The following is a 281500-nucleotide window of genomic DNA, read 5'->3' as shown; positions in this document are numbered from 1 at the left end:
AAATTTTTAAATTTTATCATGGTTTTTCTTCTTGGATGGATTAGCATGGTGGATACCACTGTTCTTGTTCTTTCATGGTCTGTGCTGGAGTCTCTTCCCTGGACTAAGGGTTCTGCTGAACAAACAGGATAAGAGGTGTGTGTGTGTGTGTGTGTGTGTGTGTGTGTGTGTGTGTGTGTCAGGGTGGGGGCTGCAGAAAGGGGTAGATTGAAAGTAAACAATAACAACATATTCCCAGGGGCACCTTCTACTCCACTACATTGCACAGCATTTAAGTGGGTCATGGAAGAATAATCACCTGTGGCCATCACTATCAGGGCCTGATGTATAGATCAACAGAACGCTGGAAAGAGTACAACATCTTTCAAAAGGAAAGCAGAAATGATATCCAGAATTTATCTGCAAAAACCTTCATGTCATTTTTGTTATTTCAAGACTGCAAAACATTAGCATAAAAAGTGATGTTCATTTCATTTAATATGAATACTTGCTTAACTAATTCCAAACACTAAATCATGCCAAAGACTTTATTACCAATATTGTAAAATTAGAAAAACCACTCAGTCGATTAAATTCAGTGAACTAAAAGTCTTTAGAAAAATCTAATCCCCTAATTAAACAGCTGAGGGGTGCCATGCTCCCACCAGAGCAGCCAGAATTGCCAGCCTTATAAATGAGCTGGTCTGACTAAGGCATAATTGTGGAGAACAGAGTTTAAAAATGCAGAAATATCATCATAAGCTTGGATCCCAAAAGGCAAGGCCATTTTCATCATATAGAGAAATTAAGCAATAAAGCTTTCACTGGTCTTCTGAGAAACAGCTTATGCAACCAGGTACTTATAAGTCAGAAATATTTAGAGTGACAACATTCTATTCGGTGGCTCTATCTTAGTCTGAACAGTCTAATGACCAGAATGTCAGCTATAGCAACCTGCCTTCCTAAAACATTAAAAGGTGGACAAGCTTGCTGCCCATGCCCCCATAAACACTTATCCCTTAACAGTAATGGTAATGCAAATAATAACATCCATGGGGGTGTGGCATCCTTCAGGATCCTGTGCATCCTTTGATCTCTAGGGCCATTGAAAAACACCTGAAACAAGATGAGGTCCTTGAACTAGTGGACGATCAGCCAACAACATTGGAGATCACTCTCCAGAATGGTTGGAGACAGAGGGCCTACATGAATAGCGATGGGAAAGAGCTTTACACTTGGGAAAGGAGAGGGGCCAAGCCGTGGGAAAGGGAGGTGGGGCTCTGTGGCTGGCCACTGGCACTCGCCATATGCCAAGTTTGACATGGGAGAACCAAGGACCAGAGACTGGAGGGAGGGTAGAGTCAAGATACAGGAAGGGAGGAGCCAGTAGAAGTTTCTCAGGAGGTCTCTCGAAGACTCGTGGAGTGCAGGACAGGAAAAGAGGCCCAGAGCCAAGGAATAGGAAAGGTCTGAGGTTTGGGGTGTTGGGAGGAGTTAGGCAGGGCCGGCTAGGCCAGCGCCTTGGAGCCAGGCGCAAGGTTGCGGTGCAAGGTAGAAAAGGAAACCAATTCTGGGTCTCCGCCAGAAGAGGAGGAGCTGCATCTCAGGACACCCTGGACTGGAGGCTTCTTACAGATAAACACTGGGCTGACTGGGGGTTAACTGGGAGGAAATCCATGGGCACTGGTTGCCTGAGAGGTGACCCAAGGGACATCTGCAGGAACACGTCTTCTGTTACTGGCCATTTTGTCTCTCTAGTTCAATGTATGGTGTGTTATCATGTTGGGTCAAGATATTCCTGGGGGTCGCTCACCCCAGAAAGTCAGGAAAACCAGAGTACAGTTCCCAGAGCAGACAGAAAGGTGTCCCGCTCTCAGCCTGGCCCCAGAGGCCTGGGCAACAAGTTGGTTTTGCCTGGCTGCGTGCGTCCTTGACCCCTGCAACAGCATCTAAGATTCGTTCACCTTATTCATCTGCAGAGAGGCTTTGGTCTGAGGGTTCAGAGTAAGACATGCATCCACACTCACACATACACACCGCCATCATGAAGTTTTAGGCCAAGAGAAATCCCAGCTTTATGTAACACGCTCTTTTCTTCACCCCACAAGTTTAAGGAAAAAGGCATGCCGTGGACTTAGACATGAATAATCCGGACTGAGACTGGGGAGTAAACCCGTGGCCTCTGCTCACAGCTCCAAACCACTAGAAGTTACGTAGAATGTTGATGATTCACCTGGAAATTCATCTCCAGCAAAAAAATTCCAGAAAATTCTCATGTATCAAAGAACTTCCCTAAGTGTCTGATGAACTGAAAATCTGAATCTCATTGTGTAACAGGCACGATCTTTTTTTTCAGATAAATTGAATGTATTATTTTTTTCATAATGATGGGATCTAGTACTATAATTACAGAAATTTTTTAAAAAGCAAGTGTAGACGTCTGTTGCTCTCATTTCTTTCAACATCTGACAATGAAATTTTTTACATGTAATTTGATTAGTCAATATTAAAAGTATTATTTCCAAGCAGTACAGTGACTTTTATGAAGCTAAACCTTTGAAGATAATTAAGCTGGAATACTTAAGCAGTGATGATCCAAATACAAGGAAAATAGATGCTCTTACTGCCCATGAAGAACCCATGAGATGAAAAGCATTCACAGGTAATAGTTACTTGATATGGAAAGCACCCATGTTCTTACTTAGAAATGTAGTTCAATTATAATACATTTCCATTTTATTAAAATTAGCTGCATGAAAAATAGATGATTATTAGATAAATTTCCAGACAAATTACAAAACCAATTTCAAAGAAGGATTTCAAGGGGAAAAAATGTTATTAACTTGGGAAACCAGGAAATTTTTCTATGGAAATTGTTTTAATTAATAACAGCTTCCAGTTTCACAGGTAATTTGCCTTTTTAATTATGGAAAATTGAACAATGAAAGCTCAGTTTTTCTATGCTAAAAATATTAACCTTCTGTGGAGTCAAGTCAAGGTTCATGTCATCACATTTGCGTGAAGTTGAACTTGACTTTCTAAAGAGGGACTCTGAAGCATGTCTCACCTTTCATTCACATTGTACCATGGATGCAAAGCTGGAGCAGGCAAAGTTCTCCTGCTTGGGCTTATTTGGGTTTCAAACAACGGTAATCGGTTCCAACTGGCTGAAGCCAAAGAGAAAGACTGATTGCAGGAAGCAGGCTGTCTCCTGGAACCCAAGGAGAGAGAGCAGGTGATCGACAAGGAAGGCTGGACTTGGGACCTGGAGAACCAAGAACCAATTGGTTTCCATTTTCTCTCTTTGCAAGATAGCCTTCCAAGGCTATTCAAGGAAGAGAAGGTGGAAGATAGCGACCCACAAGCTCAAGTTCATGTATATGCCTCCTACCACATGGGGTCTCTATGTGTACATATGGTCAAGGGTCCCAGAAGTTAGCCTGGCTTGGCTAGGTGCCTGCCCCTGGATGGATTGACTATGCCTGGGAAGTATGGTCACATATTAGATATGTGATATGGCCACCATAACAAATACGGTTCCAGAAGGCAGCCCTGAGCTTGGCAGGGCCAGCATGTCCTCAAAAGGGGAACTGGTCAGACAGTCTGTCAGCTCTCGAGAGAAAGAGACTCCCACCTGTGCAGGTTCAGATGCTATTGTCAAAAATATCCTGGGGTTCATCTGGGTCATATTGCCAGAGATAAAGGAATTGGCATTTGGAGCAGAATGACTCATTACCAGGCAGGACAGCCCACACAGAGCAGGGTACTTGGAAAGCCCCTGGTCCACCCAGGAAATGCCAAAAGCCATGTGCCACTGCAGCAGCCTGCTCTGTTTTAAGTGCCTCCTCAGAGAACAGCAATGCATGTGATTGAAAAGCAATGAATCTCAGGCTACGCTTTTCAAAACACACAGGTGTGGGTCTCCATCCCAGAGCAAGATCAAATAGCACCAGTTTTCAGCACAAGACCCACCTACCGACCATGCAGCCCTAAGCAAACACCTGAACCACCCTGAGCCATCCCAAAAAATGCATGAAATGAGACCTTCTCCCCTGTACCTATTGTGAAGAGTTAGGAAATCCAGCGTTAGTTTGGCCGGTAGGAAATGTCTGGTTTTGTAGGTAAAACAGTTGAATATTTGCAGTTTCTAAGGGTTCAAACCAACACTGAATGGCTTTAGCACATTGCCTGGCACAGAACAAAATAAAAACATGAATCCTATAAGGATGCCAATTAAACTTGGGTTGTGCAAAATACAATTTAAAACACAACTTGCAGGTAAGAACGTGGTGCCCCGCCCCCCAACCTTGGACTGACGGTAGCACAGGCCACTGACGTAGCCTTTGGGGAAATTTTAATTCAACGCCATCTGTGACAGCTCATGACCATTGGAAGGACAAAAAGAAGGTACCGTCCCAATGGAGCCTTGGAGCATGATGGCCATCTGTCCTCCGGTTCTGGAAGGGACCAGAGAAAACTATTATCGCCTCTCTAGCGAGCAGCCAGTGGGGTCGGGCTGGCAGCTGCAGGGTTTGTGGGCCTGGAGATGGCTTTCACTTCTGTTTCAGCCTCACCCACTACATAATTTTGCATTTTAGAAAAATAATTTTATTTCAATCTCCCCAAGTTCCTTCCCTGTCACTTGCATACAAACAGTGCCCTCTGGCCCTCCACCTGGCCGGTGGTGAGGAAGGCACAGAGAGGATTGACCGCCTGCGTCCAAAGCAGGAGAATTTTCCTCGCCACGTTCCACTGGCAGTCGTCGTCGTCGGCAGCCGTCCGTCTCGAGAGACGATGGTGTAGCTTCTTAAGAGTCTGTCTGCACCGCCGAGAATGGCTGTGCAGTCCGACTCGGGAGTGACACGGTATCTGTCTCCTCCCGTGTTGAATCGACATCTTGCAATGAAGCTACAGAGCCTGGGCAGGGTGATATGGAGGGTCTGCTGTTGCCCATGCAGCAGACCCCCCCTCTCTTCGCAGCTGAAGGGTCCAAGGGAAAGACGGAGTCAATACAGCTTGGCTTCAGGTGCGCCGCAGGAGTTGCCGGTGTTGACTACAACGTCACACCGCCTTAGGGACTCCGGCTCCGGATTTTCTGTCGGGGTTTACTCCCTTAGCCTTTCCCCTGAAGAGGTATGCCGCAAGGCAGCGGAGGTTTTTTGGAGTCAGAGTTTTCCTTCTCTGATGTGCCCTGACTGGAAGATCGAACCAGCGACACTTAGCTCGCAGGCCGACGCTCAATCCACTGAGCCAAACCAGCCAGGGGCACTCCACTGGCAGTAAACTTGTAATTAAAAGGTAAAAAAGACGTTAATTAGCAGTTAACAAGTTCCGGTCTCTGTTCCGACAAGGAAATTAATGGGTTCCAAAAAAGGGCTAGATAATCCTTTCTTGCAGAAAGGAGGCCTGATAACAGTATAGCTCTGTCCACTCTGGCTTCCGGAAACATGGATTTGCAGGTGGCCACACCCACGCCTGTTTGCCAGGCTCAAGCCTTAAGGGTCACATTATAAATAACCTTAGGAGGATGGGCACCTAACCCTGGTGCAAAGGGAAGCTGCTGGCATGCTGATGACAAGATGGATGTTCTCCACGCGCAAAAAGTGGCTAGAGCTTAAGACAGCTCTCCCCAGGTGGGAAGACACAGGGGTTTCTCCTCTCCCGTGACCTCACAGTGAGCGAGCTGGGAGAGCTGCCCAGCGGAGAAGGGTGCCTCTGGATTGCTCTTGTCACGCTATTTATACCTTGTCATCCCCTCCCAAAAAAAAAATCTTCCTTCTGAGATAGTTCCCCCTTTCATCCAGAAGAGGCATTTCCTTTCCCTCTTTTCTTTCCTTGGAAGGATAATTGAGCAGGTAACTCTTACTTGATAAAAGCAAGGCAACCACTGAGGATAGGAAGTGGGAGGGGTCAGAGGCATTCAGCTCCTCAGATGACACCTTGCTTCCACGTAGCCGTGCATGTCCGACCCCCACAAATACCTGAAAATGTGGGTGAAATCGAGCAAAAAAACTATTTTTTCATTTGCAAGACCCCAGTGTAGGCTGGGCTTTAGCTCTTTCCCTGGACCACAAGCGCATTTTGAGGTCACAGAACTGAGCAAAGGGGTGGGAAAGAAGCTTGGCAAAAAGTGAAGCCAGAGACAGCACAGCTGATCCAAGAGGCCAAAGAGCCCCTTCCCTCGAACGAGGCGAAACGCATTCCCAACTGGCCCGCGCCTCTGCCCACCTGAGCCCCCGGGGTAGAATCTGAGACTCAAATCAATCAAGATGAAAAAACAAAGAGTGGTAGGCAGGGTTTGCTGTGACGCTGAGCTCTTACGTTATCATATCCCTGCTACCTTACAAATGTGTAACTTTGAAACCATGGCCACTGGTCCAATCACGGGAGAAGACCTGCAGGTAAAACCGTCCCGTCGGAGCGGTGCCTTCCTCACTGTGGGCAGAGAGAGACCCATGCACGGCCAGCGAGGTGGCACCTGTAACGGAAGTTGGTCCTGGGAAGAAGCCAAAAGCTCCTGAGCACAACGATGCCAGGGTTTATTGTTTGGCAAGGGGCAATGACAAGGTAATGTAATAAGAAGGACATCCGTTTCACTGGGTGAGACCGACTGTGCTGTCTCCAAGAAGAGCACTCACCTCGGCCAGGTGTCCCTGCTCTTTGCAGGTGAGCCAGGAAGGTTGAGAGTGAGACCCAAGCAGAGGCGAGGGGCTGCTTCCCCGTGCACCCCTAGGAAGCATGTTGAACCTCCCACCGGGGGCCTCAGCAGTAGCAGGAGGTCCCAGCAGCCTCCAGCCCAGCCTGGAGGTGCTCAGGATTCTAGGCTCATGAAGGGACCACCGTGAGAAAACCCAGGCCTCCTAAGAGGAGAGGAGGAGTCTCCTGAAACCCACCAATCCTTCGGTGAAGAAACAATATGCCTCCCTCTCCATGCAGCAGGGACCAAATCAGCAAACTATGAAGTCCTCGAGATAAAGAGGGCAAGAGCCCCTGCACTTTGCTGGGATCTGACACCACACTTTAGGGCCCCCACCACCATCACTGTGACCAGGCCCTCTGTAAGGTGGACCAGTGCTTCCCACATCAAACAGAAATGACAAAAGTCCACGACATTTTTGAAGTTTGAATGTATATCATTCTGAAAAATGTGACTGCTCTAACTTAAATGTGCATTTTATTCCTATTGTACACGGCCTGTACCCTTAAAACAGAACTTTATACATATTCTATCAGCTGAAACTTTGGGCGCACCCTTGCTCTGTTATAAAGGCCTTACTCTTACGTTGCTCTCAACTTACTTGGGCAACTCTCTCACACAAGCCACCAAAAAAGAAAAAAAGAAAAACACATTCTCTTGTGTCGATGAAGTTCAGGCTTTCAAGGTCCAGAAGTCCAGTGTCCTTAGTGTGGGGCACACATACTGGGGACTCTCACAAGAGCTTTGTGACCCACAAAGGTTAAAATCCCTTGCCCTTTGCAGAAGAGAGTGACCCATTTTATTGCCCCAGAAAGGGTGGAGCAGAGGGCTCATTCATTCATGTTCAAGGCATGGGTACTCAGCACCCACGCAAGTGATGCCTTCTGAACACATGTAGAGTGAAAAGCCAGGAGTTAGCGAGCATCTTCAGGTGCTGGTAGAATATAGGAGAGAGGATCTCATCCTCAAAAAGCCAGCATCTCACTAGTGGCAGTAGAATACCCACAAACAACTGAAGTACAAGATTAAAATTGCCAAGCAAGACCTGTAGATAGTTATGTTGCTATATGGATATTTTTTCCTGCAAAAGTTTTAAAAACTTTGAACCTAAAAAAGGTCAAAGATTACAACAAACACTTATGCACCCTTGACCTCCATTCACCAATTGCTAAAACTTTCCCACATTTGCAGCTTCTTTTCTCTCTCTCTCTCTCTCTCTCTCTCTCTCTCTCTCTCTCTCTCTCTCTCTCTCTCTCTCTCTCTCCCTCCCTCCTTCTCTCTCTCTGTCATTTCAAAGTAAGTTGAAGTCATTATAACATGTCATTCCCAAATGTTTTACCCCCAAAAGTTTCTTCTAAGAAAAAGGATGTTTTCTATATAACTTGAATATCATTGTCATACCCCCCAAAATTAAAATTGATAAATAATATTATTGAGTATACAATGCATATCCATGTCTCAGGCAGCTAAGATCCTATCAAGAATCATACAATGTATTTAATCATGGTGTTCATCTTTTTACACCTATAGAACAAATTCCTTGCCTATGTTTTTGTATTTGTTTGTTTTCATTTGTAACATATTTTTTAAGAGTCCAGGCGGTGGTTTTGTTGAATGCCCTATAGCTTGAATTTGTCTGATTGTGTTCTCATTGTTAGATTCAGGTTAAACTCTGGGTCAGAATGCTAAATATTTGATGCCCTGCCCTTGCATCAGAGCCGGAACCCATGATGTCAACTTCTCCCCTGACCCTGATGACAGATGGCTGGGAAGGGAAGTTTCCCCTGGCAATTAAAAATAACCTAAGGAGTGTTACCCTGGGACTGTGTGACTACACTGTCCCCAACCACTTTTAATCTCATAATTTCACCTGACTCGTTGACAGTGATAATTGCAAAGGAATGATTTTTCTAATTCCATCATTTCCATCTAATGCTGTCTCCTCCTTTCATCTTGTTCCACTTTGCATCGGCCGTGTGGATGTGAAGGACGAGGAAGATCTCCAGCCGGGGTAATAAAAGAAACCTCAGAAGAAGATGGCATTGGAAATGTGGGAAAAATCTGAAAATTTTCCATTTGGTGCCTCATGTTAAGAAATAGATAATACAAATCCAGACAGGGTGGCCCAGCTGTGCGTGGTGACAGGGGCACTCCTTTCTCAGTCTTCTGCTGGTTTGTGTAGACACCTATGTGAGGAGTCACGTGGGGGAGGGGACTAGAACTGTGCCCACAGTTGAGGCACCAGGTTGCTGAGGTGAGAAAAAAAGGTCAGGCTCTGTCCCTGAGCTCCTTGGCTCATGGGGGCTGAGCACCCCCACATTCCTGAGACAGACTCACGGCTGCAGGGCATATGGGCTCAATAAAACATCCCAAAGCATCGACGCTGAGTGCCCAGGAGAAAGATATTTTTATATTGAAACAAGTAGGACTATGATAAGAATGTAATCATAAGCAAAATGTGAAACTAAAATATGAGATTTAGACAAATGTTTTGTGCTCTCAGGAAGCCGTTCCGGATCATCCCCCGGAAGCCCAGGGACACGCACCTTATCTTCCTGCCGCAATGACAACCCTGAGAGGAGCATCGGAGGGGCACTGTCCAAAGCCAGCGAAGCAATGAGTGGCCACAAATGTCAAGGATCAGGGAGGAAAAATAAATAATAGGAAGACTTGATTCAACAAAAACGAATGGAAATTGACTGAATATTGACTACTTTGAAATCAATATATGGTCACCCAGGGAGAGAATTACTTGACAATAACCTTTAAACATTTTGTTTCTTATAATACCGTTTTTGGTAAAGAGGATTCTAATGGGCTCCTTTGTCTTACCCCAGAGATAACTAGAATACGTCATGGATTGTGTTAGTAAAGAGAAAACCAGTTCTAACTTTTTTAGGATTTAATTTTAGGGTTCCCTTTTTAGGGTTCAAGTTCTATATTTTGCAGAGAGAGAGAAAACACTTTTTTTTTTTTTTTGAAGAAAAAACCCAATTGAACAGAAGAAGCATTCCAAAGTCTTCCCAGGATTTGGAATCTGGCCCATCATTTTATAAAACAGAGAAAATAAATCAATGCTTTAAATAGAAAAAAATGAAGTCATTCTTTTATGGAATTTTTGAAAAATCCAAACTCTGAGGACTCAAACTGAGTTCATAAGGTGAAAAACAAGGAAGGCCTGTTAAGAGTAGGTTTTTATAAAGTGGAAACTATGCTAATTTTTATAAATACAGAGGAGGAGACTTCTTGGTGTCCACCTGTCCGTTTTAACTCCGAGCGCTCTTAAATATTTAGTTTATTGCTTCTTTGGAACCGAAGTCTCTGCAGCTGAAATTTTAATGATGTTGGAAAGCACACTGTGCTCACACTGCCGGCCGTGCCCCTGGAGGGTGTTAGATAACAGACCTCGTGCCCACGCAGGACAGCAGATCACTCCAGGAACCCAGAGCCTGTAATGCACCAAGAGCAGCTGGTCACCACGCCCCTGGGTCCTTCCCACTGGGGACATGTCCAAGGTGAACAAAGGCATGTAAAACTCCACCCTGCCTCAAGACCAGCGAACCCCAAACCCAATCTCAACTGAGTCCTTCTCGCACTTTCTGTCCTAAGATTTATCACTTTATAGTTGTGTATTTATTTGTCTAAGGTGTGTCTCCTCGCCTAGACTGGAAGTTCTGTGGGGCTGGGGATCATGCTCCTTGCCTGCGCCTAAGTACCCAAGGTAAGTATATGCTAAATGAATGAACACAGGAGTGCATGAATGGCTCCCATGTAGCAGTCCTTCCTGAGAGTTTTCCTCCTTGCCTGGGCATTGGTTACTTGGTAACTGGTCGACAACCCAGCTGGACTTTTGTTTAACCAAAGGGGTAGACTCAAAACTCCGGCTTCCTGTAAATGCATTCATTCGCCCAGCTAAGTTCTCTGAGCCCCATGGTGTTGCAAGTACTACAGCAGGAGCTGGGGATATGAAAACCAACAGGACACAAACAAATGTGAATACATCAACCAAATCAAAGTCTGCCACCACCATTCCTTCTCAGGCACAAGCACATCAATGCTTTTACTCTTTAAGAAAATATGCAAGAGAGAGAGAGAGAAATTATAAACTTAAGAAGAAAAACAAAAAAGGTGACAACTTTGATACACCAACATTTGGGCCCAGAGGGGAGTGAGCCCTCTGATATCACCCCTTGAAGCTCTCAGTTTTCCTCGCTTCCAAGCAGCAGACATTAATAGTGACCCCTAAATTTCTTATACATAGGCACCCTCAGCAACCAAGTAACAAATGGCTTTAGTATCCAATGCCAACTCCTATTGACTGGTAGCTGTGGGTGGACGAGCCACTACTGGGCCAAGGGATGAAAGGCCACCATCAATTAGTGATGTCTACCATGGGAGCCATCTGCCATATTTTTTCAGTCCTGCCCTAGGCTATAGACATTGCACCAGGGCTGACATGAAGAAGATCAAAGGAGCATCTTCTGGCCCTGCCTTAGCATAATATCGGGCATGCAACGGGTGCTCAAGAAAAATTTGATTAGATTGATTAGTTTCTGTTCTAGTGGTGTTTGCTTGGTGAGTTCTCATCACACCTTCTGTACCATTTTGTAGCTGAGAAGTCTGTGGAGGGTGATGATTCTGAATGGAGACATTGCAAGTGGTCTTGGTTCTGGTTCTAATTTATGATATCCGGTAGAGTAATGTTCCTCTAAGTCATCCAGTGCAGGCGACAGAACCTAAGACATTCCTGATTTAAGTTATAACAAAAAGATTCTCTGTGTCACCCACTCCACGGCATACAGCCTTCCCAAGCTGTTATGATCATTCATGTCTCCATCTGCAAGTTCTGTAAGGACAGGGATCATTTCTAACTCATTTTTGTTTCATTAACCCCAGAAGAGTGCCTGCTACATAACAGGTTCTTATTAAATGTTAACTCAACAGAGAACTAAAAATCTTACACCAAGAAAATGGAAATGCTGGCTCAGCAGCAACATCTGGATACTTAAACCATGACTGACAGCTCATATTTCAGTGTGGGAGAAAAACTGAGGCAAGACATCTCTGAGCTGGAAAGGCAGGAAAATGGTTATAATTACTGCGTGTTATACATTTCTTATCAAAAATAGCAAAAAATACTGTGATGTTTAAATATATAAAAAGCAACTATGGGGATGTAAAAAAAAAAAACCTAATTTTTAAAATGAGGGAAGAACTTCAATATATATTTCTCCATAGAAGATATACAAATGGCTAATAAGTATATGAAAAGATCAACATCACTAATCTAAATCGCAATGAGAGACTTCTAGTCAAGATGGAGTCGTAGACAGACAGGCAGCGTCTCCCTCCACAACTAAGAAGGAACACAACTACCTCAAAACTAGAGACAACCAGAAGTTCCAGAAAATCGGGCCGCATGGAAGTCCAACAAACAAAGGTGTAAAGAAGAAATACTCATCCAGACAGGTAGGAGGGGCGGAGCCCGGGTGGAGAGAACGCGGTGTGGTGGTGGCAGCAGCGGGCTGGCAGAAAGCACAGTCATATGTTTTTAAAAGTAGGGAGGCACACCTGGGGAGCATTCCCAGCCCCAGACCACACCACAAAGCTCACAGTTCCAGCACCAGGGAAAATCAAGCCTCATTGCTTCTGACTGTGCAAACCAGTGGGGGGTGGGAGGAAGGAAGAAACTGCCGGTCTCTCAGCAGAGTCCACTTGTTTAAAAGGCCCCCATGGTCCTAGCATGTTCGCAGACTTACCCACTCTGGGAACGACAGCCAGGGGAACAGCTAGAGAGGCACCAGTCCCATACGGAAGTGGGAGAAGTGCCTGGAAAAGGGGCAAGTGCTGAGCAAGTGGCATTGTTTCCTCTCAGACCCCTCCCCCACATACGGCACCACAACGTGGTGAAACAGGTCACCCTGTACTGACAAATACCTAAGGCTCCACCCCTTACAACGTAACAGGTGTGACAGCTCTACCTAAGACACAGAGGCAAACAAACACAGGAGCCTGTCAAGATGAGGAGACAGAGAACTATGGCCCAAAAGAGGGTATGGATCAAGGTTTCAGTGGGAGAACTAAGCAACGAGGTGATAGCCAACCTAACAAACGAGGAGATAGTTAACCTAACAGATGCAGAGTTCAAAACACTGGTGATAAAGATGCTCACAGGCTTGACAGATATGCTTAAGTATGACAAACACATAAGGGAAGAAGTGAAGGCTATGATAAATGAAACAAAGGAAAATCCACACAAAACCAATAGTGAAGGGAAAGAAACCAGGGTTCAAATCAATGATTTGAAACATAAGGAAGAAAATAACGTCGACCAGTACAGAATGAGGAAAAAAGAATTGAAAAATTGAGGAGAAGATTAAGAACCTCTGGGACAACTTTAAACATACCAATATCCGAATCATAGGGTTGCCAGAAGGAGAAGGAGAAGAGCAAGAAATTGAAAGCTTAAGTGAAAAATAATGCAGAAAAACTTCCCAAATTTGGCAAAGGAAATAGACATACAAGTCCAGGAAGCACAGACAGTGTCAAACAAGGTAGACCCAAAGAGGACCACACCAAGGCATATCATCATTAAAATGCCAAAAGTTCAAGATAAAGAGAGAATCTTAAAAGCAGCAAGAGAAAAGAAGAGAGTTACCTACAAAGGGGTGCCTATAAGATTGTCAGCTGATTTCTCAAAAAAAACTTTGCAGGCAAGAAGGGACTGGGAAGAAGTATTCAGGGTGATGAAAAGCAAGTACATACAACCAAGACTACTCTATCCAGCAAAGCTATCATTTAGAATGGAAGGGCAGATGAAGTGCTTCCAAGACAAGGTGAAGCTAAAGGAGTTCATCATCACCAAGCCCTTATTATATGAAATGTCAAAGGGACTTACTTAAGAAAACGAAGATCAGAACTATAACACTAAAATGACAACAAACTCACAACTATCTACAACTGAATCTAAAAGATAAAAACAAAATCCAACTAAGCAAACCAGAATAGGAACAGAATCAGGTATGGGAATCATTTGGAGGGTTATCAGCTGGGAGGGGAACGGGGAGAAATGGGGAAATGGTGCAGGGATTAAGAAGCACGATCAGTTGGTACAAAATAAACAGGGGGGAAGTTAAGAATAATATAGGAAAGGGTGAAGCCAAAGAACTTATATGCATGACCCATGGACATGAACTAAGGGGAGGGGGGATTGCTGGAGGAAAGGGGGTACTAGGCAGAAGGGAGCAAAGGGAAAAATTTGGAACTACTGTAACAACATAATCAATAAATATACTTTAAAAATAAAATAAAACAAATCTCTGGCGCTGAAAAAATAATCAGAATGAGATACCACAGCACACCCATTAGGATGGCTATTATTTTAAATAAAAACAGAAAATAACAAGAAATAAAGTATTGCTGAGGATGTAGAGAAATTGGAACCCTTACAACTGTTGGTGGGAATGCAAAATGGTGCAGCTTTTGTGGAAACAGTATGAAAGTTCCTCAGAATATTAAACATAGAATTACAGTATGACCTAGCAATTTCACTTCTGAGTATATACACGAGAAACTGAAAGTAGGACTTGAACGCATATTGAACATGAGTGTTCACAAGAACCAACAGGTGACAAGAACCCAAAAGCCCTTTCACAGATGAATGAATAAACAAAACATTGTATATACATACAATGCAATATTTGTCAGCCTTAATAAATGAAGGAAATTCTGACTGATATTACAACATGAACAGCCTAGAGGACAGCATGCTAAGTGAATGTCAGAAACAAAAGGACAATGTTATATAATTCCACTTCTATGAGCTGCCTAGCGTGGTCACATTTATAGAGACAGAAAGCAGAATGGTGGGTGCCAGGAGCTAGGGCGAGGGAAAAATGGGGATTTAGCTTTAAGGAGGAGGGAGTTTCAGTTTGGGAAAATAGAAATGTTCTGAAGATGAACGGTGGTGATGATTAAAATGCATAACCATGTGAAGGTACTTCAGGCCACTTAAAAATTATTAGGATGTCAAATTTTATGTTATGTGTATATTGCCACAATAAATAAATATATTTTTTAAAAGAAAACCACATGCCCTTAGGGCGATGGTAATTTCAACTTTGTGGAATGTATCCTACATATTTCATCACAAACACATGAAGTTTCATGTGTATAATGTTCTCTGTGGCTGCATTGTTTATAATAGTGAAATATTGGAAGCCATCTAAATGGCATCATGAGAGCACTAGCTAAATAAATTATCATTCCAAGCACACGATGGAAAATTTGACTGCTGTAAAAATGAATCAAGCTGTTCTCTGTATACTCACATGGAAAATTTTCCAAGATAAATAATCGAGTGGAAAAGGTAACGTGGAAAGCAGAGAGCATAGTATGCTATGGTTTGTTTAAAAAGTGGGAGTAGACGATGACCTTGAAATGCTTTGCTTGTGCACAAACATTCCCTGGGAGAACACAGGAAGCTAATGAACAATGTCATCGGGGGGAGGGGGGTGGGAGTGGTTGAAAGGGGGGAATCTTATCACACATTCCCTGTTTAATTATTGAGTTGAGAACCATGTGAATGCACTGTCTGTTCATAGAGATTGCTAAAAACTACTTTTTAAAATAAAAATAAGCTGTTCCAACAAAAATAAAAAGTGAGTATGGGGAACTTTTACTTCTCTTGATAGACTGTATTCATTTCCCGGAGCTGCCGTAACAAATTACCACCACAAACTCGCTTAGCAAAGTCAGAGCTGTGCATCACGCAGTTCCAGAGGCCAGGCATCTAAAGCCAAAGCACCGGCAGGACCACACTTCCTCTGAAGCCTCTCAGGAGGCTCCTTCCTTTCCTTTCCCAGCTTCCAGGGGCCACCAGCACTCCTTGAGTTCCTTGGCTTGTGGCTGCATCACTCCAATCTCTGCCTCTCTTGTCACATGGCCTTCCCCCCGTGTGTCTGTGTCTCTGTGTCCAAAGTTCCCCTTTGGATTTAGAGCCCATCCTGATGGTCTCATCTTAACTTGGTCACATTTGCAAAGGCCCTGTTTCCAAATAAGGTCACATTCACAGGTTCTGGATGGACATGAGTGTGAGGGAACCCTAGTAAACTCAGCACAAGCTCTAGTAGGGGTCCCCAGCCTCTGGGCCACGGACCAGTACTGGTACAGGCCTGTTAGGACCTGGGCCGAACAACAGGAGGTGAACTTGAATGTCATGCACTTGAGTCATCCCAAGACCATCCCCCCCAACCCCAGTCCATGGAAAAATTGGCTTCCAGGAAACTGGTCCCTGGTGCCAAAAAGGTTGCGGACCGCTGCTCTAAAGATTGGGCTGGTATCTGAACATGTGTCTGTCCTTCCCATCTTTTTTGGCCCCATCAAAAGGATTTTTCTCTCTCTCAAAAAGATTGAGGTCGAGATTCACCTAAAGGGGACATCCAAGTGACCTAACATGAGAGCTGATACATCCCCTCTTCCTCCAATTGTTGCTGTGGCCTTTTCCAATTCCAGCCCCTGTGACACTGTTAGTCACCAGTTCCCAGTATTTCTATTTCAACCAATGTTGGGATTGTTTTAATAGTGACATTAAACTGAAGGACTCACATGAGAACAACTATCTTGCTGTGATCAATCTTTGAGGGTATTTGCTAAATTGTCAAATCAAGTACATTAGTCCCTCTCTATATCGCGGTTCACTTCTTGCGGCCTCACTGTATCACGGGATTTTTTTAAATATTATATTTAATTATTTATTGCGGATTTTTCGCTATATCGTGGGATTTTGCGGTACTGTATATGTACGTTAAAGTTATGTAGGTTTAAGAGTGTAGAATATGTTTAAGAACATAAGTAGTGTTTACAAAAGTGTGGAAAAGGTTAATAAGGGGGTGGGAAAGGCTAATAAGGAACTGGGAACGGTTTCTAAGTGTGTGGGAAGGGTTTATAAAGCCTTAAAACATATAGAAATACTAAAATAAATGTAAGGTTCCTACTTCACGGACTTTCACCTGTCGCGGGCGGGTCTAGAATGTAATACCCGTGATAAGTGAGGGAATACTGCATAAGGCAGAGAAGGAAAACTCTGATTCCAAAAAACCTCTGCTGCCTTGCGGCATACCTCTTCAGGGGAAAGGCTAAGGGAGTAAACCCCGACAGAAAATCCGGAGCCGGAGTCCCTAAGGCGGTTTGACGTTGTAGTCAACACCGGCAACTCCTGCGGCGCACCTGAAGCCAAGCTGTATTGACTCCGTCTTTCCCTTGGACCCTTCAGCTGCGAAGAGAGGGGGGGTCTGCTGCATGGGCAACAGCAGACCCTCCATATCACCCTGCCCAGGCTCTGTAGCTTCAGCTTCACTGGAGAGGACACTCCAGCGTCATCGCAAGATGTCGATTTAACACGGGAGGAGACAGATACCGTGTCACTCCCGAGTCGGACTGCACAGCCATTCTCGGCGGTGCAGATAGACTCTTAAGAAGCTACACCATCGTCTCTCGAGACGGACGGCTGCCGACGACGACGACTGCATAAGGCACTAATCAGAGTCACAAATACGAGTCAGGTCCTTATGCCTATTTTTCTTCCTTAGGAAATAAGTAATACTGCTCTGGCTGGGGAGAAAGTGGGTTAGTTTTGCAGCCCTCACCGTGTCATCTATGGATCAGGGTGTGATGTCTTATTCTTCCTTGTAATGAGCAGTTAACCTGCTCACTCCTCATTTTATTCAATGTCCACTTTTTGTTCCTGAGCTCTGCTGCTCTTGCCGAAAGTGCTCATGGGCTCGCTTGCTCCTTCCCTCCCTCCTTTGCTTCCCTTAATCCCTTCAGCCCCCAACAAGCCCTGCATCATACTGTGTTCTCCGACCCCTATTCTAAGGGAGGAAAGACAGAGAAAGTAATGGCAAAGGCGTGAGATGTGGAGTCAGGCCTCCGGGCTCAGGTCTCATGTGTTACCAGCCGAAGAAGCCTCACACCGGTCACTGAACCTCTCTGAGCCTCAGTTTCCCCACCAGGCAAGGAAGTCCTCTCTGAGGAGGTGATAACAAATCTGAGACCCAATGGCGTGAAGATGGATGGGAACAGTGCTCAACCCAGAGGATCAGCAAATACAAAGACCCCGAGATGGAAACAAGATTGACCCTGAGATGGAAACAAGATTGACTGCTGTGGGGAAGACAAAGGAGGCAGGGGGTCTGCAGCATGGCGTTCCAGGGCGTTGGGGAACCAATGGGTGGGCTGAGGTTGGAGGTGATGACTGAAATCAGAATAATGAGGAGGAGCCCAATTAGGGGAGCTTGGAGGATCTTTTTCCTTCAGTATGATAAGAAGCCATTAGGTAGTCTGAGCGAAGGAATAAATATCATCCGGTCTACATTGGGGAAGACTTCTTGCTGTTTGGACTAAAGCTAGAATGAAAGTAAGACCAGTAAAGAGGGCTGCTGCCTAGGTAAGAGGCGGTGGTGGCTTGTACCAAGGTGGGAGCCGTGGGGATGAGCCAGGGGCTGAGTTGGAAAAGTACATGGTGGTGGTAGAGCTGACAGGGCTTCCTGGTGCATTTAGACGTGCCAGTAAGGAAAGAGACAAACCAAGGACCACTGCTAATTGGTTTTTTGTTTGTTTGTTTTATAGAGGGGGACTTTATCTGTGTGGGAGTCTTTGGTTTGAGACGTCTAGTAGACCTTTAAGTAGAGATGTCAAGGGGGCAGTTACATACATGAAGTTGGAGCTCAGGGACAGAGTCAGGCATGGAGATAAACTTGGAAGTCATCATGCTATAGATACTATTTAAATTCATGGGACTGTAACAAATCACCTAAGGTGAAAATGTAAACAGAGAAGAAAAGAAGACCTTGGACAAGAGGTTTTTCCACGTGTGATCTGGTAAAAAGCAGTAACAAAAAGGCAATTTGAGGGAGGAGGAAAATCAGGAGAATGAATTGCATGGAAGCCAAAGTAGAAAGTTTTTCAGGAGAAGGAAGAGGTCCACTCATGCAAATGCTGCTAGGAGCACCAGGGAGAGGAGCCATGTGGCTCTCCTGGACCTTGGCAAGATGGCGGTCATTAGTGGTCTTTTTTTTTTTTCCTAATAATTTATTTATTTGTTTGTTTATTTATTTTTAGAGAGAGGGGAAAGGAGAAAGAGAGGGAGGGAGAGAAACATCACTGTGTGCTTGCCTCTCACTCGCGCCCCCAACTGGGGACCTGACATGAAACCTAGTCATGTGCCCTGACTGGGAATGGAACTCATTAGTGGTCTTGATGTGAGTCAGTTCCCCTCTGTGTTGGGGACAGAAGCTAGACTGAAGTGAAGGAGAATGTAAGAGGGACTCTACATGCAAAGGGTTGCTCTCAGTAGGGAGCCAGGCACACAGTGAGCTCCAGTACATGTTATGATGTATCATGATCCATCACAAGGCATGTCCCATGTGCAGCTCCACATGGTGCCTAAGTTGTAGATTGCTACAGATAGAAATACTGAAGTCAACATGCTCTCCGAAATGCTACGTCATCCAGGAAGAAGGTACCAGCAGAGGAACTTGACCAGGACGAATGAACCATTTTTAAATAGATAAATAAATGTAAATTTCTATTTTAAATCTCAGTAAAATATGTTTGGTGAAATCCTCAAAAGAACTCATGACGTAAACAAAGGAAGTTATAGCAGCTTGAGTGCTGCTGTGCCAGTTGGGTCTTGGGGCACGGGTGGTGAGATATGGGGGACCACCCTGCGTGGTTTCGGGAACTGTAGCCTGGCCACAAGCTAGGCTCCCCCAGGAGGCCTATAAGTCAACCGGAAGTCTGGGAAGGCTGGAGACACGGACATAACCCAAAAACCCATTCAGGGGGTTCCCATGGGGATTAGATTTCAAGAACGAATATTCTGCTTTGAAGCTTGCTCTGTTTTTCTTATCTATTAAGTTAGCTATAGACCCTGTGTAACATCAAGTACCCGGAAGGTGCATTCACTTGATGTCCATATAGTGCCAGGATGCCTAGTGGACTGTGACCCAGAATGCTCACTGTGTTCCTTACATTGTTATTAGTAACCAGTGATTGTTAACAGTAATCTAAGCATTTGAACTTGATTGATGATTTGTGTTCCTGACTCTGTATCCCCTGGATACCCTCCTCAATAAAAGGAGCCTATAAGGCTTGATCAGGGCTTTTCTCCCCTAGAGAGATCAGCCACCTTTCCTCCTCCCAGACAAAGTACAGTGTTTGGGTTACTTACTGTCTCTCATCTGAGATCCTGAGACCACTGCTGGGCAGTGAGTTTGCACCAAGCCGAGGGCATTGAGGGCAACCTGCCTCAGTGAGATGGAAGAGTTTTCCAGGATGTGTGGAAACACCAGCTGCAATTTCTCTCCTAGATGAAGGAGTCATTCTGTGAATAAGTGTCTTTTCAACAGCACATGCCCTGATGTCCCAGCACCTCAGCGATGTCATCAGAAATGAGAGATGTTAGATGCATGACTTGGTAGGAAGGTCATGCTCAGTGACCTAACCTGCAGGCTGTGACAGCATGATCCCGGCTCATTTTGTAAATGGGAAGAGGGAAAAATCTTCCTCTAGCCACCATGACATTCAAAAACTATGTGGGTTCAGCAGAAAACCACAGGAGCAAGCAAAATGCCATCACCTCTTGCACCTCTGAGCCCTGAGGCAGCAGCTGACCAGCCCCAGCAGATGCTCTCCCTGTTTGACTTGCCCATTGAACTCCGCTGTGTTGGGATATCTTCAAGGTCCTAGCCCAGTCCAGCATCACTGCCTCCCATAGCCCCACAGAGACCCTTCCCCCGTGAACCCACGGGTATGTTCATCAGTGTGATGAAGAATTAATCAAGGAGAAAATTGAGAGCATCTCTCTCCATTCCCTCTCCAAGCACCTGAGGTATCGAAGAGATGAATGCATCAACCCACAGACTCAGATCCTCTAGACACATTCAGTCCTTTACTCATTCACTAGATAAAAATATATCGAACTCCCATCGTATTCCAGGAGCTGTTACAGCCAGCAGCGCACAAAACAGCAACACACAAGACAGACTTCAGGGGTCCTGAAGCTTTCTTTAGTGGCAGAGACAGACAATAAACTAGCAAAGGGATGTGTCTATAATATTCATTTCAAATGCTCATAAACGCAGTCAAGGATAATATCATAGTGCAGGACAAGAGGTGGCATGAGTGGGAAATGGGACATTTAGAGATACTGCTGACATGGAGGTCCTGTCCTTGGAGGTGACCTGAACGAAATGAGGGAGCAAACCTGGTGAAGATGTGGAGGAATAGCAAGGATTCAAGGGAAAGGATACAGCAAGGATGTCACCCCACACCTACTGCGTTCTGCAAATGAAAATATGAATCCGGGTGGTTATATAGGATGGCTCTCGCCCTCCCTCCCTTTGAAAACAGGGAAATAAAACTTATCTCCAGAGTTGGACAGTAGTTGAAGGATTGCAATAGAGGAAGAGACTTCAGCATAAAAGCAGGCTTGATTCCAGCTTTAATGTGAACAAGTGAGAATCGTAGTCAAGGAGCGGGGGAGGGGGTTCAGTCGATGGAAGGTTTCTAAGAGGAAACATCAAGGGTCTGGGGATTCTGGCTAAACTGACCTAACAAGATCCTTGCTGAAGCCAGGCCAGAAATTGCTTGGGGGATAGTGGCAAGTGAGTAATATAATCAAATATTGAAGGTGATCAGATATCGAGGGTGTGGGGTTCTTGTTAAACTGACTTAGCAAGGTTCTTGCTAAAAATAGGCTTTTCAAGGAAGTACACATATGGGCCTGGGAGAAGGTTCGAGAGCCTGACTTCAGTTTGCTCAAGCAAAGAATCTCTGTCATTCACTAGTGCAAATAAATTCTTCTTGGAAAAGGTCCTGGGTTCTTCCCCTTTGGAATGTAAATAAATGACCTTAAGAGGAAGAGAAGATTAGCGTCTCCAGATTTAAACCCATGTGGCGATATGGGATGGTCCCGGGTCTTATCCCCATGTCTCACCCCCACCTTGGCATTCAAACACACACCTCCAGGAAGGTACACCTCTCTGGAAGGTCTCACACTGTCTAATCACCCTCTAACTTCCGAGGCTTGTTCTTTTAGCCCAGGTCCTCCATTTCAATACCATTTTCTCAGGAAGCTCTAACCGTGCAGAAACATGAAAATATTTTCTCCGCATTTCCCCAGAGAACAAGAATGAACTGAGGGTCCAAACTTCCAATGGACAAGAAGTGACCAGAAGACAAGGTGAGGACAGTGACAAGTCAGTGTGGTGTGATGGCTGATTGTATGTGTGGACCGGAGTGGACCACAGGGCTCCCAGATACTTATTAAATCTGATTCTGGGTGTGTCCGTGAGGATGTTTCTGGATAAGATTAACATCGGAATTGGTGGGCTGAGTAAAGCAGATTGTGCTCCACAGTGTGGGTGGGCTTTGTCTAATCTGTTGGTGGCCTCAGTAACATAAAAGTCTGAGTGAGAAAGAATTCTTTCTCTGCCTCCATGTCTCCGAGCTGGGAAACCCAGTGATGTCTCTCCCCCTGGGGCCTTCCCTCCCTCACACAGTGAGTCAGCACAAAACCACACTTCACTGTAGCTGCTCAACCTTCCCTGAGCTGCTCCCCTTCACGAACCATTTCTCTTCGTTCACTTATTCATTTATTTTAACATTTTTAAGAGCCAGCATTCTGACAACAGCTCTTCCTCAATTGCCTAAAATCGGTGCTCGTCCCTGGAACATGTATTTGGTATGTTGGTCACAGTTCCAACTCCACGTCATCACTGGGGGCCCTGTCTAGCCGTCCTCCATCCTCTCTTCTCGTTATCCCTTCCTAAACGTCAGCAGTCCTTGAACTCCATTTCTTCCAAAGGGCTCATGACATGAAAACAACAGCGGAATCTCTTCACCCTCCTTCCCCTACATGAACATGAAACCACATGACCACGTAATCATACTCTCTCCTGAAAGGGACAAAGAAGATCAAAGGGGGAGCTATTCATCACCAAACACCAGGAAATGGGAAATGTAGCTAGACAGCCCAGCAAACAAGTTAGGGAATCTTCAAGGGAGAGCTGGAGGCAGACCTATAACCAAACTACCCTTAGTTAATCACTACCCTTAGTTAATCACATTAAATTGTAACTCCAAAGTAACCAGCTAATGGAAAAACAGAGGGAGGGGGCTCTACTCGTGTTAGTATAAAACCAGTTTGCTTTGTCTGCTCGGGCACGAATGCCCTGGCTGGCTGTGCCCGGCTCTGCAGACCCGCGAATAAACAAACGTCTCGTTTGCTGCTAAGGTCCTGTGTCCTGGGGTTTTTATTGAGAGTGTTTCTCACGCTACCTTGCTCCTCGGTAATGAGGCTGAGAGCTTGCTTTTTAAAACATTCCTTCAAATGTTTTCACAATTGACTCTATACATTGTTTAGTCTCACCCCTCAGCAGTCTGTTCTATATTTTAAGCTTTCAGGAAATCACAGCTTTGTATTATGTAGTGTCACATGCAGACAGATGTTACCGTTTTTATCCTGATAATAAAGAGAGAAGTCGAGAGTACGTTGGTGCTTCCCTAAAGCATGGCCGTCTGTAGCAACGCTCTCCCACTACAATTTGCCATCGGTTTTTAAAGCTTAGACTAGTGCACTTTCCGGAGAAAAGATCTAAATTTTGCATTTTACAGGTCGCTATTGCCCTGAAAAATCAACGAGTTTAAAGCACATCACTCTCCTTAATTTCTAGGTCTAGTACCTGCTCTCATCCTTTTGGAGAACCACGGGCAGATCGGTGACAAGGAGAGAATGCTTGTCACTTCCCCCTCCCCACCCCGGGCTTCTTCGTCCTTTTGTTTCCTTATAATGACCGTAATCGAGGAGCAGCCGCTGGGGCTGCACCACTGCCCGGCAACTTGCCAATAAAGCAGAAGTTGTATTAACCACATCCGAGCGGTCACGTCCTTCCCTTCCACTCTTCCTTTGATCTTTCTTTGGGGTCAAATAGGAAAAAGAAATGGAAGATAAAGCCCCCTCTGGCAGGTGCCTCCCATGCCCCAGGTCCCATGTCCACGGCCCACCATGCACAGACGTGGTGAGAGGGTGGGGTGAGGGCAGACTCAGCCCCGGGCAGCACCCCAGCTCAGGCAGCCAGCGTGGGTCTTTGTCTGTACTCTGGGGTCTTCTCAGCAGATGGAAGGGAGGAAGGGAGCGGTCAGGTTAATGTCTCCGGTCAATGGGAAGGGGGCAGGCGAATAGCACTACCACCTCCTGTCCCTCAGATGGGCCTTTCTGGGGGCATCCTTCACTCCTCACAGGAGCCCTGACCTCAGTCATGGTTACAGTAACAAGCCCTATTGGCTCTATGTATCATAATGATAATGTCTACATCTTCATGTTGGCTATTATTCCTTCCCTGCCCCCTGGCCCCTACTCCCTAACTCCTGCTCCCTGGAATCACCATCTGGTAGGCAGGAGATGCCAGCTAACACGCCCCTCCCAACCCATTTTGCCATTTCTGTAGTCAGGAAGTTGGATGAGGAGGTAACTGAATTTATGTGCCAATTTTAATGTTTAATTTTGGATCATCTGAAAATTTCCCTAATTCCTCCAAAGCCCTGACCCATACATTGGTGGCAATGTGGTCGATCTTTGGAGAAATATAAAGCAGACCAACGTGAGAAGCAAAGATGTTTCTGTCTTTCAGATGGTATTAGCTCGCGTGAAAACCCAAACCCAAGTCCACTGGGATATTATCGTTGTGAGGAGCAGTCAGGCTGAAAACAACGCTCTGACAAAACCAGAGACCTGAGAACCCTATACAGACAATATCTGATTCTTTGTGTTCAGTGGAGCTTTGGAAAATCAACAAATACTGTTGACTGACCTGTAAGCTTCTATTAAAGAGAGCAAAATAAAAGTTCTGAAGAAACGTGACAGTCGTACATCCGTGGTCCTCTGTATCCCCGAGGAATCGTGAGTTTATCTGAGCAGTCGAATCATCTGACAACAATATATCTCTCCTTAGCTATTCATGTCAATTTTCATTTAGCGTTCACTCATGTATGTGCTGACTCACATAACAGAAAAATCTTTTATTGAAGTCTTCTGTTTTTCTAACTAACACCATTCAAGTCATAGCAACAAGAATTTAAATAATGCTCCTTGTGTATTGAGATACATAAAAAGAGACTTTGGAAAATGTCTGTGTTAAAATATTTCAGGGTTTAGGCATGAATTTCTATAATTCTAGGGTCATTTCCATTATGTGCATTTCCGGTACATGAGAGGAGACAGAAAGAGAGAGAGAGAAGTCAGAATTGGGAGACTACCTTATTATTGATAAACTGAAAGTTACAGAATCCATGATTTTGAATTATGGGATATCAGTGCTAAGATCTGACATATGTATCCTCATACATTGCTTAAAGGAGGGGGTGCATTTGAATGGCTTGCATTTAAAAATGACAGAAAAGTCCATTCAGAAGGGGTAGCCACCAAGAAGTTTAGGTAAACAGCCAGAAGGGCAGATGGCTTTGAACATGGACAAGAACATTTCTAGATAAACAATGCTGCTCGTCTTCCCTCAGCAACAGGGGGTCTGGACCTGCCCCAGGGGCGGGGTGGGACTGTGAATCTCACTGTCCCCAGTCCCAGCAGCTCAACGCTGTGGCTTTGAGTGTGGCCTCGGGCATTCAGGTGGGATTTTCTGCTTTTTTCCCTCCTACTCCCTGCCCACCCTGCCCCTGCAATGGAACCTGAGATGGCTGCAAGCCTACACCACCAAGGAGGCCCTCTCCGGCCCCACCCCACTTTTTTGGAGAGCCTGGGTAGAATCCGTGAGTGGGTGTGAATTCCCAGGGTCTCTCTGCTGCCACACTAGTCGCACCAGGCCTGTGGCAGGGAGTCCAAACTGTAGCTGATTTCTTTGAAACACTTTTATGGCAGAAGTGACTCTCTTCTCCTCCGCCACAGCGCTTGGTCCTGCCTTTCTGGGGGAGGGTCTCCCCTCATTGGCTTTCAGGCTGCTCGGTTGCCCATGATCTCAGCTCTCAGATTCTGATGGGTTCTGGAAAAGCTATTGATTTTTGTGTTTTCTCTGACTTTTGCTCATTCAAGGCCGAGGGAGGTTCATTCCAGCTTTCTACGTCCCTGGCAAGAGCGGAACCCATATCCAGTTGTAAGTGGCCAGTTTGCCTTTTGCAAACAAGACAATGTGGAGCTGTCACGAGCATATGTTCCATGGTATAGTCTTTCCTATAAGTCAGCGGGGCAACTGCTATGCTAGCTGCCTGCTGAGCAGCCGGCACCAAGGAATAGACAAGAGTCACACAGTAACTATGTTATTCACTCAGCTTTTATTGAATGCGGATTCATTCAGAGTAGAACATCAACATACATTAATATCCTACTCACACTCTGACAGTCTAAGAGAATCATAACGCACACACACAGCAATCAGCAGGGGATAGCGAACCTGAGTCCCAGAGTCTCAGTCTGCAGGTCCGGAACACAGCACGATGGACAGAGGAGTCATCAGCATCTTGCAAGAAAGGATTTCCAGAGCCAGGTGGGCAGCAGGGCAGATGAAGTCCTCAGTCCAGCAGGGCAGAGCCTCTGGAGACCAACGTCAAGGGAGGGCAGCCTGGCATGGAGCAGCGCTCTGTTCTGTTGAGCTCGGCTGTCTCAGCAGTGGTCTGGAACTTGCCTCCAGTTATACCTGGAAAGTGGGGTACTCTGCCCTTCTGGGTCTTTTGATAAGTGTCTTGGCACCCTTGATGGCAAATGTAGAGTCTGCCCAGGATCCTATCTGTGGGTGGTCCCACTCTGCAGAAAGGGCTATTCTGATCATCTGTGTAGATATCTTAGGTGTGTCTCCTCGCCAGATGTGTCTGCTCTGACTCAGGTAGTTTCCTTCTTGAACCAGAGTCATGGCTGACTGACGGCCATTTTGGTTGACATGAGTGACTTCCCTTTGTTTTATATACTTTATGCTACCTTGATCGGACCAATGCCATTTTATTGGTCCTACTCTCCACTCTCCACAGGAGCCCAGCACCATAATTGCCGTGACACTCTGACGTCACTGACCGTTCCCCACTGCTCAAACAATTTTCAAGAAATATGTAAACATCCAGTTAAGAGAACCAACAGAAGGAAAGAGAAGAAACTGATATCTGAATGTGCTTATTTGGGGCTTCCTCTCTTCCCTTTGCCAAACTTCCTTTAGAAGCCACATATGACTATGGAATGGGGGACACATGAGGATATTTGACAGCTCGAAGGACATTCTCAGGCAGATAGACTAAAGACTCTAACCCCTTCAAATGCAGCCCTGCTGTGAATCACAACTAGTCATACCTTGGTAACTCGTCGGCTTCAGAACTCATCAAACCCTGTCCTCGTCGCATTTTGACAAAAAAAAAAAAAAAAAAAAATGTGTCAGCACTCGATGCTTGCTTGGGACCCATCGCACTTGCTAGAACTCGTATGAGTCACAACTCCGCCCCGCAAGAGAAGATGCTTCATCCTTCAGTACTCTTCGATTTCAGCGCCTGTCATGAGTTCCGGAGCGAATTAACGACCAGTACGGAGGGACCCCTGTATCTCTCACCTCCCATTCTCCTTTTGTGAAATGAAATTCATAGATACTATGACTTACCTAGACACCTAAATTTCAAGGCAAAAACACTCCAACATGATGCTCTATAGACGATATAAAAGAGGTATAAAGGGGAAGTTGTTTATAAGAGAGCAGATGCAGTGCTCAGCAGGACTCCAGCAGAAGACACTGGAAAGATTGTAGTCAAAGCCAGTCACCTACATTTGTATCCACCAGGAATGCAACAGTTCTAAAGCCAGGGGGCTCCCGGGTGTCACCCGAGCGATTCCCACACAACACGTGGCAGGACTGCTGGGGGGGCCGTGCTCCAAGACGGCAAACAACGATGGGTGAAGCCTCTCACAAACCCGACCTTCCTCGTCCCTTGATTTTCAAGGGACTAGCAGTCAGGCTGCCCCTTGCATGCATGACAGATATATTTTATTTTGTATTCATTGTAAAATAGTTATAGTGAAAAGCAGGAGAAAATAACAGCTTTATTGCTTCCATCAATGTCTGATGGGACATTTGGAAGTTTTGCAGGCTTTTCCCCAATCTTATAGGACATCGAGGAGCCTGGCCTTCACTGAAAGTCACTAGCACCTGTCACTCGCTAAGAAATTCAAGCACCCACCCTCACCCCATGGAAGAAGAGCCACACCTTTCACCAATGAGGCTACTGCTCAGAGGAGTCGGGTGACATCCCCGAAGTCACACAGCAAGTTGGCAGCAAGCCCAGTGGCCTCCAGACTCTAAAAAGGAACATCCCAGCTCTACAATGACCAATACCCCGACACAAAAATCGTGGTGATTCCCTTAAAGGAGCATCTTCCAGCTGCAGGTGTGTGCCGTGTCCCTTTGGCTGGGGATGCCGCGACACCAGGTGAGCCGATGAGTGGAAAGTGGCCCCTGACACACATTAGTCCACAGGCCTGGACAGCCTGGTGTTTCTGAACAACAGTGTGACCTACCGCCTGAAAACAACATCAGTGTGCGTGTCCTCTCGCTGCCTTAGAGAGGACTAATTTGTTCTACAAGTGTTTCCTGACACGCGGGACCACAGGGGAATGAGGCATAGAAATTAATGGGAAAGTAGGCATCCCGTGACTCATTATGACGTATTACTACAGCTGAAGCATAAACCACAGGGGAGGGAGTTAGAGGCCCCTATGAAGCAGAATGCACTGAGTGAGAGGAATAAAGGGTTTCCTGGGGGAACGCAAAGTCACCTATTCCTGGGAAATGCTGGGGTTAATGGCCCAGAGGGGGAAGCTGAGAGGACAGAAAAGAGTCACCAGCCAGGGACTGGGAAGGGACTCTGATGAGTCCAGGCCGTATGGCTCCCTCTGCGTCTGGGGCGGACCTCCAGTCACCATGTCAGCAAGAAGAACTGCACATCAGCAGCGACAAACTCAGACCTGGGGAGAAAAACAGGACCCCTGCCTTTCTCTCAGCTGGCCTGACCCCCAAGGCATAGGGCACATGCAGAAGCTGGCTCCTCTGCCCACAGAGCTGCACGTGTACCTGCCCAGCGCCCAGCGAGGACAGGAGCGGGTGCTGGCTGAGCTGGAGTTGCTAAACTTCCAGCAGCAGCCCCCCAATGTGGTGGCCAGCAGATCAGCCTCAGCACCCGGGGGCCTGAGCATATTTCTCTGTGGCCAGACCAGAGACGGAGGCCTAGCTCATTGACCTAGTACCAAACAATCCAAATGACTTCACCAAGGAGAATCCAAAGGATTGGCTTGAGTTGAATGAAATGAAGAGAGAAGAGGTGACAGTTTGAAGCACGTGCAAAGGCCCTGTGGTGGGCAGGGCCTTGGGCTCCTGCGGGACTTTCTACACTTCAGCAGCTGGAGTGCCATTCGTGGAGAGTAGTCATGGCCAGAGAGAGTTGGGGCCGGGCCTCATGGGTCATGATATGATTTTAGATTTTATCCTAGGAGTGGTGGAGAGCCAGGGAGGTGTCACATAGCACCGAGCGTAGATGGAGCACCAGCTTTGCAGTCAGAAAGAGCTGGGGTCTAAAGACATGCATGTCACTCTGTGTCCGTCGGCTCAGGGTTTCACTTGGCTCACTGGCACCATGGAGACTAAAGGGCACCGCAGGGGTCAGTGAGGATTATGTGAAATCATCCTGGAAATAGCCCATGTGCGGGAGACTGCGGTTGGCACACATTTTCTAGAAAGGGCCAGAGTAAATATTTCAGGCTTTGTGCTTCACTCTGTCTTCACAACTGCTCGACCCTGTCATTATGGCGTGAAAGTCGTCCCAGGAAAAACACAACTCTTAGCTGAGTTTCAATAAAACTTCACTTGTGGACACTGAAATTTGAATTTCATATTATTTTCACATCATAAGTGGTTGATTTTTTTCCAACCACTTAAAAATGTAAAAACCATTCTTAGTCTGTCGGCCCTTATAAATATGCAACAAGATGGACATGGCTTAATGTTTGCTGACCCCGGCGATAGACACGCGACAAAGCTCTCTCCCTTCCCTTGTTCTTTACACACACACACATTGGCACACAGGCAAGGGCACACACACACATACACAAACATGACACACATACCATCACACACGCACACACACACACACCCCACAACTGAGAAGACACAGAGGCCCAGACACATCCCTCCATGGCCGGCCACCACCATGGTCCCAGCGATTGGGCTGACTGCATTTCACTAATCCTGTCCCATGTGCACTTTTTGAGGGAAAAAAAGCGAAATCAACTGTAATTTTTTAAATTAGTTTTTGATTTAGACGATGATTTGCTATTACTTGAGCTGCCTCAGACTTTATTAGCCATGAAATTGAAGCAGAATATTACCAACTGTTCCCAAATTGTTACCCTGTGAAATATCATACATTCTTCAGGTTTCTGAAAAGAAATATAATCAATACATTCTGTGCTACATTTCCCCCACAGACTTAACTGGAATCTTCTAAATGTTCTGCCTTGTTAGCCCCGTATGATTATGAGGCAGGGCATGGATCTCTCAGTTCTAAGCCAGTGGTTGGCCAATAATTCCCACAAACCTTCCACCAGTCCGCTGGGTCATAATCATGTTGTATTTTTAGAAATAACAGAATGCCCCCAACAAAAGAGGGAAGACAGCTGTAGGATTGCTCTCGGCTCAGGACCTAGCCTGCTGCCTCAAACTCTGCATGTCATCCAGGTCAGGCTGAGAGGCTGGAGCACACGCGTGGATTTTGGGCAGTGAGCCCCACCCCCACCCCTGAGGCCATAGCCTGTGGCCTGGGTCACAGGCTGTGCTGGGTGAGAATTAAATATTTACCATCTGCAGAAGAATGCATCTCCCTCCTGGTGCTGCCGCTGCCCCCTGTCAGATAAGGACAGGCAGTGTGTGTATGTGTGTGTGTGCGCCCGTGGGTGCACGTACTCAGCAGATCTCTACAAAGGTAAGTGCCCAAAGGGATCCTAGGGGTCCACCATCCAGTTCCTTTGTTCTCCTAATGTGTCATTGCACACATGACCTACTCACATTCAAGGCAGCCAAATTTCTCTTCTCCAACTAGCGTCCTCGGTAAATGGATCCATCCTCAGGAAAAGGAAAAAGGGGACCGCTACAAGGCACACCTTCTCTCCCAGGACTTCACGGACACACTCTCGGTTCCCTGATCTCTGTTTCCTGAGTTTTGCCAGATCCTCCTGACCGGGTACCTCCTTCCGGCCCATGGGCCACCCTCGTCCGTGCAGATGGACCATATCAGTGGGCAGCCTGACCCCCTGGCTCTGGTGGGCTTGGTGAACAGGAGGCATGAGCAGGAGAGTGAGACATAGACGGGGAGGCCAGAGTCTTTGTCACTCCGACTCCCTCCCTGCCAGGGTTTCATGGCTTGGTCATGTCCCTCCACCTAAGGCCCAGCAGCTATCTGGGACCCTCCCTCTGCAGGTCCATCCACCTCCCTCCCCTGCCTGTCGGCCCTGTGGATGGTAACAGCCCCCCAAGCCCACAGGTCCTGCCCCAGGCCTGCTGGACCACCCATCCACCCGATCCCATCTATCACCCCTGCCCCCGACCCCTTCCTCGCTGTCCTGCCTCTCACCGATGTCTCTGTCTCTGAAGTCTTCTTATTCATGGCTGTTCCACAAAGAGGACTATCCTCCCTCTTCATGCCGGATGCGGCGTTTCCCCCAGGACAGCGCAGCAAAAGCACTTCAGTGGCGGAGTCCATACACTGGCATCGTGTCTCCTGCACGCTCTGCAGCACCCATTCACCTTTCACATCATCCAACTCCTAGAAACTGGCAACCCAGCTTCAACACCCCTAGTGGGTTGTTCATGGTTGGGGCCACACAGCTCTCTAATTATCTTCGATGGGTTGACATTGCCGCACAAGTCCTCCCCTAGGTCATCTCCATCAATTCCTGGCTGCGTGAGGCAGGCTCGGAACCTGACAGAGTGACCGTGTCCCGGAGTCCCAGAAGCAGTCAGGTGTGGCCACCCTGGCTAGGATTTTATGACACGGGCTTCAAGGGATGTCTGTTGAAATTCTAACAGCCTTGTCGGCCATTCATTAGCAGAGGCCATAGCTATCTTTCTGAGAAGCACCCTTGCCCGTGACATTTGGCAGGATTGACTTCCATCACCCAGTCCCCCTGAGCCTGCGTCCCCTCCCTGCGTGGCAGAAGTGAGAGGTGAATTTTTCACATCAGCAGACGCCATTTCCGGTGACGAGCTGCTGCGGGGTGTGCAGGGTTCCTAAACAGAAACCAGCAAATGCCCTGACATTAGACCAAGGAAAACCACGAATGGAATGTCCGCATAAAAGAGCCCATCCGGGACGCATCAAGGTCATTTCCAAGCAGCTCGCTCCAGGACAACGGAACTGCCGGCAGCCATGACACCTGTAATCAGCACCGTCCAATACGGGCCAATACGGTAGCCAGTGTGGCTAGCGAACACTCGACGTGCGGCTTATGCAACTGAGGAAGTGACTCTTACATTTTATTTAATTTCAATTAAGTATAAAAAGCCACGTGCGTCTACAGTACTGGACACTGCATCTCCTGCCATTCGTGTCCAAATAACTTATCTACCTCGTGTGAAATAAAAACTGGCTGGGATCCTTTGAGAAACTTACTTCAGGTATAAGCTACTATACAACCTGTCCATCAGTAATACAGGAAAACGTCCTACAGTCAGATACACATAGAAATATTTTGAGAGTGATTCAATAAGCACATATTAAATTGGAGAAATTTCTATGAAAATCATTTGGCACTGTGCTCCTCAGTTCAGAACTTGAAGTTCAATTATAGTCTCCATGCAACCCTACTCCCCACTCCTAAAATAGCCACAGAAATACGATTCTTATAGCTGGCAGATGGCAAATATTTGTTATAATTTAATATACTGTCGTTCTCAGTATTGACCTATTTGACACCAACATTTCCTGCATGCCTACAGAATGTCAGATTCTGTAAAGGTTACCAAAGGCGTAAACGACACGATGTTTGCCTTGTCTCGGGATCTGAGTTCTGTGGTGACTGAAGGAGAGTAAATTATTCAGTGAAGGACGTGAAGGTCACTCACTGAGCAGCTCTGCCCAAGGGGTCTCCTGAACCCTCTTACGTTTCTCCTTGACAGAATCACACTGGCAGAGAGTAAATATTTATTATAATAAACAAGAGTCTCGTTTAAGCATGGCAATCTTTTCCATAAAATGGGCTCCTAGAAAAATGATATAGTAATAGATTTTTGAAATTTTGCATTTTAGTTCTACTCCAAAGAAAATGGACAGCCAGTGCCCTCGCTTCATGGGTACAGTCTTAGAAAAGATGACTTTTTTTTTTAATGATCCTCCAGACCATGGTGATATTCAAACTGCTGACAACCAGAAAGGCGGGAATACCAGGTGATCAGAAAAGATAGTGTATGGGACCCGACCAATCAGAATAGAGATTGTATGGGTGCTGACCAATCAGAATGGGTAGGGTACCTGCCACAACCCAATGTGCCAGCAAATACCCCACGAGTTAACTGCTGATTCATAGGAGGGTGTGCATGATAGGGGCCCCATGTAATTAAAATTCATAAAAGTATCTTACAAATCATGGTTGTATATAGACTTGCTACCATTTCATGGATCAGCAAGCAGGAGTATTGAGTAAACAGGAAACATTTTCATGATGAATTTGTGTCTTTGACGGAGGAACCTGAAGGAATTCACGAAAATCTTAACACATTTTAAAAGTCAAATTCTACTTTGGCCAAAGCACGGTAGGGCATGAGGGGTGCTCAGAGCCATTGCCAATCACCGACCACTCTGGAAATTTCTACAAACCAGCGTGGAGCTCCACCAAGTCACAGCCCCACTTCTAGGTGAGATATAAAGGGATGAGCAGACAGTGTAACACACCGAGCAGCTCTATGTGGAAGATAATATATACTTGGAAATGGCAGCAAAGTCATTCTTAATAACAACACTCATGTTAACTTTAAATGGGGAAAAGGCACACGAGTCGAAGACTAACATGAAGATGTGATTCTGTTTTTACAGACATGCCCTGTTTGCTTCTTGGAGAATGCTGGATTCCTGGGGATGGGAATAGGTGGAAGGGATTGAGAAGTACAAATTTCCAGTTATAAAAAGTCACAAGGATGTAAAATACATCACACTGTAATATTGTAATTACTAAGTGTGGGACCAGATGGGTACTAGACTTACCGGGGTGATCATTTGGTAAGGTATATAAATGTCTAACCACTGTGCTGTACACCTAGAAGTAATATAATATTGTATGTCAACTATTACTGAAAAATAATATAAAAGAAACGTAAGAGATACAGTAATTGAGTACAATGTATGAACCCAGCCTGGATCCTAAACCAAAAAAAAACTTTAAAAAATAACAATACAATGAGAAAAATTATTAGCAACAAATCATTATTTGATGATATTTTAATTTTTTTTCAAGTTAAAGGAAAAGCGCTTGATTCCTCAACACTCTGATCTTGTAAACTACCACCTAAAAAGTAGAGTTTAACTTCTGGCCAAGATGGAGGCCTAGACAGACACGCTGCATCTCCCTCCACAACTAGAAGAAATACAACTACCTCAAAACTAGAGACGACCATAAGTTCCAGAAAACTGAACTGCATGGAAGTCCAACAAACAAAGATATAAAGAAGAAATACTCATCCAGACAGGCAGGCCAACAGAAAGCGCAGTCACACATTTTAAAAAGTAGGGACAGACACCTGGGGAGCGCCCCCAGCACCAGACCAGACCTCGCAACTCATGGTCCCAGCGCCAGGGAAAATCAAGCCTCATTGCTTCTGCCTGTGCAAACCAGTGGGGGTTGGGAGGAAGGAAGAAACTGCCAGTCTCTCAGCAGAGTCCGCTTGTTTAAAGGGCCCCCATGGTCCTAGAATGTTCGAAGACTTACCCACTCTGAGGACGAAGCCAGGGGAACAGCTAGAGAGGCACCAGTCCCATACGGAAGTGGAAGAGGTGCCTGGAAAAGGGGCGAGTGCTGAGCAAGTGGCATTGTTTCCTCTCAGACTCTTCCCCCACATATAGCACCACAACATGGTGAAACTGGTCACCCTCTACTGACGAATACCTAAGGCTCCACCCCTTACAACGTAACAGGTGTGACAGCTCTACTTAAGACACAGAGGCAAAGACACGCAGGAGCCTGTCAAGATGAGGAGACAGAGAAGTATAGCCCAAAAGGGGGAATGGATCAAGGTTCCAGTGGACTAACTAAGCAATGAGGAGGTAGCCAGCCTAACAGATGAAGAGTTCAAAACACTGGTAATAAAGATGCTCACAGACTTGACAGATATGCTTGAGCATGGCAAATATATAAAGGAAGAAGTGAAGGCTAAGCTAAGTGAAATGAAGGAAAATCCACCCAAAACTAATGGTGAAGGAAAGAAAACCGGGGTTCAAATCAATTATTTGAAACATAAGGAAGAAATAAATAGTCAACCAGTACAGGATGAGGAAGCAAGAATTGAAAAAAATGAGGAGAGGCTGAGGAACCTCTGGGACAACTTTAAACATGTCAATATATGAATCATAGAGCTGCCAGAGGAGAAGAGGAAGAGCAAGAAATTGAAAGCTTAGATGAAAAAATAATAAAGGAAAACTTCCCAAAGTTGGTGACAGAAATAGACATACAAGTTCAGGAAGTACAGACAGTCCCAAACAAGATGGACACAAAGAGGACCACACACAGACACATCATCATTAAAATACCAAAGTTTCAAGATAAAGAGAGAATCTTAAACACAGCAAGAGAAAAGAGAACTGCCTACAAAGGGGTGCCTATGAGACTCTCAGCTGATTTCTCAAAAGAAACTTCGCAGGCAAGAAGGGACTGGCAAGAAGTATTCAATGTAATGAAAAGCAAGGACCTACAACCAAGATTACTCTATCCAGCAAAGCTATCATTTGGAATGGAAGGGCAGATGTAGTGCTTCCCAGACAAGGTAAAGCTAAAGGAGTTCATCATCACCACGCCATTATTATACAAAATGTTAAAGGGACTTATTTAAGAAAAGAAAAATCAAAACTATGAGCATTAAAATGACAACAAACTCACAACTATCAACAACAGAATCTAAAAAATAAAAACAAAAACAAACTAAGCAAACAAGCAGAACAGGAACAGAATCATAGGTGTGGGATCATTTGGAGGGTTATCAGCTGGGAGGGGAAGGGTGAGAAATGGGGAAATGGTGCAGGGACTAAGAAGCATAATTGGTAGGAACAAAATAGACAGGGGGAAGTTAAGAATAATATAGGAAAAGATGAAGCCAAAGAACTTATATGCACGACCCATGGACATGAACTAAGGGGGGGGGTACTGCTGGAGGGAAGGCGTGTACTGGGTGGAGGGAAGCAAAGGGAAAAGAAATTGGGACAACTAAAACAGCATAATCAATAACATATACTTAAAAAGAAAGAGAGAGGCAATACCAGCCTTTTATGTTTTTTATTCATTACAGAACACATTACTCATTTCCAGTTTCACCACAGCATTTGTGGTATGTGAACTGCACCCCTCACAGAGAATAATCCACATCCGAGTTATCTGAGAACACGAGACCAGCTGGGTGAGAGCTACATAAAAATGAACGTCTCCACGTAAATATCCAGTAGTGAGATATTGCACCAGGTGTGCATCAGCTGTAGAATTTAATCTCGTTGTTAACCTATGAGTTCTGATCTTCCAGGCAACTTTAGATGTCTGACATCTTAATTTTTTTCTTCTTTTTTCACTGACAATATGCAATAATGCCCACATATTTACATACATAAATATAATCTTCATATGATGCAGGATAATAAAAAACATTTTTTAAGTCAAGGTAGGATGTAGACTTATCTACCATTTATTCGATCAGCAAACAGGAGTGTGCAGTGATGAGAAACATGATCATGATCAATTCGCAGCTTTTACTTTAGTGGCTTTGTCGAATTAACTGAAATCTTGAAACACATGAAAAGCTGAATTCTACTTTGGAAGTTGGGAAAAGTAATTCCTTCTCTCATTGTGAACTATTCAGTTCGATGATTCCAACATCGCTTCTTCCAAGGAACGCCGGCGGAGCCGGGGCCTTAGGACAACAGAGAGCAGTGTGGACCTCGTGTGATGCAAGCCATCGGCCAAGTGCAATATCTTCGCTATACTAAAGTCACATTCCTGACCTGTCTAGGACCAGCCATGAACAAGGTAACCTGTGGGCGACTTGTTGGGGCCGGCTGATGGTGATCGGGTCCCTGGTAAGGAAGAGAAAAGGGCTTATTAAATCGGTTGAGATGACTGTACCAGGTGCACTTAACAGAAAAGCTTCACGGGTCAGACAAGACAAGGGTGCAGAAAGGAACACAAATGTTAACACATGCCCTTCCTTTACTTATTTCCAATATCACACACTCTGGAAGCCTTCCAAGTTCAGGCCCTACAGAGCGATCCAACTCCAAGAATCCGTACTTGTCTCTATGAAGGCCAATTACCCCAAGGATGCATCGTTTTGTCTTTCAGTTTTCCAATGGAAATTCTAGCTTTTGTGTGAAAATGTGAACTATTTCTGACTTTACTAACACACATCTTCTAAAGGAGAAGGGTAAAGTAGAAGGATTGGCTCCACGGAGATCACTCATCAGGCTCTTATCAGGAAGGCAAGGAATCTTGGCCATTCTCGTTCTGAAGTGTAATCTCACTCCACCAGAGGGGCCAAGGCCTGTCTAGGAGCATTGCCCCATTAAAGTACACACTACATGCTTTCCGGCCAGTCCTGAGAACGCCAGCTCACATTCCAGGGGCCTGTGGCTGCACTTAGCATCTTAAATTATGCACCTGGCCACCATAAATGATTTAGGTGGTGAAGGAATGGCAGAAAGTCTCAAGGTCTGGCTCCTGGTCTTTATTTATCCACTCCCAATCATACAGACCTCGAGAGCCTACGGGACATCCTTAGCCACATGCGGTGAGAATCTTGCTTCTGCTCTGATGCCTCAGGGCTCTGCCTGTCCTGCCCGCCCTTTGTTCTCACTGCCAGGTTGCGCAAGCACATTGCTGTTTTCTAAATGTATCAAGACTTTGTTCATGATGAATCCAATAAGGGAGTGACAAACAGGGAAGACCTCATCCAGCTTTCAAGTTGTTCCACATGCGCATCCCCTAAAACTGATAGACGCAGGAGAGAAAGACACAGAGTTGCCTAAATTAACCAGAAAATGGAACAACCATGAACAGAGGCCTGGAAAGAAGAGGAAGGGAGGATTGTTTGCTTTAAATTTTCATCAGATGCAAAACATTTCCAAGCCCTATGGCTTCCGATAAGAATAAAAGGTGCTTGCCTTTCTCATCAACTGTAATTTTTGGTAAGAATTTCTCATTGTTTTCACTGGTTCTGTCCTAATGGGCTTTACGGGAGGTTACCCCTGAGTTAACTGCCAACAGAGAAACTCTTATCTGGAAAATAACATCTGTGTTATGACCTCAGATTTGGTCAGAATAGAAAGGATCGGGGTAGAAAAGTGTCATATTTTGGTATGTGTCAGTTTTGAAAATTAGTCTCTTTTTTTCTCCCTTCTAAGCCTTACTACAATTTAATGCATGGCTGGAGTCCCTAGAGCCTAAAATTTGATTTCTTTCATTCACGCTGAATGCAGTGTGCCTTAGGACCCACCCCAAGCCAGGGAGTTTTAAAAAGGGTTCCCCAGCTCTGTGGACTATGTCAAGACTTTTCCATCTGAGACCCATCAAAGCACCCCACAAGCATTGCAAATTCTTCCCCGTGCTTGGCAGCAAGCTCAGGGCCGTGGGCTCGTGAAATCTAAGTCATTCCAAACGCACTATTATAAGAAAGCCCCCAGACCTACAGGACGGTTTTTCCCTAGAAACAGATCTGCAGTTATAACATCGTGGCTCTATGTATGTTATGTTTTCATACGGAGCCACAAAATATTTTCCTCCAAGAAAATCACCCACAGGGCAGGTGGTAAAAATATCTATTCTTTGGCCCAATTTCCTGGAGAGTCTGACCCAGAAAGTCTGGAAGAGGCTCAGGAGTTTGCATTTGAACAAACACCCACAGAGCCTCCCTGTACTGGGACCCACAGCCAAACCAGCAGGGCACCTGGGTGAACGTGTCCATGGGTGTCAGGTGCACTTCCAGGTGCAGGAACCATTCTTTGGGATCCAGGTACAGGAAGCACATCCCCATTCTTGCTGCTTGGCGGCAGGAGCAAGGACTGCTCCCTCTCTCAGCCTCTGATAAACAACACCACTAGGCCATGGGAGACCCCAGCCAGGGAGTGGGCCGAGACGTGGGGTGAGCGAGGGAGGGACCTCCACGGAGCCAGCAGGTGCCTCTTCCCATGGTACATGACCCAGCAACACCCAACAGACTTGACCTACGCCAGCCACTGACCCCTGTAGCTTTAGACCACAGTGGCTGCCTTCTGCAGTCAAACCTCCAGTGCTACAGACACTGTCCCAGAGACAAGCCCTCACCGCTTCTGAAGTTTTCTAAGGACTATCAGCACTGAAAGCATCAAGAGATAACTAGGAATCGAAAAAAAGAAAAAGAGGTTCCCCTCGAAATCCTTTCTTGATCTTCCCCATGGCAGCGTGGGCCTGTGGACCTTTAAGGAAAGGCTATTGAAGAAGTAAGAGCTACAGGAGGCTGGTGCAGTGACCAATGAGTTTCCTGCAGCCTTAAAATCCCAGCCTCCTGTTTCAGCAACTGTTCAGGGGAGGACGCAGTTAAAATCATGTTTGGTGACACGGGATGAGGACATGACTGCAGAGGCTCAGGTGTGTGGACACAGGTGTGTGGAACGCTGGGTAAGACAGGAAGGTGTGGTTTACAAGGCAAGGAGGGGAGTGACCCAGAAACTCTGCCTGCCCCTCAGAGCGGTGCGCCAGCCCCAAGCTGGCTGTGGTCACATCCTCCAGGACCCAGTGTCTGCGCCCTCCTCTACTTGTAGAGGAGTCCACATGATTCCCTCCAGAGCATGGGTACCGTCTACCCCAGGACGGGGTCTAGAACAACTCCTCCCCCGTGTAGTTAGTACAGGCATCGTGCATGCCTTGGGACTGAGCAAATGGTAATTACCGGGCGGTGCGAAATTATGAACTAGACGAGTTGATCTTTGGCAACATCCCACACTCCATCCCAGCAACCCCCAAACTCCCATCTTGCTATAACATAGCCAACAACCCTTAACCTAGCCACCTGTCAGAACCACCGCAGGCTGATCTAAGACACAGATGCTCAGGCTGCCTGCCCAACTCAGCCAAGCCAGGCGGTCCGTCGGTGGGAACCAAGCATCTGAGCCTCCTGAGGCCACAAAGATGTTTCCCTTTGGCAGCCCCCCACCCTTTAGGCTTCCCCTTCTTTGGATCATGTTGGAACAGGAGACCCTTAAAGAAAACCAGTCCTGGCTGGTGTGGCTCAGTGGATTGAGTGCCAGCCTGTGAACCAAACAGTCACTGGTTCAATCTCCTGTCAGGGCACATGCCTGGGTTGCGGGCATATCCATCTACACTGGTCCAATATTATTTGTGGTGACCGGGCTGTGATGATCAGTGACAGGACCATGGCTGTGTGCACACACACCCCCTGCCTCCCCTTGCTTCTGCTGATGGCGGGTCGCCAATGGCCACGGTTATTAAGGCCTCCTGACAATGCCACGGGCTAATAAGACCAGCAGGTCAAGCAGCCGGGAAAGCCAGAGTGAAGCAAGAACAAACACAGGTACACGGCAGCTGCTGTACCGTCCACAAAGCCAAGGTCGCCCTGCTCCGACGCCCACGACCACGAAGCAGGAGCTGTAGCTGCTGTCGCCACAGATGGGACGTGCATCTGACCCACCCAGCCACCCGGGGGTGAAGAAGGAAAAGCAGTTCCGCTGCAGCTGAGTCACAGCCCGAGGGCTCGTAGTTTAACCTGCAGGGTTTTCAGGCCCCGATCCTGCTGCAGAGTTTCCACAAAATCATGTCATCTCTGCTCAACAAGCCAGAACTCTAAGGAGCCAGCTCCGAGGGCAGGAGTCCCGCTGGCCGGCTCTCTGGGACCACGGGCCCGTGTGCATGGACACCCTCCCCGAGCAGCACAGGCAGCAAAGTGGCAAACTGTAGTCACACAGAGGCCTGCAGAGAGGGGGCCGGGAAGAAAGGACAAGGCCAGGGGCTTGGACAGGCTCTCAGCTGCGTCTCCCAGGCCCTGGAGGGAGCGAGGCTCACTGCAGAAGGGAGAGAGGTCAAGAGGAAAGAAAGCGCAGATGGCACTGTCCCGGCACTGTGGCCTCGGAAGTTCTGAAGAAGGTCCCCATCAGCCTGCAGGGCAAGAACAAGGCCACTTAGACCAGGGCTGCAGACCAGACCTCGGGAGTTCTAAAAGGAATATCTGTTCTAAGGGTCACCTTGGCCTGCTTCTCCAAGCTGTGACTTGGCCACTTGGAGGCTCTCATGTGGCCAGTTGACCACATGCAGGACTGTGTACTCTTGGGGCCGAGGGCACAGAAGGGAGCTGCCGTGCTCCTAGGCCTGGCCCTTTCCTTTAAGTGCTTCACAAAAAGCATAGCCCATGGTACCTCTCAAGTCCAAGTTCTCCAAAAGGGCACCTGCACACAGACAGCCTAGGCCTGTCCCTCAAAGGCACTCTTTGATTAGTGCCCAAAGGTGGGCTTCTTCAGAACTGTTTTTTCCAAGTCCCTCACACTGAGTAGAAAAATCCATCTAGTTAGAAATCCTTTGAAAGTCTCTAGCCCAGGCAAAATCAGTTCCCCTTCCATGAATCCAGTCTGTTCCTTAAGGACCCAGACCTCTGGGCCCAGATGCATGGCTCCCTGGGGACCTTGCAAACACTTCACCAAGCTCAGGTGTGTGTGTTCCCAGCCCTCTGGGCCCAGCAGGATGGCCACTGTTCTTTTTCCATCAATAGATTATTTAGCTGGTTCCATGTTTAAGTAGCAGAAACTTCTTAAATTTCTCTCTCTGTGTACCTTCAAAATAACACTTGAAGCTGAAGAAGCATCCACTCAAAGCCCCAAAACGTCATCCTCCATCCCTGTTCCCAAATGCATCTAGAGTTCCCCTTTTTCCTCATCTACACTTCAAAAGGAGTCAGCTGACAGGACCCTCTTCTGAATCTCCTCCCTGCCTGCCCCGTCCCCTTCCCCAGCACGTTGCCTTGTCTACTGGAAAGACATGTGACAGAGGAAGGAAACTACGGAAAAGCCATAAAATAACAGTTGGCTTAAATGTGTTCCTGGGTGCTTGGCGCTGGGTGGGAGGGAGCCCCTTCATAGCCTTGTGACCGCTCCCACTCAGGGTCAGTCCTGGAGCTGACAGACAGCATTCTTCACAGCCTGAATGGCAGTGAGTCCCTTTCCCTGGCCACCTCTTAGTCAAGAGACCGGCCCTTCAAAAGGGAACCTCCTGCGTCTCTCCAGCCATCTCTCCCAGCACCAGATTCAATGCAGCAAAACTCAGCAGCGTACGTGGGAAGGGCTTTAACCTCGCCATTTTCCTGATACCCAGCCTGAGAAAGTAGCTTGAACTCACAATCCATCACATCCGCCCATCTTCTTTGGTACCACAAAGCCCTGGTAGGCCTTCCCACCTGGCTACCTTGGCTGACACTAAGAGCATCCCTTAGGTCCTCCTGAAACATGACACACGGTTGAACATCTGTCAGAGCGCCCTTTCCCGTGAAGGCCGATGAGGCCCACATCACTGGCCAGATGTATGGGTTGAGCTGAATCCCAACTGCAGGGAAGAATATTACTGCCTGGAACTGCCTGGGAACTCCAGTGAGTGTCTGCACCCAGGAAGAGGGAGCGGCTGTAAGGGCAAAGGCCCTGCAGAAGGACAGCAGGCTCTGCAGACGGACCACAGGCTCTGCAGAAGGACCGCAGGCTCTGCAGACGGACCGCAGGCTCTGCAGACGGACCGCAGGCTCTGCAGACGGACCGCAGGCTCTGCAGAAGGACCGCAGGCTCTGCAGACGGACCGCAGGCCCTGCAGAAGGACCGCAGGCCCTGCAGACGGACCGCAGGCCCTGCAGAAGGACCGCAGGCTCTGCAGACGGACCGCAGGCTCTGCAGAAGGACCACAGGCTCTGCAGAAGGACAGCAGGCTCTGCAGACGGACCGCAGGCTACCAGCAACTCTTCCACAGAGCGGAGTCTGGACCCAGACCCTGACCCAGCGCGCTGGCAGAAACCCAATTCCAGGATGGCACAATCAAAATGTGCTTCTCAGCCCTGGCTGTTGTAGCTCAGTGGATTGAGTGTCGGCCTGCAAGCCAAGTGTTGCTGGTTCGATTCCCAGTCAGGGCACATGACTAGGTTGTACGTCAGGTCCCCAGTTGGGGGCACGAGTGAGAGGCAACCACACAGTGATGTTTCTCTCCCTCTCTTTCTCCTTCCCCCTCTCTCTAAAAATAAACAAACAAATAAATTATTTTTTTTTTAAATGTGCTTTTCAGTTAGCTGTATTTCTACAGGTCAGAAAATGGTGCTGGTGATACATACTTGCCTAATGTGACTTTGGATAAAAGGAATCATGTTCTCTGTGTATAAACTCTTAATTCCTTCATGTGTGACAACCACACTGGATCTGTGCCAGAAAATTAACATACTGTATACTCACGGGCCTGTTTTCTTTAAGGTGACTTCCTTTACAAGAATGACACCCATCAGAATTTGCCTAACAGCCAGCAGTATCTATCTATACATGGGCCTCTCCGGAGACCCCAGGCTTGTGCATCCCACTGCACACCCGACACCCCTATAGGGATGTCTAACAGACACCCCAAGATCTACAAACCCCAATTAAAACTTCTGGTCTTTCCCCCCAAACCCACTATAAAGGACAGAAGATGTCCTGGCCCCGTTCCTTCCAGGATGCTCTGTTGGCCTGAAGGTGAGCAAAGGCCACATTCTTCCATTATTCACTAAAACCATAAGGCGAGGGTTTTTAAATGGCATTTTTTTAAAAGCTCTAAAGGGAGGAAATGGTCTAAATTACCTGCTGAGGTTGCCCACTACTTCGTAGTTCAGGAGCACGGACCTCATAGGGCTTTGGAGGGAGAGAAGCAGTCTCTGTAACAAAAGAATGACTTTAGTTACATGTGCCAAAAACCAAGCTACATAGTCTAACAATTCTGATTTATAAAGAAGTATGTTTGTTTTTAATATTGCACCGCTGGCGTAAAACAATCCTTAACCATAAACAGACTGTTTATAAAGTTCCCTTGAGGTTACATACTTTAAGAATGGAGGTTTTCTAATGGAATTAAAATATAATAAACAGACTTGAAATCAATTCCTTTCTTGACATGTTCATCTCAATCAGAGACAAGATGAATCTTGTTTTCATTGCTGAGCAGGGAAAATAAATAAACACAGGGCAAACCGGCCAAAAAGGAAGCAGAGAGGTTTGGTTTGGACTGTGATCCTGGTCAGGGTACTTGGTTAATGGCTCAAAATATGAAGGAAGCAATATTCGCTCACAGGAAATTTTGCAAGAAGCTGAGATCAGATGATCAAAGGAAACAGTCAATGCTCTGTGGAAGTCTTTTAAATCTGAAGCTTGCAGTTTACACTGTCCAGGGGAGGCAGCCATGGCAAAGTGAATAGAATAGACTGCGGAGAATTGTTTGTGTTTAGTCAAAAAAAAAAAAAGAAAGAAAGAAAAAGAAAGAAAGGTTTTCAGGCCTCTCAGCAAGAATTGATTAACTAAAAATCCTTTTGTGGAATGTGTTTTGCCAGACAACTTACTAGGGCCAGGTCTTCCTCCTGACTTGCTAAGGAGTAATTTTTCTGCCTTAAACAAGGATCTCAGTTCAAATCCTACCCCTGCCTCTTTCTAGTGACAGAGCCTTCAGACAAGTGCCCCCATGAGAACTGTATCCCCTCAAGGCAGGACCCTGAGATGCCACAAAAAGGCTTTCAAAATTGGGTTGCATCTGTAAACGTTCCCCGGCGCCCCGTAAATGTGACTAGGAACAGATTTCTTGCTGAGCTTCAGTTTTAGGTGAACCCAGATGAAGTTCTGGGGGAGGTACCCTCAATGTATTAAAATGCCTCCTCACAAACTATAAGGTAGAAGGCTTTAAAGAGAGAGAAGCATGAAAAAATTTTATTTATAAAAACACTGAAGTGTCCACATCACTTTATTTTTACATTTTAGACGAATTGGGTGGATTTTTTACTGTTAGTCTGATCCTAGAACATTTCTAGTTCGGGAATTTCTCCTTCTTCTAAAAATCACCCCAAAAAGGAATGACCAGCCATGGCTAAGCCAACTGCCTTGTGCAGAAGCGGGGGTCCGGCCAGCCCGCCCTTCCCCCAGCGTGTCCCGGTCTTTCTCCTGCCCCGCCCACGCACTCACGTGTGCTCCTCTGTTCATCCAAACTGTATCCATAGTTTTCATTTCCGCTTTTTAACTTTGGCTCAAGACTTTCGTTGTTTGTCTTCACATTTTCAGATTTCCTAGAATGAGAGCATTTTAAAAACCAAGCGTTAAGGGTTTCATTTACACCACTCGGCACAGCGCATTCTCCCACACTGAACTTACCACGAGCCGCAGCTCGGTCGTGGGCTCTGGGGCATGGTGAGGCTCGGGAGGGACACTCCCAGCACCCACACACCTGGGCAGACGGCCTACGAGCTCCCACACTCCCGTGATGGGGGCAGACGGGGCTTGATCGTGAGAGGTCTGTGGACTCCACCCCCACGTCAGTACTCAACTCTCAAACACCAGTGACCAAATAAAGCAGCGCTGGCAAACTACAACCCTCAGGCCAAATCCAGCCCACCACCCACTTTTACAAAGTTTTATTGAAACACAGCCACACCTGTCTGCTTCAATGTTGTCTGTGGCTGTTCTCCTGTTACAACTGCAGAGCTGAGTAGCTATGAGAGAGCATGTGGCCCATACAACCAAAAATATTCACTACCTGACCCTTTATAGACAAAGTATGCAACCTCTAGAATAAAGCAAAAATCAGTGCAGCTTCCCAGGGACAGGAAGAGCGGCACCGGGTATCCAAAGATTTTTAAATATTCATGCTTGACCAAAATAATCTATTACAGGGAAATAATCTGAGATCTACGCCAAGATTTACTTGAAAGGGTGTTCATTCGTGAGCTGGTTACGGTAGCAAACACTGCAAACAACCTCGGTGCCCCGCCGGAAGGGACTAGCAAAATAAATGGCAATGCATCTCTGCAATGGAACCCCACGCCTCCTGGAAAAACGATCATAGGTGAGGACTCCCACGCGCCACTGCTGAAAGAGGACCTGCTCCATCTGCTTTGGAAAACTGCGGCAGGATGGGCTAAAGCTGAGCAATGCCCGCCCTGTGGCCCAGCTTCCACTCGCGACCACAAACCCAACAGAGCGCGCAGTGTGCACGTCACCAAAAGAACTTAGAAAGCTCCGTGCGGCAGAATTCATCATGGATGTGACCTGGAAACTATCCAGATTCCCCCTTCAAGATGACGAAAAACTAAACTGCATATCTGCCCAAAGCGTAGCATTATGTAATAATTAACTATCCACATCTACCATCAGCAGTATGGTTTCATCTCACAGTGGGAAGCCCAGGAAGACCCACGGGGTTGAGTGCAGATGGTATGATTTCATTTATATCAAGTTTGTAGGAGTCCAGTCACCGGAGATGTGGGGACAGATGTCAGAAGACCTTTGAGGAAGGGACGGCAATGGCTTGGTGGGGCCTGGGGGGTTTGGGGTGCTAGTTCTGCATGTGGCAGTCAAGGCCCAAGCACATGGGCTTTGTGAACATTAATCAAACCACACACCTATGATTCGTGTACTTTTCTGTCCTTACCGTATCTTTCAATAAGATACTTTATTAAGCAAAAGAAACACAAATGTCAGAGGGAGGCATTTGTTAGCAGAAATCATCCTCAGAATAATGTCAAGTGAGCACAGCAAGCTATAAAATACCATTTGTTATAACCCAAATTTCACAGAATGCTTTTGTGTGTGTCTCTGTGAACCTACCTGTGTGAGTGTATACACACTCAGATAACAATGATTTCTTCTGGACAATAGAATTATGGGTAACTTTAAAATCATTTCTCATACCTATCTTTGCTTTTTACTTTTTCTATAATAAACATGCATTGATTCTGTAGACAAACACGGGTTTTTTTCTGGGATGCCTGCTAGCAACTGGCATGAGCACCATGGACCAGTGGGAGGGAAAACAGGTAGGACACGGGGGTCCCAGTGAGCCACCCTGACTTTCCTGCCCTGGCCTGACACACTCGGGTCTAAGTGCAAGAGCCTCCCATGGACCAAGGCCCAGGACCCACGCAGCACGGCTTGGTTCACGTTCTGACCCGTCCGCTCTCCAGACGGGAGGTACCTGGCACAATACTTAACCTCTCTGTATCCCTCCGCTGCCTCATCTACAAAATGGAAAAACAGCCTCATAAAATCAGTGTGAAAATTAAGTGAGATGAAACCTCTACCTACCCAGCATAGAACAGGGGCTGGCACGTCTGTCAGGCACTCAGAACATACAAGCTGTTAGCATGGTTACCGTTGTCATGGTTGTCGCTGTCGCTATTATTATGACAGGGATTCTCCTCCCGTTGCCCTGCATAGCTGTCGCTCGCTGTACTAGGATGGAAGTCACCTAAGATCCCAGTGACCAGAAATGAGAGATGCCACACAATCAGGAATGGTGACCCGAAGAATTCCAGCTGCCATCCTCCTAGGGACAGCCATCTAGAGGAATGTCAGGTTAATAACCGGGGTCACTTTTCCTTCCTGTCCTCTTGCCCTAAGTCCTGCGTCAAAGGAGGCATTTCTCCAGATTGCCATTTGGGGGGGCCCTCAGAGACAGGGCAGCTGCCTCTCTCACAACACAGCCTCACCAACAAGTGAGCAGGGCCAGAGAGAGACCAGGTCAATTCCGTTACACTCATTACGCACATCTTCATTCACCACGTGTGACCCAAAGCTGTTTTACAATCAAGCATTTAAAAAAATATCTAATAAACTACTGACCACTAGATATGGTTTTGTTATAACACCCCCACAAATCCACTGCTGTCTAAAATTCCCTCCCGTAGTACATTCATAATTACGTAACTATTGCAGACACTTAAACTGGCTATTGCATTATTGTAAAGTCCTTGATGGTTACCTTAAAAGTACTTGCAGCTACTTCTACAGCTGTAGGAGTGGCGGGAAGTTTCGGTCCCCTCCCCTCTCCCACGTACAAGTGGTGAACACGGTCCCATTGGTCTGCCTGGTCAGTTTCCTGCGCCTCAGCCCATCCAGCTGGTCTCGCTGCTTTCAACCACGCTGGCCATCCCAGCAGGACCTCTGCCTGGTTCTCAAATAGCCTTGAAATGGTCCTGAAGTCCCCAGCCTTGACTCAAAGCAGGAGGGACAATAGTCACAATGCCTAGTGTTTTCTTGTGGAAAGAGCTGCAAATGCCAGACGCCAAGTAGACAATCTCAATTTTCCCATGTGAGCCAGGAAATGTCAAACGTAGACAGTAACAATGCACCTAGTGTATTCTACAGGTAATGGTCCCGTCTGCGTTTGTGACGGCACAGGTGTTTCTCAGAGTCGTCCACTTTCAGTACTTAGTTTTGAGTAACATACTCCTAAAGTCCTTCAGTTATGTGGGGTGTGTGTGTGTGTGTGTGTGTGTGTGTGTGTGTGTGTGCGTGGTGTTGGTGGTGTTGGGTTATTTATCATTTGTTTTTGTTTTCAGAAAATAAATGCAACTTTAACTTACGTTACTTCACTTTGATAACTGGATTCTGCAAAACAAAATTACATTAGCAAAATCAGGACATTTACTCTGAAAATAAAATCTCATCAAGCTGTATAGCCCTTCCCCCCCACACACAGATTTTAATACATTACTGGATATTGGTGACCCAGCAGGTATTAAGTTCCCCACACAGAATTAACAAATGACTTCTAGGCATAAGAAAAAGAGAATTCATTATTTACTATCATAAATATAAATAACCCCTGAGTACCTGAAATATGGTAGGTTCCTAATAAAGACTCCGTGAATACTGAATGTGACAAGTGAAATCATAAAGTCACCATTCACCCTGAAGGGATGCTCTGTGTCCTGCACCTGCTGTCACTCCTTCGGTACGTCCTTACTGTGCGCCAGCACCGTGCAAGGCATTATCTCATTTAATCGTCCCAACAACCCAAGAGGTAGCTGTTACTGTGATCGTATTTTTAACAGGCTAGACTAGACATCACTCTATCAGCATTACCATATTTTTAACAGATAAGGAATCATACGGGTTAAGCACCGTATTTCTGTAATTCTAAGATACCTTTTCAATGAATATGCACCAAAGGTAGGAATGCATACAGTTGTGTGCACCCTCCGTCCACCCAAAGCCTGGCATTGAATTGCTAGTGTTCCCACTCGGTGGGCTCTCGGACGGGAGGAAATACAGGACTTGGAAGCAGGAAGCAGCAGAGCCAACCACCAGCCCCTATCCACCTGGGTCCGAAGCTGGTGCTGTTCACAGTTCTGCTTCCCTGTCTAGGTCTCCGAGGCAGGAAAATTTATGAAATGTAAGAAGCGTTCATTTTCCTTTTTCTTTTTTTTTTTTTTTAAGATAATGTTCTCACCTATTTTCAGTTCTAATAACATCTGCTGATTCATACTCCAAACTGAACCTCAGAAGTGATCTTATCTGAAGGAGAGAGATTGTCTGGTCTCCCTCTGGTACGAAGGGAGCATCGCTGCTGGCCCCATCAGGACTGGGGTGCAGGCGATGGGCGCTCAGTCCCTGTGATCCCAAGGCCTGCAGACCAGCTGGGTAGGGTCCTCAGCCACCTTCACTCGGTCCCCAGATTACCAGTCAGAATACTAAGAAATCTCCAGGCACCACCAGCAAAGCAGAATGTCAGAAAATACTTTTGAAAAGAACTTGATGTGTGATATTTGTAAGCGTGGAAATAATTATCATGGGGAAATCCAGGACTTGATTGGCTGCTTTATATGATATCAAGGTGAAGTGTCACATCCACTGTGAGGCACACTCGGGAGGGGGTGGGGGCCTTGTAAGTAGGATGTCACAGGCCCTCACCTGTACCTGTTATGAAACAGCTCACACTTAATGTGGGTGTTTTATTTCAAAGTTAAATAAAAGATAAATTCTAGGGTGGATCACAGAGACATTTGATATAATAGTTTATTGAATTCTCACAAGCAACTTAGAGGATGTACTTATTCCTACTTTGTAAATGAAGAAGCTAAGGACCAGAGACTCATGCTTCTGCACAGCCTACGGGGGCCACCAGCATCACAGCCTTCTTACCAGGCTAGTGTGGAACAGACAAGAGCCTGTAAGAAGCAGAATCCAAACAACCAAAATGCTCTCCATCTCTGCCACAAAAGCCAGCGTGGAAAACATATCATCTGGCAGCAGTGAATAATCCTAGTCACTTCTGAATTAAAATATAAGTTATCCAATCATTTTTATTTAAATGCATTTGAATAATCCATCTGTGGCTTAGAGGGTAACTCCCAGGTAAAAGCAAAATCCTATCAAATCTGAGTCAACAGAAGTTCACAGCCTTTCGTTTTCCATTTTCTAGGGAATAAAGTTGTATCACAGAACCAACGCCCCAATCACAAACCAACTCTACGCAAGAGCTAAGGCTAGGCCATGAGCCTAGTCAGGGCCAGACCACGCTCTTTACATGGAATATCTCCCTAAGAGATATATTTCGTGTAAAAAGTTATTTAACATGGTGCCTGTCACTCACAGAAAAAGTGCTCATTAAACGACAGTGTTAACAAAATGAAAAATGCAAGTAGCCCTGGCCAGTGTGGCTCAGTGGATTGAGTGTCGGTCTGTGAACCAGAGGGTTGCAGGTTCGATTCCCACTCAGGGCACATGCCTGGGTTGTGGGCCAGGTTCCCAGTTGGGGGCATAAGAGAGGCAACCACACATTGATGTTTCTCTCCCTCTCTTTCTCCCTCCCTTCTCTCTCTCTAAAAATAAATAAATAAAATATTTTTTAAAAATGCAAGTAAACTAACATAAAAATTCCGATTTTTAGGATACCTAACTTAATTGTAGAAAATATTCAAATAAAAGTAGTTGAAGGTTTTACAAGACACAGATAAGGGTGGGTGTACCCTTCAGCACTTGGAAAGTCCTGAGCCAGCCACATGCCAAAGAATCGATGGTTTCTAACATCCTGAACTGCCAAGCTCTACAGCAAGCCCACCCCAGGATCGAGCATGACCCCCAAACAAGGCCACTGCTTTCATAGATTTTGAAGTATCTCAAAAGACCTCATTCAGAAGAAATGTGTAATTATTTTTATTAATTTTATTTGTATTATTTCTGTTAACAGGAGGCTTTTTTCTTTCTTTCTTTCTTTCTACCACTACGTCAACATTCACTTACAAAGGAAGATTTGGAATTCTGCAAAATAGAAAACAACCTTTTCATGTGCTCAGATAGGTAGGTATTATTCTAGAAAAAACATAACACCTCAATGACAGATCACAATAGCCTTATATCCTTGCAAATAAGCACAAAAAATCAAACAGTTAGTGTCTTTGGTGTTAAAGGTGCCACCTCATCACCTTCTCAAAAGTATGAAGACCTGTCCCCCTGGGGGTGAGGAGGTGCTGCCTCGGGCCCTAAAGAAATGGCTCCCTTCCTTAAGAAATTCTCCCCCCGCCTCACTGCGACTTTCACACATTTCCTTTCAAGGACCCCGAAAGCCAATGTACTTTGGGAAAGAGCCATGAGCTCATGAACGCCAACTGCTCGTACCAAAAGTTAAAAATATACATAAATCTATAGGAACCAAAAAAAATTACCTTCTTTCTCTTTTGTGGAGACACAACAGCAGAATATTATAATCAGAACAATTATCAGGATGAAAAGCAATGAAAATGATACTGCAAGTAGGACTATTGCCCAGGTAGGCAACGCAGAACCTGCTTTATCAACATCGCCTATGAGGTCGAAAGAGAAAAAAGAAACATTTAGTGATGTTGGCCACCGTCCAGGGCTTCTCATCCCTGGTTCGAACACACTGTAAGTTATATTATGTTTTTCATTAAGATTATGACCATCTGGTCTGCCACAGCTCGGTGTCATGGGCCGACTTCCCTTCATTATGCTTGAATATTCCATCCTTGGTAGTATCTTCCATGACAATACTTATTGCTGCCAGTCAACACCAGCTCAGTAACACAGCCCAAGCACCCATCAGTTAATGCCCCTCCCAAGCCCAAAGGAAATGAGGACAAATTGAGGGAGGGTCCCCTCCTGAAGAAATCTGGTGCCAAGCCTTCACTCAGGGCCACCCAGTCCCCACCCATGAATTCATTTTTCATGCCGCAATTGCTCTTCCTTGGCTCTCTGGGTGCCCCCTTAGCTCACTTCGCCCTCCTGTTTTGCCCAACCCTCGTGGAGCTGGGGGAGAGGGGCTGAGGCGGACAGGGGTGCAGAGAGTGGGAGGCGCAGGGAGGGCAGGAAGGAGGGAAGAAAAGCCCATTTGATTTGTGGCAGCCATGCCTTAGCCAGGGCTGCCCAACACGTGCCATGCGGCCATCTAAATTCAACGTTAAATTAATTAAGACTATATAGAATTGGAGGCTCAGAGCCTCAGACGCACTGGCCACATTTCAAGTGCTCCAATGCCATCGGTCCTGACCGTGGCCTTCACCACGGAAAGGGCTGTTGGACAGCGCCACCTAACCACGCACCGCGGGAACTGCACTGATGTTCCAAAGAGCCTTGAGCGCTCCTGGCTACCACACCAAACCACATTTAAATTCATCTGCTTAAATGTGAATTGCTGTTCAGTAAAGGCTGCCACTCAGCCCTGAGTGCCTGGGTGGTATCTTGGTGTAAATGCATGTATTTCATTAGATGCTCGTCATTAGAAACTATTAAACCAACAGACTTCCTAGGGAGGAAGACAAAGTTGGCTTCGATATGGTGGGCTTGGAGCTTTGTGTCAAAAGGCACCGGGGACATCCGATGGCCGCTGGTGACTTGTGCTCCCTCTAGCCTCTGCCTCACTCACCTGTGACAATCCTTGCCCTGCCCGGCTGTCCAGAGACTCAAGAGATGCGTGTGAATGTGCCGAGGACACTAAGGCCTGGCACACATGTCCGAGGTGGCTGTGGTCGTCCTAATTCAGTCTGACGGATGGTTTATAAACTGAAGTTTTAAAATATTAGGAGCTTTCATAATAAGCCAGCGGGGGTTAAACATTAAGGTCCGGCTCAAGATGCAAGAGTCAGGCTTCAAACTCATATTGGACAAAGTCAACACCCTTGTTGACTTTCTGAAATACTCCTCCCCTGCTGGAGCAAACTGTCAGCGTGCCAGCTTCTGTCAACCCAGCCTTGGCCCGACCACCTTTGTCTGGACACGATCGAGCACAGAGATAACCTCCTATCCTCAGGGAGGACCTGTTTAAAGAAAGGGAAGGGCCACCTCACTGGGGTTGGTGACCGAATCAAGGAAGAGAGCGAATGGGTGGCTTTATGACACTGCCCACTCCCTTGTCCCTTGATTCAACCACCAGGTTTAGCCAAGTGATGCCTGCACTCCCCTAAAAGCCCCAAACTCTCCCCAGAACAGCAGCTGGTACCCATGGCTCATTCTTTCATGTCCTATTTTGTGGCCACACTCCTTTGGGGTTCAAATCTCCCCCTGAACTTCACACCTAGGAGAGCCTTACTCTCTCCCTCCACGACAGAGGCACCCAAAGAAAAGCCAGGTGCATATACACCATGAGGAGGTATAATTCGGTACTGGAGCTGCATAGAAGAACTTTCCTCATTTTAATAAATTTTAATTTATCAGCTATGACAAATAAATGTATACACATATGCCTGGACATCATAGACTTTTTTAGTAGGAAGATAATTTGTATAATTTATGGTGGATTGAAAGAAAAATAAATCATAGTTATTTATTGATAAATCAAACACTGTGACAGTGGACAGGAAACACAGGATCCTGGAGTGATCCCATACTTAATCCCCCCGCTTCCTCTTGCAGATGAGACATTTGGGACAGACTCAGCAGACAGGTCAAGGGCACTCACGACAGGAAAGCCCAGGGGCTTGGTTTGTGCCCTCCCATTCTGCCACATATCGTGTCCACTGTGGGACGATCCTTCCGGGGAAGCTACAGCCGGGGTCTCCCAGGAAACGGGAGCCTCGGTGGACGCTGCCTTTAGCGGAGAGTGTGGATTTGATGGGTCAAGGTGCCTGGCCGCCTTGCAGCGGGGGAGGTGAGTTGACTCTGCCTGAGTCACCCACAAATAGTGACTAAGGCAGATTATCTCCCTGTTCAACACGGTGGCCTCCCTCCCTGCATCCCCTCACACAGCTGCACGCACATGAGGGCTGTGTTCCTGAATTTACCGTGTGGCTCTGCGGGGACACTGCGCTTTTCCCATCTGTGAAGAAAAGGAAAATAGTATTTCCCAGACGTGCTCACAGAAACACTCAGAGTTTTGAAAGGGCACATACAACTTCTTGAAACCAACTGGATTCATACAAAATGTCAGCACCAGCAGGTGCAAAGTGTGCTCCTGTCTGACTGGAAGGGACACAGATCTCTGAGCCCATCAAATCAATGATGACTGTCACTCACTCGGCTGTCCTGGGTGCTCTGAGGCAGGGACCGCTCTAAGTGCTTTAGATGTTGGACCCACTTACTTCTTACACCAACAACAGCCCGAGAAGGTAGGTAGTATTGTCTCCGTTGCACAGATGAGGTAACTGAAGCACAGAGAAGTTAAGTGACACACCCGAAGTCACAGAGCCGGGAAACAGGCAAGCTGGCGTGAGTGCAGACTGTCTGGGGTCCAAGCCTGGGTGGTTAGTAGCATCTGATGAGGCTGGGTAGGGAGGAGGGGCCTTTGAGATTTTCCAGTTCAGTGGTCCCCAATCCTGACTCCCCAGTAAAGTAATTTGGGAGCTTTTGTTTTTTTTTAAATACCAATTCCCAGGTTCCACACAGACCAGTTAAATCAGAACCTCTGGGATGGGTCCTTGTGTGTTAAAGCTTCCCGGAGACAGGCAGCCTCCAGGAGCGAGAACTTCTGCCCTTTTCTTCTCCCACTCGGTGTATAAGCAAGAAAATTGAGCCCAAAGGTGAGTGGCTTTCCCAAAATCGCACAGCTAGCACCAGGGCTACGACTTAGGACTGTCGCTCCAGCCATTTTTGTCTGTCCTTGAACTTGGCACTTCTCACAAAGCTGTTACAACCAGGAGTCACTACATTATACAAGGTGCTCACGTGTCCCACAAAGATTGCTTTGTTTTCCCATCTCTCAGCCCACACATCACAGTAAGAGAAAACCGTCCGGGTGGGCAGACAGGGGGCTCATGGGGCTTTCAACTGTATATGTGCCCACAGTGCTTGAAGCTCGTATTACTTCTGGAACAGAGAAAATCAATTTTTTAGACAACGTTGGCATTAGCCCTTTCCATATGCTTTCCTTTAAAAAAAATCAATAAGCGCTTCATACAAATTTTTGCTTGAAAGCATTGGACTTCCGCAGCTGCCACAGGCATTCTTCTTTCAGTGATTTAAAGGCACCCTTCGGGAAGTGAACACAAATCCTCGGCATTTGTAGGAAATGGGTGTCAGGGCTGACATTTATCCGATTCCGGAAGAAGCCGGAACAGGCGCCGCTGTGTCCGTTCTGGGCTCTCCGTGAACTTGGTGCGCTCCTGGGGGCCCTCTGGTCCACACCCCCAGCAGCAGGGGCCGTAATGAGGTCTTCAGCGACTGAAACTTACGTAAAACACCCAACACGCGGCCAGCCACCAGCTGCTCCGGATCTTGATGAATAATTTAGGAGCAAATCAGCCTTTTCCAAATGAGTCCAATAAAGTAAGACTCATTGCAGGACACCTGCGGCGCGCTCCTCGGTGAGGCAGTCGGGGCTCAGGGCGGCTCACTGCACTAGTCCTAGTCAAAGAAGGATTTGGCGGCATGAAGCCCGGTCCAGGGACACCCAGCGCCCCTTGCTTGCCCTTCCCCTACAAAAGAACTTCGCAGGCAAGCTCCTCTCCCAGATCCGTTTCCATGGGCTTCATCGTTTTCATCAATCAGATCAGAGCTCCTCGCTGCCTCATCACTTGTTAAGATCTGTGGTTTGAAAGGTTGATTTCATTCTGTTTGGTGTTCATGGAACTTTCTGAAATCTTCCTATTCCAAGCCTGAGCCACGCTCTATTATATTTAAATAACTTAAAGCAGGCTGGGTTGGCTCATTGAAGAAATGGCAGGTTACAGGCTGGAACCGGGGAAAGGCTATGGGAGTTTGGAACATCTTACTGGGCCAAGTGCTCAAAAACTAGTAGGTGCATGTCCAAAGGACACCAGAGCGAGCCGGAAGGAATTCCCACTGGATGAATCTGGAGCAATCTGAGCATCAGAATAAGTGATGACAGGAGTAAATTATAATGTATGGAGGGGCACCAGAGTCGGGTCAGAGATCTGGCAGCCCCGGGTCCCCTTTCCTGTGGGCAGCACCAGCTGGAGACGATGCAGCGGCCCCCTGTGCATGGGACATGCTATCTGGCTCCCTGCACTCCTTCTTCAGCCTGATGTGTATTCACTCATGTTTTTACTTCTGTTGTCCGCCTGGTCTCTGGGGCATCTGAGTTGGAGACCGAGACAAGGACGGTGGTGTGGCAGGTTTGTGTGGGCCTGCACTGGGGGTCTTCCCTGCAGAGCAAGCACAGAACCGCTCGGCTGACCACAGTCAGGCTCTGAATAGCTCTTTACGGGCTCACAGGGACATCAGCTCTTATAGGTTGAGTTGTATCCCCTCCCCCCAAATTCATGTGAGAGTACCAACTTCTAGTACTTCCGAATGTGGCCTCATTTGGGAAGGGAGTACTGAAGATGCCATTTAGTTAAGGTGAGTGAGGTCAGACTGGATACAGCATGGGCCCCAATCTCACACAGCTGGTGTTCTTGTCAAAAAGGAACATTTGGACACAGAGAAGCACACAGGGAAAACACCACTGGAAGATGAAGGCAGAGCTCAGGGTGATGCTTCTAAGAGCCAAGGAACCCGAAGACGGCCAGCAACCGTGAGATGCTGGGGGAGGGAAACGGAACGGATGCTCCCTCATGGACCTCAAAAGGAGCCGGCCCTGCTGATGCCCTGACTCCAGACGTCCAGGCTCTAAAGCTGTGAGACACCCCACTCTTGTGGCTCAAGCCCCCCATGTATACTTGGTCCCGTCAGCCCCTGGATACTCCTCCAACCTCCAAGTGGCTGCTCAAGTGGAGGGCAGAGTTGACAGGTGAGCAGATTCTGAAGACAGGTAGACAGGGCTGCCACCCCCCATTTACTAGCTCTAGGGACACGGGCAAATGCCAGACAACACTGTGTCCCTGTCACCTCGCCTTTACAAAAGGAATGGCAGCGTCCACTCCGAGAGCTGTTGTACAGGTTAATTGGGTTAATACTCGAGATATTTAAAACAGAGTCCTTTCTTGGTAAGTGCTATGTAGTGCTGATGATGATGATCATTATTGTTATGATCACCATCATCATTGTCACCTTGCTGGGGCTGCAGCTTTGTGCTGAACTTTGAAAGGCCTTAAGGGAAGGAGTTTTGATAGGAGGACAAGCTTTGGGCCAAGAGAGAAGCTCTTCCTGGCTTCCCAGCCCCTCAGCCCCAGGCTCTGTCTGACCTGACAAAGCAGAGCCCCTCCTCACCTCCCCTTCTCCTCTTTTGTAAATGGAGGCATTTGGGTCCTTCTCCAGCCCCCAAGCTCCGTGTTTTCTCGTTGGCTCAGGCTGACTCCAGGCTCAGGGTTGCTCTGTGATCCTCGCGACGATGTGTGGTTAGAGTTTCTCATATGCCCAAGACCCTACAGTAACTCTCTTCGGGATCTCAACTGTAAATTTATGTCATTTAGTCCCGTTAAAAATATACATAGACCTTGTACTTTTAAATACATTGTGGATTTATTGGGTAAAATATGAAACCTTATAATTTCACTGAGATTGGAAGGAATTTGAGAGGGCCCATGGATCCTCCTAAAAGATTAGGAGAGCTTGCTCCCTAATGGCCCAGAATGAGATCAAATGGGAACAATGAGTAAAAGCTAGAGAAAACATGTCGAATTCGAGTATTTATCTCTGAACTTGACGCTGTTTCATGCTGCTCATTGTCACGATTCTTAATGATTTTCACATATAAGTAGAAAAGGGAGAAATACTTGAAAATGGGATTTTAAAATCAAGTGACGCTGCAAGGTCATTCAGCTGACACTGTAAGTAATTTGTCCCCGTTACCATCGCTACCTGAAATCAAGATTGCCGTCCGATCTTCCCGGACATTGAGATCAGGCAGCACGACATACAAAATAGAAGCATGCAATAATAACAGACTTTATAGAAAGCAAAAAGTCTTCACTTACCCAAGGGAGGAGGAACCACAGTGAGATTGACAGTGACAGAGTGGTTGACTGGCAGCCCCTTCATGTTAGCCACGCAAGTCAAAGTCCCATTGCCCTGTGGCGTCAGAGCCAGGACGCTCAGCGCACTTTGAAGGTCGCCCGGCTCCGGAACAGAGTAATAGCTTGAGTGACTCACCGGAGCACCGACCTCCCAGGAAAGGTCGGGAAGCGGGGTCCAGCCCACCGCACGGCAAGTCACATTACAGGGTTCATCCTCAATGACTACAAGGCTGTCACTGGGAATGAGCAACTTCCCCACAACTAAAGAAGAAAAGAGAAACATTCTGAAGGCATGACCATGCATCTCCGTACCGGGTTGCCTTTCATTTTTCCTTCAAATCATATTGCATGAGCGCTACCTGCCCGGACCCAAATTGGCTGTGTCTGTAGCGGGAAACCTTAATCCACATCGTACCTGGGACTTTATTTATACTTTCCAGGTCCACAGAAAAAGGTGAGATTGCTCACCTGAAAACATGTAATTCCAGAGACATGAATAAAAATTAGGATCCAGGGGAGTATCAATTAGATGGGAAAGAGAGGACCGCTGTGCCTGCCATGGGGCTGCCTGGGAGGCCAAACAAAAAGGATGGTAAGTCCAAATCAAATCCAACTGAATTAAAGAAACAACTACCCTCCATCACGTATCAGAATATATTGCCCAGATAAACTATTGAAAAGTTTTCACTGAGGACTGTATCGCACGTGCCACTGTTCATACTTAATAATCGATCTGAAAATAACACTGGTGTGTGCCAATGTTACTAACATCACCTGAGCCTTGCCCCTATCCCCCACCCCCCACTCCTGCCCCGGTACAGACACAGCCTTCCCGAAACATAGATACATTGAAACATTCCAATTCAAATATTCAAAACTCCCAGCAGCATAATATAATGGAAAGAACACTGGACTAAGAATCAAAACCTCTGCCCACGAACTTGGCCTTCCCACAGAGGTGGCATCACCTTGGGCAAGTCCCTGAAAGTTTCAGGCTATTTTCTACCTGGGAATGAGGTAATGGGACAGAGATTAGTGGTTTTCAATCTTTAGGTTTCCATACCTCATACACTCTTACGCGTCACGGAGGACTCCAAAGACCTCTCAGTTATGTGGGTTATACAATACAGCGAGGCCGCAATAAGTGAACTGCGATGTAGAGAGGGACTCCTGTATCTATCAAGACTTACCATGTTTGAAATTAGAATTAATTTTTTTAAATATTCAAAAATAACATTAACCTATTACATGTTAATATAGATTAATATTTTCATGACAAATCCCTGTATCTGAAACCAAAATTATTTAGTATGAAGAGGGATATTGTCTTAGATTTATGCAAATCCCTTTCATCTCTGGCTGGATTCTCATATCTCCTTCTCTATTTAATCTGTTGTGATATGTCACTTCGTTTAAAGTTTATAAAGAGAATCTGACTTCACATGGATCTGAAGTTGGAATAGTGAGGAGCGTTTCATAGGTTTTTCAGATAGTCATGGGTATTCTTTGATACCCTACCAAAACTTGACAAGTCATGGCTTCTTAAAGGTAGTGGCCCTGTAAAATCTGAAACTATATAATAAAACATTCATTGTCTGGTAGGTTAAAATCCATTGCTCTGTCTGGCTCTTTGAATGGCTCTTTTTACTCTTACGCGTCAGACCTTTGCAAATCACTGGTTCACAGAGTTCTGCAGATCTCGCCAGCGTGTAGTGGAAAACTCCAGTTCACACGTGAGGGTTATGGCAACTAACATTTTACTATTATCCTGAAAAGAGTCACCACCTAACAGATCCTCTTGAAAGGGTCTGGGAGATGCCTGGGAATTCCTGGACCCGACAGAACTGGATCCGCTCTGAAAGCTCAGAAGTGTTACATTCCCAATTACCCCTTTCCTGAAGGGTCTCTCAGAGGGAGTAAAGCACCTTTGCTAACTTGAGGACTAAGGAGAGGGCACCGGATTTGTCCCTTAAGGCCAAAGGGTTTGGTCCTTCTTCTTTTTTGGTTTGTTCATTGTTTCATGTATTGGGCAGGTTTAAGAGGACAGAAACCCAGAGCAATGGTATTGGTTTAGTTAATAACAGAAGAAGTTGGCCCTCAAAGCCCAAGATGTCTAGAGTTTGGTATGTGGTTAATTGGTGGACTGGGCAAAATGCAGCAATCTGAATGGAGCATTTTCTTTCCTGTGTGTACTTGTGATTCCACTTTTCCTGGAAGGTCACCAGGAGCATGATACTTCATATAAGGTAACAACTAGAATGTCTGACATAGATTTTTGGATGGCTCACTATGGAGTTATGTAAGTTCTCTTTATTTTTCTTATTGCTCCTTGGAGAGAACAAAATGATCTTTGGATAATTCACTTTCAAGACAAATTGGATGTTTCTTCTTTTTTCAAGTTTCTTCTCCCTTGAAAGAGACCCTATTGCTCAGAAAACATTTGTTCCTCTAAGAGCAAAGTGACATTCAGACTAGTGGAACCAGGGTAAAAGGATCAAGTTCTGTCCTCCTCTACGGGGTCCTTCCTTGGGACCTCGGTTGGGGAAAACTTTAACTTTCCGAGGCACCTGTTCTTCTATCTCTTTAAAAACCAAAAGTGACAATAATCATTAACATATAAAAATGCATGTCTGAAGACACTTGACAGATTGTCAGCTTTGGGAGGAGATGCTATAAAACCACATGGGCTTGTGAATGTGATATGCCATAAACACAGCAATAAGAAGCCATGCCTTGGTCGCGTTTCCTGGTTCGAGGAGGGCCGTCCTCCGCCCTCGCTTCCTGGTGTTGCTCATCATCCGTACCTTCTCTTTGGGGTCAGTCTTGAAGACTTCTGACTCTCTTATTCTCCTCCCTGATTTGAACCTGAGCAGCCTTTCCGTCCAGGCACTGACCAGCATCTGAATCCACCACTCTTATCCCTGCCCTTGCATTAGCCGCTCTTGTTGTAAGGTTCTAGAGGATGGGACCATGTCCTGTTCTGTTGGTCTGAGTCCCTCTTGAATGCCTAATACAACGGCGTGCTCCTACTGAGGATGCAGGAAATAAGAGCAAATGACTGCCTATCTGGGGATTGCACTGAGCCAGGGGCTGTTCTCAAGACTCCCCATAGGTCTGCTCATCTGCTCTCCCCACAGTCCTATAAGAAGGAAGCTAGGTTGTTCAGTGACAGGTCCCCTATCATGGAGATAATCACAAAGCTAGAGTTGAACTCAGTTCTCAGGCTCCCGAGTCCGCCCTGTTAACCACCAGACCACTCCAGTTTGGGAGTCTTCAAACCATCCTCAGTCATTTCTTCCTCTGATCCTCACAGTAAACCTGTGAAGTGGGCAGAGGAGTCTTGTCCCAGTTTTAAAGATGAAGAAATTGAACCAAGTCAGGGGTCACCAAGGTAGGTAACCGATGGAAGCGAAACCAGAACTCATATCTTTGATTTGTTTTCCAGTGTTCTTTCCCTTATGCCACAAATTATCACAATAAGAATTGGGTCACGCAGACTAGGCCAGTAATCCAGGCAGCTTCACAAAATCGCTTAATGTCACAAAATATCATTGGGCCCCTAATTAAAACACATAAAGACACATACAGTAAAGACACAACAAATTGGCTAAATTTAAAAACGCAAGTAGAAATAGGTAGACATGTATCCGCACCACATGTTATCCACTTTGATATGATAGCAGCATGAATACAGACCAAAGCTTTGGAAATCTCTCTTAGACAAGCAAATAAATAAGTGTGAGAAAAACTTCGAAGACACGCTGTGGTCTGTTTTTAAAAATGCTACCATAGAAAGCTAGCTCCCTGCATCTGGAAATAGAACATGATTGTATTTTTAAGGAATGCAACGTGATTAAACTTTAATAACGGTGTTCTGAATCCTTGTAAATAATCCTCTTATTTTGTCACTGTGTGACATGACCTTCGGCACCTAAAAATTAGCTTTGAGGATGAAAACTAAGTTTTCCATGTTTATACATTTTGTTTACTCCTTTCTTTTCTCTAAAACACTTGACACACCTTCTTCTGTAAGAACTATTGGGGGCAGGGGAGAGTAATAAATTGGGGAAATTAAGCTGAAAAAAGGAAAAAGTTAAAGCATAATTCGAAGTTGATAAAGATGTGAAAATCCAAAATGGTGGAAGGCAAAGAAATAGAGTCAAGCACATGGAAACCTGGGCACAGGGCAGTGAGTTCAACTCTCAGTCATAGACAAGTGGCAAGTGGCCCCAGAAGTCTTCTGGGATGTATTTTCAGAAAAGCGACTAGGTACCAAAATGGATGACATGGAAAGTGACAAAACCTGTCCTTAAGAGTCTTAATCATAGAGACAGAGAGAAAAGGTGGAAGGAGAGAGGGAAGGAAGCAGAAAAGCAGTAGAAGGAGGATCCATGAGGAAGGCAGAAGAGAAACACACAAAGAACGAAACCACGAACACTGGTCAGTTCTGAATGATTCTAAGTGCAACGCCCACCGAAGGTGTCCCCGACGTCATCACATGTGACATGAGTTTCAGAAGGTGCCTTCCATTTCTCTGACACCTAACCCGATGGACTCCCAGCGCTCCCCTCTGCCGTTCCCACACACGCACCTTGGACCGAAAGGAAAGCGAATCCCTCGCGGTCACTGTTCTGGAGGCTGCATCGGATTTGTCCTGCGTCGCTGAATCGCACGTCGTGGATTATCATCTCGGAGATGAAATTATCACCCTCTTTATGGCTCTCAGAGGTGAAGCGGTCATTGGTGATGATGGGCTCCTTGGGGGTGACGCTCAGGACCACGGTGCCGTTCAGAGCCCACATGATGAGCCTCCAGCCCTGTGACACGGTGCAGTTGAAGTGGGCCTCCTCGCCCTCCAGCACCGTGGCGTTGCGGGGTCCTTCTATGATTTGGTAGCTGGATCCAGCAGCTAAAAGACAACCTGTTTTCCAAGTTAGTGAATGAATCTATATAGATCCACTGCAGCATTTAGCTCTTCTGCTTGCAAGTTGGGACCCCTGAGTGAATGCCCTGTGGTCTAGGCTCCATGTCTTACTGATCCCAACACCAGGTCTCCCCAGAAGATCAGGAGCTTCCTGGGGACAGAAAGCCCTTCCACATCCCTCCTTTCCATGTTCCTTCCCTCCCTCCACAGCACTTAGCACCTCAGCTAGATTGGCAGTGAGGGAATAATGCTCCTCCTCCCCCTCCTGCAGGATGTCACCTTAAGTATGTGACCCCAGCTTGGCTCAGAGAGCCACCCCTGGCCCAGCTCTGTCCCTTTAGGGGAGTTTTTCAGTCTCACTGTGAAATGAGCATTTTTGCTCCCGGCGAAATGAAGAGGACCTTCTCAAGACTCAGGGCGGTAATGGGGGACCACACCTTGTCTTTACAAAAAGGATGGGAACCCCAGTACACTGTGATCATGGCCCATGCATGACCCCTGCACCCTGAGAACCCCCACATGGGGTGCTTAAGACAGTGTCTGTGGCTGGAGGACGGAAGGAAGACAGCTGGAGAGAGAAGGAGGTTGGGTCCTGTGTGTATACCGTCATGGGCTCTGGAAAAGTCAGTCTTGAAGTAGCAAGAAAACAGGATGTCGTTGGGGCCACACCCCTCCTCCTAAGCTCTAGAGACAGAGAAAGGGATAAGGGATAGAGAGACGCAGAGTTACATCCCTTGGTGAGAACGCTCCCAGGATGCATTTGGCAGCCCCATAGAAAGTCTCACCACATCGGCGTTGGCTTTAAAACTCAACACTCTGAGCGTGAAGACCACGACTCCAGAGCCAGGGTCCTGGCTCACCAGACAAGTTATTGCCACCATGTCCTACTGTCCTTGGCTGCAAAACAGGGACACCAGACCCACAGGGACTTGTTTCGAGAACCAGATAGGATGATCCGTGTGAAGCCCTTCACGTGACCCTCGGGTTCTCAGTGAACACTCACTAGTAAACAGCCTGCAAAAAGGTATTGATTGCATTACCTACAAGATGAGCCAAAAAGATTATTAATTAAAGTAACATTGTTTCCATCCCACTTTTCACAACATTCTGCCCTTCGCTCACCAGATGCATCCTGACACTGGTTTCAACTGGGGTGACAGTTGTGACGGGTCTTCCCCATGGAGGGCCTCAGGGGCTCTCCAGCTCATGTGAACTCAGTCATGTCACACGACCTGGAACGTGTTCTGAACCCGAAGAACTCAATGAATCTTTGGGTCACTTAGCACCAATTTTCCTATCACCCCAGAAGAGCACACTGGCACCCAGAGTTTTCCTAGACGTGCCCACATTTGTAATAATAATTCAGAGCCATGGGTAGTCTCTGAGATCCCTGATTCCACCGTTCAGCGGCTCTGTCTTTGTGCCGAGAAAATGAAGACCAGCACTATCCCAGGACTGGCGATCAGAGTGGTGCTCTGACCTTCCTGCCTGGAATGACTCCTCCTTTCCACTCCCTCCCCCTGATCTCACTCGGGGTTGGCAGCAAAAAATGCCCTGGCAGACCACGTGGAGTTGTAGGCTCCCTCTGGGTGGACTGGGCAGCCTGCCACGTACATTGAGTGTCCCCAAATAACTGCAGCAGCCCCCTCTTCCTTCCAACCTTATAAGGTAAAGTTGTGAAGCAGGTTCTAAAAGAATGTTATCACAGCCCGGAAGATTTCTAGGGGAAAAGCACACAGCTGGACACACATTAACACGGTAACACTTCACCTGAGTACCCAGAATGCACTGTGGGAATGCACCACAGGAACAGGTAATGGCAGAGAATGAACCACTGCACAGACAGGGGCCAGAGTGCAGCAGCGCTGGGCGGAGAGGCGGTCAGGGGCCAGGAGGGGCCACTGAGGGAAGGGCAGGTGTAACTAAGGCTCCTCCCGTGTTTGGGTAAACAAGTTGACTGTTCTGTGGTCTTTGCTTTGCCTCTGGGCACAACAGAAAAAAGAAAGATGCGTGACTTAAATAGCAACTCTGGTGGTCCGAGGAAGTCACTGGGATCCGGGATTCCTTTGACTTGGGATTTTAGAAAAGGAAAACCCCTGAGGAAGGGAAGTCAGAAATGGTTCCCAGGGAAGCCAGGGTTGCCGAACCAACCCGCTCTTTCCCGAAGCCCTGAAGAGCACCTTCGGAATGACAAAAGAAAAGAAACAGCCAAGTCTACACCCAGGGGCAAGACAAGAGTGCTGTCTCACTCAACACAGTGATAACGACACTCTTCCCCACCCCAGGCTCAGGTCGGCGGGATTTCACTGGACGGAGCCAGGAGGCTGGTGCAGGCTGCAGAGATGGGCGAGCCGCAGGCTGGCCACTGCAGCAGAAAAAGCAGCGCATAAGCACCGCAGTCCACGGTCCTTTCCCTGCCTGGTACAAGGTAGATTGTACGGACTCTCTCCGTCCATCCTGCCTGTCTTCAAATGCCCTGCAGACTGCACGCTTGGCCAAGAAAACACAGAGGCTGCGTACTTTACTTCGCAGCTACAGCAGTGAGACAGAGGGAGGGAGGGAGGGAGGGACCTTTACCAAATGGAAACTCATTTGAGTTTGCACTTGACCTTTAAGTTAAACAGGAGGCACCAAATCCCAAGCAGGAAGGGCGCTAACAATGCAGCGGGCAGTCTTTGCTCCCTCCTCAACCCACGCCCCTTCCGGCCCCCCCTGCGGACTCAGAAGCCACCTTTCTGGAAATGTGCGCTCCTGGAGCTGCACTCCCCCCTCTCCCGCAGCCTATCAGCCGGGTCTGCGCGTGACCCTGCCCCACCCAGAACCAGGCTGAGGACACTGTAAATAAGACCTTTAATCAAAGTCACCTGTGTCAACACAAAGCCTCCCTTTCCCCTTTGCTCCTCCTTTCACTTTGTGGAGCACCGAGGCAAATGAGGGGCAGGGCCATGGGAAACACCAGTGTCCCCTTCACGGGAACCTCCCACGGCCACCAGCTCAATGGTCACCCAACACCAGGCACCTCCTGGGAGGGGTTTACTCACTTGCAAGACAGTTATTCATGCTGACACTCTTATTCCCCAGTGCACCCTACTGCCTGCCCTCCTGCTTCCTCCTCTCCTGCCCCCCCATCCTCTGCCTGGAGGACGGGTTGCCCCCCAGGGCTGGGAAGCTTCTCTCCTTCTCCTCCTGCATCCTTCCCTGGGCAAAACCAAAACCGCTCATACAGCGGCACGTGTGGGCTCCCTGGGCTCCCACCTGCCCTCTGTCAGTTGACCTTGAACCTCAGTCCCGTTCTCCTGCAACAGCTGTTCCTCAGCTCTCGGAATAGCAGCCAGTTGCCCCCTAGTGTGGGGGATGTGGACCCCTCTCTTTTTCCTCTCTCCTCTTCTCTGGCCCCTCTCGCTGCCCCCAAAGACCCTCCCCTTCTCCCATCTCTTCCTTAACATTGGAAATGAATAGAAAAGCAGACGATGAAAAGTCAGAGGCAAGAAAGGGAAGTAACGTGGAAGGAGAACGTGGGAGTCCCAATGCCTCCGGGGCCGGGACCAGCAGAAGGAAACTGGGAGGTGAGGCCCGGGTCCTGAGAGGGCCCTGAGCTTCCTGCTGAGTCCTGCTGATGATGGCTGGAGGTGCTGGCGTCATTACTGTGCCACCACCGCCACCTCAAATGGCTCTGCAGGTGGCCGTGAGAGGTACCTTCGCAGCACAGCAGCGTGCTGATTGGGAGTCCGCCCTTACGCCCCACCTCCCCATCCCAGGCCTTGGTTACATATTTCCGTCATTTGGGGTCAAGACCAGATGATCCTTAATATCACCAGAGACTAAGATCTTGCTTCATCTCACATCAACTTCATTTTACCCCAAGCTCCGCCCTCCTCCTCACCCACTGTTTCTGGCCCCAGGGCCTTGGCACAGACAGTGCGAAGAGCAGGACCAATGAAATGGCCTTGGTCCGATCAAGGTAGAATAAAGTATATAAAACCACGTGGAGGCACTGATGTCAACCAAAGTGGCTTTCAGTCAGCCGTGACACTTTAGTTCAAGAGGAAAACTGCTTACAGACACGTCTGGCAAGGGGACACAGCTGAGATACCTGCCCGTGTGATCAGAACAGCCATGTCTGCAGAGAGGATCCTGGGGAAATTCCACTCTTGCTCCAGGGGTGTCAAGCAGAATAGCCATGTACCCCACAGGTACTCGGACAAATTCAGCACTTGGCATCAGGTGTGCCAAGACATTTATTGAAAGAACCCAGAAGGGTGGAGTAACCCACTTTTCAGGTATAACTGAGGCAGGCTCCAGACCTCTGCTGAAACAACTGAGGTCCACACACAGGAGCGCTGCTCCATGCCATGCTGATCTCCCTTGGCATCAGCCACCAGAGGCTCTGCCCTGCTGGACTGAGGACTCCGTCTGCCCTGCTGCCCACCTGGCTCCGGAGATCCTTCCTTGCAAGATGCTGATGACTGCCTTGCCCACTGCGCTGTCTCCTGGGCCTGCAGACTGAGACTCTGGGACTCAGGTTCATTATCCCCCATTGATTGCTGTGTGTGTGTTATATTTCTCTTAGATTGTCAGAGTGTGAGTAGGATATTAATACATGTTGATGTTCTACTTTGAGTGAATCTGCATCAATAAAAGCTGAGTGAGTATCATAGTTACTGTGTGTGACTCTTGTCCTTTCCTGGGTGGCGAGCTGCTCAGCAGGCAGCTAGCCAGGCAGCTGCCCGGCTGGCTTATAGGAAAGACTAGGTCACAAACAGACGCTCGTGACAGGCAGTGACCAGCCTGGCATGCTAGCCTCACTCCTCAGCTCCCAGGGAGCCTTCCGAGACCACCTGATTTAGGTTCAATTATCCTATCACAGGATTTCAAGTGAGTGAAGCGATTATCACAGGGTAATTTTATATTGATTTTCCGTCAACAAATGCCTGTTTCCCCTGCGGCTCTGAACTCTGTGTCTGCAAGGACTCTGCCTACACCAGCTCGTCACTGCATCCCAGTAGGCGCTCAGGAAACAGTCCCTGAGTGGATAAATAAGGTGGTCGAGTTGCACGTAACCCATCACACCGAGCCTAGGGAGGATGGAGAGGGCCGGCAGAGCGCATTGGGGGCATGGGCGGGCAGCCCTCAGCTAGTCAAAGCCAAGTCTGCAAGTGAAGGTGTCTCTACGCCAAGAAGCATCCAAAGGGCTCAGTCTCTGCTATGGACTCCATTCCCCAGGGGCTCTGGAATTAGCCCATAATACTCTCCTCTCCTAGAACAACTATCTCCAGGCCTCAATCAAAGCCATCCCTGCCTTTGAAACAGAGCTTCAGGAAAAATGTCTGCAAAAAGCTATGGACGCAGAATTCATCGGTTTCCCACTGAGCTTCTGGCAGAGATTTTTTGCAACCGTGGCTGAAACAGTCTAGTTGAAGCCACGTCCCCAAACTTGTGCTGAGCCTGGTTTGCCAGCCACGCAAGTCCCCAAGCTCCACATAGCAGGGCCGGTGTTTTCCTCTCCACTCTATAAAAAATTTTTAACAAACTCCTCAGTGTTCATAAACACCGAGCTCCACGTACTATCAGGCAGGGGCTTTCAAACCTCTCTGCCCCCAAACACGTTAACACCATAGCCCGGTGCCCATAGATGTCACATGCAAATAATCCAAAATCAAAATGTGTAAAACAGTCCTCACTGCGTGTAACACACTCTGATGGACCCTGTTCTGGTTCATTCCATTTTATTTTTTTGATGCTATCACAGACAGAGTTTTAAAAAACATTATGTGGCCCTGGGAAATAGAGTTCTATGTGTATAAGGTACAAAACCAACAGAACACATTTCTGCAGTTAGAAGTCAGGATAATGGTCCCTTTGGGGAGGGGGAAGGGAGGGGCGGGAAGGAAGCAGCCATAGAGTGTTCTTGGTCTTGCTGTTGACCCACGAAGGTGTTCAGCTTGTGATAACTCATCAAGCTGTGCCCTGATGACAGTGCACTTGTCCGTAGGGAGCTTTTTCTTCACGGCAAGGCCTCAAAACCACAGCAGTAAGGAGCGCAGGACGACTACTCTGAGACACTTAAAATCCAGCCAGGAAGACAAGACAAACACACCTGAAGCCATGAAATGTAGACAAGACAGAGTCAAAACAGAGCTAGGGGCACACACTCCAGCTGCCCTGAGGACCCTGAGGTCCATACACTTCCTCTCTGCAAAGCAGTGTCTGGTCAGGGGACCCTGGCCTGGGACACCCTGGAGGCCATTCCGGCCAACACCCTGGGAGAGGTCCAGAATGGGGAGGGGCTGTTGACAGCCCCTCGCCCTGTCAGTATGGAAACTGAGATTATCACCCTGAAAACTGCAAGGTCAGGAAGGCTTCATGGAGGAGGTGACATCTGAGTCAGCCTTCCTTGGAGACCAGACAGAAACAGAAGAAAGACAGGAGCAATGACCTGTGGAGAGATACCGAAGGCCAATGCCCAGGAGATGAGAACCCCGATGAAGAACAGCAGCAGGGTCCCCTGCACCCCAAGAACCACTCCTGGAGTTGAGTCAATGCAGCAGGAAGTGGACCCCACTGAAGAGACCCCACTATGGGGAGGGGACACAGTGGGAAGTTCCTGAGGAACAACCTTCTTTCCGGCAGCCATGTGCATCATCGGCCTCCCCAGGCTGCCTCCCGCCCACTCCAAGTAAGAGCCCTGGACACGCCACCAAGCCCCCATGACCATACCTGGCAGGCCAGCCACGATGACCAGCGTGGCCAGGACGCCGCTCCAGCTGCCCTCCATCTGCGCATGCTCCTCCTCACCCTGGAAAAGCAAAGCAGGCGGGTAATGGTCTGTCACCGATGAACGTTCACCACGCGGAGCCCCGGCCAGCCCACATGTGTCCGAGGACGGATGAGCCAGCACTCCGAAGTGAGGTTGGTGGCACCGGCCTCTCCTGGGAACCTGCTAGAACACCAGATGCTCGGGCCCACCCCAGACCTGCCGGACCAGAGACTCTGGAGGTGAGCCCAGCCACGTGTCTCAACCAGGTTCAGTTCTGGCACGTGCTCAAGTTTGAGAATCACTGTATTACGTGGCCTTCCTCCCAGGCCCATGTATAAATTACGGGATGCCTATGGTACACCATTGCCTCTGAGCTGCTGACCACGACGGAGCCTCCTGGCCCACAGCTATTCTCCCCAATCCCGATGCTTTAATCGCTGAGGAAGGAAAACCCTGCGCCCAACTACACGTGATCAGAAGGGAAAACAGGCCACAAAATGAAGAAATAGACCCTAAGGTAACAAGAGGTGTGAGAAAAATAGACTGGGGGGAATTGTGCCAGGGGTGTGCACGCGGGGGCGGAGCTGGTCCATCACCCCAAATAAGGAGGCCAGAGGAAGGCTCCCCAAGAAGGGGTTCTCTGCACAGGGAAGGAGGGGAGGTGACACAGCGCGGATACCAGCAGAAGAGCTGCCCAGGCAGGGGAGCGACAGGTGCAAAGGCCCTGGGGTGGGATTGGGATGGCACATTTGAGGAACGGCAGCCAGGGCTCTGGGGCCAGGGCCAAAAGAGGGGTGAATGGAAAGGGGAGGAGTCAGAGGGAGAGGAGGTCCAGGGTCGGCAGAGTAAGGTCTTACCAGCCCCTGGCAACACCTGGGGGTCCTGTCAGCCCTCCCTTTTAACCCTTTTGCTCTTTGATAACCTGCTAGCTCATCCTCCGGCCTTGTGTTTTGTTTTATTTTTCTCTTTATTGTTCCCTTCTCCAAAGACAGACCCGTCCAAGGCCGTCACCAGCACTGCGTGGTCTCACCGAAGCATTTGGGGCTAAATCACCCACCAAACCTGTCATGAACTGTCTACAAAAAAAGAAAGAAAAAAAAACCAGCTTCTGAACCTCAGGAAAGGGTCTCTGTTTGAAGTGTTCTTCAACTGCCAATGTGTGATGCACAGTGACCAGGGTGGCTTCCCCTTTGTCGCTGGCATCACCCAGATTGCACAGCTGTGCTAGGGGAGCCACGTGTCCCTCCAGACATTGGGGTGCCGGCTTCCACCAAAGCCCTGTGGCAGGATTTTTGCAGTGTGCTGACACCCCCATCCAGGGCTCTGGTCCATTTCCTCTCCTACAGACCGTAGGGGACAGACCCCCAGGCAGAAATACAAGACCCCAAATGGGCACAGGGAAATACCTGCCACACCAAAGTCTACGGAACATGCCCCCCACAAGGTGCGGCATTAAACGGAGCAGCAGCAGGACGGATCGCCCCGAAGCTCAGCCCAACCACCCGTGCCATGCCAGTGAGTCAGTGGGGAGGAGGAGCCTGGGTTCCCACCCCTCGGTCTTCCAAAGTCTCTGGAAAGCAGAAGTCAGGGTGTGTTTGCTAAGCCGTAATAACTCGTGTCCATGGGTGGGGTTCAGCGTGTCTGCTCCGTTGTGGAACCCCGCCCCTCGCGCTGAGCTGGACGAGACTCGGCGAATCCCTCACCACACTGCTCCGCAGCAAGTGACACAGCAGCTGTATCAACCGGACTGAAGTCACGGCCTTCTGAGGCTGGCTCCAGACTCCCAATCAAACCACTCACCAATTTTCAAAGCTCAATGAACTCAACCCAGCAGGCCAGTCACTACCAATGGCCTAGAATGCTAGACCCCAACAGAGGATGAACAAGAAACTGGACTGCGGAGTCAGAACATAAGAGATGACGTACTTTACCAAAAGCAATAAATGTGCAGTATCACCCCGACGCTGGGGACACCTGGGCAACAGCTAAAGGTCGTGAGGAGATACTTGGAGTCCCTGATAAGCAGCTTGAGTCAGGACATAGACTAAGAACTGGTGACAACTTACGAAATGCTTCATTCTGCCACCACCACCCTCACAGACCATTCTTGCTACTTTGCAGGAGAGTCTGCTTCTAACGGGCCAACGGAACGCAGGACGGGTGGCATGGGGTCAGGCCGAGAGCTACAGACATGGATCTGCGAGGGGTTGGGACTGGAAGGGTGTGTGCAGGAAGGAACTGTCATAAAGCTGTTCCCAGGCTTGAACTGAGATCAGAGAAGTCGCTTTAATTACATGGGGACCTATGCCAAGTCATTTGCAAGTTACTGCCTCTATGGAATAGTTTGATAGGTCCCTGAATTTTAACTTCTCATTCATTCCCACGTGGCAGACTTGAATTACCTACTTTTAGTTGAAAAACCCCCATGTCTTCTCTTTTAAATCTTATTAAATTGTATTAAATAGACAATTTAACCCACAACCAATTCCTTAATGCCCCAAGAATGCCAAACACTTGGATGGTCTGGACCCACTAAGCTAGTTGTCTCGGGAAGAAAGCTGCTGACTGGATCATCTCACTCAATGACCCCACGTACAAATGCTTATTTCTGGGTTCTTAGAAAGAGCTGGGTCTCAGGACCTCCCAAGGAGCAAGGAGCCTGGGCCCTCAAACCCAAAGAGAAAGCAGTGCCCTGCAGGGTCCGTGAGAACCGAGTGGCTTGCCGCAAACCGCCATGCCTTCAGGAGTGTGCGAATGCCCTCCTCTCTCGGTGCCCCGGCTCCGTGCGCCCGACATGGGGAGGAGCCCTGGCACTGCCCGCAAGGCTCAGGGCAGCCTGAGAACTCCCAGAAAGCTCAGAGCCATTCTCCTCTCCTTCAGCCTTCAATCAAACGCCATCTGAAAGGTTGTCCGATGAACAGCGGGAGTCACAGTAATTTTCCAGCATTTGAATCCTGACCCCCCCAGGCTCGGCTTTCAACGCATCCCTGAGAAGGGCTCACTGTGAAAGAGACACTCGCCTGATTAGAAATCGTCTCAAATTCCTACTCTCTCACAACAGCCACTCTTTTAATTTTTAACTCGGGGCAAGTTGGGAACCAGAATCCGCTCTGGTCGTCCAACACTTTCCCTGGGAGGACAGCTGGAGCGTCCCGCTCCCGGGAGGAGACCCGGCAGCTGTGGGGAAATCCCCTGCACAAACACCTGTCACCAGAGCCGTCTTACCTCTGGCAGGTAGGTCTTCTCTTCGGGGCTTCCGTGAAGGCTCTCTGTTTCCAGAAGGCTTCTTGGCCTCCGTCCCCTCGCTGTACAAACACAGGAACAAATTCAATCCGGCCGCCGGAGAACGCCGACCAACCTCAGCAGTTAATAGGAAATTCCTCACGAAATGGTCTGTCGCGTCATGGGCCGGGCTCCGAGCTCAGGGATGGCCTCTGCCAGCCGCCGGCCCGCGCTCCCTGAAGGTGTGTGCCACCCCACATAGTTCCTGTTAATCATTAGCAGCCCCAAACAGCAGCCCCGGAAGTCTGGCCAGCCTGGGAATGCCAAGGCCGCAGGGCCAGGACCGAGCTCCAGCTAGGCCCCCAGCCGCTGCCCCTCCTCCGGGCCGGCCTCCAGGCCTGCAGAGACACAGGTGCCTGGCCCGGCCGGGCAATCCCGCCAGCTGAAAGCCCGCAGGCCTGGCCCGCCTTGCCCGCTTCGGCCTCTGGCACGGGCCCAGGGGCTGGTGAAGCCGGTTCCTTCTCCCTGCCAGGCACTTCCACATCCACAAGAACAGGTTCTTTGTGAAAGAAGAAGAAAGGCGTCCTTGGGGTGCAGTGCTCTGGAACGCGGCCACCTTGCGGAGTGAATCAGAGGTTCCCGGGGAGCGTTTGCACAGCACTGCTAAGAGGGTGTCTGCGGCCTCCTGTGCCCCACGCCCAGCCCCCCAGGCCCCCAGAAGTGAACAAAGGAACTTGGCTTTTCTGAGGGCTTTGGCCATTTCTGGAGGGAAAAAAGACCCCCCAAAATCCTGATGCACAGCACTGTACTGAAGTGTTCTCTCTTATATGGTTCTTTTCAGTATTTGGCTTGTCTCCCCATTACATTTCAGTCTTGTCAGGGTCTCAGGCCCCAGGGCGTCTATGGAGAACAGGCGTCAACAGAAAATGAGGATCATGTATTTAGAGAAAGACCCTAAAGTAAATAAAAGAGGAAATGCTGTTCCTTCCAGGTGAAGGACATCAGAATATGCCACTCCAGTCAGGGCACATGACTAGGTTGCACATCAGGTTCCCAGTTGGGGGCACAAGTGAGAGGCAACCACACAGTGAAAAAAAAAAAAAAAAAAAAAAAAAAAAGAATATGCCACTCCAAAGAGTCACTTTGGCTTGAAGATTAATTTAAGCTGAAGACATTCAAGATTCAACAGATGAAAAGATACAAAAAAAACCTCAGAGTTTTCCTCTTCTGATGTATAGCAGCAATTTTGGGAATTCAGACTGCCCCCAGAAGGAAAAATACAAATAAAGCCTACTCCAAATCCTTCCCCAGGGGAATTTATAATCCTGAAGGTGGAAAGACCACTCATATGTATAAACAAGAGGATACCCCCCAAAAAACAGGATTATCTTCTGGAGGGTGGGCCCCTTGCAGTACAGGCTTCCCCCGCTAGGTGAGTGTTCTAGTAACCCCTCTGTATCCGTGTACCAGCTGGCGTTGTGGTCAGAGGCTGCATTCGGCTTCAGTGAATATTTTTTGAAGACTCGCCATGTTTGCCCGTTGTATGATGGCAGATTTCCAAGCCTGCCCACACCACACTGAGTGTTCAGCAGTTTTGTTTATTTGTTTTATTTCTGAAACTTTTTATTTAATATTTTTGGACTGCAATTGACCACTTTTTGAAACCAGAAAAAGTGACTGAACAAGGGGGACTATTGCACATGTATTAAGCACTATTGTGAGAGTGAGTTAATACATATAAAATGCTTGGGCAAGTATCTAGGTCGCAGTAAAGGTTATCTGTAAGGAAATGTGAAGGGTCTGAGACTGACCTCACCAACTAACGAGTTTGCCTGTTAGTATTTCAGGAATGCTGTCGTAAGACACAAGACTCTTGGGTCAGAGACAGAGAACTTTAGTGCTCATGGCAGACTGGGAGGCCACTTCCTCTTCACCCCTCCTTCCGAGTCCCATGGGTATGATTTGGGGGGGCCCAGATGGATGTTACTCAGCTGTTACATTGCCACTGAAGAACCCCAAGCTTAGGGGATATGCTTCTTTTATAATGGGCTGCAAGCATATCTGCTCTTTGTTTCCAAGGGAAAAACTATCTTTATTATAATGGAAGTAAGAAAATCTGCCTTTTCCTCAGGAGCCAGACACCATCTCCCTCTTCTAAGGGTGCTTGCTGTATAGACACCTTTGAAAAGACAGTCCAAAACAAAAGTGCAATGCCTGTTCACAAGACGTGCAGAAACATGGGAGTCTCATGGGGAGCATTCTCCCAACACTATTGCTGTCAGTACATATTGAAAGAAGAACAAAATAGGAGGGATCACGATGCCTGATTTAAAACTATACTACAAGGCCACGGTAATCAAAACAGACTGGTACTGGCATAAGAACAGACACATAGATCAGTGGAACAGAACAGAGAGCCCAGAAATAAACCCAGGTCCCTATGGTCAGTTAATATGTGACAAAGGAGACAGGAGCGTAAAATGGAGCAGAAAGAGCCTCTTCAACAAATGGTGTGGGGAGATCTGGACAGGGACGCACACAAAAATGAAACTAGACCAGCCACTGACACTACACACCAGAATAAAACTCAAGACATTCAGCAGTTTTTGACTGAAAATGGCATGACCTACATGCCCCGCCCTCCTTGCTCACCTGACCTCACCCCAAGGGACAGTTTTGGTTTCCTTGGGCAAAAAAAAAAAAAAAAACGTCCTCAAAGAGACTTTGCTGATATGGAAAAGGTAAAGCAAAAAAAAAAAACCGTCCTCAAAGAGACTTTGCTGATATGGAAAAGGTAAAGCAAAAAAAAAAAAAAAAAAACAGAAGCATGAAAAGGCATCAAAATCAACGAGTTCAAAAACTGCTTTGAGCCGTGGAAAAGACATCTCAGTAGGTACATTGCATCACATGGAGAGTATTATACTTTGAAAGTGTCTGAAGTGTAAACATGTAAGAACAAATACACAATTTTTTATAAATAAATTCTGGTTTAGGGGGATACCCCCTCGTAGACAAACATTTCCACTAATTGCCTTATCTCCCATCCTTTCTTCTAAAAATATATTTATCTCCCTTAAAGAAACCTATTTGTTCATCCCATGAGAAGCCTGTTCTCCCCCTCCCTTTCCCCCACTAATTTAGGTATATAAGCCTTTAACCACTTAAGGAACCAGTTACTATTTTTGTTGGCTCCTACATGTATGCAAAATAAACCTTTTTCTCCTGTTAATCTGACCTTTGTCGGTTTAATTCACAAGCCCCAGCCACTGAACACCCGAGGATAGAGGAAAAGACCTTTTTTCCTTCCCTACAAAGCCCTATGCTAGGACTTGGTCAGAAAAACGGTGAACAAAACAGATACTTGGGGAGTCAATATATTAGGCTCATAATCTTACAAATCTACAAAGGTCATAGCATCTTATTCATCTGTTCCCGGAGGCCTAGCATAATTCAAAACTGAAATAATTTAGCAATAATGAGCTACGGGAATAAAAATCTAAGGCCAGTATAACTCATTTTTTTCCCCTATGTGTTTTTTTCTATTTTCTCAGCTTCGGTTCCAATATTTAGCCTATCAGTCAGACTGGGAGGCACAAGGACTGGCCTTTGGGGTACAGAATCACATCTGACCTGCTCTCGATATTTCCAGCCCCAGTCTTAGCCTCAGCACTACAGCCAAAGCATATTGTTAGAGCTCCCAGAAATTTTTGTTATAATAACAAGGAGTGCATTGGGGGGGGGGTGGAATAATTTTCCTCTCCACGCCTCAGTTTTGTGTCTTGGGCCTGAAAATTAAATTGACCAAAGACAGATCAACTGGACAGAAATCAAAGATTAACCAGAGTGTATTCACAGGGGCAGCACTCATTACCATGAGAGAAAATCTGTGAGGAGGAACTCAGAGGTGCAGTTAGAACTTGGGTTTCTATAGTCAGTATCTTAAGACACTAAATCTGTAGAGAAGTGACAAAGGAAAAGAAGCGTAGGCTTTGGGGGTTGGGGGTGGCCCACGGTGGGAAGAGGAATAGGTGAGGGGGAGAGTCATGGAAGGTAAGGGCTGTTCGGGAAAGCTGTGTTACGCGGATGCTGATCTGCGTCTCCAGGGATTGGGTTCCTTTGGCCCTTCCTGGTACAAAAGAGGGAAAGGCAGAGAATTTCCTTGGTGTCTCCCTTTTCTCAATTATCTTCAGTGTAAAATAATCCTTGTGCCAAAGTGGCACGCTCTGGGGTGGCATGTTCTGAACACCCCCCCCCCAAGTGCTCTAACACCAATATATAGAGAATGATAATAACCACTCTCAAATGTTCCGTAGCAAATGTAGGGTCTCCCCTCTGCCCACCCCCACCAGCGCCGGGCCTGGAGACTCCTGCCTGCCCAGCTCTTACTGCGATGCCACCCAGGGTAACAGCAGAAACACTATTTATAAGTCATTGGAAATGCAGCTTGAAACTGTGCCTTCCTAAGGGATTTTTCTTCTCTGGAATTTAGGAGATTTGCATTATTTCAAAGTTTGAGCATAAAGAGAGATTTGACTAATATTTTTAGCCTATGCTATTTTAAAATCACAAAGTTCACATTTAAATAAAACGTATTCACGCTGTAATTTGAGTCGCGGTAAAGGCTCTGAAGGAAGCTGTGAAGAAGGGGTGCAGTGGGGACAGATCCCCTGAGGAAGCTGGGTTTGAGCTCAGACGGGGGTGGGGGGCATGTTAGGAGTGAATGGGTAGGAGCATACAGCTGGGGAGGACCCCGTCCGGGGGCAGAGGGGACACTGGGCATCGAGGCAGCACCCCAGACCTTAGGCGGCAGGAGCCTGGGGTGCCTGCAGAGGCTAAAAGAGGCCCGTGGAACATGAATGCAGAGAGTCGGGGGACAAGGATGGCCTTAGATGAGCCCAGAGGGGAGGCAGGGTCCAGACCAGGGGCGCGGTCAAGAGTTGGGGTTTTGTCTTCAGATATAGAAACGAATGTGCAAGAAAAGTGGTTAAACACTTTGAAACAGGCAGAGAAGAGGATGGGGTGAGCTGACTTAACAGGCCCTGAGATATCTCGGGGCTACTGCAAACTCTAAGTCCGCGATGGTTGATTTCATGTGTCGACGTGACGCGGCCACAGGGTACCCAGCTGTCTGGTTAAACATTATTTCTGAGGGTGTCTGCGAGGGTGTTTCTGGAAGAGATTGGTGTCTGAGTCCGTAGACTGAGTTAAGCAGATTGCCCTACGCAGTGTGGGTGGGCCTCACCGAACCCGCTGGGGCTTGGGTAGGAGAAGGTAGCAGGAAGGGCAAATTCTCCCTCCACCATTGGGACGTCTGTCTTCTCCTGCCTTCATTCATCGATGCTCCTGGTTCTCCAGGCTTTGGACTCAGACTGGAACCTACACCATCGGCCCTTCAGCTCTCAGAGCTTTGGACTCGGGCTGGACCTGCATCAGCTCTCCTGGGTCTGCTCCTTGCGGGAGGCAGATCAAGGAGCTCGGGAGGCAGATCAAGGAACTGCTCAGCCCCCCTAATTGTGTGAGCCAATTTCTCACGAGAAATATGTGCCTCCTGTTGGTTTTGTTTCTCTGGATAACCCCAAGACTGTAAGAAAGTTACAATCATACCAATGATTCTAGTACCAAAAGAAATGCAGATGAACTTCATCTGGTGAACATGCCATCGATCTTTGCCCTGCGGAGCTTGGCCAGTAAATGTTTGTAAATGTTTCATTGTTTGTGGTGGCACATGCATGTGTGTTCTTAGGATTCTCCCCAGAATCTGTTGTAACATCCTGTCAGTCCCCTCGTTAACTAATGAGTTCAGTTAAATCTTGAACATGTGCTTCTTTTGGATCCGTCTGAGAGCCATGGTTTTAAATCTTTCAACAGAAGCCCTTTAAGAAATATAAGTGTACAAGTCACATGACCGCCACAACATATTTAAAAAACTACTAAAAACAATACATGGAATCATATAAAAGTATCCACATTTAACTGGTTCTCTTTGCGAACATAAACAGCAATGTTATATAAGGCCCAATCTAATATGAAGATGAAAATAAAACCTGTCTATAATTTCAATATCACCAGAGTTGAGCATTACGAGTTTTAATGAATCACTTCTATTACTCTCCTATTATAAAAGTGATGCAGATTCGCCATGGAAAAATTAGAGAATCCAGGTACCCCAAAAAGAGGACAATTTTAAACCGATGACCCCTAAGACCACTGCGCAGGGACAAGCACCGTGAACAGCATGGGGGGTGTCTCCTGAGAAACGCTTGTATTGGTGACCAGACTTTGTTCACTGAATATATTAACCTCTGCTCCCTGTCGGTAGAAGCATTATTTTCAACTGCTAAGCGTAATTCCCTGCCCTGAAGGTAGCAGCGCCTACCTGAGCAGGTGCCTACAGTTGGCCTTCATGCCACTTGCAATCCGTACCGTCATGCACGGCGCTGTGCCCCTCACATGCAGGTCCGGGAGGGCACACCCATTTCCTTAGGATCAGTTCTGAAAAACGCAGCTGCTCTTGTGGAGGCAAAAAATGATGAGGGATTTCTGGGGGAGGGGAGAGAGACGAAGGAGAGGATTTTCAGGGCCGTGGCAATACCCTGTGTGACACTATCCCATTGGATGCATGTCCCTCTGTATGTGTCAAAATCCAGAGAAATATACAACATCAAGGGTGAACCCTAGTGCAGACTGTGGACTCTGGGTATTATCAGTGTGTTAATGTAAGTTCATCAATAGTAACAAATGTAGTGCTCTGTTGGGGACATTGACAGTGGGGAGGGGGGGCTCGGCATGAGTGGGCACAGGGAGATAAGGACACTCCCTGTACCTTCTGCACAATTTTGCTGGGAACCCAACACAGCTCTTAAAAATTTTTTATTTTAATGCCACTGCTGTGTGAGAAGGCACGCACATTGTAAGAAGTCTGAAATATCCTGGATTAGCAAAAAGCTCTCTGAGATAATTATCCTGCCTCTAGTAGCTAAGGTGCAATGCAATCAACACCATCAGCTTTTTAATTTGTGACAATTTAAATGGCAAAAAGATTCAAAATTCATTGTCATTTTAATCACAAAAGGAATGTGTTGTCAATGTAAAAGATGCGGAAAATTCAGAAAAAACGACCCAGAGGTCATTGAGGAGAATCCAGAACCTTGCCACCCAGGGAGACCCATGGTAAAGTGTTAAGAAGTCTTTCAATCCTTTATGTGTGTACACACATCTATGTGTCTGTAAATGTGTATGTGTCATGCCTAATTTTTAACTTTCGTCGTCGTCGGCAGCCGTCCGTCTCGAGAGACGATGGTGTAGCTTCTTAAGAGTCTATCTGCACCGCCGAGAATGGTTGTGCAGTCCGACTCGGGAGTGACACGGTAACTGTCTCCTCCCGTGTTGAATCGACATCTTGCGATGACGCTGGAGTGTCCTCTCCAGTGAAGCTGAAGCTACAGAGCCTGGGCAGGGTGATATGGAGGGTCTGCTGTTGCCCATGCAGCAGACCCCCCCTCTCTTCGCAGCTGAAGGGTCCAAGGGAAAGACGGAGTCAATACAGCTTGGCTTCAGGTGCGCCGCAGGAGTTGCCGGTGTTGACTACAACGTCAAACCGCCTTAGGGACTCCGGCTCCGGATTTTCTGTCGGGGTTTACTCCCTTAGCCTTTCCCCTGAAGAGGTATGCCGCAAGGCAGCGGAGGTTTTTTGGAGTCAGAGTTTTCCTTCTCTAATTTTTAACTTTATATTGAAGTATTATATATAATTTTTTTTATTTCACTTAATCTACTATACTGGCTTAGACAGTTCCCCTTCAACCACCCCCCTCCAAGAATTTATGTCCACTCAGAACCTCAGAATGTTACCTCTTTGAAAATAAGGTCTTGGTACCAGTTAAATTAGGTGAGTTCATACTGGGATACAGAAAGTTCTATATGCAGTATGACTGGTGTCCTTATAAAAAGAGAAATTTGGACAGAGACACATATACAGAGGGAAGATGACATGAAGACAGAGAGAGAGAGGCCATGTGACATGGGAAGCAGAGATTGGAATGATGCGGCCACAATCCAAGGACACAGAAGGAGCGCCGGCACCTGCCGAAGCTGAAACAGACAAGGATGCGCCCCACAGCCGTCAGAGGCAGCAGGGCCCTGCCGACACCTCGATTTCAGACTTCGGGCCTCCAGAGTGGGGAGTGAAGAAACACGTATTTTTTAAGGCACCTAATTTGTGGTGTTTTGTAGCAATAGCCCTAGGAACCTAATACGCTCAATTAACCAAATGACTTAAATGTCTTTCCCTAAAGGTACGTATTCTTGGAAATAATTTTAAGTGGCTAAAAAAGTATTGTTTTATGAATATACCATTGGTTATTCAAAGAATTCTTTATTATTAAGTTGTATCCATATTTTTAGCTACTAGAAATCTTTTACTTGAACAACCACCTATGCTTTCATGAATTATATAATAAAATATAATGTCTATATGATTTTATATCCTTTTCAAGTTAACACTATGTTTTAAGCATTATTCCATATCATTAAAACCCACTCATAGCCCTGGCTGCTGTGGCTCAGTGGATTGAGCATCGGCCTGTGAGCCAAGTGTCGCTGGTTCGATTCCCAGTCAGGGCACATGACTAGGTTGCACGTCAGGTCCCCAGTTGGGGGCGCAAGTCAGAGGCAACCACACTGTGATGTTTCTCTCCCTCTATTTCTCCTTTCCCCTCTCTCTAAAAATAAATAAATAAACAAATAAATTATTTTTTTAAAAACCCACTCATAAACATTGTTTTAATGGCTTCATAATAATATACTACATTATGACACATAACATGATATCATTATAAGAGCAGCATAATGACCATAAGAATAGCCAGCCACACGGTTAAACATTATGTTGTTTCCAGCTTTTCAGTACTGTAATAACACTGCAATAAATGTGTTTCTGTACAGAGAGGGCTGGGGAGTCTTTATTTCGCACTTGGTACTATATCTTACATTAAGCTCTTTTAATTAGAATCGTATGTCATAACACTACTTACTTTGAAATTATTGGTAGAGTTAACTCAGTTTCCAGAGTTGTGCCAATTTACCATCCTGTGTACAGTGCCTGAGATGATTTTCACCCTCCCTCACCAGCACGAACATGTAGCCACTGGGGCCCCAAGTTAATAAATCCCTCTGCAAGTAGGAATTTGTAAAATGCTCTCTGTCCATGGCAGCCCTTAAATCACAAAATCCTAGCAGGAACGTTGACTTGAATATTGTGTCAACGTTGCAAGGGCCCTTTCTCCTTCTCATGTAGCAATGCCTTTAATGGCTCTACTTAAGCAACCTTTCACACCAGCCATGTCACTAGAGACATAATTAGTCATTCTGGCTCATAACAAACAGCAGAAAATTTACAGTCTATTTAAACCTCCCCAAAACTTAGTGCCTTCAAATAGGAACAATCAGGTCTTCTGCAGCCTGGGTGGGGCTCAGTGTAGATGGCCCGTCATGAGTTACACAGTGTCAGCTGGGACCGGTCAGCGGGAGCTGGAGGACCTAGCTTCAAGGTAGGTGGCTTATTCACGAGGATGGAGGGTTGGCCCTGAGCTGCGGCTGCTCTGAGGTCTTCGTGCCTCCTGACACGGGTCTTTCCCTGGGGCTGCAGGGGCTTCCTCACAGCATGGCCATTCGGTTCCCAGAGTAATCGCTCCATCAGACAGAAGATGGAAGCTGCTAGTCTTTTAAAGCCTGGGCTTAGAAACTGGCATAAGAAACTACCACAAAATGAATGGCTGAAAACAACACCCACTTACTACCTCGCGGTTCTGTGGGTCAGAAATCTGGGCAGGTTCGACCGGCTTCTCTGCCGAAAGGAAGGGGCCAGCTAGGCCTGGGTCCTTACCAGGAGGCTCTGGGAACAAATCCACGGCCAAGCTCATTCATTTGGTGAGCTTAGCTCGTTCACGGGCTGTAGGACTGAGGTCTCCGCTTCCTTGCTGGCGGCCAGCTGAGAGCCGCTCTCAGATTGGAAAGGTCGCCCCCATTCCTAGGCACAGGGCCGCCTCCACCTCCTACGCTAGCCACGGTGCATTGAATCCCCATTCTGCTTCCAGCCTCTGACTTTCCTTTGTGCTGCCAACTGGAGAGAACCCCCTCCTTTAAAAATCAAGAATCATATGATTTCACTCACGTGGAATATAAAATGGAAGGCACCAAATGAGCAAACAAGACAAATAAAAACAAACGCATAGACACAGACAACAGTGTGGTGGATACCAGAGGGGGGGCGTTGGAGGGGGCGTGAAGGGAGAAGGGGGTCAATTACAAGGTCACAGAAGGAGATTTGACCTTCGGTGGTAAACAGACAACACAATACACGAGTGATGTGTTATAGAATTGTACACTTGAAACCTACATGATTTTACTAACCAAAATCACCCCAATACCTTTAACTTAAAAAAATATTGAAAAATAAAGAAATAAAGGCTCACGGGATTCGATGGGGCCCACTTGGACAATCTCCCCTTTGCCCCATAATTTAACGTAATCACAGGTTCCACCCAAACTCAAAGTGGTGGGTGTCAATGAAGATGGGGGGGTCACCTGAGAATTCTTCCTACAGCCACTCCCACCGTATACTATTAGCCAAGCGGTCCCAGAGCCCCGGGTCAGAGGCAGGGGACTTAAGACCCCTCAACGGAGGAATACGTACGTACTCCAGAATTTGGAGGTGTGTTTTAAAACCAGCACCTCTGCCAATCATGTTGGCTGTGAGGTGAGGACAGGAGGGGCGGAAGGAGAGGACCTGAGCTTGCAAAGCAGCGCCCACCACCAGCAGGCTGCCAGCCCTGGGCCTCGGACTGCAGGGGCCAGCTGTGCTCCAGGTGACAGGAGGCCTTGGAAGGAGGACCCGGTTTTGTCACTGGGCCAAGAGTGGTGTTTGCTGGTAGGTGACAGGGCTTTAAAAATGCGCCCACATTTTTAAAAGCAGTCGTGAAAGGCGGAGGCTTTCGGTGGGTATCCTGGCCCTGAGCCAGGAGTGGCTCGCTTACTTCCTGTCCTGTTCACACACTCATTCGGGTCCCACACTAGTGGCTGCACTACACGTGCAGAATAAAAGGGGCCCTGGCAGGTGAGCAGAGATGTTAAAAGACAAATTTCTTAAGTGAATTCCAAAGCACGAGAAGATATAAATTGCCTTTGGAACATCTTCTAATTTCTTCTATTCTATTTTTACTGCCGAATCCTCGTTTCAGGCGTGTCAAGATGGCTTGACACAGCGCAGGTGCGCCTGGCTGAGAAGGGAGCGCATTGCCCTTTTTTGGTGGTGAGTGCTCGCCCGAGAGCTCCCGGCTGCTCAGCAAACGAAATGCCTCAGATGGTAACGTGGGCTCCCCAAGCGCGACCTCGCTTGCTTCTGAGATGAGAGCGTCCAATTTGCTTTGACTTCGGACAGGAACATCCATCAAGCAAACCATTGTGGGTTGATGGGTATCTCCCAAGAAAAGCTGTGTTGAAGTCCACACCTGCAGGACCTCGGAACGTGCCCTTATTAGGCGAGAGGGTCTTCCCAGAGAAGTCAAGGGGAAATAAGGTCCTCGGGGTGGTTGCTAATCCAATATGACTGGCGTCCTTACGAAAAGGAGAAATTCAGACACAGAGACAGACACAGAGGAAAGACACCACGTAAAGACAGAGGGGGCAGGCCACGTGAAGACGGGGGCAGAGACTGAAGTTACGCTACCCCGAACCAGGGCACGTCTGGGGCCGCCCGAAGCTGGAAGAGGTGGGAAGGATCCTCCCCTAGAGATTTCAGAGGGCGCAGGGCCCTGCCCACACCCAGATCTCTCACTTCTGGCCTCCAGAGCTGGGAGAGGGTGCATTTTCTAAGCCACCCAGTTTGTGGGTCTTGGTTCCACAGCCTTCAGGCACTGAGACCCCAGTGTTTGCTGGACTCCCTGCTTTTCCTACTTGCTTCACTCTGATACTAAAAATGCTGCTGTCCCGTTAACTTTCACTGACCCCATGTCTCTCGTGTCCCCGCTCTGCTGTATTCACCTGATGTGTCTCCTTCAAAACTGAAGTCAGATTTGGTAGGTTATTTGGGTTTGGTTATAATACACCTCAAAGATCTGTACTGCAAGTCCTGCACTGGCTTATTATTACTTTCACTCCTTGCCCCTTTATTTAAGTGTTTATTTTGTGTTCTTCTGGCCAGAAGCTCTTGGCTGATTATACTGGGATATCCACACTCCATTACTGTATCATCATTCCATGGGCCACATTGGCTATTTCTAAATGAAACTTTGCCTTTGGGGTCTCCTTCCTCTGAATTCAGAGATGACATGTGTTTGTCTTTCTATTCCCAGCAAGGGCTGACGCGGTGCCACACACAAAGGGTGCCCCATGAATAGCTGCTGGTGTGTGCCAATATCCACTTCCCCATATTCTGTGGCCACAGAATCCTACTCTTCAGCTGGGGGCAAATACAGACGGCATCTCCCAGCTGTCCTCCTTTGACGCTCAGCATGGCCGTGTGTCTACGTGGTGATCAGTGCAACATGAATGGATCCTGCCTTCCGAGAGAAGTCTGTTTTCTCTCCACCTTCCTACTGGCTGGAGAGGTGAGGTGGGAATGAGCCGCCGTAAACCATCACCAGAGAGGGCAGAGCGAGATGGCAGATAGAAGGAATCTGAGCTCCAGACACTTCTCTGTAGAGGACCGCCCCACATCCAGGCTCTTGTAGAGGCAAATTTCTACTTTGTTTAAGCCACTGCTGCTTTGGTCCCTATAGCAGCTGATCCGATGCACTAACATATTTGGAGACATAGATAAAGGCTAGATTCCGTTAGGGAAATTCAACATTTCATGGGCCAAGTGTTAGTCCTGGGGAGTTAGAAAGAATGTGGATTTGGGATCACAAATGCGGCAAGTTACTTCCCCTCTACTGACTTCGTGTCTCTTCGGTACAATAGTGATACTAATATCAACCCCGTGGGGTTGCATTAGGATTAAATTTGATATGTTTGTGAAAGTGCCAGCACATAATAGGGGCCAGTAAATGGTAAATATCCTTACAATGAAACATTTCACGGAAGAAGAGTTCATTTAGAAACCAAAGTCTCATTTAGACGCTAGGGTATCCCTCCCAACACAGCATAGTGGCTACTTAACCTGGGTGTTTAAAGAAGAAGACTCCCCCCAAAAAAGGGTTAGGGAGCAAGGAGTTCATTTGGAAGGTGATTCCAAGGAGAAGGAAAGAGAAACCAAAGACCTGCTGTGTGTCCTTGCCTTCTCCTCTCTGACCCCTCAGTCTCTGCTGCCTCCCAGTGGTATTCATGCTTCTGTATAACGGCCTCCTTTTGAAGGAAAGCGAGTCTTAGGAGGGGCGTCTAACCCACAGATTTCAGGAAAAGCGATGTCACTCCTGTAATTACATAAGATGCTAACTCCCACCTCGCTAGCAGGCACTATTGCCTTCTCAGCTGGTGCCTTTGATGCCGCAAGTGACATGCGGGCGAGGCCCGCAGGGCCAGGGACTGAGGCCTAGGCAGGCTCAGCTGCAGGGAACTGAATCCTGCCAGCAGCCGCGTGAGCTTGGAAGTGGAGCCTTCCCCCATCAAGCCTTCAGATGAGACCCCAGTCCTAACCGACACTCGATTGCCATCCTGTGGGGACCCTGAACAGAGGACCCAGCAAGTCGTGTCTGGACACCTGACCCACAGCAACTGGGAAATAATAAATGTGTGCTCTTTTAAGCCGCTTTGTGGTAATTTGTTACACAGCAACAGCAAATAAATATTATTTCTCGCGGGTAAAAGGAGAATTGCTTACCTGTAAGGAAAAGTAAAGATGACGATGCTGTCTACTCGCTCACACAGCTTTGTGAGGACCCAGTGGGATACTGAGTATAAATCCCCTACAGAATGCCAGGAACTTGGAAGTGCCTGCCTATATTGCTGGCCCCTTGGGTAATGTCAATTACTCACCTAAATACACACGGAGGCCTGGCAGCAATGAGCACAGCCGAAGTCTCTCTGCTGTGGGAAGGCTCCTGTTCTCAAGGGGACAACAGAGCATCCGTAAGTGAACAGGTACATGTATGCTGGGTGGGGAGACAGGTAAGGTGAGGCACAAAAGTCAGATGGTAATAAGGGAAGCTGTTTTAGTTCAGGGTTGTTTGTTAGGTGTATCAGCGAGGATGGGCTAGGTTCTGTCCTGGTAACAAACAAGCCCCAAATCTTGGTGGCTTAACGCAGCCCAAGTTTCCATCTCACTCACCTAACGTGGGCCGCGGGAGAGTTCTGCTTATCTTGTTCACAGAGTTGCCAGGCTGATGGGAGCTTCACCGTGAAACTGCTGCAGAGATACAGAAAGGTAACAAACCAACGTTGGCTCTTAGAATCCCCCCCCCCATGTACATAGGACACTCTTCAGCTGGGCACAGATACATTTCTGCTTAAATTCCACCACCCAATCAAACCACATAGCAACGCCTCGTGTCAAAGGGGCCAAGCAGTTCATGTGCTTAGAAGGAGGGAAACTACACATTCGGTGAAGGGCACTGTTGACACCACGGGGGGGGTCAGTGGTTGTCATGGTTTCCATACAGTTGTCTTCGCCGCCCTCTTGCCCTGGCTGTGAGCTCTAATGAGGTGCCCTCACCTCTCTTTCCCCTACACCTGCCCTTGGCAGGTTCTCTTGCCAGCTTCCTTTTCCATTTACAGAGTTCTGTAAACACATCCCTTTCGACTTAGTCTATTTCAGGGCAAAGCCCAGCCTGTCATTCGTTTTGTAAATAAAGCTTTATGGGGACATGTGTTCACATGTCTGCGGCTGCTCTTGCGCCACAACAACAGAGCTGAGGAGTTGTGACAGAGACCTCTGGACCGCAAAGCTGAGGATACGCACTCCCCAGTCCTTTGCAGAGAAAGTTTGCTTCTGGAACGTGGGTCTGGAGGCGCCTCCTGGTCCACAGACTCCTCTTATGAAGCCACCCATGCAGCCCACAGAGAGGGGCCCTGGAAGCCACTTTTATACCCGGTGACCCGTCCCTCTGTCCACAACAGCCGCTGGTAACAGGGACACCTGACCTACATGGGTAGTCAAAGTCCATCCCCTGGAGCTTAGTACTGAAACCCAAGATACCGTTAGTCCCCGGTGGCCACCTGAGGAGGGAATGGAACCTGGTAGCTGGGAGGATCCTCACAGGAGGGCGGAGGAGGATGACAGGAGGGAAGAAGGCAAGAGAGAGAGGCACACAGAATCGCAAAGAGAATCAGGGACCTGTCACCTCAGCAGGGCCCGGGAGTCCGGGCCTGGCTTCCTGCTGGCCTTCCAGCTCCAGCTCGGGATCCCTGCCGTCCGGGTAAGCATCATGCCCCAGGCCTGGAAGCCCCTGAGTTCTCCATGTGCTCCCGGCAGCTCCAGCAGTCCCCTCGGCCTCCTTGTCTATGTGACGCCATCAGCACTGTCATCCTGGATGACATTAGGTAAACAAGAATCAGGGCCCCCAGCCCTGGGTCCTCCCGCTCATACTCAACGAGGACAAAAACCATGTGATCATTAATTTACCCAGAAACTGGTTTCTTTGGAGACTATTTCCCCCAGGATGCCCCACCCCCACCCCACCCACACAAGTGAACTACTGGATCTTGGCCTCAGGACCCTGCTCAAAGCCTCCTGGGATGGCACAGCTCCCCAGAGGAGCTGCGGGGTTCCTGCTCTCACCTCAAGGCCCTCCAGTTGCTCCTGCGTGACCCCTGCCCTGCAGCCTTGAAGTGTCTGCTACATTCCCGCCTTGGCGACACACCTGATGTTCCAGTCTCTCCAGATGTCCCTTCTGTAGGACTCAGGTCTGAGAGCCCATCTACCCAAGTGACTGAGCCCATCCTCTGAGGTCTGTTGCCACCTAGTGGCCAAGTGGTGCCAGTGGAAAAAATTGTGTTCAGAATGAAGGTGGCCCTGTGGGCCTTCTCAGGGACCAGTCAGGTGAGGTAGCATCACCCACGAGCCCTCCGAGAGTCAGAGGACCCGTGGAGATAAGCGGAGTCAGAAGCCACCTAACTCAGAGAACAGGAGGCTTCCATCTGCCGACTGACAGGCCACGGTGAAAACCGCAAGGCTGACTGCAGGGGACACCCACGTTTGCGTGGCCCAGCGCCTCTTACCCCAGGGGAGCTGCCCTCCAGCACCCCGCTGTGGACGGCCGTGGACTGGCCACTCCTTCTCGTCACCTGGCCCACCAGGCCACAGCAGAGCGGCCTGGAGGTGGACACAGACTCAGACGCGTCCAGGAGAGTTTCCCTGGAGTTTTGTGCATAGGACTTAAAGGATATGGTCAGTCTTTTTCCAGGGCTGGAGGTAGGCGCTGCCAGTGGCCTGGTGGCCATGTCACTGAAGGCCAGCAGACACGAGGGTGGTACCCGGGAGGGATGCAGGTGTGGAGCCCGGCTGTGCCTGAAGCCCAAACTCTGTCTGGGAATCACCTTAGCGTCCTTACAATAAATTGCTCGTTTTTGTTAAAGTAATGTGCCCTGGATTTCTGACAGTGGCCAGCGACCACACCTGGTCTTAGAAGCGATGGCTCAACGCCGGGACTCAGCTGCCCGCAGACACTGGCCCCTCGCTGGAGGGCCTTAGTGGGTGCCCTCTCCCCCAGCACCCTGTTGGGAGGTGGGCATGGGCGTGCACGCTCAGATCGCCGAGCTCTGCATGTGCCGCTCCAGGCGCTACGCCCACGGCACAGCGCCCCAGGTTTCAGGCCGCCTTTTCTATTTCACCGTGTGACGATCTCCTGGAATCTTCCAGCACCTTCCAGTACCCAGGTTCAGTCCTTTCTCTGGCCCGACTGCACTTTCCGCCCTAAAATTCTGTGATGTTCACGAACTTGAAACAAATGTGCTCTCAGTGATTACAGTCCGTACTTGAGGACACTGCACATCCACTCTCCTGCCTCCCCTCGCAAATGGGTGCTTCCCAGTCAGGAGTGGATCATGGTCCCCAGACACGATCGGGGGTGAAGAGCCTGAGCTTCACTCTGGGCAAGAGTGGTTTCCAATGCCAGTCCTGTCCTTCCTGTCCATGTGACCTTAAGTTACTTAACTTCTCCAAGCTAGGGTTGCCAGATTTGGGGGGTGGGGGGACACAACCGCAGACCATCTAGTATAAATATGTCTCAAATATTGCATGGGTTATACTTACACAAAAAATTATCCATTGCTTATCTGAATACCTGGGACATACTACGCTTAAAAAGTTATTCGTTGATTGGCTGAAATTAACGGAACTCTCTATATTTGATCTGGACAACCATCAAGCCCCAGTTTCCATCAGTAAAATGAAGATAATATTCCACTTACTTTTCATGTCCCTGCTATGGTGACTTTATGAAATAATACATGAAAAACGTTGGGGCCTCATAAATGCTCAATATAATTATTGTTTTGTATCTAGTGTAGGATTGTACTTGACAGTCTTACTTTATTCCTGTTGCCCCTGGGAAATTAGTGATACTTTTTCTTTTTACATTCCAAACTATCCAAGCTTGGATAATACATGACATTTTCATCCCAGGTACACGGGCAAAATGTTTCAATTACATGCAATTATCTCGAGTGAAAACTGAAATTGTTTCCTTCTTTTTGACCACCAGATGGCACTGCAGGGCAAGAAATCAAATGAGAAAGGCTTGCCCGTTAAATTTTAGTTTAATAACGTCCCTAAGCAGGTTCCCTCTCCACCCGCAACACACATCCATACACAAACACGCACGTTTCATTTTGTTCAGTGAGAGTGAATGAATCAGTAATTCTATAAATGTTCACCCTAAAGCTGGGACACAAAAAAGACTACGTCATAGTAATTATAAAATCTATGAATGATTATTCTTCAGCCATATTTTCTTCTTGAATAAAATGAAATTGTTTTTCTACTTTCATAATCAGGCTAAAATTAGCCAGAACGTAGTTTGTACTCTTTAAGAGCAGGGACCTATTTTTTTTTATTTGCTAACAATGCATCTTCAGTATCTAGAACAATGCCAGGGATGGATAAGTGCTCCACAGAGAACAGATGAATCAATGAATGAATGAATGGGCTGACTTATTAAGAAGATAAACACATGGGCCTCCATAGCTCAGGCCGAAACTTTATGGAAGTTGGAATGTTGTGGCCCAATTAAAAACAAAAGCACATATTTACTTACATTTAGAAAGAGGACGTTATCAGGAATTGTCAACTCTACGTCTTAAAACAGAGAATCAAATGCTCTTCTTGGGGAAAGGGATCAACTAGAATAAAAAGCTAAACTTTTCACCAGCTCCTATTTTTCTTTTTTTCTTTTTTTTCTGAATCCACCCTCAGTATGAAAATAAAGGGTTTGCTCTTTCCCTTCTAGTAAAGAAGAAAAGTACATTCAAAGGAAATTTTAAGACCCAGTGCTCAGGAGAGAGCATGAACCAAGCAACAAACTGGTCAAAAACAAAAGTACTTTTCTAGGCCAGAGCGCCAAGAAAAACATTAAATAATTTATTTTTCAGTTCTATTAATAAGACACCAAAAAAGCACCTCAAAAAAATGTCCATCAGCAAAAGAAAAGAAGAAAAGAAGCATTTCAAGCACTGAGTCCTATTTGCTTTTCGAAATGTAACAAAACAGAAAATTTCACGTGATAACCAGAAGTGTGTATTGTTTAGTATAAAATAAAGTTGTGGTCACAGAAAAACTCCACCATCACAGGAGTGCCCAGGTCCCTTCCCAGGGGCAGCTGAGGAACAGGAGGGAGGTGGAAGACACACTTGAAATGTCAGTGGTCAGTCCCGATGCTATCTGGTATTGACTTTCGAAGTAGCCATGACAACAAAAATGAGAATCTAGATTTATCATCGAGACAGAAAATTCTTCATAAGAAAGGATTGTTTCTATATAACGACACCTTTGCCCCATCGGCATCTGTCCCTTTTAGAAAAATGTGCCTCACCCACCCTCCTGCCTCTCAGCAGGGAGTTTCCAACAACACCTCCGAAGTCTAAATGGACAAGAACACACAACGCAGGGGAAGCCGGGACAGCCAACCTGCAGAGGCAATGGGCGGGCTGACTCAGCCAACAGTCTGAGGGCCGTGGGGAGTGGCACACACCACGAGCCAGACTTGGGGCTGCATCGCTCCCGACCAATTCAGGTTTTTGAGCTTCAAACAGCATCTCAGCCTGGGTCACAACCAAAATGTGGGGGAAGGCCCAGCAGAACTTATGGAACTGAATTATGGCCAAGACAGTAAGTCAGAAATAGTATTTCCAAGGAGAAATGACAGGCCTTTAAAGACCACTGCGGGGGGTGGTAGATTCTCTCGTCGCCCCCATTTTCATTCAGTAATTGGGCCCCTTCCAAGTCACGCAGATTTCAGAACAGAGAAGTGAATTGCAAGTCAGCCGTGCAGGAGCCCCAAATACAGCTGTTGTGCCAGATGTGGTCTCCTTTCCAGAGCCAATTTGCATAGACACCGTATGCAGCCCTTGTTGTGATGGAGGCATTAGTTTCCATCTTTATCAGGAAGGAGGATTAGAAGCATTTTATACCACATGGGACGGATAACAGTATTTATTTATAGCTCTGCCCAGAGTTTTATTAACTCCCCTGACCCCTGTCCTAATGTAATCTGAGAAGACCTGGGCCATCTGGACTTTGCTCAGAACATCACAATAGTCCTCAAGTACGTTGGAGGTCTTTGCAAGACACATGTGCTCCAGAAGGCGGGAGAAAAAAATGCTATGGGAATCCAAGACATCAATCAATCTTTAAGGGCCCAATGGCCTGGGGCATGCCGGAACAGTGCCTCCAAAGTAAAGGCTGACTTACTGCATCTCATGCCTCCCGCCTCTAAGAAGGAAGCACAGGCCCAGAAGACCGCTCTGGGTTCTGGAGGTGGCATATTCCAAACTTGGGACCACTGCTCAACACATGGACTGCGTGACATGGCAGCTGTCATCCTTCAGTGCAGCCTGGAGAAGGAAAAGACCTGCAGTGGGTCCAGGCAAGTGTGCCTGTCGCCTGACCCATACTGGCGGGCAGACCTCCATGGATCTGTGGTGGGGAGGCACCAGGTGCCACTTGAGGCCAGCCTAGCAGGAGAACCACGAAGTAGAGAGCCCTAGGATTCTAGAGCAAGATCATGCCAACTGCAGAGGACAAATAAAGTGCTTGTTCTGTTCCTGGGTCCTGATGAAGACTGAGTCCCTGACCATGGACACCAAATGGCCACACAGCCACAGCTGCCCACCATGACCTGGGTCCTGTCAGGACCCGTAAGCTCAGAAGGTCAGGTAAGCAATCAGCAAATAATTCTTACAACGGAAGTGGAACCTACAGATGAGGCACCGCAGGGCCAGAATGCACAGGAAGTGGGTGGTCTGGACCCCTAGGTCATCGACCTCTGTGACATCAGCATTTCTCCCTCAGTTCACACCTGTGCCCACATGGATGAGAACTGTCCCTTATCTCCTGCTGAAGAGGAGGGAAAAGGCTAAGGTTAGGTCATAGATGAGTCACCTTCCTACGTGGCACTACCTGAAAATGGGCCGTTGCTGTGCTAGAGCCCAAGTCCTCGGCAGTGGCTCCAAAAGATACGGGAGGGAGTTCCACCCAATGGGAAGACCTTCAAATCCTGCATGGGGCAGCAGATAGAACATCTATGAACTCACGGGAGTCGTGAATGGCTTAGCTCACTGTTGAGTGGCCTGGAAGAGGAAAGATTTGAAGACCGTGGCCAAGGAGGTCTGTGGCTGGTCCCGTGGAAGTAGAAATTAAGTGTAAAGATCTTTGTGGTCTATGTCAGCATCCACGAAGCAGTAGTCACCATGAAGACATACCCGACAGCCAAGTAGATACAATGACTTGGCCAACTGAGGTCAGCCCTCTTCAGCCATTGACCGCACCAGAGCTGGCTCAACAGATGCACGGACAGAGCAGCAAGGTGGGAAGAAAGCTAGGCGCGGGCCCAACGGGGGCTCCAGCTCGCCAGGGCTGATGTAGCTCCTGCTTCTGCTGAATCAGCCTGCAAGCGGCAGAGCCCAGCCCCGAACCCTCAGCGTGGCACCATCATGCAGACACCCACCAGCCAGCCTGGAGGGGAGTGACTCACCTTAACTGGCCTAACTCAGATGCCGCTGTGACTTTGCCTGTCCTATCTGCAGGGCCTCGGGCAGCATCACAAGCTGAGGGCTCCCAGGGTATTAGACACACCAATATGGACCCTGCGTAACATCTCACTGGACCCAGGGACCCACTTTACAGCAAAGGAAGTTTGAGAGTGGGCAAAGGACCACCCTGAAACTTCTGACCCAATAGCACGATGCAAGAATCCTTCAAAAATGCCGGTAAAGCTTCAGCTTGAAGATGATACCCTACAAGGGTGGTGCTACCCTCCAAAGTGCAGAATTCCCTCTAAATCAACAACCAAGACCTGCTACTCTGTCCCCAGCAAGTATTACATATAACCTTGGGACTCGAGGGTGGAAGTCATATGCATACCATCACCCTCAGATGCCAGAGTGGTTCCTGCTAATGGCTCACAGCTGTGTTCTCTTCAAGTTTGCCCTTGACCAAAGGAAGCTACCTTATCCAAGGGTCATCCCTGTCTATCGGTGCCCTGCATCCAGCAGCTCAGGGATGCCAGGATGCAGAAACCCAGCTCTCTTACTTTTTATTGATGGCACCTCTGAAATGCCATCCAAGTTTCAGAGTTCTCCAGGAGGTCAGCCAAGGACTCGGGTGCATCCATATGGCCGTTTATCTTCTGCCCGGTCCTGTTCTCACTCCTTCACAGGTGTTGTTCCTGACAGCCCCTCCACACCCCCAATCCCCACCTGCACAGAAATCCCCGTCCCAGAGCCTCCTTCCTGGGGATCCTGGCAAGGTGGAAAGTCTAGACTTCGGAGAGGTGGTGGATGAATGAGCACGAAAATTAAAGTTCAGGCCCAGGCCCCAAACACATTCTCTCAACCATATTAGCCGGTGAAGAAACTAAAATATTTTTATGTCTGTCTGACTCTACTTTGTGTTTTTCTGTCATTCAAAATAAAGAAGAGAGATGCACTTCAGAAATCCCAGCACACCTGACCCTCCCATTGTTGAGTTCCTCTCTGACAATAATCGTCCACAACCCATTCGGCTGCGATTATTAAGTGGTATAATCAGCCTAAGTTACTCATCACAGGGCCTGGCAAACAGCTAGAGCTCTTGAAGTGCCAGTGTCTCTATCGACAAAACTCAGGCGAGCCGCAGATTTAACATTCCTTATTTTTGTTTATTATGTCTGGATTTAATTTCGATCTCATCCTCTCCCTTACCGCCTTCTTGCAGAATATTCATTGTTAATTTAGGGTCATCTCGGTCACGTCCGGGTAAATGACACCAACCAGAGGTGAATTCCCTCCTCCCTCATCCCAGGTGGCATTTAATCTCCATGGATCTCAGCCCCTTGAATGAGTAGGAGAGCCTGGTGCTCAGGTGCCGCCCACCAGGGCCGGCACCGGCTCGGACATACGATGCCTACCTGGTTCCCGGCCATCACCACCTTAACGTGGCTGCCTTCCCTCTGGTCTCTGATGGTCTGGGCTGTGCGCTTCTCCGAGGCAGATTTACCGCCTCAGAGACGAGGCTTTCCAGCCGGTCCTGCGTCTGCAGCTGAGCTCTGATGTTGACTCACTGGGAAACGCCGCCCGTGCTTCCTAACTTCCCTTTGTCGATTTCTCGCTGGGGAAGCAAGTTACCCCACCAAGTGCGTGTGAGTGAAAGAGACAACAAAGGAAGTCAGCCGGCCCCAAGCCCCGTCAGCCATGATGGCACCCTGAGCGTAAGTCCCAAGGCAGGTGCTTCACAATATTTATTTTTTGCTTGTGGAATGGACACGAATCTTTGGGAGCCTGAGGGCAGGCTGTGGTCAGCTGCCCAGTAGCCCCCCAAAGACGTCCATACTCTAGACCCTTGGCCGCCCGAGGCGACCCCTACTCTACTCTTGGTCACTGTAGGTGAGATTAATCTTTCCTAGGACTCATATCAGTGCAGTCATGCAGTATCAGTGCTTTTGTTTCTGGCTTCTTTTTCTCGGCTTGTGTTTTTGAGATTTATCATGTCGCGTGTATCAGTCACTGGTTTCTTCGTTATTGTTGAGTGGTGTTGCATTGTATGAGTACGTCAAAATGTATTTAATCATTTCCCTGTGCATAAACATTTGGGTTATTTCTAGTTTGGGATTCTATAAACATAAACTGCTACAAACATTCATAGCCACGTCTTTGTGTGAGCAGTTCGATGCTATTTTTATATTTGAGGAAACTAATCTACATAAGTAAATTTATTAACAAGTTACCCACACTTAAGTTGGATTCACATGGGCAGATTCAACATCTTGTTTAGGGATAAAAAATAATATAACCCTTGTAGACTACAATCACGGTTTCTGTGAATATTCTTCAAGTGCGGCCAAAGCTCTCATTCACACAATTTGGAGTGAAGTCACATCAACCTAAATTATAGAACAATGCAACCACCCAGTGGCCAAAAAGAATAATGTACTGTACTAGAAGAACTAACTAAACTATGAAGACTGAAGATACAATCACCAAATTAAAGCTTCATGGATGAATTGAAGAACATAGTCAATTATCAGAAGAGAGAATTGGTCATCTAGAAACTATATTAGAAGTAATTATTCAGAATTCCATAGAGACAAAAAGATAAAAAATACATTAAGGAAGAGGGCAGTGTGAAATATTATAGCAGCTGTTTAAGACGGAGAACAAAGCAGGAAAAGAGCAAATGATATTTTAAAAGATATTTGCTAATAATGATCCAAAAATTGATGAAAGACACCAATGCACAAACTCACAAAGTCCAACGATCCCCGAAGAGGATAGATGAAAATAAATTTGTATTTGTAATAAAACTGCACAATACCTGACAAAGGAAAAAACTTGAAGTGAAGCAATAGCAGACTGGTAGCTGCTTTCTCAGCAGCAGCCGTGGAAGACATACAGCGGTTGGAATGAAATAGTCAATATACTAAAAGAAAAAACACTGCATACTTTATATGCTATATCTAGTGAAATTTGAAGGCAGCAGGAAAGTGATCTCAGATTAAGGACCAGAAATGGGTAAATATAAGTAAACATGGACTATAAAATAGCAACAACTAGTGGGGTTAAAATAAGAGGATTAATATATGTGACAATAACATATGTCAGAAGAGGAATATAGATAATTAACATGTGTAAGCTTTGCATTATCTAAGAAGAGATTAAAATATTGATTAATTCTAGATTTTGATCAAGTAAGTGTCTGTATTGTGGTTTCTAGGGTTATCGCTAAAACAATAGAATCAGAAATCATAATTTCTAAGCTATTTGGAGGAAAAGTAATCAAACCCACTAGAAATCAAGCTAGGAGACAAAAAGAAACAAAAGAGGTGTAAAAAATAAAAAGCTGAAGATAATATGGAAATCCAAACATACCAGTAATTATACTAAAGATACACAAACTAAATGTTTCAATTAAAAGGCAAAAAAACTGTCTGATTAGGGGGAAAATATAACTCTATGCTATTCACAAAAGACACACCTAAAATCTAAAGATACACTAGAATTGAACATCAAAGGATGAGAAAATAAATCATGCAAAAAATTAGCAAAATAATGCTGATACAGCTATAGTAAAATCAACTAAAGACTCTAAGACAAAAAGCCTTACTATGTTAAAATTATGCAAAGCTCAATAGACCAGGATGATATAACAAGTTTTAATGTGTACATATCTAATAACTTGGCCTCAAGATATAGGTAGTGAAAGCCACAATCATGGTGGGAGAATTTTAACATTCCTTAGTAAGTGATAGAGCAAGCAGATTAAAATGGTAGAAAAGAATATCATCACTCATAAATACTAGCTAATGAATATATCTTGAAAACCTTCATATGTTAGGTGATAAACACATTTACATGTTAAATAATATCCTGAATTGAAAATTTATGAAGATACTGGATCTCAAAGCTGGAGGGCTGTAGCTCACGCTATGTCAGGAAGGAATGTAGAGCCTTACCTGCATATATTAGAAAGGAAGGAAGGCCAAAAATTAATGAGCTAAGAATCCATTGCAAGGAGTAAGAAAAGGAACAGCAGATAAAACCCCAAGAAAATAGAAGATGAGCCAAGATGTATAACACAATGCCCCAAAAACATTGGCTACACGTTTTTAGCCTCATTATAAACTGAGGAAATGCTAATGAAAATTACAAGGGAATACCCCTGTGCACTGACGTTATCACACTCTGATCAGCACTAAAAGAGCTCGGCAGGACTCAGTTCTACAGCGGACTTAAAGCAACGAGACCTCTCAGACTGCTCGCAGACCTAAATCAGCACAGCCAGCCTGGAAATCAATTTTATCTTTTCTATTACCGTTGAAGATAACGTATCCCAGAAGACCCAGCGAGTCCACATTAGGAATGCATTCTCTAGAGAAACGAGGGTATGGGGTCCCCAGGACACATAACAGGAGTGTTCACAGCACATTGTTCTTAACCCACAGAGGCCAACAACCCAATGTCCACCAACAAGAGGCACGCAGTTGGGTATATTCATGCAGTGGAATATACAGCCATGTGGCTAATTAGACCACAGCTATAGAACTAAAAAATAAACTCACTCACCTGTATTGTTTAGGGAAGTATACGTAAGCGGTAGAACTATAAAGACAGGCAAGAAATTGATGACCAAAAAAATTGAATTATTTCTTCAGACAAGGGCACACGAGACGCTTCTAGCATGCCAGTTGACCCAATGCGGTTTCAGGCATTCACCTGATAATTAGTCATTAAGTTGTCCATAAGTTTCATGGTTGCACATACTGCCTTTTTTAAAGTGAAAACATAAATAAAAGAAAAACAACATACACCAAAGACTGAACAATTAAGTTTGGGGAGCATTTAACATGTATTACTTTGGTAAGAAGAAATAAAATCCAACAAACACTTAATTTTAAAGAATCAATAAAAACCCTATATTGATAAATAATAAAATATCTGAAGATCACAGCATCTGAGGAGGTGAGTCAGATAACCATCAGAGAAAATCAAGAACCTTTTCCACTTTTTTGTGTCTAGAGGGCAGTAGCTGCCTATGCACTGATCCTCATGTCCTCGTCTTAGAACTACCTAGAAAGCTTTAAAACCCCAGAGCTCAGATGTAGTCAGACCAATTAATTCAGAATCTCTCAGGAGAGAGCCAAGCATCAGTATTTTTAGTTTCTTGGCTGATTACAGTGTCTAAGCTGGGCTGAGAACCACTGTCTAGATTAAGGTAATCACGGAAATTCACCTTTTTCCAACATCCTTTAAATTATTTTTGTGTATGGAGGCTCCTCATTGGCCATTTTCCCACAGTTATTGGGGAGAGCAGGAAAGATTAACAGTGAGTATCTGTATAATTAAAAGTGCTCTCATACCTAAGGACAAGGCTGAGAGCTTCATCTAATCAAAAACATCTCAGAAAAAAAAAAACCACAGGTCCAACTATTTCCTCCTCACATTCCTCTGAGGTCCGTCTAATAGGAGGTAGGTGTTGCAATATCGTCTTTATTGTTGTTCATTGTTCACTGAGAGGCCCCTGCATTGTTACTGTTTAGAACGACTGGGAAAATTTAAGAAGAGCCCTGTCGTTGTGGGAACGGTTTTGTGTGGCCGTGCCAACAACGGTGATGGTCAGCAGTAAGAATTTCAGCACGTGAGAAGACCGTTTGAAACCAACTTCATTCAACCTTTGATGGCCAAAACTTGGTTTAAATGTGTGTGTTTTCCCTACAATGTTCAAATCTTCATTAATTTTTTTCAAAAGCCCCGAGATAACACTGCAAGATTCCATTCTATCATGCAATTATGGTCACTATGTTTGGGTTTATGCAATGGCACAATCATTGTATCACACTGAATACACTGCTCAGATGGCCCAAACAATGTTAAATAGGATGGGATACATAATAAATTAAGGGATAATTTAAGTTCTTCATACTTGCTATTTTTTTGTTGTTTAATATCTTTTCCGAAGTTCTTCTTAATTTTTTCTTAAATATGCTGGGGTAACGTTGGTTAACAACATTACATAAATTTCAGGTGTACAACATTATAATCCAACACCTGTATCCTCTATTGTGTGTCCACCACCCAAAGTCCAGTCTCCTGTCACCATGTGTTTGACCCCATTTACCCTTTTCATCTTCCCCCCCATCCCCCTCCTCCTCTGGCAACCACCATTCTGTTGTCTGTATCTATGAGTTTGTTTTTTGTTTGTATATTTGTTTTATTTGTTCACATGTTGCTCTTTGTTTTATGTCTCACGTATTAGTTAAATCATACAGTTCTTGTTCTTTTCCATCTGACTTCTTTCACTTAGCATGATACCCCTAATACTCTCAAAATGCATCCATGTTGTCACAAATGGCAATGTTTCATTTTTCATGGCTGCGTAATATTCCATTGTGTGTATGTACCATACGTTCTCTATAAAATAGCGTCTACAATTAATTTCTAATAACCAAATAGTACAAGAAGTTACATGGTGAAAAAGAAGCCCTCGCCATCCCTAACCCCCAGCGTTCCTCAGCAAAGGCAAGCACTCCTCACAGTTGCCAGCATGTGCATCATGAGATAAACTGGGAAGGAGATTATCCTCATCTCCCAATCAAGCAAACCCAGTCAAGCTCTCGACACCAGCACGGGCCAACTGAGCAAGATATCAAAGCCACAATATCACATAAGCAAGAGATCAAAATTTCTACCATTCGTGCACCTTTATCTGTAAACTCAAAAATGTGTGCTCCACCAACACAAGAGGGTCAGCTAAGCAGAAGGAAGACATTGATCCCAGGTGTACACTGGGCTGGAAGACGACCCTCCCAGATCTGACCAGGGTGGGATCAAAAGAATGACCCACTATCTTTGGCCACACGCAAGAGAATTGACAGGCAGTCAAATGAGGAGGGAAGAATTATTGATGGCTACATATGTAAACTAAGCAAAGGAAAAATGGGCAGATGTTAATTCCAGTGGGGGAGGAGGAACTTACATGGAAAGAGGTCATTGTAACCACAGCAGACTGCGAGCAGTTAATGAGATGGACATGGTCGGTCATAAATAATAAATAGCAAATGAGTACTGAACCAAAAATTGTAATGTGATGAGAACATGAGGGAGGTAAGGTAGTGCCAGAAGGTGTGAGACAGCTAAACCCTCCTCTGCAGTAAGGGGAGGTCCACAGAAAATGGCTTGAATGACAAAACAAGCCATAGAAGTCTGAGCTTATTAATTAGAAAGATCAACATAAATGTTCAGAGAAATAGCAGAAGGGATCAGTCCCGGGCGGGGGGGTGGGGGGTAGAACTGCAGTTCTCAACACGCAGAGCCTTATAGCACCAGTGTGACCTTTTACACTGTGTACACGGATCATTTTGATAAAAACAATTGACTTAAGTCTGCCTATATGATGATTCACAAAAATGAGAAAGTAGAAAAGATACTGCTAGTCTTCCATTCCAATTCCAGAGCCACCGGTTTCTGCGGATTCCCCAGCACACAGCTCTTACGACACACTTAGAAGGGGTGGGAAGGAAGTGATTGTATGAATCGGGATAAGACGTGTGGTGATGAATTAATAAAATAAACTTTGAAATTTCAGTGACTTCACATGATAACGTTTCACCTCTCACTCATGGAAAGTGCAATGGAGGTCAGGGACGACTCTGTCAGCTGGAAGAATGACTTCCAAGGTCACTCCTGTGGGAAAGAGAAGAGAGAACAAGACATCCTGGCCCTTCACTGTCTTCCATCTTGGGTCCTTGGCCAGAAGGAGCTGGCCCCAAATCAATCGCAAGGAAGGCCGGGAAAGCCACAAGATTGCAGTGTCTGCAGGACAGGAAATGGAGCACTAGAAAACGTGAGGCGGGGACGGGTGCCCGAATCTTATCTGTCCTGCCAGGAAATGGGGATGGAACCCCTCTGCCCACCTCCCAGAGCCGTTGGCCAAAGGAGCCTGTGCCTCACACGTCATTAGCAGGACACAAACTCAAGATGCTTACTTGCCTGTAGGTCGCTCTGTGCCCTTTGCCAAACTCACGCTCTATAAACACATGTAGTCGGTACAGTATTGCATTATCACATTGCTGGGAGAAAAACATTCCTTCTTGTTTATTTTGTTTGCAAAGGTCTTAACTAAGGGTGGTAAGGTGCATGGCTGACTGAAAGGATTTCTTTGAGTGATACAAAGGGTTGTGGGTCACCTGCCTCTCCCTGTGTCCCCGATGGGGTCATTCAGCAATGCCTCCATCCTCCGTGACGTGGAGAGCACATTGTAATCCCACCGACTAGCACGCCTTCCTGTAAGTAAATCTGTCAGTCACATGGCTGGTGACCTCAATCTCTAACATACTTCCTTCTTTTCCTAATCCAGGTATTATATTTGGTCCCATCTTGATCATTTGCAAAAGCTACAAATATTGCTTAGCTTCTCTTCATGTGAGTCTGCCTGGCCATTTTATAATGGCAATACAGGTCTCTATGAAGCAAGTAAAATATACTGGTGTCAAGCTGTAGAGAAAAAGAAATATTCAATTGATTACACACCCCTGCTCACTGTGACCGTCCAGGATTTTGTGGAGGAAACACACACTATGTTTCATAATTAGCTCAATATCAAGTGCGCCCTCTGTTACTAATATCAAAGAGCGTTTCTGTGGTTCACTGAGACCTAAGCCAATTCCGACCTGGAGTTGCTCCTGCTTCATCAAGTGGCTAAAAACTCACTACCACGAGCAAAGAGAAAGCCTGGAGACCTCACACCTGTTCTTCTCTGTTTAAACCCAGAGGCCACGCCAACATTTCTGCTGACAGCCTACTGGTGAGAACTGGTCACATGACCTCAATCTAGCAGCGGGGGAGACCTAGCTCCTGTCTTCCCAGGAAGAGGCATCTTTACACGGAATTTGGTGACTCTGTGTCTCTCTTAATGGGGAACTGCCAAGGCCACTGAGAACTCACAGCTAGAGGTCATAGGATGACGTGGGAGCTCTCAGGGGAGGGCGCCAAGGAAGGAATCCCCAGGCAAAGGACCATAAAAAGATACCTTTAATTTTACCCCCAGTATCTTTAGTGTGTATTGAAATGGAGGGCATTTACACTTGTCTTTGCCTTAACAAACAGAGTATCCTGAGCACAATTTAGCTTTTATCTGGGGATGACAAAAGCAGCTTGGTGCCGTGGGATTAAAAAAAGCCGGTCCCATTCCCCGTCCTGCCAATCAGCTAAAAAAAAAAAAACTTGAAGCAAGTCATGAGCCTGCTGAGTTTCAATTAATTTCATCTGCAAAAGGGAAAAAAAGCCCCTGTTCTGCCCAAATCAAGGGTTGTTGTGAAGTCAGGTGAGACTGTGTGTGGAAAGGTTTCATTTTATCCTGGTACAGTGCTATTTTCAATTGATTGGGTTTGAAGTTTCATCATTTTTTTTTTACCAATTAGCTTCTTTTTCTATAACTCACCATGTTACAGTTTTGCTTTGAAAATAAGACAAAAAGTTAGGCAAACCAAATTTCACCCGGTAATGGTCCTCTTATTCATTCCTGTTGCTTCTATTAGGATCTTGTTTCCCAGGTTGAGGACTCCAGCCCAGGTGTTTCTCCTGGTCTCTCAGACCTGTGTGGTCAACTACCTCCCAGAATCCCCCCTGGGATGGCCCCTCCATCACAGACTCTCTCCGTCCAAACTTACACTCACTGTCTTCTCTCCCAAACTTCAGTCCCCCTTCTGTTTTCCGTCCCAGAAAATGGCACTACCGTCTACCAAGTGACCAAGCCTGAAACCCTTGGCATCATCCTGTTCCCCTCCTTCTCTCATTCCCCATATTTAATTCACCGCCAGGTCTGTGAATCTCACTCCTTAAGTAGCTCCATGCAAGTATCCCCATGGCTTCGGTCATTTCCTCTTGCATAGATTAACACCTTGGACCCCTTTGCTTCCGGTTTACCTGCCTCTAACCCAACCGGTGAAGAAAAGCCAGAGCAAGATTGTGTTTGTTTATAGCTCTTTAAAAATTAACAAACGGGCCCTGACCGGTGCAGCTCAGTTGGCTGGGCATCGTCATGCAAAGCGAAGGGTCACTGGTTCAGTTCCTGGTCAGGGCACATGCCTGGGTTGTGGGTTTGGTCCCCGTTGGGGTGCATGCAAGAGGCAATAGATTGTTGTTTCTCTCTCACATCATTCTTTCTCTCTTTCTCCCTTCCTCTCTCTTAAAAAAAAGTTAACAAACACCTATGTACATGCTACCCACAGTTTACATGTTTTCTTAGGCCTGTTACTAACAAGCCTCTCTGCCTGTCTTTCTTCCCGCCCTTTGCATCTCATGTCCTCTCCTCTCTGTCCAGAGGTCACTTCTATTTTTCAAAAGTTTCCTTGCATTCTTGGCCCTTTACCCTCCCATATTATTTTTAAGACCAGTTTTTCAGGTCCTATAAAAATATTTATTGGGGTTTTTGTTGGATTACATTGAATGTAGATGAATTTTAGAAGTGACATCTTACATCAGGTTTTTGCAAACATAACATGTCTCTCCACTGATGAGGTAGGACACAAAAAAACCCAGAATTATCTACTGGAGGGCAGGCCCCTTGTAGTACAGGCTTCTCTCACTCAGTGAGTGTTCTAGGAACCCATCTGTGTCAGCATGCCAGCTGGCGTTGTTGTGAGAGGCTGCATTCGGCTTCAGTGAATATTTTTGAAGACTCTTTCAACACATTTTCCCATTTCACGATGGGTGACTTACAAGCACACCTGCCCACACTGTGCTGAGTGTTCTGCAGTTTTTGACCAAAAACAGCATGACTGACCCACATGCCCCAACCTCCCTCTTCACCTGGTCTCCCCCAGAGTGACATTTTCTTTTGATTCCCTGGATAAAAGTGCTCAAAGGGAAACATTTTGCTGATGTAGAAGAGGTGAAACAAAAAACAGCAGAAGCACTGAAAGGCATCAAAATTGATGAGTTCAAAAACTGTTTTGAACAGGGGAAAAAAAAGAGTCTCAGTGGGTGTTTCACATCACATGGAGAGGACTTTGAAGGTGACTGACATTTAAACATGTGAGAATAAATACACAATTTTTTATAAATAAATTCCATGTTGTTTTGGGTCCCCCATCATGTTTAATTCTGATTGTTCTTTAAGATGTTCTTACATATTATTGTTAAATTATTCTTTTGCTGTTGTTGTTATGTGGGAAATTGTATTTAATATTTCACCTAAAAATAACTTTGCAGTATAAGTTTATTTTTTAACAATACATAATATTCTTCCTTGTATCATGGATCTTTTTCTTTCTTTTTCTTTCTTCTTTTTTAATTATTCTTAAATAGCTTATCGTTGCTGTTGCTAAAGAAATTTTTAAATAATTATCTTTTTAAAACTTATTTTGAAATTGTTATAGACTCACAAGAAGTTACAAAAACAATACAGAAGGTATTACTTTTTCAGTGGTTGTTGTTGGCATAGTATTGACTTTTATACACTGATCCAGCGACCTTGACAAGCTACTTCCGGTTTTACTAGTTTTTCTTACTATTACCTTCAAATATCTGGTTATATTATCTGCAAACAGGAAACATTTTATTTTTTTCCACTCCAGTCCTTATATCTCTGTTTTACTTGTTTTGTTGTGCTTTCTGGGTCTCCCAGTATAATGCTGAATAGAAACAATGGTAACAAGCCTCCGTGTCTCGTTTTTTACTTTAAAGCAGGATTTCTAAATCTCTGCATTATTGTCCTCATGCGGGAGGTGTAGCCTCCCACTAGCCTCTACCCACTAGATAGCAAGGCGCTCACCTTGGCAGGTGGTGACAATGAAAAATTTCTCCAGGCACTGCCAAATGTCCCCTGGAGAGTAATATTGCCTCTGATTCTGAAACATTTCTTTACAAGGCAGTGCGTCTCTAGGTTCCCTCTCGAGTTTGATTTCTGCTGTATGCTTTCTGTAGATACCGATTAGGGTTTATGGTTACAAACAGACACTGGCTGAAGCTAAACTTACCACAAAGGCAGCCACAGCAAAGAGACATCAGGTTTCTGACAGAATCCACGCCGAGACTGAAAAGGCGGGCTTTGAGAATGGACAGGAGTCAAAGAGGCTACGTGGGATCCCAGGGCCCAAGGAGTGGCTCAAGCCTGGTAAGGGTGCTGGCCAAATGCTTCTGCACCTGCCATGGGACAGAGCCCCAGACAAGGCCTGCTTCTGCGTAAAATCCATCCTTGATCAAGGTCCTTGGTAAAGCACGCAGTGGCCTCGGCTTAAATCAGAGTGGTTGGGGCCGGGAGGATTGGATTCAAACGGGATATGCCCTCTGGATTTCCAACGTGGGAGACAGGATTAGCCTCTCACCAAGACTCACAGAAAGGTCGATTTTGTAAATGTAGGAAGAAGATGTAGATGCGGAGCAGCCTAAAATATGCATAAATACGGAGCTACGGAAGATAACCAATGTGTGCGACAATGACCTTTACCAGGCTAAGGAAATGCCTTTCAGATGATAACTTGCTTGCTGTTATGTTGGTTTTGGCAGGCGGGTCAGTGTAATGTGCCAGCGTCACTAGACTAGAGTAGCCAGTCACCCAATCCAACGCTAATCAGGGCGTGGCTGCGGAGCTAGTTTGTACATGTGTTTAACATCCACAGTCCATTGACTCCAAGTAAATCGGATTATGCTCTCCAAGTGCCTGGGCCTTCTCCAATCAGCTGAAGGCATTAAGAGCAAATGGAGAGGTTTCCCAGGGAAAGAGAAACGCCCCCTAAAGACTGAAACACCCGCTCCTGCCTGAGAGTCACCAACCTGTCAGCTCTCAGACTTGCCGGTGTGAACAAATACATCTCCCAAGCTCAGGGACCAGAAGTACCCTCCTGGGGTGATCTGACCACAAATTCCTAATTGGGTGGGTCACAGTGGGGAGTCACACCTCAAGCCCATAACTTCCCTAGGGAAGGGTTTATCTTGGCCTGAAGCAAGCCCTGCCCACTGTTCTTTCGCATTTAGGTGAACACACCTTTCAAATGCCAGAGGAACCCCTGTTTTCCAGCCCCTTGAGGTGTGAGCACCCGCAGGGGAACGCACACTCTCTTCAGCCGTCCTGGAGTCCAGTCATGGGTTTCGCCTCCTTACCTTCTCCCACCTCCATGGAATCTTTCTTAGCTCCCTCCTCACTTTGAAATGTATAAAAAGAGCTGCGAAACTGCCACTCTTCAGAGCATTTTGAGATCTTGCTTCCTGACATTTCGTCAGCTGGCTCAGATGAACACTAATAAGCTCTCATAATTCTCTACAGGTTTGGGCCTTCTTACGTCAACACCAGCCCCTGCAAGCATGTAAGCTGATTACTTGAAATAAATGTGTGTGTGTGTGTGTGTGTGTGTGTGTGTATTAGTCTGTTTCTCTGGAGACCCTGACTGATACAAAAGGTTTAATTTTATTGCATAAATGCTTTATCTGCATTTAATGAGAAAATCTTTTTTTTTTTTTTTTTTTTTTGGTCTTCTTTGGGCCAGAGAACTAGTTTTCCCCCGCTATTTTTCTTTCATTGTGATAAAGTTTCAGGGGACACGTGGCCACGCAATAGTTCCCCTAACTCTGGCATCTAGAGGTGGCCACATGACCAAGGCCTGGCTAATGAGCTATGATCTGAAGAAGTGTATGTGATTTCCGCGTCGTGCCCTTCAAGGTGCAGGGAGCAGGTGCAGTGGAGAGGGAATGGGGGGCATGCCTCTCGCTGCACCAGTTCTTCCTTTTTGCCAGCGGGCATGGATCACAAAGGTGGGGGCTGCAGAAGCCTTGTGGATGGCAAGATAGAAGCCAGGTGTTGAAGGAGGCAAGGCAGGACTGAGTCGAGGTCACTTCCGACTGCTGAGTCAGCAGTACTAGCTTTGGACCGTCTGCCCAGGGTTTTCGGTGAGACACAACATTGTGTCTTATTAAAGTTGCTATTACATCATAACTCCGTTCCAGGAGCCAGGGCCAATTCTAACACACCCTATTACTGTAAATCACAGCACCACGTTCTCTGATACTGAACAATACTCTCATATTTTTTAATGTACTGCGACATCCATTTCAGTAGTGGGTTATTTATGATTTTTACATCTATTTTCATAGGTGAGATGGGTCTACAACTTTCCTTTCTTTTGCTGTGCCTGCCAAGTTTGTGTCAAGGTCACACTAGCCTCTTCATGGTCGTTGGCTTGAAAATTAATTTCCTGTTGCTGTGTAACACATGACAGGACTTTATCTCCTGGCTCTGCAGCGAGGAGTCTGAATGTGCTGCTACGGACCTCGCACGGACCGTCACGTGGTGTCTGCTGGACTGCACGCTTATCTGGAAGCGTTGGGAAAGAATTCACTTCCAATTTCATCCAATCTGTTGGCAGATTGGGTCTCTGGAAGCTGTAGGACTGAAGTCCCACTTCCAAGCTTCCTGTCAGCTGCCAAGGCCCACATTCCCTCCGTCTCTAAGCCAGTGACAGTATGCTGTGTCCTCCTCAAACTTGGAACCGCTCCGACTTCCCCTTCTTCCACCAGCCAGAAAAAAAATTTTCCCTTTAAAGGGCTCATGTGGTTAGACTGGGGTCCCCCACATGATCTCCCTTTTCATTAACTCAGAGATAACTGATTAGGAACCTGAATTACATCTGCAAAATCCGTTCGCCGGGTAACGTAAATCATCACGGCTGCGACATGTCGTCATCGTCACCATCTGGGGGACCTGGGCGGGGGACTTCCGGCCTACCCCGCCTGGGACAGTCACTCTTCACCTGTCTCGGTCAGCTCGGGTGCCACAGCAAATACAATAGGCTGGCTGTGTTTCTCACAGCTCTGGGGGCTGAGAGTCCCAGATCGAGATGCTGGCTGACTCAGTTCCTGGGGAGACCGCTCTTCCTGGTTTTCAGGCAGACAGGCGCCTTCTTGGCCTTCTTGCTGAATCCTCACACGGAAGAGAGGCCGCCTCCCTCACGTCTCTTCTCACGGAGCACCCACTCCACTCATGAGGGCTCCACCTCCCTGACCCACTCACCTCCCAAAGGCCCCACCTCCCAATCCCATCACCATGAGGACTGAGGCTGCAGCACAGGAACCCTGGGAGGTACACATTCTGTCCACGACAAACCTTGCCCCGTTGGGCTCTGCTTCTGCTGGATCGAACAATATTTCCTTCTCCAGCTCACAGTGCTCCTGCTCACATCCAGCCCTTGCACACCCTCCTGTCTCTCCCCGCGTGCTCCTCCCATGGGGCTCGGTCTCGCGCAGGATCCAGGGGAAGTTTCACGTGTTCTGCAGCGCTCTCCTGGCCCCAGGAATACATTAGGTACCTTCTCAAGCGCACCCGCCGCGCCCATCATGAGCCGAACCAAAGGCCCTTGTCCACTGCCCTGTGACTAACCATTTCCTGTGACAGAAAATAAGTTCCATGAGGACAGAAGCTCTGGCATGCGACAAGCATTCAACAAAAAGCTGATGGGTGAATGTGTAGCAATTGGCAGTCAGTAAACTACTGTAAATTTTTTAATTAAGTTTATTGGGGTGACCAATGTCATATAGGGTCATATAGGTAGGTTTCAAATGTGCGTTACTGTGATACACGAGCTATATATTGCATTGTGTGCCCACCACCCATAGCAGGGGGCAGAGGGCAAAGGGGGCCAAATGCATGATGATGGCAGATGAGTTAACTATCGGAAACGTAAGCGTATAATATCACCGTGCCTACCGTGAGAGGTGTGCCCTGGGCTCGGACTTGAGCTGGAGTTAGAACTCCAGGGTCAGCTTCTAGCTGTAGGATCTCACTACGGACACTTATGTCCCCGCCTTCCGAATGCTTATGCTGGTGCCTTAATTCCCAGTGGGGCTGGTATTAGAAGGTGGGCCCTTTAGCAGGTAATTTGGTTTAGAGAAGGTCATGCAGGTGGAGCTTTCACGATTCGATCAGTGCCCTTGTAAGACGAGACGCAAGAGGGATGAGCTCCCTCTCTCTCTCCACCGTGTAAGGAGGTCACCAGGAACTGGGGTCACCAGGAACCAAATCTGCTGGCACTTCCAGCCACCAGAACTGTGACAAATACCTTTGTCATTTATGTCACCCAGTCTCTAGTACTTTTTTTAGCAGCCCGAGCGGAAGAAGACAGACTCGGGCAAATTACTTAAGCTTTCTAAGTCTCTGGGTGGAATAGTTTTAAGTTTGAGTTCTACCCTTACGTATTACAGGGTCAGTAAATAATAAGGCTTTTTTTAAAAATGTGATATCATAAGTGCTATGGAAAAAAAATGTAGCATTAAAAATCCAAAATAGGTATACTTATACAGAAATGAGTAGAAAGGCCTTGTTCACGGTGTTGTCTTATTGCTAATGGAAATCGGATCCCTCCAAGGACTCATGAGTTCTTGTGAGGTCAAGAGAAAAGCATTTCAGGACCCACGCGTGGAAGGACGTGAGCACGTGTGGCAAGGTTTACTGGAGTGAAAACAAAGGGCTCTCCCAGGTGCCAATGTCTTATCCACAGCCAGGAGGCTCAGCTCCATCTTGCTGCAGAAGTCCAGCCTCTGGGGCCTCAGGTCTGCGCCCACACTTGTCGGACGCAGGAGGGCCAAGGCCCAGAGATGCAGAACTTCCGTGTGTCTCATTTCCCCACCTGCACGTCTCTGCTAAGGCCTGATGGCACCTGGGCCAAGACTGGCCCGTGCTTGGGCCCACGCTTCGGCCTGCACTTTGGCCTGTGCAGCTGTCTGGGCTGCAACGGCTGCTTTGGAGACAGAGCCCATGCAAATGAACAAGGGAACCTCCGACCTTTGTGAAACGTCGATTATATCTATTTGGGTTTGGAAGAGAGCAGACTTTCTTTCAAACTAACCAATCCCTTTCCTGGCTCTTCACCAGGGTTGTGCTGGGCCCTCCCCCTATCCAATCCCTTTCCAGCATCTTCTGGGGTTTTGTTTCCCTTCTCCTATCCAGTATTTTCCCCAGATTTTCCCAGGTTAGACTCCTCCTCTTTGTGTCACCATCTTGGCTCCTACAGCGCAAACATTTTAATAGAAGGACCTCCCTCTGCACCATCTTGGCTTCTACTGCTTGTGCTCCCAGCAAAGGAATTTCCCCTTTACTGCTTTTTCCTCTCACCAGTAATCTGGGAGAACAAGCCAGTCGTCCCCTGGGGAAACTGGAAAGCTGATGGTGCTTCCTGCCCGCTGGGGATTAGTATCCATTTGGTAGAGGATGAAGCTGTCCCCTGGGGCATCTGGAAGCTCCAGCTTCCTAGTTAATCTGGCTTAATTAGCTACCCAGCTCCCTCCATTAACAATTTCCTGTAGACAGGTCAGATCTAATTGGATTTCTTCATTTCTAGAATGAGGGAGTAATACCTGTTTATCTGCAAGGTCCCTCTGTCTGATAACATTAGCCTCCCAGCTGAGATGAGCAAGCATGGCTAAACTCATTGCTGTTAAAAGCACTAATCAAAATATTGTCTTAATTTAGGTGCAGCCAGTTCTCATCACTGGACAGAAATCTAATAGCTGAGTTCCAATCTTCATCTACACTGACAAAGGCCAGTGTCCCGAAAAAGCCTTCAGGGCCGCAGTCCTGTTCAAACCATGAGAGGAAAAAACATAAATATCTGTCACCTGAGAGCTGGGAGTGGCTGCAGAGGCCCGATGAGAAGACTGTTTGGTCATGGTTCATAGACACTGGCTGTAACTCTGAACACGTAAACTAGAACCTCCCAGAAATCTAAAGATAGTCATGGGAGTTAGTTACCACTGTGGATTTCTACCTAAGTGACTCTTTCACCACCTTATAGTCCTGCTTCATGGGATAGTACACCTGAATAAGGATTTCATCACGATAAAAGGACATTCCTTTGTTCACTCACAACTCTGTGTGGAGTGAGAAAATCACCCAGCCAAAGTGAGGAGAGCTATTGACGTCACAGTTCATTTCTCCTTTGGCTTCCTTGTTTTTGAAAGATGTTATTTATTTATTTTCAGAGAGAGGGGAAGGGAGGGAGAAAGGGAGGAAGAGACACATAGATGTTCGGGAGAAACATCGATTGGTTGCCTCTCACAAGCCCCCAACGGGGGACCTGGCCCACAAGCCAGGCATGTGCCCTGACTGGGAACCAAACTGGTGACCTTTCAGTTTGCAGGTTGGTGCTCAATCCACTGAAGGACACCAGTCAAGGCTCTCCTTTGACTTCTTAATCATCTAATGCAAGTCACTTTGTCTTGCATTAGTAAAGTGGGCATAATTCTAGTAGCTATTCAAATGGGAACTAAATGAAATAATGTACATAAACCAACTACTAAATGCTTATTATTGGCTGACCATTTAGGCTTTGCAGGACTAGTGGACTCGTGGGCAGAAAAAGTAGACAGCTTTTTGATTAAGAAGTGTATCTGAAGGCAGCGATACCTGACTATTTAGTCAGGGGCACTGACCTCTTTCCCCTTAGATTGTTAAATTAAAAAATGGCAACAAACAACATAACAATATAGCCATCTGGTGTGAATGAATCAAAACTATATCTATGTTTTGTCAGGTTGGCAAAAAAATATATGGTGTTTCGGTGTGCCGCAGAATTTTAGTACTCGGGTTACGTGTGCCGTGAGATGCAAAGGGGTTGACGACGGCTGTCGCCAGGTTCGCGTAAGAGGGGCTCTTCTCCCCAAGACACGCACACCTCTCTGTCACTTCACCATTGCAGCCTCATTCCTTTTGCCTTCGCGGCTTTGCCAGACAACCTCTTGGTGGACCGCTGTCATTTGGTCTGGGCAGCAGGCTTCCCATAGGGCAAAGTCTCCCCCTTTCTAATCCACGTGTTTCCGATGACCCTGTGTCAGTCACGGTCTACGACCCTCAGGGCCACAAGAACAGGCCATGGCTCAAGTGTGGCCAACCACAGCTCCTCTATCAGCAACACGACTGACCTAAGGCATGGGCCGTGACGCACGCCAACCAATCAGAGGGCTTTGTGGAGATTGACCCATACGAGCTGGTAAAGATTCTCTCCCCTCCTACAGGCTGTCACTGCAGAGACCTTGGCCTCTGTCACTGGCAGAGGACTTGATAGAGTGAGACACAACAAGGTTTTCTGCAAACAAAAGCAGGGGAGAAACCGCCTGCCAGGGAGCTCCTGGGGTCCCCTCCACTTACAGACCATCTCCCCCTTCGACCTCTCGGGAGTAGGGGCGGTCCCCCAGGAACCCAGGCAGCCAGGTGGGCTAACAAATGGCCCCTTGGACTAAAGCTCATTGAAGAAAGTTTCTCTCATTTATTATTAAAAACATCCCCACTCAGGCAATATTTTCTAAACTGTTATTTAAAATATGAAGAGCACTTTACATCTTCACGAAGCAGAAATATCTGAATAGAAACTGTCACGTAAAAGGGGCATCCAGATGGGACTGATACAAAGTGGTAAGAAAAGAGATTATATTTTTAATGGCTGTATTAGAAAAACTAATGGAGGGATAAAACAAAAAAAAAGAGAAAGAACTCACAGGCATGGACAACAGCGTGGTGAGTGGGGAGGTGGGGAAGGTGGAAGAAGCTATCGGGGGAAATATATGGTAATAGAAAAAGACACAATGAAAATAAACTACTAAAAAAGGACATAAAAGAAAAACTAGCCCTGGCTGCTGTGGCTCAGTGGCTTGAGTGTCGGCCTGCGAGCCAAGTGTGGCTGGTTCGATTCCCAGTCAGGACACATGACTCGGTTGAACGTCAGGTCCCCAGTTGGGGGCATGAGTGAGAGGCAACCACACAGTGATGTTTCTCTACCTCCCTTTCTCCTTTCCCCTCTCTCTAAAAATAAATAAATAAACCAATAAACAAATTAAAAAAAAAAAACTAGAAATCTTGTGACCCTATGTGAGTCCCCCAAAATTTCAGGGGTCCAACTAAGATAGCCCATATTCCCCTAAGATTTCCATCCGGTCCCATGAAAGAGGGATGAGTGGTCTTACTTTGTCCTTGAGACCACCACGTCTCCTCAGACTAAGGCGAAGAGAGGACGCCCGCTTGCTAAGCGCACGCCACGGCACCCGGGGGAGCACATTTGGCACTGGGACCCCCGCCCCCACATCCATCCTCAGACACGGGATGCGGGAGGCAGGTGTCACTGCTCTTTTCCCATCGCCCTCGCCCGTTTGGAGACCCCACCTGGCAGCCTCGCTGTTGTTCAGTCCTGGCATTGGAAACCCAGGCCCGCCCTCCGGCTCAAAAGATCCTGGCGTGGTCCTCACAAATCATACGCTCACTCGTTTGTTCAGAAAAATGGATCCCTGGGTGAGAGGCTTTGCTTTAAGTGCCAAGACTTTGGAGAAGAGAGACAGTAGAAGTAGAAATGGTAGCCATGAGCGGCACAAGGGAAACAGAGCCACAGAACAAGGGGCGGGTAACGGGGAAGAGGAGGGGCCTACTATGAGCTGAAGTGCATCTCTGCAATACTCGAAGTCCTCAGCATGTGACTGTATTTACAGGACAGAAGGCCTTGAAGGTCAAAAGAGGCCATATGGGTGGGTCCTGACCCAATCTGACTGGTGTCCTTGTAAGAGGAGGTGAGGACACAGGCACACACATGACCCCGTGAAGACACAGGACAACCATCTACGAGGGAGGCCTCAGAGGAACCGACCCGGCGGCCACCTTGACCTTGGACTTCCAGCTTCCTGAACTGAGGTCTGTTGTTTAAGTCCCCAGTGCGTGGTGTTCTGCTACAGCAGCCGGGCTGATTAGTGCACGTGGACACCAGTCCTTCGACTTAGAGCAAGTGTCAACCGAGAGGATCAGAGAGGTGGTCTGAGCCCTCAGCCCCAGGGTGTTCCAGAATGCTGGCTGGCAGGGTTCAGAAGGGAAAAACCAGCCAAGCAAACCAGCAGGGGACGGGAGGAACTACAGCAAGATGTGGTGTCTCGGAAGCCAGGGGAGGGGCCTGAGGAGGAAGGAGGTGGGCTCAGGGGTGTCAGGTGGCACTGAGGCCTCCAGCAAGACCCACTGAGCAGCCAGATGGAGAGCACCGGCGCCCGCAGCAGGATGACCCCGCACAGGGGCAAGGTGAGCAGAAATAGGGCCTGAGGAAGGTGGGAAGGCTGCTCTTTGGAGACGTTTTGGTATTAAGGGGAAAAGAAGAAAGGGGGCCGTACTGGCAAAGGATGCAGCACCCAGAAAGTTGTCTCTGAATGGGAAGTGAGAGCGTGTTTGTGTGCTGTGAGATTGTTCCAGAATGTTCTAGACTGGAGCTACAGAAGGGGTGGGTCGAGAGTGGTGGGGGGCGAGTCTGGGAGGGGAAGTGGGAAGGACAGGTGGAGCAGGACATGCCTTTGGGGGGGGCCAGGGACAGCCCCACACTGGAGGGCAAGGCCTGTCCACAGGGTAGGGAAGAGCAGGCCTTTTCTCCTTCCCCGCCCACCCCCGGCATGCATGCCCCCCCACATGCACCTGCCCCCCGCAGCCTGTCCCCCCAACTTGTTTTGTTCACACAAGGAGTGAGGATGAAGAGTGGTTTCCAGGTCTTCAGTATCGCAAGCATTGTGGCCAGTACACCTTAAAGTCAAAGAAAACACATAGGTTTCAGTCATTTTATTTTCATTTAAAGACACTTGGGAAAGATCAAGGATCCGATCTATACCTCAAGATTCAAAAGGGACGGTCATATCCATCCACAAGGCTTGCTTTCTTAAACTGAAATAACAGTGTTTTTAAAATATAAATATTCCTGAGAGAAAGGAAATGGTGAGGGATACCTGCTGAGTAACGCCCGGGGCATAATTCCCAACTGGGATACCTCGACCCTCTCCGCTCACCAGCCCCTGCGGCCCGCGAAGGACCCTCCAAGAGCTGGAGCCTCATTTCTTTGCTTAAAAATCCAAGTAACACAAGGAATCTCCATCTCTTACAAAGTATGTCAAGGTTGTTCCACATAGTTTTCTAAACATATATAAAATCAAAGTTGAATTTTAAAAATATTTTCCCAAACCCAAATAAATATAAAACATCATGTTAAAAAAAAACAAAAAACAAAAAAAAACGTCATCCATACATTGCTGAATTTTCAGGAAAAGCACATGTTTATCACATCTATCTATAAATTAAAACTAACCAATGTAAGTACATTGTTAGTTTAGTAATTTAACTTTTATTAAATGTCTACCATTACTAATAAACCATAAATAAATCATATGCCCACTCCCTAAATATGACAAAAGAGTCTAGTAGAACCCTCTAAAATACAGGAAGACAAGATTTTCAAGTATCGTTCAGTAACATATAAATTTACTTTAATTTCTTGTGTCTTAGGGAAAAAAAAATCTGACCACAAAGTCTCCTGGATTGGCATTAAGTGATTTCCAGTCATGCTGAATTTTTCTTGATTTCTTGTTTGCCAAGTGTAAACTAAGCCAATTCTCCCCAATCTGATGTTTTCCAAAGCAGAAGTTAACTAAGGGTGTCATTGCTTCTTTGACTCATCTCTTTGCAGACTAAAGGACGGGGCTCTGAGACCCCCGGCCTCGCACTGCCCTCCCCAGAGCATGCGCACAGCGGGATCTCTGGGCCAGGCTGCGTGAATGCCGCTCCGGCCATCAGAACTCTGCATGTATCAGGCACCCATGCCTTAAACCAGAGAAGGGAGGTAGCAGAACAGATGATGCAAACCAGTGTGACACCAAAATTACACTTGGTTATGGAATTAACTTTTCCACTTAGATTTAAGGTTGATTGTGTTAGACAACCTGCAGCTGTGCCCCTTAAGTCCTGGAGCACATGTTTGCATCCCCTGACTCTGGCCAGACACCTTTCCTTGTATGTGAGTGTGACAGAAATGACACACCGTGATGGCTTGGTAGGTAAAATATTAGAGTTTGACAGTGAACCGGGTCTGCAGGGAAACTCAAAGCCAGAAAGCAGGGAAGACTGATGGTCACCTGGCACATTAGTGGCAGAGGCGGTTCTTTGGGCAGCCCCACTTCTGGTAAGTGATAGGCACAAGAGCCTCAGAAATCTTAGAAGCAAATGTCTCCATGTAGCAGCCAGCATGACCCAGTGTCACCCATTCTAGGGCTCATTCATCTCTGAGCCAGGGTGGAGTGGCCACTTAAACCATCCCAGGCCACACTCCAGTAGGGGAACGGCCATCGGAAGTTCCGTTTGCGATGTGTCATTATGCAATGTCAAGTTCACGGTGGAATGTATGAGGTGTGAGCAAGAGCGAGTTCTGGGTTGAAGACGGGGGCGGGAGGGGGGGTCATCGACAAGGACAGACATTTAAAGTCCCAAGGCTGGATGAGGCCACCAGAGCAGAGCCAGGGAAGAAAGGCGGCTGGGCTCTGGGCACACCCATACTTGAAGTCAAAGAAAGGACACTGCAAGCAAAGGAGATGGAAGAGGAGTGACCAGCAAGGAGGAGAACCCAGAGCATCAGGTATCCCGGAAGCCGGTGACGAGAACTGCACCAGGAGCAGCGAGACCAGGTGTGTGGTCTGGCAAGGTGAGGACTGAGAACTGACCACGGACCCAGCATCGGTGACCTTGAAAAGTACCGTCTGATGGAGTGGGGGTCACCCAAGTCTGATGAAACAGGATTTCCGAAAGAAGTGGAGAGGAACTTCAGAAGACAAATATATAAAACTCCCCTGAGGGTTTGCAGTGCAAAGGGGACAGAAATGGGAAAGGGGTGTCAAGGGAAGGCTGTTGTGACTTTTTAGGTGGGAAATGAGAGCATGTTTGCGCGCTTGTGGAGCGGTCCAGCCCAGAGGGAGAAATGGATGCCAAGGGTGGGCGTGAGGCCCAGGCAGGAGTCTCCAGAGAAGGTAGGAAGAGCTGGAAACCAAATCCCAAAGTGGAGGGGCCAGTGCCTGGGGAGCCTGGTGGGTGGCAGGATCCCTGGATTCAGACACTGGCAGGCAGGAGACTGAGGAGACACCCAGAGGGGCAGCCTGAGCAGGGAGGGACCTCCCGTGTTCTGGACACCGACAGCCTGGGGCTACAGAACTGGGCGTCACCCACACACGGTGCCCCCAGCGGCTTGGGTTCACATCCTAGTTCTGCTACTTTAGGTTATGCAACCTCAAGCCAGTTATTCACCCTCTCGCTCTGTCTCAGTTTCCTCGTCTGTAAAGCGGGGACCCTGGTAGTAACCTCCCAGCAGCACGGTTAGGAGCATTTAAGGAGGTAGTACCTGCGCATTTTGGGTCACAGCTGATGCTGAGAAGGCCAGATCCTGAGCCAGCAGATGAGAGACAGCTGGCTTCCTGGCCTCGGCCGCATGGACACACACACCAAACAAGTGGACATCTAAACAGAGACCCAGCCTTCCTGCCCAACCAACACCAGTATCTTCGGGATCAGAGGCAGCCCATCCTACAGGACTGATGGACGTGGCCCTGGCAAAACCTGGGCTTCAAAAAACACACCCGGTCCCTGATTCTCCCACCTGAGAAGGAGGCTTTTCTGAACATGAGCCGGCAGCCAGGAGAAGGAAACATGTCTGCAAAGAAACGGCTCGATCCAGACACATGAAAAAAATGCTGTGCAAAATAGGATGCCAGACCTCATGCTGCCATTGGGCATGGCTGTGGCCAGCTTGCAGCAAATATCTCCTCCCGAATTCAGGTCAGAGCTTAGCCCAACACGTATAAGTTACGCGGCCATGTGAGTCCAATAAAGTAAACACTAAGAACCACCCACTCCCATGATCAGCAGTGAGATGACCTTGCATGTGATGTGACAGTGGCTGAACGGGCAAAGACTTGTAAAGAAGTACTTTGTTTTCACACAGCCCTGCAGAACAGGCTCGAACAATCCTTCTGGAACAAGAATGTGGAAGATTGAACTCCACACCATAAAACTCAGCTGTTTCTTGGCCACAAGAGAAATTCAAAGAAGATAAGCTTGGGTCAGGTTTGGGCAATACAGACACAGGAAGACCGCCTCCTTTCCCAGGGCTCAGTGCAGTGATCAGTGTCCAAGGGGGCCTTAAAACGTATCTTAAACTTAAATCCACCCGAATTCCCAGAAAAGCTCCCATAATACTTCGCAGACCAAGGCTTGCACCTGACAGCCCTCCAGTGTGAACTTAGGACCTAACATACAGACCAAGTGTACCTGGAGCAGATGAGAGTCCGCTCAGAGGAGATGCCATGCCCTCGGCTGGGGGAGCAGGGCGGGATGGTCAGCAGGGTGACCAAGAAGGCTGTACAACTGACCAGGCTTTACCATGATTTCGGAGCAAAGGATATAAAAACTGACTTGTCAGGGGCTGAGCTGTGGCCATGGCAGGATATCTCCTGGGAGGAGCTGAGTGCCACACTAACAGGGACTCGGGGTCCGTCCAGATCCATCACAGGCGTGGTGTTCACCCCAGTCTTAGCACGGAGGAGCACAGGACTGGGAACCAAGGAGGGACTCCTGACGTGGACTGAGTGGTGCCGGCGGCGAGGCTGTGCTCCGAGCCTCCCCACCCCGGCTCTCGCCCAAGGGAGGGGTGAACCGAGTCAAGGGGCACCGACTAGATTCTGACAGCCCTCGATTTTTCTCCCTGCTCCAACGCTGGTTGGCTGTGAGCCTGGGGACAAGTTCCTGACCCTCCGCAGGCTGCTCTTTCTTCCTGTGTAAGTAAACGGGAATGAAAACACCCCCCACCTGCATGGAGAAAACGCAGGTGTTCACCAAACACCTGGGCGACGGTACAGGTGTTCACGAGGTGGGGTCTCTTATTGCTTGGGGACCTAAGTTTAAATTAATCCGTGGTTTCCTTCAAGCGTCCATTCTAGTTGAGATTCGGAACTCTACAGGACGTGACCCTCCCTCCAGTCCCTCCCCTCCCTGCGCCTCCTCCCCGTCCCCTGACAATTTTCAGCAACGCCATCTCAAGATCCTTCAAAAGCCATCACCGCGGGTTGTCCGGAGCATGTCCAGATGAGCGACCGGGCTCCCCTCACTCAGCTGGACACTCTTCTCCCAGGGAACTTTCCAGAGCCTTCCAATAGGTCAGCATTGTCTGGGGCCTCACGAAATGGCAGGCCACGATCTTCTTAAAACGGCACGTGGAAAAGCTCAACCCACTCGGGAAGAAGGTCTGCTCGGAGTGAAGTTCCTCCAGGCTGATCTTCAGTTTTGCGAGGCAGAGCCCCACGAAGACGTCTTCCAGTTTAAGGAAGGGCACGCTTTCTGACACGTTATACACCTGGCTCGCGACGTCGCCAGAAAACACGTAGGCCGTGCCGGAGCAGAATGGTGGGTACGTGTCCCACGGGTACTCGTATCTACTGATAAACCACTTACTGTCCTTCTTCCGAATCGGATATTCGTTCATCTTCAAGAAGCCGGTGAAAAACCGAGTCGTCCTATTTTTCTTCAGCAGCAGTTCGATCAGATAGTGGACGTTGATAAACATGTCGGAGTCTGTTTTCATCACAAAAGCCACCTGGGGACAGAAGTGGTGGATCCACTCCATGCCCATCATGGTCTTCAGGGTCAAATTGACATAAACGTCCACAAAGTCCTTCTGGATGACATCACGATTTCGCCTGCTTTCCTGCGCCACCGCTTGCAGTATGTTCTCACTGGGAGTGGTTCCCAGGAGGAAGAACGTTCTTATCTGTTTTCCGTTCACCACCTTTTCTTTTCCCCACGTGTTCCGGATGACCAGGCGAGCAAACAGCTGCTCGGGGGAGGACGTCACCAGCAAGACAAGGAAGGGGGGGTCCTGCCGGCAATCTATATCTGGGAGCTGGAGGAACTTCCCGCTGTCTCTCTTGAAAACTAATTCTTCATTAAAAAGAGACAGGCCGTACATGCTGAAATACAAACAAAGGGCTCCCAGAACCACGAGGGAAATATACATCCATCTCATCATCACAGAAGCCATCTGAAAGGAACAAAATCAAACGGTTACACCTCAGCAGCAGGAGGCCATGTGAGCTTTAACCCAGGAGGCTGGGACAGATGAAGAGACCCGTGTTTTGTGGCTGGTGTTTCAGAAACTCTGGAATCTCACCGCACACAGAATGGATGCTGGGATTTAATACTGAGGCACGGGCGACTGCCAGGGTCATGCCCTCCACGCCTCACGCTATACGATCAGGACCACGGGGAAGAGACACTCGTCCTGGCTCCAGGACCAGCCAACCCTTCACTGGTGGGAGTCTCAGATTCCCCATCTAGAAGGCTATGCAACCACATCTCCCACGAGCTCCTTCCAGCTCTGCCCTTCTCTGCGTCTATCATGAGGTCTAGCCCGAGCACCTACAAGGCTGGACACCATGTGCTCCAGATCTAAATGTACGCACTAGTCGCATTCTTCTCTGACGGAATCAAGCACCATTTGATCACTCCCAGAAAGAAAAAGATCAGTTTCTTGATCTGTGCAACAACCTTGAAACTCCATCCCTGCTCAAGGTGGTTGTTATTGTTACTGTTTGAGGTTATTTTTTCAAATCACCTGTCTGATTCTGTCATCTTGGCCCAGCCATCTCTGTTCATTCTCGACAAATCCAGGACGATCCAGGTTAACATTAGAACTTTAAGAAAGCAAATAACTCACGTTCTCCTGCGTAGGATGAACCTCTGGTTTGCAAGCTAAGCCACAGGGTCGATTCCAAGAGGAAATGCGTCCCAAACTGTGTCAGCATAGGCCGTTCGGCACTGTCGGGTTCTGGCTTGGTTAGCTTACTGAAGAGGATGGTCCTCTTTCTCAGGAATCACTAGACAGAGAAAGAAAAGAAAAAAAAAAAAAAGCAGTGTCATTCAAATCCTGAGTGCTTCATAGGCAGCTCTCCACCATGCACTGGGCCCCACTGTCCACTAGGGCGGCACCCTACCTCCTGACTTCATAACCTTGAAGGGACGTTCCAGCCCCACCCACTTTGTCATCTGTAAAATGGGTACAATGGAGACAAATTCCACTCCATGGTTCACCTGGCGACAAACATCACATCTGGCCTAAGGTACAACATTAGAACAGCACCGGGAGTGTGTACAGAGACATAAGTTGGTTACGGTCCAATTTCTCCCGTCAATATCAACCTTCCCTACAACCGGAGTGTGGCTGATGCTCAAAGAACACAGCACAGGGAGGAAATCCATCTGTTTTCAACTTAGTATCCGTGCCTTCAAAAACGCCATCCTACCTGAGAGGACAGAGAGGCCTGGGAAAGAAACTGACCGCATGATGTGAGGAAAGGTTGCTACTTGTCACCTTAGCATGTACTCCGTTTTCCATTAGGAATCAGCTAAAGATGATGCAGAGTAGAAATAAGAAGTCCCTCTCTGAACTCCGGGCAGGCTGCTCGGATGGGAAGACAGGGGAATTGGGAAACAAGGGACTGTTCACAGGTGGCTGGGTCACAGCAGTGGTGTGATTTGGTACAAGGTACACAAATGCTCCAGCCTGTGTCCTCATCTCCAGCTGGTGTAATAATGCCTCCCTCACGGGGGAGTTGGAAGGCCCCGGAGGCTAGGCTCTAATTATTTCTGTCATGAATTCTTACCAGGGTGTGCCCTTTAAATTTAGTTTACTAATTTTAGAGAGAAAGGAAGGGGGAGAGAGAGAGAGAGAGAAACATGGATGTGAGGAACTTCAATAGGTTGGCTGGGGATCGAACCTGCAACCCAGGTATGTGCCCTGACCAGGGATCAAACCCACAGTCTTTTGGTGCACAGACAATGCTCCAACCAAATGCGCCACCCAGCCAGGGCAGAGTGTGCCCTTGAGTAGTATGGGTGGCACTCAGTAATGTCAACTCGGTTCTCCCCTTCAAGTCCCACCCTGCTAGAGCATTCTGCCCACACGGTCCCAGTCACAGACAAGCGGGGTGTAGTGTCTGTAGGATGACCCAAACCCCAAGGAGAGCAGGAAGGGCAGTCTTCAAGTTGCTCTAAGAGTCTCACTCCTGGCTGGTGGCCCACATCCCAGGCCCTGACTGCAGAGAGCTCGAGGGCACCTGGCACGAGGACACAGCCTGGAGGCCACCGAAAAGGACAGTGAGTGACTTGCTCTTGGAGAGGCAGCACAAGGAACAGAACGGGGCCTCCCACAGTTTGCTGGAGAAGTAGGTTCTTCCCAAGGTCAGTTAAGGAGCCACAAACCCTTCATAAATATTTTACGAGGTCTGTCCAAACAGTATTCAGCTGTGTAATAAAAAATATAAGTACTCATTGAAGAAGATCCAAGACACACTGTACATAGGACAATGACACCCCAGTCCCCATCAAAGTAGGCACCTTGGGACCTCACACCATTCTCCCAGTCGCCATCAGTTGCCCTGCTGTATTTTCCTGGTTCTCATCGATGGTCTGAAATCTCTTCCCTTTCAAAGGTGACTTTAGTTTTGGGAAAAGCCAGAAGTCACAGGGCACCAAATCTGGGCTGTAGGGGTACTGAGTCACCTGGGTGATTTGATGTTTCACTAAAAAAACTCTGCACCAGACATGATGCATGAGCAGGCATGTTGTCATTATGAAGCTGCCAATCACCACTTAGCCATAGCTGTGGCCTTCTGAATCATCTAAACAGTTTCCATGGAGAAATGTTCAAGCTTAACACATAATCTGATGCAGATTCATTGCTCTACTTGCTCAGTCATTTTGAATGCAACAGCCACACAGCACACCTGCTCACTTAACGGTGTCCGCTGCCTCCACTGACTAGTACAGTGAAGTCGTCATTGTTCACACATGCAGATTGCAGTCCACTCTCCTTGGCTGCCAGGCTACATCCATAACATGCAAACCATTCTTGTTATATTAACAGTAGCTGGACTTTTTCCAGGCAGACCTCATATATCATGTATCTTTTTAACACAGTTCATAGAACAAAATGCTTAGGATTACGAAGGAAATCAACTATGTTGAAATAAATTCATCACAATGTTTTAAAAGCATGCCAGAGTAATACTCTGTGCCACAGTCAGAGCACTTCCCCACTGCTGTCTCTACCAATGACTCCTAGCTCCGTGTCAAATCACTACTTCCATTTGGAAGGCAGCAAGAGCTTTGTCCACATTTGGAAGTGTTCCCAACTATATTATGATGTGAAAATACCAGTGACTTCTTTTGGAGACAAAGTCACAGACTCCACTGCTATGTGGGTCAGTGCCTGTCACAGGCTGAATTGTGCCCCCTCCCCCAAATCCATATGCCAGAGTCCTAACCCACAGGACCTCAAAATGCCCCCTTATTTGGAGATCAGAAATTGACCAAGTTACAATGAGGTCATTAGGGCGGGCCCTCAGCTGTTTATGACTGGTGACTTAATTAAAAGGGGAGATTTGGATACAGACGTACATGCAGGAAGAAGGTCATGTGACAATGATGTCACTGACTGGGGTGATGCTTCTACAAGCCAACGAACCCAAAGGTGGCCAGCAAGCACCAGAAGCTGGGGAGAGGATGGAACAGAGTCTCCCTCACAGCCTCAGAAGGAACCGGACCTGCCAGCACCTTGATTTTGGACCTCCGGCCTCCAAAACTGGGAGACAATGAATATCTGTTGTCCGAGCCCCCCAGGGTGTGGTACTTTGCAGCCCCAGGAAACTGCCACGGTGCCCATCATCGTGACGGAAGAAGTGTTGAATTTCAGTTAAACGTTCATAAAAATAAGAAAGTCATTTTTCCCCATCTAAGGTGCCAGACCCCAGATTATTACTCCTGATCGACTTCCAGGGTCTTCGACAGGCCCACAGACCTGATGGGCACCCGTCCAGAAATAACGATGGCAGCCATTGGGCGGCCCCGGGAGACAGCACTGTGGCCATCGAGGCACTGGGTGAGGTCTCCCCACACTTCGGGCCACTCTGAGGTTTGTGGTGGTGGTTGTTATTTTGATCTGACCTTCCCTTCTGACAGGGCCAGGGCTCAGCTTGGGCCTGAGAGTTAGGACTGGGGCCAAGCAGAGCAGGATACTGTGAACTGCACACTTTTACCACTCTTTGGGGTAAAATAGGTATTTTTTTTAATTTTATGAAAAATATGGTGATAGGGATGACAATTTTTTTTTTCATTTTCGTCCATAACAAAACAAACCATCAACTCTATTTCAACCCCTCTCTCTCCCTTTTAAGAAATGTCTTACCCTCTACTGGGGCAGCTCCACGGGGGCCCTGTGGGAGCTCCCCTTGGCTGTGGCTGGTCACCCCAGCTGCCCTGGACACTGTGGGTCGTCACCCAGCCAGGAGCTGGGGTCTGCAGACAGAGATGTTTGGAGAACGCCTGGCAAGAAGGGAATTCTAGCGTCCCAACCCAGTGAGCAATGGTTTTGTTTTTTTTCTCTGCCTTTCAGGTCACCTGATCAGCTCAGCCAAGAGCACTGCACCAAAATCACATTCATCATTCACCTTTCATGCTGGCAGTGGCCGCAGGAAATTTAATGAGCAAGGGCCCCCGCCAGCACGGCCTCGGGAGCATTCTGTGGCCGTCCTCTGAGGCTGACCAGCTAAGACAAGAACACATCCTGCTGGACGAGTTTCCGGTGTAGCCCAGGGCCCTCACGAGAGAACAGGATGCCCTCAGCCCAGTCTCTTTCGCTGCCACAGGACAACTCATCTGAGAAGGGATTACGGAAGAGGGGGGGACGGAAGAGGGGGGGGGGGGGGGGGAGAGAGAGAGAGAGAGAGAGAGAGAGAGAGAGAGAGAGAGAGAGAGAGCGCCCTGGACACAGGCAGTAGTATGGTGACTGCTAGAGGGAAGGGAATGGGGGAGCTAGAAGGTAACGGGGGATAAATGGAGATGGAAGGAGAACTGACTTGGGGCGGTGCCCACACAGTATAATATACAGATGATATATTGTAGAACTGTACACCTGAAACCTGCCTAGTTTTATTAACCCATGTCACCCCAATAAATTCAATTTAAAAAAAAAGAAAGAAAACTTCATCTGAGTGCAGCAGGCAGTGCCCGGAGGCCCACAGGTCAAAAATAAGAAGGCACCTGGGTTCCAGGACTCCCCCTGAACCCCCTTCTCAACAAGACCTCCACCTCCGGACTTCCAAGCCCATCTACACGTCGCCCGGTTTTAGCAAGATTCCTGCAAAGCGGACTGAGGCCAAAGCCCCCACATCTCAGCATCTGATCAAACTCTCCATCCTCCGGGCTTGGCGTGTGGTCCGCCTGGCCCGCCTTCGGCAAGAACCCTGTCAGGTCAGCTCAGTTGGGACCCCCCCCGAGTGAGTTCCCACCCACGGAGCCCCGCTGTCCATGCTGCCGCCAGAGTGCATCCCAGCTCTACACTGAGATCCTGCTTCCCGTATGCAATCGTTTCTGAAACAAAATCTGTTCTGCCACGTTCTCCGCTGTCCAAAGAATGGAGGTCCCACCCAAGGACGTTCGGGAGAGCTGCCCCACGGAGGCCCGCGGGCAGAGGTATCGGGCAAAGGGAAAGCTTGGAGAGGAGGCTGGAGGTCAGGCAGGGTGGGCTCAGCATGGCGCTGAAGAGCCCATGAGGAGCTGGACCTCCTCTGAGGACATCAGGGCTCCACCGGCCTTCTCTAGGCTTTAGAGACTGATGAGTCAGGGGTCCGACGGGGCCTCTCTCCCCATCCCTAAAGCAACAGAGAAGCACCCTGCTTACTTTGAAAATGGCATCTCCAGTCGATCCAAGCGACTGAGGAGATGGAGTCCAGGGATTCACACCAATGATCACTGGCCTCGGACTCGATCAGTTTAGAGCTTCAGGGAGGCATGTCAGGGACTGGCATTTTAGGCAGCTCGGGGCACCCAGAACGAAATGCCACAGAACCCCCAACACCTCTCTTCCCACAGCTGTGGACGCTGGAAGGCTCTCTCTCCCTCTCTCTAAAATCAATAATATATCCTCAAGTGAGGATTTTTTTAAAAAGATGGCAACTGACCCATCCACCGAGCTCCTCCCAAAGCAGCCTGCAGCGTGACCCCCATCTCCACCCTCAGGCCCCACTCGTTCCCTCTCAGCTCTCTGAAGAAACACGGTCTCCACCCCCCCACCCCCACTCCCTCCCCGTGCACAGGCCTCGCGCCTCCTGCCCCTCCGCCCCCCCCCACCTCTGCTCGGCTAGCTCTTGCTCACCCCTCCCTGGCAAGTCCTGTATTTACTACCCACGGCGTTTCATCCATTTCATTAACGGGGTCGGATTTTGTTACTTCTTTGTACAAACCTTGGACTGCGGTCCACCTTTCCCACTGGTCGATAACACCAAAAGGACGGGGCACTGCAGGGGCTTCCGAGGCCCAGCATTCGGCACAGAGAAGCCCAAAGCCAAGTCCCGAGTGGACCGCGAGAGATGCCCACGTCTGAATCGTGCTTCTGGGCAACCGGATGCATTTTCCTACCTGAAAACCAACGCTTGCTGGGTCCAGCCTCGCATTGGGATGAAACTGTTCTACAGAACTTTTTAGTGCATTTGGGATTTTTGCTTTATGTACACTGCATGAGACTCCGATTATTTCTCAGAAGAGAACCTGGCTCCTTTCAATGGAAGAGGAAGCACTATCATAACCACCCACTGCTCACGCCGAGGAGGCCGGTGGGTCATGAGAGGCAAAGTATGGGCCGTTATTGGGAGTTGTTCAGAAGCATAAGTCAGGCTGCTCTAGCATGACAGGGAATAAAAAACCGTGCAGAGAAGAAAGGCAGGGAAGTGCTGGGATACGCACAGTTATTAATTCCAGCACCACCCGTCGGCCTCAGGACGTAGGCATAGCAAGGGGGTGAAAGGTCACCTTCATTCAGAAAATAGTGCACACATAAAAACAAAGCACAGCTGTCCAGGCACACGCTTCCAATGCACAGGTTTGTCAACACAGCAGAAGTGATGCTCAGAAGCAGCTAGCCCTCTGCAGAACCTCCTGCCTCACATCCAGGGGACACAGAGGCTGTGCTCCACCTGCTACTACTCAGCGTGGGAGAAACTCCCTCTACACAGAGATCATCGCTCACAGCTGTATCCCAACCCTGAGAGAAGACACCCACAAAAATCCACACGCGCGCAAAGCTGAATCCGCACATCAGGGGCGTGGTCTGCACAGGCCGTTCCCCTCTTGAGGCCTTGAGACCGCCGCGGTTCACTGCAATCGTCATCCCGTGCCGTCTGCTGCAGTGGCCTTTGGACTGTGGGCTACTTTATGCCCTCGGGTTCACTGCAGGAAGTGAGGCCAAACGTTCTGGTTTCACAGCGGAGGCGACTTCTACCTCGAGGTGATGCACTACTTTCTCAACTCTGTCACTTTCTGTCCTTCTCCCTATGGGGTGATCATGTACCTTCCCTCTGGCCTGTCAGGACTTGCTCCTGTCTTCAGGAAAGGGGCAGATTCTACTGACAGCTCATGACGAGAGAAGGCACCGGAAGTTGTTTTCCTGGTAGAAGTAGAGCAAAACCTCGTGACGTCTGCCCACTGAGCCAATTGCTTCGGCCTGGCCTGAAAATGTGGAGGCCATGACACCTGGCCAAGAAACCTGCTGATGGCGGAGGGTTAAGGTCCCCTTTTTAAAACTTAAACACTGGCCTACACAGTTGTCAGGAGACTTCACTCAAGCTTCCAAGACTGCTCAACGTAAGACTTTCACGTACAAATACGAGCCAGGAAGAACAAAACACTATACACATCGGAGGAGCAATAGCAACTAGAAGGAAGGATTGGGTAAAAATCTTTACAGTCTTCTTAAGAAAGCAAATTTCTACACGACACTCTAGAAACAAATTTCAAAAAGCCATTTGTATATAAATATCATGCTGGTTATGAATATTCTTACCCAGGTTGTTCCCACATGGGAACTAGGCCCAGAGCGGGTCTGCCTTGGGCCAGCCTGCAGCGTGTGGGTTCCTGGCTTTGTGCAGGGAAGGTTTCACAACCTGAGTCCAGGCGATTTGGAGAGGACATTTATTAAAGCTGGGAACAATGAAACAAGGAAGGGCTCAGGGTTGAAAAGGCAACAGGACAGAGCTTAGGCAGGGCTGCTTTGGCTCACTGAGACGTAAAAGGCTTGGGGACAGGAGGGAGGCAAGGTGGGGCTGCTGTCAGCTCATCGAGAAGTCAGAGAAAAGGAGGCTTTGAGGACAGGTTCAGGGGGTTCGCCGAGCCAAGCTGCCGCTGCCCACTGCTCCGCTGGTTGCAAGTCGCGTGAGGACCCTTAGAACTTAGGGAGCAAAAGCACACCTGAGAAAGAAATGGGGGAGAAAGGTGTGGGCTTGCTCCAGAGGGAGCTCACGCTGGGTCCTTCGTCTTGGGGGCTTTTAAAGGCTGGGAGATCAGGGGAGCTCTCAGGTGATGATAACAGAATCTTCATCAGCTTTATGCTGATGCACCAAAATGAGATTTATTCCCAACTTCATCCATCCTTCGGTGTGGCTGGCCCAAAGGACACCTGTTGGATTTGATTTCTGCTCTCTCTCTCCCTGAGTAGGGTGACTTAAGCTATTTACCCTCTGGGTGGGGAGAAAAAGTGTAAACCATTTACTGTTGTGTCCTTGGTTAGAGAAGATAGGATTTTGAGATTAAACTGCCTGGTTGTTTAACTATCTGCCTCAGGTTCCCTATCCCACTTGTCCTGGCTTACTGGCCTATCTCAAGATCAGAGTGCAGGCCTCGTCAGGACACTTCCACAGCCATATTCTGCTAATCGTCTTGTACTTCCCAGGTGTTTCCCAGATGCGAAAGCAAGAAAAGTGAACTCCATGACACATGGTAACCATTTCACTCATGTAAACCGAACTTCCCCCAAATTATTGAACTTGGGAGCACCCCATTCCAGTGGCGACAAGTAATGCTGAGTCACAGCTATCTTTCAGAATTCTCTTATTACCCAGGGACCAAGGAGTAAGACAGCTAGTCAGCGGCAAGCCTCACGGCCCCCACACCACGGATGGGGCCCCCTGTCTATTTCAGCTTCTTCCCCTGTGAGATAAAACATTCCCCTGCTCCCAGACCTAAATTGCTCAGCCTTGTAACAGAGGCGTCCCATAGTCACTGCGCACTGGGAATCTTTGGGTCAGGAATAAATGAGCATAGGAAGGGTGAAATATTCTATCTGCCTGGCTACGTCCCCAGGAGCCCCGGGAACCACAAGGCCTAGCACTGTGGGAAGGAAGTCGTAGCAGATGCACAGATATTTGCTGAATAAATAATCTAAAATGAATCATCTGAGTAGAGTCTATGACCATAAAACAAAGGACACTCTTTCCCTACATCAGGAATCCCCAAAGTGTACCCTCATTCACAACTCCGCGCCCTGTCTGTATTTTGGGACCCAGGCCTTTGACCTGGTGGCTCTGTCAGCTGAAACAACAATACATAGTAACAAGGAGCAATGCAAATAGTATTGATTTTTCTCTTAAGATAGCAGCTGTTGCCTAGGTAGGTTCCTGCTTTTAGCACGATTGCGAAACAAAAATCCACTCCCAACAAATGTTTAAAGGACCTTACCTCAAGCACCAAACACCTGCTCAGTCCCTTGTTTTCTCTCCCTTCCAGATCAGCCTTCTGGAATAAAACAGCCTGTGCTCCCCGCGGTCCTGCCCTGTCCACCAGTTATTAGTCTTCACCCGCCCCGCTCTCTGCTGCCACTATGCTGCTTCTCTGAATTCCTCTGCCAAAATTAGCCCACAGCCTGCTTTGGGTCGATAAAGGACTGACATAGGCTCACTCCCAGCCTGTTCCCAGCCTACCCCAAATCCTGCCTTTACCAGCTTGTCCCTCGCACGAAATGAGGGTCGTGGATGAGGAAAGAATTGAGAAATTCCAGAAAAAGCAGAGTTACTGGTACAAGAGAATAAAACCAACAGAGAAGAGCGGAGATGCCAGGATGAGAGAAAGGGCCAGAAAGGGCTGAACTGGAGAGGCCTTCAGAGCATTTAGAGGAAGGGGCAGGGGAACTTGGAAGGTGGCAGACACAGAGGGAGTGTAGAGAGAATTTAAATTTTTGTTGGCCATCATGAATAAAACTGTCTTTGGTGCTCTTTGAAAATTTTTAGCAAAGATTCAAATTGCCTTTTGGGTATCAGACTGATGATACATACATATATATCAGCTAAGACTTTGAAAGATAGGGGCAGCCCTGACTGGTGTTGCTCAGTTGGTTGAGTGTCTCCCCATAAAGTGACAGGTCGCTGGTTTGATTCCCGGTCAGGGCACAGGCCTGGGTTGCATGTTTGGTCCTCAAACGGGGTGTGTATGGGAGGCAACCGATGGCTGTTTCTGTCCTTCTCTTTCTCCCTCCCTTCCCCTCTCTCAATAAATAAATATTTTTTTTTTTAAAGAAAAAGAATATAATGTCAACCCTGACCCACGGGCGCATTGGCTTTATTCAGGCTTGACCTTCCTCAACCGCCCGGGGTGGGTGGGGGTTCCTGCCCAAGCTTTCTTCTTGTACGATGTGCTCATCTGTTTCTTCCCCCATCTCCTGGATTTTTCGCTCTGATTCTCTTTTCCTGGCTCTTCTTGCTCATCCTGCCCCTAAAATTCAGGCGTGCCCCGACCTCTCTCCGCATTGACATCATCCTCCTCACCCACTTCCATGATTATACACAAAATAACCCACAAATCCATGTTGTCCTTCCACACTTTTTGCCTAACTCCAAATCCAAATGCCAGCTCCACGCCCCCGAGACACGTTCCCTTCCACCCCTCCTGTCAGGCCAAGGGGCTTCGCCATCCGCAACACGAGCACCAGACCACTGCCCACTGCCTCTGCTTCATCCCGCAGACGCAGAACTAACCGCTGCCCTCCAGCCCCCGTGCGTCACTCAGCAGGACTTTTCAAAAGCACAAGTCCAGCAGTGCCACTCCACAGATGAAACCGTCCCCGTGGCCACCCATCACGGCCTCAGTGCATCCTACACCCCCGCCACCAATGTCTGCGGCGCCGTGAGTGTGCCATTTTATTTCAGGTTTCCACACTGCTCCTCCTGTCCGAGAGGACCTTCGCTTGCCCAGGAACTCCTCTGAATCCCTTCAGATCCAGCTCGAACTCTGCCCCCTTGGCAAAGCTTCCCGACACACAGACTTAACCATCTCCCTTCTTGATACCACCATTTCTTGTATCTACCTTTACCATAACACCACCAAGATTAGTTATTTGGTTATACATCTCTCTCCTCCTTAAACGTAAGTGGCTTGGGACAGGAAATATTGGCTTAAATCTCAGTACCTCATATCATACTTTTCACATAATGGGTGCTCAGTAAACATGTACCGGGTACATAAATATTGACTGTTACGGGTTAAATTGTGTTCCCCTAAATTCATATGCTGAAGTCCTAACTGCCTGGACCTCAGAATGTGACCTCAATTCACAACAGGATTTTTGCAAATGTAATAGTTAAGATGAGGTCAGAAAAAGAAGAAATGTGGACAGACACAGGTACACAGAACACTATGAGAAGACAGAAGCAGAAATCGGGGGGCTGCTTCTACGAGCAAAGGGACCAAAGACTGACATCAAACCACAGACGCTGGGGGTGAGGCCAGGGCAGACTCTCAGCCTCAGCACCTTGACCTTGGACTTCCAGCTTCCAGAGCTGTGAGACAATCGATTTCTGTTTTCCAAGCCGCTCCGTCTGTGGCACTTTGTCATGACAGTCACACTTATACACTTACTAAATGAATCGCGAATAAAATCACTCAAAGTGGCCCTTGCCCAAATCACTGGCAGTGTGCCTTTTGTGTGCTTTGCTAAGTGACCAAGAGCAGCGCTAGCTGGGACGACACCCACAACAACACTGCCCTTGGTGCTGTCACCGCCTGCTTCCTCTTCTCACCACCAATCGTCCGAAAGGGAACATATTTCCCCACATAATTTTCCCACCCTGGATTTTTATTTCTGTTTGGAAGAAAGTCTACAGGCAGGAGACATTCTCAAAGAGCAGGAAAACGTTGCATTAAACCTTTGGAAGCAACTGGGGAGCTATTTCCATTCAGCTGCGTCCCCTCCTTGGGTTGGTATTTCTGCCAGTCTTACCTCCCAGGCACTGCGTCCCCTCCAGGCGACCACAGCTCTCCAGTGAATCTGCAGAAACCACCTTCCCTGAAACAGAAAAAGAAAATGCTAACATGCCAACACCATGTCCTCGTCCAAGGCCAGTCCCCTCCTGCGTCGTTCACTGGTTCTCCGTTGAAGACCCAGCACAGAGACCACGAATCCAGGCAGCAGGCCACAAACATGTGGGAGAGAAATTTCACCAACCTGGGTCCCCAGCACGCAGGGCGTCACTGAATGGGACCCTGTCGTGGGAATGTCAGGGAGTGTGACTAAGATCGCCACAGGGAGTGTTGACAGACCCAAACCACCGCGGCTCAGAAAAGTCCCTCTCCAGCATTTGGGTTTCCTGTGGAACCCGTTCCCAGTGCCCTCTCATTTACTTCAACCCGAATCTGACGAAAAGTACGCAGCTTTCACTAAAGGTGCCTCTGGCAGGAAAAACCACAGATTTTAATGTGAAATGACTCACGGTGAAAATATGACACTTCTTAAAAGCTCATTAAAAACATTAAACATGGGTGGGTTTGTTAAAAAGCCCCACTGCTCCACTTAGGACACCTCTTCATTTTTCCACTTGGAGCGCCGGTTGTCACAGAACAAGCTGGGGCCGTTTTTCTTTAAAAAAAAAAACAACCCAAAGCTGGCAATGTGCCCTAAGAATTTTATTGAGAATATATATTGTATTTTAACAAAAAGGACAAAACATATCAATGGAAGAAACAAGAGCTCAAAGCTGGAACTATAATAAGGGACTTCTAAGCACCATTTCCAGACCCTTATCATTTTCATTTTAAGCCAGCATTTCCATTGTTACGGCTGCCTGTGCTCCTGAAGAGCCATCGAACTGTCCACAGACCCAAGAGGAAGACAATAAGCCATCATCCCGGTCATAAAGCAATAAAACTAAGGATAAACATTAATTCTGATGAAGATCATCAAAAATCCCAGCCTCTTAGAAATGAAGAAAATGAACTATGGGGTCAAAGGAGAAATTGAATGTGCAATAACAGATTACTTAAGAAATAAAACAGATGGTAACTCTAGATATAATTTTTCACAATGTTTTCAAAGCTGCTTTTAAAGGTAAATGCCTAGCCTTAAGTATTTTCATTATTAAAGAAAAGAAATAAGCTCTCAAAGAATTTAGAAAACAAATAAAAAGTACAGAAAATAGCAAGAATAATAAAACTAAAAGCAGGATTAAGTTTATCCAAACAATAAAACAAAATATTACTGATAAATATGCATACTCTCTCTCTCTCTCTCTCTCTCTCTCTCTTCATTTCTTTTATTTTTTTAAAGATTTTAGTTATTTTTAGAGAGAGGGGAAGGGAGAAGGAGAGGGAGAGAAACATCGATGTGTGAGAGATACATCAATCCGTTGCCTCTCATACTCCCTCAACAGGGAACTTGGCCCACAACCCAGGCACGCGCCTTGACAGGGAATTGAACCGGTGACCTTTGGGGTCGCAGGCCAGCACTCAATCTACTGGGCTACACCAGCCAGAGCACATGCTCTCTCTTTATAATGGACTAAGCACTAACATATCCAATAAATACAGAAAGTGGGAAGAAAAAAGAAAATGAGAAATGGACGTGGGAATTGCTATTTTTACATATAGAAGATAATCGAGCTGTTGAGCGTTTGTGTGTGAAACTCAAGGGAGCTGGGTCAGATCTTAAGTCTCATGCTGATAAGTGAGGAGACTCTGGGCATCCTTAACTTCTTAAGATAGTTTCCCCTATAAATGAGAAATGGAAAACTTTTAAAATGAGAAAATAATGCTAACTACCTCCTAAAGTTTTTGTGAAATCAAACAAGTACTGCACAGTACCCAGGAACTAGTTAAGTTCTCAGGCAGGACTCTAGATCATTCCTAAAACGTCTGTGACGTTAAGTTTGCCTGATTTGTAAGGCCCTGAAATCCCTTCTGACAGGTGTTCAGGATATAATCCCTTGGCGTGGTCCCCTTAGGTCCACTGTGCAGGGCAACGCATGATTTCATCTTCAAACTAAGGCACTCCGTAGAAATTGCTGGAAGGGCAAATTCCTCCAGACCTAAGTGCCATTGGCATGGCAGGATCTGGTGCGGAAGCAGGTGACGTGGAGTAATTTGACAAGGGTTAAAATGTTCTCCAAAAAATACGTCCTAGCATCACAGCTATGTGCAGAAAAGGTGGCGGGGGGTAGGGGGGCACCTACTAAATAATCCAGAGGTGACCTGGTTAGAATCTGCCTGCACAAAGGGGGACCTGGAAGTGGCAACCGTGGGACAACATCTAGACACAGAACAATGAAGAGCAAAGAACAGAATTTAGAAAACGAGAGTCAGGAGGGGAAAAATGGAGGGAAAGGGATCAACTGGATATAAGAGGAAAAACACATTAACGTCCCAATAGGGACTGACACTAACACTTCCCGTGTTCCGGCTGCTGGGCTGAGCACTTTTTACGCAATTACTCATTTGTTTTCACCGCACACCTATGAGGGGGGGCGCTAATGTTCTCTGATTTTGAGGAGACCCCCCCCTGTACAGCCTGGGTCCTAGAGTAAGTTCAAGGTCAAAGCCAGCATCTCCTGCCTGGGGAAGGTACTCTAGGGGCCACAGTTCTAGACCCCACTGCTCACCACCCCCCATCCCTCAATGTCACAGAGAAGTGCTCCCGGGAGCAGAGGAGCGTAAAGAAGGAAGGGGTCATCATCGGTGTCAATCCTACAGAAAAGTGTGGAGCCAGGAGCTCTCAATATTTCCAAATTGTGGCTAAAAGCAGAGAGCAGATGACAACCCTTTAGAATGATAAGGAAGGCGATCGGGGCAGTCAGCTTATATTACACTTTCCGTACAAGGATCCAACAGTGAAAGCGATAAGGATCCCAAACATGGGATGTGGCTGCTGGAGAACTCCTATACACCCCTTGGAACCCCGCTCAGACACCACCACTTCTGTGTGGGCTTCTCCCATCTTGTCTCCCCCAGAGCCGGCCATTCCTCTCTTCCCTGGACTCCCACGGCTCAGTAAAACATCCACAGGAGCATTGAGCTTGCATTTTACTTCCTTCTGACTGATTCTCCCACTGGCCTTTGAGCTCTCTGCACTCAGGGACTGGTGTTCATTTCCATATCCTCAGGGTCTAGCCCAGTGTCCCCCTCGGAGCAAGTAGGCAGGTACTCCATAAAGATTCGCCGCATTGAAGAGAGTGGGGTGTGGGAACGGGTGGCCAGAAATAGGGCTGTTCATTCAAGCCTGAGGACAGGACAACCTGGCCTATTAATAAGTGATGAGTAATGGAGAACCATGATGGAAAGAAGAAAACCGCAAAGAAGTAAATGCCAGGCAACATCTTTCCCAGAACTGAAGTTCATGACAGTAAGTGTACCTTATCTGTTAAATAAAGAGGGGTTCATCAGCGACAGAAACCAAACAACCCGATTTTTTAAAATGGGCAAAGGACGTGAATAGAAATTTCTCCACAGAAGATATTCTGAGGGCCAATAAATTCATGTAAAGATGCTCAACATCCCTAATCATTAGGGAAACGCAAACCAAAATCACAATGAGATACTATTTCACACCCACTAGGATGGCTACTATAAAAAAATTTTTTTTTTAATTAATAAGTGTCGGCGAGTATGTAGAGAAATTGGAAGCCACCCAATGCGTTGCTGGTGGGAAGGTAAAACGGCGCAGTACTGTGGAAAATGGTACAGCAATTCCCCAAACAAAATAAAACAGAATTACTCTATCATCCAGTAACTCTACTTCTGAGGACAAACCCAAAAGACGTGAAAGCAGGGACTCGAATACTTGTACACCCGTGTTCACGGCAGTGCTATTCACAAGAGCCAAAAGGTCGGAGCAACGAGTGTCCATCAGCAGATGAATGGATAAACAAGGCGTGGTCTACACATACGACAGAGGGCTGTGCAGCCTGAGAAAGGGAGGACGAACCTAGAACGCGTGGCGCTAAGTGACACGCAGCAGACACAGAAGGACAAACGCTGGATGGTTCCACTTATAGGAGACACCCAGGGTCGCCAAGTCCACAGAAACGGGAAGTAGAGGGTGGGCTCCGGGGGCTGGTGGACAGCTGGGGGGTCGGGTCATGGGCGCGCGGATGCCTTCCGGAGTCATGAAAACACCCTGCAACCGGAGAAGGGTGGCCAGTATCACGGTCCACACGCCGAACGCCACAGAATCGTGGCTGACGCGGTCCGTTCCACGTAAGCATCGCAAGTGCTTCGCCGCAATAACAAAAAAGAACCTGGGTTCATTGTATTACAGAGTTTATAGGTAAAATGTATGATATTGATATTGTACTCCAATAAAACTATTTTTTAAAAAGGAAGGCAAGAACCAAGGGTTGAAGGGGAGCCGAGATCAGAGCCAAAGGGAGTGTGGACCGCTTGCCATCAGTGCAGGTCCAGTCTTCCAAAACTGCGCCCTGCCAGGTGTGTTTGGGGGCAGGGGTGGGGTTGCAAGCTGGGGAGTCACTGGATTACACAGAACAGAACATGCTTCATGACCGCAGGATTTTTTGGAAACTGGACCAAATTAACCCAGCACAGGGAATCTCAAAAAGAAGATGGGGAGGCAGGGTTACCCAGATTTCTTTGATTCTAGAACACTTTGTGAGAAATACATCCCACAGGCCAGTGAAATCAAACAGATAAAGAAAAGACTGACAGAGTGGGGGGACAGCTGAGTCACTCAGCTTTATGACTCTCAATGACCAGGAGCCAACCACATGAAAAATCCCCTTTTATTTATTTTTTAATTAATTTTACCTCTTTCTTTCAAAAAAATGTATGTATTTATTTTTTAGGGAGCAGGGAAGAGAAAGAGAAAGAGAGGGAATCCCTGACTGGGAATCGAACCAGTGACCCTTAGGTTCTCAGGCCAGCACTCAATCCATTGAGCCATGCCAGCCAGGGTTTAAAAATCCCCTTCTAACCTCGTAACTCTTCTCTAAACATTTTATCTCCCACGTGGCATTTAGCATGATCAGTTTTCATGAGCCTGAAAGAGAGCCTCCACTTTACCACATGGAATAACAAGTCCAAAATAACTAATATCTAATGTTTAAAAGTTAAATCCAAACACGAGGCGACAGCTACAAAATAAGGAGAGTAAATAGTTCAATTATTAAAGTATGCCAAGGTCCTTGTCATGAGAGAGAAAATGACAGAAATAATGAAAACCTTTATATTACGTATGGTTAACATACATCCTTCAAAATTAAGGATAATCATTAAAAGAATGAAAATAAAGTCTGTAGCTTACAAACCAGCAAAGGGAGAAAATGGGAACATAGAAAACTATCAATTCAACAAGAAACCAAAAAAAAAAAAAAAAAAAAAATTAAAAAAAAAAAAAAAAAAACGTTGATAAAAACACAGATAATAGAATTAAGTCCAAGTACCTCAGAAATCATACTTCTCATAAATGGATTAAATTCAGTTATTTAAAGGCAGAATTTGTCAGGTTGGCAAAAAATATCCATTTATATTCAGGCTCAAGCGACACACCCAAAGTAAAGGGACAAAAACAGGTGGGAAGGATCCCTGCAAGTAACAGGGAAGGGGAAGGGGGCAGATGACCAGTACAGTTATGGGAGACAAAAGAGAAGCCACGCCCTGGCTGGTGTGGCTCCATTGGTTGGACCATCATCCCATAAACCGAAAGGTGGCAGGTTCAGTTCCCAGTCAGGGCACGTGCCTAGGTTTCAGGTTCAACCAATCGACGTTTTTCTCTCACATCAATGTCTCTCCCTCTCTCCCTCCTTTCTCTTCTCTCTAAAAAATCAATAAGTATGTCCTTGGCTGAATAACTAATAAATAAATAAATATTTTTTTTAATTTTTTTTAGAAAGAAGAGAATTAATGCCAAAACCATTAATATGACACAACAATTCACCATATCATAATACAGAGCCTTAATAAGCATGGAAGCCTTTCACATCACCTCAAACATATAACACAAGACTGACAGTGTTACAAAGATAAAGTGTATTTTTACACATTTCTCTCAGAAAGTACAACACAAACCAAAAAATACAGTAACAACTGATTTGATAAAAGTTAATAAATTCCATTTAATAAATATGTAAAGAAATAGAGGGTAAATGCACATATACCATTTATAAAAATGAAAAATTAACATAAAAATATGTTTTGAAACTTTTAAATGTACATGAAATAATTATGGATTAAGGAGGAAATCACAATGGGTATTATAACCCAAATAATAATGAACTTACCAAATATGTGGAATGAAACAATTACTTAGTAATAAATCTGTGGATCAAGAAAGAAAAATTTATAATAAATTAAGCATGGACTTCAAGAAGAAAGAGAAAAGGACAATAAAGTAAACACTGAAAAGGTAGAAAGGAGGGAAATGAGGATGTGAGCAACAAAGGAATAAGAAAAAAGTAAAGTAGAGCCCTGGCTGGTGTGGCTCCATGGACTGAGCGCCGGCCTGCAAACCAAAGGGTCGCCGGTTCGAGTACCAGTCAGGGCACGTGCCTGGGTTGCAGGCCAGGTCCCCAGTGGGGATGCGTAAGAGACAACCACACATTGGTGTTTCTCTCCCTGTCTTTCTCCCTCCCTTCCCTTCTCCCTAAAAATAAATAAATACAATCTTTCGTTCGGCAGCCGTCCGTCTCGAGAGACGATGGTGTAGCTTCTTAAGAGTCTATCTGCACCGCCGAGAATGGCTGTGCAGTCCGACTCGGGAGTGACACGGTATCTGTCTCCTCCCGTGTTGAATCGACATCTTGCGATGACGCTGGAGTGTCCTCTCCAGTGAAGCTGAAGCTACAGAGCCTGGGCAGGGTGATATGGAATCTTTAAAATAAAATAAGAGTATAAAACACAGATAACATCTACATGTTCAAAAATTGTTTATTAGAAAAACTAATAAAGTTCTAGCAAAATTTAACCAAAAAAGGCAGCATAAATAAACCATATTAAAAATTTAAAGGGTTGACAACCACAGAGAATAAAAATTTAATCATAGTAGATTCTGAACAACTTTATGTCAATAAATTCCAAAACTTAGATAAAATTATTTTTTAAAAATCACAAATAACAACGTTCACTGAAGAACTAGAACCTGAAAAAACAAAGACATAGAGTCTATAATCATGATTCTTCCTGCCCTGACCCTAAAACACAATAACTCAAAAAGATAGAGGTAAACTTTACTAAATGTTAAAGGGACCAAAAAAAAAATTCTTTCTTTTGTACAAGCTGTTTTAAAAGAACAGAAAGAAATTCTCAACTTCAGACAGGGATAGTAAAAGAAAAGAAAATTATAAATGATACCTCTTGCACAAATGGAAAGTTCCTAAATAATATATCATCTTTTTATTAATATACTCTAGTAGTAAGTTAAAGGAGGGGGAAAAAGCACATGGTTATCTCAAAAGATACAACCAAAAAAAAAAAGGAATCAATAAAATTCAACACTAACTCATAATAGAGAAAACTTTCTAAATCTGACAAAGGGTATTCATCAGACACCTAATATAATCATACTTAATAGTAACACCTAACAGAATTCCCATTGAGATCAAGATCAAGACAAGGATGTCCATTATCATCGCTTTCATTAAACATTATACTAGAGACCCTAATCAATGCAATAATACCCACCACAAATGAGATATAAGAATTGGAAGAGACCAGTCAGGGCACATGACTAGGTTGCACGTCAGGTCCCCAGATGGGGGCGTGAGTGAAAGGCAACCACACAGGGATGTTTCTCTCCCTCTCTTTCTCCTTTCCCCTCGCTCTAAAAATAAATAAATAAACAAATAAACAAATAGTTTTTTTTAAAAAAAGAATTGGAAGAGAGAAAGCTAAGCTAGTCTTATTTACAAACAATATTGTATCAAATCAAATAGTCTAGATTATTAGATACTTGTATTAGATATTTTGGTTATTTGTGTCTTCCTAACAAGTGTGAGAGGTTTACTTCCCTAAACGTGATGTTAGGCATGGTCATGTGACTCTTCTGGCCAGTGAAATGGGAGCTGAAGCTATGGATGCGGAGAGATCTAATTGCAGGGGCTTCATTTTCTAGCTCTTTTTGCCGAGCTTGTGCATGCACATGTTGATATAAACATGTCATATGATCAAAATATCATGAAATGAATACTCAGCATTTGAAGGACAGCTGGTTCAAAAGCATCCTGGATCAGCCTTGGCCAGTGTAGCTCAGCTGGTTGGAGTAGCGTCCCCTAAGTAAAATGTTGTGGGTTCAATTCCAGGTCAGGGCACATACCTGGGTTTCGGGTTTGATCCCCCGTCCAGGCACATACGGGAGGCAGCCGATCGAAGCGTCTCTCTTGCATTGATGTTTCTCTCTCTCCCTAAAAATCAATGGAAAAATATCCCTCTGGTGAAGATTTTTTTTTTTAATGTATCCTGAATCAGCAATGGACTTTACCTACATGAAAATAAATGTTTACAATATCTGAAAAAATACATTTTAAGACATCTGGGACTCTGGGACTTGGCTCGGAGCCCAGGAAGGAGGTACAAAACCTGAAACCCGTCCAGGATTGGTCTGATCTGGCCTGAGCACCTGACTGAAGGAGGGCCGCATGTCCCCGATAAAAGGATCAAGGCTGTCGCCCGTGCGAGGAAGCTGGCTACACAGAATCTCACGAAAGCAGACATGAATGGTGGTCCTTGTTTATTCAAAGAACCCACTTAGGAAACCTACAAAAGAAAGGCTACCCGGTGTCTGCAGAACCCTATGCCAACAAAACACGGTCCTTGTCAATTGGCTGAGATGACAGCTTAGTGAAATACCTTTACACCCTGGACTACGTTTCTAGGCGCCAAATGCCAGCGGCCCTCACAATGAGATCCTCACTCTGCACATCACAGCGTAGTTATTTTTAACTTAACCTAACAGACGGCCTATATAAGATAAACGGACTTGAAACCGATTGTCTGACCACTACGCTGTACACCTGAAACTAATATTGAATGTAAACTGTAACTGAAAAAATATTTTTAATTTTAAAGAAAGGAAAAAACGAGAGGAGATGGAAAACCGGTCTTAACAGATATGCAGCCATTCCTGAAAAGAAAGAGAGACAGATATTTTTTTGCCATGCGGTGCATTACATCTCCAGGACTTGTTTATCTTATAACTGCAAGTGTGTGCCGTTCCACTCCCTGCATCATCCATTTTGCCCATCCCCCGCCCTCGTCTGTGGCAGCCACCAATCTGTTCTCTGCATCTGTGAGTTCAGTTCTGTTCCGCTCCGTTAGATCCCACATATAAGTGAGATCATTCAGTATTTGTCTGTCTCCGCCTGACTTATTTCACCAGAAGGAAGGTATCAAGTGTTCTCCCTTTAGAACAATCCACACATTACATGTACCAGTTTAAGAAACCGCAAAAGATGGCATATACACGACTATATAACTTCCCTGAAATGTTTTATTACGTCTCAGGATGGACAGAATCAACATGCATTTCCCCACCAGTGGGAGTCTAGGAATTTCCTGTCTATCAAACACTGTGCAGAGCAGCCCTTCCCCCGCCCCCCCGGCGCTCACGGGAATATAACCCTTCCCCAGATCTCTATCTTCATTACGGTCTCCTCCTCCCTCTCATGAAACAAGGGCAGAAACAGTAACTGAGGGAGATACAGATGGGAGGTGATGTCTATATTCACAAAGGTGATTTTTTTTTTTTAAGTTTGTCATGTTAATATAAAGAGTGAAAGACAACTTTGTAACACCTGACAACCGCAGGTTTGAAAAGGGTTTTCTGTTACTGGGAGCTATCTTTATCCCCAAGAAGTCAGAAACCTAAACAAAAATAGTGAAACAGAAACCCTGGCCGGGTAGCTCAGTGGGTTAGAGCATCGTCCTGATGCCGAGGTTGCAGGTTCGAGCTCTGGTCAGGGCACATACAAGAAGCAACCAATGAATGCATAACTGAAAACAACAAATCCGTTTTCCTCTTCTCTCTCTCGCTCTCTCTTCTCCCTCTTCTCTCCTTTTTCCTCTCCCTCTCCTTCTCTCTCTCCATCTTCCTCTCCTTTTCTAAATCAATAAATAAAAATTTTTTTAAAGTGGACTTCCAATCAAGATGGAGGCGTAGGCAGACAGGCTTCACCTCCTTGTGCGGCCATAAGAAGGATCACAACTAACCTCAAAACAAAAAACACCCAGAACTGCCAGAAAATTGAACTGTGTGGAAGTCTGACAAACACGGATTTAAAGAAGCCACATTCTTCCAGACAGGGAGCCAGGCGGAGAGGATGTCTTATGGTGGTGGCAAGATGGCACTGGCTGCGGCCGGCAGAGTGGGCAGTTCCACATTCACGCGCGGCAGATAAAGATCAGGAGGGAGAACTTGGGAGCAGGCAATCCCAGCCCCAGGCCAGGCCACGCAACCCAGGAAAATAAAGCCTCTTAACTCCTGGCTATAAAAGCCAGTGGGGGGGTTGGGGTGGCAGAATAAACTGCCAGTCTCTCAGGAGAGTCCATTTAAAGGGCCCACGTGGTCCTAGAGTATACACAAACCCACCCACTCTGGGAACCACCACCAGGGCAACAGCTAGAAGGATGCCAGTCACATATAGGAGGGGGTTGAAATGACAGAAAAGAGGGAGAGCCCTGAGCAGCAGCACTGTCTCCTCTCCAATCCCCCCTTCCACCTACAGAGCCACAAAGCAGTGAAGCAGGTGGCCCTGCCCTGGCAAATACCTAAGGCTCTGCCCCATACAACTTAACAGATACGCTAAGACAAGGAGTCAAAACAGCTCTACCTAACACACAGAAACAAACACAGGGAGGCTGCCAAACTGAGGAGACAAAGAAATATGGTCCAGATGAGAGAACGGAACAAAACCCCAGAAAAAGAACAAAACGAAATAAAGATAGCCAACCTATCAGATGCAGAGTTCAAAACAAGGGTGATAAGGATACTCAGAGAACTCACTGAGTATAGCAAAAGTATACAGGAAGAAATGAAGGCTACACTAGGTGAAATAAAGAAAAATTCACACGGAATCAACTGTGAAGGGAAGGAAGCCAGAGTTCAAATAAATGATTTGAAATGTAAGGAAGAAATAAGCATTTGACCAGAACAGAACGAAGAAACAAGAATTCAAAAAAATGATGAGAGAATTAGAAGACTCTGGGACATCTCCAAAAGTGCCAATATCTGAATCATGCAGACGCCAGAAGGAGAAGAGGAAGAGCAAGAAATTGAAAATATAATGAAAGAAAACTTCCCTAATTTGGTCAAGGAAATAGACATACAAGTCCAGGAAACACAGAGAGTCCCAAACAAGACGGACACAAAGAGGACCACACCAAAACACATCATAATTAAAATACCAAAGGTTAAAGATAAAATTTGAAAAGCAGCAAGAGAAAAGCAGAGTTACCTACAAATGAGTTCCCATAGGCTGTCAGCTGATTTCTCAAAAGAAACTTTGCAGGCAAGAAGGGACTGGCAAGAAGTATTCAAAGTGATGAAAAGTAAGGACCTACAACCTAAATTACTCGATCCAGCAAAGCTATCATTTAGAATGGAAGGGCAGATAAAATGCTTTCCAGACAAGGTAGAGCTAGAGGAGTTCATCATCACCAAGCCCTTATTACATGAAATGTTCAAGGGACTTATTTAAGAAAAAGAAGATCAAAACTATGAACATTAAATGACAACAAACAACTATCAACAACTGAATCTAAAAAATGAAAACAAAGTAAGCAAACAACTAGATCAGAAAAAGAATCAAATCATAGGTATGGGGATCATTTGGAGGGTTATCAGCTGGGAGGGGGAAGGGGGAGAAATGGGGAAATGGTGCAGGGATTAAGAAGCATAACTGGTTGGTACAAAATAGACAGGGGGGAGTTAAGAATAGTGTTAACAAATGGAGAAGCCAAAGAACTTATATGCATGACCCATGGACATGAACTAACGGGGGGATTGCTGGAAGGAGGGGATACCCAGCAAAGAGGGGCAAAGGGAGAAAAATTGGGACGACTGTAATAGCATAATCAAATATAATATACTTTTTAAAAAGTGACTATGGAAGAGGGGGGAGGTGGGTAGAGCAGGGGAGAGAAAAAGGGGGGAAATGGGACAACTGTAATAGAAAAACAATTTAAAATTTTTAAAAAAATCTAAGAAAGTTAGATGCAATATTTACCCAGCATATTTCACAGATACACACACTCAACACATACACACGTGTCTGGAACAGATACTGTCAAAAATGTTAGCAAAATCTGAAGGTGCTTCACTGCATTTAGGAATGCCCCAAAGAGACTCCCCTCTGGTCCTCTCCTTAATGTAGAGATGTCCCTTCCCCACACTTCCTGTCACCTCCCCACCACGCCTGCACTCTGCAGGTAACTGTCTGTGCAGAGTGCTGAGGAGGTGACTGCTTTTTTTCAGACGAGGTCATTCGTTTTAACTGTGAGATGTAATTTCCCTAATTTCATGTTTGCACTATGCCAACAAAGTAACAGCTTCCTCCTGTGTGGTGTGATTGGGTAACACTTCATCCACAAATACATCAGTAGTGAAAGATACATAAATAATCCAACTTAAAAGCGGGGGAAGGGCTTGAATAGACGTTCTTCCAGAAAACGCATACAAACGACCAACAAGTATGTGAAAAAGTGCTCAAAAGCACGAATCACCAGGGAAATGCACCTAGACCGTGAAGTATCGCCGCATACCTGTCAGTGTCTACTATCAAAAAGGCAAGAGGATGTGGAGAAAAGGGACGCCTCGTGCACTCAGTGGGAATGCACACTTGTGCAGCCACTATGGAAAACAGTATAAAGGTTCTTCAAGAAGTTAAAAATAGAACTACCTGATGATCTGACAACCCCACTTCCGCCTTCTAATTCAAAAAAAGAAAAGCATTACCCTGAAGAGATTTCTGTGCTTCCTGTTCACAGCAGCATTTCTTCAGACCAGCCAAGGCCCAGAAACAACCTAAGTGGCTGTGAACGAATGACCAGATCAAGAAAATGTTGTGTATCCTTACAATGGAATATTGTTCAGCCGTAAAAAGGAAGGAAACCTTGCCCACTACGACAACATGGATGAGCCCAGAGGGCATCACGCCAAGTGACATGAGAATACATACAAAGACAAGTAGTCCATGGTATCACTTATGAAGCCCTGGCCGGCATGGCTCAGCTGGTTGGAGCTTCATCCTGTAACCAAAAGATTTGGGTCTGATTCCAGGTCAGGGCACGTACCTAGGTTGTAGGTTCCATCCCATGTCCCGGTGCCAAGGAAAGGCCACCAACGGATCACATGATGTTTCTCTCTTCTCCCTTCCTCTCTCTCTAAAAGCAATGAAAAAAACGTTCTCGGGTGAGGACTTTTTAAATACGCCAAACTCAGAGAAACAGAGCAGAGAAGTGGGTGCTGGAGGCCGGGGCCGGGCACAGAAGGCGAGGTTCTGAGGACCTCAGGGGGAACATGGGACCGCACTCGACAGCACCGTGTAACTGAAATTCGGTGAGAGTACACCTGGAATGTTCACACCAAAAAAAATTTTTTTTTAATGAAAAAAATACATTGGTAAAACAAGTTTGAGGAAATTTGGTCTCTAACCATTTTATTTTCCTTAATATAAAAAGAAAAATAAAAGTACCACAAGCCTGCAGTACAGGCTGCTCGGAGGACCAATGCGCACCGGCCAGGGCCACCGCCAGCCCACCGCCGCAGCCTGAGACCGCGCGTCACCCCCTCCCGGGGTACCCCGGCACCGCTCAGCCACTCCATCCCTGCGCTCTCCCGCCCCCGACCCTGCGCCCCCTGCACCCCCTGAGGCCCCGAGTCCGCACCTCCTCTGGTGCCTGCGTTTGGGCCCCTGCTGCCCTGCGCCCTCTCCCTGGCCGGGCGCGCGCCCTACCTCGTGTGTCCCAGCGTCCCCGCGCGCCCGTGCCCGCTGAGGCTCCTGCGCCCACGCACGCTCACAGCCTTTGGTCCCCGCGTGCGCGCCCCCGCACCCCCCGGCGCTCACCATGCGCCCCGCACTGGCTCAGCGACCCAGCCAGGCTGCAGCTGCCGGGAGCTCAGAGCCGCAAGGGCGCCAGCAGAGCCCGGGCAGCGGGGTCCCGGGGAAGCCGGGTCCGGGCCGAGCGCCGGCACCTCCGCACAGCACTTCGGGGTGGGAGGATCTGGGCGATGCGCGCACTGAATCTGATAGGTGAGGAGGCTGGCGGCGGGGTGGGGGGGAGCGGGCACTGGAGGGCGACACGCAGTGCCCTGCGACTGTGCGGGGAGGGGTGAGAACCCCAAGAGTCCCCTTCACAGGTCAGCTCGGGCTCGGAGAAGCTGCGGAAGCCGCAGGACTCCGGCTGCTAACGCCCGTGGGAGGTGTCAGGAACCGTCTGGAAGTTCTGCCTCCGTGGCCTCAAGGGGAAGAGCATCTTTCTCTGAGCACCAGGCACTCCTGGTGGTGGAATTTGCTCATATCCCCTTAGGCCGATTCTTGGAGCGCACCTCCTGCCCTCCCAGGGGACAGTTCCGGAGGAAACTTTGAAACACGCTTGTGTACTCAGAAGGCAGCGCGGTCCTGTGATCCCCAAACCCCAGATGCCTCCAGAAGGAACATCCTCCCTCCTTCCAGGAAAGAGATGCGTTTTCATAGCCCAGGGTTCGGTTGTGAGCAATGAGTCAAGGGCAGATGAGGGAATGACGTGCCATGGGGCGGTTTCATCCTTAAAGACGACCGAATGAAGTAGTTAATATTCCAATTCCCATTTCAGAGATGAGGCAACCAAGGCGCAGAGAAGTTAAGAGCCACGATGAGGAGTGAGACAGAGGGGACAGTGCCAATGGGACCCCAGCTTTCTCTGGCAGGAGAAAATATCCGTATACTTGTGTACAAAAATAGACGGGTATATTTTTAAGAGTTGGGAACAGATCATTGATCATTTAATGCAGTCAACCCTGGCTGCTCAGTAAAATTGCCAGCAAATTTCTGAAAATCCCCAAAGCTCAGGCCCTACGCCAGGCCAGCTGAGCCAGACTTCTTTTCCTTAATCTCTCATGTCCTCAATAGCTTCAAAATAATGCCACGCCTTATTTCCCCACGGTTAGCATGTAATCCTCCTTGGACAAGATGAAGTGAGCTAATGGGGGGTGGGGGGGCGGGGGCCTTGAATGTTCAGGGAGATGGAGTACCCAAGCTTAAGAGATACAGAACCTGGGTGCTCACCCCAGCCCAGCGCTGCCCTTGCTAGTGGCCTGGCTACCCCAGGGCTGATGGACTAGCATACAGCTCCTACCTGTAAGAACGGAGTCACTCAGAAGGCCACTAGCACTCGATGAGCGGGAAAAAAGTTTATTGGGAGAATCAGCAAGCGGGGAGGTGGCTCCAACTCTGAACTCCTAGGGAAGAGGGGGTTGCTTTATAGGGGGAATAAAAAAGGAACTATTGGTTATCTCGCAGCTGCAAGTACAACAGGCCGATCAAGGCCAAGCGCAGTTCCGTTTGGGGCACCCTGCTATCGCGGGAAACTCCCGGCCCCAAACATCGTTATCTCCCAGGCACCTGCCGGTGGGCGGGTGAAGGTCCCGGAACCGAGGCTGTCCCTACCACCAGCTTCAGGATGGGCACAAGAATGGTATTCTCAAGTCTCAGGAAGCTGGCCCGTTTAAATGCCTGGGGCCCATGCTCTGGCCGGTGCGGCTCAGTGGATTGAGCGCCAACGTGAGAACCAAAGCGTTGATGGTTGAATTCCCAGTCAGGGCACATGCCTGGGTTGTGGGCCAGGTCCCCAGTTGGGGGCGCGTGAGAGGCAACCATATACTGACGTTTCTCTCCCTCTCTTCCGCCCTTCCCCTCTCTCTGAAAATGAATAAAACCTTTTAAAAATAAATAAATAGTTGTTCATGGCCCACGAGAAAAGCATGTAAGAAACCATGGCCCTCACTTTTTCAAAAAGAGTTGGAGAAATACAAGAATGTTGATGAAGATGAGCTTCTTGGCAAACTCTCCGAAGAGGAACTGAAGCACTTGGAAAATGTTCTTGATGACCTAGACCCCCAGAGTGCCCAGCTGGATTCCAACAGAAAGGTCAGACACAGGGAGCAGCCACCAGCCCCTCTGACCGCAAGCACCTCCGCCTGTATCTGGAGAAGGAGGCTTTGGAACAGAAAGGGCAGACCATGCCCTTCACTGGAAAAAAAGGAAGGGGGGAGTCTTTATCCCCAAAGAAAGCCCTTAGAAGCTCGTAAGGAAGAAGAAAAAGACCCTTGATCCAGATCTGGAAGAAGCTTTGGCCAGGGCCTCCAACACTGAGCTCTACAACATGATTGGCTCAATGAGCCAAAATGAGATGAAGAAACATCCCACAATAAAGGTGGCAAAGGGCCTGTGAGAAAAGTAGTCAAAGGCAGGGAGGTCAAGCCTGTATTTGGGCAGCCACCCAACCCCACAAATGGGGAAGGAAGGCTACAGCTGATGAAAGCCAACAAGCCCTTCCTCCAAGAAGTCAATCTCAACATGGAGAGCATTCCAGTTCCAACCCTGAACTCAGGTAAAGAAGTTCAGCCTGGCTGTGACAATGACCTTGGCAGGAATGCTGGACGTAAACAAGATCTTGAGAAGTCAAAACATTGGATCCAATTTTATAACTACAACTGGGGTCCTGGCCCTGGGAGAGGGGCTAAGAAAATGCCACCTTGACAGGAATCAAGATGACAACCAGAGACGGCAGTTGGGAACAGCCGTAGAGAGGGAGGCTGCCCAGATGCTGGAGGAGAAGTCAAGGAGCCTCAGATTTGCTTTGTTTGTTTGTTTAATTTTTTATTGTATTTTTTCCATTACCATTAGGCCCCTTATACTCCCGCCCCCCCATATCAGCACACTGTGGCCCTCACCCATGAGTCCTTTATCCCTTTTGCTCAGTCCCTCCACCCCCTAATCCTCCTCCCTCTCAGCTGCCACCTGCTCTCCATCTATGAGTCTGTCTGTTTTGCCTGTTAGTTCAGTTTGTTCCTATATATGAGTGAAACCATATGGTACTTGTCTTCCTCTGAGTGGCTTATTCACTCAGGATAATGTTCTCTAGGTAAGGATCCCCCCCAATTTGGACATCAGTTTACCAAGCAAAGGCCCCGAGCAGGGGTGGCAGCTGCCATCACAAATAATGACCTGGTTTGTAAAAAGTGAGTTGAAGGAGATCAAAAGTAAATTTCTACAAGACGCCAAGTGTCACCACAGTGGCCATTTAAAATCGAACAAAGCTCTGGGCCAGTAGCTCAGCTGGCTGCACCAAGGTTGCAGGTTCAATCCCCAGACAGGGCAGAAACAAGAACAACCAATGAATCCGTAGATTTCTCTCTCTCTCTTTTTCTCTCTCTCTCTCCCTTCTATCCTCTCTCTCTCTCTCTCTCTCTGTCTCTCTCTCCCCCTCTGTCTCTCCCTTCCTCTCTCTCTCGAATCAATAAATTTTTTAATTTAATTTTTTAAATAAATAAATAATAAACATGGACAAAAACTCTTCTCCCTCCCCATCAGGGCTATTTTATCAAAAGTTGTTCATTTCCATTAACCACACAACTAATAACTTAGTTGTTATTCTTGTTTAGCACTACTTATTTATCTTGGATTTTTAAAATATTTACAATTGTTTTATTTGCTCATGGGCACCTCTGGCAACTTGCGCCGGTGGGCATACGCAGATCTTAGTGAGTGACAACCACCGCAAATGATTTAACTGCTTCAAAAAAAAAAAAAAATGATGCAGGATCAGCTGAGAGTTTCAGGGTCAAAACGGGTCCTCTGAACTAGCAGGAGAGGCTGTGGGTTGGAGGGACAGAGCCAGGGAAGAAGCTAATGAGCAAGAACCGGGGAGCAGGGTAGCGCCGTCCGCAGCCTGGCCGGGTACGGCTCCCCAGCGTTTCTGCGTTGGTTTGTGTGCGGCAAGATTCCTGGGGGCACCGGACGGGCGTGGAGCTCGGGGCTGAGCACTGGGAGCCAGCACACCCCGGCAGGAGGCGGCCTCTCAGCCAGCTGCTGGATGGGGCTGGTGCCAGCGCAGAGGGTAAGGTCAGGTCTGCCCTCCCTCCGCACGCCTGCCCCCTCCCTCCCCGCCTGCCCTCCCCGCTGCCTCCACATGTCACACCTCTCTGTCAGCCACAGACACTGTAGCCCAAATGGCTCCCTGGACTAGCTTTGGGCATCCTGAGGGACTGGGATACCGGGCAGGCGCTTTTAAATCAAGGTAAAGGGGGCAAGGAGGGTAGAGGACCCAGAAAACAGTGTCTGAGAAGGAGAGAACTGAGATGAGGAGGGTGACCGTCCCAGCGGGGCTCTGCACAGAGATGGTCCAATGAGAAAGCCACACGAAAGTGACGAGAAAGCCTAGCAGGCAGAAAGGCGGCCCTGAGGGAGGGCGTGCCTGCCCGCAGCTCAGCACTACCACGTGGAAAGGGGGCTAATAGGACAGAGCACACAGGAGAGGTCGGTGTGCACAGGTCACACAGCCTTGGACACACCTGTCACATAAATGAAGGCCCGTTGCCTGGGCCACCTCTGTCTGCAACGCCGACAAAGAGAGACTCGGGCGTAGGGAGAGAAGGGTGGGGGGGCCTTTGCGAAGCTGTGAGAGGGCCCTGGCAGTAGCCTGCTCTGTCCCATCCACCGTGGACTGGGTCTCACCTGTGGACCCCGCGATTGCTGCGCTTGAGAGGCAGCTCCACCTCCGCCCCATGTGTCCCCGCCCCAACCCCACCCATCCTCCGCCTGGGGCCCGTGACTGCCCGTCAGGCTTTCCAGGCTGCTGAGACCCCAAAAGGGGCCTCCCTACCTCAGCACAACTGACTTTTCGGATCAGACAGTTCTTTGGTGAAGACTGTCCTGCGTGTTAAGATCCCTGGCCTCCTTAATGACCACGCACCCGGAGCACGCACACACAGCTGCCACGGGTCCTGATAGTGCAACATTGCCCCAGAGGGAGAACTGTCACTCTACAGGAAGGGATGGGCCCTGGTGCCCCACGGATAGCTGAGGAACGCCTGGGATTTGTGATGCCCCACGGAAGAGAGCAGTTTATCAGCCTGCGGTTCTATCGGGTTGGCCAAAAAAATCGTTTGGTCTTTTCCGTAAGATGGCTCCAGGAGCGCTTACTTGTCTCTAATTTCATTCGAAACAATTTTGTTAGGTTGTGCTGTGACAGGTGGGTGTCATATCAGCATGCATTTTTTAAAAACGTATCAAAATCGGTTTATTTGGGGGTAGCTATTTTAATATCGAAGGTGGTAGAAAATACACAACATTTTTGGCGTATTATGTCTTATTATTTCAAGAAAGGTAAAAATGCAACCGAAAGACACATTTGTGCCGTGTATGGAGGAGGTGCTGTGACTGGTCGCATGTGTCAGAGTGGTTTGCAAAGTTACGTGCTGGAGATTCTCACTGGATCATGCTTCATGGTCGGGTAGACCAGTTGAAGTTGACAGCAATCAAACGCAACATTAATTGAGAACAATCAATGTCCTACCACGCGGGAGACAGTGCGCATACTCAAAGTATCCAAATCAATAAACTTACTGGTGAAAATGAAAATTGTGTCTTTTATTTTACAAAAAAAAAACCTAAAAAACAGACTTCTTGGCCAACTCAATACTACATACCGGGGCCCCTGGCGAAAGGTCACCCCCTCCCGTCATGACAGCACATGGCATGTGCTGCTTGAATGGGCTGTGTACCCCCTCTTTCCTCTTTTGGAAGGTTCCTCTCCCAGATACTCACAGGAGTCTCCCTGGCTTCCCCCAGAACTCCGCTCAGAGACCACATGGCAGACAGGCCCTCCCTGGACACGGTTTAAGGCACACGGCCTCCTGCCCTTGTCACTCCCTCCCTAACCCTTACCCGCCTTGGTCCCACTGTGCTGCCCGACATCCATTTGCTCCTTCGTGAGTGACCTGTGGCCCCTTGCAGAAGCGGATGTCAGGGCGCACCGCCACGTCCCCAGCAGAAGGCTCGGCCTGGCACAGAGTTTGACTCAACAACATTTCTTGGGTAAATAAGTGGGCAAGCAAGTGGCAGAGATGTGCGCAGAGGCTGCAGGGCACAGAGAAAGCAGGGAGCCCCCTTATGCTTTGGGGTTGGGTCTCAGGGGCATTGAGGGAGGCAGGGAAAGACCCTCCCGTCTTATCCAGGCTGGTGCTCATGGAGGTGAGGGTGCAGGCGCCGCCCCCACCTCTGAGGCCAGAAGTCCATCCTAGCGGGAAGCCCTGCACTTCATAGGGAGGAACCTGTTCAGCCTCTGCGGCTGATACAGTCCCAGGCCCCCTTGTGCAGATTTGGAGGACGGATCAGAGCTATTCTGAGGCCTGAAAAATGGCGCTCCAGGGAAGCCGCTGTACTAACGAGAAGGAGTGTACTGAAAGCCTTTCCAGGCCCGCCGGAACTCTCTGGAACGTTAGACAAAGCTGCCGTGCAGCAACAAGGGCTGTGGGAGCAGCTGCGATGCTGCACCAGAGGACATGCGTGCCGCGCCAAGGTCGTGTGGCTAAACCGTCCTGGGGCCCCAGCGAAGCGCATCACTGACCCATTGGGGACACCCTGCCCACATGGCCCATAAAAGCCTGGTCCCCCTGGGCCTTTTCCCCAACTGGGTGGGGGCTGAATAACATAACTGTAATCCCCACCCCTCCAGCGGCAGAGAACTATCTGCCGGAGCCAAGAGTTTATAACAAGACAAGGCTGTGGCCAGTCACACCCTATAGGATGGGACAAGTGTGGGCCCTCATCCTTCTAAGTAGATGGGACCACACCTTCCCAGACGATTAAGGGATTCTCACTCTGAGTGGGGCAGGAAGGGCAGGCAGCAGCCTGCACTGGCATAAGGAGGGTTGGATGAGGGAGGAAGGCTGAGTTCAAACAACACAGCCACCTGTGGGGAAAAAATAGCGCCCTACAGCCCTGGCCGGGGGCTCAGTTGGCTGGAGTGTCATCCATACACCAAAAGGTTGTGGGTTCAATCCCCAGTCAGGGCACATGCCTGGGTTTCAGATTTCATCCCCAGTCAGGGCTCCTATGGAAGGCAACTGATCCAAGTCTCTCTCTCTCTCTCTCTCTCTCTCTCTCTCTCTCTCTCTCTCTCTCATATCAATAATCACATCCTACAGTGAGGATTTTTTAAAAAAGAGCCTTCCAGCCCTCAGGACACAGCCAACATGTAGTTAACAGGATAGGAATGTGCATCAGTACATTTTGCATTTTCACCTAAGTATTTCATTTTAGTATTGCTCCAGAATAATGCAATTTGGGGGCACGTGAAAAACCCGAGGACTCTTAGAAAATGACCACTGGCTCTCAGCTGTTGGGGTGGCTGTTTTACTGAATCTTCATCATTATGCTGTCATTCACCTGGGGGTATGCACCCCTTGACACCTCCAATGTGGGGGTCCTAACTCTAACCAGACTTTGAAGCCTAAAAATAGATGTTCAGCTCGAATATTTTTTTAAAGAACTTATTTATTTATTTTTAGGGAGAGGGGAAAGGAAGGAGAAAGAGAGGGAGAGAAACATCAGTGTGTTGTTGCCCCTTGCGCACCCTCAAATGGGGATTGCCTGCAACCCAGGCATGTGCCCTTTGGTTCACAGGCCGGTGCTCTCTGCACTGAGCCACACCAGCCAGGGCTCATCTGGAATCTCAAGGCTAGAAGTTCTGAGCCCTGGAGGCGATGGAGAAGTAATGACGGCTGGTTCTGCAACCTCCTGGCTCTCCTGTAAGTGGGCCCCACCATCAGCTTCCTCGGCTGCACCTGGGCATGGTCACAGAGTTGCCCTGAGGGCCGAGGTAGCACAATCAACGCCTGGGAACACTCCTGTGGCATCCCGTGTTTTCCCTTTTATACTGCTTAATTCTAAGGTACTGTCCTGTTCTAATTCCATGTTCCCCTGGAGTGTCAGGAACCTCATCCATGTCTCAACACTGCCTTCAGAAGCACTTGCCACCCCGACAAGAAATCCATTCTTGGAGGGACACGTCATTCTTGTCGGAGACATTTTCCACCTGGTTGCTAAGTGACGTGTTGAGGTGTTGACAACTTCACCCTCAGAAGATCTTTCTACGATTGCAGAGACTTTCACGTACCCTGTGCCCTGTCAACAGTTCCACACTGAAGAGAAGGTCGACTCCCGGGGCCATGAGCAAGAGAAGATGTTCATCTCACGGGCATAAATTCTGGAGCATCAGCTTACTACATTGCTTATCCTTTGAGGAGGGCACCAAAAAAATAAAATAAAATAAAAGACAAAAGTCATCATTATTCTCCATCAGGGACCCTCAGAGGCGGAAGAGAGACCAGCTAGTCAGTAACTGCCCATGTTAGGAGTTGGTCTGGACGTGAATGTTAACAGAGGTTTTACAAAACATGTGGGGAGTAAAGAGGAAGAGCCAGGTGATTCTGACTGAAGGTTGGGAGTAATTGATTGTTTTCCATCTTTTTTAGTGTTAGAAACCCCTTTTCCAAATGGATGGTGAGTGGGCCTCCACTATCCTAAAATGAATAGGTCAGAGCTGTTCAGTTGGGGGTGTGGAAAGGAGCCCCCAACCCACACCCTCATCCTCCCTTCACCCCAGAGATACCATCTTGCCCTGCTAGGACTATGCCCAATGCTATTTCAACTTCTCTAGATGGAGGATGGGAAAGTTAAAACTGGAAAGGTGCCAAGAAGTCTGCTTGGCACATAGGGAGCCCTGGGTCGATGCCAGCTCCTATCTATGGTTTGGTACCCAGGGGCACATCGCTAGCAAGTAGGGGCCACGCACCAGCACCCAAGCTCTGGTTCCCCCTTGGAGCCTTCCCAAGTTCTGCTGTTCCATGGTCTTCGGTGCCCACGGAAGTGCTTCTGATGTCCAAAATAAAGCCAAAGGGGCTAGCAATGCTTGGTGAAGAAATAAATAACACTGTGTTGGGAAGGCTCTATTTTCATGAAGGGGTCTGCTGAACAAAGCACGGGAAAAAGAATTAAGCATAATTATTGTAGGAAAACTCCCTTAAGTATCTTTCTTAGAAGTAAAATTATTATTGTTATTAAAACTCTTTGCTAATTATTTCTACAAGCATTAACTCGTCTCTCACTGCAGTTCTGTGGGGTGTTGTTCTGTTCCCGTTTTACAGATGGGAACCCTGAGCCACGAAGAGGTGAAGTGATTGGCCCACATAAAACAATTCCTTACCATCTAGAAATAACTTATTGTTATAACATATGCATATTACTTTGTTGGCCCACCTAATTCCTTCCCCCACTTTTTATTATAAATGTTATGAATCTAAAGTCTAAAGTGGGGGGAGAGAATAAAGGATGCCATGCTTCTTGCTTTAGCCTGGAGCAAATGAAGAACTGGCAGCAATTAGCAGAGATTTGTTTCAAAAAGGAAACCCATAAAGTTGTAACTAGCCCCTGGGCTGCAAGTGATTTCTTTTAAAAAGAGATACAGAACCAATTAGCCTAGTTTAGTCTGAGGCAAAGCCTCCAGGAATAGGGCAGAGAGCAATGAGAAAAATTAATGAGACACAAGGTAAAATGGGAAAAGGAAGATCAATGCAGAGAGGGTAAGGTGTTCTCTGGAGGCCTGGGAACGGCCCTGCAGTCATTACCCACAGGGCCTCTGCTTTCCTTCCTCTTTTATGGACTCAAGCACATGACTTTTAAAGGTTCTCAGGGTCTACGTGTGCTGGGGAGACATTTACAAAGTCTGTCCCCTGCATATTAAACATAGATTAAGAAAAAAAAAAAAAAAAAACAGAGTCCAGGATCTCATGTGCTAACAACTTTGGGAGACCCTATCTGTACAGTTCTTTCCAGTTTCACTGAGATATAATTGTCATACAACATTGTATGAGTTTAAAGTGTTACAACATCATAATCTGATATACTGAGGTCTGTCTAGAAAAAGTCCAGCCATTGTTAACATGAGAACAGTTTGCACGACATCCATGTAACCTGGCAACCAAGGAGAGCAGACTGGAATGCACAAGTGTGAACAATGACGGCTTCACTGTACTAGCCAGTGGAGCTGGTAGACACCATTGAGTGAGCATGTGTGTTATGTGGCTGTCACATTCAAAATAACTGAGTTAATAGAGCAATGAATCTGCATCAGATTTTGCATCAAGCTTGAACACTCCTCCACAGAAACTATTCAGATGATTCACAGGCCGCAGCTGTGGGCAGCTGGTGACTGGCAGCTTCATCACAGCAATGTGCCCACTCCTGCGTCACGTCTCCTACAGAGTTTTTGGTGAAACATCAAATCACCCAGGTGGCTCAGCCCCGCTACAGCCCAGATTTGGCGCCCTGCGACTTCCGGCTTTTCCCAAAACTAAAATCACCTTTGAAAGGGAAGAGATTTCAGACCGTCCATGAGATTCAGGAAAATACAACAAGGCAGCTGATGGTGATTGGGAGAACTGTGTGAGGTCCCAAGGTGCCTGCTTTGAAGGGGACTGAGGCGTCATTGTCCTGTGTACAATGTTTCTTGTATCTTGTATCTTCTCTAATAAATGTCTCTATTTTTCATAGTACATGGCTGGATATGTTCAGGACAGACCTCATATGTATATATTGTGAAATACTTACAATAAAGTTTAGTTAATATCCACCACCTTACATAGTTATAATTTTTCCTCAGGATGAGAACTTTTAAAATCTATTCTCTTGGCAACTTTCGAATATGCAAAACAGTGTGGTTAACTATGTCCTCACACTGTACATCACTCTACAGGTGTTCAATGCAGGGCTTCTTACAGCCTTTACTGTGCCTGGCAAAGATTCAAGAGGGGCATGCAGAATGCAGCCTTTTCCAAGCCTATCTCATAATGCAACCCATTTTTCAAAGAGTGTGTTATAGGACTAATGTTCCCAGATCCCCACTAAAGCAAAATGAAATGAAGGGAAATAAATAGCGATGTGATATATCTATTACTTCTGCTATTATCTGATACCCATTTGGCAACACCGACCGGAGGAAGCTTGCTGAGGCACTTTGAGATGTGAACTTGAATTTTTGATATGTGGGGAGCCAGACCACACCATCCCCCAAGTCCACTGGGTACAAAAATAACTGCTTTGCTTGGAAACAGATTTGAATATTTTAAGAAAAGCGAAGTGTTTATGGAATGTTTTCAAGCAGGGTTCCTCCCTTCACAGAACCAGCACGTGCCTTTTCTCGGCACTTTCATCCTCGCCACTTCACACCCGGCCCCTCTCCCAACCATGAAGCCAAGGAACGGCGGAGTTCTCATGTGCCTTGTCCAAGAACTAGCAAGTGGGAACCAGGAAGCTCCAAATCTACTCATCTGGATGAGACCCAGGCCCTAGCCAACGGGCTGACTCCTGTTTATAGAAGGCCAAGGCACAGAAATGCCAACACCAGCCCAAAGTCTTGTCACAAACAGAAATGTATGGGCAGGCTTCTCTCCACACCAGCCTCCTCGGGCGGCATCTCCGTGAGCCCAGACAGGGTGGGGATGGCTGGGACTATGGCTCTGTCTCTCCGTGAAGTTCCACCATCGGTCTGTTCTCTAACAACGGTCATGGCTCACAACTGTCAGGTAGATAGGCCAGGGGTGATGGACAGAGAAGGCAGGTGGATCCTTACCACTTGAAAAGGGGGCACCGAGCAGAGTAGTTGCCTTCACTAATTCACAGCCTCCCCCACCAGCCAGCCGACCTCCTCCAGTTGCCTTTCTGGAGCTGCCGTGACACCCAGGACAGAAGTCTGAGCCCCCTCCTGTCTCTCTGTCACAGAATCTGAAACATTCTCCCTAAGCCGGTCTCCCAAGTCCAGCTCCTTTTCCAATTCCAGTCCAGGCCCCACCATCTCTGGCTGGCACTTTGCTAGCACCCCAGGATTAGCCCCCTCCTGAGCCCCACTGCTGGAGGAACCTGACCTCATTAAACTGGGCCCCCCGCTTGAAACCATGGTTGCTCCTGGCAGATGCGTGGGCCCCTCATAAACCATCCCAGCTGCTCACCCGCCATCGGCGCCGGCCCGGCGAGCACAGCCCCTCTCACCGACCCCCTGCAGCTGTGGGAAACCACTCCGCCGCTGTTTATTCCTCTCCTGTCCCCTCTTCTCTTCCCCGGGCCTCTAGAAAATTCTTATTCACCCAACAAAACCCACATCAAATGCCACCGCCTCTTCCCTGCACAGAGTCAGTGGCTTCATCGTCCTGCCATGTTTGTCCCCATCCCTGCAGCAGCCCTCACCACACTGCACCCCTGGGGTTGCCTTCTGTTGGCTCACGTGTCTGTCACTTCAGCTGGGGACAGAGACCTCATGTTGTTTGTTTTTATGCCGCCAAACCTCTCGAAGTGTTACCACATGAGTGTGAAATAGCGCACAGGTGAACGCGGAGGAAATCCCTGCCTATCGTGCTGTGACCCCCTCGAATCCCAACTTCTGCATCCTGTAGATCAAAAAGGACAGGAAAGAGGTGGCAGCTCTTTCTGGTCTTGCTTTCTCACCCCCATGGCTCGGTACAGCCAGCTATCTGCGATTCAGACTAAAATGTGTAAGAGCTTTGTTGAAAACTAGAGCGTTCCTTGCAGAAGGGGGAGCAACCAAGGCTACATGCTAGGACACAGAACAGGTGCATTTCAGTGGGAAGCAGTGGCCCAGGCCTTGTCGGGCTCTCCCAAGGACAGCTGCCTGGGCCACAGGGCTGGGGACATGGGGACAGGACAGGATGCCAGTGATAGGGGCCTTGGAGGGACAACGAAACTCTCGTCTCTCTTTATCCTTCTGCCTCTGGTCTTGGTCCAGATTTGGGGGACAGCGTTTGTGTTCCTTCTGCCACTTACATCAGGCCCTGGTCACATGGGAATGATTTTTTAAAATCAGTTGAGCTGATGAACTATTAGTTTGTATCAGTTCAAGAGCAGGAGCACTGTAAAATCAATATTTCAGCAGTGTATCTATTGGGAGCCACATACCAACACATCAGGATTGGTTTCGTGAACCAAGTTCTACCCACAGAACTACAAACAGGACATTTTCATGTATTCCTATGGACAGAATTATTGTCAAGTGTAAAAGAACACCCTCTTGTAAAAAAGTGCAGTGTCATGCTGTTAGCAAAAAAAAATTCTAAAATGAATTGAACCACTGGAGTTAATAAAACTAGAAAACTGAGGAAACTAAATAAATAATTTCATTTATTTAAATAAAGGGAGGGTAGAATGTTAGAGTGGTTACAGGCTTCTGCCTGAGGCAGAGAGGTTACAGTAATTCGCCCAGGTCTCAGAATAAAGACCATAACAGGTATTTTCCACATCAAAGGCTTTAATCTTAGAAAGGGGACCATAAAAAGACACATCATTAATCTTCTTTTACAGCATGAGAAAATGGTTGGTGCTTAATGACTACTTTCTAAATGAAGCACTGTCGAGTTCACTTTTGGTTTTTTTTAGTGATAATAATAGCTGTTCCGAAGTTGGTAAAAGTTCCCCATCGGTAAAGCAAGTTTTTATTCAATAATTTACAAGCCCAGTTCTTCCTGGTAGGTTTCTACAGAACAAGTAAGGGCAGGACCATCTTTCTCAGCCTTTACCCTTGACCTGCCTCAAGAGCTCTTGAGACTTCCAGTCAAGATGGAGGCACAGGTAAACATGACCCGCCTCCTTGCACAACCATAGGGAAAAGTCACAACTGAACTAGAAAACAACTGTCACCCAGAATCATCAGAAAATCAAGCTGTATGGAAGTCCAACAATTAAAGAAGTCACATCACCCAGACAGGTAGGAGGCAGGGAGATGCGGAGATGTGCAGAGATGCAGAAAGGGAGTCCGCACACACGTGTGGTGAATAAAACTCCAGGAGGGATTCCTCAGGAGCAAGGGATCGCAGCCCCACACCAGACGACCCAGGCCAGGGTTTCAGTTCCATGAAGGTAAGTCCCCATAGCTTCTGGCTGTAAAAACCAGTGGGGGGTGGGGGGTGGAAGAAACTGCAGGATTCTCAGGTGTCTTCTCTTAAAGGGCCTGCAATGGACTTAGGACTTAGGCAGGCTCACTCTGTCTGGGCTCCTGCACTGGGACAGCCACTGGAAGGGCACCACCGGTGGCACATGGAGAGGAACTGAAGGGTCTGGCTCAGGGTGCGTGCTGGTGGACAGCTTCCTCCCAAACAAAACTCCAGAAGCCAAGCAGCAGCGTTGTCCCCTCTCTGAGCCTCCTCCACACAGAGCCACAGAGCGGCGACACCGTATCTGAGATTCCTTCAACCTGGTTCACTCGAGTTGCCCTTCCCTGGTGACTACCTAAGTCTCTGCTCCATCCAACTTACCGGTGAGCTTTTCTACAATAGGCCACGCTACTAAGACAGGGAGTCAAAGCAGCTCTCCCTGATGCATAGAAACAAAAGCAAGGAGGCTGATAAAATGAAGAGACAAGGAAACATGTCCCAAATGAAAGAAGAGACCAAAACTCCAGGAAAAGAAAATCTAAACAAAATGGAAATAAACAATCTATCAGATACAGAATTCAAAACACTGGTTATTAGGGTACTCAGAGAACTCATTGGGTACTTCAACAGCATAAAAAAGACCCAGACAGCCCTGGCTGCTGTGGCTCAGTGGATTGAGTGTCGGCCTACGAGCCAAGTGTCACTGGTTTGATTCCTAGTCAGGGCACATGACTAGGTTGCACGTCAGGTCCCCAGTTGGGGGCACGAGTGAGGGGCAACCACACAGTGATGTTTCTCTCCCTCTCTTTCTCCTTTCCCCTCTCTCTAAAAATAAATAAACAAACAAATAAATAATTTTTAAAAAGGCCCAGACAGAAATGAAGGCTACAGGGCTTTTCAGCCAAGATGGAGGTGTAGGTAGAAATTCTATATCTCCCTCCACAACTAAGAAGGAACACAACTACCTCAAAACTGGAGACAACCAAAAGTTCCAGAAAATCAAGCTACATGAAAGTCTAACAAAGATATAAAGAAGAAATACTCATCCAGACAGGTGGGAGGGGTGGAGCCGGCATGGAGAGGATGTAGTGTGGTGGCAGCAGTGGCAGCAGCAGGCTGGCGGAAAGCGCAGGCACACATTATAAAAGTCAGGAGGTACACCTGGGGAGCGTTCCCAGCTCCTCACCAGACCCCACAGCTCACGTTCCCAGCACCAGGGAAAATCAATCCTCATTGCTTCTGACTGTGCAGACCAGTGGGAGTTGGGGCGGAGGAAGAAATTGCCGGTCTCAGCAGAGTCCGCTTGTTTAAAGGGCCCCCACGGTCCTAGAACGTCCGCAGACCCACCCACTCTGGGAACGATGGGCAGGGCAACAGCTAGAGGAGCGCCAATCTCATACAGGAAGTGGCAGAAGTGCCTGGAAAAGGGGCGAGTGCCAGGCAGGTGGCATTGTTCCCTCCCAGACCCCTCCCCCACACACAGCGCCACAACGTGGTGAAATGGGTCACCTTGTAGTGACAAATCCCTAAGGTTCCGCCCCTTAAACGTCACAGGTGCGACAGCTCTACGTAAGACACAGGTAAACACAGGAACCTGTCGAGTTGAGGAGACAGAGAGGCATGGCCCAAGAGAGAGAACGGATCAAGGTTCCAGTGGGAGAACTAAGCAACGAGGAGATAGCCCACCTAACAGACGAGGAGACCTCTTATGGTTGACACACTTGCATCAAGAGATGTAAAATAAAGCTACAGGAGTCCTTCTCTATATTGCAGTTCACTCATCACGGCCTCACTGTATCACGGGATTTTTTAAGATATTATATTTAATTATTTATCGCGGATTTTTCGCTATATCGCAAGATTTTGTAGTACTGTATATGTATGTTGTTAAAGTTAGGTAGGTTTAAGAGCGTAGAATATGTTGAAGAACCTAAGTAGTGTTCATAAAAGTGTGGAAAAGGTTAATAAGGGAGTGGGAAAGGTTAATAAGGGACTGGGAACGGCTTATAAGTGTGTGGGAAGAGCTTATTAAGCCTTTATTTATATATATATATATATATATATATATATATATATATATATATATTGGCCCTGGCTGGTTTAGCTCAGTGGATTGAGCGTCGGCCTGCGAGCTAAGTGTCGCTGGTTCGATCTTCCAGTCAGGGCACATCAGAGAAGGAAAACTCTGACTCCAAAAAACCTCCGCTGCCTTGCGGCATACCTCTTCAGGGGAAACGCTAAGGGAGTAAACCCCGACAGAAAATCCGGAGCCGGAGTCCCTAAGGCGGTTTGACGTTGTAGTCAACACCGGCAACTCCTGCGGCGCACCTGAAGCCAAGCTGTATTGACTCCGTCTTTCCCTTGGACCCTTCAGCTGCGAAGAGAGGGGGGGTCTGCTGCATGGGCAACAGCAGACCCTCCATATCACCCTGCCCAGGCTCTGTAGCTTCAGCGTCATCGCAAGATGTCGATTCAACAGGGGAGGAGACAGATACGATGTCACTCCCGAGTCGGACTGCACACAGCCATTCTCGGCGGTGCAGATAGACTCTTGAGAAGCTACACCATCGTCTCTCGAGACGGACGGCTGCCGACGACGACGACGACGACGACGATATATATATATATATATATATATATATGTGTATATATATATATATATATACTAAAATAAATGTAAGTTTCCTACTTCGCGGATTTTCACCTATCCCGGGGGGTTCTAGAACATAATACCCCTGATAAGTGAGGGAATACTGTATAGGAAATGAAGAAGCCAAAGACCTTATATGCATGACCCATGGATATGAACAAGGGGGGAGATTTTCGGCAGGAATGGGGTGTACTGGGTAGAGTGGGGCAAAGGAGGGGAAATTGGGACAACTTTAATAGCATAATCAATAAAGTATTTTTAATTGCTCTTGAAAACATTTCTTTTTAATTTACTGGGCATTCTCTGCAATCACTTTTAGCTCCCACTTCAGGTTACCTGCCCCTGTTGAATCCAAACTGAGTGTTAAATCCCAACTACAAACACCTCCTGTCTTTGCCATCTCGGCCAGACATCCCCCAACTGAGAAAATCACAGACCTTACAGTGGTGGCTGCAAACTGGGTTCCCTTCGTGGGTCCTTCACGCAACAGCAATCCACAAGGAGTCCCGGGAGAGTCAGGCACAACACTAGGCACTGAGCAAAATTGGGCTCCGCTTCAGATATTTGCTGCCCACACTCAGGACATCAATTCGCAGCTAGGACAACCCACAGGTCAAAGCTGACAGCTAAGAAGATGAAAGAAAAAAACAAAACAGGAAACCCACCCCCTATGGGTCACTGTGTTACACTTGGACCCTCTCCTGAATCTGCCCATTATTTTCCTTTTCACAGGCATCAGGTAATTGTCGTTTGTGTTCCTCCAGAATTTTTAGTGCAATCTGTGGTAGACTCCAGGCTGGCCAGCTCCAGAGTAGGGGGTCATAGGTCGTTTTGGATGAAGCAATACGGATTCTTCCTTTGGAAGGATTAATACTCTCAATTATTATGATGTCAGCTTCCCTATCTTCATTTTATTTTTTTTTTAAGATTTTATTTATTTTTCAGACAGAGGAGAAGGGAGGAAGAAAGAGAGGGAGAGAAACATGAATGTGCGAGAAATACATCTATCGATTGCCTCTCGCACGCCCCCAACCAGGGACCTGGCCCACAACCCAGGCATGTGCCCTGACCAGGAATTGAACTGACAACCTTTTGGTTCATGGGATGATGCCCAAACCACTGAGTCACAGCCGTCAGGGCCCTATGTTCATTTTCAGTGCTGTATATTCACTCTTACTAATGAGGATGTCAATAACTATTTTTTGTTTTGTGGCCAGTCTTTTCCGAGAAGTCATTTTAATATTGTTTTCCCACATTCAGGCCCCAAATTTAGAATCATGAAGCTGCTAAGATGTCTTTGACACCTAAAATATCTTTCAGGCTCCTAGGCACCACTAGGTAAACACAAATATTGGCTCCTTCGCCTTCTGAAAAAGGGTACAACAAAAATAATTGAGTTTGTTTGGTGTTCTCCAGATGTTTTTAAATATTTTATTTATTTATTTATTTTTAGAGCGTGGAAAAGAGAGGGAGAAGGAGAGGGAGAGAAACATCGATGTATGAGAGATAGATTGGTCACTTGCCTCTCGCACACCCCCACCTGGGGACCTGGCCCGAAGCCCAGACACGTGCCCTGACTGGGAATCAAAGTGGTGACCTTTTGGTTCACAGGCCGGTGCTCAATCCCCTGAGCCACACCAGCTCGGGCTCCAGCTTTTAATTAAGTCAAAACTATCGCAAGAGCTCTTTTGTTTATCAAACCCAGAGTGTAAGAAAATCTAACAAATTCAAAGAAGAATTAAGTCTTCTTAGGTTAATTTTATGGACGTAATTTGTTGTCACTATAGCTATGTCTTAGTGATTTCATACTGTTCAGGTTGAGAAAAATGACACTCATGTTCAGGGGCAAAAACTGATGTCTTAACTATCTACCAACTAATTTGTTTTGAGAAAGATTTTGTTTCTATACGTAAATACCCTTCTTGATTGAGGATCATCATAACACATTTTATGTTTTAAGATGAAGCATTGAAGATCTGTTTATAACATGGTCCTACTTTCAGGTAATTCCTGATAATAGCCACATAAATTTAGATACATTATGCCTTAGAGAAGAATATTTCCTTTCATTCTGATATGATTAATGATTAGAATACATGTAAAGGGACGTGATTTGTTCACCATTGTTTAGTCATGAAACGTCAATTTCTAACTTCCTTGGTCATCCTGATTCCATGGCAAACTGAAACTGAGAGGAGAGGGTGGACCGGAAGGTGGGATGACTTGCCTTTTCTTTGCCTGGTGGTCTCATAGTCTCAGGGAGCAGGAGGACCAGGGGAGGGATTGTAAGGGATGAATCCCCACTTACAGCATCACTTGGCTACGAATGATCAGATCTGACTGTGGTTTCCTACCCAGTGAACTATGGGTATTGTTTTGCCCAACAGGTACACTTAGGGGCTCATCCCAGCCTATCCGCTTCTGGTGCTCAAGGATAACCACATGAACTCCTCCTTTCTGGCACATAAGCCCCCCTGACTTTCCCCACCTGCAAATAATAGACACTGGAAGACAAGTGCTCAGTCAGGAAGGACACTGAGGCAATGGCCATAAACTGGGACTGAGGAAGTGAAACGGGGACTCCAAGCTGTCACGGACCTCCGACCAGCAGGGTCCACGGTGTTGCGGATGAAATGAATAAATGCACAGCAACGGCAAGAACCTGCGTAGAAGAGGGCACAGAACTGGCCACTTTCCAGAGGAGAAAGCGCGGTTTGCCCCCGCCTGGACGGGCTTTTATTAACTCTCTAGGCGGATTACATCCGAGAAAGTTATGAATCATTGTGCCAATCATTGCCTTATATGATTATTATTCTTCTATAACAGAGAAAAGAATGTTACACATGCATGGATGATAAGGACAACTGATCTGGCCACATCCTGTCCTTGAAAATCAGCCCAGAATACACCCTGAGAAACTGCATCAAGGTTACATGCCGAACATCTGTTGTTCTCAGCCCAGGATGAGCGGTTCCGTTAGCAGAAAACAGGCTTTTAAGCTATTATAGAAACGCAGGCCTGGTTCCCCGAGGGAAAACTGGTGTGTGGAGTGGGCCCTGAGTGCCATCATGCTCCCTGTGGTTTTCCAGATCTGGGGCTGAGCTACATTTGCGACAATCAAGCACGCCCATACCAAGCCCATTTGCACTCAGACCTTATCAACCCTTCAGTTCTGAAGGCTAAAGGCTCTGTCCCGCTTCCCTCAGACCTTGGCCTTTGGGCTGGACTTCCCAGCAGCTGAACCCACTTATCTGTCCAGTCCTAGCCCATATCTCTGCCCCACCAGGGCCAGGAATGCCCGGTGTTTTCTGGGAACGCCAACTGCCACATCCCTGGGCTGACTTCGCCCACAGTGGTGCGTGGCTAGAAACACAGCAGAACAGCTTGCCTCCAGGCAAAATAGTAATAATAATAATTACAGAAAGGTGAATTATACCACTCCTTTGATAAAGTACAGGAAGTATTGAACAGGCATCAATTTAGATAAAGATGTGTCGAGTAGAAAAAGGAGACTAAATAGAAATATGTACTGACAAAATGGGAGAGCCATGTAAAGGAGTCTGAAGCCAAGGGCCTTCCTAAGGCAAGTTCATAACCGTGGGCAAGCTGGTCACCACCCTCAGACAGGGCCCTCGGCAAGTGCAGGTGACTGAGTGATTGAGAGAACGGGGGTGCGCTGAGATCCAGAGCAGCAGGTGTTAACACCTCGGTAAAGATTCATTTAAATCCTTCAGTGCTAACTCAAATCTTGTTAGGATTAGCTGTGACATGCAGGGCTAAAATGAAAGGGGCAGAGCATTCGCTCTTTTCTTCGCAGGAAGGCAGAGTAAGTCTCCGCACTCCCGAGAACAGGGTCTACGCAGGGATGGGCGGCTGGGGTCTTTGGGGGTCTTGGGTGAAAAGCCAAGTTCAAGTATTCCTACACATTTAGTAAGAGGACTGCTTGCTGTCTTTTCTTCATATACAAAAGATGTCCTGGGTCACCCCACCCCACCCCATGATGACATCTGTTGCCTGAGAAGATAAAACACTGGTGAAAAGCCTGATAAATTTTAAATGACTGTTTTAAATAGCCTTGCCTCTTCACATATCTGAACAACAGAGGATATGTAAGAGCAAGAGTTTATCCAGGACCTGCGCAACCCTAGGGGCACACACGGGATCGCCAGTCCCTTACAAAGCTCTCTGCGCCTTCAGAGTTCGGAAAGCCCAGGGGAGTGGAAATATCCTGGCCTCCAAGTCAATGTCATGTTAGAAGCTACAGCCTGCCTCATAAAAGCTGTGTGATTGTAAACAGGTCATGTACACTCTCTGACCCTTGATGTCTGTACCTGTAAATTGGGGGCAATACACATTACTTTATAGGATTACTGTAAAGATTCACTTACACAACGTAAGCAGAACAGCCAGCACACAGTAGACACTCAGGGTAGGTTAGTTAGTGTCCTTCCTCCCAGCATGAGAGTCCCATTTAATTCACATCCAATAACAAATACCCAAGAGAAGAGGATCACTATGACTTTGAATATTTTAATCAGAATAATTATTAGATAAATTGAGTTCTCTCTATTTTTTCTCTATACAGTTGATCCTTGAACAACTCTGGTTTAAACTGCATGGGTCTGCTTATACACGGATTTTTTTTTTTTCAGTATATACAGTAAATGTATTTTCTTCTCCTCAATAACATTTTCTTCTCTTTAGCTTACCCAATTGTAAGAATATAGTATATAATATACAACATATAAAATATGCATTAATCGACTGCTTATGTTATCAGAGAAGGAAAACTCTGACTCCAAAAACCTTCCGCTGCCTTGCGGCATACCTCTTCAGGGGAAAGGCTAAGGGAGTAAATCCCGACAGAAAATCCGGAGCCGGAGTCCCTAAGGCGGTTTGACGTTGCAGTCAACACCGGCAACTCCTGCGGCGCACCTGAAGCCAAGCTGTATTGACTCCGTCTTTCCCTTGGACCCTTCAGCTGCGAAGAGAGGGGGGTCTGCTGCATGGGCAACAGCAGACCCTCCATATCACCCTGCCCAGGCTCTGTAGCTTCAGCTTCACTGGAGAGGACACTCCAGCGTCATCGCAAGATGTCGATTCAACACGGGAGGAGACAGATACCGTGTCACTCCCGAGTCGGACTGCACAACCATTCTCGGCGGTGCAGATAGACTCTTAAGAAGCTACACCATCGTCTCTCGAGACAGACGGCTGCCAATGACGAACGATGTTATCAGTAAAGCTCCCAGTCAATAGTAGGTAGGTTATTAGCAGTTCAGTTGGGGGGAAGGTCAAAAGTTATACGTGAATTTTTCACTGCGTCAACTCTAGTTTGGAAATTATGCTTTCTCTTTCTATTCTTTGGGTGGTTGTCCTTAAAATTAGACTAGACATACACGGCATAAGTCCAAAGTTAATCTCTCCTCTGGGCCTACTGTGCACGCAGGCCTCCCAAGGTGGGGTACGGTCTCCCCACTCTGGTGCCTCCCATCCCAGTGATGTCATTCTGCCTCTCACCTTCCCTTTCTGTAGAGTCCAACATTGTTCATGGTGACTTTTATTTTCTGTAGTTCATCCTTTTATCTTTAGTGGTCTTTTTCAGGGACAGTGGAGTTCTCCCTTTGTTTGTCTGAAAGTGTCGCATGTTGCGCTCTCTTCAGTGACTCCTCGCTGGGCGTAGAATTCTAAGTTGATGGTTGTTTGCTCTCAGCTATTTGAAGTATTCCTGTGTGATGTGATGGTTATACGTGTTCAGAGCCTCTGGAATGCAGCCCTGGCTTTGCCCATCACCCAGAGCCCTTGGGCACAGCTCCCACAACCCAGGCATGCGCCCTGACTGGGAATCGAACCAGCGACCTTTCAGCTCACAGGTTGGCACGCATTGCTCTGAGCCACACCAGCCAGGGCCCAAAGAACTCTTTAGAGCCCTACTTATTTAAATAATAGAAACTGCATTATTCTTATAACAATGCTAAGCTAATCATTGAAAGCAAGAGATTGTTTGAATTTAAATTTCCTCTGATTGACATGCAAAGGATAATCAAAAACCTATTGGGCCGGCATCCTTTTCCCAAAAAGTTAACAGCCTGTAGAAACCCCTGGAAGTCCTCAGTTTTTCGAATTCCCTCTGTGGATCTGCATGCAGTGGCTTCATGGCCCAGCACTAATCTGGTATGTAATTCTAGCAACAAGTTCACCTCCAAGCTTCTCTTCTCCTCGGTTAAATGTTCCTCATCCTTTTAACCAGTTCTGTGTAATGATGGTTTTCAATTGCCTATTTCTGGTCCAATCCGGACATTCCTTCTGAAAATATGTCACACATACCAATGGGTAAAATACTCCAGGTGTGATCTGTCTGCCACAGAGAATGAAGCGACCACTTGGACACCATCTCTCTATCAATGTGGCCTAAGCTTTTCCAGAGCCCTAAGTTGTGCCCCATTTTTAACTCATTGTCAATTAAGTCTCCAGGTCTTTGTCCTAGGCATCACTCATGCAGTCAGGGAGGTGGGTGATAAAACTACAGGCAGAAATGTGCATTTTCTCTTTTTAAATCTTAGGCTGGTTCCTGGCAAATGTCCCAGCATTTAGAGAAGTGTTTTCATCTTGAGGATACAATGGGAATTTCCACTTGGCTTTTTGTGATTTGGATATTTAATTCACATGCATCTGTTTCTTCACTGATTCACTCAAGACATACTTAACTGAGGATCCCCTAGGTGCATGTCATTAGCCAGTGTCTCATGTGAGACATGAATTTCTACAAGACACAGTGACCGCGTGCAAGCACCCTGCACTCTCATAAGTAAAATCTCCTAAGTCTTCATCTGCCTGACTGGCAACAAAGATCCGTCCTGGGACCGAGACCTGCGGCGCAAGATTATAGCGCTCTACCTCAAAACCATGTCCTTAACCAACTCTATTTGAAGACAGTCGTTCAACAGTTAAGACCCACCTTCTGGTCTCTAGCCTCGCATTTCCCTATTTCCCCACCTTAGCGAAGAATATTTCTGTGAGAATCTTCATCAAGTATTTTAATGAGTTGGAAACAAGCATAAAGTAGTCCTAATTGAAAACAAGAAGAAAAATGAGGCTAATTGGTTATGTTTTTGTTCATCAGGAACCTCAGTTGGCACTCAGTGTTCATTACCTCCTTTTGTAAATGTCCAGAAACTGTCTGTTTCACACACCATTGCAGAAGCCACAGGGACAGGCTTGAAGTTTACCAGTCCAGAGAGTCTCTGTTCTCCCCTTTTTCTGAAGGAAACTCACCCGGGTCTGGTCCTAGTCCCCTTCCCATGACTATGCATCCTCAACAGTGTGAGCAGGAGCTGAGAAGTACTCTGGAGTGTGGCCTGTCCAGAGCTGAGCATCGATCTGCCATTTCAATGCTTGTTCGATTTTCTGACGATCTCTCAGCTCCCCTATGCCTACTTCCCTTTAGATATTGTTCTGCTCTTTCCAACCGGAAGACCTGTTGGCAGACCATCGACTGAGTGATTCTGTGGGCTTTTCTCCTCGTATGGCTCAAGCGCATCTTCCTCACAGAAGGTCGTGCACTCCTCCTGACCCTCCTCTTACAGGTCCCTGCCGAAGAGTTTTCTTCCATTTGAATGGCGCGCCTGCCTCTCGACCCTTTGCTCCCTATTTCTCAAGGCTGAGCTCTCGGACCTTCCGGGGCAGCCTCTGTGTCCTCCAGATGCCTTTCCATCTAGTGTCATTTGTGAGTTCTGAATCATCATTTCGTTTTTCCAAACTTTCCCTTTTAAGAATCTACAGTCCAGCCCTGACCAGTGTGGCTCCATTGTTTGGACATCGTCCTGCAAAGCAAAAGGTCTCTGGTTAGATTCCCAGCCAGGGCACGTGCCTGGGTTGCAGGTTCAGTCCCCAGTTGGGGGCATACAAGAGGCAACCAATCGATGTTTCTCTCGGGGTATCATAAAGATGTTTGGGAATGAAAGCAAAGGAGCACACAGTTTTCCCCGTCCTTGCACTAAAAACATGGAAAGTACATGCCTTCTGTAAAATAATCCAAATACTGCAGAGCTATTTCAGGACCTGCAGACGCCACAGTCACCACCCAGACACAAACCGCGGGGAACAGCCCTGGGTGGGTCGTCCCAAAGATGGGAGGTCTTTTTTGAATCCAAAAATGCTAATGAGCTTTTATGGCAGGGGGGGTCAGAGGCATCAGACTTAGTAAGGCTGGGAAAACAGGATGTTCTAAACCCAAAGTGACAAAATCATTTCTAAATACACCATTCAGTCCTCAGGGTACCTACCCAAGGTGAACTCTGAAGCAGCTGCTCATAACCTTGCTGTAGAGGCCACCCTCCCGGGGGACAGAAGTTGACAGCTGAGCACCATCCAAATACACCCACTGAGAAGCATGCACTATCCCCTATTTAAAAGGATCCCCCATTCCTCATACCAAAATAAAATGAGATTACACAAATGTGTGTGTGTATACATATATATGCATATATATACATATATGTGTATGCATCCCTCTTTCTCACCATCATACTTGAGGCTTCGTACATAGCTCTGACCTGTCATGCTCCCTGTTTTTGTGTCCCGGGGCTGCCATAACATAGGACCCCAGACTGGGTGGCTTAAACAACAGAAATGTATTGTCTCACAGTTCTGGAGACTAGAGGTCTGCAGTCAAGGTGTTGGGGAGACTGGTTCCCTCTGAGGACTGCAAGGAAGACTGTTCTACCCTCTCCCCTCCGCTTGCAGATGACCCTGTTCATGTTCACATGGCTTTCTCCCCATCTGCAAGTCTGGCTCCAAATTCCCCCTGTTTATAAGGACACCAGTCATATTAGATTAGGGGCCGCTATAATGACCTCATTTTAACTCGATAAAAAAACCCTATCTCCAAAAACAGTCACTTTCTGTAGCAATAGGGGTAAGGATTTCAACCTACGGATTTGGGAGCGACCCAGTCCAATGGCTAACACAGCCCCTCCTCCAGCTTCTGCCCTGGGAGTCACTTTAATCTGCGGCGCTTCATCTGGAGGAAATGTTTTTCTAAGATAATGAGGGGTTATTAAGCCAGGCGACAGAGGTTGTAGGGACAGTTTTATTTCGCTATGTTTTCATGAAATAAAATGAGCATCATAGAAATCCTCCCCCATAAAATGCTCCCTCGGGATGACCGGGGACTCAGAGAGCAAGCTCGAGAAAGGAGGAAATAAAACTATAAAGTTATAGAATAAACGCTCCCGACACCTTGCAGACTCTGCAATGAGCATACACACAGTCTGTGAAGTTCGCACAGTGTTCGGACCACAGCCTGATTTTGTTTTCTTTTTTCTTCTCTGCCCTTTGTCCAAATACGCACATCGTTTGGGTCCAAGGAGCAATTTGCTGTTGTAAAACTTGGGCGTGCTTAGGTATTGGGTACTTCTCAGGCCATAAGAGTCAAGCAATAAGACTCCATATAGCAAGAAAAATGAGCCATCTGCAACATGCAATAAATGTAAATGAATCTCAGAGACACGCTGCTGAGAAAATCCAGGCAGCAAGGAGGACTTCCCGTAAGATTCTACTGACACAAAATTTAAAAAGCGACAAAATTAATCTTTACTGTTAGAAGTCAAGACAGTGGTCAACCCCGCAGCATAGCAGTGACAGGATGTGGGTGGGTTTTTAGGGTTCTGGTGATAAGCTGTGTCTTTTATTTTTTTAATTGTTTTTCAATTACAGTTGTCCCGTTTTTCCCCCATTGCTTCCCCCCCCACCCCCCCATAAGCTGTATCTTATTTCAGTTCTGGTTCAAGGCGTGCCCTGAGCACTTACGATAAGAGCTCTTTTCTGAATGCACATTGAACTTCAACACACTTGTTAAGTATGTGTTTTCCTTGGTCTGTTTCCTTCTTGGGCCCCCACTGCCCCTTTTTCCTCACCCAACCTTGAATTTCAGCACAGAGGTTTTTAGGGACGAATCCTCGTGCTCAGACGAGACCCATTCCATCAGGAATACAGTTCAGGAGCTGCACAGCCTCCCTGGCTGACTACTGAGCTGCTGGCAGAGAGGTGAACCCTAGGGAACTGGGCTTTAAGAGATGTTTCCGAGTATTCGGCCGCAGCTAGATTCCACAGGGAAAACAGCAGCTTTCGCAGAGTTAGCCCAAATAAGTCACTACACAGAGGAATGATGGGGAAAAAGCCTATTACAAACATTTAGGTGGAAAGTAAGAATCCAAAGTGGATCAAATATGCAATGTAAGATAAATTTTCAACAAAAATATTATAAGACATGCAAAGAAAACAATGACCTATACTTCAGGGGGAAATTTTTTGTCAATAAAAGTCCATTGAGTGTCACCGAATATTGGATTTAGCTGACAAAGACTTCAAAGCAATTACTATAAATATATTAAATAAACTAAAGAAAACCATGTGTAAAAAAGTTAAAGGAAATTATGACCATGATGAATCAACAGAGATTTTTCAATAAGAAGATAGAAATTCTAAATGTTAATAAGAAAACAACAACAATAAATTCTGGAGGTGAAAAACCCAATAAGTGGAATGGAAATTTCACCAGAAGACTCGGTAATGAATTTGAGAACGCAGAAGGTGCTGCGGCCTTGAAGGTGCATTGATGGAAACTCCTAATCTGGAGAACAGCAAGAAAAAAGACTGAATAAAAAGGAACGGAGCCCTCTACACGTGAGGAGAGTCTCAGAGTGAAGAGAGGACAGGAAGCAGAAAAGTAATTTGAAGAAAGAGTGACCAAAATTTTCCAAAATTTCAATGTGAAAAAAAAAAAGTGCAGCCACTTTAAAACTCGCTTTGGCAGTTTCTTCAAAAGTTAAAGGTAATTGTACTCACTGACTCAGCAAATCCAGTCGAAGAGAAATGAACTCTGAACAATGTATAAAAAAAAAAGAAAAAAAAAATATATATATATGTATATATATGAGCAGAAGACTCTCGGGGGCACAGAAAACAGACTCTGGAAGACATTGAAACCTGGAAGGATTAGCAAAGGGTGAGATTCCGGGTTCGATGACCTTCAAATGACTTTAAAGGTCAAGTCAGCACCTCCTGAGGCAGCTAAAACATGGGTAAAAATGCTGCAGCCTAAAAAAATCCGAAGGACAGGGTTCAGGGAAACCACTGCCCCTACAAAATCAGAAGGGAGCCCCAGAGATGAAAGAGTCAGAGAGGGGAGCCCCAAGTGATGTGTCTAAAGTGCCCCAACCTCTGGCTGACCCCCCTGAAACATGGGTGAGGGGAGTAGACTGTAAATGACCTGCTCAAGACAAGAACTGTGCTCTTCCATTCATCAATAATGTGTCCATATTAGCTCCTCCGTTGTAAGCAGGGCGCCAAGATACTACAGGAGGAAGTCTGGGAGGGAGGAGGAGGGAGACTAGGAGAACTCCGTACTTCCCACTCGCTTTTTTTGGAAAACTAAGACTGTCCCCAAAAACGATTTGAAAGCTGCTAGGCTGACCTTTGGAAACCTGAAGGTATAGGTAGGTGAAGCAGAAGGGTCAGAACTTCCACAGCGGGTGCTGGAGGGCGGGGTTCAGGGGCTCTGTAGATAGCGCAGCCTCAGCAGAAGGGCTACTGAGCCGAAATTCTCGGCCGCCCACTGTGTTCCACAGGTCGGCCCAGAGGCCATTGCCGTTATTAAATCAAACAAATACGCCAATGAGAGGGGCAAGCGCATTGCTAAAAAAAAAAAAAATTCAGGGGATGGGTCCTAGACCCAAGGAGGAGAATCCATCTACGCCAGGAGCTTAGAGCCCCCCTCGACCTCCGCAGCAGGGACAACTGAGGACCTCGCCGCAGGTGCTGGCGGGGAGGAGCGCAGGGACATCCCGTCTCTCTGATGTGCTCACTGAAGAAGGAAGCAAGGTCATCAGCTGAGAGTGAGGATGGAGCAGAGGATGGTGGGAAATGCCTGAAAGCATCTTCTAGAAGAACAAGGAAGCAGGCGAACCAGGAAAGCAGAGCGCTGTGAAATTGCAGGGCATTAATGACCCACCGGTGATTGCGGTCATGAAGTTGAGTGAGACTCTAAGTGTGGGTGTTTGTTTTTCTCCGGCTCCATTCTGTTGGCTGGAGGCAGAGAAAGACATGAGTGGCAAATTGGAGTCAGGCAGGGCTGTGGTTTCCCCAGGCAAGCGCGGGCAAGCGTGAGAAGTCAGGGAGTGGAGAATGTGCCAGCCACTGACTTGAGTGTTTGACCAGGAAATTGAGAGTCAAGGAGCAGAGAGGAAAGGCTCAGGGAGGGGCAGTAAATAGAGGTGAATCGTGTATAGGTTCTTGAAGAGGCAAAGGGTCGCCAGAGCTCAGGTTAGGCAGAGGTAACCTGAAAAGCCAGGAGGTGGTGGGCAGACCGTGGGGAGCATATGACGGAGATCGTTGGGGGAGCTGCAGCTACTGGTGATGACAGAGTCAACAGCAGTGCCAGAAAGTTCCAATGAAACTATCTGTGGTGAGGCACCAGCCAATATGGCAGCCACTGGCCACGGGCACTTGAAATTGACCAGTGCCACCAAGGATCCAAATTGTTACTTATCCTTAATTTTAATTGACTTAAATGTAAGGAGCCACGTGTGACTAACTAGTGGCTATCATACTGGACTGCAGAGGTCTAGGGTATTATGAATCGTAAGGGTGGGAGGGGTTTAGGGTACAGGACACCATTGTCAGAAGAGAGGGATTCAAGGAGCAAGGAAGTTCCTTGTTAGATGAATCAGCTGCATGTATTGAAATCATGAGGAGTGAAGGCTGGAGAAGTCATGGGGACAGTGGCAGTGAACCAGGAGCTGAAATCATTGAGAAGGGAGCGGAAGTGACCCAGGAGTCATCAGAGGAGCTGGTTGGCAGATCCTGCCCTTGCTCCCCACCCAGAGCCCAGATTCCTGACCTTACACACAGCCTCTGGCAGAACCCACCCTGTGACTTTAGGGACCAAAACCCAAGCCACCCATCGGAAGATGCAGTGAGACCTTCCACTCTTTTTATCCCTGAGCTTAATTTTCACAGCCACGGGTCAAGGCTCCAGAGTGGAAACGGGCTGAGACCCTGGTCTACAGTTCCCCATCCTTGACATTCCTTAGTGTTCCCTTTTCCCAGGTCTAGAGCTGAGGCTGGCAGTTGCCCAGGGAACACCATTCACCACAACACGTGAATTTCTAATTCTCCTCTGTTGTAAAAAGAACACCCTTTGCGTCACCAGGGCGCATTGGTGTACACAGCCCATAGCTGATCCTACTGCGATCTGTAAAGCCCAGAAGTTCAAGCCAACACATTGAATAAGTTCAAACACAAGCCAAAACTGAGGCTAACGTTGTCCCTTTCTGTCACCACATTCTATACTTTTATTATTCTATATGTATGCAAATACCCACAGGCTAAACCCTAAACAGTAACAGTTCCACAGATGTACACACATGATCTGACCCACTTAGCCATGACTGAGCCATAAAGCATGCACCGATGTCCTAAACAGTATTGGCCCTACTGTCAGAGTAAAAGCACATCACATGGGCTCATTCAGTCCTCACAGTGTACAGGGGGTGGGTGTTATTTTTGTCCCCACTTTAGAACTCAAGAATTGCCTAAGAAGAGGTTAAGAAAATCACCCAAAATCTCACACCTGGAGAATAAGAAAACCAAGATCCAACCACAAAGACGAGGATTTTACCGTTATAACTTGCAACATAGCTATTGTCCTATACCAAAGTGAATTGGAATTCAGGCACATTGTTACCGTCACCAAAATTTCCAAACTAAGCACTCCTCTTTCTTTAGAACTTAAAATTACACCTCTTTTCAGGATCAATACTTCCCATCCCAGACATTTTATTATCTCAGGCTCTATTTTCTCCTCGATTTTATAACACACAGATTATCTTTGTTGAAAATAAATGCCCTAAATCTTGTGTCTAAGATTCTTGTGGAAATTGCATCGTGAAAACGAGGCTACTTTCTTTTTTCTCAGTTGGTTAGAAAATGTTATTTTATATGGGCAGATTCCAGAGGCTTTGTGGGTGGCAATTATTTTTTACTATTGTTCATTGAGGTATAACGTACAAACAATAACACGCATAAACCCTAATTGTGGTAGAACTCATGTTTATATAGATATTTCTTTTTAAGATTGTATTTATTTGTTTTTAGATAGAGGGGAAGGGAGGGAGAAAGGGAAGGCAACATCAGTGTGCAGGAGAAACATCAATCAGTTGCTTCTCACAGGTGCCCTGATGGGGGACCAGTCCTGCAACCCAGGCCTGTGCCCCGACCAGGAATCAAACTGATGACCTTTTGGTTTGTGGGATGACACCCAACCCACTGAGCCACCCCAGTCAGGGCAGAACTCAGATAGCAATATTGACTGAAACAAAAAATTAGAATAAAATGGTATTATTCAAAATTCACAAAACTAAATAAGGGTAAAAGAAATTTAAACTCTTCTGGCATCTGGTCCAGATCTAAAGATAACACAGGACAACGGGAAACTCCTGACAGTGCGGAGCGCTGCAAGACGAACCAGCCTTCTCCTTAAACAGATAAATCACAAGGAAAAAGATAAAGTCATAGATTAAAAGAAACTTAAGATCTATATCCTCTGACCTTAATCTTGAAAAAGGCGCTACTTTGAATCCCACTTTCTCTCTGAGGCGGGAGCTGATGGGGAGCCTGGCTCTGGGAGCAGCTGATGGAGACCGAAGGCTCTGACAGTGGGAGTTCGGGTGAAGCCAACTCTGCAGAAAGGACGGCTTGTGCAATCCCTGTTTGACCTTTGAAGCAGCGTTGGTGACTGTACATTTTGTACGTAACGTGAGGGATATTTAAAGAACACGCCCCAACTCTGTGGATGATGAGCACCAAACGCACGTCTGGAGGAGCGTGTCAAATGGAGCACAGACAGCTTTTAAGAGAGGAGCCTGCATTACATGGACACATCCACCAGGTTTGCTAGCATTTTTCATTCATCTTCTCGTAAAGTAATCAATAGAGTGAAGATTAAGACTCGCGTATTTTTGCCCTGGCGGGTGTGGCTCAGTTAGTTGGAGCAGAGTCCCATAAACCAAAATGCTGCCGTTTTCTTTCCCGGTCAGGGCACGTGCCTAGGTTGTGGGTTCAGTCCCCGGTCGGGGCACAGGCAAGAAGCAGCCAATCAATGTTTCTCTCCCTCTCTCCCTCTCCCTCCCTTCCTTTCTCTCTAAAAATCAAAAAGCTTATCCTCAGGTGAGGATTTTAAAAAAATACAAAGACTCCCATTTTCTCTCTCGGGTCTTCAGGCTGAAGGCTTGCAGTGGCCACTGTCACAACCCTGGGCCCACTTAACCCAGAAGAGGCTTCGTTAGAGGGTTTAGCCTTCAGCCTGAGCCTGCGGGGCGCTGAGAGCCACCTGCTGCGGCAGCTGTTGCCATGGTTACCAGGCCTGCTCAGGATGCTTCCCAGGTTACAGACAGTGCTGCAAGACAGACTTGGCTCTTTCTTGGCTTTTATTCCCACGGTGTCTATTGGTTTTATTCTTGGATTAAAAACCATCGTGCCCCTCGGACATGGGAAACTCACCCGTCTCGGTTCTGATATTTGAGAGCACCAGGAGCATGGTGTGGCCGGGCCAACTATCATGCACGTGACTTCGCAAATGGAACTTATGCCTTTACATACATGTCTTTACAGTATGTATGGGCCAGGCCTGGGAGGGGCTTCCTCCCAGGGAATCCCTTGACAAGTTGCTTCAAGAAGGATAAAAACCACTCCTCTGCAAACATGCATTATTGATACGGTCAAGTAAAAATAATAGTGACCAACTGAAAACCATAATCTGTGGTCTGGAAGCATAAATCCTCTTCCAGAACGCAGAATTACTCAAGGTGAGGCACAGACGTATCGCACTGGGCCCTAGAAGAAAGCAAAGGTCTTGGGTGAGGGGTCGTCAGCATCCCTTAAGTAGCTCCAGGAGGGTCCCCAGGAGAGAAGTCACCCAAAGCCAGCCCCGTGCCCCAACCATGGTAAGAGCAGCATGTAATCAAAGGCAGAACTGCTCTGTGTGGGCACCATGAACTTGGCTGTCATTGTGAAGGTGAGGTCAACCCAGGCTACACATAAACACAGGACAATAGCGAGGCATTCACTATTTACCTTGGAATGTACAAACCCTATAAGATGTCTAAGGCCTAAGGACAAGTGAACCCACGCCAAGAAGGGAAACTACGTGCTTTTTTCTGCACAATTAAGACTGAGACAGACTCATGTGGGGGTATCAAGGAGCTGTGTCCACAGCAGTTATGAGCACCAGCTTTATTTTTAACATTTTATTTAAAATGGGAGAAAGAAAGGGAGAGAAACATCAATCAGCTGCCTGTCATGTGCCCCCAACCGGGGACCTGGCCCACAACCCAGGCATGTGCCCTGACTGGGAATCGAACCGGTGACCTTTTGGTCTGCAGGCAGGTGCTCAATCCGCTGAGCCACACCAGCCAGGACTCAGTACCAGCTTTGAAGCCAGGCAGACTGGGGGCAAATCCCAGCCCCTTGCTATTGTGAGAACCTGGGGAGCCTGGGGCAGCTTTCGAGTGTCCATTTCCTCGTGGCAAAAGGGGGAGGGTAACACCAGGAGATACTGCAGGTAAAATGCTTGACACAACACTTGGGACACAGAAAACATCCAGAAGGTGGTAGCTGTGATAACCACAAGCCGAAAGAAGACGGAGGAGGAGGAGGAAATGGAGAAAGAAAAGGCAGAACGACAGGAAGAAGGAAGAAGGAGAAGAAAGGAGAGGCGAGAGAGAGGAGGAAGTACAGAAGGAAGGGACGGGGAGAAGGCGGATGAAGAACCAGAAGGAAGGAGTGTGGAGGATTGGCAATAGTCACAGTGTCGTGTCCCAGACAAGGACAGAGAAGATGAGTCACAGCCCCGAGATATGCAGTGACCTGGGTTCAAATCCTGCCTCTTACATGTAGGTATTCATGACCCCTGAAAAGATCTCTAGCAGTTCCAGTATTTACCATTTGGCCTTCCCTTCTGACCAATTAATTCACCTTTTTTCATAAAGATGCTTATACTGATTGTAGAATTTACTCTTCGTATATTGTATTTAACCTTTCTTCTTTATTTCAGTTTTTGATAACAGTTTGCCAAAATTTATAAAGAACTCAGACAACTCAACTCCAAAAAAAACAAACAATCCAATTGAAAACTGGGCAGAGGACCTGAACAGGCATTTCTCCAAAGAGAACTTATAGATGGCCAATGAACGTATGAAAAGATGCTCAACGTCACTAATCATCAGAGAAATGCACACTAAAGCCACAGGAAGATACCACCTCACACCTGTTGGGTTCGCTCTTGGCTTAGGTTTGGTGAAAGGGATGAACCCACCCAGACCACCATCCGCTTAACGAGGAACGTTAGGCAGAAGACAGAACAAGTCTGCCCCTGAAGGTGGCTTTAGAAACTCTCCGTTCCCTTGCCTACTTTCTCTTCTTGTCTCTGCAGAACAGTCCTTCTGCTCCAGTCTCTCCTCTACCATGTGGCCAAGAAGGAGCCTTGAGAGGCTGGGTCGTTACGCAGAATTACTTGGGACCCCTTAGCCACTATCCTTATAAAGTTGGCTCCTCCAAGGGGCACCAGGCAACAAGGCGCAGTAAAACTGGATATTGGCTGGACTTCAAGGTGTAGGAAATTTATGAGGTCACCTGCTGCCTTGGGCAACATGTGTTGGCTTCAGAACTGGACCTGGGCAGCAGGGATTAAAAATCACCGATGAATCAGGCTTAGGAAACAATGCTTCCCTGGTTTTATCTTTTGCTGAGACATTCCACCAAGGTAATATTTTCCCTTGAAAAATTTCCAGTGGAGAACAGGTTTCCTTCTATGAGTGAAACAGGAGTTTGAACCAAATTTACATACATTTTAAAGGACCACTAAGTTTAGCTGGCTTGAGATTATACTGGTAAAAGGAAAGGCGATTCCAAGATATCTATTATATTATTACTTTCCATTAAAAAAACAGAAGCATATCTGCAATTGCTGCTTTGAAAAAAATCTTCCATTATCACCACTTACCAAAACACCTCCCATTTCTTAGGCATATTTCTAGTGTCTTCCTTTGGCTTCCCCAAGATAAGTCAAGTGAACTTTAACCAAGAATAGATATGAAGAGAGGAAGTACTCTTAAATGAAAATGGTCACTGTCCTTTGGAATGATCACTATCTTTCAGACCGAGAACCTTTTGTCCTGGGTCTCCATGTGACTGACAGGAGAATGGGTAGCTCAGGATACTGTCATCACGAGAACCAAGCACCGGATCCGGGAGCCCCCTTGCTCTCTGTTTCGTGCTCAAAGTTTCCATCTCTCTGGCATTATTTCTTCACACACACACACCCCTTTTCATCTTCACTTTCTGACATTTTTAGAATGAAGGCTGCTGTTGCTTTTGCCTTAAGCTCTGGGTTATTTTCATTCAAAAATATAATCTTATCAAGGAAAAGAACAGCTGGGCAGAATAGGAATTTCTATATTTGTTATTAATTATTGAAAACCAAATATTTGAACCCCAAGGAATGAGGTCATACATCTTTACGTTCCGAAGATTTCATGTGCAGGGCACGCCGTTGTAGCCAACTTCCTCCAGCTGGACAGGCAAAAGGAGGAGAGACCGTAAGTGCAAAACCCAGCAGTAAGTTTGTTCTTCATCTTTAAATCCTGTGTTTTTCTTTACTTCCTGTTTTTTTAAAAATCAAATCATCCTTAGGGAGAGAATCTCTGACCGAAAAAGAAAACGGAAAATTGGGGAGCTGAACTCAACGTCTACAGAGTCAGTCGGCAGCATCGGCAGGAACTGTTTATGGATTAACAGCCGGAGCCTCGCGTGGCTCAGAGGAGCACTCCGTTCCGAAGGGGCACGAAGATCCCAGCTGAAGTGCTGGCCAGCACGCAGGGAGCCCTTCACTCACTCACTCCCAGCAACACTGTGAGGTAGATGTTATCTTCCCCACCTTCCAGGTGAGAAAACGGAGGGGGTAGAGAAGTTGTGTGACCTGCCATAACCGAAGCAGCAGCACCAAAAACCAAAAGCGACGCTGTCTGACCCCAAAATTCATGCTCACAACTGTTAGACTGTGCCATCCACCTTTGCTTTGGCATGACCAGAAAAATGTGGGAATAAACTTTCACTGGATTGTTTGTACTTAAAGTACATGTTTGAATTGTAAGGGGAGAAAGCAATGGTTTGTTGGGTTTCTGATACTGAAAAGTACGGTAAGAATCTGATTGACCTGATAGCTATAAAAAACTTCTTGAAAATAATTTTTACCAAGAGTTACATTCAAACAATTTAACCATTTTGTGTCCTGGGGACCAACCAGTAGGAACAAGCATGGCTGAGACATTGGAACATGTGGCCCAGTGTAGAGATGGGAGCTAACCCTTTAGAAGCTGGATTGTGGAGCAAGGGAGAGAAGAGTGGCCCGGGAGGAGCCCGGGCAGCAGGCCATTTACCTAGTGCCACGGAAGTATGACTTCCACATTTTGTCGGTCCTGCGGCCAGGCTGGTGTGTCCCAGCACAGGTCAGCGCACCGCAGCCCGCTCTCAGAGCATGACAGAGCTGCGGGCCGCCTGAGCTCGGGGGGCAAGCCCTCTCTCACCTGCTTCTCACACGCCCCTTGGAGGAAATGAACACCGAGTCCCCGCTGGGTTCTCTTTTTCTCCGAAAGATTCCCGCGGCTCAACAACAAGGCCCCAGAGTAGCCGGAGGACTTCGTGGAAGTGTGGTTTACTCAGAGGCAGAGCATCAGGAGGCAGGTAATGGGCCTCAGTTCCCACAAGGTCACAGTGAAGCATCAGCTTAACAGCACAAAGGTGGTAACGTGAAAAATGCAGGTAAATTTTTTAAATCCAGCTGATGAGTCTCTTATTTTTAACAGTAAATAATACAACAAAAATGATCAGTGTCCCAGACTGTTGGGCTGATTCTTACACTGGACTAGGGGATGTGACCTCGTCTAGTGCAGGGAGGTGTGACTTAGTCCAGTGCAGGGGCATGTGACCTGGACCAGTGCAGGGGGGTGTGACCTGGACCAGTGCAGGGGGATGTGGCCTGGACCAGTGCAGGGGCATGTGACTTGGACCAGTGCAGGGGGTTGTGACCTGGACCAGTGCAGGGGGTTGTGACCTGGACCAGTGCAGGAGGATGTGACCTGGTCCAGTGTAGGGGGCTGTGGCCTGGACCAGTGCAGGGGGTTGTGGCCTGGACCAGTGCAGGGGCATGTGACTTGGACCAGTGCAGGGGGTTGTGACCTGGACCAGTGCAGGGGGTTGTGACCTGGACCAGTGCAGGAGGATGTGACCTGGTCCAGTGTAGGGGGCTGTGGCCTGGACCAGTGCAGGGGGTTGTGACCTGGACCAGTGCAGGGGGTTATGACCTGGACCAGTGCAGGGGGTTGTGACCTGGACCAGTGCAGGGGGGTGTGACCTGGTCCAGTGCAGGGGGTTGTGACCTGGTCCAGTGCAGGGGGATGTGACCTGGTCCAGTGCAGGGGGTTGTGACCTGGACCAGTGCAGGGGGATGTGACCTGGTCCAGTGCGGGGGGATGTGACCTGGTCCAGTGCTGGGGGGTGTGACCTAGTCCACTGGCCAGAAAGGCTCCGCGGACACTGCAGAGGCCGTCAGGAAAATTTAAGGATTTCCCCTACGTGAAATCGCCGTAGCAGCTCGGGCAGGCAGCAGAAAGGATCGCCACAGACAAGCACGGCCTTTGGACTCCCACGCAGGGTTTGCACCCGTCCCCGTTGCACAGCTCACCAGCCGCGCGCTCCTAGGTGGGCCCCTTAATGTTCCTGAGCCTGTTTCCTCAGCCAGGAATACAATTCTGTAAAAATAACACTTAAGTCTTAATGTTACAGAAACAGGGGAATCCAAAAACAAACCGCAGAGTTTGCAGCTGGGAGATAGGGAGCAGGAAGCAGCTTTCAGGATGCCCTTGCATGCCTGGAGCTAGTGGCTGGAAACATTGTTGCAAAGATCCGCTTTACTTCCAAGACTCAGGAAGATGGGAGGGATCTTGGACTGTGGGCTGGTAGGAAGAAGCAGACAGAGCCTACGTGGGTTCTGTGAATGGTCAGGACGGTTTGCAACACCCACTGCGTGAGAGGACGCAGGGGGAGAGAGGAGGCAGGGAGGAAGAGAGAAGGAGCTGCGGACATTTTGGGCTGGCTCTGGCTCTAGGAGGCTCTCTCTCTCAGGCTCTCTCTGGCCCTCACGCCCTCACTCTCGGGCTCTTGTGGGCTCCCTCCATGTGGCTTGGAGCAGGGGTCTCCAGGCAGCTTTAAGAAGGGGCTCTTGCCAGGCTGCTTTGAGAAGGAGCCTGCGGTTTGCAGGAAGAAGGCAGTTTACAAGGAGGCTGAGAATCCAGGCGGTCCTGCATTGAGAGCTGGAGGGCACCGCAGCACAGAAAGGACCTCGCCAATCAGAACTGAGTGATTGGCAGCTGCTGGTAAAGTGAACTGTGCCTAGGAAGTAGGGAAACGGTGTTTCTGACTTTCCTAAGACTGGCCAGGTCTGGGAGGGGGAGGCAGGACTTTGTGTAAATAAACAATTCTTTTTCTTTTCACCAAACTCTGGTATTCAGAGTTATGATTCTGGCAGCGGGCAATCGGGCCCCTAACTAAACAGCCCGTGGGTTCTGTTTCCATCGGAGCAGCCCAGGGGTTCTGTTACATTAAGGTCGTTGGAAGCACGAAATAAAAATCTTTTAAACAGTATCTGGCACGTAGCAAGCTGTGAGTCTCATTCCCTTTCTGACCAAGAAGTTCATTTAACACGTCGGATCAGCGCACTGTGCTCTGAGTCACAAAGACAGAGACATGCACTCTGCCCTCAAAAACCTACAGTCTCGGTATTTACTCAGCAGAAATAAATACATTTGTCTACAAGAAGGCTTGTCCACAAGCGTCCACGGCCTTTATTCAAAATAGCCCCAAACTGGAAATGACTCCACTGTCCACCTACAGATGTACGAATAAACAAACCGACAGTCCCCTCCTGGCCAAAGGAAAGAAACAAACCACTGGTACCAACACGCATGAATCTCCAAAACATTTTGAGAAGGGAGCGAAGCCAAACAGAAGCGAGAAAATAGACGTTCTAGGAGGGGAACTCTATGGTGTCAGCACACCACGTAGAGGTTGCCTGGGGCTGGGGAGAGGGCAGACATTAGCTGCAGAGGGGCACAGGGGAACTTTGGGGAGCGACAGAAATGTCCTGGATCGTGTTGGGGCGTTGGTGGCGTGAATATACACCTTTGTCAGAACCCATCAAACGCTCTACTTAAAACAGGTGCGGTGGTAGAAGAAACGGATCGAGTCTCGGTCTCCTGATCCTGGCACAAGGCTCTCAGAAACCTGCGACTGTCTTGAGCAATGGGACCACCTTTTGTCATCTTTAAGGAGCCCCTTCAGACCATGAGATGACTCGTGAGGGGTGGGGGGATCTAGGTCGCCTCCAACGGGAGCTGGTTGCCAGAAGAACCAGTCACAGGATTCGGTTATCCCCTCCAGCCACACCCCCACGCCCATCTCCAGGGAGGGGAGAGGAGCTGGAGATGGGGTTCCAGCACCGGCAGCCCACGATTTAATCAGTCCTGCCTCGCTAATGAAACCTTGATAAAGACCTCAACAAGACCTCGCTCTGTGTACTGTTCACTTGGCTGTTGGTGTCTTACCTAACGGATTACAGTCATAAGCATTGTGCTTCCCTGAGTCCCGAGAGTTGGTTTAGTAAATTATCACAGTTTGGCGGCAGGGGGGCGGGGATCGATTCCCTCTGTAACGGGTGGCGGCCACAGTGAGTACCCCGAGAACTTGGGAGAAAAGGAAACGGGACGCCCCTGATGGTTCAACTAAGAAGGCGGCCCAGCAGAGAAGTACGAGTCACCTTGCTCCAGGGCCTGAACGTCTGGACAGTGGCATCAAGTCTAAAGACAGAACACGGGGACAGGAGGAGGCCCGAGACCGGGCGCGCTGAGCGCAGGGTGCACGCTGCCCACCGCCGGCCAGCTGCTGCCCAGGGGGGCAAAGCCATGGTCAAGGGCAGAGAGGAAGGGTGTGCTGGGAAGGCCAGCCCAGGCTTCAGAGTGGAACCCAGGTAGATCAGAGTCCCAACCTGACCTCTTCCAGACTGTGTGACCTTAAACACGTACCGAACTCACCACTGCCTCGGTTTCCTTCTCTGTAAATGAGGGTGGTGTCCACCTCATCGGGTTACCATAGGGATTATGTGAAGCCCTCGATACAGAGCCTGGTGCACAGCAGGCTCCCGATACAGGTTAGCAAATAAAACTACCGTGAAACACCATACCAGCTGTCTGATTTTAACCCTGAACCGAGCAGGATGGACGTGAGCGGCTGCGGGAAGCGTCAGGCTCCTGTGCTGACCAGACACATCTGCTGGACCTGACCGAGCTCCTCCCGCACTACTCCCCGACCCCCACAGCACCTCCAGGGTCCTCACACCCGCCTGGCTGAGCCCTTGACAGTTCGCATCGTCACCCCTGAGGGCGTTGTGATGTCCTTGAGCAATGCCCGGATTTCTAGGTCTAGGAAACAACCCAACCTACCGCTCGCTACATTTTAAAGGTTTAGCAACTCATTTTTCCACTAATGAGAAAGTCCTTCCAAAAGAATTTTTTTTTTTTTTTGAAAAGCCGAGTATCTTAGACGACCAAAAAATGAATGCTTTGGTGAGGATCATGAATCTATGTTCAGATGTTTGGAAATATGTTATATTATGACTAAAATACTTGAAACAAAGGACAATCAGCCACTTGGCTCACCGGGGTTCTGTTTATACTTCTCTGAGGAGCTAGAACCATTTATAGGCTAAAGGAAGATCCTGTATCATTATCAAAATTGTCAGTAGGCGATCGGTTGCTGTCTGAATTTAAACTCCTTCTGAGTGTGTAATGCAAAGCTGTGAAATTCAAACAATCAATTGTTGGTTTTAATGGCTTTGAAGAAGGCATCACTAACATTTTGCCCAAAATAAGTCATCTTGGATAAAAATCCTTATAAACAATACACTAATTGATGAAGTGGCATGGAGGTTTTCTGTTTGTCAGTTTTTCCTCGGGCTGGCAAAGACCTTACACCGACCCCTGACTTCAGCAGTACCCGATGTTGGGCACATTGCAGGAGTCTCTGGGGACAGTTTATCGAGAAGCTTGTCTTTTGTCTCCACCTAATGGTCATGCCCTATTATTACAATTCACTGGGGTCCCTTCCCTTACTACACATGCACAGGTGTAACAGCTACACTGCTTTTGAAAGAAAAGTTTTAAATATTCCTCAAGCAACATAGTTCATTCTGTTTCTATACCTCTCACATTTCGTCTGGAAAACTAAGAACTCAGCAACCACAAAGCATCCGTATTGCGTGTCTTGGGTTACCGTGGGTGGCGCTCACCCTTGTTTCCTACTGTTCCCGGTACACCCCAGCTTAATTATAATCACTCCGTTCTTGTATATAATCTTCACGTTACTGCTGGCTCTATTTACACTAGCTGCATCACTCGGGCCAACGTTACTCAGTTTAATCTAACAACTATCTTTATGGTGCAAAGGCAGTCAGAAATCCAGTTGCCAGTCAATGTCACCAGAAAATGGCGAGACCCTAGAGGTCTCACTGCACTCAATCAGGCTCTTGCTAAAATCAAAGTCCGATGCTTTATGGATGCTCTTCTTGCTTGTGTTATCTCTGCTGTTACTGTTCTTGCTACAGCTGCCTCCGCTGCGACTGCCCTCGCGGAGTCTGTCCAGACTGCCCGTATGGCGGAAGCCTTGCTCACCACCACCACTCAAGAGATGACCCAAAACACTCATATTGATCAGGAAGTCCTGGCCCGACTCTCAGCCATGGAATCGGCCATACGGTGACCGGGGGAACGACAAGATGCCCTGATCAGCAGACAACAGCTCACCTGTGACCGAGGGTTTTCAAAACTGTGTTACTCCCCTGAAATAGAACTCCAGCCAGCATTCCTGGGCAGACATCCAGCATCGTCTCCAAGGGGCCTTTTCTACCAATTTAAAGGGCCGAATTGATCAATTACAGTTTGAACTCCATCAACAGTTTATGGACATTAAGCAGCTTGCTGAACAAAAAGTTTTTCAAACCCTAAGTAATAACCTTCAATGGCTTAACCCTAAAAATTGGTTTCAAGGACTAAATTTACGTATAGGAATAATAGGAGCAGCTAAGTGCTCATTGGTCATCATTATACTTTGTGTCCCCCAATGTGTCCACAAGCTGTTTTCCCGTGATCGTATTCAGGAAAAGCAAGTAGCAAGCTTTATAGGACCTTCTACTATAAGTGTCTTAGAAAAAAAAAAAAACGGGGGAGATGTAGGGGACCGCTCCTTGTGGTTTGGGGAACTATAGCCCAGGCCATGAGCCAGGTCCCCCCTGCGAGGCCTCTAAGACTCAACAAAAAACCAGAAAGGCTAAGAGGCAGACAGGATCGAAGGCCACTCAGAGGGTTTCCATGGGAACTGGGTTTAAAGAATGTATATTATGCTTTGAAGTTTGCTCTGCTTTTCTTATCTCTCAGTTAACTATAAACAATCTGTAGCTAAAAATGTATGAAGCCTTGCACCTCATGCCAGTGTGGCATCAGGATGTTTAGCAGACCCTGACATAGACTGGTCTCTGTGTTCTTTATATTGATATCTGTAATCAGTAACTGTCAACTGTAACCCAAGTGCCTGAAAGCTTATTGATGATTTATAAGTCTTGACCTTGTAGCTCCCCAATCCCCTCCTCAATAAAAGGCACGGGAGGTAGAAGTTCTGCGCTCTTCTCCCCTAGAGAGAGTAGCCACCTCCCATCCCTCCAGACAAAATACAGAGTCCTGAGTAAATTCGTTCTCTCTCAGCCATGATCCTGAAACCTCTGCGGGACAGGGAGTTTCCAGCCGAGCCAGGGTGTTGGAGGCAGGACAGCCTTACCTTGTACCAAATGATTTCAATCCAAGGAAATGCAAGAAACAAGAGGGAGAAAGGGCAGAGTGGAAAAGGGAGAACGGACTATTTAGCAGTTAGAAAAAAATGCCTTCAAATATTTGTGTATTTGCTTTTCTAATTAAAAACAAAACTAACAGTTACTTTGAATGTTTAGGACTCCCGTAGACTAATAAACCAAATTCTTTGAACTTCTATTAGTTTCAAATCATCATATAATTATATATAAATCATGTAATTATCCCATTGTCTGGTTCTTAGCTTCTTTTTGCAGAATGATTTTGCTTGTTCACTGGGTTTTTCTTTACACTTTTTTACATATTCATAATGCTGTTCAGTTTCCAGAAACTTCCTATATTGATCAAGCATGGGGGTTTTATAAACTACATTTTCATATTGTACAGTCCGTATTTGGGGATTTTCCTCTCTCTGCCTCTGGGCACACTATGCACTGCAGGTTAAACCAAGTCTGCAACAGAACTTACTCTATTTATATGGTGCTGTTATCTAAGTAATGTCTGCATTTCAATAATCCTTTAAAGAAAATGTAACGTGAGGAAATACAAGTACTCTCCTAAAATGTTCCTTTTATGATGACCGAAAGACAATATTACAAAAAAGTGATCCAATTCAAATAAGTGGTCGGTTATCTTTGCTTATTATTAACACAAATACTTATTTTCATTTACAAATGTGAGAAATAGGAAGACAATTGGCTTCTAGTTGAATAAAGCTATCTTTATCCCACCCTTTCACCAAAGAACTGAAGTCAGCCTAGAGAACAGCAAAAGCATAAGGCCTATTTGGCATGGAGCTGTTATGAAATCATACATGCTTTTGGATAAGACATAATTTAGCGCAGTGAAGTACATACAGAAATTAGTTTATTAATGATACAAATTTTAATTTCACTGTAGTCTCTCAGGTTATTTTTAGCAAAGGGAAAAATGTTTTTAAAGTTGTCTACATCAACTATTTGGAACAAAATAATCTTAGTTTTCTCCAAAATGCCTCTTTTTGTTATTAGGATAGCCAGTAAAGAGCTGTTTTCCAGAGTTCCTGAGATCCACACGGCTTCTGTCGCCATAGAAAACATGCTCAGGTGACACAAACAGTCTTACCTGCAAATCAGTCAGCAGACCCAGGAGGAAAAGCTTACAGCCTCTCCAAGTTGAATTGCCATAATCATCCTCAAATCAGTAAATCGTCCTTCAAGCAAGGAGATGAGCTATTCCAACAGTACAGGGGCAACGTTTGCAACAAGAAAAATATAAGGAAGAAATAGGTCTGTACTTCCGGCCAAGAGGGAGGCCTAGACAGACACGCTGCATCTCCCTCCACAACTAAGAAGGAACACAACTACCTCAAAACTAGAGACAACCAGAAGTTCCAGAAAAACCAAGCTGCATGGAAGTCCAGCAAACAAAGATATAAAGAAGAAATACTCATCCAGACAGGAGGGGTGGAGAGGACACGGTGTGGTGGCGGCAGCGGCAGCGGCAGCAGCGGCAGCAGCAGCAGGCTGGCGGAAAGTACAGTCACATGTTTTAAAAAGTCGGGAGGAGGAACACCTGGGGAGTGCTCCCAGCACCAGACCAGACTGCGCAGCTCACCATCCAAGCACTGGAGAAAATAAAGCCTCATTGCTTCTGACTGTGCAAACCAGTGGGGGTTGGGGTGGAGGCAGAAATTGCCAGTCTCTCAGCAGAGTCCACTTGCTTAAAGGGCCCCCATGGTCCTAGAACATCTGCAGACCCACCCACTCTGGGGACAATGGCCAGGGGAACAGCTAGAGAGGCACCAGTCCCATACTGAAGTGGGAGAAGTGCCTGGAAAAGTGGCAAGTGCTGAGCAAGCAGCATTGTTCCCTCTCAGGCCCCTCCCCCACATACAGTGCCACAACGTGGTAAAACAGTCACCCTATGTGACAAATCCCTAAGGCTCCACCCCTTATAATGTAGCAGGAGCAACAGCTCTAAGACACAGAGGCAAACAAACACAAGATGAGAAGACAGAGAGGTATGGCCCAAACGGGGAAACGGATCAAAGTTCCAGTGGGAGAACTAAGTGACAAGGAGATAGCCAACCTAACAGATGTAGATGCTCACAGGCTTGACAGATATGCTTAAGTATGGCAAACACATAAGGGAAGAAGTGAAGGCTATGCTAAAAAAAATGAAGAAAAATCCAGACAAAGCCAATGATGAAGGGAAGGAAACTGGGGTTCAAATCAATGATTTGGAACATAAGGAAGAAAAAAACAGTCAACCAGTGCAGAATGAGGAAACGAGAATTGAAAAAAAAATGAGCAGAGGCTTAGGAACCGTGGGGACAACTTTAAACGTGCCAACATCTGAACCATAGGGGTGCCAGAAGGAGAAGAGGAAGAGCAAGAAATTGAAAGCTTATGTGAAAAAATAATGAAGGAAAACTTGCCAAATTTGGCGAAGGAAATAGACATCCAAGTCCAGGAAGCACAGAGAGTTCCAAACAAGCTAGACCCAAAGAAGACCACACGAAAACACATCATAATTAAAATGCCAGAGTTTTAAGATAAAGAGAGAATCTTAAAAGCAGCAAGAGAAAAGAAGAGAGTTGCCTACAAAGGGGTGCCTATAAGACTATCAGCTGACTTCTTTAAAGAAACTTTGCAGGCAAAAAGGGACTGACAAAAAGTATTCAATGTGATGAAAAGTACAGACCTACAACCAGGACTACTGTATCCAGCAAAGCTATCCTTTAGAATGGAAGGGCAGATAAAGTGCTTCCCAGACAAGCTCAAGCTAAAGGAGCTCATTATCACCAAGCCCTTATTATATGAAATGTCAAAGGGATTTACTTAAGAAAAAGATCACAGGTAGGACGACGACCATGTCCAGCTTGAAGCAGCTAGAGGAGCTTGAGACCTTCGCCCATTGTCCTTTACAAGATTACAAAGGGTCCTAATATTTGAGAGGGGGGGGATAGTTAATTTTTACGAACCAGGGGTATGGACTTGGGGGGGATCGCTGGGGGAGGGGGATGCTGGGGGGAGGGGAACAAGGGGGAGAAAATTGGAACTGTTGTAACAATATAATCAATAAAAAACATTAAAAAAAAAAAAAAAAAAAAAAAAGAAAAAGATCACAATTATGAACATTAAAATGACAACAAACTCACAACTATCAACAACTGAATCTAAAAAATAAAAACAAAATCCAACTAAGCAAACCAGAATAGGAATAGAATCATAGGTATGGGGGTCATTTGCAGGGTTATCAGCTGGGAGGGGCAAGGGGGAGAAATGGGGAAATGGTGCTGGGACTAAGAAGCATAATCAGTTGGTACAAAATAGACAGGGGGAAGTTAAGAATAATATAGGAAAGGGTGAAGCCAAAGAACTTACATGCACAACCCATTGACATGAACTAAGGAGGGTGGGATTGCTGGGGGGAAGGGGGATACTGAGCAGAGGGGAGCAAAAAGGGGAAAAAATATGGGACTACTGTAACAACATAATCAATGAAATACACTTAGAAAAGAAAAGGGAAAAACATAAGGAAGAAATAGCACGTTCACCGAAAGGGGAGGGATGTCAACAGAACCTTCTAGGAAAGAAAAATACCTATGATAAACCACGGTGCAGCAGGTGAGCAGAAAAGCACTGTCAAACCTACCTGGTAAACAGTCATCGGGGCTGGATCAGCTCTTGGGGGACCGATGTTGTGGTATCAGGAGGCAAAATCATAGCCATGGCTGCTAATCCATGGAGAAAAAGCAGCAGCCTCTCCCTTCAGCACAGAAACATGCGAAGAACACTGAGTGGACATTTCTTTCTCCTTGCTGGTATCCCCACACATGTGGATGGTGGCCTTATGTTGGATAAGGCTTCAAAGATGACGCACACAGCGGAATGCATAATACAAAACAGGACGTAACCAGACAACCAGCAGTGTTTGGAAACACAGACCAAATCATCAGTGAAACAAAAAACACCCATCCCAATGCAGACAGTAGAGTTCTGCTGAGGATTTGGACATGGTAACAGATTAATTGAGTTCAGGCACATACAAGAAGAGACCAAAACTAAAAAGATCTGATGCTCTTGGGACAAGATCTTTGCTATTAATCTTTATTCATGTGCATGTTCTCTGGAAAGCATTTTATTTTGAAAGCTAATTCCGAGGCAAGTAGCATAAGGCACCTACAAGGAAATACTGTCCTAGCACAGAGCTCTATATTTTGAAATCATTATTCAGAAGGTCTATGAAGAGAAAGAAAGAAAACTTAGGCAAAGGCCAAAAATGTCAGGCCCGTGAAGGTATGCATGTAGAGTCTTGACACTGAATTTCATGTTGATATGACAAGTAGAGAGGTCCACACACACCTAACTGCGTTAGTACAGCTCCTCTGAGAGGTAGGCTCGCTTCGGGCAACGGCATTTGTTGAGTCTGGTCTGTGGGGAGACAGTTGAAATGTTGCTCCGTGACTTGGGTTTTCTATAAGAAAAGGGAAGGATTAGCGAGGCAGGTGTTAAAGGGAGAGAGAGAAGATTTAGCACAATCCTCAGTGTTTATCACGGGGGAAAGGGAAGTACTGCCTTCTGTTCCATAAATCGCTACTCCTCCTTTGTCCCAAGTGCAAGCCAGGAAATTAAGTGTTTCTCGTGGGAAATCAGACCAGGTCTATATCTTTCTCTGTGTTTAGCACACAGCAGACACCATACGGAAGACAACATCGTTAGTTTTAATGGTGTCCCCACTGCCTTTTCCTGGAGAATGAATGGAGAGGCTCAGTTTACAGTCAGGTCCTGGAGGGAACCTTTCAGGAGGGAGAATTTGGTCTTGTGCTACATGTAATCTCTCCGGGGGGCATCACCTGCACATCGGTGGCAAACACAGGAAACAAAAATTTGGTCTTAGTTCCATTCACGGCCATGTGCTCCCTAAAGAGCACCTGCGTGAGCTGCGATGGGCTTGCCTTTGGAAGCTGGTTTACTGAATGTCTGAACGCATTGCCAGGTTGCACTTTAAAGGATATTGAATCTCTCCAGGGGTCAGGGGCGGGACATAGGGAACTGTCTGGTCACTCCTTTACTGTCAGGCCTTCTGACCCCACAATAGACTTCCGTGGCCTGGATTCTAAACCAGAAGCCATCAGAAAAACTGGCAAAATGTGCTGGCCACATCCGCAATTGCCTTTTTTTAAAAAAATCAGCCTATAAAGCCATGTGGATACATGAAGGATTCTCTCGGCTGCACCATTTCACATTCGATATGTTTGTATAATTACCACATTAAAATTGCATAATTCTCAAAGAACTTTAAATCAAAGTGAATAAAAATGAATTTACACAGTACATATGAGTCTTTTACTGTGGGGATTTTTATTTGTTGGTATAAGAATAAATATCAGCATATTTTCCTTTCCCACCATTCTTCAGATAAACTTCTGAAAAGTAACCTTGCTGATGTTGGTTTGTTTGTTTTTTCAAATATGGGTCCCAAGGCATTCCTTAGAAATGGAAGTAGGGACACTAAAAAGACTGACAACAGATTTCTCAGTAGTAACAACAGAAAATTAATTAACAACTAGTTAATTAATTTAAAGGGATCATGCCCAAAATGATAACGTTAGGCCTTAACGTGGAAATCCGTGTGCCCAGAACAGAAAAGAGACCACCTGGGAAAACATCCAATGATGGGCGAGAATAATTCACTGTGCAATTTAAATAAATGAGCGATGAAATGTTCATGGTGCAGTAACATAGTGTGATGGCTACTCTCACCAGCTCTAATATTTCCTCAAAATGTATTAAGCTCCAAGGTTTTATATTAGCTTTTCATGTCTAAGCGCACGTATGTTATGTGGGAAGGTTCGTGCTATCCAGATTGGTCTCTGGTACACAGAGTGATGTTATTCGTGAGCAGACACCTTACAAAGCACCGGGGACTTCCCTTTTCTTCTCCAAGTGAGCCCTTCGTCCGCCCTTCACAAGACACGCTCAGAGCGCCAGCGCAGACCTTAGGAAGGCCTGCGGGGTGACTGAGGGCTTCCTCCCTCTCTTTCCCCCTCTTCCCCAGCGCCCCTGACTCCCACGGCCCAGAAGTCTTACGTGGGTCACTGAAGGCTATTACGGGAGTCCCATTTTCCCCGTTGCTCCCCCCTGCCCTGCCCTGCCCGCCTCCCCGCTCTCCCACAGTCAATCCCCGCCCTGTTGTCTATGTCTGTGCGTCATTTATAGCATTTTTTTTTAATTCTTAATTTTAATTTCAATGTTAAAAAGAATCCTTATAGCACCAGTCTAAACTGCTGCCTCAAACTCGGTTGCAGGGTCAGGTAATAACAATATATTTACACAGGCATCTGCTCTATGACTTGCAAAACCAGATATTTTTATAGCACTAATGATCTTCAGGTGTTTTCACACATTCCATCTTATCTGCATGGCCCACAATATTTGAGCATTTCCCCCATGTTCTTATAGCTACTGTCATTAGACACTGTCATTACCTTATGAATATATTTAGGTGGCACTTACCAAACTTAAGGATCACACAATTATTTTTCATCATCAATAGAAGTTTAAAACTACAAGGCAGCGAGTGCACTTGTCAGAGATCCCTAAAGTGACGTCACTGTGTTCCACAGTGTGTCTACATGAGTGTTCTGGTTCATATTTAATAAGTGAATATGTCATATCAAGCTCATATCACTAAATATCTAGCAACAATATTTGTCTTTCATGAATGACAGCCAGCTTTGTGGTTTTTTAAAGTTACAACTTATTGCCATCACTCTGGATGTTGACTGTCATTCCCCTACAAACATGGAAGTACACTGATCAGCAGAGGAGTCTATATACTGGAAGGCTGATACAGAACACTGCCTGTGCCTTCACTGCACATAAAAAATGGTCAAGTGGAGAAAGAGGAGAAAATCAGTACAAAACAGGCTCTTCCTCAAAGGTACACTCTCCTAGAATCCACAGGCGTCTGTGCCCTTGTGCCCATGCAGTGGGGCTGACAGTTCACCAGCCCCGTGGCTCCAGGAGGGGACAGCCCCAAGCCTTGAAAGGGGAGACAGATAGATCTGAACTAGAAGCCCCTTCCGCCACCACTGAAATGCGGTATTGAGATTGTATGGTAATAAGCAAGGGTTCAGCCCCGGAATCAGGTGGCTACCTGAAACAGGTGAAGAAATCAACATGGCAAGGCCTAAGAATCTTCTTTTCCTTCTTCTTCTCCTGCTTCTTCTCCTTTTTCAGCTTCCTCTTCCTCGGCTTCGCCTTCCGCTCCCTCCTCGGTTACTTCTCCCGTCTGTAACAAAAATCGCTTTATTATTGGGAAGAGTAAGGATCAGCAGATACAATGAGGAAAGGAGTGTAAAGTCTCCAACTAGAGCTGAGGGCCTCTCACAGGCCCCACCCAACACACACACACCACACACACACCACATACACACCACATACACACCACACACACACCACACACACACACTATATGCACCACACACATACCACACACACACACCACACACACACACTATATGCACCACACACATACCACACACACACACCACACACACCACACACCATGCACACACCACACACACACCACACACACACACCACACATAATGCACACCACAGACTCAACAATAAACATGACAGCTAGCCCGGTAACAGTTTAAATTACATGTTACAGAGGATAAACTTCATTCCTTTTAATTTTATCCCTAATAATTTCAGTGTTTTCTAATTTTTCTTTTAATGTTTTAATTGAACTTTTAAGTCTTATATTTTGAATAGAAGAGTTAAAGTCTTAACTCTTAATTTTGAATACTCTTACTTTCAATCCTTAACCTTTTATCTTGCATCTCTTCTATTTTAGTTCTTATTCTACCTTTATTCATTTAAGACATTTCTTTCTTAAATGCTTTATTTTATTTGAATGCATATGTTCCTTTAATGTTTCTAATTTTAATTCTTTTTTAAGATTTTATTTACTTATTTATTTTTAGAGAGAGGGGAGTGGGGAAAGGAGAAAGAGAGGGAGAGAAACATTGATGTGTGAGAGGAACATCGATCCATTGCCTCTCACACGCCCCTAACTGGGGACCTGGCCCACACCCCAGGCATGTGCCCTGACTGGGAATCGAGCCAGCGAACTTCTGGTTTGCAGGTTGGTGCTCAGTCCACTGAGCCACGCCAGCCGGCGCTAATTTTAGTTCTTTTTTTGTCCTTGGCCATGGGAGGAAGGCTATGCCCCAGACAAGGAGTTGGAGGGTCTCAGGGCTGATGGAGGCAGGCTTCTGGAGGTTCAAAAACACCAGGCGGAACTTCCGGCCAAGATGGAGGCTTAGACGGACGCGCTAGGTCTCCCTCTACAACTAAAGAGGAATACAACTACTTCAAATCAAAGGATAACTAGAAATTCCAGAAAATAAAACTACACGGAAGCCCAACATATGAAGTTATAAACCAGCGGCGCTCTTTGGGCAGGTAGGGGGAGCGAAAGGGGGCGGAGCTGTTTGCGGTCGCACCAGGGACAGCGGCGGGGAGAACAACCCCGGCTGCAGTCGAACCCCGGCAGCTCGCGACCTCAACGCTGGGGAAAGCAGCCACCACATCGCCTTGAACAGTGAGGCCCAGGGGGCGGGAGGACGGATCCCGGTCTCCTAGCGGAATAACTGTGTGAATCCATCTTGGACCCCCGCCCCCAAAGAAAGCGCCACAGGGCTGCGAAATAGGTCGCGGACAGGCACCGGTCGCTGGCTTGTGACGACAAAGCACCACAGCACAACAAGGAGAAAGGCTGCCGAATGGCGCCGGTCGCTGGGTTGTGACGAGTACACAGGCACTGCCCCCGACAGCCGGCCCAAGAAAACAAAACGCATCTGTCAAAATGAGGCAGACAACTATAGAAGTCCCGGTGGCACAGCTCACCAGGCAACAGATGGAGAACCTGACAGATGAACAAATAAGAAACCTGTCAGAGGCTCAGTTCAGGGCCATTGTTATCAGGTGGCTTACAGAATTCACAAAAGATCTGGAAAAAGATGAGAAAGAAGCGAAAAACACTCATAACGAAAGGAACAAAACCACATACGAGACAGATTGTGAGGGAAAAAAATCCAGAGTTCATTTCAACAAACTGGAATATGGAGAAGGAACAAGCAGTCAACCAGTGCAGAGAGAAAAAATGGGAAGCAACGATGAGAGGATCAGAAACCTCTGGGACAGCTATAAAAGGCCCAACATAAGAATCATTGGCTTGCCAGAGAATGAAGAAGACGAACTAGAACTTGAAAAATCGAGTGAAAATATAATAAAGGAGAACTTCCCAAACTTGGGGAAGGAAATAGACTTACAGGTCCAGGAAGCACAGAGAATTCCAAAAAAACTGGACCCAGGGAGAACCACTCCAAGACACATTATAATCAAAATGTCAAAAATTAAAGATAAAGAGAGAATCTTAAAAGCAGCAAGAGAGAAGAAAAGAATCATGTACAAAGGGGTCCCAATTAGACTATCAGCTGACTTCTCAAGGGAGACCCTGCAGGCAAGAAGGGACTGGCAAGAAATAGTCAAAGTAATGAAAATCCAAAACCTACAACCACGAATACTCTATCCAGCGAAATTGTCATTCAGAATAGAAGGGCAGAGAAAGTGTTTCCAGGACAAAATAAAACTGAAAGAGTTCATTAGATCCAAACCACTGTTATATGAGATGTTAAAGGGACTGGTTTAGAAAAAGGAGGATCAAAACTATGAAATCTAAAATGAAAACTGCATCACAAGAAACAACAGGAGCTAGGGAATTGAAACAAAGGCAAACTAAACAGGCAACGAGAGTGGAAAAAGAACTATAGGTACGGGGAACATATTGGGGGGAGGTCAGCAGGGAAGGGGAACAGGGAGAGGGAGGGAGATGATATAGGAATTAGGGATCATGGTAGGAGGGAATGGAATAGACAGAGAGAGGTTGAGAAGAACTATATGCACAACTAATGGACATGGTCTAAAAGGGGGGGACAACTGGAGGGAGGGGGGCCACAAGGTGGAGGGGAGCAGAGGGAAGGGAAATTGGGACAAATGTAATATTATAATCAATAAAACACATTAAAAAAAACAAACAAAAAAAAAACACCAGGCGATTCTCATGCCTACCAGTGGGTGAGAACCACTGTCCTACAACCTCAGCTGGGGAGGCAGATTAAAAATCCTTCCCAAATCAATAATGTTCTCCCTGGATAGAAACTCTGGGACCCTATGGTTTCCTAATGTCACATAGCTTCCAGAAACTTACTGATGAGCTAATGTTTAAAATCCACGGTGTCTAAGGTCCACACCTGCGGTGCTGTCCTCACAGCTGGTGAAGTTGGGGAGACCTGAAATGGCCTAACTACCGGTTCCCCTCGCCCTCTGCTCCCGCAGACGAGGTCTCCTAGCCAAGCAACGCTCCTTATCAAGGGGACCGGGCATGGTATCTGCTTATCCCCAGAAACACACAAACAGGCCAATCACATCCTCCCTGAGAACCAGGGGACACCCCACCCTTTTGATACAACAGAGCCCACCTCCAACCCCCAATTGTTCACCCCAATCCAAGAGCAACCCTGCACGGCGGGCAGTCCTCCTGTGACGCACAAACCACTGTCCAGCTCATCTGTCCGGTGTCGGGGGGTGTGCAGCGGCCGCCCCCATAGCCACAGGGAGACCACGGCCGCCAGCGACACAGACAGGAGGCGATCCTGACAGTGGCAGAGGGCATCGTGCAGGCTGCACAAGCTGCACTATTCAACGGGGCGGGAAGGAAGAACGCAGAGGAAATCTCTGCCTAATGGCCTGCCCCAGCCCGGCCTGGCTTCACTGAAGACGCCTTCCTACAGGGAGCCGGTCCGCGTGGCAGCGGCGAATGCAGCTCAGCCCCGGCCCGGAAACCCGACAGGCGCGAGGCTGCACCCCGGAGCCGGGCCCGCAGATCGGCTTCCCTGCGGGCATCAGGCCTGCATTGAATCTCGGCGGCTTTAAAGCTTGCTTTTGCTAAAGCTCTCTCACCCTAAGGTTGAGAACGACAGGTATTTCGCGTATAACTTGAAGTAACTTCCTAGGGTTTATTCTGAGCTGTTTCAAGGACAGGATGTGGTCAGCTGGCCCATCCTTATCACCCCCCTGCATGCACAACATCCTCTTCTTCTCCATCTGTAAGCTCTCACAATTTAAAGTAACTTTAGTATGATAATCTAACAAGTGCGGCAGGGATTGTCACTCCCGAGTCGGACTGCACAGCCATTCTCGGCGGTGCAGATAGACTCTCAGGAAGCTACGCCATCGTCTCTCGAGACGGACGGCTGCCGACGACGACGACGACGACGAATATGATAATCTATGACTCTCTTGGATGTAATTCCCCGAGAACAGTAATAAAAAGCCTGTCTAGGCCGGGGTCCCGGCGCGCTCTCCCCTAGCGGGTGGTCACTCTGTCCTTTTTCTCCACAGGATTCAGAGTCCATGTGCATTGTTCCCCCTCAGCCACAGCACCACGGACCCCACTGTTCGTGTCCGCGACACCTTCCCACCACCGGAGGCGCAGAAAAAGGTCTGGGCCCAAGCCCTTGTCCTCCAGCCGCCTCACGTGGATGAATCTACCTCTGGCTTATTGTATGTCCCTTCTCGGCAGGTTAAAGTGGGATTTCCTGGGGGCGAGGGTGGCAGCAGCTTCTTTACATCACGATGAACCAAGAGAACGTGGCTAAAGCTACAGTTCTCTCCCTAGAAGAGCCTGTGCTTTTTATAAGCACAACTGTTAGACCTGCTGCTGTACCTCTTCCGTTGCTGTCTCTCCTGCTTCCTCCTTAGGTCCGTAAACCGAAATTAAAGAAGAAACATAAATCAGCATAAATTTGAAAATGAATCTAAAAATATGGCAAACGATAATAAAACACATGTTCATCGAAATGAAAGACTGATTTATTTGATTAAACATAGAACTAGCAAAGATATGATAACTAAGCAATACCTATTTATTTCATGCATTATAAATTCAGGCCCTTGGAAAGCTATGAGATTAAGACACTTTTCTGTCACTCATGTGCCTGCGAAAATATAATCAATTATTAATACTGCTTAATTATATGTTCAATTCTCTCTTTATGTCTAACATGCATTGCAGATCTATGAAGTTACCTAGTACATTCCAGACCATATACGTTAGCGATTGGAAAACTTGAACAAAACGATGTCTTTTCTGTCTTTGTGTCCCTTATAAGTATGCCTTTAATGCAGCTTTGAACCAATAAATAGATCAAACACGCTCCCTCCATCAGAACAAAATGATAATGTTTCTGACCCACGCAGTGTTCACACACTGACTTCTGGGTAAAGAGGAACACTTGCAAGGAACGGGAGGACGAGGCCGTCACAGCGTGAACAGGTCCCCGCTCCGTCAGCACACTGGAACTCCTAGTTTTTCTCAGATCCAAGTAACAGAACCCAGACATAACTGCTAAAAACGCAAGAAAGTGAGAACCCTCCCATCCGTACCCAAATGGCCTCTGATGCCCCTCCTGGGGCCAGAGTCCTACGATGGCTTTCAGGAAGCGAGATGGTGCGGCTCCAAAAGCCTGTTCCTGGGACACCCAGTGCCTCTCTGCCCAGGCAGTGCGCCCGTGGCAGCTGGGACTGAGGAGGGGAAAGCACCCGTGCAGTCACGTGTGTCCCTCACCCAGTTCCTTCTTTGGGCAGATAAAGCCACAGGCCACAGATGTAAGCAATTTGCTGCGGTCACAGAGCAAGCGGGCAACAGAACCACGGCTCCCTTCCAGGCTCTGGGTTCCCCGATCAGCGCCCTTCAGAAGGTGAGTCCCAGAAAAGGCCAAATCACGAAGGCAAGCCGCAGAGGCCCCACCACGCCGCTGCAACCCCCAGCCCAGCCCTGCGTCCTTGGCGAGTTCCGGGACAGCGCTCTCCGGTTTCTGCAGACTGGCGTGGAACATACAGAAGGTGAAAGCCCCGATGCAGCCGGCCAAGGGGATAAACCATTCCCTTGACAAAGCTACAACTTTATGTCGCCCTGCGGCTCTTCTAAGAAAGTTCATCTGGGGAGCCCCGGAAGTGGCCACTCGGCCAGGGAGGCAGGCTGCCGAGGTGGCGTGGGGCCGGGAGGAAGGACAGGTGACAGCTGTGCTGAGGGCCAGGCCGGGCCGGTGAGGACAGGTGGCTGGGGTGACCTGAGGAGGGCAGCTGGCCTCAGAGTGGCTGGGGGTCAGGGGCAAGGCACCACAGGGCGCCAGGCGCAGGGGCTCCTTGAGGACCCCCACCAACGTCTGCCTCCTGAGAAACCACTTCCCTCCCAGCCGGGTTTGGCTAAAGCCGAGTGGGGTGACTTACAGACTGTAATCAGGCTGAGGTCCTAGAAGATTTCAGTGGGGACTAAGGGTTGGCAGAGAACACAACTTAAAACCAATGAAAACCAAACACAAACGGGAACCAGCGTCAATGGTTCCAGGGCTCGGTCACGGCCTCACGATGTCCCCGTGTACAGGTCCTCTGGGAGTGTGCCCAGGCGCTGAGGGAACCTGCTGCTTTCCGCCTTCTCTCCTCAGGCACCATCCATGAGCCCACCCCCACCCCCCCGCCCCGCAGCCCCTCCTCATCCCCTGGGTGGTCATGAAAGCGCCTCTCTACCGTGGGTTGAAGCTAAAGACCAGATCTTCTTCGCCATCAGCCAAGGGTCTTTGCAGCGACCCCCGTCCTGCCTCCCAAAAGCTGCCCCGACCTGTCAGCAAACACGTGGCACACACCCCGGCCGCTGGCATCTAAGAAGCCCGGGGACTTGGAGAGGTGGTCGGGGGAGGGCCACGTCATTAAAGGAGATAACGCTTTCTGTCTCTGTTGGTGATTTTTTCCATCAATATAGCAGTCTTAGGTGAATGTCTCGCCCCAGGAAAAGGGCATCACGGAGTAAGTGTGTGCAATGGCTGAGGTCACAGGGACAAGCCTGTCCCTCAGACACTGACTCAGCAGGATTACCACCTAGCCTGTCCCCGCCAGCTCCTGCGGCATCGGTTCCATCATGCACTTGAAAATGCTTCTTAACATGCAAGTGACAGTTTTTAAAAATGGGGAACACCGAATAAGGTCTGTAGCCTACTTAACAGAGAGGCACCAGTGTCATCCCCCTGGCTTTGCTATCACACTGCAGCCATGTACTGTGTCACCTTTGGGGGGAGCCGGGGGAAGGGCACACGGGACCTGTACTATGTCCCTGTAAGTCCCTGATTATTTTAGAATAAAAGGTTAAACATTCGCATGCCTTTTCATACACAGTGTGGCGGAATACCACGCCATAAATTCTTGTTCTGTTCTCCCTACTACACAAAACTGCGGGGGAAGGGTAGAGTTTCTGCTGTCCCTCCCCACCCTCCGAGAAGATAGCCACGTATCCGTCCTGGGTCTCCGCCCCTAGGGAAGAAATTATAGGCCCTGCTATTCAAAACCCTGGGCTAATCGGCGTGATGAAGCTCGATGGTCTCCCGGAAAACGGGGCTTGGAGCTTCGCGTTTAGACTGGGGGAGGTGGCTTTGCAGAGGTGGTGCTGCCGGGGTCCTACCTGCATGCAGAAGCAGAGCCATGGGCCCCTGGGGCCCTCTGCATGGGACCAACACTCAACAGCTACGACAGGCAGCCGGAAAGCCACGCCACAGCGTGACCAGCATGGACGACGCAGCAGGGCCCTCCCCGCTTCCAGTCACCGCCCGAGACTCAGGATGACTCTGAGACCCTGTGGGGGACAGGGTGTCCGAAACACCTCCCACGGGGCGAACTTCCTGACAGCCACGAGGGGGAGGCACAAGCAGATACAATCACATCTAGAGAAATAAAGGAAGCTGCCACTCCTTGCGCACGAGTCTCGGAACCACATCCAGGCCCGCTGAACCTGTTCTTTCGGTCGCTCATGGGATGCTGGGTAAAGCAGGAAGCCCTGAGAGCGTGACGTTTAAATGCAATGGGCCAGGAGGGAAAGAAATAATGTAAGAATCCATGAAATCGTCTCTAGAAAGTTTTCAACAGAGCCAGAGTTTTTATCTAAAAGCCTTGGCTTTTTCTGGGTCGTTGTGTCCAGAAGAACCTACCAGGATGTGTCTAGTCCTTTGAAAACCAATGTTAAAAAGGGAAAACACTAAGATCCTATTGGCCTTTCTACTTATTGCAAACAAGCCTGGCTAAACCTGGGGGACCTCAGGGAAAGGCGCGATGACAAAGAGCCAGGACTGCAGGCCTAGCCCAGCATCTGGGACAAACCCCAGGACCACAGACTCAGTAAGCACAAAAGGCAACTTCTAAGCATCGGATGGCTTTTGTCTCCTTTTTACCTTTCAATGAATTTTCCTGTGTATTCCAGCCTGAAGCTAATCATGTTATTATGTCACTTTTAATCTGTTTATTGACAAGCCATGGGTTGTTTCTGTTATTTAACTGAATTAAAGGCAGTCGAAGAGCTTGTATCACTTATCAAATGAGAAAAAGTCAGCATCTGTCTTTTTTAGAATAAATATTATTAAAGAGTTAAAAGCGAGTTTGAGAATGTAATGTTAATAGTATCTTCATCTAAAATTAAAAATGTCTTTTACTTAGTCATTTTTTTCCATCCTCGCTCATGTAAAGTAACAAAAATGATTTTTTACGTTCCTATCGGAATTCACAAGGTTATAATTCACTTTGGAGAGGGCTCACAATTTTTAAAAATAGTAACAAAGAGAACCCGTTGGCTGTCATTGAACTAACATGGCCCAGGGGCAGAGAGGCTGAAGCAGATTCTGCCCTTAATGTAGGAGGCAGGTCTGACTGTAAAAACTCGACCTTCCTCTTGGTCTCACAGGAGAAAGGGATTGGGTGTACGTTTTTATCTTTGTCTCTCTGTCTTAAAAGAAGCAACCTGAATCTCGACATAGAAATCAATAATACTGTAAATGCATTAGGGAATTCATGCCAAGTTCAGATTATGAAAACAGATTTTTAAATTACGAGATAATGACATTGTCACTATATCTCATTTAAATTTATTATTTCCGAATTATACAGGCTGCCAAGAAACCCCATTTAACTTCTCGGTCAAACTTAAAGATTTCATCTTTCTTCAAAATAAAAGAAATAACTGCAAAGTCTTAAATTATGAATATTCTGAAATAGCAATCTTCAAATATGAGGAATTTACTGCCTAGTCCCTCCCAGATTTAAACTCCTAAAGACAAAGACAGACAGATGTGCACGCCCCAAACCCCCATCTTCACAGCACGGTTGTCCTTCCTAGTTGCAGTCCATGTGCTGGGAACGGGGGTCCTCTTTGGAATCAATGACTAGATACAAATGTAAACCCTCGGGTTCAATAAACAGTCTTTGCTACAACTGCACCAATGCAGAACCCCACTGAGACTCTCCCGATACCCACAACCCCACCTGTTCAGGCTCCCTCGGCACCTGGGCCCCCCTTACCTGGCTTCCCAGTCACATTCTTAGAATGCTTGGAATAAGTGGTCCATCCGGCCCCCCACTATCTTAGCTTGGTGCCTCTAGAACCAGACTCCTCCCCTCCTCACAGTCCCCCACCCTTTGTCCTGTGGCTCCCGATTGGAACCCCCTTTAGAATTCCATCCCAGGCCTCGGATCAGCTGAGAGCTGCGATTCCCTGATTGGATTTTAATTGATATCAGTTTCCCACCTCCAAGGTCCCCTTTCTATCCTCAGCCCCTACTGGCCTCCCACAAAACACCCTTAGCTCTATGTCCCCCACAGGCAGTTGGGGGATGTATGCTGGGAGTCTGTCATTATCATGACCAAGGAATAAGGTCCCTTGTCTTATAAAGAACGGGAACCCCACCTAACCCTAACAACACAATGACGAGTTACTACAGTCCTGTCCAGACTGCCCCTCGGGGCCTGGGTGCTGGTCCTTCCTCAGATCTCCCTTTAGCCCTGCACCCACCTCTACCAGAGCAATTAACATGTTAGACGCACACGACCTGCTTCCTCCCTGGCCAACCTCCCAGCTCCTTACTTTCATCCTCACTTTTGCGTGCCCGGAAGGATTCCTGGCAGCTGGTAGGAGTTCCGTAAATGTTTGGGGAACGGAACTGAGTCCAACGAAACCGCGGTGAAAAAGCCAACACTCACGTGCTTCTCCTGGGACTCGGTGAGGTTGCCTCCATCTTCCTCATCCTCGTTTCGTGCCTCGTTTTCTCCACTTTCTTCTGCCTTTTCTGTTCCCTGGTCATAAGGGAAACCCACCGTGTCACTCACCTGAGATGAGCTTCCAAGGAGACACCAGACCACGAGTGCCGTGGCTTCCTGACTGGGATGCGCACCGTACAAACAAAGCAAACGCGGGTCCCCTGTTTATTAGGTCGCTTAGCTACTAGAGATGCAGTTTTCAACCTTTGTCATCCATGGCACACATAAACTAATTTATAAAATTCTGTGGCACGCCAAAAACTCTATTTCCTGCCAATCTGATTTTTAAAATCAGGTATAACTTTGATTCATTCACACCAGATGGCAATACTGTGTTGGCTGTTGTCATTTTTTAAATTTGACAACCTAAGGGACAAGAGGTCAGTGCCCCTGACCAAAGAGTCAGGTACTCCATGTTCTAAAGATCCCTGCGTCCCCACAGTGTGCCGCAGCGCACTGGCTGAAAACTGCTGTACTAGAGCATAGAATCGCCACCCATGGAAAATGCTGATAGCAGCTCTTGGTGAAATTCAACACATCTGATTCACGAGCATTGTAAAGTAATAAACTGTCAAATGAGGGGCTGCCATCTACCCATATAAGGCTTATGAGGAGAATGCCAAAGGATTCAGCATGTAAGCAATGTTTGTTTTCTGGTCTTCCTGTGGAAGGGAGGCTTTGTAATTTTAGAGATGTAAAAAGATCAGATAGGTGATAGATAGAGTGAGCTAATGGATGGATGGGTGGATGGATGGATGGATGGACGGAAAGACAGAATGACAGACAGATGATAAAGTGAACAAACAGGCATAGATACAGAAAGATTAGGACCAAGCTGACATTCCGAGGACACTGGTCTGCGCAAGGACAGGTCAAATGCCAACTCTCACCTCTGTGGCGCTCTGTGCCTCTCCCACCACATCGCCGTTGGGAAGGGAAGATTCTTCCTCAGGTGGCTTTGTCACCTGTGTCATATAAATCAAAAATGTTTGAGAATACTTTTGAGGATAATAGCTTGCATTTCAACATCATTAAACTATTCAAGTTATTTGGTCTTTATCCCTTAGTTTATCTTCACAACAACACTGTGACCTAAGTAAGTAGGACGGTCACTACCACTTACACCACAGAGGCAAGAAAACAGAGGCAGAAAATGTCAAATACAAGTCAGAGGCAGGGCTAGGTCTACACCTCCTAGTTTGTGCTCCTTTGACTAATCCAGCTATACATGGGGATTAGGGTGCTTATTATTGGATGATCTGTAGTATCAGTTTTATCATCCCTTGAATATGGAGTTATTTTAAATGGTGTCTATTTATACCTCAAATTTTTATGATGTTTCTCTTTCAGATTGTAATTCTGTGTGTGGGATAAGCATGTAGTCTGTTAAAACATCCCTTTTGAAATTTACGATGGTTTTCTGTGACCAAGTGTATGACAGCTTTGGAAACTGTTTAATAAGTAGAAGAAAAAAATACATTCTATTAAATCTACCTAATATAGTCTTATTCTTGCGTGTGCGCATGTTATGTCCTACACACATCCATTAAATTAAACTTGCTCATTGTGTTTGTGTACACATTCAAAGTAGTGCCTGATACCATTTCCTATGACATAACACCCCGTTTACCTAGCTAATGCCTTTGGCTTTGACTCCCTCTTTACCAGATATTATTAATTCTACTCCAGCTTTCTTTTTGTTTTCTGTAGGCCTGTTGTATTCTCATCCCTTTCTTTCAATTTTTATTGGAATGATGGTTTTGTTGTGCTCTTATAAATAACATAAGGCTCAATCCTTGTTAAAACCCCATCTCATTAACAACACCCATTCCAGAACAGCCATGTGGTTTCCTCAAGAACCCAGTTCACAACAGCCAAGAGGTGAAACCATCCAAAGGCCACCAAAGGACGAATGTAAGCAAAGTATGGGATATCCCCATGATGGAAAGTAGCTCATTGGAGGACTGGAGAGAAACAAGATATTTTTTAAACAAAGAAAGCTTCAGATAAGTACGGAATAATAACGAAAGGTTAGTATATATGTAATTAGAGGGCCTGAAGGAGAGATGAGAAGTCCCCCATCCGTACACAGTATCCTTATAATGTATATTCTCACATGTCCCCTCCTAGATTTTTCTGAGATAGTTTAAAATTCCTGATTTCACAATTACTACAATGTTTTCCTTCTAAAAGTGGTTCTCAACATTAGTATAGCATGTTAAATTCACCAGGGAGCTCCCCACCCCTACCCCAGAGTTTATGTCTTAATTGATCATAGATGCAGCCCTTCCATTTTACAGTTTCGGCAGCGACCCAGGGGATTCCGATGGACAGCCAGGGTGGAGGCTGACTGCCAATATCTCCCCCTCTCCCTGTTCCTCCTAGGGCAGAGCAGCTCACCAGGGCCTGCCCACCCAGTTCACGCTCACCGCTCCGCCCAGGTGACAGGCACCTCTGCGGCCCTCTGCCCGCTGCTGGGACTAAGGGCAGAGTGGAGGTGAGGGAGATGGTTCCACCTGCCAGGCTGCTCCAAATCGAGGCCCAGAGGCCGCTCCTGCATCTGGAACACACCTCCTGGGGCTGTGGAGGGTCCTCAGCGCCATGCCCACCTCAGCAGGTGCTGGGGCCATGGTCTCCTTCTTCAAACCATTTTTGCTCTCCATCTTTCAGGGACTCTTCTATAGTTTCTGGTCCTCACGCGGCACCCTCTCTGGTTTTCCTGCACACTCATGGGACAAGGGGCTGCAGGGGGAGGTGTCAATGTCATCTCCAACCAGAAGGCCCTCCGGCATCTAATTATTTGTTCTGTCTGGAACTCCCGCTATTCACACCTCAGGTCTCCTGTGTCAGACTTCCGGGCTCTTGACTTGCCCTCATGATTCCTATTGCTCTGTGTTTTGGGTTCATGTTTGATGTATTTCCTGTGCTGATCTTCTTGAATGAGAGTGTGAGCCTCGATGATGTCTACGTTCCTTGTGGTTCATCTCGCAGTTGTAAATCAGGAAATTCCAGAACATCTGTTTCTGCTCCAAATTCATGTGTCTCATGGACCTCACCCACGTTTCTCCAAGTTTCCCCTGCTTCTTCCTTCCACGCTCCTTCATTTGAAGGCACCTGAATCATCTGTTCAGTCTGGTCTCCTTCCTTCAGGGGACTGGGAAGTGCTGCACTTATTGAAATAGTTTAGCCATCACTTCAAATGGCTTTCAAGGGGAGCCCACTAACCACCCCAGAAAATGAGTATCGAAACTTTTAATCACACATCAGATGGGTCCAAAAATTGCATTATCCAGATATACTACCTGTGTCTTGGCCACCAGACTTGGAGGCGTCCTCAGAGAGAATCCATCTTCCGCTAGAAGATGCCGCCATGACTCTAAGAAGATCTGAAACCTCCCTGGAGCAATGTCAGTATTGCTGTTGTGCTGCCAGACCCCCCGAGGGGGCTCCCATGAGGACAGCACACTCCCCGGGATGTACAAGTTCTAACACCCCGACAGCATCCTGTAAATGTCCTGCTCTAACATTGTCATGGCTGAACTGATCTCTACCCATCGGGGGGAAATCTCTTTACAGATGCAACTGGGTAGTTTCCATTGGTATCTTAACAATATTCCCTTAAAATAATGTATAAAAGACACTGATCCTAGGGCCCATGGCCCGATATCTGACAATGATGGAATAAGCTATCCACCATGACTTCAGTTACTTGCTTTAAATGTTAACTTGGTCAGGATTTTACTTCTTTCGTTTCAGTCTAGCCAAAAAAATGACATGTTATCAAAAGTTTTGATACTCGGTCTCTGGTATGATTAATGGGCTCTTGTTGAAAGCAATGTTGAGTGATGGCCAAACTATTTCAATAAGTGTAACATATTCTAGGACAGTAGTTTTCAACGGGGGATTCCCATCACGTACTCATATAATTTTATTAATATATAGGTGTCTAGGATCTACTCCAGACCTACCGAATCTCATTACTTGATAGTCTTGATACAACCCTACCATAGATGGTAAGAATTTGCTTAGCATTCACGGCATATTGCACGGTACATATGCTTGATATATTTGCAGTGCAGTATGTCTCTAGGTAATTATATCAACTTTTTTCCTCTATTCATCCATTTTTACAAATAAGACATAATGTTTGCTATCTTCTTTGAAAAGAGCCTTTGTGATGATGTTTGTAGATACTTTATCTAAAACTTTCTTGGATTAACTTTTTATTTTGTTTTGCATGCCACAGAAACCACCAAGTGTTCTTGTCAGATGCATTATTCTTGTTACAATTCTCATCAAGCTTTTCACATATGAAAATTATCAGTAATAAGTTAACCACAGTCATCTTAGGTCTTCTGTCATCCACAGACAGTGTTCTTAGCTTGTTTTACTTTGATGCTTCCCCAGAAGGTTTTGCAATCCTAAGTCAGGATTTCCAGAACTGTGGTTGAGGAGCAGGTGGGTTCATGAGACTACTAGTCTCAGATCTAGTGGGACAAAAATTACCTACACAGGCCCTGGCTGGTGTGGCTCAGTGGACTGAACGTCAGCTGGCGAACCGGAAGGTCAGCAGTTTGATTCCTGGTCAAGGCACATGCCTGGGTTGCAGGCCAGGCCCCCAGCTGGGACATGCAAGAGGAAACCACAATGTTTCTCTCCCTCTCTCTCTCCCTCCCTTCCCCTCTCTCTAAATAAATAAATAATATCTTTTTTAAAAAAAGAAGAATTACCTATACAGGACCGAATGAATTGATGTGGGAGGATAGTAGTTTTTATTTGCAATATTGTTGATGGTATCTTAATGTCCTCTGTCTTTCCTCTGAAGCTTCTTATAAATCAGAACAATGCAGTGGACTCTGGTTTTGTAAGATGAAAGGAAATGTTTGTAAATGATAGTCTCTCTGCCTGGCCCCCTCCAGAATTTAAAATTCTTATTGAATCCTTCCCCCTTTAATGGTAATATAGGTATTTGCCCAGGCTCAGTAAGAATCTGTGCCCCTTACCACCCGGGCATGATTGGACAACCGAGGCCTCCGCTGGAGTGTGGAATCAGCAACGATGCTCACTCAATCAGATGTGACCAGATGCCTGTGAAGAACGAAGGGGGACTTCCCGCAGACAAAGTGTCCTCACAAAGCCCTCTTGGGAAAGCAGGCCTGGCGCTTGGTCTGCCACAGCCCGCCTGAGACCAGGGAAATTTTCTAAAGGTACTAATGCTGCTGCCAGTGCTCACTATCATTTTATAAGCTTATATTTCTACATAATTGTCAGGAGTGTCTATTTTTAGCCTTAGCAAGATTAATTTCCTTGCTGACTTCTCCACAATGTTGTTTACTACAAAAAGGGACTGTGACAAATAACATCATCTCCATAAATCATCAAGTGTGTGTCTTTCCAAAGGATACTTGAAGGACTTTCTCTGTGTGCACACATAAACACCTATAAACCCAAGCAACGCTGATAACACCAAAGGTCTTAGCAGAGGTCCCATCAGCACGCCTTATCAATTCTTCCTCCAAAATAGACCCTAAAATCATCCACTTCTATACAGTTCTATCCCCACCGCCCTAGTCCAAGCCAGTGACATTTCATCTGAATCACTATAGTCACTTGTACCGCTTTCATCCATTCATCCCACAGTAGCCAAAATGAGTTTTAAAGAAAGAAGTAAGATTACTTTACCCGTCTGCCCCAAACCCTGACAGTGTCTGCACTGCCCCTAAGATAGGGTCCAGAGGGCGGCCCACCTGCCACGCTCACCCCCCCCCCCCGTGGTGCCGCCCCCAGCCCCAGCAATGCGGAGGCCCGGCCTTAGGTGTCTCCACGCTCTCTCCTGCCTCGGGGCCTTTACACTCGCCCTTCTCTTTGCCTGCAACACTCTTCCCTCCACCCTCCAAGACACAAGTGTCCTGAGCGTCCCCACCAAGAAATGAACCTTAATACCAAGGCACCACGTCTTCAATGCAATAACTAAACTAACGTGACCCAGTTAACAAACTCCTGTACCAAACTCCAAAACCAAATCTAAAATAAGGTGAAATTGCATGTCACAGCCTTGAGCGCTTTTATAAAACAGCTAATAACGTGTATGAAATAGGTTGCGTTTCAGTTGACCAAAGCCAGAAAGGGATTCCATGGAAAAGGGAGGTGTTTCCTCTTACAGCCCCATAACCCACTGTGGAATCTCCATGTCCCCGCTTGGAGAAGGTGTCGTGCTGGGCCTGCGTGTGTTGGCCGAAGCACTAAGACACCTCGCTGTCACGTTGCCAGCCTCTGAGAGACACATGCCTCTGAGGCAAGCCCATCTCTACAAGGCCGACTTGAGTCGTTTCTCCTACGGTGAGAATTAACTGGGACTCAGCCATCACAGAACTCTTAGAAATGAAGCTGGGCACAAATGAATGAATTAAGAAATAAATGAACCAAACAAATGTGTGCTTCTCTTGTATCTGTGGAGAGTCCTGAACGAGGTTGTTGACAGAGGTGAGGAATGCAGTGGCCACTGCAGAGAGAGGGGCCAGGTGATCGTCATCGGACGATTTCATGCTATTTGTCAGCATAATTCTTTATTTAACTGACATAATTATACATAATCAAAGATGAAACCACACCAGGGCAGTGGGGAATTAATGAAATTTGTCTTGTTCTTGAGTCTAGATCTTACTTTCCCCCCTTTAGCAGCCTAAAAAAGCAGAGTTTAATTTATTTTAAATGGAAAGAATTAAAGTAGGGGCTATCATCGTCATCGGCAGCCGTCCGTCTCGAGAGACGATGGTGTAGCTTCTTAAGAGTCTATCTGCACCGCCGAGAATGGTTGTGCAGTCCGACTCGGGAGTGACACGGTATCTGTCTCCTCCCGTGTTAAATCGACATCTTGCGATGACGCTGGAGTGTCCTCTCCAGTGAAGCTGAAGCTACAGAGCCTGGGCAGGGTGATATGGAGGGTCTGCTGTTGCCCATGCAGCAGACCCCCCCTCTCTTCGCAGCTGAAGGGTCCAAGGGAAAGACGGAGTCAATACAGCTTGGCTTCAGGTGCGCCGCAGGAGTTGCCGGTGTTGACTACAACGTCAAACCGCCTTAGGGACTCCGGCTCCGGATTTTCTGTCGGGGTTTACTCCCTTAGCCTTTCCCCTGAAGAGGTATGCCGCAAGGCAGCGGAGGTTTTTTGGAGTCAGAGTTTTCCTTCTCTGATGTGCCCTGACTGGAAGATCGAACCAGCGACACTTAGCTCGCAGGCCGACGCTCAATCCACTGAGCCAAACCAGCCAGGGGCAATTTTATATATATATATATATATATATATATATACATACACACACACACACACACACACACACAATATAGTTATTTATATAATACAAGTATCAGTCACAATTTAGCTAAATTGAGTAGGGCTATATCATTATAAAATTAACTAATACAAGCTATGTGAGAAGTCAATTCATAACAAACTTTCATAAACACAATCTGGGACCTCATATTTTTACATATTTAATTAGCACACTTAAGATAATTGAATGCAATTATATTTCTTTTTAAAAGGTATTGTAAAACTCTCATTTATTTTATTTTATTTTTATTGTATAACAAAGTATAATGAAGCAAAAATATGCCAAGTGTAGTTACATGTAGTAACATGTGTTACTAAAATCTTTGCATTATCTGTATGCATAAGAATTCATCAGAATAAGGAGTGTATTTAAATCATGTTAATTTAAATATCATCATTTATTAAACAGTTTTGGGTGCTCATTTCTGTTTTCATTTATTAGGACCTGCATTGGGCCCCAGTGGGGTGTTTAAGCCTACCTTTGAGCCAGGCGGGGGAGCCAAACCCAGGAACGAATAAATAATATTCTCTTCTTTTGCAGAAAAGAAAGAGTCAAAATCCTTGAAGCAAAGAAAAAAAAAAAAGTGTTTAAACCCATTGCACACTTGTGAGCCAGGATATTTACCTAAGTTGATCTCTTTTTCATTCATCATTAATTTAAGTTACCCCAGTTGCTCTGCCGCAAATGGCCAATCCCCAAAGTTAAGAATTCTGTGAACTTTACACTTGTTTCCACACCCTTTCAATGTGCCTGCGACGCTGCAGGGAGAACTTTCTCACACCCCCACACACAAATGGTTCATGCTCGGGGACTGCTAACGACACGCAGGCGGATACTCGCAACAAAAGCCTTCTCCAAGAGGTCCACATCTTTTGCTGGTTTCCTTACCTGTTGGCCCTAGCGATCTGGACCTGATCAGCAGAGACTAAAACAACACCGGATTTCTCTACTGTTCTTATAGCAGCTTCTGAGGGCCCAGACTCATCTCAGGCCCTTCTGATACCAGGGGCCACAAGGTCCTGGAGGGCTCAGAGCAGAGGCTGTTTTGGCAAAATGGGGGAACCTGTTCTAAAACCAAGCAGTCCATTGAAATCTGAAGCTTGGAGAAGCTCCACCCCCACCTGAGGCCCCGCCCAGGGGTCAGTTCTTCACCAGGTGGGTCCGGCCCTAAACCAGCTCTTCAGCGGTGTAGTTGTCAACAGCTCAGAAGAGTTCATTTTCTAACCTTAAAACACAAAAGATCTTCCCGGAGACTAATCTGTGACTGCCAGTCTTTGTCATCAGGGCTGTGATGCCCCTTCAGCAGCGTCACAGAAAGGCTCCTGCAGAAACAGGAGTCTGTGTGGCCGCGCCTGAGCCGGACAACGCCCAGACCAACTCGGCTGTGTCGCTGCTGACCCCTCTCTTGGGTGTGTCAGCAACGTAAAACCAAATACAGGCCACTTATATCGTGGCATCTGAAAAGTGACCTCGAAGGCTTAGGCGGCCCCTGAGATGACTTCCAATTCTCAGGTTCTCAAGTCCTTTGAGTTTTTGAATGGTCTTTTCAACAAGCTGATTTACTAAATAGAATCTGTAAACTCTGAAGAAAAAGTGATTTTTGGAGTGAAATGAACCATTAAATGTATGCAATAAAACTGCTGCTGTAGTCAGAATGTCCAGAACAATTTTTAAACTACTTGGGTGCATTTACACAAATTTATCTTGCATCCATAGTAAGGCTTGGCTTCTGCAAATCATTCTTTATAAAAGTGACAACTTAGAACGTGTCTCTCTGGTACCCTCAATTCTTCAAATAAAAATAAGGAGCCTAAAATAATCCCAACAACTTCTGAGTCATCATTTTATCGTTTCCATCATTTTGTAAATCTCAAATGCTGCTTATTCACAATGGATCTACCATCCACCTATTGGATGGTAGAAATCGGTCACGACCTGAAAAATGTAAACATCAAATGCTGCCTCAAAATTAATCTGCTTGAAATAATTTCTGAGGAACACCCATGCAAGAGGAGCTTCCCAAGAAACCAAAAACTCACCCCACAGTACTGCTCTTCATTGAAGATCTGGGGAGGCAAAGGAATCCCGTTTTGAGGTTTCTTCTCTCCAGGTACGTTCTCTCTCATCCACTTCCTGTTGTCTTCATCCCCGGCTATATCCAATTCCTTAAAGTCGATTTTATTCGCTTCCAAAAAGCCCACGACTTCTTGCTGTTTTTTCCTAATCTGGTCAAAAGACGAGAAAGATAACTATTAGACTGGGGTGTTTTTTTAAATGTTTTCCTTATATTTACATAAATTAAATCCTTTATCCAACTCTACTACGCAACACAAATAATGTGGCCACGTATTTAAGCAAAGAACACAGTAAAACCACACCTCTTCATTATACAGGGGAAACAGAGCAGTTACTGAAATTCTGCAATTTTAATCTCACCAATTTTAAATCATGGTATAACCAGCACCGTCAGACCCTCTCTCTTCCTAGCTTTTGTGGGAGCTCTTCAAAGCCCTTTTCTTTGCTAAGCTTTAATGCCAACGAATAAATAAGAATTGGCTAAGAAGAATGATGATTGCAAGAAGAAAAGAGAGAAAAAGGCAATTTACTATGAAACTCAACTACCACATACACCCACTCAAATGCACTCAGTCACGATTATGAAAATAGAAACATGAGCATTATCGAACAAAAGTAGTTTAGTAATCCAGGGCACGGAAACACCCACGTGGAGGTTACTGGCAGGGGACGGGCAGAAAGAAGACTAGGAAAAGCTGGTGGACACTCCTCCGGGCACATACGAGAGTCACCCAGCGGAACAGCTCGGTCCTCCCAGAGGGCTCTCCTCGCCCGCTCACACCCAGCTGCGAGGGCCACACCTTTCTAAGCCCCTGTGTTCCTGTGAAATGACTGTAGCTGCCAACTATCGCTTCTTTCAAGCTCAGAACTCCTTCCCAGAAAGAATTACAATTTTCTCTCTTCAGTCAGAGGACTCGCTCCCAGAAATGCATGATGCCCTCTTTTACAAACACTAGGAAACAAGCTATAGCAGACTCTGGACCGCAGATTTTAACCACCTCTGGGAGCAACTTTCAAAGTGATCAGTTGAATGATCAATCAACACTTGCTTGTTGACTCTCGATTCTGCACAAGACATTGTGCCAAGCTCTTCATCTGAGTAGATTCATAAGCTGCTTATTTGGGTGAAAAAAAAAATGTAAAGAACTCATTTGTACAAATTAGATATATAACAAGCTAAAGAGGCAAAACATGGTCTTTTTTTTTTAAACTAAAGTTTTATGTATTTTTTGACATGGAAATATCCAATATCTTAATTTTTAAGTCATCTGAATATTGTCTAATGATGAAATGAAGACATTAAAAATGGTTTTAAATCCAATTCCTTTCATAGAGTATGCCAAAAAAATTATTTTATTCATTTTTACCAAAGTGAATAATTCTATCAATGACTTCAGTATGAAGTGTTTCTTTCTCAATTAAAGGAAAAATAAGATACATATGGATGTTTCTACCCTGGAATCAAATCACCACCAGAAACAAACTCCATGTAATTTGGTTTTGGTGGTAACTTAATTGTATATGTTAATTATAAATATAATAATATATACTAATATTAATTTTAAACATAAATTAAATTATATAAATTACATATACACATATATATTCATGGTAATCACACATTTACTTTTTATTTAACATTTATACCAACAACATAAGAAGGATATTGCAAATAAAAGCATTAGATTAATAAATTAGAGGTGGTTTTTAGCCACAATACATTTAAAATTAGTAAGAGCTGTGCCAAGATGTGTATTTCAGTTTGGAGCAAGTGTGGGGAGAACATAAATAGAAGTCATGCAGAACAATATGGAATGGTGGAATTTTCCTTGAGCTTCTGCTGTAAGCACTGGCACATTCCTGAGTGTCACATCTGTCAGGACCAAAGGAGGACCTGCTTATTTCTCTACCCATGTGCCCCCTCTTCCGAGGCTGTGATGGGGAGCCCCAGACCTTCTACTCCTCCTCCAGGAAACTGGACTCCAAATCCCACAACTTCACGGCTCCATTTCTGAATATTACAAAATCCCATCAGACCTGAAGACAGGTTGTTGGACTAAATTATTATCTTAATTAACCATGTTTTCTCTATATACTTTCCAACCTGTCCGAAATTATTTGTGTCACTTTATAAATTACTTATTCCTTTATTTTCAGAGATCACTTTGCTGTTTTGAAGAGGAGAGGTGTCTTCATTTCAGGGAGGTTTACCTTTAATTAAATATTCAGAAGGCAACATCCTTTATTCTGTCCAAACCTCTGTCTTCCTTCCTTCTCCAATACCCCCCAGGAGTCAGACCAACCTAGCCAAGGCCACTGCCACCTCTCCAACATTACTGCCAACTCTATTAATTGTCCCTCAGCGCTTGAAATGAGATGAAAAAGGGATTCACTTTATTCCACGATTTCTGAATAGATAGATGAGAAACATCCAAAGTCCTGACATGTTTCTTCTGTGAGAAAGAGAGAGATGGGGAAAATGGAAGGGAAGATCTGTTTACTGTTATTTCTCACAAGACAAGCAACTGCATCTTCAGGAAGTCTACTATTGCTGGGTGCATGATATTGTATAAAATGCTATTCTTAGCTCCCCAACCAAAGAAAGAGAAGAAAAGTTAAATGTGCCCCTCGGTACTTCCCAGTAACTTGAATGGGGTCAAAGGCATAGGCATCTGGCTGTTGGAGCCCTTGACCTTGAGTCCTGCAGGGCTGGAGAAGGGTCTTAGGATGAGGCCAGAAGAGGGAAAGGTGAGTAGGAAGCACGTGAGCTCACCTGGCCATGGCATGGCTGCCTTTGCCCCCATCCTGATGCCCACCCTGAGTCGGGGAGACCCTCCTGTGCAGCCCTCTGTTCAAGAAGACCCCCAGAACCCTCGGTCCAAGTGCGGCTCTTCTGCATGTGTCCCCCTGAGCTGACCCTCCAGGAACAAGGGGTCAACTCCCAAAGGTGTCTCCTCTTCATGGCTTTGGGGGAAGGGGCACACACAGCACCCCAGAAGTTCTCACCAGACACTCCCCTCCTTCACTTCTTGCCCCTTTTCCCCCTCCAGGGAGCCATGGGCAATGGTGGCCCCAGGAAGGTGCAGGCCGTCTTGAGGGTCTGGGGGTCCTTGGGGTCTGTGTCATGTGGAGCCTTTGAGACCACGGCTTGGCTCAGGAAGCGCTGTTCTCCGACCCTATCACATTTACTCGGACAAAAGTGTTGTTCGCTGTCCTGAAGTCACCCGGCCACTGTCGATCACACCCATGTGTCAGAGTGATCTTTGGGACACTCGTCTGCTTACTGCCTTGTACAGTTAGGCACCTTTCCAGCCGAGGTCGCTGTCCTGTAGTAAAAAGCACACTGCACTTGAGCGAGGGTGACCTGCTGGCCCCGAAGGGGGTGCTCAGCTCACCAACCGCCCCCTCCGCAGGACAGAAAGCGCAAGCCCTCCGCCCCGGGCCTTCTGAGAACCTAGGAAGGGGATGCGCGGAACAGCATGGTGTGCTGTACTGCCAGGTGAGTGCCAGACACCCAGCAGCACACGTCCCGCTTCCCTGTCTTGGTCACCATGCCGGGTATGTGCTCTGATCACCACTTGAAATAACAAAGTTGAGGCGCCAGTGAATGAAAGAAGTTTCCGCGACTTACATCCAGAGCCATCGAACTCAAGAGCCAGGTTTTCCCACCATGTTTACACTCGCTCAAGGCTGCAGAAAGGACTGAGGACCCCAGGAGCTCCCTCGAGGGTCTGTCCCAAAGGCTGGCTCCAGGGCCGTGCATATTGGAAACAATGAGGACTATCCTCTGTGCCTCTGTCCCCTAGCCCACTGTGACAGTGGCCTTCAGGAAGAGAGGAGGGTCCATCAAGAGACACAGGCTTTCTCCCGCTGCCAGGGTCTCTTCACCCAAACGTCACCGTAAAAACCTGTCACCTCACTTGAACACCGCCTGTTTAAGTAGCGCCCTGACACCCTGTGCCTATGTGTGGTCCCTCATAAAGGGTGACAACTTGCTTTTGCCTTTTACGCGCATTTCATTCCACGCTGCTCTTGTCGACTACATCACAGGCGAGAGTTCGTTTTTCAAGTATATTGATCAGGGAGAGCCACGGGGGAAAGCTGGGACAACTGTATTAGAACAATAAAAAAAAAATGGAAACAATCAAACTAAAAATAAATAATAAAATAAAGTATATAGGCCAAACAAATAAGGAGGAAAGGTTTCACAGACCAGCACCATAAACACAGCCCAAGTCCTGGCACCTGCCCAGAGGTTCTCCTGCAAAGAAGCTTCCGGGTAAAACACCCCACCCAGGAAACATTATTCCCACTGACTCCACAGAAATAACCAGTTCTCATCCTTTAGGATAAGAACAAAATTCTTCCATTTATGTGGCTTTGGACAATGCTTATGAAAAATAATCATCATACGCTCAGATCTACTAATGTTAACTAATAATTATAACAACTACAATAATATTGGTTAATATTAACTAACAATTATAATAATTAAGTTATAAATATTACAATGTTAACTACCAGAGCTAATAATTATGACATTAACTAATAATTACAATACTTATTAATCACTGATTAAGCACCTGACACCATGCCAGGCACCCAGGCATGTTATGTCCTAGGCCCTCCTGGCAACCTGTCAGATAAGTATTATTTGTATCCTCATTTTACAGATAAGGAAATTGGGGCTTGGCAAGGCAATATAACTTTTCCAAGGTTACGTGGTTGCAAGTGTCCCCAAAACATCAGCTTAGGGAACCAGAATTAACTTGGCTTTTCCCAGATCCTGGAATGAACAGTACCCCTCCAGACACTAAATCGAGCTCAAACTCTAGGAATATAGGACATTAAATAATCCTTTTTAAAAAATCCATCAATTTATTCGTTGTCTCCAGAAGGATACATGGGGCCATTCTGACCTGGTCTGCAGAATATGTAGAAGATAGGCAGGTTAGCAGCAAAATTTCCAGCAATGAGCATCAACAGCATATTTAAAGCCCATGAAAACCATTTTCCTCAAAAATTATTTTTATCTAAATCATCCAAAAACGTGTGCACTGCAAGTCAACTAAAAGTTTCTTAAGTCATCAACAACCCAGAAATATTTCGCAGTTTTACATTTAGAACTTTTCCTCATCTTTTTCTGTTAGAAGATGTTCTAGAAATCACTAGACACTTGCTGATCGTTTGGGCTCCGAGAGGAACACCCAGGCTCCTCTCTCTCGCTTTCCCCTCTCCCTCTCCCCAAACCCTGCGAGCTAGGAGAGGTGTCGTTCACAGCTGCCGCTGGATCTGTCCCGCCAGCGGCTCACCTAGGGTATCCTCCCTGACTCAGTGACTGCTGAAATCCTAGCTGTCACCTGAGACGATCCAGGGCCTGGATATAAAAGGAAACAGCCCCCTCACTGGTCTCCAGCCCTCAGGATTAATAAAACGCTTTTCTCACCACGGCCTCCCAAACTTCTGCTAGCGCGCGGGTCCCAATGCCGGCTCCAAAGCCTGGCCCACGGCTCCACTCCCCTGTCTCTCTGAAGGCAGTCGGTCTCTCCTGCCCAGAATGAAGGCCGGGATTGGACAGGCGGATGGGGGATTCCCAGCCTGGTCCCAGGGAAATCAGGCAGAGCAATGCTGCGGGGGTCAGCCCTGAGGACCTATTTTCGGTCTGTTTGGCTTCCTGGAGCATTTAAAACTGTGGCCTTAGGGATGTTTGCTCTTGTCACTGTGACATCATTTTCCTCAAATAATAGTATTACACTTTCTGAACGGCTACAGCGCATAGACAAGTAATTACACGCGGGAGGCGTTTTAGTAACCCGGTTGTTCTAGCTCCAAAGACTGTTACACAGCATGTGGTTTCTTTGCAACTTTTATCTAAATCCTGCAGAATGAATGGCACAAGCGCTCCAGAAAAGAAAAAAAAAAAAAAAAAAAAAACGCCTCTGATTCCATAACATATGCAACGCGACAGGACACAAAGCACTGGGTAAAAATCCTAGAATCAAACACGCCCCCTTCCTCGAGTCTCCTTTCACACCCAGCTTACACACTTGGTACACTTCCTCCACGCCGCGAGAGCAAACGCGCAAAGCACGGGCGCACAGGCTCGCTCGGCGCCGCGGTTTAGTTACACGTTCCCCCCAGAAAGAAACCTAAAACCAGCGCCGGGCCCACCCCGCTGCTTTCCGAGTCTGCGCTCCTAGGACAATAGCACAGGACCAAAGCTCACCGACCCATCAGACACCTACCGCTATGGACCCAGAAGATGTGGCAACAAACACTTTGATAACCATTTTGATAGTCGGACAGAGGACTCCCCCCAACACACCCCCGAGAAGGCACGCGGCGCCAGACAGATCCCGAGAGCGACACGCCCCGCGCGAGCCTGGCGGCCGGCGGGGCCCAGCGTTCCTCTGCGCTACGGCCCCTCCCGCGGCCCCTTAAGGTCTGCCTCTCCCGGGAGCAGCCCAGGCATGTTGGGCTGTGCCTTCCATTGGCCCGGGGATATTTGGGGACCTGTCAGCGAAACGTTTGATTGGTTGATAAAAGCAGTCCCTGGACCCTTTCCCTTATCACTTCAAATGCCCGACAACAGTCCCTAAAAGGCGAGGCTGCACCGCGCACCAATCAGAGCCCCGCGCAGAGATGCCTAGGGGTGGGGGCAGGTGGGGCGCAGAGCACAGGCGACCGGAGCCGGGAGGCGCTCTTGGGGGCTGGAAAAGCCCGGAGCACGCTGACTGAGCCTCGGAGAGGCTGTGTTTACAGGGCTTCCGACAAACTAGGGGAAGGTCGAATAGCCACAAAGACCTTTAAATAAATCAAGAGCGGCTCCCTTCCTTTAAAATTTTCTGGCAGGCTAAAAAGAAAACCAGTGAACTGTCATACAATAGATTCCTTTATGAGTGGCCTATTTCCACTTTCTCATTTGCCACCTGTTTCTGTTTAAAGAACAGGTCGCGGGTGGGTCAAGTTTCACTGGCATCCCATATGAGGCAGGGAGACAGCAGCCGGCCCATCAGTACAAGGACTTCAACAAGCAAATGTCTCACTAGGTTGGGGCGCGGGAGGAGGGATGTTAAATGATCCGTTTGTAACAGGCTCTCTCCGGCTTATTTATATAGATGATTTGAATTATGCTGAAAGTTGGAGGAATTCGAAATCTGGTAAGAAGCCCAAATGCTAGCTGCCAACTCTTCTGATGGGTTTCAACATCAAGATCAAGGGCATTAGGGGCAGAGGCCCCGTGGGGGATATCCAGTCCTCTTGGATAACGGAGTCTTATTTTTGAAGTCCCCTGCTCCTCGTGGCAGAGGTGCAGCACTGCTGTCCTGGAACAAGGAGGGGTGTCAGGCGAATGCACAGCCTCTTCACCAACATCCCAGAGGCCTGGAGGCCTGCTCCCCTCCCGCCCAGGCAAGTGCCTTTGATGAGAAAGGATACCCTGTCCCTGGAATATAGTTCAAATTCAAATTCATTTACATCAGGATGAGTGGTTGGGATGATTCCGCCAGTGTTAACTCAGAGGCTCAACATGCCAAGCTGGTAAAGATGAATAATGACGCCCCAAGTTTAAGCCACTAGCATCGTAATTTTTCTTGTAAAGCCCACCAACGATCACAGGGCATTGTTGCTTTTCGTCTTCTCTGTATTTTCAAAATTTCTACGGTCAGCCCTGGCTGGTGTGGCTCAGTGGATTGAGTGCCGGCCTGCAAAACAAAGGGTTGCCAGTTCAACTCCCAGTCAAGGCACGTGCCTGGGTTGCGGTCCTGGTCTCCAGTTGGGGGTGCATGAGAGGCAACCACAGATTGATGTTTCTCTCCCTCTCTTTCTCCCTCCCTTCCCCTCTCTCTAAAAATAAATAATAAAATATTTTTAAAAAATTTCTAGAGTATATACGATTTTTGTCATATATTTTTTAATACCTTGGTCTTAAAATTTGTCACGTGAGCATGTTTTCTCCAGATGTTATTTAAGAAAGTAATAAGCTATGCATACTTCTTGACTCTGTAAATTAGCAACATACACTATAGCTGGATTCTCATGTGCCCTAGAGAGTGTACATCCCCCGATCACATAAGGCAAAACTGACGTCAGTAATGATACCACTTCCATCTGCATGCCCTGGGAGAAATGAAGTTCCTGTTTGCAATAACAGCTGACCACTTTTACGCCAGACCTGCTCTAAGCGCTCCGCACCATCACCCTAAAACGGGGCCCTCTTCCTATCTCTACTCGCAGATGAGGACTTAGACCTAGAGATGATTGGAACAGTGACTCGTGTATACAAGACTTGAACTAAACCCATTTACCCCACACCACACCGGAAAAATTCCTGATGTGCTACCCTCAGATTCCTACAGTCCCTTTTTTCACTAAGTTACTTTTAGAAGCTTATCCTTTTAATAAAGCCATGAAAATGTACAAATTAGAAATTTGAAAACTCTAGCTGAAAAATCTTTTATTACAGGGATCTCAATGAGCTTCAAGACAATTACTAGGAATACCAGACATTCCAAATGACTCCTAAAATAAAGCTCAATGAATCTCTGACTTAGAGAATGGACTTCAGAAATAGCTTTTTAATCCAGTGGGGATGCAGAAGGCTAATCATTTCACATCACTAGTCTTTGATGTTTTAGTCAAATAACAATATCATAGATTTGACCCAATTTTTAACAGGATTTTCTTTTTTTCCAGCTTTATTGAGGTGTAGTTGACAAAAACTCCAACATATTTAAAGTTGATATACACACACATTGTAAAAGGAGGATCTGACCTCACTTTAATGCTAGAAGTATGAGATATTGGCTCCAAGCTTCGCAGAGATCCTCAATGATCTCCTGAAAAAAAGGAAACCAGATGCTATGTTTTGATTTGCCTAACTTTATGTATAATCTAAAACAAGAAATAAAGGCATATTTTTATTATGTAGAATAACAGTAGTGACCACCATAGGAACTGCAGTGAGTTGAATAGTGCCCCCCCACAAAAAAAATTCATGTTTATCCAAAACCTCAGAATGTGACCTTATTAGCAAAGGGGGTCTTTGCAGATAAAATTAGTTGAGGATCTCAAGGTAAAATCATCCTGGGTTTCAGATTAGCCCTAAACCCGGGAAGTAATGTCTTTGTAAGGGTAAGACACACCGAGAAACGCGGAGAAAACACCACGTGAACGTAGAGAAAAGGACACAGAGGCGGAGACCAGAGTGATGCTGCCACAGCCAGAGAACACCAGGAGCCAACCCGCGCGGGAAGAGGCAGGAAGGCCTCTCTCTCCCCAAGCGCCTTCAGAGGGAGCACCTCTTAATTTCAGACTTCTAGCCTCCAGAACCATGAGAGAATCAATTTCTGTTGTTTTAGCCACCCAGATCTGTGACAATTTGTTACAGCCCCCTTAAGAAACTAATACAGAGAAATACATGCCTATGTTTGGCTTGGAGCATGATGTAGGGGACCACCATACTAACTAAAAGGCAGTTCTTCCACTTTGTACCCCAAGGACTTCTTTTTCTTCCATAGGAGAAGGAAGCACCCCTTTCAAAGGCAGAAACCGATGCTATCGACTCAGGAAAGCTAGTCAAGAAGAGAGGGGGAGACAGGAAAGGAAGTTCTGAGAAACTCCATCTTTCAGATTCCTCCAGTCCTGAGAACCAGGGTTGGGATGGTCCCTTCACAATAAACTGCTGATCTGGTTCCTGTCCTGGGCAGACCCCCAGCCATGAACCAGCCATCTTTCCATAAATGTCAAGTCTAGGGGGACACATGTCTAACATATGTCTGCCTGGAGATGCTCCACAACCAGGAATACCACCAGCCATGTGAGAAGGATAACTCACCAGCCAAGGTGGCAGAAACACAGAACCCCTGCGATGAGGGTGTGCACTCTTAACAGCGGGGGCTGGGGTGGGGTGGGGGGTGTAGGGGGGTGAAAGGAAAGCCGTGCCCCCCCCACCCGACCACGCTGGAATTAAACAGTCCGCTTGGAAATACGCACTGCCCGTTACAGAAAAACCACTGCAAAACCACAGAGGGAAAACGCGATCAATTCCACTCCACGCAAACTTCAAAATACACGGTACACAAAATCAAAAGGTAATTGACTGGAGGAGATATTTGCAACGTATATCACAGACCTCCGTTTCACCGGACATCAAACATTCTAACAAATCACTTTTTACAAAGATTAATAAACACCAAGGGGGGAAAAAATAGGCAAAAGGGCAGAAAAGGCAAATCACAAAATAAGTACAAATGGTCACTAGCAATATGGAAAAATATCTATCCTTCCCAGTGATCAAAGAAGGGAATAAAATCAAAGGTGTCTATTTTTAACAATAAAACTGGCATTTTAAAAAGAAGACTCTCCCCACCGTGGGGCTAACGACTGGAGGCATTAGCCTGGAAGCCCAACTCCCATCTACCTTCAGAAAGCCCCCCAGTGCGCACAGCCTTTAATCCTGCGGCTTCTCGTGCAGGAACGTATCCTAAGGAAACGGGTGATCTCGCGACTTGGATAAGGATACAGGCCGTGATACGGTGGGGGTGCGGGGAGGAAGAGAGGAAAAGAAATAAGGCACACGTTCGTTAATTACGCATGCCATCATCTGGGTGATTTTTTACTTTCTTTCCTCGCCTGCAGACATGGATTGCTTTGTGATCCGATGCTCTTTCTGCAAAGATATCCAACTGTATAGAGAGGCTAACAGGCTAAGAGCAGGCGTCTACACTGCCGGCCTGGGGCCGCCCCGCTGCCAGGGACCCGGGCGTCTACACCCGCGTGCCCCGCAGCCCGGAGCGCTCTGCCCGCGGCCCCCGCCCCGCCCACGCAGGGAACCAGCCTCGCTCCTGGACCGGATTCGAAACACCCGGTGCCCGGGCGAGAACGACCGAGCGCGGGACGCAGCAGCAGCGGCAGCATCTTCGCGCCCACGGGAACACCTCGCGCGGGCGGCTCCATTACAGACGCCCACACGACTCATCCCACTTCGCCTTCAAGGACCCTAACACGCTACATGTCCCCAACATCCGGCCGCCGAGACACGGCCTGGAGTGCGCACGCGCGCGGACCTCGCGGCCCCGCCCCCTGGCCCTTCCCCAGCGGCCTGTCCCAGAAGCCCCCGCGGGCGCGTTTCCAGGGCGACGAGTCTGGGCCCGGAGGCCAGGGGGTAGGTGCTGCCCCGGCAGCCACGCGGAGCTGGTAACGGCCCCGCCGGCGCCCCCTGCAGCCCGGGTCTCCGCCGAGCCCCGACCAGAACCTCCAGCCAGAGTTTCTGGGCCTTCCGGTGTCGCCCGGCCGCTCAGCCCCGGCCCCTGCGCGGCTCGGCCTCGGGGCTGCGCCCGCATTGGAACTGGTAACGTAGCCCGGTGGTCCGGCCGCTCCCCGGCTCAGAGAGGTACTGCACCCACGCCACACACCCGCAGGGCCACGCCGCTCCGTCTGGGGGGCCGCGAGCGGGCCCGGGTACGGCCTGGAGGAGGGGCCGGGTCCCCGGGCACCACTCCGCACCCCGGCCGTAGGGGGCCCGATTTCCCCACCGCCGCCCCTGCCAGGCTGTCGCCGCCGTTTTCCTGTGCTGTCTGAATCTGATCTCTTCCCTTCTGCTCCTGCCTGCTTGCTTTTGCTTCTTTTGTTTTTATTTGTGTTTTTGTTTTCCTTCCCGGCTCCGTGCAGACGCTGCCCCAGCCCCAGCCCGTGGAACAGGGGGCCCTATCAAATGGCAGGGCTGCGTGTGTCCCTCCCCCGCTCAGCCGCGGAGCTTTTGCCCGCAGCCTCCCCTTGCTGCGTGAACGTCTTGTCGCCACCCCTGTGGCAGCAGTTACTTTGTTCTCAGTCCGCTTTTCCACGGAGGGCCTTGATCGTTTTCCTCTCTACCCTCCCTCGCTCGATGAACTCATCCAGTTTCATAGACTCAAAACGCATGTGAGTGCCAGTGAGCCCTCAAAGCGTATCTCCAGCCCTGTTCCCCCCCCCCCCCGAACCTCCGGCGCGGGTTCCCACGCCTGCCCACGCCTTCCCTTAGATATCTAAGGCACCCCCAACGCAGCAGGTCCAGAGGAGCTCCCGACCTTCCCCAAGCCTGCTGCTGCCACACCCTAACCTGCCCCACTTACTGGAAACCGTGCGCCCTGGTCCTCCTTGGCCATTGTTTGTTTTCCGCCCCCACACTGTCTGTCCACACATCCTTTAAAATGTACCCAGAATAGACGCCCGGTCCTGCCATTTCTACCAACCCCACTGTCACCGCCCTGGGCCAGGATACCATCATCAGGTGCCTGATTATTTCAGCCGGCTCCCAATTGGTCTCCCTGCCTCCACCCTGAATCTACAACCTTAGGCTGTTCCTCCTTTCTCTGCTACTTCAAGTGCATGAGTTTAGAAAAAAATACATCTGAATCGTATAGATTAAAAATGTGATTTTTAGTACATATTTTGAGGATCGCAACTTTTAAACCAGCTAGACAAAGCTACATCAGCACCTATTAACCGGGTAAAAATTAAAACATGTCCCTTAGCTTTCTTAGGTATATGACAATGTCGCTGGAGAGAACTATGGCCAGAACTTTAAAACTGGATAAAATAGTCCATAGACCTTCCCAGTGAGAAAAGGAAGTCACGTAGGAAATTAGGGTGTTTGCTCCCTACTCTTTTGTTTCATGGTTTGTTTTTTTTGTTTTTTTTTTAAACAAACACCAAAAGAGGCAAATAGAAATGCAGACAAATGCTCATCTCAGTGCCGACCGTTTTGGTAGTAAGTACCTGGGCACTGACACTATCAGTCACAGAGCGATGCACTGATGGATATGACAGGTCCCTGCCCTTGGGGAGCTAACGGCCCCCACACACCTGTTCCCCTGCCAATCTCAAGCCGCCATCCCCTCTTTTTTCTCTTTTTCCATCCAGTGAAACCCCGGTGGGCCGAAGGAACACGGTAGGGTTGCCGCAGCTTGCAGAGGGTCTATGCAGTGTAGCAAGTTATCAACCTCCCCACATTCCCTCAGACTCGATCTCCCACCTGCCCCTCAGGCTGTCACTTTGTAGAGGAACTTCAGGCTGCCTGGTGGGACTCTGCTCATTCTCCAGCCACCAGAGAGCTGCAGCCTTACTACCTTGTGCTCCTCTCCCTTCCTCCTGTCCTCGGCCACCCTTCCTCTTGATTTCGTGTCATGTCCTCCCGTTTGTCAAAAACCCTGCTCTGTCGCTGTCGGCTATTCTCTCACCTGTACAGTCACCTCTTCCATCCCGACTGGCCTCTCCCATGGCTTTAAACATGCTCAAGTCTCCCATCACCGAAGGAAGAGGAGGCGGGGGGGGGGGGGGCAATCTCCCTTGATTCTCATTCATTTTCCAGTTACTGCCCAATCTCTCATCCACTTTGAAAGGCCAACTTTTCTAACCGATTGCCCTGTTCAGCACATCCGTTTCTGTCTTTCATTCCTCAACCCACTGAAGTCTGCCTTCTGCAGTCATCTCTATTCTAAAACAAAAAACACTCATCTAGCCCGGCTGGTGTGGCTCAGTAGATTGAGCGCCAGCCTGCAAACCAAAGGGTCGCCAGTTCAATTCCCAGTCAGGGCACATGGCTGGGTTGCAGGCCAGGTCCCCAGTTGGGGGTGTGCAAGAGGAAACCACACACTCTTTCTCCCTTCCCCTCTTTCTAAAAATAAATAAATAAAATCTTAAAAAGAAAAAAAACCACTCATCAGACCCTCCCAGGCCTCATCTTGCTCGTTCTCCCCAAAGCTCAGTGCCTCTTCTCATCATGCTGTCCCCCATGTGCCCTCGATCCTGGCATGAGACACAAATCCATGCCCACCGTCTGTATGCTCTTGACCCCCAGCTTTGTCCCTCCAGCTTGGCCTTCTTGTCTGAGCTAGAGTGCTGTGTCCCACCAGCTGGATGGCATTGCCTCCTGAGACTCTCAGACCCCCAACCCCACATGCACAAGACCGAACAATCTCCCGCCACCCCACCCCCTGGGACCTCCACCGTGGGAACCTGGGATTCCTCCTTGATTTTCCCTTCATCCCAGCACCCAGTGGGTCACCAAGCCCTGGTGACGTTGTCTCCTGTGCATTTGCACATCTCTGCATCGTCACGGGCTCCTTGGTCCCAGCTGCCGCCTCCCTTCATCCAGCCTCCTGCCATCCTCTGCTCTGGCTGTCCTCCACGTCACCCTCTGCATGCAGCCAGGGCCACCTCTTCGGGAGGCAGCGCTGCTATGTCATCCCTTCCCCGCGCTCCCTCTTCTGCCTACTGCCAGCTTCCCGTTGCTCCTCGATTAACGAGTCAAACCATGAACGTGCCCTTCCTCGGCCCTGCAGCTGCTCCCCCTGCCTACCTCTGGACACCCGTGTGGGACAGCCGGTGCTCCTCACCGGGCCCAGCCCATGGGCGCCTTCCACCCACCAGGCCCTGGCGCTGTCTCCTCCCTGTGTCTGCGGGGTTCTGCCTCCCTCCCCGCCATTCCTCTTGGCCACCTGAGTTCCCCCTGGACCCTCATAGCTCAACTCAGCTTGGTGCTTCTACGAAGGACCTCCCAGGTCACTGTCTCAGCCCGATCTCTTTGTCACGTGTGTCCTCACAGAATGGGACCTCTTTCCTTGAAAACACTTGGAACAGTCACTGCTGTGATTATTTTATTGCTGACACAGAGTCTCCACAAAAAACAAGAACGTTCCTGTTTGTGTTTATTAATCCCCCACACCTCACACATTCTGGCAGGTGGTAAGCACCCAGAGACGTGCTGAAAGTGAATGAAATCAACGTGTAATGTGTCAGATGTATCAAATGTGCGTTACTTTAGTACAGTTTTATTCACATGGAATGAAATTTCTAGTAGAAGTAATTAGGTCAACACTGAAAAGGAACAAGAAATGTGGCGGTGGAGGGCGAGCTGGAACGCAGACGTATTTCCTTTCCCACCACTTGGTGACAGCAGAGGTCCAGTTTCCAACCCCAAAGGCGCTGCTGCTCTGGGGTGTTCAGACAGATAAAGAATTCAAGCTTTTGGTCAAAAATAGATAAAATATATAAAATTGTTCAATGACCAAAACCTACCTAACTTCTGTGTTTAAAGTCACAGAACATTTCCATGTTATCAAATGAAGCTTGAGATTTCTGATATATAGACTTATATTTAGTTTAAGGATTTTCGCGCTAGCCAGGACCTGAGAAGTCCATTCAGCTAATAACATACATTAAACAACCAAGGACAGACGGACAGTTGTCCTGGAAGAGATGGCACTATATATAACTCAGATGTCTTTCCGCAAAAGTGTTTTTCTTGTCTCGTGTCCTCCCTCTCCTTAATCAGTGTTAATTCTTAAACTTCTTCAACATTAGAGGGACCGCGTTTTTGAAGCAAAAATCTGGAAACATCTAATCTCAGAAGTGGATACATTTGAAAGAGTGTTCCTGAGCGCCCTAAGATACGCGATCATCTTGCCTAGACAATATTATGTTCAGAAGCTAAGAGAGAAGCTTTTCTGTTCATTTAACATCCTGCCCTTCATTCTGTGGGAGACCCTTAACCTGGGCCCAGTCGCTGTGTCCTCGCGACCCGACCCAGGCCAAGCCTCTGCCAGGAACACCAAGAAGCAACCGGGCCCTTCTGGGTCACAGGGACACATGAGGTCCACCTGTCCCACCACTAGGGATGAACCCGATGGCCTGGTCAGGAGGGTGGTGTCTGCCAGGTTTGTCCACAAGCTCACCATCTCCCCTTCTGCGTTTGGTTAGCACTGTGCCAACCCCTCTTCCTTACCATACTTACAGGCACTGCCCCGTAGCCTCTGTTGCCAACTCCTGCCTGCTGCAGCTGCCTCCATGGTAGCTGCCCAATGGCCGTTGTCCGTTTCTGCCGTTCCGTGTACGTGCGTTAGCTGTTATTCTGACGTGAGGAAGAGCTTCCTCTTCCTTTCTCTCTGTTTACAGCAGTCTGGACGCGTGGGCTCCTACTTGATTTAATAGGTTCTCCTCTCATGTCCTCCTCATTCATTCAGATGCTCAAAAGTCCTAGATTTGACCAGCGCAGACTGCTTCAGGGTGGCTGCTGTGACCTTTCACACACACCAGCCTTACCTGGTACTTCACCTGGCCCGGGCCTGAATTGTCCCTTCTGCACAGAACCCGGATTCCTTTTAGTGGGGACAGCCAGCCTTCTCAGAGAGCAGAGGTGGGAAAAAGACACACACGCACACACAGACCTATAACTATTCCTGGGTCTGTGTACACATCCGTATTGACCTAACATTTCCTAATTTAATCCAACATCCGGGGTTCTTTCTAGTCTTCCCCATTTACATGTAAAGTAAAACCCTTTCAGGCACGAAGAAACTTGGCCTTCGTGAGTCTATTTACTAATTTCTTCAATTAACTTATTTGCCCTGTGTAATTAATACCCGGACCTCGCCAGCTCCCGGTCACCTTTTGTCACCTCCCTGCCGTCACGACCTCCTGGAGTGCCCTCTGCTGGCCTTCTAGCTCTTTCCTAAGTGTCCATCCAGAATGCTGACGATGGAGTCTGCCGTTTAGGCCTGCAGTTTTCCCAGAGCAAACAATCCCCCCGGCTCCCAGGGCTGGCCACTGTCTTCCTGGGGGCGGTCCAGGTGACAGCTTCCAGAGCGTGTGGTTACTTCCCCAAAAGCTTTGAACTCACCCGCTTCCTGGACTTCTGGAAACTTCGAACAGTGCATTTCATTTACAGTTCAGTAGCCTGCTTTTAGTCTCATTTTGTTTCTTGATGTTTTTCAAGGTAATTGGTATTAGTTTCCTGTTGCTGCCATTTTAAAGAAGTTACCACAGACTCTGGCTTAAAACGACACAAATTTATTCTCTTAGTGTTCTGGAGGTCAGAAGTCTGACATTGGTCTCATGGAGCTAAACATTAAGATATCAGCTGGTCTGATTCCTTCTGAGGACTCAGGGGGAAATCCATTCCCTTGCCTTTCTAATTTGCAGAAAAGCCTGCATTTGGCCAGTTACTTCTTCCTCCTCCTTCACAGCCACAGTGAAGCATCTTCCTCTGACTGGGTCCCTCATCACGGTGCCATCTTGTGACTCCTCCTGTGTCCCTCACCTGAACAAGGGTGTTTGTGTCTACATCAGGCACAGGTGGATAATCCAGGACAATTCAGGACAGTCTCACCTTGAGATCCATCCATTGGTCACTCTGCAAAGTCCCTTTTGCTTTGTAAAGTAACAGGTTCTGTACACGGGGCCAGGGGAGTCACAGATTCTGGGGATCAGGATGTAGACGTTACTAGCGGGTGGGAACTAGCCTGCCACAGCACCAAATGCAAGTCTTCAGTCCTTTTATTTTCCTTTTTTTACATTTTATTTTTCAATTACAGTTTCTTTTCAATACTATTTTGTATTGGTTTGGGGTGTACAGCATAGTGTTAGATAATCACGTACTTTATAAAGTGATCACCCCAATGTTTCAAGTACCCACCTGGCCCCACACATAGTTATTGCAATATTACTGACTGCATTTCCTGTGCTGTGCTTTACATCCGTGACTGTTCTTTAACTGCCAATCTGTGCTTCTCAGTCCCCTCCCCTTTTCCCCCCATCCCCCCAAACCTCCTCCTTTCTGGCAGCTATCAGTCTGTTCCCTGTATCTATGAGTCTGTTTCTGTTTTGTTTGTTCATTTATTTTGTTCTTTAGATTCTGCATGCACATGAAATCCTCTGGTATTTGTCTTTCTCTGTCTGACTTACATCACTTGGCATAATGCCCTCTAGGCCCCTCTGTGCTGTGACAAATGGCAAGATTTCACTCCTTTTTAGGGCCAAGCAGGTCTCAGATCTTAAAAATGAGATGTTAACTCCTTTTATTATGGCAGGTAATGAGCTACACAGAGACCCTGCTTAGAAAACGAGCATGGCTTGGACATCTTTACATTTCCACACCTACAGAGATATACTTCAGTCTTTGATTTTATTTTAACCAATTCTGCAGGATCAGAATTACTGCTCAGCATAGTTACGACGACAATGTTTCATCCAATTCTCTAATGTTTGCCTTTCTGATAGGTGAAACTGGAGTCTAATTGTCTTAATTGACATCTAATTAGCTTAGAGCAAGTTCGACCATCTTACATATTTCTTGGTCGTCTGCGTTTCTGGACTGTGCTTGTCCTGCGATGTGGTCACATCCTTTGCCTATTTTAGCTCCTTCCATATGTACCGGGAATAGTTCACCCAGTTTCTTTATACTCGATTTTTTTCATAATACAAAAATTTTTAATTTTCATGCAGCTCCTTTTACTATCCGTTTCTTTAGGAGTTTCTGGGCTTTATTTCTTACCACACTCCATGTTTTCTTTTAAGGGTTGTTTTTCACATTCACATCTTTAATTGTCTTATATTTATTTCACTATAGGAATAAAATAAGGACTCACTTGTGTTCTAACCCCAGACAGTTAGCTGGCCTGTTGCTCCCCACCGTTTATTAAATGCCTGCTTTTCTTCACCTCTATCTGACTCCAAGTTTCCATATATATTGGTGAGATCTTAACACTTTCTTTCTGTAATATCATTCTAGGTTTTTTGAAATATATTCTTTGCTTAAAAAGAGACCAAAGCATGTCACAAAATGCTACCCTGAAAACCTCATAAATACTGTATGTGAAGAACCCTCTGTCCCAGAACACACAGCTGATCTTCCCGCGTCTTAGGGAAGGTGGACGGAGAGCAGCAGGTAAGCATTCATTTGTTTTAAACATTTTAGCAGGTGTCCGTTTTCTGTCCACCTTGTTGCAAAAGCAGAACTGAATGATCCAGATGTATTTCTTGATCTTGAACATTTGTATTTCTAATTCTGCAATTAAGTGAACAGGATATACAAGTCTATTATGGTCACAGGGAGTTACTGCTTCACCATGGTGCGTTCCAGAAAAACATCGTCAGCTGGGTCCCATTTCTCCATTTAGAACGGTGTTTTTGATTGTGGGTGTATTTCCAAGTCATAGCAGTAAAGAAACTGCTATAAACCCTCTAGTGTTAGAGACACAGTGAAATTATGTTTCAAGTGCAATGAAAACAGGCCATGTTATTCTGTAAACACTGCTGGTTCAAAACATAAACGCTGCCAAAATCTGAAGTGCACACTGCTATAAATTTCATACCGCAAAAGCCAGTGTGCTAACTATAAGCATCAATTGCGTGATACTAACTTCCTTGTTTTCAAATCCTTGAAGGCAGAAGCTGGCCTTCTTCCTCACCCACAGTGCCCAGCAGACACTAAGTAACATTCTTCACCTAAACTTTTAATTAATCAGTTAATTAAGAAGAACATGAGGTGGTTGGCCTAAGCCCTGGGTTTTTCCATAATGCACCACATAACCATAGTCTGCATGTTTCTGCTGATAACAATGGTGAGGTGCAGCCTATTTACATTAATGCAAAGACACCCTAAAGCAACGTAATCAGCTGAAAGTTTAGTTATAGGCCCAGAACTGGTCATCCATCAGTTTTTATCAGGTCAATGAGAAAAGTGGTACTTAACAGACAGAATATTCCAGAAAGCTGCTTATTTTCCCCATGTTATATCAGTGTTTATTAAACTAAGAGACCAGGATGACTTTCTATACTACATCACACGTAGGACAGTCACAGCAGCTTTAGCACTTTGTGAGCCTGTGATTTAGGGGGAATCTCTTTAAAAATGTAGGTGCAGCCCTGGCTGCTGTGGCTCAGTGGATTCGGCGTCGGCCTGCAAGCCAAATGTCGCTGGTTCGATTCCCAGTCAGGACACATGACTGGGTTGCACGTCAGGTCCCCAGTTGGGGGCGCAAGTGAGAGACAACCACACAGTGATGTTTCTCTCCCTCTCTTTCTCCTTTCCCCTCTCTCTAAAAATAAATAAATAAATAAAAATAAACAAATAATTTTTTTTTAAATGTAGGTGCGGTCTAGTCACACCCTCAGACCTCAGTATTCTCCCCCAGAAAGGACGAGACCACCGCTCACCCACCCTTAACCTGCTGATGTTCGTCGGCTCACTGTTCCTGTCGCATCGAATTCGGTGTGAGTTACATTGATTAATCTAAGACCTTAAGGAACAAGTGGTTATTTTCAATATATAGTCTAAGATTTTGAACTCGAGAACAGAGGTACAATCATGGAAGCCGAATAGCATGTAGTTCCCCAAGGCTTACCGCACGTCTTCACAGAACTTGACGTTTTCAGGTTGCGGTGGTCAATGAATCGGGTCACACTGTGTCCATTTTGGGTCAGGCAGCATGGTGTAGGGACAAGTACTTGAAAGGCAGACCGACTGGATTCAGAACTCAGGTCACTCTGTGTGTCCTTGGACAAGCTACTTAGCCCTTCTGAGTCCTAGTGTGCTCATCTGTAAAAGAGGGTTAACGATACCTATTTTCCAGCCCTGCCGCTGTGGCTAAGAAAGCTAACGTACGTAAGCTCCCGCCTCTGTGCTCAGCACACAGTGGGTGCGCACACGTGACCATCATTCACACGGTCACGAGCAGCGGCTGTGTGGCAGCAGCGTCATGGGCCTGGAGTTACAAGCGGAACAAGCCACAGTCTCTTACCTGCAGGGCGTTTTCAGCCTTAATGAGACCGCTGGGGGAGTTGTTCTAGGCCAGACAGTCGGCGGGCAGACAGACTGACTCAGTTGCGTCCGTCCCGTGCAGACGCCAGCGGAGCCCCTGGCAGTCCGGTGCCGGGCGTCCCGGAAGGACCCTTCCGAGGAGGGAGGCTGCTGCTTGCTGACCGCCTGCTGTGTGACCAGCGCTGGGAGAGCTGTCTTCCAGCCCCATTTCCCCCATAACGACCCCGTGAGGTCGGCGCTCTTGGTCACGTTTTACAAGTGGCCAAGACCGCCTCACTAAATGACTGACCCAGATTCAAACCCAAGTCTGCCGGCCTCAGCTCGTCCGTCACCTACCCCGTCACACTCCCAGTACTGCAGCGGTGGGACTGTTTGTGACTGTAACATGAAAACCACTCTTGAATGCAGCCTTTATCCCACGCTGCTGGCGTGCGGCGGTTTCTCAAAGGAGTGGCCTGAGGTAGGAGAGGAGGAGAGGGCAGCCAGAGTGTAGCGTGCATCAGGATCAGCTGATCCAAAACAAATTATTCTGCGGATTAGCAACCGTTGTTCAGGCAGTCTGGTCTGTCTGGATGCGTGGGGAGAGAATTAGAGGCTAAGGTCATGAGTAAGAAGAGGTGGGGAGGGGCACTCCCAGGGACAAGGATAGGCAGACTCTGAGAGCTACAGCGGAACATGTGTGGGCCGTCGGGGTCTCTTCATCCAGATGCAAAGCTTCAGAAGTAAGGGTCTTTGCCTGCGCTTCCGCCCACAGTTACATGGCAGGACGTGTCTGGACAGGTCAAATTTTTTTTTAAAGATTTTATTTATCTACTTTTAGCGAGAGGGAAAGGCAGGGAGAGAAACATCCATGTGTGAGAGATACATCGATCTGTTGCCTCTCATGGGCCCCCAACTGGGGAGCTGGCCTGCAACCCAAGTCTCTGCCCTGACTGGGAATTGAACCTGAGACCCTTTGATTTGCAGGCCAGCACTCAGTCCACTGAGCCACACCAGCCAGGGCTGGACAAATCACGTCTTAACTAGGATTGCATGATGTCACCACCAGTGTGTAGGTTGTCATCATGATGCTTAATAAGAACAACCCTGACCTTGAAGCTGGAAAACATGGACAAGCATAACCTGTCTGAGTCTGTCCCCTTCATGTGGCTGGGATTACGTGATGCGAACGCAGTTTGTAGGAAGGCAAAGTACTAGCTAAATACTAAGGATAATGCTGATGTTACTAAGACGAGGATTCGGGCTAAGATTTCTGTAGCAGGAAGGTTATGAACTGCTTGGTGTATTTCATCAGAAGAGGAGAGAGCTGGAAGGTCAACCAGACACAGAAAAAGGAAGAAACAGATTTAAGGGGGAAAACCCTATGAGTAGAGAGAGTGGTCTTAGATTCCTGTTGGCAAGAACCTGATGATAGCTGGTTTTCCTTTTGCTTTCTTGATAAAAACAGAAGAATCGAGAATATTAAAGGAAAAAATATTCCTCTCGGAGACCCTGGGAGCTGGCTTCCTCTGTTTCAGATGGCTGTGGCGGCCGGCGGCTGTAGGGAGGTTCTAGGGGCCTGACTGAGCCGGGGGCAGTAGCGTCACAGAGAGGCAGAGCCATCTGGTTTCTGACCAGAGTCGGTTTTATTCAGGGCATCCTTTGGCCGGTCTTGCGTCTGATTTCCTGTTCTCTCCGAAACATTCCTGGCCCCTAAGTGAAGACCTACTGTGTTCATATTACTTTAACTTGTACTTAATTGGAATTAAAGCCCCCCTACGTAACAGAAGTGTGACTCTGTGTAGGTCTTAAATGAGTTTCCAGTCTCGGCCTTTGGTGACCATGTGGCACCGTGTGCCCTGATTAGACAGATATTAGGATCACACCCTCAGATTTCATTTTTGTCGTTGCCTTTTAACTGTATTTCTTTGAAGTCTTCTGTCCTATGGTTTAGTTCCCAAAGGAGATTTTTACTTTTCACATTGAAGAGTTAAATGTATAATAACTAGACAAACTTAGTTTGATTTTTCCAAACCATTATTTATAAAAGTCTGGTTTTTGTATAAATGAAAATATGGTTTGTTATTTGCTAAACAAATGGAAATTTTTCATTTGGTGCATTTTCTTCAAAAAGGTTTCAACCCCTGGATGATTTTCTTATGGAAATCACCATATTTTTCCTCAATTGCTTCTTCTGCCATCCTGCAGAATATCATCAGGGAAATCATATTCATGTTAATGTAGTCTAAGTACAGCATAAAAAGAACTGCAAATTTCCTAAATTAAAACATAAAAATCCTTATACTCACGTATCAGGTAGATTAATCCTAATCTATATTTTTAATCTCAGAATTAGGTGATTTCATCCTTAGTAAATGAAAATGCGTGCCTCTGGGCAACTATGTCTGGGTTTTGCATATGTCACGTTTCATACCAGCCACCCAGACTTAGCAGGTACGGTCGCCTTCTTCAGTTCTGATCAAGGCAAAAAAAAAAAAAAAAAAAAAAAAAAAAAAAATCCCAACAGCCAGCCCTAGGGAATGAGAGTATAATTCTCTAATTCATAGATTGTTGTCATCGTTTTTACCGGATATGAACTTTGTTTTATATACCTGTGAATATAATTTCACCAAAGTCTAGCCTCAGGGGTCTTACATTTTATGCAGAAACATATAAAAACCAAACTGAGATATTTCCAGGAAATACTTCACAATAAGGTGTTGCTTCACATCCGTAATTAATCATTAAAGTTAAATGTCATAAAGTTCAGGTTCGTTTTCATGTCCATAGCCATGGATCTAAAAACAGTCTCCTTCCGTCAGGTTTGCCATGTCCTCGGCCGACACGGCGGAAACCCGCCCAGAGGAGCGCTCCCCCGGCGCGGCCTCGGAAACCCGCGGGCGGCCCCCGCGGCCCAGGGGCAGCCCCAGCTCAGCCCGCTCCCCGCGGAGCAGCGACGGTTCCGCTCAGATCGTCGCCTACAACCGGTCTCCGTGTTCCTGCGGGAGTTCAAGTTCTTACGATGATTACTCAGAAGACTTCCTTTCTGAGTGTTCAGAAACAGCCGTTAACAGAATTCATTTAGAGACGCCTGTGGAAAAGGGGAAAGGGGAGAAGGAACCCCGCGTTTCTAAAATCACCCGCCCTAAAGGTAAGCAGCAAAATGTCCCAACCGAGACCCACGGTGTGGTGACGGTGGCGGTATTCTCTAATGCACTGATGCGGGAAGTGGCCCGTACTGTGTTATTATTTTTCCACGTTGTAGCCGTGTGCTGTAAGTAAAGTTTTATAGAAGGAGTTAGGAAATAGAGGAACGAAGAGTAGTTACAGGATAACGAAGTTACGTGTAAAATGTTAAGGCCCAGCCCGCTTGCGCGGCTTACTCGGGGAGCCCACGGGTGAGGGCGGGTCCCTTTTTAGTGAGCGGGTGGCCGTGTGACAGAGCACCGCAATGCCTGGATTTCCCTGGCTCTGTGCCTTTCATCCCAGCGGAGGAGGTACAGTCTGAAAGACCAATGAACGACAAATTCCTGTCTCAGCAGCCCAGGATGAGGGGCTCCAGGTGTGGGGAGGCATGTTGACAAGGGCGATCTTTTGAAACCAAGATGGTTCCAAAGGCTGTTGATAATGTCCCTACCCGATGGGTTTTAGAAGCACCAACGCCACTGACCCCGGACTGTCCGAATCGGAGCCAGCCTTGTGACGGCCGCAGTGTCCTCGCTCCCGCCTCCCGGCCCCCCGTGATGACTCCCCCGGAGTCTCGGCCGCCCTGGGCTCACACACATTCCTTGCGCTAGAAGCAGCTGGGACTCCTTCCCACTGTGACCGTGAGAACGACTCTCAGTCCACAGCCGGGAACTAGAGCCTGTGCGGGGGAGGGGAGGGGACACACCTAACTGTCACCCCCCAGCCTGACTAGGACCCTCCGTGCCACTGCTGGGTCATCTAGCATCTTCAGTTCCCCCTCTTTCCTAGCTAGAGAGCAGGGATTCTCCATCTAGGAGCCATGCCTGCGAACCCCGTGAAAGGCTAGGCGTGGTTTCTATGGGTCCGCGTTTGTGAACTCTTCCAGGGAGAAGGGCCCAGAGCTTCCAGCAGACCCTTAGAGGGTTAGAAGCCCCTCCCAGGAGGTGGCAGTCCCACACCAGGGGCAAGGCCCAGGGCAGAGACGCAAGGGCGCACAGCTCCCCCAGCGGGCTCGGCCCATGGAAGAGGTGATCAGTCACGACAGAACATGCCCTGCAGGCAGCCGCCACAGTGGCCCTCACCCTTAACTGCGTTTGAAACTTCCGAAGCCCGAAAGCCAAACATTTTCCGTATCCTTGGCACCAAAACTGATTTGGCAACAAAAGCCTGATTTGAACCGACATGAGGCTGATCTTTATTTATTTCGTGTGAATAGTCCTATCTGTTCTACTATAAAAAGACCCCTTGATTAAAGTGTGCTGCCCCTGATCCTACTGGGATGGAAGCACCATGAAAAATACCACACATGCACCTTAAAACATAACACACACCCCCATTCAAGAAAGCGTGGCCCCAGGGGTTTATGACACAGGAACATGGGTCTATGCACTGCAGGTCATACTGAGACCACACTCTGTGGGACTGTGAGACGCAGTTAGTGTTTGTAAGACTTTCTACGAGACGCGAACTGCGTTTCTGAGTTCTAAGCACCTTAAAATTTAACTTTTAAAAATTGAGTTTTCATTTATTTGTTCCACAGATATTTATTGTGTGTTGTGTGTATTATGCAAGATACCTGATCATAAATTGGGAGCAAGCTAAATTAACTCAGTCCCCAAACTGTCCGAATTCTAAAGGGAACTCTTCTGTGTATGAACACTCTGAAATTACTTTAAATATTGGGTGCATCTTTAACTCAAAGCGTATGCTCCTAAGGATCCTTGCTCCAGTGCATCGTGAGCTTAAAATACTTGTAACATTAAGCTTTGTCACAGCATGATAAAGTCTTTTCTTGGTTTATCCTTTTGTTCCCTTACAGCTCATGTTTTGTAAGTGTTTGTCAAAGACATTTAAGTACAAGGTAGTTACTATGATTCTAAGCCAAAGCCAAGATCCTTAGTGTTTTAGCTGGTGCAGCCCCCTCTCAAGTGAGTGGTCAGTGTCCGTTCAGCTTTCTCATGTGTTGGAAGTAGGTGTCTGACCCTCGGGAGCTTGGAACACTGGATCAGGAGCCACCAATGGAGACCTGGGATTCACTAAAGAATAACAACATCAGCCCTGGCTGGTGTGGCTCAGTGGGTTGAGCTCTGGCCTGCAAACTGAAAAGCTGCAGGTTCAAATCCCAGTCAGGGCACATACCTGTGTTGAGGGCCAGTTCCCTGGCTGGGAGGCAACCGATGTTTCTCTCACACACTGATGTTTCTCTCCCTCTCTTTATCCCTCCCTTTCCCTCTCTCTGGAGAAAAAAAAAAAGCAAGCAATATATATTTCTACAGTTTAATGTTCAAAAATTGGTTATTTCCTTTTTTGTAGAAAATGTCCTTTCAGTACTCTTTCAGTTATACAGGACGGGGCCGAAGTAGTTTTTACAGTTTGTATGGAAAATAATACAACAACTAATAAGTAATAATACAAGAATAAACTCTGTTTCGCACATTCACAACTGTAAGCCTGCGTTTGCTCACCCCTGTACGTCCTCCTTTAAAGTCCTTTGTCAATACAATGCCCGAACGAGTGCTAGTCACTCAGAAAAGCTGGTGCCCTGACAAGGAGGCCATTGTACTGCATCGGGTTGCTGGGACACCTCTGCCCCGCTGTCGGCAGTCTGGTGCAGGCGGAGGACCTAAGGCGGTGCTGAAGAGACCCACGCCAAGGGACGGACAGTGGGGACCATGGAGAACAGAAAGGGAAAGGGCCCTCTGTCTGACCCTCTTCTTACCCTGGTCCTTGATGGAAGTGGGCATTTCTGTCAAGGTGAAATACAGACTCACCTGGAAGAGAGAGAACCTGGAGGAGGGCAGGCCATCAGGGGTGAGCGGGAACACAGCTCAGGACAAAGAGCAGACCCGACTCCGGGCAGGGACGGCCTCGAGTTGGGAACAAGACCCTGGCACCAGAGAGAGGGGAAGAGCAGGAGCGGGGACCAGAGGAGGCCGGGAAGCTAGGGGGAGGAAACAGCATGGGCCAGAAAGACAAGATCTCCCAAATGGGAGGGGCTGGGAGTGAGGGGGACTCTAGGAAGGAGCCAGCCAGGGCCGGTGCAGTGTGAGCACCTTGCCTTACAGGTGATGTGACGAGTGCCTCTTCAGTTACCTGTGGACTTAAATGTACACGTTTTTGATGAATGAACTTAATTTGAGTGTTTTGGCTCAATGGTTTAAAAATTAAGTACCCTGCTCTGTCCCGTGTGGCTCAGTTGGTTGTAACATCATCCCACAGACGAAAAGGTCACAGGTTCAATTCCTGGTCAGGGCACATATCCACATAGTGAGTTCAGTCCCCGGTCTGGGTGCATAGGAGAAGGCAACCAATCAGTGGTTCGCTCTCACATCAATTCTCTCTCTCTCTCTCTCTCTCTCTCTCTCTCTCAATCTCTTTCTCAAAAAATAGAAGATGTCCTCAGGTGAGGATTAAGAAAAAAAATAACAAAAACAAGTATCCTAAGAGGAGTTTTACCATTGACCTACATCTGCCTTAATTGTATGACATGGGAAAGAAGTGATAAGTTTTACCCTTACTATGTGTAGGTTAGGAGAATGAGATATGAACTCCTTCAGGATTAAACCACAGTTTAATTTTCTGTAAGCTCGATAGTTATATAAGTATGCATGCTGTATATAATATGAATCTGTTCTCTACCACTCAAACACCAAGTGGCATGTTTACCTTCCCAAAGCAAGCTGGCTCGTCCTCTCGGGCGCACCCGGTCGGGTAGATGAGAAACCTGACCTCAGGTGTGCTTGGGAAATGGAGGGCATGGGGAGGACCCTGCGCAGACGGAGCATCTGGGGAAGGGCCTCTGGTCCCTCATCTTCATCACTTATGCGTCCTTGTCCAAGCCTATGTGAGCTTTAAAAGGCTAACGGCTCCTCTTTTCAAAGCACCCGTGCCCTCTCAGCACATCCCCCCTGTGGCCTCGGCCGGTGCCCCCATGGCTGGGGGGGTGATTCCCCAGGCTCCCACCCGTTCTAACTGCCCACCCTCCAGTCACTGGAATGCACATGAGACAGGGGCACAAGCCTCACAGCCCACGTGACCCCCCACCCCTCACCTGTCTAGTCTTGGGGAACCCCTTCTCCTGTCCAGGGTCACATCATACAAGAGCTGGAAGACGTTACAAGTTGGAGATCAAGTTCAGTCATGCTGGACGTGGTGTAAAACATGACAGCTGCCACCCACCCCTGTTTTAATCCAGCCTGATCCACGTGGCCTGGGTCGAGGGCTCCCCTAGCCAGTGCCCAAGCTCTTCAGGTGACCTTGACACCACCATGGCACATGTCCACTGGCCTCTGGTATGGGTCACAGCGTCTGGCCTTCCGATTTTCATTGTACTCAAACGCTGATTCCAAAGTACTCAAATATTCAACCATGGCTCCTACTCATTTGTTACCAGTAGAAAAATAAACACCACTGGAGGCATATTTGTAAAGGCAGCTCATCAGTTATTGATGTGATACAGATACTGTGATGGTGGTCAAATCCTTGGGGTCTAATCACAGCCAAGACTCAAACGCTTCACCCCCAGAAAGCACCCTCTGTTTCTGTCGGCTCGCTGACTCTGTCCCAGGCAGACTTGCTTTTCCCCCCAAACACACTGGGCCGTGTCTCAGAGGGTGTGTCCACACTTGGCCAGGACTCCAGTGGCCTTGGCCATGAGAGTACCCCCTCTCTCCAGGATGAGAACCAGGTATTTTAGGCGCCAGAATTCAGATTCGGTCTCTCTCTCTCAGAAAGTAGATATGCAAATACAGTCATGCCTTGGTGTTCGGCTTCAGAACTCGTCACGCCCCGTACTTGCTGCATTTTGATGAGAAAACAATGTTTCTGCACTCGGTGCTTGCTTGCCACTTGGCGCCCCCCTCTTGCAATGAAACAGAGGTCCGTGTGATCAGTTCGGTACACGTTGGTTTCAGCGCTCATCATGAGTTCCGGAATGAATTAACAAGTACCAAGGTAGCACTGTATGTACACGTGTGCATACACACATGTTTGCATACATGGGTGCGCATATATACGTACATGCATATCATACAAAGGCACAAGGATGAGTGACAGTGGCATAGGCACACAGACCTGGGTTCTGTCTCACCGCTTACTAGCTGTTTACACTTTGACAAGTGACATCACTAGGCTCAATTTGTTCACCTTTAAAATGGGATAACAGGCCCTGGCCAGGTAGCTCAGTTGTTTAGAGCATTGTCCTGATACATCAAGGTTGTGGGTTCCATCCCTGGTCAGGACACATACAAGAATCAACCAATAAATACATAAATAAATGGCACAACAAATTGATATTTAAAAAAATAAAAATATAAAATGGGATAACAATACAGTGATGTTGCACAGACATTTGACATTCTCAGATTCAGTTACATAAACTTGGTACTTATATGTTTGCTATAATATTGTTTAGAAACATTTTGTTTAAAATAAACCCCTGAACACAAGCCCTCTAACTCCTTTATTTAGTGCCCAAAGTAATGGAGGAAAAATGGCCTTTGTTGCATTTATTGAGAAAGGAAAGTCTGTATATATACTCTAAGCCATGCAATGGCTTTTAAAGTGTCTTTTTGAATATATGAGGTCTTCGTACATAACACGGGGCTGTAATGTTACACTCTGTCTCCTAACATATTGTCAGAAGGTTTACATCGGATAATCTATAGAAAGCATTTAGTTCAATATCTGACGAACAGTCAGCACTTAATAAATGTCCCCTGTTATCATGAACTTTAGTTTAGCTTTATAAAAGAAATACGTACAGGTTTCAAAGTCAAAGACGATCTGGATTTCAATCCACTGTGTCCCTTTGTGGTTATGTAACCTTGGACAGCAGACTAAGATGTCTAGGTGTAAAATAGACTATTACTGGCCTGAAAGAATTGTATTAAATGAGATGGCTATATATAAAGCACCTAGCCTAAGTATGGTGTTCGTCAGAGGTTAGTTCTCTCCCCTTTTAGTTTTCGTGAGTGTGCGTATCTGTGCAGGAGAGAGGGTAGCAGACATTTACATTTGCGTAGCTGCATATCTGTAGAGATAGAGTTAGAGATATAACTAGTAACAAATTGGATTATCTGCTTAACAGGCCAGCTGGAAATCTCAGTTGCAAAAAAGCACAAATGGAATGCATCATTTGTCAACTCGGTAGCCAGTGTGATTACCCAGAGAAGAGATGCTGTGACTGATCACGTACTCTCAGCAAGGCTTTGTGAAATCAAAGAATTAAAAAATGAATTAACTGACGCCCATCTTAAACTGGAAGCCACAGTTATAGAAAACCAGTTTTTGAAACAACTTCAGATTAGGCACTTGAAAACAATAGGAAAATATGAGACTTCAAAAGATAATGTACCTCAGATTCTGGTTAGACATCAAAACGAAGATAAACATTTAAGGCAGCTGCTTAGGAAATCCAATGAAAAGGAGAGAGCTGTGTCTAGGAAGCTCAGAGAAGCGGGCAGCGAGTTCCTGAAGACCAAAGATACCTTGCAGGCTCTGCAGACACTTTCCGAAGACAACAGTCTTGCGGAGACGGAAGAACTTACGCAAAGACTGGCTACTCTTACAGCAAAAATGGAGGCAAATGACCAAAAGCTACAGGTCTGTATTTCCGAGGCCTAGAAATGTTAAGGCTCCAGGATTTAACACCGAGCGGGTCACGGGCGCGTCTGTCCCTGCGGAACCCAGCGCTGCCACGCGCCTCGCCCTGTGGGCCTTCACAGTGCTGCTGCTCGCCACGCGGGGGCAAGGGGCAGGGGGCAGGGAGCGGGGCTGGCGGCCACGCGAAGGGGAGACAGGGATGGCTGGGGCCTGGACGTGTCCCTTCTGTTACAGTGAGCAGGCCCTAGGCTCTGTGTCTGAGAACGACCGTTCCCTTGGGAGCGGAGGCCTCCCACGTGCCGGAAAGGCTGTGTCGGGCCGCGCTGTGTCGGGTCCAGCCTGTCTTAGAAGCCAGCCCTCTACTTCCAGCTCCTTGGTCAAAGGCTGCTTCCGTTCCTGTCCTTACGTTCTCCCTCATCCGTCCGTCCCATCCCTGCCACAGAGACTATTTTGGTATTTAAGAAATAGACGTTTTTCCCAGATAATACTCCTGGAAATAGAGAGGGAAAAGGAATTAAACTAGTTGAAGAAATGAATGGGTGGATTTTCCTTAGCCACGCGTGGTTGTCCAAAGGTTGGGGGCATCCCACTGGAGGGATGATTTGGAAGAACACCTCGATTATATTGAGAATTCTGCCTCTTTTACATCAGAGAGGTTTTGGTCTCTTTAGACGTAAACCTATAAGTGGAATTAATTTACTGTTTAATGCTTTAAAAAGTTATGGTAAGAAACAAGTATTTTCTATGACGTTGAAATGAGTAGAAAATATCGATTCATTTCACCTCCTTTTTAAATCTCAGTTATCTCTTCTTTGGTAAAACCCTCCTCTACTTTCAAAGAGGCTTTGCTCACCTGCAATGCACATGTCAGCTACGGGAAATACCGGGCAGCTCCTTTTTCACTGGTGCGAGTCAGTTTCCACTTCTCTCATGTGGCCTTTCCAGTAATATTGGGTCCATCTTAGCACGGGTCCGTCACGGAAAAGTAACTGTATTTTTATCTCACCAACATATATTTACGTATACCAGTTTTTATATCTATAAACAAAACAAAGACAATTCAAGAACTAATTGCGAGTTCCTGGCCGGGGCCACCATCTCTGAGGGGTTTGCATTTTCTCCCCACGGCTGATGGGTTTTCTCTGGAGCCGTGGTTTCCTCTCGCGTCCCAGAGATAAGCACTTGAGGGGAATCGGTGTATCCCCATGTCCCACTGTGAGCGGGTGTGGCTGTGGACATGAGTGCACCCTGCGCTGGAAGGGTGCCCTGTCCCGGGTGGGTCCCACCTGCCACCCTGGGCTGCCAGGAGCCACTCCAACCACACACGACCCTCAACTGGAATCAGCGGGTTGGAAAAGAACTATCTTGTTATTCATCTTCCTTAAATGTATGTATAGCTCACGTTTATTTCAGCGGTTACTATTGGGATGTGTTAGGTGTTTGCTTAGATGTTCGGTGATGTTTTTGTGACCAGAAATATGCCGTAGGAACTCAACTCTAATTCATATCAATAGTTTTTGTTACATACATCACTCACTTAGTCACAGTTTCCTAGAACCTTTTGGCCACGTTATGCCAAGTTAGCAGAGTACTTCATATCAGCAGAACTGCTTCGGTTTAAATGTGACCTTGATTATATGTACTGATTTTCAGAACCTGTTCAAAAAAAGTGTTTTATCAAATTGCAAAATATAAAAAGCATTAGGTTTCAAAATAATCATATTCTCTGAAGTCGTGATCTGGGATTTTGGCTTTTTGTGGTTATATTTGTTGGTGCTGTATGTCCCCCATACGAGCCATCACTAAAATCGTATTAAAAATTTGCACTTCTCATGAGTGTAATTAATTCCATTGACACAGAAGTGTTTAATAAAAGTACCCTGGTTACAGAATAGGTGAAATGTATACTGTTTTCAGAGGCTAGAGAAGCAGCTGAGGTTGAACAATAAAGCCTTCAGTCGGCAGCGGGCCACCGAGGGCCAGAAGATTTTAGCTGCCCAGACGGCTACGAAGACGCTGCAGACGGAAGTCAGACGCCTTCAGCAGAAACTTAAGGTAGTTCTTTCACAGCAAAATGTAACTAAATTTGCGAAACTCTGCTTCCCAAATTGTCAGAGCTATTTGTGCCTATTACATCTTTAACTTGTTTAACTTCAGGAATATGTTTCTCAAGTTAACTTCTGGGCCTACAACCATAGGAACAGATAGAGAATCTGAAGTTATTACGATGCATTAGCAGCCTGGTAAATGTGCACTTCATTAGCAGAAGTAAAGCTCTCTTCTATTCAGTGACTGCGGTTTGCATTATTTTTATTTCATCACATGACATAATATGAGTGTATTTTCTTAATATTTTAATGGAACCCAGAGTAAGTTTTTAAATTTAAAAATTAACTTATAACATTAAAATATTTGAGTAATTTTAGTGGCCTGTATACGTATTTTAAAGTCACACTTGCAAATATGCTTGAAAAACTGTCCTTTTTAAAGTGTGTTTTTAAAATGAGAATTAAAAATATTTTTCCCATCTTTTGCTATGTTTCTGCTATGTTCCAGATTTCTAAAATGTCCAACAAGATGGAAAAGCTAGATAAGACACTTAACAAATACAGCTGTTTTGAACCTCAGCTAGTGAATCTAAGCTTGACTCCTTGAGACCAGAACTTTGTTAGGACCCTTTCCCGGGAGCCTTGAGAGTGCTCAGAGGCAGCAGAAGAGGACAAGGGGGGAGAGCTGGATGTCAGTCCCCCTCACTCCCCCCGTCTTTGTAGAGCAGGAAAAGAAAGGCTCCTTTCTTCTCTGGAGTCTCAGGAAACTTCAGAGTAGATTATGCCGGAAAATGGGCATGACCACGGCAACCGGCTTGGAAATCTAACAGAAAAAGCTTTTAAGACACCCCTCACACACACACACACACACACACACAGACACACACACACAGGAGACACAACCGGGGAATTTTTAAATAAATGTTGTGCTTTCACATGTAGTCATATGCAGACATATAAATAGTATGTACTCATTAAAAAACAATTTTGACAGGAGAATACTTAATGAAATGCTTAAAGAAAAGAAAAATACAGAGTCCTGTACACATTAAGATACAAATTTACTTTTGAAAAGAAGAGTAAATAAGCCTCCACACAATGTATTTTTGTTCACGTGTACAGGAAATGAGGAGTCCACATAGTAACAAAAAGGAATAATCCCCAGGACATGCTGGTAACTGAAGAAAGAAGACAGATGAAATGCGTAGCGTGCTACTACTTAAGAAAAGGAAGCAATACAAATGTGTCCACAGATTAGCTTATGTTTTTAAAAGAAAAACAATAGTAAGGTAACAATGGAAGTAGGGAAAGAATACAGTAGAAGAGACACATATAGAACCGAGATTTCTTGAATATCTTTTTGGTAGATTTGACTTTGGGGCCATGTAAACATTTTGTGTAATTATGAAGCAAAAGAAAACACCAAAAACTTGAAAAGCATTCCCTAAAAAGCCAAAGTATAATGAAAAAAACAAGCACGCTTTCTCCAGTGCTGACTGAACCTCACAGAGAAACACCATCCCCAGTGACTTACGACGCTTTAATTTCACTCACCGCCTGTGCCTTAGATGAGTGGGTAAATGAAACGTTACATATATGCAGCAGCGGAATGCAACCAGCCTTAAGGAGGAGGGAAGTTCTGACACGTGCTGCAACATGGAAGAACCCCGAGGACAGATGCTTAGTCAGTCAGACACAAAGAGACAAGTACTGTGGGGTTCCACTTACATGAGGTACCTAGGAGAGTCAGGGTCATAAAAACAGAGACTAGGGGTGGTTTCCAGGAGCCGGGGAGAGGGCAGAATGGGGGCTTCGTGTCTAATGGGGACAGTCTCAATTTCACAAGATGACAGGAGTCACGGGAATGCGTGGTGGAAACTCATTTTTAAAGCCACCCAGCACCAAGTGCAGGCCATGCCCCCTCTCCGGAGTGTGGGCCAACGGGAGAGGCACAGGTCAGCCTTCCGCGGCCCCCCAGCGAGGCCCTGCACCCCGGTTTACGTCCGGGCTACCCGCACACCCCCACCACAGAAGCGGTGTCATTCCCGCTCCAGTTCCCGGGAGCCATCTCTGCTGACCTCAGGATGGCCCCACACGTGACCCGGCTTCCCCTTTACCTCTGAGCATATGTTCTCTCCTACGAATGGTTCACGGACATCCCACGGGTGTTCCTAGCACAGATTTTCCTATTGCTTCTCTTGATTAACCGGCTGAACCCAAGCACGCACGTATCACGGACAGTGTCCCGAGCCTGCTGTCTTTGATTCTGGACCAGGCTCAGCGCTGTGACCCACCACTCCATCCTTTGTCCCAAGTGTAAGGGGGGACTGACTGTCCTTCCTGGTTCTTCCTCTTGACCCCTGGAGCCAGGCCGCACCTGCCAGTCAGCAGTTCTCGACCTGCCCCCTCCTGCTCTCGCTGCTGAGCACACGCTGACCCTCTCACTGAATTGTCCAGGTCATCCCAGCTTTCCCCTCTAAACATCAAGACCCCTTGTCTCCTCCCGCTCCGTCCCCTCGCCCTCCCCTCCCGGGCTTCCTCTCTGATCAGATGGGGCATACCTTCCCTCGTAGGCCCACCTCCCGTGGGCCGGTTTTGCCTAGAACTCAGTGGCCTTGAGTCTGACAGGCTCGCCTCCTGATGCGTGTGTAAGAAGGCATGTTTGGTATTTAATCTCATCTTTCTTTCCTCAGCGAGCCAGGGTTTCAAACCTTTGTTTTGCCGAGACCTGAAAGAGAATGTTGGGACACGAAGCCGAACCATGACGTCCACGCACGTGCTGTGTGGGCGCAGGCCTGTCTGGCGGGGCGTCCTATGGTGGCGGAAACCTCCCGTCCGCACTGCCCACGGCTGTGGCTGGCTGCCACGTGCAGCGCCCCGCACGCGGGGTGTGGGTAGGGGGCCCGAGGGCTGAGCTGTTCATTCCGTTTTACTTTAATGAGTTTATTTTTTGTTTTTATTTTTCAATGACGGTTTACTTTATTGTTTTGTATTGGTTTCAGGTGTGCGGCATAGTGTTAGGCAGTCACAGACTTTACAAGGTGTCCCCCTGGTAGTTCCAGCACCCGCCTGGCCCCACACACAGTTACTACAATGTTACCGACTGTGTTCCCTGTGCTGGCCTTTACGTCCTCGTGACGGTTCTGTAACCGCCAATCTGCGCTTCCTACTCTCTTCTCCTTCCCCCCCGGCTGCCCTCTGTGTCTCTGAGTCTGATTCCATTTTGTTTGTTCGTTTACCTTGTTCTTTAGGGTTCACAAGTAAGTGAAATTATATGGGTCTTGTCTCTGACTTACTGCACTGAGCATCGTACACTCTAGGTCCATCTATGCTGTCATAAGTGGTAAGATTTCCTTCTTTTTCTGCGTTTTCATTTGTTTAAGTCACGACATGGCTGGCGGCCACGGAAGTGCTGTGTGTTCAGACATTGTTCCCTCCCCAGCTCCCGGGAGCCATCTCTGCTCACCCCAGGACGGCCCCACACCGTGCAAAAGAATAATCAATGCCAGGGGACAGGACAAAGTGAAAGGAGCTGGCTTGGAAACCTCAGACATATTGTCCCAATCACCATAGTTTGTCCCTCTGTTAATAAGTACTTTGTGATGTCAGGAATGAAATACAATGACACGGCCTACTTCTGCTGGAATTATAGATTTTCTTTAAAAAATACTGAACTCACTTAAATTGTTTTTTAGAAGAAAGCAAGGTTGATCAAGAGCAAATATTTACAGAAAAGTTGGTATTCTGGTTCTCTTTAGGAGAAGGACCGAGAGCTTGAAATTAAAAACATCTACGCTAATCGGATACTGAGAAACTTACATGGCCGAGAAGACTATCCGAAAGGTAGGTTTTAATTATGTGTCCTCAAAAATCTATTCTTAAGTACCCAGTCAGCTTTCCCTAACTTATATCACCAAAATAATGGATATTTTAAGTCATTTTATTAGGCATTAAAACACATTTTGTGATTCTAGAAGAATAAAGAAACTGTGCCGTGGTTGAAACAGCTAGAAAAGAGTAGAAATACACACATTCCTGTCTTCCCACCTTCTGCCCAGTCCTGTATCTTCTTAACTTCAAGTTGAGGGAGAGGAGAACCTTGCAGCTTGAAGCAAAGTGGCTGCCAAATATTGAACTTTCTGAGCGTATCTATTAGCCAGGGTGTGGATTTAAAAAAAACAACAACTCTATTTAGGTAGAGTTCACCTCGCTCCAATGCACCTATGTTAAGTGTGCAATTCATTGCGTTTTAACAAGTGCACGTTTAGTGCCAAGTAACTGCAGCCGCGTTCAGGACCGCATTCAGGACTTGGGACCTTTCCAGGTCCTGGCGAGGTCCCCGCATGCCCCCCTGAAACTCAGGACTCCCCCATGCCTGGCCTGAGGCAACCGCTGGGTCCCTGCTGGAGCGACAGCGCAGTTCGCCTGTCCTAAACGCCATACAAAGGGAATCAGAAGTGGCTGCTCCTCCGTGTCTGGCTTCTTCCGTCCAGCGCAATGTGTTTCAGATTCATCCGTGGCGGCGCCGCTATCAGCAGTTCGCCCCTTTTTATTCCCGAGTGGCGTTTTTTCCTTCAAGAAAAGATGCACTTTCCTTCCACCCCCCGAGAGCTCCCAGCGTAACATTCTGCCCAGAAGAGACACAGTAGGCTCACCCTGGTTCAGCAGAAGTAACTATGTGTTCACTTTTAAAGGCAACAACCTCCTATCTCCTTGCCGTCCTTTGTCTGCCTCTGGTTTATAATCCAGAATGACAGGCAGCAGAGACCATGAGAAACTCCACCGCGGGGCCATTTAAGTGGGATTACACTTCGGGGCAAGGGCAGGCTAGACTTTGTGGTCACGCCCCTTCGCCGGGGCCCTCAAACCGCTGGCGGGCAGCAGCTCCGACCCAGGACAGCCGCACGTCTGAGCTCTGACGCCCGTCTGCGAGCAGGGACAGCTGTGTCCTCGGACAGCCGCACAGACCCCCCTGCTGCCTGCTTCCTTTCGACTCGGCCACTGGGACTTCCATCATCTTGGTGGCCCCAAACAAGACAAAACCTATGGAATGGCAGGGGAACCATGACAGTGGCAGATGTTATGCCTACACTGAAAAGTTCTAGAAAAGAGCGTACTTTGTTTTATTGCATTGCATACTGTCCGTTATTTTATACTTAAAATCAGTATTGCTTCCAAATGTCAGATATGTCGCTTGTGTATAATGTACCTGTTCTGTAGTTTCTTCCACAAAATCAGTACAAGTAAACAGGCCAAGTGTTTCGTTTATAAGTATGAGACACCAGGACACCCAAACATCAGAAGATATTCCATCTTTGATGACTAAGGTACAGCAAATTTTAAATCTTGCAACATCTAATTAAACAAACCTTTACAAAAATAGACTACAGTCACACGTTCTGTACAAAAACTATTTGTAGTCGTTGAATGAAATGTGATTTAAAAGTATCTATACCCAAAAGATGAGTTTTCGCTGCTTTTCTGAGTCACAGGGTAAAGAAACAACAGGAAACCCCGGTCGTAAAGAAAAACCAACTGAAATGCTCCATGTAATACCTCGCTTCACCAGTACACTACCAAGCCAGGAAGACTCCAGAAGAAAATATGAAGGTAATTTAACAATTTTAATTCGTATTTATTCTGACTTTTGTAAGTGGTGAATTACTGTCTGTGTATAAAAGTACACGTAAAAGACACTGATACTGTTCAAAGAATTATTATAGAATTAACACCACGTAGCCGCTACCCTAAGAAATGGAACACCAGTGTCCCCTAGAACACGCGGTGGGCCCTTCGCACCGCATCCCCCGCCCCGAACACCAGAAGCCACCACAATGGTCAGCCCGTTATTCACACCCTTGCTTTGCCTCTTGATTCCCCATCCTCATAGGGATCCTTAAACAACATGTTCGGTTATGACAAACTGAGCGGCAAACCAAACCCAGCTGCGTGAAGGGCAACACTGCCGCTCATGAAGGCTCACCGGGGACTTCCGGGGAGGTATAGGCTGGACAGAACGTCGCATCAGGCCCCTGAGCACACAAGGGCCCCGTCAGGGTGAGGTCCCGCACCGTCCTGGGAGCAGAGAGCCCATCAGCACAGGGCGCCTGGCAGGGCTGCTCTGCGGGTCCGGGAGAGGTTTGGGCGGGACGGGCTGCTCAGAACGGCCTGTTCTTACGATCCCCAGGGCTCACCTCCAGCTCTGGGCAGCAAGTCAGGGCAGAACGTGGCTGTGGGGTGAAGCGAGCACTCAACCCACCCAGGTGGGGGCACAGGATGGACAGGGCAACCTCCCCCTCAGGCCAAGGACCTGCTCACCGGGCATGCGCTGGCACAGGGGTAGAGAGGAACAGGGGTCTTGGGGACACCAGCCCTTCATGCTTAAGCCTCTTTGCCTCTGGACTGGTGGCCTTCTGCCTCTGGTGCACAGCTTGTCACCTGGGATTGCCCTTCACGGGGGGACCAGATCTGCCTCCTCTGGCTGCTCTGCAGCAAGGGCTGGAGCAGGGAGGCTGGCCGGAGCCCGGCGCCATAACCCAGACAAGGGACAAAGGTGCACAGATGGGGGTTGGGGGCAGCGGAGTTGAGAAATAAGCCATTTCACCTGTCTCCAGATTTTAACATTTGCTTTAAGGATCATAGGGCATAACATTAACAACCATTTAGAATTAAGTATACATCTCGCTGGCTTCTTTGCTCGCCAGTGATTCTAGAAGCATATTCTTCTCTTACTAGAATCCCTTGTTTATTTTCCTGGAGTGTAAGTGAATAGTTTTGTTTCAGAACGTGTTCGTGTGAGAAAATCTGCCAGCTCTTTGCATGTTCAGCACTGTCCCCACACTCACAAGGGACTGGCCGTTCCAACCCGTAAGCAGACACCAGCCTCGTCTGATGGATGTGCAGGCGACCTCTGCGGGTTTGCGCCTCGGGACGTGTGCCTTCGCGCGCACCAGGCCAGGACCCGCAGAGGACCGCCCTTCCTGACGGGGCTGCTTCATGTGACAACGCGCTGGGAAAGCTGCTCCTGCCGTTCCCGGCGGGGCTGCCCACCCGCTCACCATTCATCACAAAGGCCGCGCATTCCGCAGGCCGCCCGCGCCCTCAGCTGCCTAGCCGCGGCCTGCCAGGCGCTCGGGAGGTTCGCTGCTGCTGTGAACCGCGCTCGGTGACACCCGTAAGCTGCACAGCGTGCACTTCTGTGAGGTTTGGTCCTGGAAGGGCCGTCGTTGTGGCCGAGACTATGTCCACCTAAAACTGTGACCGATGCTGCCCAGCTGCCACCCAGGCAAAGCTGTGCCGATTTACACCCCCGCCCCCAGACGGGGCACGGAGGTCCCATTTCCCCACGTTGTCACCAACTCCGGAAATCACCTGCCGGTTGGGCGGGGGGAAACTACCCTCGTTGTTTTAACTGGCACCGCCCCCGGCGAGGGGTTCGAACATCTCGGAATCACTTATTGGCACATTTTTCTTTAAGCGCCACTTCCCTTCCGGTTCCGTACCCCTTTCGGGTGCTCTGTTCTAGGAGAGGGCGACACCCGTGCCTGTTAACAGCACCTCGCCGGCGCTCTAGGGCCGAGCGCGCCTATTTCCTTGCCTTTTAGGCCATGTCACTGTGCTTGTCAGGAATAAATAAGTGCTGCAAGTAAACGACAGTCCGTTCGTTTTAAAGGTCCCCAGATTGATTCTTTTTCTCACGCAGATCTGTCAAAGGAAGGGGAGCATCTGACAGCACGAGCAGCCTTGGAGGACACCGGGAAACAGAGAGAGACAAGAGCAGACCAGGAGAAGGAAAGCGCTTTCGAAAGCGGACAAGGACTCCCAGCAGAAAGCACCCAAGCCGGCCACCCTGAGCAGGAAAGCCAGCGGGAAGACGACGCAGGAAAAGAGGGGGTTAAAAAAGGTCTACAAATAAGTGACGCGGATGAGGTACCAAACGCAAATAAAGACGACGCAGGAAAAGAGGGGGTTAAAAAAGGTCTACAAATAAGTGACGCGGATGAGGTACCAAACGCAAATGCTGCTCCGAACACTAAAATACTCCTCAGACAAAGAAAGCATTATTCATTCACAGAAGCCACGGAAAACCTGCACCACGGACTTCCTGCTGCGGGCGGGCCCGCCAACGCCGGGCTCCGGAGAAGCCAGCCCAGCGCGGGCCCGTGGTGCGGGCGGGCCGAGGGGCTGGGGCCCAAGCCCTCGGAGGGCGCGTACGAGCCCTCGTTCGGAAAGGCTTCCAGAACAAAAGCGAAAGAGGCGGCTTTCAGAGAGAAGAAGAGCAGTCTGATGACGGAACTCTTTGGGCCGGGCTACATGTTTAAAAATGACCAGGCAAGCGCCGCTGTGGAAGGGTCAGAGGGGACTTGGAAAGGTGCGAAGACGCCCCAGCCACCCCCCAGTCAGGCCCCCATGGGCAATGCTTTCGGGGATGTTAAAGGAACTGTGGTCAGCTCCATTAAGTCATCCTCACCTACAGAAGGAAAAAGAAAAATAATTATTTAAATAAAATCGATATTCTACTACATTCCGGTTTGATATTCTGGTTCGTTTGTGCCTTTAATCTTGCAGCGCGCGCACGTGTGTGTGTGTGTGTGTGTGTATGTGTGTGTAAAGACGGATGCACACTACATTCCAAAATACGGGCAGAAAAGCTGCCCCACGCACACCAGAATAGTGAACCCAGAGACAGGACAAACCACCCACCTGCCCTGGGATCCACATGGTGTGCGAACGGACCACCCGCATCTTTGAATGCGGTGGCATCGCTCAAGGACTTATAGGAGAACAGCACCCTAGAAAATCCTCCTACTAACTGTTCATTGGTAACACCACAACTACAAAGAAAATACACTCCGTGTATGTAAAAGGCATACATGGCCGCAGTGGAAAACCATTAGGTGATTTTTTTAAATTAAATATCAGCGGGTATTGACTTAAGATATGGTAGGAGGGGTATAAAAAAAAAGCCTAAGGGACAGTCTCTGGCCCCAAAGGCACTGGCAGCATTGCTGGAAAGAAAACCTCTTATCACATGAAAAGTATCTGAACAAAAGCACACAACGGCAAACACAAACCAGTTGACAAATCAGTCACATAGGTATGACTTACACCGTTCGGACTAAGAGCAGAAAAAAGAAATATCATCTAAGGTGGTCAGAGAAGGCTTTATAAACAATCTCAAAGGTGCGCCCAAATCTAAAGAGACTGGAGGGGAAGGTTAGCCCACGAAACACACCCGGTCCTCACCGAGAGAGGCGAACGTGGGAGAAAGCGCATGGGAGGCCACGGAGCCCGGCCAGGTCCGGGCAGAGAAGACCAGTGCAGCAAGCACGCTGCTCATTTGTGCTGGCAACTAGCACGTTATGTTGGCCCCATACAAAAAATGGCTGTGGATCTGTCCATGAAACAAACCTTCCCCTGCTTAATTTACTGTAAATATTCACTACAAAGCAAACACAATGGGCATGAAGAAAGCTTTAAATATTTTAAATTAAACAGATGTCTCTTTTCATGTGAAGCTATCCACTATATCCAGTATTTTTAACTGAAACACAAACCTATAGCTATTCATAAATAAAGATAAATATACAAGTGTTAATACCAGTAATCCCAGTTCTGTGGAATCATAGGAGACTTTGCTTCCTCGTTCCTTTTCTGTATGTTCCAAGTAGGATTTAAAAAAAAAAAAAAAGAAAGGCAGCAGTTATTTTTTTAGGTACTACTTTTATAATTTAAAAAGAATTTTATTTTAAAAGCACACACATCAATATTCATAAATTATGGAATATCACTGGAAGCATCGTAAGAAACTGGTCACAGTGGAAAACCGGACAACATCGAAGTACAAGAGTCAGAAGATACCTTTCTCATTGCATCCCTTTCTGTAGCTTATGAATTCGGTACCACATTTACTTACCTATTTAAAAACAAAGTTTTTGAAAAACCACAATGATGTGTGATATGACAGACATTTAAATTTCCCCTACTTCATCTTCATGAGTTATTAGTGCGTGCAGAAGGCGCTAACAGCTGTGAACCACTGCACATCTCTTCCTCTAGCCTCAGTGAGATTTGTCAAAATGGCAGCGTTAACTGAAAGACTATATCTTTAGGAGACAAGTAAGAGTGTGGTCAGGGAGACTTTCCGCAGATCGGTGTTTCGAGGACGGCCCTGGGCACGTGCACCTGGCCGCCCGATCGCTAGCTGCACAGCCCGCCTCCGATAACTGCAGCTCCCTGTGAGTGGGCGTCAGACCGTGGCCTCGAAGGGACCCTGCTGCTGCCAGCTACCCCTCAGGTGGGCTCCTCATCCCCTGCGGCCAGAATGTCCCCTGTATGGTGACTGAGCCCTCACTATGCCGGCTGCTAGACATACAGCTGCGTTCCCTGTTCTGTATCCTTTCTTAAAGCCACATCAACTTCCGGCTGGCTAAGTCTCAGTGATCAGGGCAACGTGAAACCCGCTCTGGGAATGATAAATTAAAGTAACACAGCACGTTGTCTTTTCACGGTACAATTAGCAGAAATCATAATGAGCTCCTTATTGGACCATTAGGGAACACAGCACAGATACCATATTTTTAGCACTAGGAATTGCTGTGGGGATTGACGGGGAGCTGGGAAAGGGCTGGGCAGCGGAGGGCCAGGGGGAAACAACTGTAACAGAATAGACAAGAATTTAAAGAAAAAAAACAACCCAGGGATGGAATCGAGCTTTATGGTGTCAGTGTGGCGCACTTAGCTAACAGTTAAAGCCCTCTGCGGCTTGTCAGTGACAGACTGGTCATAGCAAGGAAGTGGCTGTAAAAGAGGGAAGTCATACAAGCACTTGCAAAGATTTTAATTTTTTTTAAAAGTGTTTTAAGAAATATTTAGCAGAATTATACTCTATGGGCCAAACATGTTTTCATTTCAATTAATTCATCAGGCTTCCTACTTTGTTTTTTAACTCTGTTCCACTCTATGGAGCATAAATATTAAATGCTTATAAAATACATTTCATCTGAAACGCTTTAAATACAAACATACAAATTAAGCACAAAACAGTACATTATGGTTTCACGAATACATTTACAAAACCTGGAAATGAACAATTAACAGCTTCGAGTAAGTAGATGATACTCCACAAAGGCTTGCTCAACAAGGGACATTTTAAACAGAAGGAACACACAGGCACTGTCAGTTAGTGTTGTCCTTTCTCCAGTACTGCACGACATTAGAAAACAAAATTTCAAATCCTAGCAGTGATAGTAAACTAAGTTGCTTTCTAATCTGGGTTAAAAAACAATATGAAGTCTTTAAAGTCCTTAAGTTACCAGAAAATGTTGACTTTCCGACTGGCGATGCGACCTTTACAACATGCCCAGAGCGCAGATCATGAGGAACAGCATGTTGCTGCCCGTAACGCCACATATTTCCTGTCACAAACCTGCACTGTGTGGGCTCAATGACACATGTATAAATCGTTATTCTTATAAGAATCCCACATCAAGTCCAAGAACAAGCGTGTTCAAGAAAAGAACCAACCTGTGCGCTTTTGTTTCTTTAAAAACACAAGACAAAACAATAAAAGTTGTCAGGTTGTTTAACCAGAAATCCGTCTCTAAAAGCATCCGAGCTGCTGCATCTTCTTTTTCAGCTGAACGGGTGAAGCACAATAGCCACAACTTTGTTACAGACTAAAATCCAACAGGTGATTCCGACACCACCTAAAAATTAAGAAAGTCGACATAAGCAAGCACACCAAGGGTTCTGCCCCCATTCCTCGCCTCTGCCACTTCTAACTTAGAGGAAATAAGAGCAGCTCCATTATCTCTGAGCGGTGCTGGGCTAAGACGAAGTTTGTACTTCATGGGTTCGAATTCATCAGACTTTCTATTAATTCAAAGGGCTGCCTTCTTTACTAAGCAGGAATTATACAGAACAATGAGCACTGGTTTGAATTTCTCCTCCCTGCCAGAGAGATATGGTTTATTGTTTATGATATTAATAAACTATAAGACCACTTTTAAAAAATATGTACTTATTTATTTATTTTTAGAGGGGAAGAGGGAGAAAGAGAGGGATAGAAACATCGGTTGATTGCCTCTCTCATGCCCCCAGCTGGGGACCTGGCCCACAACCCAGGCGTGTGCCCCTGACTGGACTCGAACAGGCGACGCTTCGGTTCACAGGCCGGCACTCAGTCCACTGAGCCACACCAGCCAGGGATAAGACCACTTTGTGAGACTATTTGGTTTTCCCTTCTCGAAAAAGCTTTATAAAGGAAGCACAGTTTGCCCGCACCGTCCCTGTCCCACTGGAAAATGAGAGGCAGGAAGACGGGCTGCAGGGGTGGCCAGTGGCTGTTGGCGGCCTAGAAGGGTGGCCTCTTGTGCCGGCACGGCCCTCCTAAGTCCTGAGTCAAGGGGGTGGGAGTGCAGTAATTCACCTCCAGCGTTATCACAAACCACAACCAAAGACTGCCTGACCGGGGCGTGTGCTGCAGCGTTACTCTCGGTAGAAAAAATCAGGACCTAAATAAACATCCTTTAACAGGGAAATTAGTAAATCATGACACATCCAAATGAAGAACAGCTATTCGAATTTTCTTAACCAAGAGAAGTTTATTGATATGGGAGAAGGCTCACAGTATAAAGTAAAAAGGGACAAAACAATTGGACAACTTGAACTACGCAGGGGTGGGTAAAAGTAGGCTTACAGTTGTTCGTATGAAAAACATATAAGCATAAATAATAATGTAAGAATAAACTCTGTTTCACATACTCACATCTGTAAACCTACTTTTGCCCACCGCTGCATAAAAATAAAGAGAAAAAAGAAAAAAAGATTGGAAAAATATACCTCAATGTTAAGAGTTTATTCCTAGCTAATGAATTATTATTATTATTATTTATATTTTATTTATTTATTTTTAGAGAGAGGGGAAAGGAGAAAGGGAGGGAGAGAAACATCAGTGTGTGGCTGCCTCTCACGTGCCCCCAGCTGGGGACCTGGCCTGTAACCCAGGCATGTGCCCTGACTGGGAATCGAACCGGCGACCCTTTGGTTCCCAGGCTGATGCTCAATCCACTGAGCCACGCCAGCCAGGGCTAATGAATTATTTTTATTGGTCTTCTATCTGTAGTCATTCTCCAATGACATGTACTACTTTAACATCCAAAATAAACTATCTTTCAAAAATAATGGCCAAGGGCCATAAATGCTCTCGCTACACGTAAGAACTGACAAGAGAGCGCAGAATCTGGGAACCAGACGTGCTGTTTGACGGAAGAGCCACCGGACTGCGGGTACCGGCTCAGACCCCAGATGCTGACCTGGGCTGAATTCCGGCTCTGCTACTTCACATTTCGGGGACACCAGACAAGGGACCTCTCTTAGATCTCCGTTTCCTCACGGCAGGCCTGGCAGGGCTGACACAGAGCACTGCCCCCAGTGACGCGGACGATGGGGACGATGTCAGGTTGACTTAATCTACCGCCCGCCTCCTCCTGTCTCTCCATCGTCTTCCGCCATGTTCCCTGGGACACTCTTACCTGCGACTCTAGTGGGGAACGCCACCAAGCGGTCCAGCGGGGTTATCCACTTACTTGGCACCACGGCCACAGGAACGGAATAATACTTCCAGATGAGGGAGACCATCAGGGCAGCCTGCAGAGACACTGCTGGTGGGTGGGAACGCCTGCCACTCATGCAGCCAATCACCACAGAAAGGGGAGGGGACACGGAAACACACTAAGGACGCTCTCCACGTGGATGACCTCAAGTCCTTGCGGCCAACAGCCGCCCATAATATATACAGTTGACCCTTGAACAACACGGGGATTAGAAGCACCGACCCTCCGAAACGTAAGTACTAATGGCCTACTATCGACTGGAAGCCTGACCAATAACATAAAAAGTCAATGAACACATATTTTATATGTTATATGTATCATATGCTGTGTTCTTACAATAAAATGAGCTGGAGACATGTTATTAAGAAAATCATAAGGAAGAGAAAACATATACATATATTTTATGCATTCATGACATACCTTTTTCTTAACATTTTCAATATTTCTAGGCTATGTGTTTCATTTGTGAGTTTTTTTTTAGATTTATTTATTTTTAGCGAGAGAGGAAGGGAGGAAGAAAGAGAAGGAAAAGAACATGGATGTGAGACAGTAACATCGACTGGTTGCCCCTCCTACATGTTCCAACCGGGACAGAACCTGCAACCCAGGCATGTGACCTGACCGGGAATCAAACCAGCGACCTTTGGTTTGCGGGAGAACGCCCAATCAACTCACCCATACCAGTCAGGGATTTTTTTGTCAAATTTTCTCAAATCTCCAAAAATTTTTCCAATACGTTTATTGAAAAGAAAATCCACATATAAGTGAATCCACGCAGTTCAAACGCACGTTGCTCAAGGGTCAACTATACACACTACTAAATTAGCTGATACATTAACCATGGTCTCCCATAACAGAGGTGTTCTTTTCTCATGGAACGGCTCCTTTAAGCAGCAAGACGGTGCTAAACACACCTTATTAGTGACAAAAGCGACCTTACGCTCTAAGGTCCCATCCACACTTGAGTGCGGGCACCGTGTGCAGAAGCGGGCCCTCTCCAAGCTTTAATAGTGGGAGGAGATGCAACGCTTTCCCTTCCCTCCCTTCCCAGCAGCATTTCCTCAGGTGTTTTCCACCCCCTCTGTGGCCCTGAATATGCCCCTCAAATGGGGAGACCTAAAGAGGGCCTCTGATCTAATTCTAGTCCCTGAGGAACCCATCTCATGTCGAAGTGACAGGGCCTGAGGATCAATGTAGTCGGTACTTACTATACCCAATAGTTAACAATTCTAATCAAGAGAAAGGCTTCTTTTAGTCTAACTTATAAATTCACAGAGTGCTCAGAGTTACATGCTGGCGGGACAGTGCAGCAGCTAAAGGTGGAAAAACCTGAATTCCCAGACCTGGATTCCAGGAGCCGAGTGGTTCTGGAGCAAAGGCCATTACTAGCTTGAATGACCCCAGTGACACAATAGGACACTTACTTGCAATATGTAGAAAGCAACACTTATAACCCATTTTATCTTGGCCAACTGAGCTGTCCGTGATTTCACTGAAAGGAAAAACAGGATGAAATGATTATATCAGTCCTAAAAAGGAAAGAAAACATTCAAGTACATAGAAATGTTATTTCCTCCCACAAAATATGTTCTAATTACGTATATAAATATAAAATAGAATGTCTTAAGTCAGCCTTAAAACTATTCAGCTAAATCAGAGATTGTTTTTACAACACATTTACCAACAGGACTAAATGTCCTTCCTTGATTTCCCGGTCTCCACTGTGCACTAAGTCACAAGGGAGACAGTTTGCCTCAGGCCTGGGCAGGCCCCTCTGTGATTCACGAGCCATGGAGACAGCTCTGTCACTCTGCACACTCTCAGCACACAGGCTGCCTGTGAAAATCGTTTTCATCACAGCAGACTGGTAGGGACAGTGGCAAACACAAAAATGAGTAAGACCTGAGCCCTAGCCCGAGTCTACACGGATAAGGGCACTGCTGGGCATTTTCTAGAGAGTGGGACAAGAAAGCCCCCAGGAATCCACTTTGAGATTTTTTTCTAGGCTCCTCTCAGAAAAGTGTTGAATTTGAAAATGACAACCTAACAAGTTGGCTCTAAAGAAACTCTAAGAGTATCCTGGATGTTTCTGTGTTTAGAGAGCAAAGCTTTACCAGTAAATAAAGAAAAAGTAATAATTATTATTGGGTTTCTTCTAGACAACTTAAAAGTTTACATCAACATTTAGAACATCCAAGAATCAGTGCATATATCCTATGAATCCTTATGTAAAGATTTCTCTATGAATCTACGAATCAACTCTTGTGATGCTTCCCAGTGACAACTGAGAACAGTACCGTGAGTCTTGAGCTTATCTGTCATCTTGTTGATCTTTCTTTCCAGCCTGGCGTATCTGGCAAACTCGTCCATCATGTTGACAGTGGAGAGCTCTTGCTTCATGTCCTGGATCTCGGCTCTCATCTGAGACTCCTGTTCCGCATCTTTCTGCAGCACCCTGGACATCTGGTGGAGGGGACAGCCGCGATCAGTGCCTTCCCACTGGGGAAACGCTCTCCCTCACCTCCTCCATCCTTCCTGCTGCTCCTCTCAACTGGGCAAGCTGCCCTTTACCCCGGCGGCCAGCGCCCGCTGCCTTGTCCTAGTCCTGCTCCCTACAACCACAAACACACAAGCTCCCTCCCATCTGAATCGCTATTTACGTTACAGTTTTCCCTTTGCAGACGTGCCAGTTAATCGCTACGGTACAAACGTATGTATCTTTCGCTGTAGCTGTAAAATTGTAATTATAAAATAAAAACTGTCCCCATCTCCGGAGCTGTCATTCGGGTACACGGACCAAGCATTTCCTTCCGTCCGGGAAGAATTCAGGCCTAAGTAGGTGGGTAAAGCAGGAAGGGGTGCAGAACGCCAGGGATAAGGACTCAGAGCCCAAGCACGGTGACCAGGGCACTCCCGCACAGGGACACCCTGGCAGGGAGGGAGGGCGCAGGAGGGCGTTCGGAGCCGAGCATAGTGACACGGGGGTCTCCAAGAAAGGGGCAGCCTGCCGTGGGAGTCAGAGCCGGAGCAGGGAGGGGGCGCTTACGAGGTCAGAAGAAGGGATCCAGCCAAACACAGTATCAGAGCCCAAGGTGGGCAAGAGGGCATCCACCCTGGAGACGGGGTGGCGGTGGGAGAGTAGTTACATGGGACTGGTCGAATAAAATGAACACGTTGAGGATAACGGGAACCACTTTCCGCACCGTCAGGCCTGGGGCGCCTGCGCAGTGCGTGCGGCTCGCTGGGCCCCTCACCCCGCCCTCCACCGTGGCAGCCCCGGGGCGCCTGCGCAGTGCATGCCGCTCGCGGGCCCTCTGCCACGCCAGCCTGGCGGCGCCTGCGCAGTGCGCCTCCTGCGCTCCACACAGAGCAGGTGCTTGGGAGGGGAGAGTCTGCCCACCCCCCTACCCTCCTCGGCCGCTCTCGGCTAAAGAAAGTCCTGGATCGCCTGCTAAATGATCAAGGCTGTCCCATCCGTGTGTCCCTGGGACCAACCATCTTGAAGGGGGAAAAGAAAGAACTCTCAAGAAATCCCAAGTCAACACCACGGGCTGGGGTGTCCTTATCCAAGCACGCACCGCACCCCGGTAGGCGGCTGAAATCCTCTCCCCGGACCTTGCAAGGCTGAGCGGGCCGAGGATTCCGGACTCGAGTGTTCCTCAAGGGCCTCGGGCGAGGGGGCCAGCCGGCTGCCCAGCTGGTAGGACGACGCACCCCTCCCTCGCTTCCGGCTGGACTGGAAACCTCAGAAACACCGCAAGAAGGTCACGATCTGGGCGTGGGCCAGCCCCGATCAAACTCTTTTTCTCGTAGGGAGGCTTTTCTGCTTGGGTCCCCAGCTTGGGGCCCGTGGTGGCGTCGCCTCTAATGGTAATGAAGGAGCAGCGTTTTACCTACGGGGAACCAGTGCGTTCCTACAGCTTTTCACTGGCCCCCAGATCCGGCGGAACGGAGCTCCGTATTCCTCTTCTCTGTTTTGAACACCGACAATGGGGGCCGTACGTTGCTTAAGATCATTGAAACCTGGCTAACAATCCCGACAAACAGTGCTGAGACCAAAGGGGAAGAGGTTTAAGAAAGTTAGCTGGTCTGAGCTTAGAAAGGTTATACAGCCCATAAGGAGAAACACAGGATGTGACACAGGTCCAAGGTCAAACCCGATCCTCTTTCACCTAAATGATGAACAGCCACCCTTATAAGCACAGGCTCACCCATGTCTAGACTGTAGCAATGACCTCTTGTGACAGTGTTTGGGGTAGGCTAGGTGAAGGAGACTGACATGATGATAGACCTGATTGACAGCTCCTGGCATACTCCCACCTCGCCTTCAGCTAGTGAGAAACTATAGACAATTCAGAGAGGAATACAAAGCACAGTCTCCGAGCTACTGAGATTAGTGGCATGTGGCTCCAACAGGAGGTGAAATGGGATGGGTAACACACTGCAAGGAAGATGGACAGGAAACGCATGACACGGAAGAGAACATCTGTAAATCATATATTGAATAAAGAGTTAGTATCCAGAATATATAAAGAACTGAAAGAAGAAGAAAAAAAGCCCATCACTGCCGCTGTGGGCCTATAGAGGGCGCCCTTCCCCTGGGGAACAGCGCCCGGTGCCCAATTGGCAAAGAACTTGAATAGCCATGTTTCTGAAGGGGAGGTACAAATGGCGAAGAGGCGCATGAAATGATGTTCAACATCGCTAATAATTAGGAAAAACGCAAGTCAAAACCACAGCGACATGCCACTTTGCGCCTGTTAGGATGGCCATTATCAAAGCAACAACCGAAAACGACACGTGTTGGAGAATGTGGAGAGATTGCAACTCTTGTGCGAGGCTGGTGAGAACGGAAATGATGCAGCCGCAGTGAAAAATAGTTACGGCAGTTTCTCAAAAATATTAAATGTCAGATTGCCGTATGATGCAGCAATTCTATTTCCAGGTATGTACCCGAAAAAACTGAGAAGAGATCCTTGCACAGACCCTTGTATAGCAGCGCTCTAGCAGCATTACTCACAAGAACCGAAAGGTGGAAGCAACCCAAATGTCCACTGAAAGATGGACAGATAAACAAAATGCAGTACATACGTACAGTGGACTAATATCAGCCCTAAAAAAGAAATGCGACCCTAACACATGCCACAACTAGGATAAGCCAGGGACAAAAGGACAAATACTGTATGATTCCACTTATCTGGGGTGCTTAGCATAGTCACACTCATAGACAGAAAGCAGAATGGCAGCTGCCAGGAAGAGGAAGGATGGGGAGGTAGTGTTTGGTGGGTACAGCTTGAGCGTAGGAAGATGGAAACTTCTGGAGAGGGATGGCGGTGATGGCACAATGTGAGTGCGCTTAGTGCCACTGAATGTACACCTAAAAAGGGTTATATATACATATATATGTGTGTGTGTATTCCTTCACTTATTGCTGGTATTATGCTCCAGACCCCCCCGCGAAGTAGGAACCTTACATTTATTCTACACTTTTAAACCTACGTAACTTTAACAACATACGTATAGAGTATCGCAAAATCCCGCGATATAGCGAAAATCCGCGATAAATAATTAAATATAATATTTTTTAAAATCCCGCAGTGCAGTGAGGCCGCGATAAGTGAACCGCGCGATACAGCGAGGGACTGCTACATAACCACAATTTTTTAAAAAGAAGATGGGCAGAAGCCAGATCTTCAAGGGTCTTTCATGCAACGCTAAGGACCTGGGACATCATCTTAAAGACCAGGCAGTATCAGGAAAGATTCTGAAGGGGAGGATGGGGGGGCTATGAGAGAAGCCTCTGTGACTCAGAACAATAGGTGTAGTAAGGTTAGAAATACAGCTTGACACAAAAAGGCACTCAATGGATACTGGTAGATTAACCACAAAGAAACAGAAACCCTGCCTAGTCTCATATACCCCACCACCACCATCAATTTACACCAGGAGAGAAAAAGCAGGAAGAACTGAGTTTCCCAGAATGCTGCTGCAACCCGGCCACCCAATCTTTGAGGTCTCAGTCTGGGTCAGACAGCCCCTCACTCCCACTGTGGGCGCACAGAGGGCGCCCTTCCCCGGGGAACAGCTCCCTATGTTTCTCCATCACACACACCTACCTTCCCAATCAAATTTGCCACGGAACTCCTCCTAGTCATGCTCCAGTAGACAGAGGAGCGGAATATAGGAGAATCACAAAGGATCCAACTTCCAACCCAACAGTCACTAGCTGAATGACTCCTCTGGGAGGTAAAGGAAGATGGGATGACGTCCACCTCTCACAGCAGCGTGACAGCTGGCCCCGCCCCCTCTCCTAGAATGAGGGCTCCTGAGCCCTTAGATCCGCCTCTCCGGGACCGGGCACCGCGGGGAAGGCCGAGGCCTCCGGCAAACCCTGGACGCCGTTCTGCTCCGGGCACTGTCCCCTAGCAGCGAGGGCTGCAGGATGCCTCCAGGGACCAGGGAATAAGGGGCACTAAGAACTCCCAGCCACGTGAAAACGCGGTCCAGTGCCGCCAGCTATTTCCTGTTACCTATGTTCACTGATGTATGTAAGCATGCAAGTATTTCTTAAAACAGAGACGATCCCAACCAACCAAGCCGCTTCTGCAGGCCTCGCGCGGCCGGTTTGAGACCCCGGCCAGGCAACTACTCACGAAGGAGGACAAAGACGGGAGGAGGATCCTGAGCACGTTGCACCCAAACACAAAGCTGAGTACCAGCAGCCACGCCCAGCGGTCGGCCTCCGCCGCGCTCATCCCGATCTCCGCTCCAGCACCACCGCCGGGACCACGCCGGCCGCAGCGCCCGCGCCTGCGCAGGGAGGCCCGGCCCGCTGCGCCTGCGCACTGCGCCGCGCTGGCCCGGAAGCTGGCCGCCCCCCCCTCGCGTTCTAGCTAACGCCCTTCTTTGGCCTTCCGGGCTTCCGTAGCCTCCTCGCACCCACCCTGCTTCTCCAAGAACCTAGTTTTCCGATGTTTGGTGGTTCAGCCACTATTGTCTCTCGGTGCTGGGTACTGGCTAATCACTTGTGTTACTATGTAATTAATACTTTATTTAAATTGACTCACTTTTATTTTACGTTAAGTAAACCCTTCTAGAAATAGAAGACTACCATGATTGTAGTAGCAGGTATCTGTACGAATGTTTTGTAAGTAGTTACATGTAAAATGTATTCTTAATTGTCAAAACTAAACACTAATAAATCTAAACAATTTCCAAAACTACACACCTGAAAAGTATTAATTAAAAAAGCGTTGTTTACAATCATCCTCTAATAAACTAGTTAACCTACATTTAGGGGAAGATGGAGTGTTACATCAAAAGAATCCCAAATAAAAGATGTCTTGCTGCCTCTTCTGCCATGGTTGGGGTCCGAGAACTACAACCTAATTAAAACGAATCACGGAGCTGTGGTTTTACAAATCTCTGGTTCAAGAAAACACGTGAAGCGGAGCTACTTCATAGCCGTACAGGGAATTCTTGCCATGGAAACGCATCTTGGCTGGTAGGTGATGCTGAACTGACCAAAACAAATCCGGGCGTGGACCCTGCCTCTCCACCACAGCAACCCCACGCCCCCGAGCTGGGCCATCCACAGCCGCAGCCAGGCTCCTGCCTCCTCTACGCTAGACATTTAGGAACTAGAGGGAGAAACCACCTCGTGGGAAGTGATGGCAGCTCTTCCTCTGTCTCCGCCTCTCAGGCTAAAGGGGGGAGTTTCAGCTCTTCCCCACTTCTACCACGTCCTACCCCACAATTGCACACGCCCAGGAGGAGTATCACCAATTCCCAGTGAGGCAAGAATTTGACAAAAAAGAGAGAGAGAAATGTCCTTGACTGTGCCGCAGTGCTGGGAGAGGACCTGGCCTTCAGGAGCAACCCACTTTGAGTAACACAGCTCTCTCCTATTGCTTCATCTGGGCAGCTTTCAAAAAGAGCACTCACAATGGAGGGCTGAATTTTTCTACTAACATGTGGAAAGAAAATATGAAAGCCAAGCTATCTCAGTAGGACTGTCTAGATCTAGTAAGCAGAGATGTGCTCGGAACTGAGTGGCTTGCCCTGGCCCATGTGGCTCATTCAGTTGAAGCACTGTCCTGTTCCTGAAGAGTTGAGGGTTCAATTCCCGGTCAGGGTACATACCTAGGTTGTGTGCTCGCGCCCTGCTCTGGGCATATGATCCCCTTAAAATGGTTAAGTGCATGTTATGTAAAGTACACCTCAACTTAAAAAAAAAAAAAAAAAGTTCTAGAACCAAATAACCTTTCAAACGTTTTTATTTTAGTCTCTGTTATGCTAAGCCTTCTGGATATGCAAAATTAAGTAGTTTAAAAATTAATCTTACTGTTTTGAGTGCAGTTGACTTTATTTAAACCTCAAGTTTTCACAAGCTTTGTACTATGTCCAGAAATTCATCTCTAAGACTTTATTTTATTTATTTTCAGAGAGAGAGGAAGGGAGGGAGAAAGAGAGAGAAACATCAATGCGTGAGAGAAACAAGATCAATTGCTTCTTCCACCCCAACCGGGGGCCAAACTTGCAACCCAGGCATGTGTCCTCCTTCTCCTAAACAAGTCCCTTTAACATCTCATATAACAGTAGTTTGGAACTGATGATCTCCTTCAGTTTTACTTTGTCCTGGAAGCACTTTCTCTGCCCTTCTATTCTGAATGACAGCTTCACTGGATAGAGTAATCGTGGTTGTTGTAGGTTTTTGCTTTTCATTACTTTGAATATTTCTTGCCAGTCCCTTCTCGCCTGCAGAGTTTCTTTTGAGAAATCAGCTGAGAGTCTTATTGGGACCCCTTTGTACACAATTCTCTTCTTCTGTCTTGCTGCTTTTAAGATTCTCTCTTTATCCTTACTTTTTGACATTTTGATTATAATGTGTCTTGGTGTGGTTCTCCCTGGGTCCAGTTTATTTGGAACTCTCTGTACTTCCTGGACCTGTAAGTCTATTTCCTTCCCCAATTTAAGGAAGTTCTGCTTCATTACTTTTTCACATAATTTTTCAGTTTCCAGATCTTCTTCTTCACCTTCTGGCAACCCTATAATTCTGATGTTGGCCCGTTTATGGGTGTCCTATAGGTTTCTGAGTCTCTCCTCATTTTCCTCACTTTTTGTTTCCTCTTTCTGCACTGGTTGACTGTTTGTTCCTTCGCTATGTTCCGATTTGCTGATTTGGTCCCTGGTTTTCTTACCCTCACCACTAGTTTTGTATGTGTTTTTGTTCATTTCAGCAGGGCTAGCCTTCATTCCTTCCCCATCTTGTTTAAGATCAACTGTTAGGTCTGTAAGCATTCGTATCACCAAAGCTCTGAACTGTGCCTCAGAAAGATTTCCTATCTGCTGCTTCATTAGATTAGATATTTGCTATCTGGTCAGCTGCGTCACGGGGATCTCTGTCATGATCTGTGCCATCCTGACAGTTTTGTGTTTACCTTTGTTTCCTGGGCGGGAAGAGCCCCGTGCACTCATCAAAACTAGGCAACCCTTCTCACTACGCTATGGTGCTTTGTGTGGGGGCGGGGGTCCAAGATGGATTCCTGACATTCACTCTCTGCCGAGAGACTGGGAGCCTCCTCCTCCATCCCCATCCCCTCTGGGCCTCACAATCCAAAGCAATGGAAGTCTGCCTTCCCCTGCCATTGGAATCGCAAGCTGACGGGTCTGGTCTGCCACCGAGGGTGGTCTCCAGGAGCCTCTCACCGCCCCCTAAATACGGTTGTCTGTGCTTACCGCCGTCCCGCCACCATCGCTGCTGCTGCCGAGGACAGCACAGCCTGACCTCCCAGCCCCGGCTTCGCCCCTCCTACCTGTCTGGACGCCCCTCCTACCTGTCTGGATGAGCACCACCTCTTCACAACTTCATACATTGGACTTCCATTTATTTTCTGGAACTTCTGGTTATTTCTGGTTTGTGGTAGTTGTATGCCTTCTTAGTTGTGGAGGGAGATGGAGCGTGTCAGTCTAGGCCTGTATCTGTTGTGGACCAAGTGGGAGAACCAAAGGGTCGGAGACAACCAAATTAGAATTTAAAGAGCCTTTATTAGCTGGCCAGTGGCTACCCACTCTCCCTCCACACAGGGATTCAAGTGAGTAGCCCCGGGCCTCAGGACACAGCGCTATTTACATAGTGTAACCCTACATCCTGGGTTGCTAGCTGGGGTAGTAGCACAACACAACTGTTGCTACCTGGGGAGGGTTAATATTCTGCAGGTACAGGTGCTCCCCACGCTTGGCCGATACATGACTTGTTTGGGGGCAACTGTCACCATGGGGCTTAGCAAAAATTTTCTACTCTAGTTCCAACTTCAGCACATTCCCCACGGGTTTTATTTGGGGATTGAAATCCTTGAGTCCTAGGTGTTTAAAGGGCAATATTGCGACCTTAGGACCAAAACCTGTCCAGGCCCTTATGGAACGAAGCCCCTGTACAATTCCCCTTCTTAGACTTAAGACCCTTTAATTTATAGGGGACAATGGGTGAAGATTTCATGCTTTTCTAGCAGCTTCAAGCTGAACATGGTCGTCGTCCTACCTACCCTTGGGTCTAGGAATTTCTAATAAGAGTGGGGGTGGAGGGGAGGGTGGCCCTCCCTCATGGGGAAGGATTTTGCAGAGTCCAGGTCAGTTGGCTGTCCCAGGCAGTGGCACGCTCAGTTTCCAAGGGCTGGCGCTGTTAGACAAGCTGGCATCCTTATCGTGTTCTGGAGGCAACAGATTTGGCAACAGGGTTAAAAGGCATAATTTAACCCACAACCACTAGACGACAAAAGGCAGGGATTAATTTTTCAATATCCCACATTAGGAAAAGAAATGGCTTCTCTGGAGGAAGGTGTGCAGGGCATGTCACACCCGTCCAAAGCCCTTTTGTCCACTGTACTTAGCTTGGGCTGAGGAAAATATTTTAGGATTTCCCCACTTCTAGATCTTTGGGCCCTTTTTGTCCAAGCCATTAGGATAGAAAAGAGAGAAACCAGTTTTAAAGTGAAGCCTATAGATTCCCCCATACTTTACCAACCCAACCACTTAGTTTAGCCAAACCATTGAGTCTTTGGAGGCAGCAATGCAGATGGGCTTCTTAAGTGAGGCCTATACGTACAGACAATCACTCAGGTAATGAGATTATAGGCTTATGCCCTATGAAAACAGAAAGAACACACATGTTAATTTACATAACACAATTTACAAACCACTCTCTAAATTTAAGATGCTGTCTTAATAGGAAGACATTTAGTTGGAAAGCACTTGACATTTTTTTTGCCTGTAAATTAAGCATTTTTGATAATGTGACAGACCTGGTTTAACTTTTAAATTAAAACAAACTTTAAATGAAAATAAACTTCATAGACAGTTAGCTGTACTAGTTTATAATTTACTACTGAACATTATGGTTTTCCTTGAGTCATGATTTTTCTCCTTAGGATTACCCTCCTCGTCAGTAAAGGGACTGCAGTAAGTCCAGTTTTAATTTAGCCTGTTCATTTGCATAAACACAACAAGAGTGAATGATCACATATGATTTTTAAGTTTACTTTACTGGCACTTACTTAAGGAACTTCTATGCTGACCTTTAGTTTGCCCGTCAGGGCACAGAAGCTGCGCTACACACCTGCCATTCAGCCTTGCCTGTAAACACCTGCTTTTCCAAGTCCTTTGGATTTTTCATTGTGCCTTAAGGTTCCTTCTAGCCATCTATTAGGGAAGCAACCTTCGTTCCTTCCCTAGAAAGATTGCTATGAACCGCACAACTAATCAAGGTGCTAGGCTTTTTCCTCCTCGGCTTTCATTAGCCTTGAAAGTCAACTTTTATTCCTTAGGGCTTTCTGGTAACAACCAGAGCCTAGGCAGGCCTTTTTCAGGTATGACCTTTCAGTCAAAGCCTCGGCTGACAAAACCATTATTAGCAACTGGTCTTATTAGTTTTATGTAAAGGAACCTTATGTCACTTCTTACTTCTTTAGAATGCTAAATACTGGAGGGTTCAGGTAGGGAGAAAAATATAAGGTGTGAAGGAAAATCCTTGTCTTTTAAAACTGCATTTCTATGCATTATACCTTCTGTTACTAAAACTATACAATTTTTTAAAACCTTTATAAACTTTTAACAAACGTTTTTATTGATATGCCTCACACTTTCCTTGGTTTTTTTTTTTTTTTTTTATGTGAAGTTTTAAATTTCCCTGGGAAACCTTAATTTTTCCTTTCAGAGCATAAACAGAGCAATAATTCAAAACACAAATAGCTAGGCCCCCTTTCTCTAGTATGTCCACTGGCCTCCTAGAGAGATGTGTCCTTGGTAGAGACATGTTCACTTGCCCAGGCTGGAGCACTCAGCAGCCCTGAATGACCCTTCCTGGGTCCTGGGTGGCAAAGGAAACTTTTGCCAACTGGTTTACAGACAACCTTTCCTAGATCTTATTGGTCAAAAACAGATACAGAGAATTTCCACAGCAGAACAGATGAAGGTACACTTTTATAAAATTAGAATACGAGCAGCTGAGGTTTTCTTTTCCCAGGTTTAAAACTTCCATAACTTTCCTTTTTATTATTACGACTTTTTACAGACCTTTTGCAACACTTACAGACTTTTTAAATACGCTTTACTTTTTTAGATTTAACTATAACATGCTTTTAATTCTTGTTCTTTTCTACACGGTGAAGGACTATACGTAAACTTAGTATTTGGCAGCTCAAAGTTCCTAGATTTGCAGAGATATTCTGCAGTTTTTGAAGTTCCTGCTTCTTCTTCTTCTTCTTTTTTTTTTTTTTTTCCCCTCTAACTTACACCTTTGAGCTTTCCTGAGGAGTTTTTCAAATGTTCTATTTGGCCCATTCTTTTACTTTTTGCAATTTCTTACAAATATTTGGCCAGTTTCTGTTACAACGGTGACTTTTAAGAGTCCCTGTCCTACAGCATTCTTTGGATTTAGACCAGAATACTTCCTTATTTGGTCCCTGAGCTTCTGTAGGAATGCTGGTAGAGCTGTATTTTGAATACCTTGGAGACATTCTGTGCTTGGGAAATGGACTCCTTGATTCCCCTGATGATGAGGCTTCTAAGGTCTTTTATTTGGGCCCTATTCTCTGGTCTGTTATTCCACATTCAGGGTCTATAGTGGGAAACTTTTTTATACCGGGACAAGTCCCTGACTGGGAGGATGTTTCCTTTTCTATATTTTTATAGCAACCTACCTGATTATTTCTTTTCCTCTTCTATTGAAGAGGATGTTTAGAATGGACATTAGTTTTATTCATGTGTAACAACATTTTTTCTTAAGATATAGGCATGTCCCCCTTGCTGAAGCAGCGAGGAGATTGAGGGCCCTTTAGTTACAGCTTTAGAGGTGTTGTTGATTGGCACCCAAGCTGCCACTACTGCAGTCTGCACTATAGTTTGAAGAAAAGTGGCCTGAGTTTTAAAAGTGTCACTTTTTCCTCTCTCTGTATTGGAGAGACAGACATCCTGCTGTTTCTGTAACCTGTAGCAAGGGGATTAGATGGCCGCCCGGCTAGCAAATTTAACACTGCCGCTCCGTGCAGCTCCAGCAGGGAGTATTCAGATGCAAACTGAATTGCTGAAGTTACCTGGGGTGGAAAGAAATGCTGCAGTAATTTCTCTGGGGAAATTTTTAAGGGGCCTGATCCCTCTGTACTGTCTGTTCCCGCAGTGCCTCTGCCCGGTTGGCCATCGGCTGGCCAGGGCTACAAGGCGGCGGGAGACAGCACAGAGGGTCCTAGGCTTTTCTGTGACAATGAAGTGCACAGCCCATATTGACAGCCTTGCTTTTTATGTTCCCCCACCCCGCTCCCTGCACTTGCAGCTACTGGGGAGATAGTGATATTTTGAGCCGGGAGCCAGAAGCCTCCCATGATTACAGAATATGTTAAACCAAACCGTGTTTGTTTGGCCTCGACCAGCCATTTGCAAGATAAGACCCTTTTTAAAAAAAATACTTTTGCCTTAGAAGTGCGGAGCTGGAGCCAGCCACTTTCTCACGGCACCGCTCCCTCCCGCCTTGCTACTTCCCTTAATAAACTTTTCCTTTCTGCTTGCTGTATTTTGGCTCCTCGAGTGACACCGTTTTTACGCTTATTTAAAGTACTCCCAGGGGGGCTACCCAACCCCAAAAGCAGGCCACTCTGACCTACAGAATGTTTCCAGGGTGTCAGAGCTCAAGGAGGGGTTTTGTCCCCGGAACTTGGGGAAATTCCGGAGCACACATTCAAGAATTATGGGTGGAGGCTTGGACTAGCGTCCCCTTATGTTGGCTAAGGTGATTGCTACAACCATGCACTTCATTTGGATTACAATCAGGGGTGGGAACACAAGGCACAGGAGCAATGCCTCCCTCACGGAGCAGACAAACATGGGCTGGGAGCTCCCAAAGGTGGCCAAACAAATGCCCGCTTGGCCTCTCCTCTTGCGAGGCTAGAGCCCACTCAGACTCTGCAGACTGGAGTCCGTGGAGTCACACAAAAGGAGGAAATAACATTCACTCACACATTCACTCAGAGGTTAAACAATTCTACCCAAACCCTGCCTAGGCCTCTGAGATTAGACGAACAGCGTCGGCTACAGGCAGCACAGCCCAGAACCAAACCAGAAGAGCTTTCCCAAGTCTCAGTGGCAGTGGCCCAAGCCCACCGTCTAAATGGGTTGCCACTCACCTGTCGCTGAGGCTGTCCGCTGTCCTTTGCTTACTCTAGACTGGGCCGTCAGGGCTTCCAGCAGCTCCCGAGTGTCCACTGAAGGCGCAGGCAATTGCTCCCAACTGGAGCTTGCAGCCGCTGTCCTGCCACACGTCAGCTAGACACACGGGACCGCACAAAGCCCCGGGGGCTCACTGAAGGCGGCACTGCTTCACAGAGGCATTACGGTGGGTGAAGAAGATAGATTCTAACAAAGAAATCAAGCCAGTGGGGTTTTGGGAGAAGGAGGGGTTTGGGCTCAATGGCGTCCTGTAGAATGAAGCCCGCCTCCTAAATTCCTGGAAGTTTTTAAGAAAACATTGTAAAGGTGTACATGTAGCACATGAAGCAGTTTGACCTATTTTATATGGAACTGAAAAGACGACGCTTAAGACAGACCCGTTCTTGTATGAAACAGACAAGACGACACTTAAGACAGACAAACCTGTGGTCACCAGCCACCGTCGTGGTCCGGGACCAGGTCTCGGAGGTAATGCCGCGTCAGGACCTCCCTTGAGATCCCCCCTTGCATGCCCCTGTTCCAACCCAAGGATTCCTTTCCCTCGGAATCCAAGTCCTTACCGGTAAGAATTTGAACGGCTCTATGTAGTCAATCAGGATAGGGAGGGCGCCCGTCTGCCAGTGTCCCACTCGGGGCTGAGGGACGTCTCTCAGAGACCTCCCCCTGAGATGGGTCTGGTGGCAGCCCCGTCTCATGACCCGTGACCAGCCAAGGCTGGGTATCTTGCTGCGGCCTCCAAATGTTGTGGACCAAGTGCGAGAACCAAAGGGTTGGAGACAACCAAATTAGAATTTAAAGAGCCTTTATTAGCTGGCCAGTGGCTACCCACTCTCACTCCACGCAGGGATTCAAGTGAGTAGCCCCGAGCCTCAGGACACAGCTGAGGTTGCTAGCTGGGGTAGTAGCACAACACAACTGTTGCTACCTGGGGAGGGTTAATATTCTGCAGGTACAGGTGCTCCCCACGCTTGGCCGATACATGACTTGTTTGGGGGCAACTGTCACCATGGGGCTTAGAAAAAATTTTCTACTCTAGTTCCAGCTTCAGCACACATCTTGGCCGGAAGTCTCCTGTGTGTGTTTGCGTCTGTGTCTTAGGTAGAGCTGTTGCTCCTGTTACATTTAAGGGGTGGAGCCTTAGGGATTCGTCAGTACAGGGAGACCTGTTTCACCACGTTGTGGCGCTGTATGTGGGGGAGGGGTCTGAGAGGGAACAATGCCGCCTGCCCAGCACTCACCCCTTTTCCAGGCACTTCTCCCACTTCCGTACAGGACTGGAGTCCCGCTAGCTGCTGTCCTGGCCGCCATTCCCAGAGTGGGTGGGTCTGCGGACATTCTAGGACCGTGGGGGCCCTTTAAACAAGCCGACTCTGCTGAGACCAGCAGTTTCTGCTTCCACCCTGTAAGAAACAAGGAAATGGTGGCTCTCAAACCAGTAAAAAATCATTAGTAACAAAGGACAAGTGTAATTAGAGGGTCTCAAGGGCAAATGTAATTAGAGGATCTCTGAGAAGGAAGTTGACAGCATTAGTGTATTTACAAATCACAAAAGGGGCATTTAGATAATCACATTAGATTGTAACTCTGGAGTAACCAGTAATGGAGAAATGGGGAAGAAGGAGAGGGGAGGGGAAGCTAATCGCGTTAGGAAGGGGGAGCTAATCGCATTAGTATAAAACCAGTTTTCTTTGTCGACTTGGCACGCACATCCTCCTGGCTGAGGGTGCGCGCAACTCTGCAAACTCGTGAATAAACGCCTCGCTTTGCTGCCCAAGTCTTGTGTCCTGGTTTTCATTGTGAGTATTTCTCACAACCCCAACCCCCACTGGCCTGCACAGTCAAAAGCAATGAGGCTCGATCCTCCCCAGTGCTGGGAACATGAGCTGTGCGGTCCGGTGAGGAGCCGGGAACGCTCCCCAGGTGTCCCTCCTGACGTTTTAAAACGTGTAACTGTGCTTTCCGCTGGCCTGCCGCTGCCGCCACTGCGGCCACCACCACACCGTGTCCTTTCCGCCCCAGCTCCGCCCCTCCTACCTGTCTGGATGAGTATTTCTTCGTTATATCTTTGTTTGCTGGACTTCTATGCAGTTTGATTTTCTGGAACTTCTGGTTGTCTCTAGTTTTGAGGTAGTTGTATTCCTTCTTAGTTGTGGAGGGAGACCAGCACGTCTGTCTAGGCCTCCATCTTGGCCGGAAGTCTTACCGTTTTACATTCTGACAGAGTTTGAATCCAGTTCCTCCATACCCAATCCAATGTAAGTGTCTTACATTTTTGTCACCCTAACAGGTGTGTAGTGGTATCTCTAGACTTTTTTGCTATATTTGTATTTCCCTAGTGACTACTGATATTGAGCAAGTTTTCATGTACATGCCATTCTCACATCTTCCTTGATGAAGTATCTGTGCAAATCTTTTGCCTACTTTTTACTGAGTTATCCTCTTAGAACTGGACAGTTTTGAGTTCATTCTGGATACAAGTCCTTTATCTGGTACATGCTTTGAGAATATGTTCTCCCATTCTGTGGTTTTTTTCATTCTCTTAAAAATGTTCTTTGAGCTCTGGCTGGTGTGACTCAGTGGACTGAGTGCTGGACTGCAAACCAGAAGGTCGCTGGTTTGAGTCCCGGTCAGGGCACGTGCCTGGACCGCGGACCAAGTCCCAGTTGGGGGTGTGCAAGAGGGAATATCTCTCACACATTGATATTTCTTTTCCTCTCTTTCTTCCTCCCTCCCCCCTCTCTAAAAATAAATAAATAAACTCTTTTTAAAAATGTTCTTTGAGGAGAAGATTTTAAACTATAGTGACCGAAAGCAGATGAGTGATTGCTGAGTGGGGAACAGGGGGCTGAGGGTATGACCAAGATTGGCTGAAAATGGACAGAGGAATCTTTCCCAGGTGTATTATATGTTCTATAACTGGATTGTGGTGATGATTGCACAACTCTGTAGATTTACTAAGAATCATTCAATTTTACACTTAAAGCAACTGAGTTTTATGCCATGGTTGTTACTACAATTTTTAAAAATTTTACTTGTTAAAGTATTAAAGCCTTCTGCGTGTCAGACACTACTAACTATAAAATGATGATGAACAAAATGTCCCCAGTCCTTATTCTCCTGCAGGCTTAACTAAATAAATACTCTGAAGTACTGTAAATAATTGCCAGTTTACAAAGCACTTAAAAGAGACACATTGGTTAATCTAGGTGACTGTCCATGCCCTAGTTCCAAGGTCAGATGATGAGTTTATGGGTGCTCAGTCAATTGTTAGTACATAATGTAAACTAAAAGAGTGTTATGCATGAAATAATGATGGTATATGCACCATTTAAAACTTTTTTCAAAAATGTGTTATGAGATATTAAACACAGAGGGGCCTGAGCTAAGGTGGGGGGATGAGCATGTGAGGGTTAACAAGGGTTTTAATATACTTCATTCTTTTCATCTCACGTCCATGTAAAAATAAACTAGGTAGATTAATGGATCTGTGTTAGAAATTTCCAAAAGAAAAAGGGAAGAATGCAGCCTTCTGATCCCGCAGCCTCCCACACACCATGAACACGCTAGTGTTACACAGGAAGCTTTACATCAAGTTCCCCAAAATAATGAGGGTAGACAAGACAAACACATAAGCAAAACAGACTAATATACCAGTCTGAGATCGCTCACTTCGCTTAGGCCTACTGATGGCAAGAAGAACTTTACTGGCCCAGCCAACAGGACAGGTACATTTCGATGATGAGAATAATTTTTTTTAGATAAAACCTAAATTTATGGTATTTCACAGACAGTGTTAGACGGAGCTGACTGCATAGTCTAGCACCACTGAAAGGAAAAAAGAGCACTTAAAAGGTGAACTATGATCAATACAGTAGTCCCTCTCTATATCACGGTTCACTTATCGTGGCCTCACTGTGTCACGGGATTTTTTAAAATATATTTAATTACTTATCGCAGATTTTTTGCTATATCGTGTTAAAGTGACGTAGGTTTAAGAGTGTAGAGTATGTTTAAGAACATAAGTAGTGTTTATAAAAGTGTGGAAAAGGTTAATAAGGCAGTGGGAAAGGTTAATAAGGGATTGGGAATGGCTTATGAGTGTGTGGGAAGGGTTTATAAAGCTTCAAAATATATATAAATATATATGAATACTAAAATAAATGTAAGGTTCCTACTTCGCGGATTTCCACCTATCGTGGGGGGTATAAGACGTAATAGCCATGATAAGTGAGGGAATACTGTACTAGCAACAGGAAGACGATGCAAAACCATGTGACAATCAAGACCATAAATCACAGAATAAAACTGATTATACACAGGC

The 281500-nt window shown here is 47.2% G+C and overlaps 5 protein-coding genes and 1 pseudogene across 10 annotated transcripts; 2 read left to right on the top strand and 4 right to left on the bottom strand.

The window, feature by feature from the left end:
* Positions 1–36227: 36227 nt before the first annotated feature.
* Positions 36228–73639, bottom strand: IGSF5 (immunoglobulin superfamily member 5). 5 transcript variants are annotated; one of them, XM_090271799.1, is made up of 9 exons: positions 73188–73639; positions 69923–70001; positions 62873–63190; positions 58243–58542; positions 51640–51777; positions 48556–48580; positions 45161–45261; positions 43796–43869; positions 36228–37030 (listed from the first exon to the last, which is right to left on the bottom strand). In XM_090271799.1, the coding sequence occupies exons 2-9, from the start codon at positions 69978–69980 to the stop codon at positions 36935–36937; spliced, it is 1110 nt and encodes a 369-aa protein (XP_090127925.1). In that variant the 5' UTR covers positions 69981–70001; positions 73188–73639; the 3' UTR covers positions 36228–36934. The 5 variants fall into 5 exon arrangements, with proteins under 5 accessions (XP_090127925.1, XP_090127918.1, XP_090127942.1 ...); XM_090271792.1 differs by having other exon boundaries at positions 62873–63202; positions 73188–73638; XM_090271816.1 differs by lacking the exon at positions 58243–58542.
* Positions 73640–120123: 46484 nt separating this feature from the next.
* B3GALT5 (beta-1,3-galactosyltransferase 5) lies at positions 120124–121978 on the bottom strand. Its single transcript, XM_090267975.1, has 2 exons — positions 121823–121978; positions 120124–121147 (listed from the first exon to the last, which is right to left on the bottom strand). The coding sequence occupies exon 2, from the start codon at positions 121145–121147 to the stop codon at positions 120215–120217; it is 933 nt and encodes a 310-aa protein (XP_090124101.1). The 5' UTR covers positions 121823–121978; the 3' UTR covers positions 120124–120214.
* Positions 121979–148903: 26925 nt separating this feature from the next.
* LOC150020560 (tropomodulin-2-like) lies at positions 148904–181372 on the top strand (annotated as a pseudogene).
* Positions 181373–193931: 12559 nt separating this feature from the next.
* SH3BGR (SH3 domain binding glutamate rich protein) lies at positions 193932–222822 on the bottom strand. Of its 2 annotated transcripts, XM_090271776.1 has the most exons (8): positions 222700–222822; positions 216418–216603; positions 214857–214937; positions 207938–208012; positions 206991–207083; positions 201643–201672; positions 197000–197134; positions 193932–194314 (listed from the first exon to the last, which is right to left on the bottom strand). In XM_090271776.1, exons 1-7 carry the CDS (start codon positions 222742–222744, stop codon positions 197033–197035), a joined length of 612 nt encoding a protein of 203 aa, XP_090127902.1. In that variant the 5' UTR covers positions 222745–222822; the 3' UTR covers positions 193932–194314; positions 197000–197032. The 2 variants fall into 2 exon arrangements, with proteins under 2 accessions (XP_090127902.1, XP_090127908.1); XM_090271782.1 differs by lacking the exon at positions 201643–201672 and having other exon boundaries at positions 222700–222805.
* A 17105-nt stretch (positions 222823–239927) lies between these two features.
* On the top strand, positions 239928–257360 carry LCA5L (lebercilin LCA5 like; the record flags this gene model as incomplete). Its single annotated transcript, XM_090270969.1, has 8 exons — positions 239928–240162; positions 246286–246800; positions 248718–248855; positions 252607–252691; positions 254069–254175; positions 254341–254458; positions 256551–256751; positions 256827–257360. Coding segments are annotated over 8 exons (1923 nt in total), but the record flags the coding sequence as incomplete, so codon positions are not given.
* A 2696-nt stretch (positions 257361–260056) lies between these two features.
* On the bottom strand, positions 260057–269290 carry GET1 (guided entry of tail-anchored proteins factor 1). The gene is made up of 5 exons (XM_090271788.1): positions 269118–269290; positions 264762–264927; positions 263889–263956; positions 262384–262498; positions 260057–260556 (listed from the first exon to the last, which is right to left on the bottom strand). Exons 1-5 carry the CDS (start codon positions 269217–269219, stop codon positions 260483–260485), a joined length of 525 nt encoding a protein of 174 aa, XP_090127914.1. The 5' UTR covers positions 269220–269290; the 3' UTR covers positions 260057–260482.
* Between the last annotated feature and the right edge of the window lie 12210 nt (positions 269291–281500).

Source organism: Furipterus horrens, unplaced genomic scaffold, assembly GCF_987537825.1.
Source record: "Furipterus horrens unplaced genomic scaffold, mFurHor1.1.pri manual_scaffold_1, whole genome shotgun sequence".
NCBI classification, from domain to species: Eukaryota; Metazoa; Chordata; class Mammalia; order Chiroptera; family Furipteridae; genus Furipterus; species Furipterus horrens.
The sequence above is the reverse complement of the archived record's forward strand: the minus strand, read 5'-3'. Positions and strand labels throughout refer to the sequence as shown.

Bases quoted from the DNA above. Each gene is read 5' to 3' on its own strand.
- IGSF5 (XM_090271792.1), bottom strand. From the start codon at position 69,980: ATGGAGGGCAGCTGGAGCGGCGTCCTGGCCACGCTGGTCATCGTGGCT. The intron at 48,581-51,639 runs GTAATTTTTTTT...TTTGTTTTGCAG, and splicing joins CTCCACAAAAGAGAAAGAAG to AATCCAGTTATCAAAGTGAA. The intron at 37,031-43,795 runs GTAATTTAGACC...CTTCCTTACCAG, and splicing joins GTAGTGGGCAACCTCAGCAG to GGACCCGATCACCATCAGCC.
- B3GALT5 (XM_090267975.1), bottom strand. From the start codon at position 121,147: ATGGCTTCTGTGATGATGAGATGGATGTATATTTCCCTCGTGGTTCTG.
- SH3BGR (XM_090271776.1), bottom strand. From the start codon at position 222,744: ATGGTTATCAAAGTGTTTGTTGCCACATCTTCTGGGTCCATAGCG. The intron at 214,938-216,417 runs GTGAGTTTTTGG...CTTTGCTTCAAG, and splicing joins ATGAAGAGCAGTACTGTGGG to GATTTTGACTCTTTCTTTTC. The intron at 197,135-201,642 runs GTACAGCAGCAG...TTTTTGTTACAG, and splicing joins GAGAGACAGCAACGGAAGAG to ACGGGAGAAGTAACCGAGGA.
- GET1 (XM_090271788.1), bottom strand. From the start codon at position 269,219: ATGAGCGCGGCGGAGGCCGACCGCTGGGCGTGGCTGCTGGTACTCAGC. The intron at 263,957-264,761 runs GTACTGTTCTCA...TTTTCCTTTCAG, and splicing joins AGATAAGCTCAAGACTCACG to TGAAATCACGGACAGCTCAG. The intron at 262,499-263,888 runs GTAAGTGTCCTA...GTGTCTCTGCAG, and splicing joins TTGCTTTCTACATATTGCAA to GCTGCCCTGATGGTCTCCCT.